The sequence below is a fragment of the Synchiropus splendidus genome, chromosome 19 (genome assembly GCF_027744825.2).
Source record: "Synchiropus splendidus isolate RoL2022-P1 chromosome 19, RoL_Sspl_1.0, whole genome shotgun sequence".
NCBI lineage: Eukaryota > Metazoa > Chordata > Actinopteri > Syngnathiformes > Callionymidae > Synchiropus > Synchiropus splendidus.
The window spans coordinates 13,539,032-13,751,038 of NC_071352.1; the positions used below are offsets into that span (position 1 = coordinate 13,539,032).

Here is a 212,007-nt window from a genome sequence, read left to right on the forward strand (position 1 = left end):
ATAAACGTATGAGGCAAATTATTAATTTTAGCTTCTATGTGATGCACAGTCTGCGAGTGCACATGCTGTTTTTATGTTTTGTAGGGACAATTCATTGACTTTCATGCCTTCCCCAGCCTCTCACCCTAAACCTAACCATCCAAAACAAATGGCTGACATTAACTAGGGCCAAGACCAAATTTAAACTGAACAATAATGTGCCAGTTATTCTGAAGTTTCAACTTTAACAAGGAGGTGTGTTTCCAAGTATTGGTCCCCATAAATATAGCTATATAAGTTCACACACACACACACACATACACACACACACACACACTTACTATAAAGACAAATAAAAAATGTACGTGTGTGATCCTGATAATGCACTTAAGTTTTGCACGTTGCTCGTTTGTTTTGTAATTTGCATCATTTAGAATTCATCTTGTAGCTTTTCGTCCGACCTGCCTTCACACGCATTCATCCGATCAGAAAAATAGACACACGCATCGTTTATTTTTATTTTATTATTATTATTATTATTGTTCCACTATGAAAATATATGTACAATAAATAATTTCGGATTTACACTAATAAAGACTCTCAATAAATAAACTAAGGTCTAAACTTGGGGTCGACAGCAGATTCCCATTTCTTTCATTCTCCAGATTAGATTTTCTAAAAAGAGACTCAGTTCCTGAGATTATTCATGAAACTACATAGAACGAAGAATTCGGATTTATAATAATTATAATAATAATAAAAATAATATACACATAAAAAACAATAATTAATACCTGGAGTGGAGAAAATAATTCCACACAGGAATGAAAAAAATCCTGATGTCTAAAAAAAAACAACAACGAAAAACAAGTAGTAGTTTCTCTTAAAAATGTATTTGTTAAGAATGCAAAAGGATTTTTTTTTCTTCTTTTCAGAAATGTTTCCGTGAAGCTTCGATGTTTGATCCCTTGATGTCGGACCTCAGAAATTGAGGTGCTGCAGGTCGATGGTGCTCAGTGTGCTTGTGAACAAGTCGAAGTCCTCCTCGGAGAAATCCACCGGACTGTCCAGGGAGCTCTGTAGACTTGGAGAGAGGCAGGCGTCTCCCGCGAACAGAGTCAGGTCGGAGAGCGCTGAGGAGGACGCCGGGGGGGTGCTGGACAAGTCCCGCTGCTCCGAGAACACCAGATCCGAGGACGGTTCCGAGCCGTTTTCCTCGAGTGGTTGCATGCTGCGGCAGTCCGTGTGAGAAAATGCTGGCGGCGAGTGGTGGTGGGCTACATCCGAGGACGCAGCCGGCAGGAGTGGGAGTGCGGACCGTCCTTCCCCCTTCGCCACATTGTCTCCGCTGTCAGTGGTGTGGGCGTCCGAAGATGGATTGCTGCTCGGTGCCTCGCCTTCCGACGCCTCCCCGGTACCAGATGCCTCAAGCGGCTGGCTGGAATACGGCGAGGACGCGTCCGCGCCTTCGAGAGGCTCGAAACCGCCCGGCTCCCCCGATTCCTGGCCTCCGCCGCCGTCCCGGTGGTGTGTTTGGCGCTTGTGTTTCATCCGCCGGTTCTGGAACCAAACTTTGACCTGACGCTCCGTCAGATCCAGCAGCGCAGCGATCTCCACTCTTCTGGGTCGACACAAATATTTGTTGAAGTGGAACTCTTTCTCAAGCTCCAGAAGCTGCGTGTTCGTGTAGGCGGTGCGGAGCCGCCGAGAGCCGCCTGGCCCAGCGTCCTGCCCCGCATGCCCCGACTCTGTTTGGCATAAATAAAATAAGAAGAAAAATCAGGTGTGCTGCGTAAATCATTCTAAAATACACCCTTCTGTTTTTCATACGAACACCTCAAATCTAAAAATGTGCCCTTATGATATATCGTGGCATTTAAAAATAACATTGTATTTGCAGGAATAACAAAAGTCAAGACTGAGAGAGTCCGACACCCAAATAACATGAAATAAAGGCACTAAATAAGGCACGATGATGTGGTGTTCTGTGAAACAGCTCTCCTGCTGGGAGGCCCAACATCCAGAGAGAGGGAGAATAAATAAATCAGTGCTCGCTGAGGAAATGATCAGGGAAATGTGGGAATGTAGGAGCCAAATACAAACGACGCACAGCAGGCTCGGGACGACAGAAACATTCAGTGTGGGGGAACGGCACTGCCGTTGGGGTCAGTCTGAGGAATCAAAAACATGAACCACTAGAGAGTGTGCAGTTGTAAATGGAAGCCCCCAACCCCCACCCTGCCATACCGTCTCTTTACCTCGCCATTACAGCCCTACCAGCATCCAATATGGCTCCCATCCGCAGCTGTGTTATGAATATGATCAAACCGCTGCTGATAAACATGTGACAGAGCAAATGGCGCAAACCGGAGGAGAAAAGCGCAGAAATAAATTTCATTACAACGGTGATTTGTCTTTGGGCGACTTGAACTAGGCGTGATGAAGTTCTATTTAACTGATGCGTTAGGGAGGTGAGGATGTTGAATAATGGGAGTATGCGGTGTGGTGGCGCAGTGGTCTTCATTCAGGCTCACCACACGCAGACAGTGGCGCGCTTGAAGATGAAAATACGTCAAACGAAACCTGGGATCATTTTGAGACACTTGACTGTGAATCTCCCTCCACACACACACACACACACACCTTCATATATGCATGCAGTATTCGCCGTAAGTACCGACCTGTGGGTGACTCGACGCCCGCAGATGCGTACCCGGAGGCGGTGGGCGATGGGGAGGATGAAGCGGATGGAATGATGGATCCTCCGTTGCTGGAGCTGTTCCCTGGTTTGGGGCCCTTTTTAGATGATTTTTTCTCCTTCATCCAGGGGAATTCGTGCGCCAGCGGACCCGCCTGAGTCGCAGCGGCGGGGGACAGGCCCTGGCCGGGCGGGCACGGCTGCTGGGCGACTCTGTGCTGCGTCTGGATGCCATTAGTGGAGCCGTTTCTTCGGTTCTGTTGGCTTCGTGCAGCCGGTCTCGGCTGGCTGCCTGTGTAGGGGCTGAGGCTGGGGATGGTGTGCTCGAAGGGAGGCGGAATTACTGTCGACTCCTTGATTGATGAAGTTTGAAATGACTCCAGGACGGCGGGGAAGGACGTCAGGCACTCTGCGAGGGATGGCTGACTGTTTATAAATCCAATCTCCCTTTCGAATTCAAAATTCATAGCTCCCACAAACTGGTATGCCCTACAAACAGCGAGACCCCTGAACAACCCCGTCGCCAAAAATAAAAAAGCAAATCACATAAGCAGGCACACATGCACACGCACGCACGATCCAATATGGCTCCGTAAAAAAATAAAATCTAGAAAAATAGCGGGCGCGTTAGATCCAAGCGGTTTGGTGCTAAATAATAATTGTCTATATTGATATTACTGTCGTATGGGGACCTGGTGGGCTAAACTGAAGAACCACGGGGCGAAATTGCAGCCAATTCCTGGTCACGTGACTGGAGCCAGCCAATTGTAGGCGCTGGGCCTGGTGTCGCCGTCGGCTGTGGGAAGCGTTATTATTTTCCTCTAAAATTCTGTGGCAACGTTGCGGTATGGCGGCTATTGTTCATTGCGCTACCAGGTGGCAACAAGACGGACATGATAAACGCGAATCGTCCGCTCGCCATGTGGGTCGTGTAGGCGGCCAGTCTGTGCGTCCCCGGCTCGATGCTGCGCACAAACAAAAGAGCGTCTTTGGCTTTTTTTTTTTGGGTCGTATGGGTGATGTAATGACGATTCTGGCCAGCGCCGTCTACAATATGGCTCCGTGCTAGGCAGTGAAACAGTAGGTCTTTAATATGATCCAGTGCGACTGACTCTACAAACCCTCCCGATAGAAGCGAGGAGGATACGAGGAGAAGACAGAGGAGAGGATTGATACTTGAGAATTAGGGGGTGAGTGTGGGGTGGGGAGAGGTGATATGAATATGTGTAAGTGCCGCCTATTTTTTTTTTTAATATTAGACATACATGTGCGCGTCATTTTTCAGTCCATACAGAGTTGTGGAAGCGCCGTTCACATGAGTCAGCGAGCCTTACGCAGAGTTCACCACGAGTTCGCTCTCTGCACAATCGAAAAAAAGTTCACCACCTTCTGTCTCTTTCTTTTCTCTCGATCTAATCTTCAACTCTTCAACTCATTCTACCCAAATATTACCGGCGTTCACAAGACTAGCAAAACAAGGAATCAAGCCTATATTTGGGCCGGAGGTTGTGGTGGTCATCGATCTAAGCGCTCGCAAAGACTCTGACAGCAGCAGCAGCTCTCTCCCAACATGACCAGGAACCCCCCTCTTTCTGCTGCCCTCTCTTGCATTTCTTTTTTCTTTTTTGTTTTTGCACATAGAAAACTCCAGTGAATCAAGTGAAAACGTCTAAAATAATAAATAAATGTGAGCCATGGTGTAACCCCCAGTGAGATTGCTAAAATGAGTGGGAAGACAAGGAACTGCAATGTGCGTAGGAGTTATTCTATTGAGCGACTCTCTCTCTCTCTCTCTCTCTCTCTCCCTCTCTCTCTCTCCCTCGCTTCCTCTCATATACATAAATGGTATTGTTGTTAGTGTTTCAATTGTGTGGTTATATTAGCATCAGAAGCAACGGTCCAGGAGCAGCAGCATTATCAGTCAAAAAAAAAAAAAGACAAGTTTGATACCCTTACGTCTCAGTCGGAGCGAGTTATCCGGCGGGCAGGAGCTGCCGTCTGTTTTTATGAGGCAATAAATTAGATCTAATCTCCGCTTATTGGTGTCTTTAATTGTCTGTTTGTCCACCAGAATGTTAGAGGAAGTATAAGCCATTATTTATGGGAGTCTGATTTATGTGCCGGGATTTCTGCTGAGAGAGAAACTGAGCAGGAGTCAGGGCTGGTGAGAAGAAGGGGAGAGAGATGATATCTATCATGCTATGAAGCTTGCGTATTTAGTTAATTCTAAGCCGTCTAAAATTAATATTTTTTACTGAAAACAAGCGCGATATAGACTTCTCTGTGCAAGAACTTTCTAAGCTTATCCGAATGGAACTGAGCTGGCTTCACCTCCCACACGCGGCGGTGACAGCCCGTCAGCTTTTCTTTCTTTGGACGACTTTTGAAACGTGTTTTCCACTGGAGCTGAGCTATTTCTGAAAGTGATCTGGGGGAAAATGGTGCCAATTGGTCGCATGCCGACGATACTCGTATTACACTCGATCCCTGTCGATGCTTGTAAAGCTCAGCTTTTACTTAACTGTATCTCACTACTGCAAAGATGTGCACCCCAGGCAACCAGGTTCATTCACCCCACTGTCAAAGGCCATGAGCATGTGACTCATATGACGTGTGTTAAGTATCCATTTTCACGAATGCAAAACACAAAAAATAAAGTTGAAGGACATTGGTTTCACTACAGTACCCTATTCCACCACTAGATGTCCTTAGCTTTTACACAGCAATTTACAAACATATAACAGGCAGTCATTGCAAAATAATATGTAATAACAATGTGAAGAGCCACCACAGGACTAACAGGACAGAATGTATCACAAGAGTTCATGTCGTCTCAGCTATGACTACAATATTTTACGAGAGTGAGAAAAATATTACATAAAAACAGCTGGAGAAGGAACTTAACATTGTATCTTTTACATAGTAGTCTGTAAAAGATCTGTGTCAAGTTGTAAAAAAATCCCCAAGTTTCTGTCTTAATATCTCGAATAAGTCACGATAGTTCTGAATAATATAACAGTTTATTAAAGAATTGTTTGACAGACAACTCTCTCAACAATAAAAGAAAAATATCTACAAAGGACAAACTTTTTTTTTTCTTCAAAAGGACCTTTTCCCCAACTAATTGTCTGTCTATATAATGACTATGCATTGGATAGTAAACCAATCCCCATCCTAGCCATTTCCCCGTACAAGCCAAAACATTTAAGTACAAGGGTCATAATAGAAACATAAAAACTACTAATTGTCTTCTAAAATACAATAACTTAAAAAAGGTAGTGTCAGTACAATGGACAGAAGAAAAACACAATCTTTTTGTATAACAGTTAATGCTAAAAAAGTACAGTATTTCTCATTATAAATACATGAAGGATAAATAATAATAATAATAATAATAATAATAATAATACAAAACAGAAGGTATTTTCTCAAAATGGCTATAACAAATAAATATTCATATATGAATGTTCACTCGAACACGCATTTGCAAAAGACTCATTGATTGGACGGTCTTCAACATTCAAAATAAGATTCTGTTTATTTGTTTTTTTTATTTATTTTTTTGTTTTGTTTTTACCTTTAACCATCAAAATGTAAACTCTAAGTGCAACAATGATGCCCAGATGTCGGATATGTCCAAAGTACTTTTAAGTAATGCACACAAGGAGTTTATTTTAGGAGCTTCAGTGTTGATTGTGAGGTTCAAAGGAAGTGTATCCAGTCAGAGGCTGAACTGCAGCTATGCAAACAGAATAAAGAAAATTGGCCTGTCTGTCTGCTTCTTCCTTTACTAGTCCCGATTTTTTTTTAAATAGTGTCATAGTATATCACAACACTAAGCTAGAAGCTATGCAGTATGTTAGTGGGTAAAGAGGAAGCAATTCTAGCCTCAGGGCAAATATCCAGCGTGAACACTGGCGCGTGGCAAATTCTCAAGATGATGTTTTTTTTGCGTCTCTTTTTAAGTCTGACTTGAACTGAGAGTCAAAGCTGTATAAGTCTAGTTTTACCAGATAAAACAGAGGTATTATCCAGATGATTTAGTCCCCTAGTGTTGGACTGTGAAGCATGTAGCAAGCATCCAGATGGCAAGCCCATGACACCTTCTCAGAAGAAAGGACAGCCCATTGTTGCCAACCCATGTTACTACTGCCATACAACTGCCATGCTAAACAGCAAAAAAATGACAGAGCACCATTTTGCATCTGGAATTGTGATTCTTGCGCTTTTATGTCACCAAAATAAATCCTTGTGATTTATCAAAAGTACTGGAAACACATCAACACAGATTGCTGGGACATGCATATTGTTCAAATATATACCCTGTTTCCACGTAAGTCAAGATATGCAAGAATTGAAAACCAAACAAACAGTTAAAACCAAATGTACACTTGAAGAATTCATGTGAGAGAGGAATGAGAGCGAGAAAGAGAGATAGGGAGAACGAGAGAGAGAGAGAGCATTGACAGCCAAACCCAAATAAATAGTGCTCTCTGCTTGTATTTACCCTGTATGTCGGTGATGTGCTAAACATAAATATCCTCGTCGATGTCACTTTTATTTAACAATGTCATCACATTGTGTCTTGTGTGTCAACAAAAAGGAAGTTTGCCACTGATGTGAGGTTGAAGATGTGATGACAATGTGTGTGTTGGTATAGCAGTCGTGAGTGTTGAGGATTTGAGTGACAGGTGTGAGTGGAACTGAGTTCCACAGACAGAGCAGGCAGCAGTGGCGGGTTAGTCGATGTGCTTTAGTCAGGATGGACTTCGACAGACCCAGCAGGAGGGACTCCAAGGTGGTCAGCGGATGGTCAGCTGTGCACTGAGTGGACGCTCAGAAGCGCCTAGTCTCCGTGGTGAGCCACACTCCTCACATTGCTCTGCTAGGCTGACAACAACTCCAGCCTGGAGGGCAGCGCTTGTCATCATAAATCTAACCAGCTTGTTAACTGCACATTAAACGCCACTATTTCATTTGGGCAGGCAGAAGAGCAAGTTCTATTCCTGTGTGTCTTACTATTTTAGGGCAATTTAAAACCACAAACACACAGTAGATGAGCTGGTACATGCTTTTCTTCATCTGATATATCGTGTTTTTCACCATGATGCAGTTATTTGCCAAGTATATTTCATCAGCCAACACTCACACACCACCATCGCCAAAATATCTTGAATCATACTATCCAGCTTGTTAGTTCACTGTAGAAGTATTCTTACCATTCCTCCCAAATGAACTGGAAGGACAAATCACTTCAATCTATCTGCCTTCAAAGTGCTGCTAGTCAAGCTTCCTTGGTGAATCAACAAACAGAATCCACAGAGACACAGGGATGGCATGTGCACACAAGAAAGTTTTTCAGTCAACGGCATCCAAGCGTCATTATTAAACAAGCAAATTTGATATGTTTTAACTTTAACTCACTCCTCATCCCGTTCAGTGACATACAGTTAAAGTTGAAACAACCGACCCACAAAACTGTAAACTCTAACCAGACACAGGCTGTCCCTCCGCTGCCCGCCAGTCCCTCATGCTTCCACGCTGCCCTGCTGGAGGCTCCACATGTGAGTTAGTCTGTTAGTGCGTCATGAGTTCTGTTTCATCTTTGTCGTGTAACTAGTTCCAAACCTGCTACAGGTGGGTGAGCTTGGGTGCTTCCTGAATTCTGCCCTGAGTCGAGGTGTGGTGCGCCGACAGCTCTGTGTATGTGGGGTGTGCAGATGGGTCGCAGGGTCCCGGCGGCACCCCGCCTCCCACATGGTGCTGGTTGGTGCCCGATATGGGCCCCGCTCCGTTATAGTCCATGGTTTGGTGGTGAGGTGGCGTGGGACCAAGATGGTTGAGGCCATACATAGAAGGACCAGAACCCGACATGGGCTCCACATAGCTGCTGCCCCCCACATAGACCGGACTGGCCTGCATATTGTTAGGGTTCCCATAACCTCCACTGTTAGCCTGAACCAGTCCATGGTGGGAATGTGGGTCACCGTAATCTGGATCTGGTGCGCCATACTTCTGTTGAGGCGGGCAGCCCTTCATCGGGACATTGGCATAGGCAGTAGACATGGAATAAGAGACTCCTTGATGCTGTTTGCCGAAGGATGGCGGAGATGGAGCATCATAGCCAGAACTACCACCTACGATGGGATGCATTGAATTTAGAAAACTGGCAGAGGACTGCATGGATAGAGGGGGCGAGCCGGTTGGTGAAGGACCTCCAGAGCTAGAACTCAATCCTTTTGACTTCTGGTCCTTTTTGTACTTCATGCGCCGGTTTTGAAACCAGATCTTGATCTGTCGTTCAGATAAATTCAGCAGGTTTGCCATTTCCACCCGCCGGGGCCGACATAGGTACCGGTTGAAGTGGAACTCCTTTTCGAGTTCAACCAACTGCCCGCTGGTGTACGCTGTCCGAGCCCGCTTGGATGACGTAGAAGACCCTCCAGTGGGACTCTTCTCCCCACCGCTGCCGCTCTCTCCTCCTCCAGACACTGCAGGAAACAGACACCGTGTTCAGCCATATGTAGCCCAACCACTGCAGCCTCAACTACGACCTTCTGGTCTGTAGGTGAATTACGCCACAATCCCGACAAGCCACCTACAAATAGAGATGACGTAGAGGAAAATAAAAGAAGAGGCCGGAATGAGAGCCAACGGAATTTATGGCAATATTTGTTGTCAAATGTTTTGTGGCAGTTATTAATAACCGAGGGGCTGCCAGTGGTCAAAGACAATCTAATTGTATCTTAGCTGCTTTGACAAGCCCCCACAGCTGCAGTAGAAGCTGAAGTGACCCTTACACAGAGATAACAACAGATAACTCCGAAGTACTAATAGAGCAGAGAATACTTTTGACTGCAGAGAAGAGTCCAGTTTCATTGAACTGTAACAGTTGCTGTGTAACCCAATGTAGTAGCTGTGAATCCCGTGAATCATGTTGGAAGTAAAAAAAAAAGATTTTATCTAAAAGTATCTGTAAATGAAAGACTGTCGTGAGCATCATGTTCAGTAACAGTTAGATTTTACCTTTTCTTTCAGATTAAGGTCCAGAACAACACATATTAAACCTTCCCCGACAGGCAAGTGAAAATATGAGGGCGATGCCAAAACACGCCCCCTAGTTCAACTGCAGTGGTCCTCATCTGTATGTCCATATGTAAGAGCGGTATTTGTGCCATAGATGAACTGGTTAAGTATATATTTGAATTTGGAATCTTAATGCCATGTGGCTCAGGAGTGAATGATTGTGAATGTTGACAAAACGTGCATAAGCTTGTGATGGATCAGTGTCTATGTGTTACGTTTTGAAATGTATGTTGTGTAGCAGAAATGTAAGAATAATACTCAATTTTTTCTTATTATTGTTATTATTATATTGTTGTCGTTATTATTATTTATCTTGTGTGAAATAGCATTTTTCCATGTTTGGCTGCTAGTGATCAAAGGACAGTTACATTCAAATATTTACTGGCGGTGTTGCCATGGGAACGTCTCCAGTTACAAACCTGGGCCTGCACAAACCTGTTTCTGTAGTAATAGTCAATACTCTGAGGAACGACTCAATTCTCTTGGGATGTGTGGTTCTAAAGATAATGTTGATAAGAGTGGTGAAACGTGATGGAAGCAAGAAAGAAGGATAATGGGAAAGGAGCTGATGGGGAGAGGAGAAGAATGGCGTAGCTGACGGGTGAAGGATCAGCGCTACTCTTTGCAGAGATGGCCATGTTGCGTGAGTTGTGAGGTGGACAGAGGCAGAGGTGACACACACCATTGCCAGAGTTGTTGCTGGGAGAACAGTTCTTCTGCTTGGTGGTCTGACGAGACTCTTTCATCCAGGGGAAGATCTGCTTGGTCAGAGTCGGGTTCGGTGGCAGTGACGAAGAGGAAGAGGACGATGACGTGGATGAGGAGGAATTGGACGATTTGTTGGTGCCTGATTTGGGAAGCGAGGGGGCGCCTGCAGTGCCTCCTGGCTGCTGACCTCCTGTATTACCATTGCTGGGGTTGGGCGGCAGTGGTGGGGACACTGGGTGGTGCTCAGCTGCCAGGTTGGGCCGCATGCAGCTGCCATTCAGCTCCTTGGCTTTGGAAAGCTGCTGCTGCTGATGGCTGCCGCCACTACCCAGTGTCTGCAAAGAGCAGGCAGAGCGCTGGTACGAGTCCGCATCGAGATGGGTGGTCGATTGGAACACCGACTGGTGATGGGATACAGGGACTGGGGCGTCATAGCCCCCGAAACCATTTGCAGCTGCAGTTGCTGTTGCCCCCTGAACCTGGTAGGATGAGTAGCCGCTGAAGATCGTCGAGGAGTTGTCGTAATATGTTGTCTTCTGCATGTCTGAGAGAGACGGCCGGGGTCCTTGTTGTGAACCACGGCCGGAAGACCATTTGGTACCGGGGGTCACGTGATGGTATCTCTCCAACGGTCCCCTGCAATATGACCTGAAAGGTTAGGAGAGACAGAGGCAAGAAATGAGAGAGATAAATCCATCTTCCACCAATGAAAGGCACCATGACATGAATAGAAAACAGTGCTTTTCTTTCCTCACCCCTTTTACCCTCCCCCTCTCCTTCCAGCCCTGCACAGCCTGCAGATGCTACTGCACACACACACACACACACACACACACACTCACAAACACACACTCACAGACAGACAGACACACACCCCATTCAATCACGGACATGCTTCTTTCATATATATATATATATATATATATATATATATATATATATATATATATATATATATATATATATATATATATATATATATATATATAGTGACTTTTCCACATGTGGACGTGACATTGTTTGAGTATGAACAGACGACGTCACTTTCATGGAACGTCGGCGACACAATTATTACGTAAACAGCAAAAAATATAGAAAATAAAACTCCGTCATACCTAAAATACTTTAAACGAGATCTCACACTGAAACGTCGATGGAGTAAAATTCGAAATGAGACGGCATTTATTTGAGGATGCAATTGTTTCCGATAGATAGATAAACGTTGTGTTAAATTTCATGATTTGTTTTTACAGACTAGTGGGTTTCGCAAAATATAATATGAATATTATTATAATGTTATATAATGCTTGAAATAAAAAGATGTTGAAGCTTTCTGACGGTGATCCATCAGGGTCAGTCTTGGCCCCTTCAGGGACCAGACAGAAGAAGCAGGCGGCAGGCTCTCTATCTGTCACCCACCGGCGGGGTGGGCCTATGCCCACCACGTCAACCGTCAGCGAGCACCTGGCACCCGCCCATCCTCCAGAGATTCCATGTCCAAGACGAGTTGTAGCTTGAAATACAAGTCGGTGTCGTAATTTTGGTATCGGTGGTACAGTCGAAATAATAGAGTAAACAACTTTAAAGTATCGAAAAAGAAAACATAAAAAAGTAATACATTAAAACTGGTTCTAAAATTAAAATAATTATTATTTTTGTCTCAACAACCGAATGGTTTCTAGTTTAGTTTAAACTATAATGGTAAATAACGTATTTTGTTCGTTGTTTTGTACAGATTTATTATCACAAGCGCGCGCGCACACACACACACACACTCACACACACACACACACACACATATATATATTTATATAAGCGCTACATAAAGAAATGTTTCAAACATGAGATTTATTTTTTTAAGTGGTATTAATCCAGAGAAGTATTTACTTTTTCATACTGTTGAGTTTTTTTCGCCGTACATGTGTAGACCGTTATCTCGTGTTTCTGTTGGAAGTGGCTGGAATAGTCCAGACCCACTCCACCTCTCAGCACGTCACACATGTCAGCCATTTATCTTTCTGGAAGACAAGCAGGAATCCTAATTATTTGCTCTGAGGAATAGTCCCGCGCAGAGAAGGCGAGCCAGGGAGCGCAAGAGTAGGAGGAATATGTTATTAAATCATATCACTGTTAGGCCATTAAACGGGACATGTAATGTCTGTGCCCCTGGCTTGTAGGTCCACAGCTTAATACAATCAGCAACTGTACTAGACGCCTCCGTGAATAATCCACTTATCCTGACAGAGAAACAGCCACCCAAACAACAACACGAAAGGGGTTGGGGAGGGGGGTGCTATAGTGCCTGCTTTATCCTGGGCTATAAAATTACAAATGGCGCCGCCGATGAATAACACAGTGCATTTTCTTGGACAGTCTACGTGCCCCTTCTCACAATAACGGACCGGACCGACGTGCAATGATGAAGCCCACCGACAAACCACGGACCTGGCTTCAGTCTGCGGCGCTCCATAACCAGAAGAAAAAAAACTGGAGATGGGATCAAAGAATTATTTGGATATTTGTAGATGTCTAAAAGGATACAGTTGATGGGGAAATTATCGACAGGTTTAGTAAATAAGGAATCGACGGTGAGGGTGAGATGTAGGAGCGCAGAGAGGGAAATAAAAAACAGAACCGCGGACAGAGATGGAATGCCCTGTAAGGGGGCTCTCTCAAGCAATGTGAACTCTTCCTGAACCGAGGTTGAAGTCATACGGGCCATAAATCACTGCCTCTCACGCTGCCTCCAACACGCTGGCTACCCCTTCCAGCACCGCTCTGACTGGCCGGCCTTACCGTTCTCAGTCCCGGTGGTCCCGGTCCAGTCCAGCGGGGACCCAGCCCCGACGCATCACAGAGCACAGTCCCTTCACGGCGACTAACGATTATCAGAAGTCCTTCAAAAAAATCCGCTCCGGTACTCAGAGGCTCCGTGGCTCCTACGCTGAGCTGTGCGGACCCGCACCGCGAAGCAGCCCGGCGAGCCCGCAGCAGCGGACGGGGCTCGAGACCGGCGCGGTGCTCTGTGTGTCATCAACGGGCTGGGGGCTCCTGGGCTCGGACAGACGGTAAAGGCTAGCCTGACGTACCAGACGAGCGATCGCACCGGGAGCCTGGCTGCTGCTCGCCCCCCCCGCCCCTCCACACCTCCGCCCCAGCAGCTCTGCCTGCACCGCTGCTGCTGACAACAATGGCCTCAGATTTCGCTCCGGTCAGCCTCTGTCCTTCTCCCAGCAGCCAGTCAATCCGTCAAATAGACTCCGACATCCAGATTCGGTTCTACACCTCAACCCATTGCGAGTGCTCCTCTTCGTTTCATCTTTCAACGTCCCCTGCAGGAGCGCGCTGGTCCTCGTCCTCCGCTGGTGAATCCCGCCTCGCCTCGAGCTTCAGCTGCTTTGCTCACTCACGGAGCAGGAGGTGAAGAAGGTGGAAGTCGGCCACTCGCGCCCATCATGTGGCACCGACAGGCCGCTCAGGAGGAAATAACGGGGCTTGACTTTTGACGCACTGATGCCCCCATCAAACCCTTCAGCGTCATTCACCAATGATGCAAATTTCACACAGTAGTGACTGTGAGTCAGGGGGAGTTGCAGCTGCCCACATACACACGAATACAGCAGTTATTCTTTAACTTTCTCCCCACAGAAACTCTTGTTGACTCCACTCACACATCTCCCCATCACAGATCAGACTTTTCAAATCCATCCAACCCAACAGGAGAGTGAGTCCAAGTCGTTGACTGAACCACAAATTTGAAATGATCAAGGTTTCTCAGAAAATAGTTTAAAAATGTAAAAAAAAATCCTCCTAATTTATGGCTTTATATTATGCATATGTTTTAACACTTTAGTTGATTTAGAAGCAGTTGATTCAAAAAGGAAAGCATGAGCTTTGTTTGGACCCTATGCAGAAGTTGACTACAACAAATAATGGATAATGTATATCACTGAGAAGCATCCATGAACGTTTAGAGGCTTCAGATTTTGGCTGTTGAAAATTTGAATTTAGGGTTCTGAGAAGTAACACACAAATGTCCGACTCATAGGGACAGAATACACAATTGTGTACATATATTATCTCAAGTACATTCATGATGTCTACTAAATTAATCTGTACTGCTTGTGTGCACATATTGTTTACCCACAGTGTGCTTCTTCGTGTGACTTTTTTCTTATGGAAGAACATTTGAGATACCTTTCAACATGATCATAAATAACAATACATGTACGACACATTTTATCTAATCGGTAGACTACATTAGATGACCTTTATTTTGGTAAAAGCCATAAACAATACTACTGAAGCATTGACGCATGGCGGTAGGCAACATCTTCATGTTTACATTATGTAAATTAAGAACAAAATTTTAAATAGCCATACTTTTTGAATGCCTCATTTATAAATGCAATGCAAATCAAGAAGTCTTTGGAGGAGTTGAATACTATCTTTCAGCTATTTGGATATTCCAATGTGGTCCAACAATGACAATCCTGCATCTCTGCCCAGCCTTTTCGAACCCCCACCAACACAAATATCAGCACCTTTTGTGCTCCAATGGGACAAAATACTAATGGTGATGAAATATGAAGTAAATTGAAATGTTTCCACAACCATATGTAGGAGCCCCACAACAATATGAAGATCTAGAAACTAGTTTTTTTGGGGGGAAAACAGTAATTCTGTCTTGACTTATGAGTGGAGTTCAATGCTCTACAGATGAATTCCTTTACTGCTTCATCCAATAGTATCAAACTTTCCAACTGATGAATCATGTTCTAAAAAAAAAAGCAGAAATCTCATCTGTTGCTTGGCGAGCCCATGGAAATAGAGGCGCTACTAGAGCAATGGCCTACACCAGATATGTTACTACCATGACAAGGAGAGGTTTGGCCTGCTGTAGGAGAAAGCGCTTGATTAGAACTACAACAAACTGACAAAATGAAGGTGAACTCCTGTCAGACCAAACCAACCTTTGTCATTGGGGTTATCTCAAGATGCATGTGCCTCATCCTTAGATACAAATTCTATTCTTATTCTGCTATATATATATATATTCACTGGTGAATCTAGACTGAATCCGGCAGATAAAAAAAAAATCCGCCTTTTGAACTTTTGTTCGGTGGTGGGTGGCAGTTCTTCTTGTTCTACTGGATTCAATTTTCTGTGTTCCATGAAAAACAAGATTAGCTATGGAAACAATCTTAAATAAATTGAGGGCGAGTGGATTTCAGGAACGCAAATCAGGTCAAGTTGTCTGGTTCGAAAACAAAGCAGTTTCAATAGTCAGAAGCCCAGACATGTTTTCTTGAAGAACTTCCTGAGACGCAGAGTCCATAACGGCGCGCAAACTCAGCGTGCGCTGTATTGTGGAGGTTTCAACACCTTCTCTCCACTCCGCTGCAACACGCTACGACCGCACACTCCGCCCCCTCTATTCCTTATTATTCAGGACACTATCGGCGTCGTTTATCGCAAAATAAGATTTATGACTTCTATCGCTCTCGGCAGCGCTCGAGTGTGTGTGCACACGCGCCCGTGTGTGTGCGTGCAAACAGCAAGTTTAAAAGCAGATAGCAGCAGCTCCGTGACTGCGCAGATCAGGGGATGGGTTGGCGGTGGGCGGATGTGGGAGCTGAAATGTGTGCTTTCGAACCTACAGGACTGAAGAATGCTCTCACTGCGGAGGACGAAAGAAGAAGAAGATGAGGCAAAAAAAACCTCCTAATAAGCTATTTTGGTGTCACAGAAAGTGGGAGAAGAGGGCAGCTGCAGAGAAAGGAGGAGGGGTTTTCTGTATTTTCCTCAGACGCGCACAGGCTTGGAGCTTCGGATTGTGTCACGGATATTGAGTTTCACAACTCAGTGACTTCCACACATCCTCTTCACATTTTCCCTCTGGACTCGGAGGCCACTGAGGACGCCACCAAAGAATTTGCCTCTCTCCCAGGATTTACAAATATTCCTCATCCTCTTCCACTACCTCCGTCGCTTCATTAAAATCATACGCGATGCGCAATTGCTCCTCCACCTGGAGCCACTCTCCATGATCTCCAACTGTTTTAATGTGATTCTGATTCTGACATGACGGAATGCTGGATTTTTCTACTGCGGCTGGACTCCGCGGGCCATTTATAGTCTGCCCTTCAAATGATAATAACACGTGTTCTTACATTACACCAAGCCACTACGCCAGGGCGCAAGCAAGCGATAATCGAAGCACAACCGCTCCCGCAGAACTTCTGCCGACGGCACTAATTTGTAAAGAGAAAAAAAAAACCCACCAAAAACACTAGTAGACATATTTAGAAGAACGTTTGTAGCACTATTAGCTCAGAATAATATTATTCCAAGTACGACAGCAGAATTATACAGTCCTCGCTTTCACTATTCTTGAAAACACACAAAAGTCTGCTTTTCAGTTATCTGCTTTCCAGATATATATTCACGTTTAGTAAATGATATAAATCGGGAGTTCTCAAGTTCAAAAAACACAGTTCAATAAATACAACTATTTATATATTGAATCCTAAATTATTATCTGATGTTTTGTTCAATGAACAAAAATGAGCATAGCAAACAGATCTAACGAAAACCTCTCATGTCAATATTATAGACGCCGCAATATCGCAAATATTAAAACGATAACTCACCAACTGATGTCCTATTCCTCGAATTTTGGATGGAAAACTTGGAATTCCGGTAATCTATAAACTAAGGCCGGCCGAGGGTGAGAGAAAAAAAAAGAGCAAGAAAAACAAAATCGGTAAACAGGGACGACAAGTGCTGTATAACATCTAAGAATCCGCTGCTGCTTTTGACCGTCCATAGAGGCTTTTATTTAAGCTGCCGCTATTTATCTTCACTTTTTAAATTGATATATGTATGCATTTTTATTAAATATAAATTAAATGGATGATATGGTTTGGGAAGATCGATACGTTCAGCGACGCTATAAAAGATGGAATTATGTAGGAAACTGATTAAGTAAAAACAAAAATAGTAAAGTAATCTGTATCGCACAATAATGAAATCATTTAAATGACTGCGTTTGAAAACGATTGAGCGGTGTAATAAACTGAGTAAAAAAAATGTGAAACGCCGTGAAAGACAATAATAATAATAATAGTAATAATTATAATAGTAATAATAATAATCATCAAAAAGGCAAAACTGCTTCATGTGAAAACACGTGGGGAACAAACTGAGGTGGAGGCAGTTTGTCCTCGTCTGCGGGTCGCACGGAGAAAGCTCGGCACCCGGCTCGCCCGAAGCCTCCATCTCCATCCATCAGCTGCTGCAGCACATCAGCAGTCAGATGTGTAATAAGGTGGTGGTAGCTGCAGCGGCTTCCCTGCTCTTGTTATTAAAGTGCGGGGATAAAAAGCGGCAGCTCCTGACAGCAAACGCATAAATCAACAGCGCGGACGGGTCGACCTCCCGGTACCAGCAGCACCAGCAAAGCATCTCCTCATCGACGCACTAACTCACAGCTCAGCCTGCCGTCCGTCCTCATGGTAACACCCGGGTCGCCTGCTCGGTCCCTCGGAGCAGAGTGTAACTCCTAAGTTGCAGATAAGGCGGAAGAGGGGCTGACTAGCTTAGCCAGCTGACTGCTGGTCCAGACAAAGGAGGCCAGCCTCCACAGACTCACAGCAGCTGACCATCCAATTTTTGCAGCATTGAGCTCAGTTTGACCAAAAGTTAACGCTTGGGGGAGTTTATTCAGATCAGACTCCCCACTGCGAAATGATGCCGCCCCAATCTCATCATCTCACCTCTTATCACACCTGGAAGCCGTGAGTTTTAAGTCCAAAAGTGGATTGAGGTGGTGGGATGATGTCACACAACTCCAAATGCATCATCACTATTGAAGAAATAATATGCAATGATGGAGGAAAAAGTGGACAGAGAGCACCGTCTTCTCCCTGTTGTTATCAACTAGTAGAGTCTCAAAACGAATCATAAAGTAAATAAAAAGCATTGGTATTTTCATTCCCCATCCCCCTCAAAAGATCTCTTCTTTCCGGAAATGACATCACTAGGCAGCGTTATATCGAGCTTTCATCCCATTAACATTCCTTCCAGGCCTGGTTTAAGTTTCATGTGCTCACAAATATCTGCCATAACATCTCACTGCAACCACCTCCACCTCACCAACGTTCTTCAAGACTCTACTGAGTCACACAAAAAAGACAACTGCTCTCCATCTCTCCTGATGTATTATCAGAGATGACAAGATGTTTCACGTCATCTAAACTTTTCATGTTTCAACTGCTAACATCATTGTACTCAAAATGTGTATTATGCTGCTAATTCAAACAGCAAGACTATTAAATATTCAGAATAAACCAGATTAGAAATAACTTTAACATCGCGATCAATCCTGCCAGTGTGGACAAGCTCTAACAAAAGTATCCGATATGAAATAGCTCTCGAAAGAATCTCCTGCAATGGTAGACTAATGCTTCAAGAGATAAATGACAAAATTTCACAGCTTATGGTTGCCACTGCAGTCATTGTTTGCAGTGTTGAATAACAAAACACGATGCTGCAAATGGCACTGAAGTGCCTGGCGAGTGAGTTCTCTATTGGATGACCGCTGCCTTCGCTATCCAAGTGATACCCAGAATCTGCATTTATCTTTGGTCGTGGATTTAGATTTTAGATTTTCAATACTCAGCCTCTCATCAGTCCACATCCAGACTGTTCCACCGAATTTTCGTCGGGCCCATTTGAACTTCAACTAAAGTGTAATGGCGGCATGTGAATGGCAACACCAGCAACATCTCCGACACACACACACCAGATGGGATTCGAGGACGAGCTCAACACTCTTCAACTAGCACCTCCTCCTTCATGTTGACACAAACGTTTCACCACATGATTTCACAAAAGTCCTCCAACATCCTGCCAGTGCGAACAAGTGACCAGTTCGGAGAGTAGGGTTTCTGAGTTGACTTCACTTTGACCTGCATTTCTTGGTAGTCACATCCGCTAATGTTGGGCAGGTTTGTTAAGCACAACTGACAGATGAAGATAATGTTGCCGCACTTTTTGGCCACTGAACGATTAGTCGCTGGGAGTGGGAGAGGTGTGCGCCCAGACAGTGACGCAGCGACACACCGTGAGCTAAAACTTTCCATTGTTTGTTATTTGTCTCCATGCAGCGTAGTTATGGCTGAGAAAGTGTCTGCGTTCAGAACTACTTTATTTTGTTGTTCAAGCTTAGACTTCTTCTGAAAGAACTTTTCTTTCTCAAGATAGCTGACGAAAACAGAATTATTTTGGGGATCATTAATAAAGACACATCACACTGCTGTATTTCAATTCGAATATTAAACTTCACGTTCATACGTTTTTAGTCCACAACTGGAGAGCTATGTATGGTGCTGTGCCATGTGCTCTTATCTCTGGACAAAGCCGAATGTTGTGTGTGGCTGCAGGCAGGGTCATGCATCTGCTGAAGTGTCACTAGCAGTCCTGCAGCAGAATCTCATGCCATCAGCACCTTCCATTGAGCTCAAGTTAATCTTTATCAGAGATGCTAATCTTTAACCTCTGACTGAAAAGAAGCCAGATAAAGGGAGAAGAAGAGTCGGGGTGGGGCTGCATGTGTGTCACACTGCCCTTTTTCCTCACCACCACGGAAAATGCCAAACTCACAGTTTGAAAAGGATAGAAAAATGCGTTATAGTCAGAGGTGTGATTTCTTTCTGACACAAATACAGCAAGGATTCTATTAAACTTCTGACACATTGTGGTGTTGATCCTGAAGCCTCGGAATTATTCGCTGTGTGTTTTGGTTGTGCACATGGTGAACGATTTGTCCCACTGAGAGATACTAGCGTTCATGCTCATTTCTGAACAGTATGAATCCTGCCAATTCTAGAGCAGAGAAGAGAGAAAGACACTGAAAAAGATCATACAGCAGCTGATCTACTCTTACTTATTGACACTCGGGGTTTGTAGGCTAAATTTTCATGGCTGTTTCATATTATATGTGTAGTCCTAGTGAATCATATGCAATGCATTGTTCAACCAAACTTCCTATCTGCTCACACTTCTTTCACTTCACCCACGTTCTTTCACGTTCTTGCTGTTGTGCTCGTAGTTTGACAGTGATATATGAAAAAAAAAAAAATTCTTCAGCCTCTCCTGAACTGGAAGTGAATGCATCAGGTAAACAGCTGCAGATAAGCTTGGGTTGAGGTTTTGTTGATTTGGTTCTGATTCTGATTATCAAAACCAAAAGCCACTGATGGGAACAGTTTTACACCACAGTAACTGATTCTGTTTTCTATTTTCTTGTCACATCCACTTCACTCATCTGTACATTTTTCTAACTACATATAACAGTAGGAGTTTGTTTCCCACATCAAACATACAACAACTCCTCCATCACAACTTGATCTCAGGGATCAAAAAGGAGCAGAGAGTATAAAAAGTCTTGTATTTGGATGTAACATTCTTAAGTAAAGAGATGTTTATTTATCTCTTAGCCAAAAAACACTTGTTTAACTCACTATGCCATGTTCTCAAAACAATAACGTGGATTATATCTTGGATTGCCCCACATTGATCATTTATCTTTAAACAAATGTGATTATTTACAACAAAGTAAGAACATTTCATGCTCCTCTGATAACGTGGTAATGCATCAGTGAAAAATGAACGGCTGTCTAAGATGGGAACCAACTAGTACTCTCTTATTTTTGCTGGTGCCAATTTGATGTTCGTATAGAATATAATTTTTAAGACTTTTCATTTAAAATAATCTCCACTTTATGTTTAAGCCCAGACAGAATGTTTGTGCCATCCTTCGCCACACCTTTGCTTGATCATGAGGCGTTTCTATTTTTATTTTCTCCTTAAACTTTGCCTTCTATATTCCCAATAAACGCCGTTAAAAGTCAGAACTATCACACTGCACCGTGCTTCTCAGTCATTTTAAACGCCGTGATAATTTTCAGAACTTGAGAGAGATACGTATTTGGATTCAACGTGAAGAATGACATACTACTACCATGCAGAGGGGGTGTTGCTATGGTAACGCAGCCCTCCAGAACAAAAAATATGAATGAGCTAACACTGACTTTTCACAATAACAGTGTAACCTTACGACTGGCGGTTGAGCAAAGAAATCAAGGTAGCTGTTTGGGGGTGCGTGGCTAAGAAGGACAGGGACATCGAAGACGAGTGGGGGTCCTGAGTAAGCGATCTTTTCACACCGTCATAAATCACACGCGGGGTCTTCCTTCGTCTAACCGTCAGACGCACGCACGCTCGTTTGCACGCACACACACTCGCACACACGGAGAGATAAAGTTTTGCTGCACCAGCGCCGGGAGTCGGCGGCCACACGGCGCTACAATAAACGTCCGAGAACAAACGCGACGCTCAGGCGATCCCATTCGCGCTGGAACCGAAACTTGCTGGCGGATCTTACCTGCGCTTAAATCCCGCTCCTGGCTTTGCTCTCCGATCACTGGATCAGATGTCGTGGACTCACAAGTTTGGGGGTGCTGCGTCCAGCCAGTGCCAGCCTCAGACGGGAAGGAACCTCTTTTCGATTCTATCCCTGCCTGAGAGGATGCTACTCTTGGCTACGCGTGTCTCTGGAAGAGTCATTAATGAAACGACTCCATCAATCTCAACGATCTGCGCTTGTCTGGGGCTTCTAGTCTGATGGGCACTACTTGTTTCTGGGGCTCAAGGCTTCTTTCCCCTTAAATTCCCCCGCCCATCCTCTATGCTGCGTTTTGCCCGGAACCACACCAGGAGCAGAGTAGGGAGTCGCCGAGACCGTGGCCTTTTCCCTTTGCTCTGATCCGCATTTGGCGGCCGGACCAGAAACTCGATTATTGTCTTCAAAGTGATTCCTTCGGCTCTTTTGTTTAAGAACTGTCGCTGGGTGAAGATTTTTGGTGCGGTTCTTCGCGGACACCTTTTCTTACCACCCCCCCTTTAACCTCTCTGGGTGCCCGGCCCGACAGCCTCGCCTTCTGGTTCCGGCGTGCAGCTTGGATTGACACCGTGAACTGTTTCTGAACCGAGGCGGACTGACAGCTCGCGTCAGAGTGGAGGCTGTTGTAAGAGTGGGGGGGTCAAATCTGGTTCTCGTTCCTGTCCAATAGGGGGTCTGGCTGAAGGTTAACAAGGTTCAGTGTGACCTGAATGTCTGTCGTAGCGGTGCCGGTCCAGATGTAGGTTATTACATGGCGTCAAACTGGGACCGATCAGAGCAAAGGAAGAGACGTTCCACCGCGAGGGAACATGACGTGGAGCACATGGAACTGCACTTCAACAAACTTCAGCAAGAGAGTCAAACCAACGTTAGAAGTCGAGCTCTGCGCCAGCTCAGAGAACATTGACATTTCATTGCTTGTGGTCAGATAATAGAGATGATATTCGTCAGAAATTAGATATTTATAACAACTGGAGTAGTGCCCCACCACCTCTCTTCCTCTACCCCTTTGTGTGTCACGGTGTTATCTTCCCACGCGTATAGACGCGTTCCACCCGCGCGCACACACCCACACAGCCAGATAAAGAAGGAAGAAGAAACAACACAGAAGTTCAATTACACCGCGGAGAAAACACTCCGCTTTACTTTGATAAAAAAAAAAGGGGGATAATGAAGTCTAAGGGAGGAGAAGGCCATCTTCCTCTGCACGTCGGAACATTTCCGGTACTTCTTATCGCTCCCGAGCACGCTTGCTCCAAAGTCGCATGGCCGCGTCGTGGATCACCTCGTTTTTCACGCCGTGTAAAATACCGGCCCGAGCACATGCGTTATAAATGAACGGAGATTATTATTGATTGATTTACGAACGATAATCAGATGAGAATCGGAGCGCGGAAAAGCCGCAGCACGGTTTTATATATATATATATATATATATATATATATATATATATATATATATATATATATATATATATATATATATATATATATATATATATATATATATATATATATATATATATATATATGCGCGTGTGTGTCAAATTGAAAAATAAAAACCCAACACAGTTACTAGTGTTATACCACATTGCATAATACTATTATTACACCGAATTTATATGAAAGCTCCGCAGCAGTCTACTAGCTACAGTAAATTATGAGTGCAGCTTCCTAAAACCGTGGTGTGAACATGTTTAGCCAACATTATTTCCTCTGCACTTAAATCTTGGGCTCGTTAACGTCCAGCTGCTGCAGATTTATGAGGCCGCGGTGATTTATGTCCGGACGGCTGCAGCACGGAGCCCTGCTCCACGGCGCTTCGGCCGGGATCGCGCTTCCATTCAGCAAGAAGGGAGATGATTTCGCATTGTTTAAAATAATATATATCTGTTTCTCTGAAAATAATGGACACAACTATAATATTTATTTATTTATTTGCCTGACACAATAATGCCAGAATAAGCTTTTGGTATTTTGGCAATACCAGTGTGGAGTAAATGAATGGAGGAAAATTGTTTTTTGTTTTGTCGCTACTGGACACGGAGACAAAGCCAATATGTGTGTGAAGAAGGTTGTTGTGTTTAAGCGCGGCCGTAAGTCGACCTTGTCTTCGACTATTCATTCATAAAAAAGAGAAGTTGGTGATGGGACTACGGCGTTCTGATGACGTCTAACACTATTACAACCTAGTGGTATGAAGCAGAGAATTTTGCCTTGTCTCAAAACATGCAACGATTGTAATGAACAGGACAACACACAGGCTACTGCCGCACTCCAGGAGAAGGAATGGCGATTCTCTGGAGACAACAAGAGCTATGAAAAGATATCCACGCTCGAATAAAAACCCGCGATCGCTCAGTCGCAGTGCCCCAGTGCCAATGGTCACAAAAGAGAACGTTCGTCTAAGACAAAGCCAAGTCAAATATTAACGCCGTTCACATCTGGATCCTCCACACAAAGAGACGCAAGATCAGAAGCAGAGTTGTAATCGATGCCAGACATGGACTCGAATCACCGCTCAAGTATTTGGACTAGTTCAGCGGAATGAATGTGCAGCTATGGCCAACACTGATAAAATAATGTATTCAAGCTATTCACTGCCTCCCAGTAGCTGAAAAAATAAAAACAACATGCTGTGTGAATGCATGAAAAACGCACGAAACGAGTGGCAACGCAAGGAATCGCTCTCATTTTTGACCGACCAGGAAAGCACTGCTTTCTCTGGCTGGTCTGGTGAGACAGGAAGCTGATTTAATTTGGTTACATGCCGGAGAAGGAGGAACCCGCCCGGAAATGTATTACTGCAAAATGATATCAGTCCATCCGTCCGTCCGTCCGTCCGTCCGTCCATCCAGATCATCATGTAGTATGGCGATAACAGTGCACTGATATAAATTTGAAGTCCATGCAAATACGTTTTCTAACCTTTGTTAACGCCCCTGTCAGCTGGAGGCTGATTTTTTTTTTTTAATTTCAGATAATGAGAATCAGCGCGATTGATCGCAATACAATAAAAGTTAGAGCGTATTTCCTGTTTGGCTCACATCAGCGAACACCATGTTCAGCTCAGCAGCGACACCATGATGCCTGCTGACCTCTGTGGCGGGAGAAATGGAGTGACTCGATCAGACGCGGATGAAGCTGTGATGGTGCTGCGAGGCTCGGATGAGACGCCGACAATAGTAGATAGTAGTAGATAGCAATAGATAGTAATAGGTAGTAATAGATGGTAACTGAGACAACACAGTGGCTCATCTAAAACGGGGGTAGGTGAATTCACGTTCGACCAGGTTGCTGCCCTGAGTAGTGGCTAATTTACCCCCAGTCCTCCAGTTCCCGGGACTCCCTCGGGCTAGATAGATGAGTCTTTCCTCCTCCGTGAGCGTCAGAGGCGGGTCTCGATTTAAACAAATCTCCTCTTAATTGGTCACCGCAGTAATTCAAGACCGGAGCATCGGTGTCATACAGAGGTGTGAGTGAGTGTGTGCGCGCGCAACAGACGGACATTTAGCCAAATACCCCGACTTTCCTTGCTCTTGGTGAGTCGCCGCCTCATTCGGCGTCAATTCTCGCCGCAGAAGGATTTATGGCGGTCAGCAGCACGAGCAGCAGCCCTCCCTCACAAGCCGGCGCTGGCACGGCGCTGCTGACACAGATCACGATAAATCAAGCGGCCGAGGAGGGAGCGAGGGGGAGAGACAGGCAGGAGGTGATGGGAGAAAGATGGAGAAGAATATCCAAGTGCTTCTTAAAATATCAACAGCCATCGGCTCACGTTGCTCGCTCACTCCCTCCCCGCTATAAACAATGGCTGCCGCTGCTGATGATGGCGGTGATGATGATGATGGGTGAGGGGTGTAAACAACACGACAGCAAACATGCAGGATGAGGAAACACGGAGAAATATGGCTAGTCGGGGGCATATTTACCACGGCGTTCAAATATGATTCAGGGTGAGGGATGCCGGCGTTTTGGCGGAGAAGATGAGGAGGAAGAGTTTTCTACTAAGTCTCCTTCCTCCGTCTCAAAATACTCACGCTGTCCACGCGCAAGATGCACACCCGTCCAAATTTGTTTTATTGCAGCCTCCTTCCCTCTTTTTCTCTTCCCCCTCTCCCTTTCTGTCGGTGTCTTCTCTCCTCTTGCTCTCCCCTTCGCTCTCTCACTCCTCTCTCTCTCTCTCTCCAATGGTGAAGGGGGGATTTTTCCCTCTCTCTCCTTTTAAGTTGAAGCACCGGTGCAGCCACGGCGTGATATTCCTGACGAATCCCAATTTATTCCGCAACCACCGCATTCATTATTTCGCCAGTCACGTGACTTGAAGGTGTATATGTGGCTGTGTTAGGGGTGCAGCTGGTGGAGTGGTGGGGTGCATCAAGCAGGCCTGTGTTTTCGAATAAAATAAGATTTGCTAAATATGGCTGTTCCTCTCTTTCGTCGAATTCGTATATTATATATATTATTTGCTTTGCGGATGCTTTCACAACAATCAGTGGAGAATAAGCATGTATTTAGAATTATCAATGGACATTCACGCCTCTTCAGTCAACACACCACGTTGCAAAATAGCGTGGATATGTGTTTGAACGAAGAAAATATGTAAACACAACCGTACAATTAATTTCCGATCAAAAAAAAAAAAAAAAACAGAAATGGTGAGACGAAACGTAGAGAAAGAAGGACACAATACAGAGTACACAACAGCAGGACGGACTTCTCAGAGAACGCTTTCCAAGCGATGGAAGACCTTTTGTCGTTGACCTGAAATTATTTATTTTCCAACCAACGTATTAGTATTTCATTCATGCATTCTTATGTGCTATATCTATCTATATCTATATCCACAATATAACCCACAAAATGCTTTGATCAGAATATAATTAAAACGTATTTTCTTTTTTTAATTTAACACACTTTGTATTCGTTTATTTTATACTACTACTATTACTACTGCCACTGCCACATACATAAATACAGCTTTAGCTAGCCACCGCTTAGTGCTGTTCAGAATTGCGGGGGAGTCCTGTGAGTTCCAGCGGTCGTTGGACAAGTGCTAAATAATAATAAAAATAATAGTACTAATGCCAATAAAAATAACAATTATTATTATTATTATTATTATTATTATTAAAGCATTGCGATTAATCAAATTAACGACCAAAAAATGCAAATGTTGTTTACATAAATCATTGGATGTCCTTTTATATAATCTGCATTTTCAACAATATATCCACACAGAAAGAATATTGCCGCGAAGAAGTGAATTCATATTATTATTATTAATATCACAATTAGGTTACAATATTTGTATCCTACTTGTAATAATATGAGATTTGCTCGGTTCTGATCAATTTATAAGGCCACAAATGAAAAGTAAATCTCGGCTGCACCGCTAAAATGAGCAGTTACACTAACAGGTACAGTCGCCGTCGCTTGCTTTAACTCGTAAGGAAACGTGTTTAGATTCAGAGTTGGCGTAAGGTATATGAAGTGGTGGCAGTTTGGGCGCTTTCTGGTCCGTGATGGATGAAGACACGAAGCCTCTTTCTCCGTCTAATTATTAACTCGGCATTTAATAGCGAGAAGAAGCACCGCCTGTGTTTACGACGATCTCATCCTCTGTATGTCTTACATATTTACAAATACATCTGCAGCTGTCGATGTCATCTATTATATGGGTAGAAGAGGCAACATAGTTTCGCTCATCGTTCACCTCTTTCAGTCGGAAAGATGGCAACAACGGAACTGATAAAAAAATGACACAGTCCCCCCAATAGAATTAATAATCGAAAAAGATAAATAATCAATAATATATATATTGACGAGAACAAGAACAATAAACAGCGGCGCGATGATCAGAAGCTGTTCATTCATAATAACGCAGATCCATATCTGCATTTCCGTTGTCGACTGCAGCACCGCGCCACGGTTCCACATATATATATATATATATATATATATATATATATATATATATATATATATATATATATATATATATATATATATATATATATATATATATATATATATATATATATATATATATCACGCATACATGGAAGCGCATGTGGAAGCACAAAAACGGCCAGAACATTTAACAGCCACTGACAGTGCACACACGACGCGCACAGTGACGGGCCTGCGCGTAAGTGCCACTACATGTTTACAGCAGTCGCGTGAGAGGAACGTGACTTGGTGAGCGCCAAGTCATATTTTTTTTTTGATGGCGGTAGAACTGGGCCTGGAATAGGAGAACCGTCCCTTGCAGTGGAACAAGTACTCAGTTGGTATTTAAACAGAAGCTGAGCAGCAGGAGTTGAAATTTAACAAGCATGTTTTTAATGAAGCTGCAGGAGCTCGCTGCTGAAATTGGATTCACTGGAGGATTCTGGCGAGGACAAGCTGCTGCAGCACCGTGGTGTGAAACTCTCCCCGCTATTGTATCTATTCAGAGTATGGAATTGCATTAACTCTCACCCAGCGGATAAGTGGTGTGGTGCTGGGATGGAAACTTTGGACTAGAAACTTGACAACTTTGAGCAGAACAGTGAACCAATATTGATAAGGACAGAGCAGCAGGACCTCCCATGGTCCTTCACTCTATTCACTATATTCAAGGGATAAGAACCTGTTCCTTTGGGAAGTAGGTCACTGGAGGCAGAAGAAGGAATGATGTCGAAACAAATCATAATGGCCAGAATTTCTGAGAGATTCTGAACAAATCAATTCACACATGCAAACGCCATTTGAAGCCACTGCTTCAGGAAGCGTGAGCTTCATCATGCGAAACCTTTGTGCATTCGACTGAACCTGTGCAATATCACCTCCCCCATCTAACTGTCGCCCGGACATCAGGACTCACACCCTGACAAAAAAAAACCCTTTTCATTGCAAGTGTCTTGTTTGAGCTCTATCGATATCTTAAAGCATTTGTTTTTAAACAAACCATTTGCCTGTGCTGTCTCTGCTGCATCCATTCATAGTGTGATGCTTTTCTAACTGATGGATTAAACATAAATATGTTGGCATGACTGTGGCTCTGGTTGACACTTGATTTAAACGATTCTAGGCGTCCCGAACATTTGGGGACACCACAGGCAGCCTGGAGAGATCAGAGAGATGCACTTCTTGACTCAATTTTCAGAAGCCTTTGTGGCATATCTCAAATGTAGGTGCCATTGTGTGCACATATGTGACCAGTGTTTTGAATTAGAAGCACACAAAGCGGCAGTTTCACACACAAGTGAAATTGAACTACAGAGGTTGAACGTGATTCCGTTTAAAGCCCCTCACCTGGATCAAAATAATATTCTAAACCCCTGACAATTCCTCTGAAAAGAAGTTTGAAATATCTGAAATGTTGCTCCAAAAACTGCTTTTGAGTCCTCACCACCGACAGTCACAACTAATTCCACACACTTTGCATTTGGCACTTTAACTAATGCAAACCTTTGCATGCTCTCAAGCCAGATCTCTCCGCATGTTTTTAGCTTGCTGGGTTTTGTTACTCTGAGAGTGCAGTTTTCATCTTTGTGCATTCATACTTTGAAGTAAAACCTGCAAATGCCACTTGAGGATGCAGGATTGGATGGTTGGCCCCACAACAACTGCCGGCCCAAAGACACACACACACACACACACACACCAATCTGCAACTGCCAAAACCATCCTGATCTTTCCAAGTGCCAGCTAATACAGGGCTCCCACGGTGGTTCTGCAGCTGGAAATGGAACGTTGGATAGGTTTACTCCCTACAACCAAAATTCCAGCTTTGCTGGGTGAGTTTCATATACAGCTTACCATGCTTCTAACCCTGAATTTCACTTTGCACATGTAGCTTTGCACTTGTCTTTCCACAAAGTTATGTGTATATATATATATATATATATATATATATATATGAAGCCGTTTCATTCAAGAATTTTTGTTCTGATGTCACCCTCTTGTGACCACACAGATGGCCAGCAGCGAGCGCTGTCCTGCAGCTGACCTCTCTACCTGAGCTTATCTGCACCAGTCAGTCTACGACTGTGAGTGGCGTCTCAGACTGGCCGACCTTCCCGCGGGTTACAGTGGCCTGAACTCGGCCTGTTATGTCTAGAGAGGCCAGCGGCTGCAGAGAATGCCCGAGGTTCCATCTGCCACGGCGAGGTCAACGGGAGGAAGGGTCAGAATCAGTGACCTCATCGGTCAGAAAAACGTGTCCTCTGTTTGAACCCGCTCTGGCCGCAAGCGAACACTCCACTGCTCTGCGTTACCATCGATTTATTTCTCCTCTTTTGCACCACAGGTTGGTTTGATACCAGTGTCTTCTCTTCACCTCCATCAATATATTCTCAACATCCCTTCCACCCACTTCATCGAATAAACGCGCGCGCGCACAATGGAACAATTTTTCGGTTCGAATCTCTGAACGATTGATTTCTGATCGGGTCATGCGGGAGGAGTCTTATCGATTCTGGTTAATTTAAACTGGAGCGTTTTCTGCAGAGGTGAATTATTATAGTGTAACAGAGAGGCCAGATTGTCATGGTCTGCCACACCTCCTCCTCACACACCGTGCGGCCACGTGCACGGAGTCGAGTGCGTTTCAGGTTCTGGCTCTGTTTAATTTTACGACACCAGCTTAGAACGTCAAAGTCGGCAGCAGCCACACCAGTTTTAAGAGATGACACCGAGGAGACGCTAAAGACTACAAACAGTCACACAAGCTGAGAAGTAAAACCTCTCCACGGCGACACGCTAACAGAAGCAAAAAAAAAAAAAACTCTCCGTGGCAAAACCCTAACACCCTCCAGGCCGTATAGCGCCCCATGACCTCGCCAATTGTACGTTACAGAACCATAAAAACGCCAGCGAGCCATCAGACACACAAACACACACATGGCAACAGCGAGCAGAAGGGAGACCTCTTACCTTCACACGTTTGTGGCGGGCCATCTTACACTCTGGAGACCTGGACTTTGTTAGGGTAGCTTTTCCTCTTGAAGATGAAGACTTTTGAAACGGTGGGTCACTTGCAGTGTGGGAAGCAGAGAATTTAAATAGGTGTTTATGTGTGTGCGTGCGTGTGTTTGGGGGATGGGGGTCTTCCAAGACGTCTTATTCCTCTTCTTGTCCTCTGTCCATCTCTGTGGCAACAGGCTCTTGTGTGGCTAAGGGGGACAATAGAGCAGAAGAAGGAGAAGAAGTGTTTAAAGACCAACAAGTGATTAATGATTTTTTCTTGTATAATTCTCACATTTTTCTTGAGAGGCTGCCCTTCTGTCCTATTATAAAGCAGCAAACAGTTTCCGAGGTGAGGGAAAGAAAACCAGCTGCCATTGAGAGCTGATAAAAAAGGGGAGATTTTTTTTATTTTTTTTTATTGTGCAATCCCCGCACGCAAATTCATTTATTTCGACTAGTGCTCAAGGGGGTTAGAGTATATTGTGACGATAGGTGCACGCGTGTCTATGTGTGAATATTGGGGAGAAAACCCAGTTTAGTCGTTTCAATATAGCATGAGTAGCAAAGGATTCATGGATCTGACACAATATCATCTAATGAAGATCGGAGCGGAGCCTGAGGCGCGCGCACACACACATTATATATATATATATATATATATATATATATATATATATATATATGTCGTCAACATGGTGTTTTTGTGAGGTGTGTGTTTTGACACCCAGGCTTCTTGCTTTGATATGAAAAAATAGATAAATGACTGAGGGCGTCGATGGCGTGAGGCCTGGGAGAAATCAACCAAGGAGTAATAGGGAATCTTTCCCGGACCGAGTATAAGGCGAGCGGCCCAATTTGGGGGGCAGGCTTTCTTTGTTTAAAGTTCATGGTGAAACGGCTATTTTCTCCCCTGCCTCCCCCTCCGCGCAGTCGCGGCGTGTTTTTTCGATACCTGTTCTGCGAACAGAAAATGAAAATGAATTCGGCAGCACCAGCTTCCAAAAGAAGCCATTCGTCTTGTTGATTATCTATTTGGTTGTCAGGGTTTGAGCTATGGCGCCGTCCCGCTCCTTCTTTGTAAGGTGGCAAAAAAAAAAGAAAAGGGTCGTGCACGCGCATCACCGGTGCACGACAAGCGAGCACAGCAAACATTACATTCATTAAAGCTGAGGCGCGCTGGAGCCCAGAAACTATTCATTTCATTTGGGTTCCGAAGCGACACCTCCGCAGCCCCTGCCCCCTCTCGCGCACCGGCCCGGTGCCGTCTGAGCAGCCGTTAAATTAACGGTAGATCGGTTGTGAAACGGAGGGACGGTTTGTGATTTAAAACGAGATTACAGGACGTAATGTACCAGCATCACTTACGACCGGGACCGATTCATCATTAGAACCCCTGATTTCTACAGACACACGCCTTGTTTGCGCGAACGCTCGTGCGTGCGCAGCACAAAGCAAACACATTAAATCCGCATTCCCCATGTGTGTCAATGATGGAATTAAATTGAGAAATACGTTTTGCAAAAACAGAAATGGGAACGAGGTTTCAGTCATTTATTTAAATTTCCATGAAATTATTTACAATAGAAGGACGATGAGGAAGCGACATCGGGTCGACGGTACCATTCAATATGACCATCAAATGAATTATTCTTTGGAATGTAACAGTGAAGGCAAATTATAAAGAAAAAGACAGAGTCATAGAGATAGACACAAGTGCGAGCATCGACGGCAGAGAAAACGCTTTTTAGTGGCTATCTTGTGGTATCGTTCAAAATAAAGTCTGTAGGTAATTAAATTACATTCTTAAATATTTCACATAAATGAAATGATTTCCATATACTTTTACTATCATAACTCCACACATTTTCAAAAATATAAACAAGCTATCACCTTGAAATTAAATCAGATGAGCACGAATAACGGATTACTGAGGTATCGTAAACTAATGTTCCCAAGCTTCCGTACCAGGTCTTTACCCTGTCCAAGTCCAAAAATGCCTCAAATGACAACTACTGTGAGCCACCGTCGGCTGCAGAGTATCTGCCACCACATTTCTCCATCAACAGTGTAAAGAATGGAACTGAAGAGCGAGTTCAGCTCGGCTTGTGAGGACGAGAGGAGTGTGAGCGAGAGATGAGGGTCTTGAACATTTTTACACCTGCGTCTTTAGGCGGGGGCAGAGGTTCGACTTTGCACCCGCAGGTAAACATGACAAATGTGCTCCGAGTTTGGCATGATTAAAGATGAGGACGAGGATCCATCTTCCTCGGAAACAACGCAAACACACGCGCGCTGCTCTAATGTCTTCCATGATCAGGAGCCGAAAATGTATGAAAGCCAAAAGAAAAGCCGCTGGGCTTTTTGTTCAGTAGCTCCAACTCCGTTCTCAATGGTGTGGTGACATGGTTCTACGGATCTGCCACATGACACAAGAACCTCACGTCCTCCTCCGATCCCTTCCAAGTGTGTGGTCCAGCGTGGGGGTATATGATGGGTAAAGGAAGGGGCAAACACACAGAGAGGTCCGACCAGGGTCCGGCTCTAGGAGCCGGTCAAAGCCGGGGAATTTGCGTGGTTCGTCCCAGAGCGGACCTTGGTGTTCGGCAGCTTGTGGTCTTTCTTCCATTTCATCCTCCGGTTTTGGAACCAGATTTTAATCTGCCTCTCTGAAAGACTAAGAGTGTGTGCGATTTCCACCCTGCGCCTGCGCGTCAGGTACCGGTTGTAGTGAAACTCCTTCTCCAGCTCCAAAACCTGCTGGCGAGTGTAAGCCGTCCGGGACCGCTTGGGTTCTCCTCCCGTGTAGCTGGAGCTCACTGTAGAAGAGAATCGCATGAATGTGTCAGAGACAACCGCACTCATCAAACAAGTCAAATACACACACATATGTTAATGCTGTCCAAGGACACGGCGCGCTTCTTTGACAGTTGAACCGGTGAGTTCATGTGTGTTTGCAGTGCACACATCTTCAGGTCAGGTGACCAGAGGCCCTGCAGCGCCTTCTGCTTGACAGGATTCTGGGGTCACTCGAGTTTGCGCACTCGACGACATAAAGAAGACGATCTCTTACGTCTCAGATAAAGATAAGGCAGCGGGGCAAAATGGCAGCTCCGGGTTGGTATGAACTGGAGTGGAGAATAAAGGAGGAGGGGCCGCCATTACACCGCACAAAAATAACCTCCCAGCAAGTAACAAGAGGCGCAAACGTGCTAGAAAGGATCGAATGCATCTAAAGAGATAACGATCCAGCTTGAACGTTTTGCGTTCCGGTGAGTTTGGAAAAAAAGCGTCGCAGCGAGCGCGCGTTGATTCCGCTCTACATTCAGCGAGGAACCCATAAAAGACTGCGGCTATTTGTTTTGACATTAGTCTTTTACGGCCAGCTCCATAAACAGCACGGATTCCGGCTGCTATAAAACTTCGCCTCCCTGGATCCTCGACGAGAGCTCGACAGAGAAGAGCACACCGTTTACACAAGCCCACCACTTAAAATCAAATTACCAAAGCATAAAAGCGAACTTATGAGGTCGCTCCGAGTTGTCATAAGGCAGGAATTAGTGCCCGGGATCCGACTGGAAAAAGGCACCTCGGCGGAGAGGTGCAATAAAAATTTATGGAGGGAGTAATTATATTGGCCCTGCAAACACACTGTCGTAAATCTGGATCCAAGGACTGGAGAGCGGAGAGGGAAGCCGCTGATCCAGAGCTGGACACCGAGCGGAGAGAGAGAGAAGTTACACTCACCAATGTTTACATGGACTTTCTTCATCCACGGGTAGACCACCGGGTCTTTGCGAGAGTTTAGTAGGGGTGACGTGCTCTGAGAGCGCGGCTGCTGCCCGCAGGAGGGTGGAGACGGCGGGCTCGGCGTTAGCGAGTCGCACGGCTGGCTCGGCTCCGGCACCTGAACGCACTGCAGACCGACGTGACCCCGGGGCGCTGAGACGGGCTGTCGGCTGCCTGGACACGGCGTGTACGGCGGCTCCACCCGCTGCTGCTGGTTTGGATGTGGCGGGTGATGGTAGAGAGAGTCCGACTCGAAGGCAGCGGGCTGCGGTCGCTGTGCGCTGTAGTAATCCGGAGAGTTGCTGGGTAGGTAGTCGCTATGAGAGTACTCCTCGCAAGGGGGGAACTTGGGGTCCACATAGTTGGAGTTGATCAAATAGGAGCTCATGGCCATTCACGTCACCCTTATTGTCAAATTGCACCGAGACGGAAAATATATATAACTAACATTTATATCTCATCCCTTTACCCGTCGCTTTTTCCTGGTCGCTTGAACCCTCCTACTTCTGTCAAGTGAACAAAGTTAACAAACCACGTGACGGCGGGCAGCCAATTGGCGCGACCCTGGGACCAAGCCCGGATGAGGAAAATGGATTAGGGGCGCGTGCGTGTTGGCGCCCGTCGTACGGCCTCACTCCAGAACACACGCGCATACAAACACGCTGTTATCCTTGCATTCCTTGAAAAAGTGTGGTCGAAGAGAAAGAAACAAAGAGGTGTGTGTGGCCGAGAGCGACGCGACACGCCCCCTCGTGCGCATGCGAGGCTCTAATGCCGAGGAGTGGGCAGCGCCAGTGTCAGAGACAAATCTGGTGTGTTTGGGATCGATAGAAAATTCATCAACTAATTCAGGTTGCGCGGCCTCCTAAATCACGGAGTTCTGCATTAGCACCCAGCAGCCGGGTTCGAACCTCAGACATTCCACAGAGCATGGAAACGGAGCCCTGCACCGCGCGCATGAATAATCCTGCTTCATTATGCTCCTGCGTTTGTGGACATCAACTATCCACGACTGCAGAAGGCTTCGTCCTTAGGCTGAGCAGAGAAACAACCTTTGTCTCCACCTGAATATCAAACGAGACGCTTTCTTTCAACTTATTGGAGTAATATAATATAATGTAATATAATGTAATATAATATAATATAATATAATATAATATAATATAATATAATATAATATAATATAATATAATATAATATAATATAATATAATATTGGAACAGGCATTTCAAACCCTCTTAAAAATAAATAATAATAATAATAAAAATTTTCAGTCGCTTTACCCCCAACGAAAGGTTCCGCTGTACATTTTTGAAGAAGACACAAAAAATGCTTATGCGAGATATTTACGAGTCAGTGCAATTACAAAGACGTAATAACAATAATTAAAAAAAAAACACTACAATCTCCATGTGCTCGTTGTGTATTTATCTACTATATTCTCCCCTAGAAGCGAATTTGTGATTGTTGTCGTGATTTTCACACAAATCCGGATCTACAGGGTAGATATAGAAGACAGTGGCTCTCTGGATGGGCTGAAGCACTCTTTTTTTTTTCACGTGACTTCCCTAGCCACTGTGGAATATTTCCACTGAATGTGTCCCCGACCCTTCACCTACGCCCGAGACCGGCAATAAATACACGACGCTCCGCCACCACCTGCAGCTTGGTTTTGTCCGCACCGCACTATAACATTATTTTTCGTTTATTCGTCTTGTTTAGTGCTTGTTTTTTTCTCTGTATATTTTCTATGTTATCAGAGCGCGTTATCCTGGTTTCCTCACTAGGAATAAAACGTTGGGCCTCTCAACAAAATACAGTATAGTCTCAGTAAGCGCAATATGCCTCTGGAGCCCAAACTTGTCATGAGCAGAACGATCTAAAAAAAAAGAAGAAGAATAAATGAGTGTGGACATCAACCGAGAAGCGTTCGAACAGAATGAACTCGATTTAAATTGAAGGGGAAATTAAATGATGTAGCGAAGAGAAGCTCTGTCCACTCACAAAATGGTTTTGACTGTAAACGGATTGAGTTATGAATAAATGCCATGTCACAACAGCAAAGAGAAACGCACGCGCAGATTCTAGCGTTTCAAAAGCCATCAAATAACACAACAACTAAGTCTATTGTAAAAAAAAAAAAAAAAAAAAAAACAAGGTTAAGAATAATTTGTCGATCTGAATGTAGTGAAAGAAAGCGAAGTACATTTAGAAAAATAAAATAAAATATATTTTGAAGTCTGCAAAGAACAATAAAACTTAAATACTAAATAATATCTATTAATAAAACAAATTAGCAGGTAGCACGGTATGTATCTCATTTTATTCTTATGGCGGTGACAATAAAAATCACCATTTCCACTTTGTTTCCAACCTTCTTGCAGCAATAACATTCATTCGACAAATTCAATAAAACAAAGATAACATGAATGTAGAGAATTTCACTGGTAACCTTGAAAACAAACGGCGACGCTCGAATAATCATGATTTATAAATGAGAACGGAAACGTCAGAACAGGAAGAAGACGCAGTGCCAGATATACAGAAATAGACCGAGCCACTGATGGACAAACAAAATCATCTCTCGAGTATTTTTTTTCTCCGTAAAACATGTCGATTATATTTTCTATTGCGCCAGAGCCTCGTCAACTTGACTGCCTCGGGTGTGTGTCATTTCAGATATCGATCAAGGTGTGTTTGGTCCGACATCTGTCTCTCTGCCTTCGATCAAGTTTGTCAACAGCTGTATTCATGTTAAGGTGGTAGGGGGCCCCTAAAGAAGGTGGGCGGTGGATATAGAGGCATTGTCTCCTTTTGCAAGGGTGGAGGGTAATGCAGAAGCCAGGTCTGACTCACACACACACACACACACACACCTGCACGCTCCATCATTCTTTTCTTACTTACTTTCCTTAGAAGCAATACAGTAAAAGGGTAAGCACAAAACGCAATGAAGTAATAATAAAACATTCCAGGAAACATAAGGCTGTGTATCACCTCAAAAAGACAAAAGGCAGGCGCAGTAATATGGCATAATTAATATTAAAGAGCCATCCAAAGAATCGTTTTCTGTAAAAATGGATCAACGACAAAAGTGGCAATGCTTCCATAGAACACTGAGCAAATACACTGCTACAACTATTACCACTGTTATTATTATTATTATTATTTTAATATTGTCGATCAACAACAATAACAATAATCCCACCTAAAGGCCTTACATTAAAAACCGGCTTAGTCAAAGAAAAGGTTGTACACACAATATGACTATTAGAATGATGCGTCAACATCTAACAAATGAGACAATACAAATAATCCTCCATTATTTTGTATTGACCTGATATCAAACGCCGAAGTAAGTCATCACTTCAAAACAAAGTAATGGAATCACGCTACTAGAAGATAAAACATAAATAAAACAATAATAACACCATTTAAAAGTGATAATGCGATCGATCATCCATTACAAATGTTGAAGTTCTGAACCCAGGTGATTCTGTCGTACATGCAACTAGGAAATCATCACCAACCTCATCATAGTAAACCTAAACGTTTAATAACAACAACAACAACAACAACAACAACAACATAATAATAATAATAATAATAATAATAATAATAATAATAATAATAATAATAATAATAATAATAATAATAACAATAATAATAATGATAATAATAATAACGATTATGATCATAATAATATTAATAATACAGTTTCGACATGTTTAAGGATACAATCGTATGGACCTACAGCAGCGCCTCAGACAGCAAATGCAGACATAATATGTGGCTTTTAAATCCGTATGTTTATGGCCAAAATCATCAACCACAGTTAACCCATAAATAACTATAAATAAATAATGTAAGAGTTTGGCTGATCGCAAGGTTGTATTCAAGAGTTCTTTGCCAAAGGAAAACGTAGCCTGAAAAATCACTAGGGTGGAAAACGTGCCCAAGAAAAATGTGTCGCGCGTCTATTGAAGGCGTTTGATGAATAAATCTTGATCCATCAGTCGCTTTATTGTCATGGTAAGTGTTGCACTGAGGTCACCAGATTAATTACAGCCGAGTTCAACACTATCTATCTATCCCTCTATCTATCTATCTCTCTCTCTCTCTCTCTCTCTATCTATCTATCTATCTATCTATCTATCTATCTATCTATCTATCTATCTATCTATCTATCTATCTAAATTTCAGACATACATTTGGATTGCTATAACAGCAGAGGAAGAAGTGGATCCCATGTGACAAGTGATACGAGAAAAAAGCACCTGCCATACAAACGTCTGTGCGCGTGCAATTAGACCCGCGCACGCCCGCGGTCTCTCTCTCTCTCTCTTTCTCTCTCTCTCTCTCACACACACACACAGTGATACGCAAACATATCTCGCAGTACAAATGTCGTTACTCACTCCGTTGCGAGAGTGTACCATCTCTTCGTGCACGGCCCGCGTCACTTCCAACAATTGTCCCTTTTATGGGAATTAATTCCTCTTCTTTCTGGCCGTCCTCGTTCTCACTGCAGTCCACTGAAGCCCAGCGTTCACGTCGGTCACTTCTTGTCGTCCACGTTTTTCTCGCCTCCTCGGCAAAGCCACTGCCATCTCAGTGAGAATAAACTGACGGTGTTTCCGCGTGACTCCCACCTCTCGATGGAAGCCGAGAAGAATCGAAATCGCCACCAGGTGAACTAAACGGTAACGATAAGTCACACGGACGGACGCGTCAGAGGCGAGCTCCAAGGGAGATGGATCCACACCCCGGTGGAACTCCGGTGCGGACTGTTCCCTTGTGTAAAAGAGAGCTGTTTGAGCAGTTGGGAGACCAAGCGGAGACTGTGGTCTCTTTAAGGCATTAACTCTGTGTGTGTGAGTGTGGCGTGAGCGCGCGCGTGTGTGTGGACTTAAGTTTTCAGATTAATCTGCCACTTTGGCACACTCTTTGTTTCACGGGAGAGGCATGTCACCCCACGTCCCTGGTCCACATTTCAATATCTCCGAGACTGGATGACCTTCCGTTCACCCCGACCACAGCGCCCCCTCCTCACCACACTTCCACACCCTTTCTCCCCCCCGCCCCCCTCCTGTCATTGTGCCTGTGTCTCTCCGTCATCCCAAATTGAGTTGAAGTCATTACCTTGAAGAAAAATGGATCTTCCAAGATCATTGCTCCCGTTTCCTTTTGTTGTGTGGCAGAAACGAAGCACCATCACTCCACACACACACACATGTGAATTGCAGTGCACATCCAGCAGCACAAAAAGAGCCAGTGAGGGTGAAGAGCTGCACGGGTGTCAGGTGAATCTACCACAGGATCAACACAAGTTGGTTCACTGAGTGAGGAGAAGCCAGATGTCCCCACATTTCTACTGAGCTACGTGTCCTGACACATTCTCTTGTTTAACCCTATAACTGGGATGGATGATGGGTAATACATTTACTGGGTTGTTTAACTACCGTATGGAAGCTGACACCACCATTTCTGCAACAACTCAACATTAAAAACTACTTTCCCAATGACTACAAAGTCGATCAAAATGATGAAAATGGCCTCAACAATAACACAAAAAGGTTCAGTATTTAACATGCTAGGTTGTGACACTCACTGACTCACTTGTTTTTCATTAGATCAACACACACGTATCTTCAAATCCTCAATAAGATTGGCAAAATGTCAGCGATCCAAAAGACACCAGAACACAGCATGTAGATCACAGGGTTAGGGTTAGGGTTAGGTCGGGTTTACCACTGTTTATTCTAGACTTTTTGGAAAGAGGAAACGTTGGATCTGCCTAAACTATCCTGACATGATTTAAGGTCACACTTAACAATGGTCTTCTTCATGCACTCATTGTAAGATGTTGCCATTTCATTACATCAGACATGCAAACCTGCACCCCCATGCTATAATGTTGCCATACCTGTCAACTTATATGTTTTCCCCGTATTCTATACGTTTTTTTTGACTGACGTTTCACACCAGACCGATATCGACTCATCAGTTTCGGATCCAAAACGGATCGTCGCTGACGACGGTCGACGCATCATACTAGCAAAAGTTGTCCTCATGCGCATTGCACTGTGGCCCACATCCGTTGTTTTGAATTGTGTTGCAAGAGGAATCATTCAGAGAAAAATCATAGAAGTAAAGTATGAAAGAATCGGAATTACCACCTAGTAGGAGGAGAAGAGGACAAGGAAGAATTCTTTATTTTAAAACATGCTGCGCATGGTAAATGTAAGAGCCTTTATATATGTTATCTTTGCTATCATTTTCCAGTATATTGTCTGTCTTGCTGTGATGTAAATAGTAATAATAAAATATTAAAATGCGCCGCAATTCTGTTTGTAAGGTGTCTTTTCAATTTATAAGGGGAATTGCTCCAGTATTGGTTGCTCCAGATAATGTCCAGATAATGTCCACAAAGAAAAAATATCAGGGACTACTGCAACAAAACTTTCTCTCGCAGGCACACACAACTCATCTTTTGACGGTATAAAAAGAAAACGGCCATTGAGGTTCATGGATGTGACAAAGGATGTCCTGAAGAGGACTGAGATTATCTGAGTGGGAAAATGCTGGAATACAAAGAATGTATTAATCCAAGATGGCGTTCTACTCACAATGCAACATGCTACACCACTAAACTAGGATGAGAACAGGAACATGTTGGGTGAGGATTTTGTCTATGACAATGGGATTGCGGAAAAGATGAGAGTGAAAAATGAAGCTTGACATGATTCGCCTATGAACCACAGGCCGTAATAAGAAATTATCTCCACAAATATTCACAGAATATATGGAACTGAAGCATTCCAGTCCAGAACTGGAGGAGTCGATTTAAAGCAGGTTCTTAGATGGAAGAATTAGCCACAAAGAAATAGTCAACCTAGAGCGAGTGTTCTCATTTATAATTAGAAATGGGAGTACTGGTGTCTGTTCTGAAAAAATAAAGCATTCATTTGGCTGTCGAAAGCATCAGATAAGCAGAGTCATATTTTTGGAGCAGATACGTCTTTAACTCTTGACAGGCTGCTGATAAGAGGAGAGGAAGAGCGCTGCGGGTCTCACATTATTGATGACCGAGGTATTTACAGAAACCAGCCCGGGTCCTGACTTTGGGACTGGACATATCTAAACAATGCATGTTCACCGACACTGCTGAGGGTGGCATTTGCATGTTTGAACAGTTACCCGCTGCTAATATTCTAGCCAAATATCAAATCACATGTCATTACTGGGACATCACTAGCCAAGGTCATAAACACACAGGGAGACACGCACGTCCTCTCTGCGTCACGCATCTATTTTCTCTCTCACTCCTCAGTCAGAACTTCACCTCCGAAGCACCTCTTGCTATCTTCCCCCCCAATCCTCCTCCATTTACTCCTCTACCTTTGATATCCAGCCATTGGTCAAGACTGACTGAGTGCAGGCGGGAGCTGGCGCTGAACTTTCAACCTTTCAACTCCATGAACCTCGTCCTCCGTCTCCCCAGCCGGCATTGGACGACTCCAATGCCGGCTGGCGCAATCACCCTGGGGTTACTTCAGCTTGTAAGGCAGAAAAAATGTATCCCAAAAATCATCATCCGACGTCTTTAGTGCGTCCAAAGGGGTCGTATTGACAAGAGAGCGTAACGTTCAATCTCTGCTGAGACCAAGGAGAGCTGCCAGGAAGGAGCGAGCGGAGAGGGATCCGGGGGACGCGCACCATCCTCCTGGTCTAAAGCGAGCTCTGGTGGCGAGAGTGGCGAGCTACACGACTCTGGCACAAGGATCCGCGTCAGCTTTTTATCCCATCAAAATATATGAACCTTGTTCGGGGCCGCCACTGCAGTTGAGTCATACGGTGGCTCAGGCAAGTCATTTAATATAGCACTATCTCAAGGGGTGAACTTTAATTGACATTACTCTGTTAAAGCTGCAGAGCATCACCTCACTGCTGGATCAATACACAGCGACCTTCTCTTACTGCCAGCGAGGCAACACCACTCCTTAACATGTCACAACCAGGCGGATATTAAAATGTCACTCCACCTCAAAGAAAATTCATACACATGCGCGCATGCGTGTGTCTTTTGTGAGTGTTTTAAAACGCTTTTCCCAACCAAATAAAAGAGATATAAATCACAAGCGCAAGGATTTCAGTGTCAGCTGAAAAATGCAAAAGTTACATTCATGGGTCAGTGTTAACATACTGAATACTCTTGTGTTGTATTAGTGGGAACTAATTCTAGGTATTCTAGTCGTTTCTCAGGGTCCTCAGTCTGTCCAAGTTTCTCACTGACGTGAGGGAAAACTTTCATTCGATCCGGAAATGGGAGACATTGGTGAGTAAATAGAAGCAACCAGTTGTTTTTTCCTGAGGTCAACAGAGTGGGCCCGCGCATGCGTTACACCCGTCTGTCTGCTGACCTCCCGATGACTCCTGTTGGTGCATTATTCATGAGCCGTGGCCGAGCGGTTCCCCCCATCAGCATTCAGGAGACGCACTGCCACGGAAACGTCGAACTAAAGCAATCACAGGAGCACTTATGTGGGAACACACGGTGTGTGTGTGTGTGTGTGTGTGTGTGTGTGTGTGTGTGTGTGTGTGTGTGTGTGTGTGTGTGTGTGTGTGTGTGTGTGTGTGTGTGTTTATGGCAGCTTCTCTGGGTCACTCACCTCAGGTCTGGTCTATACCGCAGACAAACAATCCGAAAGCATCACAACACTTTCAGTTCATCTCAGGAGCAGGAAACGGTGGTTTACTCAGCTCACGCATCAAGCAGCCCGCGCAGAGAAGGACACGTCACAGACCCGGGATGGGTTGAACCCTCCTCCAGTAAATACATTCACACATCAAAACAACCAAGTCAAATGAATATACGATCTCACGTCTCATATCCCGACAAGAAAGGGAGCTGCAACTGCATTTGAGTCATGTGGCATGGCATGTATTTCACATGAGTGCGGCGCGTCCCCGCTCGTCCGCGTAGAGATGCGACAGAGGGTGTTCCTGTATCATCATTAGAAGGAAGACGTCGTTGAAAAAAGGAATTTTTTCGCCTTCCTGTTTACAGAACTGAAACTTCCTCAAAGATCCCCCACATGCACACGCACAAACACATTCGTACACGCATTGATAATTGAGTGCTGTATGGCTGTAGGACAAACAACAGGGGGTTCGTCATAATACAGCAAATAAAAACGCAGGTTATTATTATTATTATTTGTAGTAGTAGTAGTGGTGGTGGTAGCAGTGGTACTATTAGTAATATTAGTTTAGAAGCCGTTAATGACACCACAATGATATGAATGAATTATTTTTAAGTTGATATCACATGGCTACATAGTTGTAGCGAAGTCAGTAATTATTCTTAGGCTATACAGATTGAAAAGGAGCAGAGTGAAGAACAGGTCTTGTAATTTCTGACACTTCCACTTTCCTCATTTTTCAAACAGTGGTTGTGTATAACTGCGTTCTTTATGTTGTGTTGTGTGTCATTTTACCGCTACTGTCAGTGAGTTGCCCGCTACAATGTACCAGCCTGTTTATATATAATTTTTCTTTAAGATGAATTGCGGAATTTTACACAAATAAGTATAAAAACAAGCCATGACAGAATGGAAAGCATCCTTCTCTCGGTTTCACAAGAAATGCCTTTGTTCCACGAGTGGTGTGGCATCGGTTAAAAAAAAAAGCCTCGTGTAAAATCGTGCTCTGTTCGTCAAAGAGCAGGGATTACGCCAGCACTCTTTAGTCAAGTAGCGGCTACTGTAAATATTGTAAGAGCAGGATTATGTCTAGAAATAAGATACTTAGTACAGTGAGAAACATTCATTGAACTGCTCCAGCGCTGGTTTTGAGTACATCCCGTTAAGGCTGCGACCCTGACCAGCTGGCCAGGAATGTCAGTGACTCAGACATCTACACGTACGGTCACTCACAAAGCTTTCATATATATATATATATATATATATATATATATATATATATATATATATATATATATATATATATATATATATATATACGAATAACGAATATTCGTTCGAAAATGCATTTCTGATCATGGCACACACACATCACTGGAGTTCAGATATATAAATTCAATATATATTTATATATTTCAAAGAGTGTGCTCGTCATTACGTGTGATCTCAGCATGCAGTGGAGATATAGCGCATTGGTCTCATAAAAGCAGGTTTAACACATGACGCAGCTACGGTCACCATCTAGTACATTCAACCATCATTATTTAATATACACTATCTATATATCGGTTAGACTGGGTACGCACGAGAAAGAACAGCAGTAAGAATGAGTGACAAGCTGGTTACTTCCCCACTTCCCTGGCCTACTTACAAGCGGCACTACTCACTGTGCTCTGGCCCTGTCTCTCCAGCAAGCTCAACCGAGTTCCAAACTGAGGCTCCTCCGCGTGTCAACAAAAAATGATCCGATAAAAGAGGCCTTTCCTCACTTACATCCACGCACACTGCCTCCCTCTCTCCCTCCGTCTTCGCTTTACTGACCCCTTTAGGATCCCCGCGAAGCCGTTAAACCGTCACTTGCTCTCTAGAATGTGAAATATATTGTACATTGTCAACTCCCCAAAACCATAAAACTAACTTTATGGACCCCACGTGATCAGGAGAGAACCAGTGAGAGGTATGGATCAGTGGCCAGTCTGAATTTTTACGACGTAACTTGAGGATAAAAACCTCCATCCGTTTAACATATTGAAATGTCAATGCTATTTTTATGCTGTGGCCCAGCTCAAAACGGTCCCAAAAACACATACACACGATGTAGATGCACCCAAATAGGGCTCGGACCTTAAACCCACCACAGCACCTCCGAATCAGCAGTGGTAAGTGCATATGTGCTTCTGTTGTTCAGTGGTAAATCGGGATAATGTAACTGGTTTCGCCTGGATCGAAATGGCGAACAGAAAAGTGGAGTCGTCTCCTGTTGTTGGTTGGTTGTGGGGCGAATGCGTCCGAAGAGAGTCGTATAAAACGTCTTAAATGAGGGAAAAATAATAATTAATTAAATATATATTTTTTGCTCTCCAAGTCATCAATGAGGAATATTCTTACCACGAATACATGTTTATCAATTTTTAAGTGGACAGATAACAGTCCTTCGATACACATTTCGTTTTGACGAGTAACTTTATTTTTTTTAATCCATTTTAACTCTGTGATACAAATAAAAAAAACAGCCTGGGTTGTAAAGGCCTTGGACGACACACACGCACGCGCACACACACACAAACTGGAACGACAGCCAACTTGTCACATAAAAAAATTACATCTATGTACATCCTCTTTGGGTCCAATAGTTACAACATGAATATACAGATACACGTTTCAGAATAACATACACATAATAAAGTAAATAACACAGTAACCTAGACGTAAAGGACTTAAGGCACGATACACGCGGTTGCTACTGGCAAGTAAATACTTATGCAATAAGAAACTTCCAATAAGAGCTTTCATGCTAACATTTAGTCACACATTCAAATATAAAATGTTGAAACACACAACGACAAGTCTAGGTAGCATGGTTGTTAGGTAGTATTTCTATTCTGTCCATCACAAAATACGACCACCAACACCCTCCTGTGTCTGTACAGGAGCCAGTACCACACGAATTTCCCTTTGCTCTAACATGCTGGACAACTCAAAAGTGCTTGCTGTGTAACGCGTTTTGTTTTGCCTAATTTGACGTCTGGCTTTTCTTCATCAGTCACTCCTTCTTGCTGGCTCGTCAAGTTTCCTCACTGTTTTCATTAGGACAGAAATAGACCCAGCGTGGTTGACGGATCCTTCGGGCTGGCCTGGGTTTTTTTCCCCTTCTTCTTCTATGGCTGGAAGGCGCTCCCGGCGCTTGCCATACTCATTCCCTTCAGCTTATTGTCCTTCTTCCATTTCATCCTCCTATTCTGGAACCAGATCTTGATCTGTCGCTCCGTCAAACAGAGTGTGTGCGCGATCTCGATCCGCCGCCTGCGCGTTAGATACCGATTAAAGTGGAACTCCTTTTCCAGTTCGAGGGTCTGGTACCGGGTGTAGGCCGTCCTGGCCCGCTTTCCATCAGGGCCCGTCATATCTGAGGGTTTGGAATAGAGCTGTTACATGTGTAGCGGGTGTCATCAGCTTTATAATGATTTCAAACGAGTGTAACATAGAGACTAGAGACGTATGTTTTCATGACAACGAGCAGTCAGCCACAGGTGTCTCCGCGTTAGATTGCTACAGTGAATAAAAGAAAAATCTAGGTCGCTTTGCATTTTCCTGATTTCCTCCATCGGCGTGTTTTTATTTGCCTCCTTACTGTTCTGTTTGCAAATCACTTTTCGGCGCCTCCTTCCATGCGCTTTTACGACCTCGCTCTGCTCCTCTACTAATAAAACCCACACGTAATAACGCGTTTGAAAGCAGCGCTTCTAAAGGCTGCAGTCTGGGTTTCCACTCCTCAGTGCTGCTCAGTCTGCTGGGGCTCCAGCTCCCCGGATTGCCGCTTCTCTGGCAGATTTATGACTCTTTTGTGAAATTCTCACAGATAAAAAAGGAATGAAGTCAAAGGGGCAAACCTACAAGAGGGCATTGTTTTTAAACGGTGCCCTGCGTCCCTGGAATCTTGTGGAGACTATTTCACTTGACCGATTAAAACAGTCTGAACACGAATAAACTGACTTCGGTTTCGTTAATATTCACGTGATGTTAACCCAGGAGTCCCCGCTGTGATAATTCGGAGGCAGCCGTGGCTAATTCTGTCACTTTCAGGGTTCGACAAGCAAATTGTTCTCACGTCTAGCAGAACAACACCGCGACTGTGGATTCTACAAAAACACAACGTGAAGACACGGGCTTGTTTGAAGAAGATTGAACAGTAAACACGTGTACCATGGCTTATGTGGAGCTTTCTCATCCACGGGAATATCTGTGGGGTCTGAACCTCACAGCCCGCTGTGGAAGTGGCGTCTGAACCTGCCATGGCGACCTCCTGCTTGTGCGCGGGTTTGGCGTGTCCGGTCCGGGTGGACTGACTGTGCTGGAGCTCCTCTTGCTCCGGCGAGTCGTCGTCCAGCTCTGTGAATCGTTGTCCGGTCGAGGAGGTGGGCGAAAGAATCGGGGAGCTGAGGTTTCTGTTTCCCGGCGGTACGGAACGCGCAGATGCGCACTCCGTCGCCAGTTTGATGTCGCCACAGCTGGGTGAGACGAGGGCGTCCGCGGCGAGCGAGCAACTGGAGGGCTGTCGGAAGCCACGCTGCGTCGCGGGTGAGCCGAATCCCCGGGAGTCCCCGACCACCGAGCCGCCTCCGAAGTGTTCTCCGGAGCTGCTGGCGCCGCGGCTGCTGACAGTCAGGTCCATTCCATTGTAGCTGTAACCGTAAGAGCCGGTCGCCTGGTGCATGGTGGTGGCGGCGGAGGACTCCCTGAACGTCGCTCCGTTCATCGCTCCGCCGGTGGCTCCATAATTTAGCAGCTGATAGTCGGGGCCATTAGGGTAGCGGCCAGAGAACGAATTCACAAAGTACGAGCTCATTTAGGTTGTTTCAGATAGTTGCAGGTTTGCAGTTGAGGATGGAGGGGCGCTTGATTTGTTAGATTTCGCTAGGTCGTTATAACGCGGTACTTTCAACGATTTATGACGTATTAGTGAATTATGGCGCTGCACTGTACTTGCTTTTTAGCTTTGTATGAGCCGTGGAAATATGGGGGCGGGGTGGTGTGTGTGTGTGCGCGTGAGGGGGGAGGTGATGGGTGAGGTGAGGGAGGAGAGAGACACACGGAGGGGAGGGGGCGCGATCACGTGCTTTTGTTGACCAGTCGTAAATTCTCGCCGATGACTTCGGAGGGGTAATTCATGCTCTGGGCTTTCTAATGATGCAAGGATGGGCGGAGAAAGCTGACGCTGCCTCCCTCCTTCTCTCTTTCGCTCACCCTCCCAAGCCACGCAGAGGTGTCGGGCCTAAGCTCGGGGCGCCACCTACTGCACACAGCATTTGGTGCAGAGACAAGTTCAGTTGAGGATTCCGATTTTGCTCATGATTTGAGGGAATGTATAGGTAAATAAACAATGAAACCAACCAATGAAAATAACAAGTGGAGAAAAACCCTACCTATAAAAGTGCCATGCAGAACTTTAAACGGAAAAAGCAATGCAACGGTGATCTAAACCAAACAGCGAATATGTGTTCATTACGTATTCGTACTATCGCAAGTTGACACTTAATATCACCCTAAGCATAACACACATAACACTAAAGCGGCGTCACAATAGCTACAGCTGTTCAGAGAAGTTTGTTGCCATATCGACAGTATTGTAATAACACGTCGTTACATTGTCAAAGAAACATTACAATCGGTCAAGCCCAGTTGGTAAGATTGATAGCTAAATAAAATAAAATAAAAAGATAGAAAACGAGGAAGCGAAAGGGAGAGAAACACCCGTACATCCATTTATATCCCTGCACACGCAGTGATCTGGATATCTTCATGTATCCCATGGTTCGGCCCACGCACACATATGCGTGTCAAACAGAGCGCGCAGTGTCCCCCTCTCCACCTCGCCCTCGCGCACACACACGCACGCACGCACACAAGCCGTGGAATCAACAAATCATAAATCAGCAGATTTCCATCCATTGTGGACGTCAAAGATCAGGTCTAACATTCTTCGTCTACAGATGGAAGGCTGCAGGCCTAAAGGAAGACAGGAGGGAATGGAAGCCCGAAAACGAAAGACAGAGAAATATTGGGAGGGGGTCGGGGGAGGTGGGGTCTGGGAAAGAACATGCACATCGGTGTGTGTGTGCACGCGCATGTGTGCTTGTAGTACCATGTGAGCTGGTCTACAGGAACACCAGGAGTTGTGATGGAAATCATATATGCATATTGCCACTAGACCCAACAAACATGCTTTTGGTCTAGACTTAAACTCGATATATCAAGAGCTCAACGACCTCAAACAGGGCCTCAGGCTGAAGAGCACGACGCCTCAAGTGTGCCAAGAAAGGAGGCCTGTGGAGGCGGATGACCACCAGGGGAAGGTGCTGCACATATTGACGCACATGTCTGAGCACAATCTCTAATACAATACCTTGAACACCCATGGATGTTTTAGCATAAGACTTTTTACACTCACTCTGATCCTTGTCACAAATGCCCAGCGTTGAAGCCGCTGCCTTTTAGACAGGACTTCACTAATCTCGCCCGGCTCTCAAAATCACTGTGAGTGATTTGACTGTGAGTGAACCGACAGATTATATTCATGCAGAAAATTAAAATTCAATCAAAGGGAAAGATTAGCATATTTCCTTCACTGTTGCTACAAATTCTCACTTCCCTAGTTAATAGAATTTGCCTTACTGCTATTTCTATTCCCAAAATAAACTGTACCAACTTGTATTAAAGCAGTCCAGGATTTGGTGCTAGGGGCAGAACATTGGATGCAGGCGATTGTGCAAATTTAAATAAGAGTTGGTGACACACCTACTGAAGATACTTATTATTTCAATAAACTGGCTTTCATGTTTCATTGTTTGGAACATGGTGATGCACAAAAGCATCACAATTGATCTGATAGTCAGGTAGTCAGTCAGTAGTGAGTCATTCATCCAAATGTTCATGTCTCATTCTCAAAAAATACTATCATGAGTAATTCATCCAAATGTTCATCTCTCATTCTGCATGAACACGCATGCCACACACTACTACTTCTTTAAATGACGACAAACTTCGAATGTAGATAGCTCGAAGAATTTATAGAAAGACACCTATACCCATCATGACCCTGCTGAACTGTATTTCATAACAACCCTCGTTCAGCACATAACTTTATTGCTAATGTTCTATGCCAAACGAAAATACGCGTGTTACTGTGAATGATGTTTTGTTGTTTTATTTCTATCATTTTCCTAGTCCAGCCTATAGTGAAATAAAGCCATCACGCAGGATTTGAGCTTTTCCAAGCCAACGACAAAACGCATGTTTTCTCTCTGTCACGCTGCGGCACGTTATCATGAGGACATCATTTGATGTTAAGGTTGTCTGTGTGTTCTAGCAGGCAACGCAGTGCATCGATTATGCGGGGCGCTATTCGTCGCACGCAATCCGGCTTGAAGCTCTTTATTTTCCGGAGAACGGTAACATATCTAATTTTTTCGAATAGAATGTTTATGATTGTACGTCCCAAAAATTCAACAACTCAAAAGTAATAATATTGTAGTTTACCGGCAGAACAGTTGTGTGTTCGGTTTCTCTCTGCGCTCAATGATATGCAGAGGCGCGCTCCCGCGCCGGTCACTCAGAGGACAAGGAGAGTTCAAAGGGTCACAAGTACATTGTCCACTTTGTCTGTCTCAAGTATTTACGCTCGCGCGCCTCTGTGCGAGTGTTTGTGTCGGCATAGCTCGAGGACAGGTCAACTTTCGCTCCTCTGACCTGCCCCTCAATTAGCCAAGCCCGCCACCGGCGGCACCGCGCGCCCGTTTGTTTCCAGACCCCCCATATTCTCAGTCACCCCAATACGAAATAAACGCTATAGAAGAAATTCGGAATGGCAACATATCAAGGTTTTATTTACACTGCTATACATTTTATTAGACATTTGTCATAGGTAGTATACGTTGATGTGACAGACACGAGCATTAAACAATGCAAAACACTCCTGAACGCTTAAGGTAGTTTCCCTCAGCAGTTTAAGTAAAACCCTTACAAAGGAGGCCTATAAGTATTTGCTCCTTTTCTTTCTGTACACTTTAAATATGAAGACGATTGGACAAACATTGTTATCTAAAATATATAGGTCTTTCCTGCTGCGAAAGACGGTAACTAGAATAGACGAAACACCTTTACGAATTAACGGGTGTGGGGCAACTGGGGGGTTTCTAAAGAGAACAAGTGCTTCACTGACAGCAAAAATAAAAATAAAGTAAAAATTAGGTAGTTTGCTTGGAATGTAACCAAGAGGGAATTGTTTTGTACATTTTCAGTGGCTGGGAGTTTTCCGCGCGTGACCAACTATTGTAGCGACCGTCCTTATTTTGTCTTTTCCAGGGCAGCCTTCTTCAAATCTTTTGAGGCAATTGAGTCATTTTCTGAAGTGAAAATACCAAAGAATTTTCAGTCAAAAGTCTTTCAGAATTCGCAGAAGCGTCTATGGGGATGGTGTGGCAAGGTATGGAGGAGAACAGCAACTTTCCTCGCTTCCTCACTTTCATTTTTAAAGCTTAAACGTTCACTCCGTCCGTTTTTCCTCCTCTTCTCCGCCGTTCACTGTGGAGGAAGAAGACGAGGACGAAGATGAGGAGTTGATAAGCTTACTCTCCTTCTTCCACTTCATCCTGCGGTTCTGGAACCAGATCTTGATCTGTCGCTCTGTCAGGCAAAGTGCGTGTGCGATCTCGATTCGACGCCGCCGCGTCAGGTACCGGTTGAAGTGGAACTCCTTTTCCAGTTCCAGGGTCTGATACCGGGTATAAGTCTGTCGTCCACGTCTCCCGGGAGACCCAAATGTTCCTGGGGGAAAAAACAAAGGAGGTTTATTTTCTATTCTATTCTATTCCCGGGAAAAGTGACTTGTTTTTCATATCTTTCCAATAATATCTTTTTCGTTTTACAGCGACAACAACAAGCTTCATCACATAGGAGTCACCTGCAACATACTGGTGATTTCTTCAATATGAAAGATATCATATTATAAACACATCGCTCTTGCAAAACCAAATAAAAAAAAAACACGTTAAATAAAATAGTGAGAGGGTAGAGAGAGAAAAGAATTGTTGCGTATTTGCATAATACACTGTCATAATGACTGGCGACCACTATAATTACGTGTTTCGCTGTCAGGGAAAATAACTCATTTTTAGATTTGAAAACGTTTAAAAATGAATTAGATGAATCAAACCCTGTGACCTCATTCATAGTCAATAATTTTAATACTTTTAATTTCTGACGACACCGAGCACTTGTGGTTTTCACAGTAACTGTTTAACTTTCATACCATTCTTTCTGGGGGTGACATGTCACTGGTGGAATTTTACGCCATCTCCATTTCCCAAAACATTTAAGGACACGTTTAAAGAACTATTCTGCAGGTGGACCCGTTTGTTACACAGCATGCTGACCTGCTTTCGTAGCTGCTATTATTGTGTGAGAACTGTAGTCAGTGTTCGGAGCGAGGTTAACAGCATTAGCTTCCCTCTCCAGATAAGAGAGCGCATTATTTGCTCTTTTTGGAGCGCAGTAGCTCGCCAGATATTGGACGTGGAGTGTTAGCAGCGCCAGAATCATGACAGGCTCCTCCGCTGGGAGCTCGGTAGCAGTCAGCAGGTCATATACAGTGGAAGGAGCCGAACCCTAACACTCACTTTATGACGGACAATAAAACAGAAGCACATGACTGACTGACAGCGGATGAAACGGGATCATAAAACAGCTGAGAGAAAGAAGAGAAGCAACTGACAGGGCAGGCAAATGTCACATTTATGAGGCGCGTCATAAAACATCCAGATAAATTAAGGAAACCCACCGTTACACGCGTTCATCCGCTGCATCCACGGGTAGATCGGAGTTGAGGCAGGTTTGTCGTCCAAGGGATCGCCGAACAGCGCCTTGCCACTCAGACCCGCACACTCAGCCTTACGGTGCATGCCTTCCTGGCTGAGGGCGAGCTGGTGTTCCTCCAGACACGGGTGTTCCTTGTCGCGGTAGAAGCTGCTCGCCGCCGCAGCGTAGTCGCAGGCTCCGGCCGAGCCCCCAACCCCTGCCCGGTTTCCTGCATAGGCAGCGGTCGCCGCTTGCTGGTAGTACGGGGATCCTGGGTAGGATTTGTCATGGTGCACACCGCTGCTGTTCGCGCCGTAAGCGACCGCGGCGGCGGCGGCAGCCGTGACGGCCGCGGCCCCTGGGTAGTGACGGAGCGGGTGGTCGGCGGAGTATCCCGACGAGTAAAGAGGAATCTGCCCTAAAAAAGACTCCGCTGCCGCCGCTTGTCCGCCGCCACCCGTTCCCGGTATCGTCACAGGGAAAGAGGAGTTGACAAAATAGGAGCTCATGATGAGGAAGTAGAAGTGAAAGGACGAGAGGGGCGACGAAGAGGAGCAGAGGGGAGGAAAGGGACTGGAACAAACACAATAACAAGCACCACGATGGAAAAGAAGGAGGAGTAGAGAGACGCTAACGGCTACCGGTTTTCCCTCCCGTCCTTCTTCTTCTGCCTTCCCGAGCCTGCACTTTATGATTTGTTGTGTTTTATAGCCGACAGTTCAGTCGAAAGAACTGCACTTAGTGATCGCAGCTAGGGAGGAGGGGGTGAGGGTGATCGGGGACGGTGTTTGGGTGGCGGTGTGCCAGTGTGGGACACGGGGGCAGAGAGAGAGAGAGGGGGTCTCTATGTAAGTTTGTATGCAGGAATAAACGGAATGGGGAGGGTGGCCTCGGAGGGGGAGGCAGAGAGCAGCTGACATATCACCGGCCAATTGGAAGCGTCCGTGCGAGGCGTTCGTCCTTTACTCCTCCTTGCGCTGAAGAAAAAAAGGAGGGGGCTTCTTTGTATTTCCCCCTCACTGTCTCTTTGACTCTCCTTCAACTTACAGCCGTCCGTCGGTTCCCGGTGAGATTGCGTAATCAGACCCGAATCCTTCGCGCGTAAAATTGATTCTCGGTCCCCCGGCGCGCACTCCACCATAAAATAGATCACACGCGCACGGAGGGGCGCGCGCGCGCTCCCGGGCCGAGGGGGGCTCCAGGGCGCAGCGTCGGAGGCGCGATAATAATAAAACATGTAGTGCTGTTTGGATATAATTTTCACATTAAAGTGAATTCAGCGAGTGTAAATAAAAGCCGGGAACGCGCATCGGTCGGCGGAGCCGCTCGGGGAGCGTCTGTGCTGAAATACGGTGTCATAGAAGTGATTACATTTCCATTACACACGTGTTCAGAAACTCAGCCCCATATTGACCACAAACACATTGCACGTCTAATCCAGAGATATTTTTTTGGATTACTTTATCTCGGAGATGAGCTGCCTATGAACCCTGAAGCCGCGTGGATTGTAAAGCCTCTTTCGTCACGTGGGGCCATTATTTGGTTCAAAGTAAATTAATAAAACACGAGGAAGAAAGCAGCCTAGTGGCGTGAGCGGCAGCTGGGCCGTATAGGCGTGCGCAGTGATGCCTAGCCTTGTGCGTAGCCAGAAAAACACACATGACGCTTTTCTTTCTCCAAATATTAACGTTCTTACTTCATTTGGAACGAAACGAAAATGTGATGTTAAAATATTGCACCTATAATTTACATGCTTTCCCTCTTAGAGCAGTTATGCCAAACGAGGCTACGCGAGACACCCTTTAAGATGTAATAGTGGACTATTACAAAGCCAAGTCACCGTAATTTCCTCGACCAGCTCAGATCTGTCTGCTCTGTCCAACCGACACTTACAGACAAAGACTCTATTTCTACTTTTTCTGCCGCCCACGCAAGACTAGTCTTGAGCAACGAGCGTTGTACAGAAAAGTAGTGGACAATAACAGTCAGACACAGACAGATAGCAGTCTGTCTTTTTCAACTTTCTTTCTGGCGCTTCTCTTCTCTCTCTGAGTCCCGTTTCCTCTCCTATTTGTGGGAACGGGAAGCTGGTTATTGTGTTGGACGAGACCGGTTCAATAATTGAGCAGGACATGCAGGGAATTTCAGCGTTACCCACTGTCATGCAGTCATGATCTAAAGTGAAAATATGGAGCGATAGTTGGTTTCACATTTTTGTCGTAGGAACCTATTTTTATCCTGTTCATAGAACTAAAATAATAACAGGGTTATTGTGAGCAATACTGTAAACAAGTGTAATATCGGTGAGATATAATGAAAGTATATAGCTAATGTACAGCTCTAAAAAGAAAGAAAATCTGAAGTTGAGAACGCGTTATGTAATATTGTTGTAATGTGGCGTCGTTGTGCTGTAACCTGTAATTCCTGCGTTTGTGTGCTTTACAGGATATGAAGCGGTGGTTCAATAAACGACAGCGCATGGACTGGAAACTCAGGAGCCTCATATTAGAATGTTCGAGTACGAGCGTTGTCTCTCCCAAATCTACCGTGCGTATTTCTGTCATTTAAAAAAATATATAATTTATTTTTTAACGGGGACAAATGACAGATCGATGTTTATTGGCGTAGGTTTATATTGCAAGGTTTGAAATGCTGATTTAAAGAGGAATAGCGAAGTATTAATTTGACCAGTGTATTTCCAATCGGAATTCAGGAGTCAATAAAAATATATTTGTGGTTCTAAATTGCTCATTCACGGGAGTCATCAACACGCTATGAACTCAGCAAAAGTGCCAACAGTTGGAGGAACTTCAGGAATCCCAGGCATTATTGACAATAAAAGTTGAAGGATTCAGCCTCTACATTTATAGTTTTACGACTCTTCGATGCGAAGATGTGTGTGTGTGGGCGTGCACGTACGCGCGTGTATGACCTCGGGACTGTTTATGGCTTTATGACCGTTTATGACTCCTTTTAAACTCGAAGGAATGGCGACGAAGTGAAAAACAGGCCCGCAGCAAATTGATGAACAAATGTTGCGCTGAACGCTTCTACGAGTACACGCGCGCTTCACACACACACACACACACACACACACACACACACACACACACACACACACACTCATCATGTAAACATAAAACATTTAAAAGGCGCGCATTGAATGCGGAAAAACACCCCTCAGTTTATATTCACACCTTTCAAAATATGTATTTTGGATGTGGTTATTTACTTATAACGAAATTGGCCAGAGTCGTTTGCAGAGACAATAAAATTAAAAAAAAAGTACAATGTGTGTGCGCAGAATACGGTTAATAGCAAACTAGGGGGAAACTGCCAGAGCGGCTCTTTCCACAAGCACACACTGGACCGGTCAACTGCGTCCTTCATGGCAACGTGAGCGCATGGCGAGGGTCAGCTCAGTGGACCGGTGTCCGACCACAAAGCAGCCCCGGGCCCAGTTAACTATTAGGTGGCGGGTCGTGCAGACCCATGGACACACATTGTTGTTTTGGTTTCCTTTCAATTTTTTTTTACTGAAATGCGTGGCTGAAGTGACATGTCACACACGTTCTTTCAAAAATAACATTGACTTTCAAAGGCAGTGAATTACTTTCACGGGTTGGTTTGTAAGACAAAATGTTTGTTAGTTTCATGATCTTATCACAACTGTATCGAAAAACGGCTTTTGCAATGAACAAAAGTGGGAGTCCCCTGATGCTTCCCGGATTATAATCTCAATCTAAAATAAATAAATAAATAACATCTGACTGTGCGCATTGAATACAAAATGAAATGAATGAGCGAGACTGAAGAGATTGATTTCCCATAATTGTAATGCCCTTCAGTAGATTTTCAAGACCGGATTAAAGTCAGATGAATCCGGCGCCATAAATCACGGCAGGCCCGCCTTCCCTTCAGTGGGATCCGTCAAACATCTCACACACATGCCGCACCTGGAAGCGTCACACGTTTGTATCAGAGGGGTTTATTTAGTCGCGCTATTCGTGCGTAATATGCAGCGAATGTGGCGGGTGAGCTGCAGATGTGGGCCAGTATCAATGAAGAAACCGCAGCGCCGAGAGGAATTATTATTTTTACACACACGCATATACCCATTCGCACAAACGCGAGAACAATGCATGTGTATCCTGACCAATCAGATCGGGGTTCAGAGCTCAGCCTCTATTTTGGTGGGCACAGGCGCACATGCGCGAGGCCCCTCGCTGTCGCGTCTCTCTCCATGCCTCATTCAGCCAGGTCTAACTGCAGAATCTTGAAGACAGAGGAGCGACCACGAGTCTGTCTCTGCATACGTTTACATCTAAGAAGCGTGGAGAAGAGCCAGGAAAGATGCAAGACAAAAACGCTCACACACACGCAGAGTTTCACTGGACTTCTGGGACACATGTCACGGAGGACGGATTACAGATTCAAGGCAAATCATAAATCACTTTTTGTTCTCAGATGGACGCTCACAAACTGAGAATATTGAGAAACAGTCAGATGAAGTGTGGCAACGCCTGCACAAAGACGATTTTTTTATCCGTACAGACAAACCATCCGACGCCACAGTCAGAAGAGCAACTTTTGGAGGAACACATTTAACTTTATGCATTTAAAAAGCAATATATTTTTCTGGAAGAACTGTGTTTTGTGCGGTGAGATGTTCAGCCGCTAGATGGCATCAGAGACTTGTGCAGCGATGTCCTCGTACGTTTCTACCTGAGTTCCGAACAGAAAGACACGCTGAAGTCAATTTGTGTGGACACGTGATTACGTTTACGTTTACGATGCCTCCACTGCAGAAACATAAATTCATAGGTACGCATTTTTTTTTTAGCCAACCACACATTTTTTGTGTTTGCACAATTTATAATATAATATAATATAACATAATATAATATAATATCGACAAAAGAAAATGAACATTATATTATTATATTATATTATATGTTGGTCCTTTTACGCACTTAAATAAATGAATGAGGACGATATAATGTGAAAAACATTTGACTTATTCAATGTATGAGTAATTTTGGAGAGAGTGTGTGAGTGTGTGTGTGAGCATATGTGTGTGTGTGTGTGTTCTTGTATTTCTATCTTTGTGAGAACCTGTACGAGTTTTTTAACCAACAGAGTGAGGACATTTTTGCAAAGTAAGGGCATTTTGGCCGGTCCTCACTTTGTCAAGCCTCAGTTCGAGGATTAAAACTAGAAAATAGTTGGGTTATTGAAATTGGGTTTTAGTTTGGTTAAGAGTAAAGTAAAGTTTAGCCATTTCTTTTAGATGGTTAGGTTTAGGGGGAGAGGCTGGGGATAGGGTTATGTCAATGATGGTCCTCACTAAGATAGGAAGACAAACGTGTGTGTGTGTGTGTGTGTGTGTGTGTGTGTGTGTGTGTGTGTGTGTGTGTGTGTGTGTGTGTGTGTGTGTGTGTGTGTGTGTGTGTGTGCGTGTGTTCAGGCGGACCCGTGTCCATTTGCCCAGAGGAAGTGAGAAGGGAAACAAAGTCATAAAAGTAGGCAGGGCAAGACTGAAGAGCATTCCTGTACACCCCCAACGCACACACACACACACACACACACACGCACACACACACACATTCCAAACAGAGGTACTACAAGACCAAATACAGTTCAGCAACCTGGAAGTTCGATCACACAGACACACACAAACACCAACTGTGAGCACTGTGTAGCAGTGCACCACACGTGCCTCATGTCCCGCTCATCATTTCCAGGTAAACACGTACGGATTTTCAAGTCTAACTGGACGTCCGGAACACCAGACCACGTCACAGCCACCACGGAAACGCTTCCCAATCGCGAGAGCAGTCCTCACCCTTCCATAGCGACAGACAGTCGGCCATTCAACACTCAGTGACTGCTGCAGTGGTGAAGAGGAAAGCGTCTCTGCTCTGTGACCCTTCATAGCAGAAGAGACATGACGCGCAGAATGCGGATGTTTTCAACAGCGCGCATGCAAGTCGCGGCGCACGCGCTGCAGCCGGAGCAGGAAGGCGCGAGAGCGGGGCACTTACCGCGTGACGTGAGTCCGTTACGTGTGTCAAACACCTGCAGCTTCAATCGTCGCTAGAATGCGACGCCGCGTGTGCGGCGGATGGATGGATGAATGATCATCGGAGAGGTATCGGCGTGAGGAGGTGAGGATGAGGAGGAGGAGGAGATAATGAGGAGCTGCTGGGGGCGTTCCTTCTGCAAGAGTCGTCAAAAATACCACCGTTATCTGAACCACCACTTTGTACGTCACCCTCGCGTCAAGGAAATTCAGAGTGGAACCACAAGAAAAATGATGATGTCATCACCGGGACGCGGCTCCTTTATCCCAACAAAACTGTTGCCGCGCTGGTTCCGCCGAAAAGGAGCAGGCGTGGAGGAGCAGGAAGAGGTGGAGCAGCAGAAGGGTGTGTCTAATTGCCCCACAAACTCATTAACAACTCCGTTTAATTAGAGCGTCTGCTCACTCCCGTGTGGCTGCGCGTGCATCTGGCGTGTAGTGAAGCGGGAGCAGCGGCGGGGAGGCGTGCGGACCAGTGCTGCAGTCGCCTGGGAAATCACCAAAAGTTCTTGTTCGCGTGAAGCCTGGCCACATGACCAGCGCCGCAGCCAATCCCGGCGCGCAGTCGCTCATAAAGTTTTATCGCAAAGTTGTAAATTTTCATAAAACAACAAGAATTTATCGCATTTCTTCTCCAGCGCTGCTCCCTCTTTTTTTCCCAGCCGCCATTTTCTCTCCCTTCTGCAGCAGCTCCTTCCCAACAAACATGGAAGGAAAATTTCCGCGTTTCCTGGAGCACGGTTCTCACTATATATATATATATATATATATATATATATATATATATATATATATATATATATATATATATATATATATATATATATATATATATATCTGGCAGAAAAGACCTGAACTGACACCCCTTGAACGTAAAAATGAATCCCACCACATAGAAGCCTGCTTGTTATTGTTTTTTTATGAGTTTAATTTTATTTTCACCACTGTTTTTTCTGAGCCTACCCTTATGCAAAAAAGGTTCTTTCAAAATCAATCGACTGTTATTTTATACGTTTGGCAATGATATATATATATATATATATATATATATATATATATATATATATATATATATATATATATATATATATATATATATATATATATATATATATATATATATATATATATATATATATATATATATGTGTGTGTGTGTGTGTGTGTGTGTGTGTGTGTGTGTGTGTGTGTGTGTGTGTGTACTGCCGTTTGACCTACGAGTGACCTTCGAACGACACTTGATTTTAGATGCAGATCCAATGTTTCCTCTTACTAAAGACCCAGAGTTAAAAATTAACAGAAGTCGACGGAACCTTCCGTTTCACTGCGATTTGCTTTCTTTGTGTTCTGGTCTTTTATTTCGCTTCCGGTTGTCTCAAATGCAATAAAGTCATCAGGATATGTAGGAAGTCGCGGGCAATCAACGCAATGACCTGTCCATCTCGATGGTTTGTGTGAGGGAACCCCTGAATTGGGTTTGCTTGTTTGTTGGTTTCACCACCCCACCCTCCCACGCTAGCCAAAAAAAAAGGAAGAAAGAACACGCAAATAAAATAAAATAAAATAAAATAATCACGTTCCTTTCTTTTGCATCAGCTATTTAATGTAGCTGCTTGAGTGACAAAGCAATATTGATGCTGTTAATAGAGCCTCATCTTGGTATTATTCCCGACATGTTTAAGTGGATGCAAGTACAGATTCATGAAAATCTTTACCTTGAGGTTAATGAAACTTAATTTCAAACCAAGAACATTTAAATAATGCGAAATTTATCGGAAAATATTAGTTTCATTGTCCGAGTTTAAAATGCTTAAAATGAAATTCCTGTCCGTTTATCAGTGTAATGCGTAGCTGTAATGGCTTGTCTTTTTCTTTCTGACATGACTTGACGTTTAAAAACATACCCGAATTAAGCTTCGCTATTTTCCATTTTATTTAAGTTCAGCAAATACAGTCGTAGGCCTATTGCTTCATGGCCAGTTGGTGAGTCATTTTTACTGTGATATAATCATGTTTGAAAATGGAGTTTTCAGAGTTGGATGCATGTGATATTTAACATCCCCCACCCACCCGTAACGCTGTACGCCACTATTTTTCCATCAGTTACTTGCTACTCGCCGTTGAGAGAACGATGCGCTGGGCGTGGCTTGTAAAAAGGTGGATTTTTTTTACTATAGGGTTTGGTAGACATCGTTAGTGAGTGTGTTAATTCCTTCTTTCAGAAGTCTTCAGCTGATCGGACTGTGGAGAACCAGAAAAGGCGACGTCATGTTGACACGATTCAGTCAGGAAGAGACTGATTCAATCGTCCAGTCGAATGTCTCCTTGATTGAATTTCATTGAATTATTCCTAAGTTACGCAATGACTGAGCACCCAAAGACTTCTCGGTGCCTAGGACGTCAATCTGCAACGACTTGTTCACACATTTATTGCAGTATAATTACCAGTACTGTTGGACGTTTGTAATGCTGATACTGAACTTATCTCATCACTACCAAAAACCCTTTTAACAGGCGAAAAAGGTAGAAACCCTTTTGTAAGGAGACTTACAAAAACATAACGGATTTCATAAATTTTTGACATATATTCTGATAAATTTTTTCCAGCTTTACAACGCCCACAAGTAAATATTTACATCGCAGGTTTGGATGAAAGTGCGATTACTGCCAATACTGTCAGTTGGACATTATTCACCTGAACTTGATAATATTTTGAGTCCTGAATTTAAAAAGTGTTTGGAATCTGAGTATGTATGATGGCCAGCCAGCAGGTCAGGGGTCAGTTCTAAAAAATTATCAGCGAAAATGTGGGAAACAAAGACGCGAATGTTTCTTCATGTTTTTGAATCGTGTCCACCACCAGCACCACTCTCCTTTGGTGGTCTCTACTATAGTGTCCCATTCTTCGTTTCATGGAAGCCCATTCACCCACGCTGGAGAGATTCTTTCAATTGATTTTTCCGACTTTTCATTTTGTTCTTGTAAAATTATTTATAAATCCGTTTATTATTTATAAATCTGTTTATTCCCATCACATGTCATACAACGTAATTTGACCTTTTTACGGCTTACATTTATTTGTATTATGTGATATTGATCCCGAAACATTACATTTATTGTTCTGCAGTCAACACTTTGTCTAACATTTCAGATTAAAATCGAGCAGAGAAAAAAAGAAATAATTTCATTTCTGCCCTGTATTCCTACTTTTCCCCTATTTTCCCGATAAACTTTAAAACTTGTAAAATAAATGAATAAAAAATACACCATCATATATTTACCCCCCAATTGCAGTCATTATTACGTGTCATGAATGTATCTATTTTAATAATAGAAATCACAATACGCAGATACAGGACTCATTTTTATTTTCTTCTTAGTGAACACCTAAAATCTTACCCGAACCCCGCTTTCCAAACATGTCTCTCTTCTTCTGCTATTATTATTATTATTATATTATTATTATTATTATTATTATTATTATTATTATTATTATTATTATTATTATTATTATTATTATGCTTTCATGCTCGTTCTCATTTCAGGTGACCATGAAAACCTCGAAACTATACTATTGTTATTGTTGTTATCATGTTATAATTATTATTATTGCGAAATGGAGACCTGGAGCCTTTCACCCAGACAGACACCGTCATCCCTGATAAAGAAAACATGGAAGTAGCTGCCTGGGTGCCAGACTTCATTTCCTGCGCAAATGTGCCTCAGTAAACACCATAATTCATCCGATGGTGTTAAAAGGAACTTCAGCTGTCTGCTGTGCCTCACCTTTCACTGCATTTCCTCCTCATGCTTCTTCACGTTTCTGGCCAAAACAGAATAAACATGCAACAATACATTGCAATCGGAATCGCTATTTCACCATATAATTATTATTCACCTTTTTTCCACGGCAGTGGGTGTCTTCTTTCATCATGAGGAAATTCTATAATCGATAAAAAAGACGATTTTTTTTTCAAGTCTTGTCTTTTATTGTGAATTGTTGTTGTCCGGCGAATTTTCAGACTTCTTTCGCACAATTATAGTTCACAATACGGTTCTCAATGTCTTCTCAACGTTCAATAAAACCAACATTTAAGGAGCTCAAGCTCTCCGATCGGCACTCGTGAAAAATCCAAATGCAACAATCCTCTGCCCGCGTGTTTCTTGTCAGACCTATTAGATTATACTTCCTCCGATGAAAGTGCCTTTGCTGTCAGTGACGCGCCCGACTCGAAACACACTTTTCTCCGATATGTTGCCGTCTCACATGAGGTCAGAGTTGGTCACATGATATGTATTTTTTCAGTTTCTGGCTGTCTCGTAAATATGTTTTAAACGTTTATTTCCTTCGACAGGACGACGACTGACCGTAGGAAGTCAACCGCTTTGTTGGGATTCGTTGTCACGTTTCAAGCAACTTTAAAATGTCAATTCAATTTTATGCCAAGACATTCGAGCCGAAGCGCACTATCTTTTCTGGCTTATTTTGCCTCAACTTGGTTGGTGTGGGATCTGTACATTTGAATTTATTTAATTCACCTTTTGAGATGAATAGAACACAAGTGCCTCAAATATAATAATAATCACTTACGTGCAAAAAAGTCTGTGTGTGTGTGTGTGAGAGAGAGAGAGAAATAAATAATAAACTTGTTTAAAGTGCTGCAGATGCTGCGAGCTGCTGTGTGGGTGAGAAAGTTTTAAGAGAGTTTATCATTGTGATGCTTCATACATGAGGCTGTGTAGCGACATCAGCTTCCATAATGTTCTCAGCAATGAGAAGATTGTGTTTCCATAGTTGAGTGCAGAACTATGGTAAAACAGCCTAAAAACCTCCAACTGTCAAAAAACAAACAAACAAACAGACAAGAAAAGAATGAAGATGAAATTCCATTCAAGGGACTTTGCCGGACCATAAAAATCATTTCAAAAACAATGTAACACAACATGCCACTGTGCTCACCATCTGCGTTCACAAGGTCACTTGGTGCCTGAAGCTTGCAGTGAAACTGGGTCACATTTTTACGGCTCAGGGGCCATCGTCAGAGCACGCAAACTCTCGGCTTATTTCCTCTTCCCTCGCCTGACAAAAGCACAGCCTTGTCAGTGAGCGGTGTGGAATCGAATGAGTATCCATTCACTAATGTGATTCTTGGGAATATCTGCAGCCAGCAGTCACTCCTGGTGTGGAATCTGAAGATAAGGCTGCGCTCACACCGCAGGTCATCTGAGCTGCAATAAAGGCAATGACCAGCCTGGAAGGAAAAAAACTGCACAGGCTTTGTAACCTCTCTCTCTACATCACTGGTATTTTTGTTGTTTAATGAAGCCTCATGGAGGACTTCCCTTCTGGATCTTCACAGGGAAGATCCAGGATCAGTTTCAGTTCATTGTGACTCAGAATCATTATATATATATTTCATCATATTTAATGTGTTAAAATATTTGAATCGCATTTAATAGTTTTAATTTAATTTAATTTAACAGTGTGCTCTCCAGACAACAGGGAACCTTTGTAAGTGCAGGAGTTCCTGGTCGACTGATCCCACTGATGCACAAGACACGTGGCAGCTAGGATGATAACAACAACAACAAACATGGAGGAAGCGAAATACATCCCTGAACAAAAGCAAACAGATGCTTTTGTTTGCTTTTGTTCAGGGATGTATTTTGCTACACGATGGCCAGGGTTTCGACTACTCTGAATGGACTTGAAATTCTTATAAAATTGAAATTCTTATACAGATATTTTCAAGACATTAAAAGAGCTTTAGTTTAAATAAGGACATATAAAAACTTGAATATAGCCACCATTGTGATTTATTGCGCTATTGTCAAACTGATACAAAATAAACAATATTTTGTTGTTTAAATGTATGTATGGCTTTTAATCGAATCCCACCCTAATATATATATATATATATATATATATATATATATATATATATCTTGAAATCCTAGAAGAAACAAAATATAGTTGTTAATATTGGGTTGTTTTTTTTTTTTTTTGAAGCTTCAGTGAAACCAAACGGGTTAGCCTGGGTTCAAGCCTTTACTAAATCAACCTCCTCGTCTTCGGGGAACCTGAAACATCAGTTAATTTACACTGTGGCCAGACAATGAGCCTTCAGTGCTGTGGCCGTCACCAACATGGACGCAGCAGGCCCTCGGCCTGGGCCTGAATATGAGTGATCGCTGTGAAACGCAGAGAAACAAAGAGTTCGGCTCAGAGAGATCTTCGGCTAATAAAGTCCTCAAAAGTGGCTTCAGAGAGTCATAAAAAGTTCACAGAGGGGGAAAGCCGGCTGTAAAAGCCGGTTTGGTCAGACAGAGTGACAGGCGCGGGATAGTTGAGCAGCCAGTGGCGGCCTCTCCGCAACCACACGGAACCTCACAAGCAGCAGAAGATGGCATCTCACTCTTCCTCTGGCTCACCAACTCACCACCCACCACCAGCCATGGGGTTTCCCTTTTTCTTACCAATTCCACTTCAAGCATCTCTTGAGTTTTGTGGCCAATTTGTTCTTATATTTAGCTATTGTCTTGATTTTCGAAAGACTTTTTTCAGTTTTCTGTTCTGTAGCACCAGTTCGCATGCATGACTGCTGAGTAGCGGTTAGTGTGAGAAGAGGATTCAGTAAATGTTTGCATGTGCAAAAACGCATGCAACTGTGCAAGTTTGCACACAGAAAATATGCCTGTTTGTGCATCAATGAAAGATGATGTCAAAAATGTTTGTTTCATTCTTGTTTCAAAACAGATTGGCAGTACCTACCATAAGAAGAAAGAATTTTGTTGTGGGACTTACCTACGTATTTGGGACTCCCCTTCAGAGTCACATGAAGACAGCCATCGATGGACTGAAAATATCTTTATCGGATGGAATATGATGATGTTTGTGTGTGTGTGTGTTTGCTTCTGCTGTGGACGTTTGTCCTCAGAGAAAGTTGGATGGTTGCTTGACAATGTCATATGTATTTTATATGAATATAATTGTTCCGTCTTCTTTTTCATAGTTTTACTTCACTATAAAGTGCTATACTTTCAGTCAGGCACTTCCGATCTTAATAATGATATACAGTACAGGGTGAGCACAAAGATACACAAACGTACATGCATATAACATAGTCCTACTGGAACAACTGCATATGAATAATCGAATAAAGACATGAATACTTTAAAATAAATCTGTAGTTTTGTTTTGACTGAAGACTCAAGGGACACTTGTCCGATATTTTCTCATGCTCAGGTAAGATTTCTGGGTGGTTCTTCCACCTGAGTTTGTGTCTCTTTAACTTGCTATGATGGCTAAACCAGCCTCTGGTAGTTTTATGAAGAAGGTTTTTTTTTGGCACCTCTCACAAAAAGCAGTACAAGCTGAGTATAATTACACCCACATGGCTGCAGTTAATGTCCTGTCCAGTTAATGTCCCTGAGACTTAACACCTAAATAATTCAGACGTGATGGTTAGAGGGCAGCTCTACTCTGGGAAGTGAGAAACAAACACAACACGTCACAGGACCACTGGCGGATTACTGGGCCAAAAAAGATCAGAATCCACCTGAGAAAAGTCTCTGTGAATAAGTTTGGCACCAGATCACTTTGAACTCTCCTAGAAGTCACGTGACAACGTCAGTAAAATTGTAAATAAATAGATAAAAACTAAATGTATTTATATATATATATATATATATATATATATATATATATATATATATATATATATATATATATATATATATATATATATATATATATATATATGTCTCACAAGTGATCATGCTGAGACTTATGTGAGAGCGATGATGATGAACATATTGAATGAAAAACAATTGTATTTGCTGAACAGCATTCATACACAAGGCTAAATCCAAGATAATCCATGATAAAGAGTTACGCAAAAATCATTTGAGGAAATATAGTTGCTGTATATGAACCGTAAACCAAAGAACTAGGTTCGAACTCACTGTGTACTGTCCCTCAAATGAAATGTATCTCACTAAGCAAATATATGGACAGGAAATGGTGTTGATTTTTGTGATAAATCATTCGTTGTATCAATGAATAATAACAAAGTAATGACTTGTGCTTTAAATAGCAGAGGCCGTGAAAGAGTAAAGCAACATCCCAAGGAAGAAAAGACAAGTTGTGGTTTAGATGCATCACATGCATGTAAAGAAATGAAAGGCCAGTATTATGAGGTACAATTCTATTTAATACATGGTCATAAATGTGTCCTTATTCCTCTTGATCAATGAAAATAGTTTCTAATTCAATTTTCATCTTCACAACCGTGATGCAGGCTCTCCACGTCACTCAAAATGCCACCCCTAACTTGAGACACCTTTTCGGTCTGTTTATACCTCACTTCATTGAAAGGTGGCATGTTCCAATATGTTCAGTTTGTGGTCAATTTATTCTCTGAGCTTCCATTGATGTTGCGGCGTCTGCCCGTCTAACAGTCCACAAGTTGAATCCGCATGTGCAAATATGGCCCAAGAGTGGCCATATGGAAACAATCCCACCTCAAGTCCTCGTGGTGATGGTGACAGAGGGCCTGTGTAATGGGGAGTATCAAAGATGGTTGGCTTATCATGTAACTGGGGCAGACACCATCAATAAAGAGATGTTTGGATGTGGATGAGAGGGAAGTGTCGGCGGGTTTAAGTGGAGATTTCCGAGTCGGGCACAAATGTTTGGCCTGGTGAACTATGTGGCTTTATCAGTCTGGGCTCTGACAGATCAGAGGGAATCACAACGCTTCCATTTGTATCGCTTTTATTTTGACCAATCTTCTCTTTTATCTGCACTGTGCACATGCTTCTTACGTAAAAAGAGAAAACAAAGACAACAGAAACACCATTGATCCAAAACAACTAAAACAACAATTAGGAGTGTAAAAAAAAAAAAAAAAAAAAACAGACCGATCTACTAAAACAGCATAAATAGGCAGTTTCATGTTGTTGGAAATGTCATTGTTGATATCATCAGTAATCATCGCCATAACAACCACAACAAAGAAGTGAGAAGTACATTAAAAAGTGCACCATCATCATTTTAACTTAAAGACTATACAGCTGCCAAAGATAAACATGTTAATGATAAACTTCTAACAATATAGAAATGTTTCCACAATAATTGTTCCACAAAGAAGAAAGCTATCACTTGTCTTTCTTTTTTAAAACACTAAGTCGACTATGCTTGAGTTGATTCATACCGTTTCCACCCGGCGCAAGTGTTTGTGTGATGAGAAGTAAACTGGGTCAAAAGTGTGGCGGTTCTTGACAGACAGTTGAAACAATGAGAGAGAAAGCTTTCGGGGGTGACTGTAACATGCTGGTATTGTGGTATTGAAGATTCTTAAAAGCAAACAGGACATCGATATCTATATCTATTGGCTACAATAGACTGTGGCTCAAGGATACATTTTATTCAACCTCAGTGGATCTAGCTTTTGTTTTTTTTTCTCTCTTGTTCCTGACTATCATACATATTCCAAATGAAAATGTACAGTACAGTTCAGTATAGAATCCTAGCGTCATGACTGTGGGATCATTAAGCTTCATGCACAATGAAGTCATTTCGGATGCCAAAAATGAATGCAAGAACAAAAATGTTATCAACCAGTCTCCATCCAATTTTTTCTAAATCCTAGCGTTAAACAATGAATTTAGTGGGCAGTTTGGCGTTTTCCCTTTTATGCTCCCTTCTGTCCTCACAAGGTAGTTCATCATAGCACACACTTTACATCAATTATTTACTGAAGAAAACAGGATTTTCTGAGTCTACAAAAACCCTCTCTAAATTACAGTGCGTCTGCTTTAATTCAGTGTTCAGTGATATCATCCAGATGAGTGTTAGATTCAGTATTTATACCCCCTTTAAACAGCCAGTATAAGTAAGAACCAGTCAGCAGTTTACTTTATTCCTAAGTATTGTGAGTTTTGTGATGCATGTGTTGTGTAGAATCCAATTGGAATGATGTGTGATGTTTGCGTAACCATGGCTAGAATGTATACTACAAGTTCTCCGTGTGTATACCATGAACTGCTCTCTGTACTGGATGAACCTAATTCCTGAGTGAGTGTGAGGAATCCTATAAGTCCAACCACTTTTAAATAAATTGCCTAGCGATTCATGGCAACGGGGGGCGATGCTCAATACCAACTGTTTCTGCGTACTGACTATTTTTTTCCTCTTGTCTTGACAGCATCTCTAACCTGAATAATTCTTTTTCCCCTTCAATTGTGAATACAGTTTTTTTTTAGTTTCATTTCTACTGCACCAGGTAGATCAGATAGTTTAAAACTGCGTTAGTTTTTATTTGCTTTTTTTTTGTTCTAGTTACAGTCAGCAGATATGGATCTACAGTCATCAGCCCTCCCAGGCCTCACAGCTCAGTGGTTGCCATGGAAACGGCAGTTCACCAATTAAAGGTGTGGCAGTCTTGCGGCATTGAAGACCCAAAAACAGCTTAGTCCGACATATACAATTCTGCCTCCAGCTCCTCGTGTCGCTCCCTCCTCACATCTGCTTGTTCTTCTCGCAGCAGTCATCACTGACCGAGGCCTGGGTTCCCGCTGTACCCGCCACCGGCACCGACACCGGCTGCACTCCCCCACCTCCGCCGCCCTCTCCCCCCCCTCCTCCGGTGGTGCCTCCACCTTCTCTCAGCTCCTTCTCCCTCCTCTCTCTCTCCACCGCCTCCTGTTCGCTCTTGCTGCTGGGGAACTTGTCCTTGTTGTTCTCCTTCTTCCACTTCATCCTACGGTTCTGGAACCAGATCTTCACCTGCCGTTCTGTGAGGGCCAGAGCGTGTGATACTTCGATGCGGCGTTTCCGGGTCAGATAGGGGTTGAAGAGGAACTCCTTCTCCAGCTCCAGGGTCTGGTAGCGGCTGTAGGTCTGGCGACCCCGCCTACGGCCCGCAGCTACTGGGTTTCAGGAGGGACGAGAGGGGACAGTAGAAGAAGACGGGTTAGAGGCAAAAAAAAAACATAAACACATACCTTCAATAGTCAAAGTTACAGTTTGAATGGACCGACATAAATGTACGCATGTTTGTGTGTCAAAGAAAATAGGCGAGAGATACTCAGCCTGGGGTGTAGCAGTTCATTTTAATATAACTATATAGTGTTGTTAAGCTCACAGACACTAGTGTTTTACAGTCTTGTTACACTTTTTTATCGCTTACTTTATATTCTGTTATTATTTGTAATTGTTGCGCAGCTCTAAAAATCTTGAAAATAATTCAACGCGAGCTGTCAAAGCAAATGAAACGTCTGCATATGTGTGCATATGTTCTTGTACTTCTTTCGTATCTTTGTGAGAACCTGTGTGACTTTTTAATGGACAGAGTGAGTTATCACAAAGTGGCCGGTCCTCACTTTGTTAAGCCACATTTTGAGGGTTAAAACTACAAAATAGCTGGATTATATATATATATATATATAACATAATTCTTGGTTAAGAGTAAAGGTTAAGTTTAGCCATTTGTTTTAGATGGTTAGGTTTAGGGGGAGAGGCTGGGGAAAGCAGTATGTCAGTGATGATGCTCACTAAGATAGTCTGCGAACTTGTGTAGCTATTCTTGTGCGGACCAATTCTTGGAAACACACCTCTTTGTGAGGACTTTTGCTATTAGGGGCTATTTGTAGGGACCTTTTGCAAAACTTCAAAATAACTGGGCCATTATAATTCAGTTTACCTTTGTTTTTTTAGGCCCTGGTTAAGGTTACCCATGTGTTTTGGATGGTTAGGTTTAGGATGAGATGCTGGGGAAAGCATAAAAGTCATTGAAATGCCTCCACAAAGCATGAAAACATAACATGCGCGTGCGTGTCTAAGTGGCTAATATTAAGGATATTGGTATGAAATCAACAATTCGGGTAGAGTGATATTTTGGAATGAATAAAGTGGCCCTACTTCCATGAACATTTAATAACAGACATACTTCACTCATCCTACGTTGCAATTACAGTATCGAATGTCAAGTGTGTGTTTTTTAATTCAATGATAGCGCAGCACTTCCACGGTTACTAAGCAACAACGAGTACTCCGATCACATCGGATCCAGAAAGTCTGACAGACGCTTTGAGGGTCCGTTTCAGCTCAGCGGAACCAGCTGCATTCGCAATAAATCCGTTGTAATAAAAAGTTAATTGGGAAAAACAGGACACAAATACGAGGCAGTTGACAGTTGACATTTTGGAGGGAGCCTGATCATAACTGCAGACAATATATTGTATTCCCTGCGATTCCAAGCCGCGCAGACAAGGTGATTTAGAATCATTTCCAGCCGTAAAAGAGTCTCCGCTAAGACGCCTTCGTTTTCAAGACGTCCATGATGTCATGATAAGTGATGTGAATAAGATTACGCACGTTCAGAATACCGTATTTTAATTCATTATCCAATCCGTTACCCAAAATATTTCCGACAATGGCTGTTCCCAGAACCCGCTACTGCGCACCACCCGAACAATATTTTAAATTCGTTTGGATCAGGAGATGTCTACATCGCTCAACCAACACTTAAGCTCGAGTGGCAAACTCGTTTTAGACGACGAGGTTATTTTAGAATTTCCCTGAAGAGTGCCATGTGAGTGAAACACACGCGCGCACACACATTTGTGCAGCTATGGCTGTGAGACATTTTATACTGTCCCCAGTTTCTCACCCTCAACCCAACCATCCAAAACAAAACACTAACCTTAACCAGGACACTGAACCAAACTTAAACCGAATTATAATGATCCACTTATTTTTGAACTTGTAACACACACATTTCCCAACAAATCAAAAAGTCCTCACATATATATCTAAACTAGATACACACAGACACACAAGCAAGAAAAAAGAACAGCTATTTTTTTTTATTGCGAGACACTTGGTTTATCGACATATTTGTGACGTCACTCATGTCCTTTGAGTTGACTTACGATAAAACACTGTTTGATCCACGTTTCCATCCAGCGGATTTGAACGCAGTTGAAGTCAACACATCCACGCATTCTCATTAAAACATGTGCCACACCAACTAAAGATGTCTCGGTGTACGTTGATTGACAGTTTGACACAAAAATGATCACATTATAAACCAGTGCGGTCAGTCGTAATATGCCACGAGCTCGAGTGGTTTTAAATTACAACTCGCGCCCAATTTAAGTGACAGCCCCAACGTTACTACAGGTCGGACAGGATACATGTTCTTAAATCTAATGTAGTTAAATTAAACAAAAAAAAACAAAAAAAAAAAACATTAAGGTTTAAGGTGGTCAACCCCCGAGTGTCCAATAAAACCTCTTCATGTGGGCGAAATTTAAAGCACATGATCGTTGCGATTGAGAAGTGTTTTTCGATGAAATCGCAGTCAAGGTGTCTTTGTATGTCCCGGACACGCGACCCCAAAGACGACTCAACTGACCACTAGCGCGATCCTGTTCCGCAGTGTATGTTAAAGACAAGTTATTTTGGGCACTATCTCACTTTCTTTGACACTCGTTGTCAGTATGGCTTGCACAAGGGCACAAAAAAGCTAGTTACACTGGGCACAACTGTCGTCAAAGATGAGAGAGCAGGTACTTGGATGGCGCTACAGACGACATCCAAGCGCTCTTCTTTTTTTAACTCCCTCCAGCGGAAACGTGAGTAAAAGCAACCGTGAACGCGTGCCACTATATTGGAGAGTAAAAACCGGTAACACGTGGTCAATATATAACCATTTATACTGCAGTAGTATTGCTGAATGTGCTGTCCGCACATGTGTAACACGTCTCATAGGTCCTGTGATGTCCACCAGAAACAGGGATGGAGCCTCTCACGCAGAGCAGCTGGTAGGATTTCAGTGTCTATTTCAGCGACTCTATAGGCGCTGAAATTCCTCTCTTCAAACCTTCACCACCCTGAGAGGACTAGCTGCCATACAGCCAAACAGCAAGTCGTAAAAGAAAAAGGCAGTGAAAGTTTAAGCCGAGTCAGTGAGACCATGCATCCTTCGATAACCCGGGTTAGAATCGGTGAAAGCGAACGCGCTGTTGTGAGAACTGCGTTCCCTTCTCCGATTATATGACCGGCAGTTAAACCCTAAACTCACTCAAGAGTTTTGCGGCTGCAATAAAACCATAAAGTGTGTTTGGTGGGAACAGGAAGTTGCTGTCAAGCCTGTTTAAAACACTGGAAGTTTCTGTCGCTCCCTCATTCGGTCCAGCAGCGGGACGGAGCTGGCGGTTACCGCACTACCGGGGAGGAATTCTGGGGAACCGGTGTGTTTGCTCACCTTGTGGCCTCATCCATGGAAACAGTTGCGTGGGTGAGGGGCTTTGGTCGGTGCCTTCGGTGTCCTCGCTGCCGAGTCCCGGAGCGCCTCCCAGTTTACAGTCGCTGAATTGGACCAGATCCGCGTCTTGGGCGCCGAAAAGTGTCTGTCGCTGCAAGGCGTCGTATCCGTAAAAGTTCCCCGGCTCGCCGTGGCATGTGACCGCGCAGGGACTCTGCTGGTATGGGTTGCTGGGCAGCGTCGAGGCGCTGTGGTGGTAGAAATCCTGAATCTGCGGCGCATGCTGGAAGGTGGTTCCGGAGCCCGGGCCGTAGACCACAGTGGGCCGACTGCCCGCCAGCTCCTGAGCGAAACCGCACTCGTAGTAGTTGGGACGCAGCGAGTCTCCGCTCTTATATTTGGAGAAAAGAGAGTTCACGAAATAGGAGCTCATCTTTGTGACTTACGGTCAAGAAGAGGCAGAAGTGCGAGCGACACTTAATCTGCGTCTGTTGTTTCAGGTAGTGACACCAACTGACAGAGAGGCTGAGGGGAGGGGGAAAGGAGCAAAGACCCGGCTGGTCCGCCGGCGTCGGTGTCCCCCTCGCGGTGAGTGTCCCGGTCAACGCGGTCGGACAAAGCGGCCACTACCCCCGCCACCACTTTCACAGCGACTCCATTTAATATCCAGCTGAGCGCAAGACTAGGAGGGAGGCGCAGGCGAAGCGGCAGTCGCAGAAGAAGAGGGAGAGGGAGAAGCGGAGGATGAAGAAGAGCGTGTGCGCATCACCATTCCGGTGTTTGCGGGAGCGCTGTCGCGGCTTTCCGTGATTTACTCCTCTGCAAATGACTTGTTTCATATTCTCGCTCTCGCGCGCGCACTCTCGCTCCCTCTCTTCCCCCCCACCTCCCCTCTCTCTCTGTCTCCCTATCCCTCGGCCAGTGCGTGTGTGCGTGTGTGTGTGTGTGTGTGTGTGTGTGTCGGTCTCGGTGATAATTTGCATTATAATTTGGTTCCATCGCGCACGTTCGAACACGCACGGGAGTGCGCGCGCGCTCCGTTGACGGGGTGCGCCTGTTATTCAAGCAAAGTCTCCCAGCTCAACTCAGAGGATGTGAAGATGGGGAGAGGTTGATCTGGGTGTGATGAGACGCTCTTCATCACACACACACACACACACACACACACACTTTAGTAGTGTTAGGGTTAGTTATTAGTGTGGAATAAAAAATAATATGGATTGATTTAAAGATTTGTGTATGTGTGAGCCGCTCCCTATTTTCTCTTAATTCCGGGAAATAAAAGAAGCACGAACAAGTCCAAGCCCACAGGGTCGCTCCCTTATTACTTTTGGCTTTAACAACGCTTTTCTCCATAAACGCTATAAATGTAATTTAGGCTGTGTCTCTGGTCAATGAACGAACCCGCTGATATGCTTTTATAAATATCGTCTTCATAACCGTGAGGACGACTGTATGTGGAGAGGTGGGGTGGGGGGACGAAAGGGGATTAAAAGGCCCGGGACAAAGTGGCTGTAAACGCGTGTAAACTGCACAGCTCCATAAACTGTGTGCGAATGTACATGCGTACTTGTTTACCGGAGATACAGAGCGCTGTCTACAGATTCACTTGCGTCTGTTACAAACGCGTTATGTATGTGGTCATATTGTCGCAAAATAATTTCAGTAGAAACAGTACCAAACTACGACAGGCAATGGAAACCGCCAAAAATGAATTACCTGGGACTTTTATTCTATTCTGTAGAACCAAGATGAATTTACATCCAGTATGTTAAATCTACACATCGGGTTGGTGACTTGCGTGTTTCTGGGGGCTGTAACGTTAATGATGAAATAAGTGTGTTTCACGCATTTAAACAACGAATCTTAAAATGTCTTTTAAAGGTGTTTCGTCATATGCTACACAAACAGTCAAAAAACAGCCCTAAAAATCCAGCGCCCATGGCAAGGCACCGTAGTCCCACAAGCAGGAGGAAGACACCGCATGAGTGAGAGCGCATTCATGGAGCAAGAGCGTCCCCAAGTGGCTGACTTGCTGAAGGCCATTGGTGAGTGGGCCCAGTAATCTCGGTTTATGGTTCCACTAAAACCGCACATAAAGCTAAATAAGCTGCTTTAAAACAAAACTGCACGTCGTAATTTAGTGTTGGACCTGAGCGTTGATTAGGGATTTGGGATGAAACCCACCACACGGTACTCGTATATATATATATATATATATATATATATATATATATATATATATATATATATATATATATATATATATATATATATATATATATATATATATATATATATATATATATATATATATATATATATATATATATATATATATATATATATATATATAAAATGAGAAAAAAATATTAAAATAGTAAATGGAGGTCCCTTTGAAAATATAATAAATGGGGGGCGTTTATTTACCAACGGTGACACATATTCGACTACGACTTTAAAGCCGACGAACCATGGTCACTCTCGATTTATTGCCGAGCATTTTAGAGCTGTTCTAGAGCTTCTTTCCTGCAGGCCGTAAATGGAGACCGCGGGTTAGCTAACACGCGGAGTTCCTTTTAGCCTGGTGGCGTGAATGGTTCAAGAAGCACACACATACACAGCAGCAGCGGCAGCAGCAGCAGCAGCACCCAGTCTGATCTAAGGCGCAAACCTTCGCTACCTTCCTGCCCACGAGTGCACCCATGACGGGTCCGCAGTTACACTAATATTTACCGTCTCCTGCTCCCTCTGGAGATGACCAGACCGAGGGATTTTCAACTTTCCCTCTAATATTTCCTGCCGTCCCCTCTGCACACACGCGCACACATTTTCACGGCGTGTTTGCTTTACAGCCGTTTAGTTCTTAACCTTCAGAAATTTATACGCTATAAACTTTTATGGTCGTCATATTCTTTTATTGCAGGGCTCTGCTGCTGAATTCTGCTCCCTGCTCGACGCTGATCCTCTCGGTTGCTCGGCTTCTCTTTCCTCTCTCCCAGTTCTTTCTCTGTTCCTCCCCACTTCCCTCTCTTCCTCCCTCGTCCTCTTTCTATTCAAAAGGTGTTTCCGACGATACACGATTCCGGTATATCGTCCCTGAGCAAACCCTCCTCACCCTGTTCAAAACTGGAAACACCCATGTGAGAGCACAAAACATCCTGCTGCTCTCCTGATATTTGTTGGGATTAGGAAGTGAGGTGAGAACAGAGAAAGAAGAGAAAGATACACATTCTACGCACATTTTGTTTTAATTATTGGCATGTAAAAACTCAAGTTAAGTAAAGTAGAATGTAAAATATGATAACAGATAATGCATAAAACAATGCAATGCACATATTTCATAGGGTGAACTGGAAGGATGTGTGATGATAGGATGCTGTTATTTGAAGTCAAAAGAATAATGGTGAATAGTTCTGTATCATGTGTGATGGGTGTTTGTAGTACAAGTAGTATTTTGTATTAAGCGAGCACTTGTGCAATAACAATACAATATAACAGTACAATAACAAGAAGCATCAGTAGTGTACGAGTAGTTGAGGCAATGGGAGATGTGTCCAAGTGTGTTGTCGTAGTGAGAGTAAGATTATCTAATAGTATTCACTTCCACTGGAGAATGGAGAGTTTCTTAGTAAAGCAAGGAGCGCACATGATTTATCATACAAGATGGAGGAAAAATGATCAAGTGAAGAAATACGAGAAGCATCATCAAAGCAGTGGTTCTGCTCATTTTTGTGTGTGTGTGTGTGAGTGAGACAGAGGCTGGGAACAAGTTCATTTCCTGATATAACTCTTTTGCTAATGTTGTTTCTACTCCAATTTTTCTAGTGCCTGCAGCTGCATGTGCTGTGCAGAAGCAGCAGCCTTGGCTCCTGCTCTGGGTATAAATGAGCCCAGAATGGCCCATGTGACGTGATCCATGCAGCCCACTCCATCTTTGGGACCATAACTCCGCTCCACAAAATTTATGAATATGAATGATATTCTTGCAGCTCACTGAATTATAGAAACTCTGTAAGACCGCTCATTCAGCTCTGGACACACACACACACACACACACACACACACACACACACACACACACACACACACACACACACACACACACACACACACACACACACACACACACACACACACACACACACACACACACTGTCCACATGAGCTTTATCTCTACACATGAACCAGTGAGGCTTGTAGTTCGAATCCGTCCAGATTCATTTGTGTGTCTGTGTATATGAATGTTTATTTCACTCTCCTCTAATAGATTTCAAATGCCATACATAAGGTTGCATGACATTTGTATAACATTCTTATATTATAATTATATTCTTATTAGGGGTTGGATTTGATTTAAAAAAAATCTAGTTAGAGAATTTGTGATTAGTTAATCTCAATTATTTGCAGTTTAATCGTGTAAGAATATTTGACACAAGACGCCACATTTTTCAGTTTGAATGAATTTGGTATATTACTGAATCAAATGATGGACCCACACATACATCAGTCACTTTGACAATGGCACAATAAATCACCATGGTGGCTATAGTCAAGGTTTTATATAATCTTATTTCAACTAAAGCTCTTTTAATGTCTTGGAAATATTTGTATGAGAATTTCAAGTCCATTCAGAGTAGTGGAAATCCTGGTCAGTGGGTTGTGTGTAGCATACTTGCTTGGTTACATGATGGCAAAGAATACCAAAAAAACGAATGTACACAAGACTACGATGGCAGTGAATTCCAGTTCCTCTAAATGGACTAAGCTACAGGAAGAAGAGAACAAATAGCATACACTCAAACAATTAGTATACGGTCGAGAAGTTGTACAAAACTAGACGCTGCGTTGGGAACCATGTCAACCACATAGTTAGCTGGTAGCACAGGGTTCCTTTTGACAGTTTGACTATTGACAGGTGAACCTGGAAGGACTTCATAGGTCACAGACCTTGGTTATCTGCAAAGAGCCAAGTCCAATTGCAATGAGTTCTCCAGGTTTGGTTACAGTGTTCTGGTGCGTCTCATCCACTACCATCTCCCGTTTGTCACATGGCCTTTAGAATGTAAATTCACACCCTGAAGATGAGTTCATAAACTATAGGTTTGTCTGCATTGTTTCATGATAACTGTGCAGTCATTTTTAATTTTGCTTCAAATGACCACAACTTGTGATCAAAATAAAAACGAAGCATCACATTCATCTCCTCCGACTGTATTGTTGTCAAAGGCGGCATTCTAGTATATTTACACACACACACACGCACACACACACACACACACACACACACACACACACACACACACACACACACACACACACACATTCCTCTGAGGATGCCACAGCAAATTCAGGGGCTGCTGGCTTTAATGAAGCTTGGACTCTGCTAGACCTCTCCAAGAAGAATCACAGTCATTTGCTGTCCAGTCCACAGATGGTTTATGGGATGGCTTTGTAGGGGCCTGGGGCCTTCATCTGCTCATTTCCAGTAGGCTGATTGGCTGAGCCCACAGCGAGCCGTGGCGTGCAGGCTGTGCTGGGGCTTTGGTGGGAGACATAACAAGGTTGAACACTGCTAGTGATGTTCACGGCATATGTTTGTTCATTTTGCTGCTGGACTCCCCATAACAAGAGGAATAGCTATCACTTGTTTCCAACCTACACTGCGATCTATTACAGGAGAGTGAAATAAACATACATATAGACACACAAATGAATCTCGATGGACTCGGACTACAAGCCTCATTGGTTCTTGTGTAGAGATAAAGCTCATGCGGACAGTGTGTGTGTGTGTGTGTATGTGTGTGTGTGTGTGTGTGTGTGTGTGTGTGTGTGTGTGTCTGTGTGTGTGTGTGTGTGTGTGTGTGTGTGTGTGTGTGTGTGTGTGTGTGTGTGTGCATGTTTTGCCGTACTTGTGAGTACCCAGTCTTCACAAGCCACCTTCTTGTGAGGTCATTTTGGCCTGTCCTCCTCAAGGTTTAGAGGGTTAAAACATCAGTAAAGTAGTTAATTAGAATTTGGGTTAAGTTTGGTTCAGAGTCCTGGTTAAGTTAAACTATTTGTTTTGGATGGTTTGGTTTAGGGTGAGAGGCTGGGTAAAGCATTATGGCAATGAGAGATCACACAAAAATAGTGAAACAAACGTGTGTGTGTCAATAAAAACATGTGTGCGCCTGTGTGTGTGTGAAATTGAAACTAATATTGATTTTAACCACACATATGTCACTATGAATGTAACTTAATTTAGCCATCACTTGTGTAGATTTTGCTTTTGGGGATATTCCAGGTTTACATGCACTTTTAAGTGTACAACTCACTACACACTCTCAAGACTTCTCAAGACCATTATGAGCCATCTAATTCACCTTTTACGCCCCAAAATGCTCTTTTTTTCCACATGCTTTGGGCTGAGTTAAACATTCCCATACAAACCAATGACTGCAAGAGGTGCAAGTGCATGGATGGCATATGTCAAAATATGTCAAGGAAACTGCCAGTTGAAAATTTCAAATGAAGTGCTTTTCAGCATTTCATTACACTTTCATCAATACTTTTATTTTGAAAAATGAAAGACAATTGTTTCATCGAATTATGCTCACTGCAGAAATGAATCCCCATCACTTGCATGATACTTATAAGTATCAAATATATAACATTTACATGGAATATTATTTCATGCCCATGATCAACCTTGTCTGAGACTAGTGGTCCTGTATGCCAGGTGTACATTAAGTGACAGAGTGGTGTTGGGACCAGTAAAGCTACTGCATGAGTCTGGACTGTCAATTTCTGCGCTTCAACACTCTCTGTGTGTTTATCATGCTAAAGGTGTGGACGTTTTCACACAGTGCAAGACGTACTTGCATCTGCCTCAATCCAGCACATCTTACAGCTATCATTTTCATTTCTATTTTACAGATGCCTAAATGCAGCTGTGTTTTACTTGGTTGGCTTCACCTTCCATAACAATGTATCTGCTTGTGTCTCTGCAAATTCCCCATATTACTTACCACTAAACACACAAACTCTGATCTCTGATTTTTTTTTTTTTTTTTTTTTTAGAAATTCACATAGTTATTTTGTCCTTTATGAAAACTGCATTTTAATGTGTCTCCTCAACACATGTGGACTCTTTTAAAGTTGATGATTATGCATTAGGATTATACATTATAATGATACATTAATACATACATTAATATACAGTCAGGAAAAAGTGTGCAAAATTAAACGTTTTGTGTGCGTGAGTTAACTGTTGATCTGTTTCTTTTGTGCAAACAGCAATTGCAGATCACAACTTTCTGACAGTGAATGAAATCGCAGAATGCGCATGGCAGACTGATAAACACACGGAGTCACGCGCACAAATACGCTCGTACTCGACAGGCCGCATGCCTGAAGTGCGAGCCGCGTCTGCGCTCGCCAACTCGTGTGTTGGTGTCGTGCTTGTGTGTGGGGGTTCTGGAAGGGAAATGGGGGGTGGAGGGCTGAAGGGGGGTGTTTATGGCTTTATGACCGTCTTTTGGTGTTGCAGCCAAACAGACGCCCCCTCTCCAACAGACGCATATTTCAAACACATGCAACTCGTCCGCTGCTTTCCTCTTCACCCTGATCCTCACACGGCGCATTCAAATAGGAAATGTTTCAATGGCACAAATGAAACGGAGGTTTGCTCAGAGTAAAAGCGGGCGACCAAATAGGGAAACACGTATGCGTTGAAAAGTCGCATCTTTATTAGGAAATCGGGTTTGGCGCACCAACAAAAGACACAAAAGAAAGCCCGACACACAAAAGAGTTGGTTGACGATACCGTCGCTACCCAGGCAACACAACGATTTCGTTACAACAAAATAGAGAATACACAATTACACCAACTGTTTGGAATTAAAATGGTAACAATAAATACATGGTCAGCAAACACGGTTAGGAACTGAGAAGAGAACTGCGTCAATCGCGGGGAAAAATGAAATGGAAAAAATACTGGACGTATTTTAATAGTACTTACTACTATGTACAATAAATTAGAAACATTTCTATCTGACTGCTATTTTTTCCCGTCATTATTTTTTTTCTGTACTCATTCCACTCTAAAATATAACACAAAACGAGTTCCTGAAAATAACTCAGCGCATGCGCAAACAATGTAAACAACTTCACTCTCGATTTGAGGGTGGAAAACTGTCGCATTTCTGATCTGATCAAGTACAAAAACAAACGATTTGGTGCTTAGTTTGTCCGTTGTGCGTCTATGCCGGCTTTTAAAGTATGAATTCTTCCATGGTATGACACACACACGCACACTTATTTGCAATGCAATCCTATATTGTGAGATATTGTGAGGTTTCTCATTGCCATAACCCTTTCCCCAGCCTCTCACCCTAAACCTAACCATCCAAAACAAATGGCCAACCTTAACCATTACTGTGAACCAAACTTAAACCTAATTTTAATGACTCGGTTATTATAGTTATTATAATATTATCATTTGAGTTTGAGGCTCAAATGTCCACACGAAGTCGTGCGGTCCCCTCAAAGCAGCATAAACATACCCCCGCGCGCGCACACACGCGCGAGCTGGTGTGTTTACGATCCGTCGATAAAGTTGTTCCAGTTACTTCAAGTATCTTTCAATCCACTAGAGTGATAAAGCGCTCCATAACATGTAGAAGAACGCGCACAATGTGACGGTAAAGACGACAGCGAGTACTGCGGAACATCTAAACGACGGAATGGATATTGTGCAGCTGCGTGCGCAGCGGTATCACCGGACCCTCCTGACCAGGAGACAGCAGTTTTGCATAGCAGATTACGCTTTAGAAAAATAGAGCAGATTCATCAGTTAAGAGTGACACACACAGTCGAGGTTTAATTTCGAGTGAAGTCGACACTTGCTGCTTGTGCGTCAGCGCGAATGCGTGACCTTATTCAAACGACAATGACCTGCGCCTTCAGGAGTCCGTGCGTCGAACCTTGCTATCCAAAAGAGGATTTCATTTCAAACCATTTACAACAATCGGACCTTGCGTTTTCAGATGTCAGATGTTGAAATATAGAATTAAAATTGTCCCATTGAATTAAATTCATATATATATATCAAACAGTTCATACAAGTGCATAGCGGTGAGGACATGTGTAATTACAAATTAACATAACAGTGGTGAAAATATAGTGGGGGGGAAAAAAACATCTGGATCAGTTTATTTTCGATGTAAACGGCAAGGCAAGTGAATAGTCCGAGGGCTGAAGAAGAGCAGGGAAATCACGCGGCGTGGGTCTTGACTCGGGTGGGATGCGCAGCTGCCGGGTGGTGTTTACCGTCACCTCTGTGCTGTCACCTAGTACTGTGTGCGCGCGTATGTGTGTGTGTCATTGAGCGTCCACGTGTTAGGTCACGTGGAGAAGTCTTAAAACAATCAAGACAGCAGATAATCGAGTGTTTCCTCTGCTCTGCTAGTCCTTAGACTGGTCCTTGCTTTGTTTCTTCATCTTCATCCTCCGGTTCTGGAACCAGATTTTAACCTGGCGCTCCGTCAGGTTGAGAGCCCGGGCCACCTCGTGCCGCCGGTCCCGCGTCAGGTACATGTTGAAGAGGAATTCCTTCTCCAGTTCCAGGGTCTGGTACTTGGAGTACGGGCAGCGCTTCTTCCGCGAGGATCGAGCGTGAAGCCAGTTGGCGGAGGGATCACCTGGAGGAGCGGGATGGAGAAGTTATACGGACTCATTTTTTAAAAAGTAGAAAGACTAGAAGAATGTGCTTGACTTAAGTTATAATAATAATAAATGTGAAAACAAATGGAAATGTATTCAGATATAACATTGATAACGGTGGATTTGAAAGACATAAGTCACAGAAAGTTGTCATTTAAGACACAATGACAATAACAGGTAAAATAGTATAGTTCTTTAATAAACTTCCAATGACCCAAAGTGTAAAAATCATTGTCTTCCTCTTGCATGCATTTTTTTTCCCACACACAAGAAGGAAGGAACGACAAAACACAAGCATAAATATCTAAACAGTCATTGATACAGAGGGTTTATTGGAACACAGAATATGTAAATCAAATATTGCAACTCAAACTTCATCACTGATGGAGAAAAGAGGACGTGATCGTGCTGCAACATTTATTTAACAAGTATTTAAACACGTTGTTTCTGTATCATCTGGCATCATCTTTGCAATATTTCAAAACTTGTTTTATGATGAGTATTTATTCCCTCCAGGGCTGAGCCATTCAGCGGCAGAGAAATATAAAATCCATCATCACTGGCAGCAGATATAAACACAAAATGAGATATTGTTCTCTCCTAAATGAAACAAAGTGGTGTCTGTGCCACTAGGCTCTCACAACTCTGTCAACAGGGTTGAGCTGCAATAAAGAGGTGCCTCTGGAACAGAGTTTGAACCAATGAAGGACGACACGGCACTTGGGAACCCAAACAGCAGCAGGTCCTTATCTCCTTGTCAGTCAAACAAACAGGTTGTGGATTTGCTGCAGCGAGAGGGTTGATGGCAGCCTTTTCCTATTCAGTCCTGCAACATTTTCAGTTGGGTTCTGAAAGGATCTCTGACTTCTCTGAACATAGAATCTCATCTACTGTGTTGCACTGACCACTTGGGTCCTTCACCATCCTGGTCCAACCCTGATCCTTATCCTTGTCATTATTGTAGTATAGACAGCCATTTACAAATTGGGATATAAACATGGCGTGTTTATATTGTAAGTAAAGTGGTGGTTTACTCACAGTCCGAGACTGTACAAGCCATTCTGTGGCCACAGGAGTGATGTTGGACCAGGAGTGTCTCAGCTCCTTTTGGAGTACATCCATACATTTAGAACAAGTGTGATGAGCCCACCATTGTCGGAACTATGTAGCATAAATTTTGCTGCCGTGCAGTAACCTTTTGGCTTGAAAGTTCTCAAATGTCTTCTGAAAGTGACTGCAATACCTACAGCTTTTAAACGTAAACACACAGAAATATATCAGGCAGAGATGCATGATGTATCTTGTACTGCTGACCCTTATTTAGAGTTTCACTGTAATGGAACAAACACAGAATCAGAGTCTCAGTAGCAACTAACATCTAAAACTCTCATGTCTCTCAGGACTCATTTTCACATACAAACCATGCACTACTTCCTCCTATCTCCATCTGCTAACTCTTGCAAGACTGAAGAAGGCTTGAATAAAAGAAAAGACGTCATCTCTTCCCAATGTATTGGCAATGTAGCGATCTGCAGTGTTTTCGCTTGCAAACCACAACATGTTTGGGTACGTTCACATGACTATTGAGGAATACATTTATCTTTTTTAATGAGCAAAGTGATGTGGTTGAGTCCAGCGAACTATTTTCAGCAAGAGATTCTGAAAGTCGCTTCATCAAAAGGGCTTTCTGATGAGGATGGGAGAGAGGAGACGTCTTTCAGTGGTCAATGGGAAGTGGTGCTTGAGCAGCAGAGTTAGTTAGCAGCCGCCATCTGCAAATGCGTCCTTAATACCCCGCGAAATCAATTTCCTTCAACATGACTTTCATGTAAAGGATTGATTTTACCTCAGAGAAAAATAATGTCTGCCAGGGCTTCAGGAGATGATGGAATGTAAGGTGGAAGTGTACGGGGTTTCTGTCACTCTCTAAAGTGGCTGCTTTGCATTCTCGGAGTGTATAATCACCGCCTCGACCATCCATTACCGACTGAGCTGCAGTGTGGCGGTGCGTCTGACCAGAATGACGAAGCGGCGGCCCGGTGACGGGGGTTGATACAGAGGGCAGTAAGTTGAGGTGGACAGCGTAGATCATGAGCAGGACTATAGGGGTGATGACAGACTGAAAGGAGGAGCACCGGCAGCGGCGCTTGTGCTGAAAGTTCTCTGCTGTTGTTGTGTGCTCAGGTCTGTCTTGGACCTGACATTGGCGATCAGATGTAGAAGAAGATTGATGTTCCTGTAAAGCTGCCTGCTGTAGCCGATGGCTGTACAGGGTGAGGAACTGAAGTGTGTCCGCCATGATGAATGCATGGGAACAGCTCCAAGACAAATTACACACCGTACCCCACCCTGCTCCCCGCTACTTGCAATTCCACCTAATAGTACCAGAAATTGACCCATCATATATCCTGAAGGCACGTTATTACATTTTCCCATGTTGTATTTTATCCCCACCCCTCGTCCTGCCTCACACTCTGACTCATCCAGCCCTCAACCACCGCACGCCAATTAATGGGCTTGTTCACCCCGTGTTATAACTTAATAAACTTCCAGGGTAATAACTTTCCCGCTCTACCCGCCAGCGTCTACAGCAGCACAAAGACTGAAGTGTAATCTTGTAGTTTATTCTGGATGGGTGCCCAGTGCCATCAGCATAACAAGAATCTAGATGTGGAATCAATTGAGAGCGTCAGGAAAGGTGAGCTTTCAGTGCTGGTGGATAGTGATTGATAATGTGGATTTTTGTATCACTGCACCCCTTGAAACAAAGACGCTTTACTGGGGGAAAAAAATCTGTATCTTATTGTAACACTTGATGTTACTCAAGCATATATGGGAGGTATATCTAGGTTAAACTGTTCACATTAATATTCCAAAATATCATTCTTTATTCCAGCTGCTTCACAACTCCAAACAATGGCGTGTTCAAGTGCATTGTGTGAGGTGTCAAATGGGGCCAATATTATACAAACTGTGAATACCAGTGAGCGATACTGGTGTAAATGACCCAATACCATTGATTGAAAACTTGCAAGGAAATATATTTTAAAATAGAAAATTCAAGACAGAAAACATCTATAACTTTTTTTCTATTTGCCAACTTAAAGATGGTGGAGAGTTTTCAACTTTCACATGTTCACTTCAGGGGGAAATCTTGCGTGTCAAAAGATTAGAACCATAATCTCTTGTAGTTCCTTATCTATAATTTACATAATTTCAGATTTTTAATCTTTCTATCTTTGTCTTCCTCATGCTATCAGTGACCATTCAAGCAGTTATTTAACAAAAAACAACAGCAACAAAATATCAATAGGGCTGATGGTTGAGATGGCATCGGTTCTTCTTGGATGACAGATTGGAAGTCATTTCCATCTCTACTGTTCAAAATAAAATGAATGAATAAATTACTGCTAAAGTAAACAACTTGCACTACAATTGGTTTTCTCGCCAGATGAAATAATAATTGCTTATATATAGTGTAAAAAACATATGCTTTATTCACTGAGTTTGCTTTTAGAGTGCTCAAGATTTGCTAGCCACAAAACAAAAAAAAACCCTTAAGAGTCCCTTAAACTCAGTCATTCAACCTCAAACCAAGATTATTGTGTTGGTGATCTGTGGCCGCATTTCACGTCTACATTTACTCCACCAAGTCTTCAGAATGTTGAACTGAAGACCCTGTCCATTTAACTCTTGCTGGCACCTCTAGCCACTTTCCTAGCGTCAACAAAACAAGCTTCTCTCGCCATGGAAACCTCTAGACACAACGCAGTGACTACATTAGCACCATCTAGTCCAACTAGGACCTCCCCTTTTCCAGTTCTGACTCCAATAACTCAGACTGGCTGGTTGGCCCCACATTTCTCATTATAGCCAGCCACGACACACTCACATTGGATATGACTTCATGGGTCACATTGTGATATTTGCCTATCAGTTGTTTTTCTGCCACTAAAAAAGGCCAAAGCAGCTGGTCTCCAGACAAATGAAACACTGTATGTGCTCCACGATGAATAAAATATATTCAATGTAAACTATATAACTGTGCAAGATGAAATAAAAGAAAACAGTTATTATTATTATTATTATTATTATTATTATTATTATTATTATTATTATTATTACCAGGGTCGCAGCATCATTAATGGGTTGAGAATTTTTTTCTGCTGCTCTCAGTAGAGATGATAGACAAAAGTTGGCCCGAGCTAAAGAATTTTCCACAACGGTCCTTGGGGTTTGCTATGTTCTGCTACCAACAAAATAACTATGAAATTAATGACGCAGTGGTGAGGTCATCTGTGTTATGCGAATATCGTGAGCATACACACTCGCCTTTCTCTTCTTTTTTTTTTTAAACATGCATAAGTACTTCAGCTAGTAAACATAAATTAGACAGACGTACAGATGTATTTACGCACAGCAAATGAATTCGCGTCCGACCTACACAGTTTTATAGGCGCTGTATTCTGTCACCCGCCGATTAAATCCATTTAAAAATTCACCATCAATTCACCAAAAATTCACGAAATGCGAGCGCAATAATCCATGGTCAATGTTAGTTCCTCGTTTCTGGACAAATATTCATGTTCTTGCGTCTTAAACACCTGGTCGGTGGTAACACTTTCTTTGGTTTTCAAACGTTCTTAAACACGTTTGGAATTATTCTGACCTCGGGTTGTACGTAATTCGTCTCTGGGCTGAATAAGAGGAGAAACTGGATGAAATAAAGCGCATTGTTCACAGAAGAGCCAGTGGAATACGCAGCGGTTGGCTGTTTCGAATCAGCTCTTTGTTCGTCAGTTTATTGCGGCATTAAACCACTTTACAATCTCCTGTTTGTACTGAGCCATTTCCTGTTGTAATAACTTACTTTGATCCAGAGAGTCTTTGTCCTCGCTGCCCTCACAAATGTCCTTACTCTCCTCGAACCCTGCTCCGGCGACGACGGCAGGATGGAGGCTCAGCGGCGCCGCCATGGATCGGGACTCCAGGATGTACGCGGACGTGTCCCGGTGGTGCTGCCCGCCGAGTTTGTGCTGTATCTCCGCACCGAGGTGAGCGAGTTGCGGCTCCAGTTTGACCTGGCCAGTCTGACCCGGGACCGGCTCTGCGCCGCGGGGCGCGCAGTCCAACCACGAGCGGAGGTACCGAGAGTCCGTGGCAGGGACGTGCTGGGGAGGGATGTACGGATGGTAGACGGCTTGGATTCCACCAGCGCCGTGATGATGGCTGAACGGACTCCAAGACGAGCAGAAGACAGATGGCTTCGGCTGGAAGCTGCATGACGGATACGAGTCTGAGTGCGGATGGTCCGCGTGTGAGGAGCCGCCGGGCTGGCGTCCACCAGCGGCAGCACCGGGACTCGAACCGGAGTACTGGTCCGCCGCAAATCGAGCAGTGGAGAGGTCATCGCTCTCGTGGTTGATGATGGAGTCCACATAGTAGTTGCTGAGAGTCCCAGAAATGGACATTCTTGGACATTATCTGAAAAACAGCGCCAGTTTACTGCACGACGAACGAGACGAGGGACATAACGGGACTCCTGCTCCTTCTATTCTGTCCTCTGCCGACTCCCCTTCCACTCCCCTGACTGCGCCCCCCCAAGCCCGTTCCACCATACCACCACTCATAGGCGAAACAAAGTGCAGCAGCTTTGTCTGAGTGCGTGTTGATGCGCGCGCGTGTTCGGGGGCTGGAGGCTCGCCTGATTTACGCTCCTTTGAAGACATTCTAGCTGCACGCGGAAAAAACTCCATCTAGTCAGCTGAAGACGCGCGCACGCCCACACACACACATACACACACACTGAAGAATATAGCGGATAAAATCCAAAGGCGGTAAATTATAATAAAAAATAAAAAAAATCCATTGAAATGCACACACTGAATGAAACTCCATCTCTGCGTCAAACGTCTCGACGCTCTTCTGTTTCCTAAAGTTGCGCTGATATGTCGCGCCTCCCGCGAGTTTACCAGCCAAATTGACGGTCATTTCCGTTAACGAGTGCCATTAAAAGGCCCTTGTTGGTTATGACTCTTGTCTTTACAGAGTAAACTACATTTACCGCTTTTGGAGGGGAGGAGGGAGTTAAAAACCATAATAAAATCCGGGATCAGGGCGGCTGCTGGGTTTTATTGGGCTGATATACGGCCAATGTGCCGCTATGGATGGAACGGGAGGCATCTCCCTGTTACTCCTCATCTGATCTGACGCAGAACCGGGCGCTGACGAACAGGTCCAGGATTCCAGGAGCAAAACTTCCTGCAGAGTGGGAGACTTTTGCGCCCTTAAGGTCGAATAAATGGGTCACTGTTTTCCAGCTGGATCTTTGGACGCGCGGCTCTTCAATTCCTGTGCGGACCAAGAGGCCACGGCTCTTGTCTTTGACCAGATCCGTCATTCCGCTTTTTAATGAGGAGTGCGAAGACCGGCGGCAGACGTGATCGCTTGGAAGTCCAGACGTTTGACTCCCCGCTGACCTCTATCAAAGTTGCGCAGGACATTAGAGCCTTTCCTTTTCTTGATAATTGTCACAAAAAAATGGAGTCCGCGCACCGTAAATCCAGCCGCGGCGTTATTATGCGAACCTCCGGATGGTTACGTGGTTATTTATGAGGACAGAAGTTTGCGAGCAGCCTCTGGTTCTGCCGCTGCTGGGAAACACGGCGCAGCTGCTTTCACTTCAGAGCCGACTCACTTTCGACCCCGAGCCCTCTTTTTGCCCCGGACTCTTAACTCAAAACCCCAGCCATCCTCGACGTCCTCTCGATCTTTGGATATAACGAGAGACAGTATGTGAGATTCCTTCCTCGGTTTTAATGTGAGTTGGTGAGTCGGCTGATGGGCCTTCAGCCGGTGCACACTCAGCAACATTTGACTGAGCAGCGGCAACCGGACAGAATTATTTGCCAACTTAAAAGAATGTGCTGATGTCGAAACTCTTCATCTTCTGAATTCTCTAAGAAAGTTATCGACCACATATTAATATCTGTAGTTCTGACCGCGATTATTTTATTAGAAACTGGAAAAAGACAGTTGATAAAATATAAAAATGACCTTTAGATGAAACGAAATGTGTGTTTTTCAGTAAGGTGGACAATCAAAATAATGAAATCATGAATTATATATATAATGAAATAAAATGAAATTAAATAAAATATAAAACAGGCTTAGTTAAACACTAATTTAATTAAAATACAGTGGTTGACGATGAATATATGGCACGGATGAAATGAAAATTCCTATTCAAGTGACTCGAACTATTACAGCCTGCGTCGCAGGTTATAAAGCGTTGCGATTCACGCTGAAGCATTTGAATCCATATCATTTATACATCCCGCGATCAGTATTAGGTATAATGATTGTGTTTTAATAATCGCTTATTGGGTATAAGCGCGTATCTGGATTCCAAACAATGAAAAGAAAATACTTATACATGAAAAGAAAGAGGTTCGCCGCTGAATTACTACCATATTGAAATCATTTTGTGTTACATGTAGATTTGCTTCCAGGATGTGCGTGATGAATATCACCTCTCAAACACGCAGAAGTTTGTTTTTTTTTTAAATATATATTTTAATTCGTCAATGGGAAACACAGCTGTTTTTTTTCACCACCATCAGTGTGCGTGTGTGTGTGTGTGTGAAGGGATCAAAAGTCTCTCCACACTAGACTTTGGTCCTCGAACCTTGAACCGGTTCGGCAGCGCCCAGTTGTGCGAGTGAGATCTGGTGCGGAGTAATAGGGAGATGCGTTCAACGAAGACGCTCGAGATTTATGCACTTTTTACATATGGATCTACGTAATTTGGACCCAACGAAAACATTAAAAGACAATGTGGATTTTCGAAAAAGACTTTGATCTAGGCCCGTTCTATAGCAGTTCAAATCTAGATCATTTCTCCAAACAAGTGAAAACAAGAATCTTAAAATGGTATCACGTACCTTTTAAACGTTGCTACTTCACTGGTCTTTTTAGCTTCTCGAGTAAAATCGATACAATTGGTAGCGAAAGTTAAACGGGACAGCAAAAGGCTGCAGCGTTCCACAACTTACCCACACAACCCAGTAAAAAGGGAGTAATCATAGTCATAATGTGGTCAGTCAGTCAGTCTGCTGAATCGAGACTCATATCCGAAACACCAAAGAAAATTTTTTTTCCTTGCACCAATATCTGCATTTCCTGGAAATGTATTTGAAAGTATTTTATATTATTCCTGTCCTCCATGTTTTTCCTTTGCTAACAGGCCCAGAGACAAAAACATGATGTCCTTTAAAACATTGATGACAACCACTTATTTTGGCAATTGTTTTCTTCATATTTTCAGTCAAACTAGCATAAATAAATAAACGACTGGAATGTGATAAACAAGGCAAAAGATGCAAGGAGAATTGATTACATGTTACTTACAGAGTAAATGATTTGGTATTAAGCCTATAATAGAAACTGCGTTATTGACAGTTTGTTTCCATGTTCAAGTACACACACACACACACTTGATATCACCATTTAAAAAATTGCAACTGAAAAGAAGTGCTAGATGTTCTCTTGTTCTCTGTTTGTTTCAAGTGACCAATAGCTTTGATATATTTTACAAGAGGAATATTGGATAATTTTGACCTTTTATTAAATGAATGATGCTGTAAATGGAAATGAATTATTGTATGTTTTCAGAGGCACCAATAACGTCTCCAGAATCAAAGAATCTTCTGTTATTTGGTTTTTCCTAAAACTATTCATAGCTCTGGAATGATGTCCAAACACAGCCTTCAGTCATGCAGAGAACGTCAGCACTGCTTCTTCCTCGCTCACGACTGTAACTTTGCTAAATGTCCCTCAGCAATCCTGAACTGCTATAGTAACATCACCAGCCTTCCTTCTTGTATGTAGTGTTTTTTTCTCACGCGTTTTCACGTGGGTGGTGTTCCTGACTGCAGCTATCAGCAGTGGCGGGCTGAAGCTTTTCTCCTGACCAATCACAGCAGAGTGTGTGTGGCTGGGGAGAATGAGATTCCAGCTCCCACAAAATGAATGGCTTTTCGATGGGTGCGGATTTAGTACACTTCATGATGTAAATATTTCCAAAATATTCACAATATGGTGTTGAGTTCCACAGGGCTCCAACATCATTTTGAGAGACCGTTAAATCATTGGTGGTGTGCAAATACATGTAAACTGTCGAAGAACTTTACTCTTTTCAGAGGGAAAATGAAGCCATTCTCTACAGAAATGAAAAGCGTGAGTAATGTCTGGGTATTAATACGTCGCAGCAAACTCTGAGACAGGACGACAACTTCTAAGACCTGTAAGAGGAACAACGTAGTCACTGCAAAAACCATATTGCAACCAAATGAGAATGAAGCAAACTTGAACAGGTGCTCTGTCAGAGGCTTCCAGTTTGCATTCCACCTTTCATTTAAAGATATTCACCAGCAGTGCCCTCCAACACTTGGGTGTTCACCTGATCCTGCTGAACAGCGTGATTCTCACTGTCAAGTCAACACGAATATCCATCATCGCCACTGCTGTGGCACCAGCTTCCAGCCAGACACTCCAGTGTGCCTGCACACTGTTAATGTGCGATTAAACATTCCGTCAATTTGGATGGCTGACACGGGACACAGAGAGGGGAGTTCATAATGGACATCACATGGATAATGATTCATCGAGTATTTTCTGTGTTTGGAAATCAAATCAAGATAAGAGGTTGGTAGCACAAACCTGATCAAATGGCATGATAAGAAAATACACAGTGAAGAAGAGGCAACAACGACTGAAGAGAAGAATTCCGTATGACTTCCCCTAATACTATTTCTGGGTGGAGTCAACAAAAAAACCTCCGTTAACTCTAACCTCCAACTCTGTCATGTCTTCACAGAAAATATTGCATCATAATAGCGTATGCTTACCTTTGTTGTTGTCATTGGTTCATATTTCACATCAAAGAAAGCATGTCACTAATAATTCTCTATGAAACATGTGATGAAGCTTGGACTGTTCCAAACCTAGCCTGAGATGGGTCACTACTAGGTGGCCATAGTTATTTTATCCATGCAGCTAAAACTGTAACCTACTGTCCTGTATAGATCCAACAGTTGCAGTGCAATTGACTAATGTTCACGTGACAATAAATTGTGGTGTGACGAGAGACTGCTTGTGAAGCGCAATCTGTGTTTTTGACTCCCGCAAGTCCCAGCAATAAATATTATAAAACAGTAGGGCTTGGTGGGACCGAGGCAATGTCTTGAAAACGTCACAACTGCTGCCTTTGTCCCAGTGTGCAGTGCAGTGAAACAAATAGTTAAAGCAACAATGCGTAACATTTAAACATAAATACATTACTTTCATATTTCCTGAGATGACAGGTTTCAGTGAACAGTCAAAAATCCCGTCAGCATTTGCAGTTCTCTTTCCGTGGGCAAGCCGTGGTCTAAGAGTGGCGTCACAGCCCCAACTCCCCCCCCACCGTGACAATTTACAGCGGAGTCCAAGAAGAGAAAGCGTGAAACCGACAGAGCAAGATCCCGGACAAGAAGCAATATAGGAGATGCATTTACATCCTGTGTAAAGTGTAGTACGTATGCTAGATATAGATATAGCTGTGATGCTAATAATCACTCTAGTCATGTTTTTTTTTCCTCGCGTTTCTTCCACAGTAAATATATTGTAGCAAAAAACAGTGTTTGTCCCGGACTTGTAAGTCATTCTTTGTGTTTACGGCTGGTCTTGATTGTATTATCAAATGTGGGGAACTTTTTTTGAGATGCTAACAAACATTTTCTTGTGTTTATCACACTATAGTATAGATTCAGCCAGCAAAACAGATTAGCTCCGACATTAGCCACTTGAGGCTGTGTTCTGGAACGTATTGAAGAGGAATAGTTTCCATGTAAACTATGGTGGTGCACCGCCAAAGCTTATATGAGAGCTGCCAGGAAAAACAAAGTGGAATATTGAAACAAACAGAAAGCACATAACACATCATGGAGGTGGAGATGAACATTTTTGGTTGGTCGGCATGTTTTTTATAGAAGAATCCCCTAAGAAACATCACAATGACTGACGCATGTTGCTGGCGGAACTCAGACATGACAGACATGTGAAGAGACGGACCGGTGAGGACGGCTGCATCTTTTCACAGATTTATTTCTCATAACTAAAAGACAGCGGTTTGTTGTCACCAATTCAGCATATGTGGATCCTGGCTTTCGATTCCTGATGTTGAATGATTGATGTTTCTAGAGTACCTTTGAAAGTATAAGCTTGGCATTGTTGTGTATTCTATTGTACAAAGATTCCATCAAATAACATCCTGGGGTACAGTTCAGCGCAGCAGAGGCACCCTGAGTTTTCATCCAGGATTGCTTTGGCTGTGGCGCTCTATATGTGTCTATTAAAAAGAAAAACTCTAAAGCACTGTTCTTTACTTCAACTCGAAGTCATGGAATTAAATAGAAATGTTGTAAAACCTGGATTTAATGAAATGAGTCCTCACTAGTGGAGGTGGAGAAGCACTCCGTAAGAGTACTTCAGTTTTATTGCTTTTATTTAGAGCGCTAGTATAAGTGTATGAGTGTTTACTTCACTCTAACAGTGATTCTTAACCATAGGGCCGAGGCCCATGGTTGGACTGCGAGCGCCTCCTAGAGGGCTGCTAGATGTTTTTGGTTGAACAAACCTCTGGTTTTAGTAAATTATATGACTTGCACCTGGTTCTACTGGAACCTCACCTCATTGGTTAAACTGTGTGTGTTTGAGACCTGCATCACCCAGGCCCCTTAAGGACCGGTGTGAGGACTCCTGCTCTAGATTCAACTCATCTATCACAGATCATGGCTGGCGTCTCAGCCTGTTCCACACTGTCTGCACTCTTTTAATTCCTCTCCATTACTCTGACTGAGCCCAAACACTTGAATTTCTCTGTTTCCCTACCTCATCTTCACTGGTCCTGCTGCCTCTTTATGCATATGTATTCTGTCTCAGTTTTACTGAGCTATTCCACATGCTCCGGAGGATGAAAACAAAGCAGGACAGATCTGTTCATTGTGGTGAAACTGCAATAACCGAACGCTACCTGTCAGAGAAGAGTTCGTGGATGCAAGACATTGACCCTCAGATTTGCTCCCAGAAGAGGTGGAATCGTTCAGCCCTTCCTCAAGAGCATTACATATAGACTCATACAAGCCATGGCAAAGTACATCGCTCTTCTGCTTCACAAGTAAAGATCAAAGTCTTTCCTGGATGAGATTGCTCAGTACAAACCTTGAACACAGTTTTCAATTCAAATAAACCATTAAACCCCTGAGTGAGAAATTGAATTTTACCCACTGAGATCAGATAAGATAACGAAATCGGGGTTGCAGGTGGGACACTCAAACATTACCGTAGCCTGCAGACATGCAAAGGCAGGAGTGTAACTAAGTGACATTGGTGGAACCAGTGGAACTTCTGCTTTCTGAATCAGAAATGTCCTTAGAAGGATTTAGAGGCTTTGGTGGCCACATACTTATTGCTGTCATCACCCTGAAATATCGGACTATAGGCAGCAGTGAAGGGACTGCACGGCTGTTGTTGATCAACTCTGGATGCTGTTTCGCTGTGCAAAATATCTTCCATCATTTGCGGCCGAGGCTAGTGATGTGGCAGCTGCAAATACAGGAAGGGCTTTTGTGTGGTGGGGGTGGGCGTGAAAAAAAAAAAAAGGTCCGACATATCTGTTGAGCAGATTGCCTGAGAGACACAGTTGACCATCAAAAAGGAATGAGGCTGACAGGAAGCCAAACAAGGCAAAAACTTGCTTTTGTGTATCTGTTGGACAATGAGGGGCAACAAGGATGTGTCTACCTGCTGGTTCCATTTCCTCCGAATGAGTGTTTAAAAACAGTTTGAGGCTTGTTCAATAACAAAGTGTTGTGGGACGAATACCTAAAGACAAACCCTAAAGCCGGTCATTGAGCTTTTCTCTCTTGTGCTTCTCCTGTTTCTCTGCTTCAAAAACATTGTGCTTTGTCTAGTTCTGGTCACATGTGTGACTTCCACTGAGAGATAAGTCAGGATTGCTGAGTTTATGACACTTCCGCACCTCGCGAACAAAGGGACAGCAGCTGGAGCAGCAGCAGAAGCTCATCCATGTGGTCTTAATAAGAGCCCCATTGTCAGACCTCGTGGGGAAATTCGTGTGCAATTAAAACGCTTAAATATAACCTTCCATTAATAACCAAATGATGAATGGGATCAGAGGGTAAACTGCAGCTAAGAGTCATAAAAAAAATAATGAGAAAGTTTGCAGTTCATACTATCACCAATATGACACAGTATTTACAGACACACTCTGATTTTTATTATATTATTCTTACCTATCTTCGTGCGCATAGTTAAGCTATGTATTTCACGTCGTGTTCAGAGAGCAATGAGCTCAGACGGACAGCAGATGGCAGTAGCATCACGTTACACGTTACAGCAGGGGTGTCCAAACAAAAGGGGCCAGGTGTGGTAAAATGTGGGGGGCCGACCTTGGCTGACGTTCTTTAGGTTTATATAACAATATATTTAAACAGATTTTAGCGAGCCATTCTGTGCTTCACGTTTCCTTTTTTTTATTATAATTTAATTTAATATAATTTCAACTGCAAGCATGTGTTTTGATGCATGCACATCACATGCAGTTGAATATTCACTTAAGTATTTGAAAAAAGAAATGTATCACCATGGCAGTTCAATGTTCGCTGAACTCTTTTTGAATGTTGTCTCTTGCAGTACCACCAGTGGTCCATGAGTCAAGTGCATCTGGCTACTTTTTTCCTGGCCGCTCCTCACAGTGAGGAGGCTGCGAGTCCATCGCTCACTGAGTGAGCTGCTGTTCTGGCATGGTTCCACAAGAGGGAGCTGTTATGCGTTAATTCCTGCCGTCACACAGGAAGGTAAGTGACGTGTTCGTAATTTTTTTCTAAGTAAAAGCAAACTGAAATGATTAACCGAACATCCAATTCCAGATTCTACATCTTATATGTTACTATTGTATCAGAGTGCTCTTTCACCTTTAAGATTCACGTCGTTTTTAAAAACTATTTTATAAACTATAGTCATCCAATGTATGTAAGTTTACGCTTGTTTATGTTTACACGTTGCCGCTGTTAAATTCACATTGGATGCGACAGAATTTAAGATTAAATGCCATTGAAATTAAATTAAAAGAGTCGAGCTTCTTGCAATGCAAAAACCTACCAGCAGATGTCGCCTTAGACCGCTGATGCTGGTCGGTCCCATCAGTAAACGACATTAAAAGTGGATTTGACGGGCGATTTTGGCAAACATTTACAGCTAGATGAAGAAAAAAAATTGCCGATAGAGTAAATTTAAATTTGTATTGTATAAATATCTCAGCCTGCATGCGTGTGTGAGTCTGTGAGTCTGGGTGTCCTTGCACCAGTGTGAGATTGTAGCCAAAAGAGTGAGGACAGTTTGGCCGGTCCTCACTTCTTCAAGCCACATTTAGAGGGTTAAAACTTCAAATAAACTTAAAACAAAAGAAACACCCTGTTTAAGGCGAGCCATTTGTTTTAGATGGTTAGGTTAAGGGTGAGAGGCTGTTGAACGCATTATGGCAATGAGATGTCCTCATGAGGATTGAGATACAACTGTTTGTGTGTGTGTGTGTACTTTGTTTATCCTACTTTGTGGCCACGAATTCTTGACAAAACACTACCCTTGTGAGGACAGTTTGACATTGTGCCTTCAAAATAACGGGGTGATCATAATGAGGTTTAAGTTTGGTTAAGGTGAGCCATGTGTTTTGGATGGTTAAGTTAAGGGTGAGAGGCTGGGGAAAGGGTTACGGCAATGAGAAACAACACAATGTCCCCACAAGGATAGAAAAACAAACATGCATTTGTATGCGTGTGTGTATCTGTTTATACTGCCTCATGGGGGACCAATTCCTGACAAGACACTATCCTTGTGGGGACCTGATGTCTTTGTGGGGACCTTTAGGGGAGATGCTGAGGATAGGGTTATATCAATGTATGTGAATGACCGTACTCACTAAGATGGGGAGACGTGTGTGTGTGTGTGTGCGTGCGTGCGTGTGTGAATGTGAGTGCACATCACCTTCACTAATTATAAACAGAAGCTGCCAAATAAGATCGAGCTCATATAACCTGAAACCATGACAACTGGGCCCCAGTTTGTCATAAAGTTTTACTGCTCAAAAAGGGGTCCTGAATGTGTAACTATTCCCTCTCTCACCCGCACACACTGTCGGTCTGTGTACATGTGCACATGCGGGCAGGCGCGCGCGCACACACACACACACGCGCACACACAGACAGACACACACAGGAGGACCAGTCACTTCCAATAAAGGGCCAGCAGGGGAATTGAAGCATTTTTCATTAAATCAGGCCAGTGAGCACATTAAGAGAATTAAAACGTATTTATAGTGACACATCTGGATTTCTTACGAGTGACCTTGACATCTGAAGGTCAAGGGCGTTTTTACTTGAAGGTACCTTCAGTGATCTGCCTGTTGAGAGCAGCAAACACTGGCACACACTCAGTACCACAAACACATTGTTTTATTAGTTCCAGAGAGACCGGTCGGCTGCTGCAGTGGAATCACTATCTAGTGAAGCTTCACCTGCAAACAAAATGCATTGCCAGATGTTTTGTGATTCTGTCAAGTATGCAAGTATCATATACTGTATATATATATATATATATATATATATATATATATATATATATATATATATACCACCCCGTCACTCACGGTTGCAGCTTTCTAATGAATACGCTCCACAAAAGAATAAAGCATATTTTGAACTGAAGTAGATGCTAATAGACTCCGCGGCTCAATGAAGGTTGAAAATAATAGTAATAATGATTGTAGACCTTCAATTCTAGTTACCTCAGCCAAAAGGGTCATGTTTTCGGCGGTGGTTGTCTTCTTCTTTTTTTTGTTGTCTGTGTTCAAAACAAGTTTTGCACAGATTTGGATGAAATGTTCAAGAAATATGTCAAATGGGACTGTTATGTGGCGTTCTTCATGCTTTTATTTTTGTGATTCCCGGTTGTGTCTCATTTCCGTTTCTTTGTTTTTCCCCAGCTTTCCAAGCGACACGGCTAGCATTCATCGGCTAATCAAGTCTTCATGGATATCAACACCTCGGTGCCAGCTCGTGTCACCAGATGGTTACTTCGCGTGCCTATGGTAAACTCTCCCAAGACTCCACTCTCAGCCCTTGTGTGTATTTCCCGGTCCGTGTTCTGGTGTCGGCATCCTTGGTTCATCGTATCTGTTCGTCTGCGTATAACTTCATCGTTGTTTATTAAATTTTTAAGTTAACCTTGTCTCCCAGCCTTCAGTCAGCCAGCACACATTGCTCCTGGGTCTGATCACATCGACAGCCGTGCCAAGGACAAGGGAACAAGTGATACTACGATGGAAGATAGGACGATATCACTTTGCCATTTGAAGATTGTGTTGGGGCAGAATGAAGCTGCTTCTCCTGTCTTTATACAGTACATAATGTCTTATAATGTCCACGTCAGTTTTCAAATTTCATTACTCTTATTATGTATATACAAATATACATCAAAACCCTGTATGCTCAAAGGTAATAAAACACTCGTGTTACCTCGTCTAGTGTGTCTCAGGATGCACACATATAAATGCAGAGGTTTGCGTAGGCACCATGAAGGAAAAGGGAGTAATGACAAACAGACAGCTGACAATGGTCGACGACATGTCTCTTCATCATGATGTTTTTTCATCCCCCAGGACACATCAGACTGCAGCCTCAGCTCTTTCTGTGGTTGTGTATTACACCGGTTGGGCTTTTACTGCCTCTGACAGACAATGAGCATCCAAACACGTACGCTTGCTGCCCGCCTGTGCTCAGTGGATCCATAAAACAGGAACCAAGGGGAAGAAATGACATCACAGTGAGAAGGAAGAGAAGATAGAGAGGAAAGCCATTTTGTTGTGACTTCTATAAACTTGCCAGAATCTCTCTCATTTTTTTTACTGACCTTGGTCCAATTTAAAGATGCAAATGCATTGTACTGGAGCCAGAACGAGAGCAGTCTGTTCCCTAAGATGTAGACAAATGCCTATATGGCCATATGTCTGGGTTCCTCATGGTACCCCATGACTCCAACAGATCATCAAACAAACACTTTTAATACTTTGGTATGTTGTTTTGAATGACATTTTCTTGAAATGATGTACTTTTCTCTGTCTCAGGCAGAAATTATACTTTTATGATAGATCTTTTTAGGAGTGTATTTGTGAATTTTACTCATTATTCACGGTTTAAAGCCCATTTCTGATTGATTTTCAAGGCGCAAATAAACATAACGAGCGCTAGATGGCAAAAGAGAGCAATGCAGCTCTCAACGTGCTATGCACTGCTGAGCTCAAGGAGAAGACCCGCTAGTGGAGCAAGATGCCATCAGGAGACATGTCACTGACTATCAGAAGTATTCACATATCAGAGCTGTAAGTGGTTTAAAGGGAGGTCCATAAATGGATTCAATGTGGCAAACCATCCATAAAAACCTGATAAGCGTAAATAATTGCAAGTTTTAAAAAAGCAGCATCATTCGATACTTGTATATTATAATTCAAACATTAGTTTTAAAAAGTGACATAGTCATCTGTCTGAATTGGAGGATTTATTTATATAAATAATTATATATTCTTGTTGGATTCATTTCCAGCAAGGTTTGGATTCTTTTCAGGTGCTTGTCACCAGGTCTCTGTTCGCAATGTTAATGGTTTCTCAACACAGTCATCGAGGGGAGGGTCTTGTTCTCAGACCACAGCGTTGATGCTGTAGTTTGACGTAACATTTGACTGATGAAATTCAGTTATAGGCAGAAACAACAGCCGAAATGTTGTTTCGTAACTCATTCAATTTTTGCAAAGATGGTAGAAGTGAGTTACAAACTACTAATGTGAAGGTTAGACACGTTCACCTTGTCTCACAAACTGTATAATGCCTCATCGTGCATGCTTGTTATTGTTATCAATTATGAAGTCGGTGAATTAAATTTGATACAATAAGACGTTTTGCTTCACGAAGGACCTCAAACAGCACTTCAGTAAACTGAAAGACAAGATGGATTTAAAAATGATAATAATAATAATAATAACAATAACTGGGAGTTTTCTTTTTGAAAATTCTCAGCAGATGGAAAAGAACTCATTGATGCTCTGTGTTGCAAACTCTATGCTGCAAACTTGGACATGCATTCAATATATTCAAAGACATTCTGTCCTTTAGTAGTCAATGTATAGTGGTTGGAACATCCCAAAACTTTCCCAGGCCAATTTGGGCGACCAGAGCAGACAGGGACCAGACTGCTCAGAGTTTATAAGCTGTCTGTCTGTCTCAAGTTCAACAGCAAAAGTCCAACCCATAAAGAGAGGGAGAGCGGGCGAGAGACATGAGAGTGTGTGTGTTTGTCCCCACAAACATCTGAAACACAAACATCTGTGTGCATGTGTGTGTTTAAGTTTATCTATTCTAGTGATTATCAGTATCGTGGAAAACACCCCTTTCAGAGAAGTATGTTGGTTAGACAAGAATCTTCTTGGACGATGACATTTGCAGATGACATTGTGATCTGTGGTGAGAACAGGGACCAAGTGGAAGATAAGATAGAGAGGTGGAGGTTTGCCTTAGAAAGGAGAGGATACACGTGTGTGAACAAGAGGGAGCCAAGTGGACAGGTGATGTTACAGGATGCAGAGATAAAGAAGGTGGAGGATTTGAAGTACTGAGGATCAACTGTCCAGGGTGATGGAGAGTGTGAGGAAGAGGTGAAGAAGCGGGTGCAGGCAGGATGGAATCATTGGAGAAAAGTGTCAGGTGTGATGTGTGACAAAAGGGTGTCGGCAAGGATGAAAGTGTCCAAAAGGGTGGTGAGGCCAGCAATGTTGTATGGTTTGGAAACAGTGGCACTGAGGAAAAGACAGGAGGCAGAGCTGGAGGTAGCAGAGATGAAGATGCTGAGCTTCTCTCCTTGAGTGAGCAGGATGATGATAGGATCAGAGGGACAGCACATGTGCTCCCTATGTGGGACCCTTATACGCTTATGTGGGGTGTGGTCTCACACAAAAGGGACCAGCTTCTAAGTGTGAGTTGTTCACCATGGATTTCAGTCACTCAAACAATTTTGGTGCCCTCAGATCTATGAGTTGTTCTATGATCTATGTTGTTTCTTAACGCAGAGGACAGTCTCCTTCCTTGACCAGCCCTCTTGTTGCCATAGGTCAATGCTTGGTGTCTTGAATACAGTTGGATACCACGATATTCCTGCCTCCCCCCGGTCAGTTTCATCCTCTACATCTCCCTCCTCCCAACCTGCCATCTGAGCCCTGCTCCCAGGCCGCCTTCTCATCAACAAACAGCCTTGTTTACTACGTCGCAGGGAATCAAATGGCAAGAATTAATCTTGGCGAACAGCATTATGGCGAATAATACTGTTCAAATAAAATTCTAAAACCCTGCAATTCCTAGCATGAACAGTGAAATGCTAAGCAATGACGACCAACAGAGAAACACGATCAGGCCTGTTACTGCCAGATTTTCTGTCATCCTGAAATGTGTCCAACAGGTGCCATCAAACAGGAACCGTCAGCGACCACCACTATTCAGTTATGTGCTACCACCCCTTCCAACAACAAAATGTGCATCTCAAAGGATGGACGGACATGACTAGACAACTTAAGTGATGAATGTTGACTGGACTGGATTAGGGATGGGCGATAACTTATCGTACACAATATACCGGCAAACACAATCTCCACCATGACAATTCTGCATCTCACCATAAATTCCATAAACACGGGACACACTCGCTGCATTGGACCTGCACACGTGAACACGATGGAGCCGCCATCAGTTAGGGACCGTCAACAAATTCTAAAGCGCTCAAAGTATTGAAATTGGCAAAGAAAAAGAAGCATTTTAGGAGAGAGAATTGTGAAAGGTTTTTCATCACACAAGTCAAAGGACTGACAGTTTGGATCATGATTTGGAAAATAGAATATGACTACTATTTATTTGAGATACAGCAGACGGAGGGCTCAATTTAACCCCTAAATAAAATGACCAGGTTCTACGAGAAACATTGAGTTTCTCATCTCTACACTTAACTGTTATACTTAGACATAAACAAATAATGATGTTGGAGACTCCAGTAATAATTTTATTCATCATGAATAATAATTTTCATCATGAAACAGTTTCAAGAGAGACTGTAGTGTACAACACATGGAATAGAATGAAAACATTCATTTATCGTGATCACTTTTTTTGTCCATATCGCCCAACCCTAGACTGGAAGGACTGGACCAGACTAAAACACAAAGTATGACAGTCAACTAACATGACAAACATAACTAGCAACATAACATGGCGTAATTTCGCATGACTGAATAGAACTCAGCATTGCTGAGTGTGTGTCCTGTTACTTCAGTGCAAGCAGAGCTGTATGTGTGTGCAAGTGTGTCTGTCCATGTGGAGGTGCGTATGGGTGAGTGCGCGACAGTCCAACAGATATTTGTGAGTAAATAAATACAAGCTTTTACTACCTTTTGAGTCTGTTGCTTATAAAATGTGGAACATTTTCGCGTACAGTATCTGAACACCAACCAGACTGAATGCTTGCGGACATAACAATAATAAATAATATTATTTTCATCAATAGAATCACCTCTTCTCTTTATCTGACCATGCTCTTGTAAGCGTGTTCACTGGACCGCTCTCCCTCCTCCTCCCTTCACCCCCTTCCTCTTGTTACTCATCTTCGTGTCTCTGGTATTTGGATAAAAGGACTGCAGCATTTTTATGAGTGAAAAGCTTGCATCAGTCTTGCTGATGTTAGAGGGGGAGGGGAGAGAGTGGGCAATAAAGGCAGACCACTGAACACGCCACCAGTTGTCAAGTTCTCTGTGATTCTTCACGCACAGAAGCATTCGGAAAGTCACGCATTCACAATCTTCAAGAGAAAATACCTTAAAAAAATAACACACGATAATAACGTCTTCATTTAAGGTTAATTGAATGACATTTACTTTTGATTCAAAATATCAAACCACCTTTAACTGAGGAAATGAAAATGAAATAGTCATCATCATAGAAGCTTGTGACTTCACGAGGTGAGTAATATTGTCTGTAATGCAGCAGGGTTTGATTCTGGAGTCTTGTACAACGTCCTGTTGAAATGCTGTGTTTCCGTTCCAGGAATGCAAAAAAATATGGCATCAAATTCTATTTCCAAAATTATCTTGTGACGTATCTGGAGGAACCGAATGCAAACACTGTTGTGCAGTGGAGAAAGGCAATATTAAAGAATAATGTGCGATCTGTTAATATTTTTGGAGGAAGAAGAACAGGTTCATGTAAACTGAGGAGATTTTCAAATTATTTTAATAATATTATATATTATTATAGTTATTTCATGGTGCATTGGAGAGGAAACTAACCAGGAATGATGCCTGGAAAGCAGAGTGACATCGCCTTAAAAGTGTATCATCCATGTTGTCCCAGACATACTTCCCACTCCCGCTATCTTGCAGCGCTCCACATGTCCTCTGGAAGGGACACGCTGAAACACTCCTACGCTATTGCCCAGTGGCCGTCAGTGAAGGTTGATGCCATTCGAGCAAGTGCTCAGAACAGTGGCCTAGACCATGACTGCTGCCGTTAGTAACAACATGTAAAAAGTTTGTGCCAATTACTCAGTTGAATGCATGTTCAGTAAGCTAAGCTAAGCTAAGCTCCCTGATCTCTGAATTTCCTCCATTGACTTTGATGCATTGCGGGAATGGCTCGCCCCGCTTCCAAAATGGCCGCCCGACAGGCACATCGCTTCAAAGGCAGACAGTGATCATTGAGGTGCCTTTGTATGCAAGATCTATGTAACATTGTTTGCATTTACCGACAACCCACATGCGCATTTGTATTTCATAAGGACGTAAAGGTATGAAACTCAGCAGTTTCTGTCGTGGTTTTGCTCGGATCTGAGTGTTTTTATTCATGTGCATGAAAGCACATAAAAATGGCTTTTTCATGATTCCATCTCGATTAATACATTTTACGTGGCCAATGCAGGAATCTGTGAATGGCAGGTTAATGTGCATGTGCACGGACCTCTAGCGCAGGACACCACTGAATATTCCTTAATGTCTGTAGTCCCGCGATAATGAGACACATTTTCTCAGGTGTTCAAGGGAATGTAAAGAAAAAATAATATATAACTTTTTAATGTGACCTCTTGCACGAGTTAACAAATATATATTCGTGGCCAAAGAACAAATTGGCTTGAGACCAGGTAATGATTGTTTCAGGTAGTTTTTCATTTTATTTACGAAGAACACTTTTTTTCAAAGAGCTTCTGAAGCGCAGGAGATGGTGCTTTAAGATATGTAGAAGGAAACAAGTGGCAGGAGCTGGCTGGACCACCAGCAAGAAAGCTACACTTGGTGGGGGCCAGCTGACTAGACAGTGTGTGAGAAGGCAGCCCAGTAGCAAGTACAGTGGTACCTCTGTTCTCGACCACAATCCGTCCCAGACGAGTGTTCGAGAAGCGATTTGTTCGAAATCTGAATGGATTTTTCCCATGACAATGAATGGAAAAAGAACTAATGCGTTCCAAGCCTTAAAATAGTCTTTTGTAGGAGTGAATGTAGAGTGTCTGCTGCAGGTGCGCTGTTCCTCTATGTGTGTGGCCGCTGCATGTGGGAGGGGTTGCCGAGTGAGTGACGTCTCTCCAGAAGTGAAGAGGTGCCCGGTGCGTGTCCAGCTCTGAATGTCCGCTTCTGTGCAGTTTGGCTGTGACAAAGTCATAAACCAAGTCACGCTCTGTCCCAGACTCGCCTCATCCCTGTCCCAGCTCCAGCCCACAACAGGACATCAAACCCTGGAGTGAGCGCTCCAGCACCTCCCCTGTGACACTCTACCACGGAGTGCGGAGACAGGAAAGGTTTTACACCTCAATATGAAGAAAAAACAGCCAGTAAATGTAGCTAACGGGACACGTCTGCATACAGAGGCTGCGTTATACACAATAACAAAGCGTGTCGTGGGTCAGCTGACCAGTCCACGCACGCATGTTTTTCATTACGTTATGAGTTCTGGATTTTCGTTCGAAATCCGAAGCAAAAAAATCTCGAAATTTTTGTTCGAACTCTGATTTGTTTTAAGTCCAGGACGTTCGAAAAACCGAGGCACCACTGTAGTAAGTAAGCGCAGTCCGCTAGGGGGCGGAGTATTGGGCATTGAGCATTGCAAATCTATTGGTTTGTGAGACGAATAAACATAATGAATGTCATTTCAATATTTTATTTTGGCACCCACACATGTATTCCATCAGCTCTGAGATCATCTGAATTCGTTTGGCCTGTTGTTTCCGATGTTTTTTTAAAGTATATTTGCTCATCTGAGCAGTTCGTGTGATTGTAAATGTGTATGTAAGAGAAACAGACAGACAGCCAGTCAAACTTAGAAGAAAAGACGACCTTGACCTTCAGAGTCAAACGACAGCTTCCTCTATGAAAGATTTAACAAGAGCTGAGCTTTGTCTGGTTTCCCTCTCTCTCCCTCACACACACACCTTCACTGTGGCCTATGTGTGATCAAAGGTCCTTTTTTTTTTAGTCTTCTCGTGTGGTGGTGTCAATATTATATCAGTAAAACGAACTTATTTTATGCCACACTTATTCTCAGAGGTGTCTAAACTAAAGTGTAAAGTTGGAAGAGTGAAATATTTTTTTTTCTGTCGAAAAACAAGTACAACTATTATCGCACATGAAGGACAATGGGAAACTTTATTTTCGTATTACATTGCCCAAAGCTGGTTGGATGTTGTTTGGAACCAAAATACTGCAACCACAGAAGGAGCACCGTCACCAGCAGCTTGTAGGAAGATCATGAAAGAATGTAAGCGGACAGACTTTCTTTGCTGAGTTACATGCGGTATAAACACGACAGAAAGGTACTGCGATCAAGGGCGCACAGACAACAAGACAGACGTAGACGCAGGCGGGGAAATTGAATGTACAGTACATTATAATGACATACTTATGCTCGGATTCTGTCCCTGTCCCTTCAAATCTTGAAGGACACGCACGGTCTAAAAATGTCTCTCCTCACAGCGGCTACGGCGCGCTGCTCTTCACTTTGGCCACAAACTTCTTCTCCTTCACCCTGCGGTTCTGGAACCAGATGGTGATCTGTCGCTCGGACAGATTGGTCACGGCCGAGATCTTCCTCCGCTTGTCCTTGGTGATAAACTTGTTGGCAGTGTACTCTTTCTCCAACTCCTTCAGTTGGACTTTAGTGTACGGGATCCGCTTCTTTCTGCCGCGGCGGAACGGACCGTCATGCTGGTGAGCGACGACGTCTGCGGGAAAGAACCACGTCCGGTTAGAAATTAATTCACCCACCTCAAGTCCGGTGATATACGTAAACTAGAGATACTCCTTGAACAATTGCTTTTCAGCAAAGGTTACGAGAAACTCAGACAACTGCCTGATATACAATGCAATTTAAAAGGAACGACCGTTGCATCTCATTTTATTATTCCGAGATTACACCTCGAACATAAAAGGCTATTATCATTGTTGTTTTTATTGTTATTATTATTATTATTATTATGATTATTTGTAGTAGTAGTAGCATTAGTAGTAGTAGTATTGCTGGTGTAAAAAGTAGGTTCATCCCCACGTGAATATATATATATATATATATATATATATATATACAATTACAATGACAGCTCTTTACTATCCTGCGTTTATATATTTATTCGCACAGTAAAATGGCGTGCTTGAGTTAGCGCCAGCACACAAGGCCCAGCAAGACATATGTGGTTCTAGCAACAAAAAAAACTTGTGACAAAAAAAATATATAGTGTTATGATTATCATTGTTATTATTATTATTTTCTTGATATAATTTTCAGTCTATGAATTGATAATATTAATGGTTCTAGCAGCGTGTTGCAAATTTAGAAGGAGAAATTGATGCATTATTGTTGTTATTATTACTGTTATTATAATTTTAATATACAAATTTGAGTCTATGAATTGATAATATTGAAGAGGAAGAAAGAGTTTGCGCTCACCAGCCAGCGCAGACTTCCAGAGATGTCCGGCCTGCCCCTGGTCCTTTGAGCAGTACATCTGTCCTCCCCAACCGTTGGTCAGAGCCCAGGGCTGGTAGCTGTCTATGGGCAGCAGCGTGTCGTGTCGAGCCTCCGTAGCTCCCAGAGTTTGGACCACCGACACGTCCAGGTAGCTGCCCATGGACTGGTACGGGCTCGGGTAACCGTGGTAGAAAGCCAGCTCTTTGGTCCGGTGGTTCGAATAATCGTCCGCACTGACCGTGGTGTCCATGTACTGCGGGCTGAGTGTTGCTCCTGCCGCCTGGGTGCAGGATTTCAGAGACCCCCGACCCATTCTGCAGGGGTAGTACCCATTACTGAAGTAGCTGTAAGGTAGCGTGGTTGCGGAGGAGCTCTGCGCTGGCATGGCCGCAGCCGAGCACGGTCCTGCGGGGCATTGCTTGCCAGAGGACTCGCCGGACCCGGAGGCGGACACGTCCACAGCGGAGTAGCCGGTGGCAGGGTGGACCAGTCCTGACGCGTGGCTGCCCAGAGCAGCCGCGGCCGCCGAGTGCGCCATGATGCTGCGACACTGACTTGCGGCGGAGAAGTTGCCACTGCCCACCAGACCTTCCATGTTCTTGTTCAGATCGTCCAAATTATTGTCATACACGAGCATCAGCGCGTCCACTGGCCAGCGAGGGTTGAGGACCAGAGAGGCGGTCATAGGCACTTCTGTTACGGCCTTCTTAGATGGCACCCGTGCACAGTTTAGAGACGGTCCTTACGCGCAGTCCTGATCATCCCACTGGTGACCGCTTAGGCATCCTGACGGCTCGTCCACTTGGAGGAAAAGACCACCAGAGAGGGACCGAACCTGTGTTAGATCTGCTGCCATTGCGAAGGGAGTGGAGCGTGTGTGTCCATTGGATGACAAAGACTGGTCACGTGACGGGAGAAGACTTGACTCTGTCAATCGGTGATGTTTAAGAACCTCCAGATTTTGATATCAGCGAAACGCAAACCTTCATTTTAATCTCGCCGAACCATTTAGCGCTGAACAAAACGTACCTAATTTTTAAGGTGGTTCGAGCCTCCCTCCCCAGTTCCCTGTTACTTCTATTTAACGATGGAAATAAAATGACCTTTACATTTTTACATATAAAAAAAAAGAATATCACTCCTGCCAATGCGCAATATTAAAAGAGATGGACGCCTCTTTTTTAAAGGTTCCTGCTTGGCGTCAAAATAGGTTATTAGAATTATAAAGCTCTGGCTTTATACTCCGCATTTAAGCTGCGGAGGAATTATTAAAATGAAAATGTAGCTTTACTTATAATGTCAAGTTTTGAAACATCCGTACATACATACATTCACACACAATCATAACGCGCATGGGCATTACTTTCCATGTTAATTTTGTTCTGAATCTCATTAAGGGTGTTTTAATTTGAGACATTTTGTTGCTGACCATGAACAATATAGGAGCTGTGTCACCATCGACTTCATCTGGTTCCTTCAGCTTTTGTCCTTGGCCTGTGCCTATCTTGTGTATCATCCCTTGTCTCACACCTTGTCTCACCACACTACTCAAAACACTCAAGTTATTATGGGCGACCTACCTATATTATTATTATTGTTGGGAGTGTATTTCCTTAGTTATATTGTGCCCTCGTTTTGATATGAATATGATTGATGAAGAGAGGAATTGCGCATGTGCAGTATATAAATGACAAAGAGATTTAAACTCTAATCTACTCCAAAACCGACCAATTGTCATGAATTCCCATATTTAAATAAGAAATGTTGAGAAAAACCAATATAACCATCTGAAGTTTAAGCATTCATTTCATTCATTTTTGCTGAAAAGTTCAAGAGAGCTCAGTTGTGTTGACGCACAATGACGCAGTGTTCAAACACGCGCGCACACACGAAGGTCAAGTTGAACTCTTGGGTGGGGGCCGGGAGGTGGAGGGACACGCGGGTGGTGCGAGCTCGAGTTCAAGGCCGCACACCACGAACTGCCATGTGCGAACCGCCATTCACGCCTCGCACGGACCAGCGGGAAAAGTCGAACCAGTCCAGAAAATAACGACGTCATTCAATGACCACCAGTGGAGGTTTGTTCATGGGTGAGAATCACTACTATTACTACTGTCTTCGGTCCAGTATGTGAAGACAACCGTGCCCGGCAGTTACAGTACATTAATATCCTTGTTTGTGAAGTGTAGTAACATCTGCTTTCATCCAGTTTTCCTGCTAATACTAAAGTACTATTTTATATTTGTGCGCTGATGCTGATCATGACAGTTATTACTATACAGTATATATGTGTACAGTATGTATTTTAAAATGGTCTCTGCTAATGGAATTTTCGTGCGTCATTCATTAAGTCGTCCACATCACCAGCCTAAAGATGTGATCTTCATGTTTTGAAAATGGATGAAAGTAATGAAAGTCAACTTATTATTTTTTCCCTTGCACATTTGTTGAATATATAAAGCCGCTTTTATTTTGACTAAGGTTTATTTATGACCTCCCTGGAGGAAGTTATGCTTTCAACAGCGTTGGTTTGTCTGTCGGCGTCTTGTCAAATAACTTGACAAGTCACGGGCGGATTTGGATAAAATTGAAAGTGTGGCTAGGGACAAATGGCTGAATTTTGGGAATGATCCGGATCACCTCCTGGGTCCAGTTTTTAAAGGACTGTTTAAGGATTTGGGTAATTCTTCTTTAACGATAGTTTGTCATGGCAGGATTTTGGGGGGTTTCAAAGCGTAACAGAACGATTCTGAGAGACACGTGACACTGAAAATTGAAATGTTCATATATAATGCTGCCGCTTCATCTTCATTTGGATACATTAAAAGTGAAGTATTTGTTCTGTTTTTTTCTACATATATATCCAAATGTATTCTTAAGACATTATTATTATTATTATTATTATTATTATTATTATTATTATTATTATTATTATTAAAAATAATAATAATAATAATCTGATTTTATTTCTCAACAGGTTGCAAGTTATCAGACTTTAAATTGAATTATGTTTTCCGTAAACATATGAAGAATAATAATACGTTTTATTAATGCACTATTATTGTTTTTGTTTTGTTTTGTTTTTTTTCTCAAACGTGGAATTTTGTTCGTGTGCCACGCAAAACCAAAAAGACTTTCGGTACATCATGGTTGTCCAACACTGAATGTCGATGATGCAGTCACAAATTTCAGTAAAGAAGGAAGAAGAGGAAATTCAGCAGCACCCGTTGATTTGCTGCTTCAACACTGGGAAAATTATATATATATATATATATATATATATATATATATATATATATATATATATATATATATATATATATATATATATATATATATATATATATATATATATATATATATATATATATATATATATATATTTCTGTGCAAGTGCAAAGTGAAACTGTGTAATTTTCTTCTCACTGACGCAATGCCAATGTTCGGCAGTAGATGGAGGTAAGCGAGAGGCGCGCACCTTGTGAGTCGACGGCGGACGCACGGTGAGGGCACGGGTATTTGTCTGGGTAGAAAGTGCTCACCATGTTAAAGGAAAACTTAGTGTAGTGTATGCTACTTTTCACCTTCAAAGTGAAGAATGATCAGAACATAACATTTATTTTTCAAACCTAAAATGTAGTCTTGAGTCTTGAGCTTACATTGACATGCGGCTTTCATTGAGGACACACTTGGCACTTCAGGAACCCATCAGTACCATAGAAAAACGCAATACAAGAAGGTGTCAAAATGTCACATTTACTTAATGAAGAACTTCACAGATCCTCACTCAGGCAGGTGAGCTTGCTTTGTGGGCTCACATATACACCTCTAGAGATTATTAGAGTGCATTCAATATGAGTTCCAAACGCACAACCTAAGATCCACAAGGTTTCAAATATCAATGCGGCAGTTCTACACTCACCAACCAGTCAGGCAACCATGAATATTAAAACAAAAACTACATAAAAAATTTTGACTTTGACTTTGCCACACTATCAGATGTCAAATCCACAACTTGGATGGCAGAAACCATAAGTGCAGATTTAGAGGCTTGATGTGCCTGATGTTTGTTCTGTGTTGTTTTTACAGGGCCTCACAACAAGTGACGTGGTGTGTTGATGTTGAATGTGTGCTTGTAGTAAACCCCACTAATGTGTGATAATGACTGTTAAGTCAAGGAACACTTGTAATCAGAACTGAGGCGTGTAATTTGCTATAAAGCCTGCGTAAGTGAAAGCAGAGGCAAGGCATGTGGTGTGTGGTGTTCTTTCATTTGGCCAGAAGAGGACGGGATTGCTGGTAACTACAGGGTCCAAACCGTATTCACAGTCATTCCAGCAAAGAAAAGTCAGAGGGATGTAGCATTGAGTTTCAGTGGTGACAGCAAGATAATAACAATAGAAGTTACCATCAAAAGTTTTCCATTCTAAGGTAATTTTGTCACTTCCAAGATCATATGTTGTTGTCTTACACTACTACTTTGGCTCACTTTTAGTCTCTGTCCGGCACTCTGTGACCGCGGTTACATGCAGCTTGTAGCTCAACTAAGGCAAGAGATCAATGAAGCTGCAAAGTCTGCCTCATGTTCTTCTTTACTTCCACTGTGTAGCTGAAGCTCGCACAGTTGCACATCACCTAGTCCGGTCACAGTCGAGCTACTCGGCTTAGTCGAGCTATTAACAGCATTAACCATGTTGTGTAGTTCGACTACAAGAATTCCCTTCTGACTAAGCTGTTTACATGGCTTTTATAAGTCAGAACATAGCCAGACTAACACAATAATTCGGTCAAGTAACCGCATTCTATGACTCCTATCCTATCTTAAATAACTGAACTGTTTTCACTGACTCTCCTTCCTGGGACGTAGCAGCAGATAAAGGTGAAAACTCAACATTTTAATGATGTTAGATCTCAGTTACGACAGTGCTGATCACAACATTTTACTGGAACACCTTCGCGACTGGGTGGGAACCAAAGAAATCTTTGCCTGAAATCCAGCCTGAAATCTTGAACCTATTTGACTCCTCACTTTCCTTTGACCCAAAACTTATTCATTGATATTTTGCAAGAAATTTATATCACGCCTTCAGCTGTTTCAGAACCTAGCAGCATTGCTTCGAACATCACATCACTGCAGTGCTAGCTTCTCTGCACTGACTCCCTGTCTACTTTAGGATCGACTATACGTTCTTGATAACTTTGAAAGTCTGTCTTGGTCAGGCCCCTGACTACATTGTTGACTCTGTTAGTCCCTCAGCTCCTCAGGTACCTGCTGGTTGTCCCTCAGTCTGGACTTAAATCTAGAGGTGACAGTGTTTTCTGTCAGGATCTGAAATACAACATGCACCACACCTTTAAATCCCTGCTAAACACTCACTTCTATGTAATATCGGTAACAATTTTAGATGGGAGATCCACATGCAGAAGGATATGGGCAGGTTAGTCTCAGGATTGGGATTTGTGGAGCTGGTTGTGGCGGCGAGAGAGGGCATCCAGCTTAGTGTTCTTGGGACCCAGACAAAAGGAAAAGGAGAAACACCCCAGGAAGAGGGCCCAACGAGCCTGGTGCGCGTTCATTCTTTTGTCTTTTGGTTCTTGTGAAGGTCCCGGATGAGGAAAGGTACTGAGGCACCTTCCAAACCGTGTCACCACACCACCACAGCCAAGAGATCTTTGTTGCCTACGTTGTAGTTCTGTTCAGCAGGTGACAACTTAGGGGAGTAGAAAGCACAGGGGTGGATCTTGTTGTCCAGGGCGGAATGCTGGGAGAGGACCGCGCCAATGCCGGTGTCAGATGCATCGACTTCCATGATGAACTGATGAGAAGAACCCTGGTGGACGAGGATGGGAGCCAATGAAAACAGCTGCTTGAGCTTCCGGAAAGCACAGTGTGAGTGTGGGGTCCTCAGGAAAGGTCGCGTAACAGAGGTTAGAGAGGTCAGGGGGTAGCCGACACGACTATAATTTCTAACTAAAACCAACAATAAAACCAAAACTGAAACATTGTTGAAGCATTAGTCAAAACCTGAAACTAACTAGCCAAGCCTCTCAAAAAACTAATGAGTGAGATGCTGACATCTGAGCAACCAAGCCCACTGTCAGAATGAAGGAAATTCTGGCTCAGACTATACTATTCAATGAGAGAAATAATGGCAAAATCTCTATCACTACACTTGTTAATGTTCTTTTTTTCTATTTTGCTCCCATATCCAGGTGCTGAGCTCACAGTTCCCTTCCTCTGTTTGCTGTTCACAATGGCTGGTTTGGGTGTCGGAGATAACCTTTTTTGGTAAATCTGATCTATTGATCAACTTTTTATGGCAATAAAGCGTCAGTCAGTGAGCAGCTTGTTTTCAGGTCTCTAACTCTGGTGAACCCTGGACAAAACTGGACCTGAGCAAATGAATTCATTGAGGCTAAGTGAACGTTCAAAAAATACCTGTTGACAAACAATGCGTTTCTTATGTCTCCGATTAAGAAGCAAACCATTCATTGCTGATTTCTAGTCGTCGCACATCATGAGTCGCTGTGTGACAATGAGCTGCGCGACGGTCAGACAAATAATTATATTATTCAGGCTGTGATGTGTAATAATAACAGGCCGGTTACTCCACCCTCCTGGGCGTCTGTCTGTCTGCCGAGCGTCATCTTTATCATCATCTGGCCCCTGGATTAAGAGGGGCCACCTAACGGTAACATGCTCACCCCCGGTTCAGCACCGTCTTGTTTCTGTTGAACGTTTTGTTTCAAGTTCAAGTGCGAGTTCTAATGCCAGAAAACGTGAACACACGGGTCTGATCGATGATCATGACAGTAAACAGTTCCTGTGTTTCTTGTTATTACTACAGTAATGATGACTTCCAAACATCAAACGGGGTAGCAGCGGGGCGGGCGGCACTCCTGCTCCTGTCTGCTATCCGCCACTTTAATTCTTCATAACAAAAAGAACAAAGGGCCGGACTCAGACCAAAGGATGGATTTCATCCCCTAAACGCTAGTCACACTTCTCGGGGATGCGGCGCCGCGTCGACTCGACAAGCGGTGGTGAGGCGCGCAGAACGGGTCCACGGTCATGAGGGTAAAAACCAAGTTCCTCATCCTCTGGCGGGACAGACTTCGGTAAAGTGTGTGTGTTGTGTGTGTGTGTGTATGTGGACGCTGAGGGAGCACAGCACCGGCAAACGGACTTGTGATGCGTGAGTAAGACTTCATTTTCTATATTATTATTATTATTATTATTATTATTATTATTATTATTATTATTATTATTATTATTATTATTATTATTATCAACAACAACAAACGGTAGGGTAGAATCATTTGTGCCATATATTTCCCTTTTACATTTCAAAATTTCATTTCGCGTTGTTACTCATTTTCAGTCATTATGGGCGTGAAAAAGATCTATATATTACGTACTCGATTTAATTTGAGTCCCTGTCCGCACAGTGTCCGAGAGACGAGAGGCTGCTGTGGCTACCGCCGGTGAGGACAAGCAGCTCATGGACCAAAACCGGCGGCACCGAACGGCGTTTACGCGCGAGCAGCTGGACAGGCTGGAGCACGAATATCGACGGGAAAGCTACGTGTCCAGAGCCCGCAGATGTGAGCTGGCCAGCTCTCTCAACCTACCGGAGACCACGATCAAGGTGAGAAGGTGGCTCGATCTGAGCCGTGGGTATTTCAGATGAACTGTGAAGCCAAGAAAGAAACTGTCACTGTCAATTTAATTTTTAAAGAAGTATAGAAGGAGTGTAAATGAAAGGACAAAGTTAAAAGGTTCTTAGAATTGCAAAAACAATGCAAATACATTTGCAGAATAATTTCATAGCGTATCAATGTATCAAAACCAGAGGAAAAATATCTGACATAACGATTTTATTGAAACTGTTATTTCACATTCAAATTTTATTCAGGACAAAATGTTAATAAACATTTTTATTTAAGATAATTATGTCTTCCTTCGAACAGCTTTGGACAGCAACAGAAAATACTAACAAAATAATGCAGATGCACCTTGACATATGTTCAATGTTATATTCATATTTTAATGCATTTTAGTCATACAAAGGTCCTAAGAACTCAAACTCCAGAATTACATGATGTGAAGTCCTGTTTTTTTTCATATCATGCGGTCCTTGCTTTATTACTAGTTTGTTACACAATCATTCTTACTGTTTACTCCAGCCTCTGTAACAATGCAACTCCAAGATTGTTGAGAGAGGATCGAAGACTCAGGACAATTCCTGTGATTGTGGCTCAGACAGGCATTTCTCATTGTGTGCAGTCAATGTTAACTACTGTTGTGACACAAGAAAAAGGAATACTCTACATTTCCAGGCACCTGGTGCCTGTTACTTACAGAGACCAATCACTCTGATGTTTCCTTCTACCGACTCCCCTGCTTATCGACTCCTTTCACCCACTATTGCCTTCAGGTAAACAGATCTATATGACATATCCAAACAATAACAATACATTGTCTCACATTTAGGGCCAGCTGTAGATTCATTTTCTTCAAACAAATGTCCAGAGTTTGCAGATGTGTTCAATGGGATGTTATAAGGAGGGTATGAAATAGACATAGCGAATATCAACCAGTGCAGTTAGCCAAAAGACACGTCGCTATTATCAAGGAAGAGGAACTATGGCGTCTGCGAGAAAGGGGAGTCACCGCAGTAGAACAATGCAGCAACAACTAGATCATCAGTATGGTGGGAGAACAAGCGTGTGTTTATTGTTGAGAGTGACCGGACCTCACATAATGTGCGCTGAAGTAAATACTAGTTCATCGCCAGCGAGGCGATCGCTATAATGTCATGGTTACTGTTTCAGTACAAATAAAGGATTGAAGGATTTAAGAACGCATGAGCAATATAATATATTGACATAGGTTAACAACTAAAGTACATCATATTCAACCAATGGAAATTGTTTATTTACACTATTACAGAAAAGTTGTGTTGAAAGAAATTAATGTATGTCTGGTACGAGACTTAATTCATCCAAAGAGTCATTTCTGAGGGGTGAGGTGAGTAAGATACTTGTGGTCGGTGAGAACCAGGAACGGGACCTCAGCTCCCTCAAGCAGTGCATCCGCTGTTAGAGGACCGCCACCACAGCCAGAAGTTTGCAAATACCAACGTCGTAGTTCCCTTCAGCTAAGGAGAACTTTCTGGAGTAGGTCCATCGGTGAACCTTGTTGTCCTGGGGCTCTCGCTGGGACAAAATGGCTACCAGCCCAACCCCTGGGGCATCCACCTCCATGATGAACTGGAGACCAGGGTCCGGGCGGTGGTGGGTGCTGACTTGAAGAGCAAGCAGAGCATAAGAACAGGGTTCCAAGAGACAACAAAATAAAAGCATACCAAATGACTGTGACAGAATAACCTCAGAGGCAATGAATCTTTTAAACAAGCATGACATAAATGCATGACAGGAAATACGACTCAAAAGAACAGCACACAGTGAGTGCAGCATCAAAGAAGCGGTATAACTACATTAAATGAAAAACGATGGAGCTCATTTGTGGATTGAAAAGAAAGAGTGTAATTATTAGTTAAACCTGAAACCTTCACATTTTCATACAGGTTTGCTGTGTAGTATATGTTTATTAACTATAACACAGAAAACATTTCCAGCTGAGGTGGCTCGGGCATCTGATCCGGATGCCCCCCTGGACGCCTCCTTGGGGGCGTGTTCCGAGCATGTCCTACCGGGAGGAGACCCCGGGGAAGACCCAGGACTCGCTGGAGAGATGATGTCTCCGGCCTGGCCTGGGAACACCTCGGGATCCCCCGGGAAGAGCTGGAGGAGGTTTGTGCGGATCGGGAAGTTTGGGCTTCCTTGCTCCGAATGCTGCCTCCACGACCCGACCCCGGATAAGCGCAGAAGAAGGTGAAGGTGACGGTGACATACAAACATTATTCAAATAGAATTTTTTACAACGAAAATTGTTTATCTGATCATCACTATATGGCTTGTCTGATAGACGGTTGAGATGTCCCCAGATGGTGATGTAACAAATAGGACAGTACTATCTGTGCAGCTTTACTTAGTCTGTGCTGGGAGCTTTGTCAAACCCAAAAAAGCATGGATACTTTCATTTCATATTTGCCTGCTGAGGCAGCAAAGAAGGTGAATTGGTGCCAGAAAGTGAATGAATGAATATTAGTTAAGTTCTCCCCTGGGACCTGTGCTAATAAATCTCTGCGATTGTCGATTGAACCAGGATGCAAAATAAGGTAGTGACAGCTTTAGCAGCTGGGGCCATCTGATACAGGGGCCCACCAACCCCTAGGCTCCGGTGTTAATACTTTGTAAATGTGCCCACTTCTTTGTTGACTACTGGAGGGTCCTTTATGGCGGCACCGGAATGTGAGATGAAGCCTTGTAAAGAGTGCCACCTGACGTTTTAGAAGCCTCGCCTCCGGGAGATTCTACAAGCTGGTGAAGCGGGTGAGGCAAAAAAGTATCTCAGTATTCACATACTGGCTTCCAGAAGAATATCCTAATCTGTCAACTCTGAATAAAATTCCTTTGCATCTCAGGCTGTTCAAGACAAGGATTGATTGCATCTTATTTCTTTTCAGTGTGACTATGATTCTTGTTTTTAAACGGCTTCTGCATGCGTAAAATTGAGTTGTCAACAGTGTTTGCAAGGTGAAGTGTCACCTCAACGCATTCTCTCTCCCATGGCGTTATGCATTGACATTTGCTTCCTATGTTGACGTGGAGTAGAAACATTTTCTGCCCTACATATAGCATCCTGGACTGAATTGCATTTGACAGGCATCTCACTTGAGTGAGTCTGAAAATCTTTATTGGTTTTGAGACTCGGAAACAAAGTAAAAAACGACAAGGATGGCGAAAGAAATGAAAGACGTTTGAAGGGAGATATCTCAGGAGATGGACGCGCTAGACCTGTTGGAGCAAATGAACATTGACAGATGTGGAGTTTTGGACAGAATCTCCTGCTTACACGACTCCCCTGTGGCAGGGCCTAGTGTACCAGTGAGTCGCGGCTCCACCCCGTCATGTGACTGTTGTGATCGCCACGCCTACCACACTGAGACCAGAATACATGACCATTTAGTCATATTCTATTCTCCAAATCATTATCCAGACTGTCAGTCCTTTGTCTTGTGTGATGAAAAACCTTTCACAATTATCTCTCTCCTAAAATGGCCATTTTTTCATAGCCTTATTGAAGGTTTCATGAAAACTTTGAACGTTTTAGAATTTGTTGATGGTCCCTAACTGATGCCGGGTTGTAGCATGCTCTCACATGCCAACTTAGAAAAAACACGCGTTGGTCCACAACCAAAAATGATGACACATTTCTTCACTTAGAACGGTGTGAGTATGAGCGACATCATGTGGTTTCTCAGTTACACTAACTTGCGCGTTAAATACTTCAACAAGCCCAGCTGCAAATATGCAGCGTGATGTTGTACTTGACAGATGGCGGACATCTGTAACTTCAAGCTGAGCAACATTTGTGGCCTAGTTTTGGAGTGTATACAGTAATAATTTTCTGTTGTTAAAGTGATGATTTTTCTCAGAAAATGAATGCAAACACTTCAAGATGGTCAGTGGATTGTCTGCTTAATGCATTCATTTTCATTATTTTCCATCCAGGTTTGGTTCCAGAACCGCAGAATGAAGGACAAGCGGCATTGCCACACTTTCCTGTGGCCTCTCCCTTTCATGGATCCATTGGGGGCTCTTCTCGTGCGGCAGGGCTCAGTTCCCTCCAGCTTGCCGTACCACTACCTATCATCACAAATAACCCATATGCCCCTACACCACTACTCACCAATCCCCTCCCGGGCTCTCGCAGCTCACAGCCACTACAGCTTCCACCCGAGGCCGCGGAGTGTACTGCACCTATCTCAGTACCTCAACAGAGCAGCGTGGGCTCAGTCTTCAGGGGCTTTGTACACTTTGCCGACTATAGCGCACCCTATTTCCTGTCATTGTCCACTCTGCCCAGAGCAAGTGCTGAAGGTCAGAAGGGAGACTTTCACATCTGGCCAGACACAAGACCACCACCCAGCCCCCAACCCCGGACTCTCAGATGGAGATCATTAAACTGAGGAATCCTTTAAACCATGAGGCTGCTGCAGGAGGGAAGTCTGCTCTTGCCTGCGAGGAGGCGTTATTGAGCCATGGAGATGTTTTGTTCAGTTGGCAGGTATTTTATCAGGTGATAGCTATACCTACAGAGAAGAAGCGAATTTACACATTTTTTTTCCATTTATTGGGTCAATAGAACATATTCTATTGCTTACATCTAACCTAATTTACATCAGATTAAACATGATACTTTTATATTGTAGCACATTGGATTGATTTCGTGCACTTCAAAACATCAAGAGTATATTCTTGATTTTGTAATACTTATTTTTAAACATTGTTAGTTGTCACTGCCTTTCTTTTTCTGCCCGTGGGATTCTGACAAAGAGAAAAATAAAAGTTGAATTAAAACTATCAGCACAGCGTTTGTGTATTTGCATTGTTGGTATACACAACTAGAATGATTAAACTAAGTTAGAGCTATTATGACAACTTCAAATTGTACAGCAATAGCACACACATCTATGACATGCAATGCCGCTCTTGATCCTTTTCACTGCTTTTGTCCTTGCACCTTCTCTTCCTTTAAATGCCATGTGGAAACATTCAAAGGTTTGTCCTTTAAAAGGAAAGCCTAGTTACTGTTGTTTAATTGTTGTTGTGTCTCATGGTACAACGCCATCAAATACAACATGATACAAATTTCAAAATGCAAACAGTGACTCTTATCTAATTCTCTAAGTGAAAGTCAATTATTTGAGCAGTCTGAGCATTTCTGAAGTAACAGGTTTTGTGATTGTTCACCTCATAAGTCAGTCAAGCAGGAGCAGAGAAGCACAGGGAACATCGATCAACCATATGATAGAAGCACACTGAGACAAATGTACAGTGCAACACTGGGAGTGATAATGTGGATCTCACAGAAAATGGAGATGAAACACTTATCCAACATGAGGGTTTTCAAGAAAAGGGATTTGACACAGAAACTACTAGATTACTCCGGAGAAGGCACTTCATAAATGAATACACAAAAGAACAACAGAGACAAAATATCACACACAGTTACACACAAGCACTGTCCCAAAAAATGGGGAATAAGGGGCAGAAATTATACGAACTGTTATTCACACTGCTCCTTTTCAATCTCTGTAGCAGCTAAGAAGAAATATTGTCTGAATTGTATGCAATATAGCAAATATGAACATGTGAAGATTGATTCATTCATTCATTCTAAAAGGACTGTGCAGTCACTTGAGCATGGAAGTCATGTTACCTCTCCTCACATGGGTCCCATCAGAAATGGATCAATGACAGATCCAGACAGTTAAAGCATTTTTCCTCTCATACTATACTCAAATCATATGACTCCTCCTTTGCTGGGAAGATGAAGTGTTCACTCCTCACTCATAAATTTTTGAGTGAGTTTTGAACGTAGAAATGCCCATGTTCTTCTTGTATTAGGGACGTAGCACCCAACAACAGGAGTAAAACAGCTCACTCCAGTGGTGATAAAATACATTGCAACTTTAATTCAACTAACAAATTTTAAAAGAATGTACATCTAAATGGCAACTGTTAGACCTCTACAGTTCTTCTCAGTAGCTTTGGTACATTTCTCTTACTGTGGGCAAAATGGAAAGTTCATTTCTTATAACAATAAATAAATAAAAATAAATAAATAAACATGGTTTGTCAACAAAATCCATACATCAAATATATCAAAACTATATATCTGCGTCAATGAACAGTCAGTGCCATCGGAATGTCCCGTGTCATTGTGTGTGGACAAGAGAGACAAATTGCTTAGTCATGTTATCAGTGACTCTGGAGGGAAGTCTTGATGTAAACAATGGCTATAGTTTTGTAGGCTCATAGACTGATTCATTACTCTTGATTTCATTTGTGATCAATAACCATATTTAATCTACTAACACATATACAAACAAAACCCTTGTGAAATGGCATAAAATCATGTGATCATAGTCATAGTCATCAAATTTACTAAAGAAAAAAAAAAACACAAATACACAAACTTTTGAGAAAGTTGGAAAAACAGAGTAAAATTCTGAATAAAATAAATATAATAAACCCATGTCTAAATATCCTAAAATAAAAATAATATATTTTATATAATCACCAAAGAAGATATAAATAAATGAAAGTATAAAATTAAATACATTTTAAAAACTGCTTCAATAGGTGCTTTCATGAACAGTTTTTTCTACTGCCACCTTATGTGGCTAATGTAACCTGACCTCCTGAACTAAAGCCTAAATGTTGCGAGGGGTGAGACTATTCAACAGAGACACATGATTTTGATCAACATGGCATAAGCAACTGATAATGTAGAAGAGTAGAGAATTGTGCAGAGACAATTGCATGGATGTACTAAAGCATTTGCAGCTTGACCGAATACATGAGAAACTGTTTCTAATGTGCACGAGTGACACAATGATGTGCAGATAGAAAAATACTTTTGAGAATTTCAGTTCTGATCTGAGAAATGTAGCAAAGCGACAGAGAAAAACTGTAACACACCGGAGCTTTCAAGTGGGCCATTTTGATGGGAAAATAAAATGTGTGTTGCTTCCTTCCACTTCTTTGAAAACTACAACTGTGGATTTGTACACTTGAAAAAAAATGTGAAGACTTGTTGCTGCTCATTTCTAAATTGCAGGTAAAAAAAAATCATCAATGATGTGAAATAAAATTCTTCAAGTGCTCGACTCCTAGAATACTTTTCTTCATTCAGATACATTTGTGTTCAATTACAATGAATCTTTTTTTTTTTTTTTTTTTACTGTGGTAAGAGTTGGATTTGAAAGCCAGGAATCGTTTCAAAGTCAGACTTTTTTTTCACCTCTCTAATATGGCGTAGTTACATGTCTGTGACTAACATGCGACGACGACAAATGTTTAAAAAAATAATAAGAAAAGAAAAGAAAAGCAACTTGGGCGGGACTTCCTGTGAATTGACCAATCGCCGGAGATGACACTGGATGTGCTTTCGTACGGTTCCTGTAAACCTGTAACTGCCATGCATACTGGCCAATAGAACTCATGAAGGACACACGAGTCCCACCCTAATGGCTATGCGCACCAATGAGCTATTAGGACGTCGTCGCTGAGCTTATAAATGACAAGGTGACAGGGTGGCCGTCCTACCTTCATTGACTGTCGCTCTGTATGAGTGTAGCCCTCCACAGAACACCCTGATACACCTCCAGTCCTGGTAATAACACGATACGGTTGAGTATGTGTTGTGTAGTCAAACGCTGTTAACGTGCTCTGTGTCATAAAAACGCTTTGTTAATAATGTTAATAATCGTTGTTAACCCTCCTAAGCGAGAGGAGCTCCGCCTGCCATTCAAATGTCAGATTGTATTTACTTCTTGTCTTTGTTTGATTCAAAGCATTCGGTCTTGAACGAGCAGAAATGCATCACCATTATTATTAGTATTATTTCCACGCTCCACCGTAGCCACAGGCACTGACGCGACAGTGCAGTTAACGCATAGTAAGATGTCTGACTCCGGCCTGTCGTGCGTTACTAGCGGCTGGCTGCAAGGACACTTCGCCACACACAAATATACATCATCGTTTTGCTTATCACAACGCCATTTGGAGTCAAGTCTACACCATCGCGGCGAAGACAACGTGTAACGGCCATTGACCACTGGGACGTTTTGACCTTCAACCCTGAGATGTTGGTTAGCTTTAGCTGCAGGATGGTAGCGAAGGCCGCCCAATCTGAGGTGCAAAATAACCCTGCGGCATTTAAACAGAAACAGTGGAGTTGTTTTTTTATGTCCGGATTGACCGTCGCTCCAGAATGTCTGGACCGGCGAGGTTAATCTGGACTTCACCTCTCTTAACAATTGGATTATTCTCTTGCGGTCGCTCTCCAGGAGGCATCGATGGTCCTGACAGTCTAACAATGTTCCTGGCTGTATCTGACCGATACATGGTTGAGACTAACAGTCGTATTTAAAGGCTGTTCTTCCCGACTTGGTGATGCAAAGACAGTACATTGCGTTTTCACACGGTATAATTTACCCCTGATGTTGTTGTGTGGCTAAACTTGCATTATATAATGAGATGTTACCATTGTATAAAACCAGTTGAACGTCGGTTATTGAATGCCTTTTTTCCTCTGACTGTCCTGTAATGTCTCTCCAGGTTCCAACCATGTATGCATGTGCTAAGTTCATCACTTCTCCTGCTCTGGTATGTCAATATTAATTCATATGACATGTTGACGGCTGTGTTTTTGTCTATTCGCCTTAGATGTCATGGTGAATAATGCGTTACTTTAACTTTTGATATTTGTGTTTATACACATTATTATTATTATTATTTTTTTTTTACGCCAGAGTTAGAAATGTTAGCATCTAGAAGATTTACTCATGACTGGGTTGAGGATTGATGCCTGAAACCTCTCTGTCTTTAGCTGAGAGGGGGCTCCAGAGTTCTCGCTCGGCCACTTGCTGTCTCCCATTTTACCAGACCTGAAGCCAGAGTTGAGACACAGGTAGTTTGCTCTCAATAACTTGCCACCTTCATGAATTAAATGAATGAAATTGTAATATTTGCATTCTTTACTTTGCTCTTCCAAGGACCTGTTGCCAGTTAGTCAAGCTCCAGTCCTGACTCGTTCCTTCCAGACAAGCGCTGTGACCCGGGACATTGACACAGCCGCCAAGTTCATTGGTGCTGGTGCTGCTACAGTGGGTGTGGCTGGTTCAGGTGCTGGTATTGGTACTGTGTTTGGCAGCCTCATCATCGGCTATGCCAGGTAACACTCGTCGATAACTAAGTCAATTGGTGTATCATTATGACATTACTGGAGTGGTGAGAGCAAGTGCTAAATAAGCTAGAGGGGTGGAGGTTTGCTTTAGAAAGGAGAGGAGTGAAGGTTAGCTGCAGTAAGAAGGAATATATGTGTGAATGAGAGGGAACCAAGTGGACAGGTGAAGTAACAGGATGCACAGATAAAGAAAGTGGAGGATTTGAAGTACTGAGGCTCAACTGTCCAGGGCCATGGAGAGTGTGAGAAGGAGGTGAAGAAGCGGGTGCAGGCAGGATGGAATCATTGGAGAAAAGTGTCAGGTGTGATGTGTGACAAAAGGGTGTCGGCAAGGATGAAAGGGAAAGTGGTGAGGCCAGCAATGTTGTATGGTTTGGAACCAGTGGCACTGAGGAAAAGACAGGAGGCAGAGCTGGAGGTAGCAGAGATGAAGATGCTGAGCTTCTCTCCTTGAGTGAGCAGGATGGATAGGATTAGAGGGACAGCACATGTGCTCAGGTGTTTAGGAGACCAAGTCAGAGGCTAGATGGAGATGGTTTGGACATGTACAGAGGAGAGAGAGAGAGCCAGTACATTGGTAGATGAAGATGTGATTGATGGAGGTGGTGAAGGAGGACATGAGGAGGGAGAAGCCGAAAGGAAGAAGAAGATGACGCGGACTATAAGCTGTGGGGTGCGCTGACAGTTCCATAGAATAATTATCTGGTTCACTTCTCTTCGGATTGAAGTGCCAATTAGAAACAAGTGTTGTACCCAAAAGTGACTCCCTGTCATTGGGCTTTGACTAGAACCCAAGACACTGTTGTTGGTGTACAATTCAATTGACATTCGTCTATGAAAAGAATGGTTCAACTGACTTCATGTTACTGCATGTTAGCCTCTCAAGGATGCCATGTTTCTGTATTATCTGTAGTGATACTCTGCTGCTTATTATAAAGAAAGCGTTTGTTGGTATTTCTATATGTACGAAAACTTTCACTTCCTGCATTTGTGGTCATTATCGTTCCAATCACAATGAAGTTAGAGGTTTGAAGCTTCATTTAACCTTCATTGAATGTCCCAACAGGCCAGTACAGATTCTATGCCAATTGTTATTTCCACAACTAAATCATCCTTTTTAAAAAAAAAAATATTTACACAAAGCTACAGAATAACAATAGTAAAGCTTGATACCTATAAAATGCAAAATGTTTAACATAAAATAACTTTCATTGAACAATGATCAGATCAAACCCATAATGTAAACTTTACTCATCACGTGTTAAATCCTGGAGTGCTGCACCTGAAGACCGCACCTCACTTCACCTACCTGTCCCAGGAATGAGTATGAGGGGTCCAGGTCTGCTATTAGCTGCTGAACGCTGCGGTCTTCGATAACAGAACATGGCTGCTCGTCCAAAACGATGAACTGCATTAGCATTGGTTTGGCTTGCAGTTAGCTTTCACTCAGTTGGCTTCTTGGCAGTGCTCAAATACGGTGCGGTGATGCGGTGGCCGAGTCCGTGGGTGCACGTGTTGAGAACTGCAATTCGGTTGTTATTTTCTGTGACGGAGAAGTATTGCCGTTTGACCAGCATTGTGGTGGCTGGCTCACTGTCTGTGGCTGTCTGCAGCATCACAAGTAGCTTTATTTTACGCTTCAGTTGCCTCCTTTGTTTTGTCATTTTTACATTGTGATGCAAATGGCTATAATACAAATCTTATTGAGAAACAAAGAATCTGCATGCATTGTATTAGTCTTTTACCTTTGCCTGCATTATGTGACAAAGCAGTTCCTTCAATTTAGACATTGATTTTATTGTAATTTCTCCAAAAAGGGGTGTGAAAAAATGTCACAAGTCTTGGTTTTAAATTGTGTACCAGTCCTATCTGTGCTATATACATTTACCATTTTGTTTTAAAGCTACTTGAAGTCTTATTAAAGACCTCAGTCAGATAGGAATCAGTCAGAAAATTCAAATTTCTGTGTCCATTTCGGTGTTCAGCCATTCATGTGAAAGGAAAGGTTGTAGCGGTGGCAGTTGGTGATCTGGTTCAGATATTGCTTATTGTGGTCATTGGAGACATGAGACGTCAATGTTTTTCTAACACTGCCATTTCTTTCTCCTCCACAGGAACCCCTCCCTGAAACAGCAGCTCTTTTCTTATGCCATCCTGGGCTTTGCTCTGTCTGAAGCTATGGGTCTTTTCTGTCTGATGGTGGCTTTCCTTATCCTGTTCGCCATGTAAACCTGGACTCGGGCTCACCATGTCCTCCCTCGCCAACCTACTGTCCCCCTCCAATGCTCCATCCAGAGGGAAGCTTTCTACTGAAGGAACTCTAAAAGTGCGGACAAGCCATTCCATTCAAGACAAGTATTTCCACCGAGGCCCTCAAGTTTTGTTTTTGTAAAGTCTCTCTCTGGCTCCAATCTGTCCACAATAAATGGTTGGGTTTACTCAAGTTTTTTTTCTTCGTGTCTCAAAAAGAATTTTCTAAGCCTTTGCCACGATTCTTCCTACCAGGCCAGGAAATTTGTTTTACAGTGTATTGAGTGATTGAAACTTTAGACAATGGTTTCAGTCAAAGTCAAAGGCTTGTAATTTGGGCGTATCAATGTGAAGATTATTTGCCGTGTTGGACACTAGATGGCAAAAGCATCATTTTGATATGGCTACAAAATGATTTGATACTGAAGGGTCTCAAGTTCAAACCTCAATCTGTCACCACAGATGGAAACCAATTGTTGGGTCATTCAACAAGACCCTGTGTCACTATTTACACTTTTGTGGCCATTATTTGAAATAACTGAATTTAAAATATTTAAAGTAATTGTGGATTAGTTTAGTCATTTGGTTATTTACTGTTTTCCATACACTAGCTACAAAGATGGGGGGCAGGAACTCAAATGTTTTTGAGATTTTCATAATAAATGACAATTGGTGTCAAAAGGAGACGAATGGTGATGAACAGGGGGATTTATGGGGAGAGGTGGAGCCTTCCTGGGTGGAGAGTTAAGCCAATCAGTTCTCAGGCGCGAGGCGGGGCCTCGGAGTGGTTAAACCAATAGCGAAGCCCGTTAGAGGGCTCCGCACGTATTCATAGAACTGAAGTTACGTTCAGTAACTATTATTTACCTAAAACATCAGGGTGCAAGTTCCCAGTTGTTACATCAAAGTACAGAGAACATTTATTATGCTTTTATTCTGACGTTTTCTTCAGTGCAATTTCATTTTGACTCCTTCACATGGGTGTATTTTTTATGACACTACACTGAATAATGTTGTGCGTCTGGAGGTAGTGCTGTAAGAAGTGTTCCCTGAGAAAGAAATCTCTGATTTGCATCAATTCATAATTTTTGTCTGTGATGAATGAAGTCAAAGTGAACCGGGAAAAGAACCAGCAGTGATCTATACACAAAGAATCCAGGATGTCCCTTTATTGAAAGGGATAAAGTAGCCATCAGCTCCTTTCAAGACTGAAGTCACACAAGCTGGAACACGCACAAAAAAAAACACATTCAGACGTCTGTAATGAAACAGCTCATGAACAAGATAAGATGAACATTATTTCTCAAAAAGGAAATGTATTTCCTGCCATTTGTAGCAGACTATTTGGATTGTAAACATGGTAGTTTCAGTGTGTATACTTGCACTGCTTACGCATTTATGTCAGATACTTTCATTTGGTCTATGAGAGTTGGATGGGACATAGCATGATACTTTTGTTGTCATGGCCACCAGTGAATTTGTGGTCGTGTGCAGGGTCTATTTGATAGTTTCACCTGGCTTGATGAATCCCGGGTGTCTTAATAACTGCAGAGGTTAAACTGAGAGCACAATACTTGGGGAAAAATACCAGACTATTTATTCATTCAATTGGTGTACTGTAATGTGTCCATACTTGTAAAGAGATGTAGGACTTCTGTAGGAATTTTGGTCCATAGCTGAGACAAAAATGAATAAATGAGCCTTGTTTAAAATGGAAAGAAACATATTTTATGGGAGTTCAAATTCATATCTTCGGCAGATGACTCAACTGTGCATGTGACTGGGAGTATAGTCAGTCTTTCTGAAGCGAACCAAGTTCTGCCACATTGAATACGTCTTTAAAATGAGTCTCAATACAAACACCTTTGACAGAGTTTAAAGTTGTGGATACTTGTGCGGCTGCGTTTGCATTAGAAGTTAACACAGCGACAGGAAGCACTTTTTTGGTCTCTCATTTCCTGTACCTGCCCGGGACTTTCTCCTGCAGCTTCAATCCTCAGAAGCTCCTGACTGCACAGCGCTGTCTGTTTCCTTCGCCCGGACCGGACGCTGGGAATGACAACCAGGCTAAGGCGGACATAATGGTCCCGCTGTTGTTGCTCACCTTACACTGCAGGTAAACTTGGTCCCCCTCCTTCCACATCTCTGTCTGCAATGACTGATCTGGTTTTCTTTAGTTGGTCCAGAGTCTGCTGGCAGGCATATACACTCTGGCTTGGGAGTATCTCTGGATCCCTCAAGCAGAAATCCTGAAGCTCACAGAAAAGGGAAGAGTTAAAACTGCTGTCTAAACCTGTGAACCCACATTGACAAAAGTGACTGCTGGCAGGGAAGATCCTGTCTTATCTATTCATAACAACAGTGGACCAAATGAGTCACCAATGATTTCACCCGCACTTTCAAAGGTCACGCAATTGGGAAACTTGGTTGACATGCCCCAAAGTGGCGACATCCGGGACGTCCTGAGCGAGCTAGTCCTCTTATGATGTGTTGCCACCTTTGGTTGGTCTCCAAAAGTCACCCATCAAAGGGCACCACTGCCAAACAGGGTTAGAGGAATTCATACAGTTGAGAAATATATATAGTAAAGTAAATCAAATGCAAGAAGAAAAGTGAATGTTTATAGTTCATGGTAGAATTCTCACCAATGCCTGATAAAGCACTCATTTTTTGCAAAGACAAGCTTGGCATTTTGATTTACCGTAATGCATCTGGCCATATGGAGCACCCTCAGCAGCCGTCAAATTGAGGGTCCACTCCAAAATTGGGGACCTCAATCGTAGGAAACAGATGTTCTTTCAACACTGAGCGCGAATTTTCACTTTTATCTCGCGTCTACTATTTTGAAAAGTCTGAAAGGAAATGGTGTGTCGTGCCTTAGTGACGCAGCTTGACAGGGAAGAATCAAAGGCTAAAGTTGTTGTTGGGGCCGACATGGATAAATTGAACCCACAGACTGGACGTTCGAGCCACGTAGACGGGATGATGTCACGCTAGTGACACATGCGGTTGATTTGATTTGACAGTTGACGCCGTAGTTTGTGAGGGGGCCGTGGAAGCGAACGGGAAGCTAACGATCGACATGTCGACGGTGGCGGAGTAGCGCTCTCCGGCCTGTCCCTGCGCTTCCTCACTCGGCTCGTCTGTTCCGTGTGCCCGTTGAGCTACCCACTGAGTCCCGGTAAGAACACGCCAGTGTACGTGCAGTACGTGTTTTGAACCAAGTCGTCAGCAACGTCTAAGGCTCGTCTGTCTCGCCAGCTATAAGCTATGGCGGACTGCTCAGGAGAGAAGTCCGGTGTCAGTGGTCTTGACCCGGTTGCTGCTGGACAACCGGGTGGCGCCTCGCTGCTGTCGGCTGTTCCCAGCTCGCCACCCTCTGGACACCCAGCTACGTCTGGTGCCCATTCCAACTCGCACCCGACCTCCCTGCTCCCCTCCGCGGCGACACAGAGTGGCCTAACTGTGATGGTCCCCATGGCTGCTGTCACAGCGGACTCCACCTTCACCCCAATGTTGACGCCGATGGTGGCCGTTCACAGCTCCACGCCGCTGCATGGGGTCAGTGGAGGAACTGCAGTGGCCGGAGCGGGGCTCCTCACCCAAATGCACAGTGCTTCCTGGGACCCGACCTCGAGCGCAGACTGGGATAAAGAGAAGACCTCTCAACAGTGCATCCTAAGAATAAAAAGGTGAGAAATGTGCACGTGAGATGACTAAAACTGAAGTGAAGTGAGTGAGGAAACTGTGTCTTCCACCTTTAATTTTGCAAGAGGTGGTGCGGCATGGCGTTCATCAATGACTGAAATAGAGCTGCATTCTCAGACTGGTCCACTGTAGCATGTTACTCTATATTACCAAAAGGATTTGGACTATAGAGCAGTGGAGACCCCTTCTCTGCAGTGATGAATCACGCTTTTCCATCTGGCAATCTGTTGGTTGAGTCGGGGTTTGGAGGTTGCCAGGAGAACGGTGCATTTCCAACTGCATTGTGTGAAATTTGGTGGAGGAGGAATTTTGGTGTGGGGTTGTTTTTCATGTCTTGGCCCCTTTGTTCTAGTGAAAGGAACTTTGAATGCTTCAGGATACCAAAACATTTAGGACAATTCTATGCTCCCAACCTTGTGGGAACAGTTTGGAGCGGCCCGTTTCTCTTCCAACATGAGGTCCATAAAGACATGGGTGACAGAGTCTGGTGTGGATGAACTTGACTGGCCTACGCAGAGTCCCGTCCTGAAGCCGATAGAAGACCTTTGGGATGAATTAGAGCAGAGACTGAGAGCCAGGCCTTTTCCACCAACATCAGCATGTGACCTCACCATTACACGTTTGTAAGAACGGTCAAACATTCCTGTAAACACACTCCTCAACCTTGTGGACAGCCTTCCCAGAAGTGTATCTCACGGTCCCTATATCTTAGCCCAGTACTCTGAATCTGATCTTTATGGCAAAATGAGTCATAGAAAGTTAGAACTGCTCAGCAGGCCCTTGACACATCAGACACCACAGCATACAAATAGTCTCTGACACTCTGACTATGTATTGATTTAGGAACTTGTTCCATGAACTCTTGCATCCAAGCCAAGTAAATGTCCCTCGCCTGCTGACTTCATGGTTTGCTAGTGCCACACACATTTTCAAGTCACATTATCTTGAAGAGGTAATCTGATTAAACTGTGCACGTATTTTGAAGTGACTCATTATTAGTGACCAAAAACCTATACATGCTATTGAGCGCTGTGGTCATAACAAATGGACATGGTGGCAATGAAGGTCCCAAACGTTTTCATCTCCTCAGCTATCACCAACTGGATACTTTTTTTCCAGACAAACCATTGTGAGGGTAAATAAAACAATGGTGAAGCTCGTGTGTGGAGTGTTAAATCTTGATTGAAAACATATTTGCTCAAAATGTAGTTGTCTTTGGCAAATATTTCCCATGACAACTCAACTCGACATTTTGGATCGTGGTGGTTCCCTCAGTTCTCCTCATACTGTGCACTAGCATAAGCTTAGACAGGACTAGCTGTTGGCGACTATTAGGTCTGAATGACTCCATTTAATGTATAAGCACTGACCATCCGATGACCAAGTTGGAGAGGTGGATATTATCTGGACTGACCGATCCATGTCTCACTTTCCTGATTGTCTGTGGTGTCAAGTATCAAACGTGGCCGACTGGTCGTCGTGTTCACACTTCAGGGTCAAGTGTGATGAACGTCTGGATACAGTGTTGAACTGAAAATGTACCAGATCCACTGACTCCTTGCCTACTCTAGCCCGTGTGTCAGAGTTCTGGGGCAAGTGGTGCCCTTCAATACTGTAACAAGAGTTGGATTCATACTTTTTTTTTCATGTACTGCACTGAGTGCCAACATGTTGGGTTAGATCTGATCTTTGATCATTCCAGGATACTGTACCCAAAGGAGATAGATACTTGTAGGTCTTAAATACATATTCATCCAGTGAGTCACATACATGCAGCTAATAAAGTAAAAAATGTTCCTGAATCCGGATGGTGATCCAAAACACTCCAGAATTTGAATCATGTGTTCCTTGGCCCAATTCACAATTGATGATTGATTCACATTGATCTGTTGCCACTGGCTGCGACACAGAATATCTGATGCTGCTTGTTTTGAGTCTATAACCTGTGTACTCTGGAAAAAAGGAAATGTTTGGACTTTCATTTGAATTCAACTCAGGGATAGAGAGAGAGTCAATGTTAGTGTTAACTAGAGGGAAAAGCGTGTGTGTGAGCGTGTGTTCTGACATGTCAACTTGTTCAACTTGTCCTCATTTAACAGCTTTCTTAGAATTGAGAACCATTATATGGTTATATAAAATACAACATTTAACTTTGATTTAAATGTTCAAAAGTTGTTGAGTCATGTTCAAAGGGCGTTGGTGATCGTCCAGTGACAGTTCGATTAAATGGTCTTTAGTCTGTCATCGGTCTGTGATTCTTCGTCCCTTTGAGTATTTCAAATATGGCTGGGCAATATTGACAAAAAAACTAATCTCGATATGTTACTGCCATATCTCGATATAGGTTATATTATATTATATTATATTATATTATATTATATTATATTATATTATATTATATTATATTATATTATTCCTCTTGGCACAGCGTAAAAAAAAAGAGCTCTAAAATTAATTTAAAGATCCACCCAGATTCTACAATGCTGTGCACGAAGACGCCTCACTGAATTACATGGGTAATTGTGCACTTTAGAGTTAGCACGCTCTTGGCGTGTTAAGGGCTGGACAGCTTCACCTTACCTGAGCATGAATGTCTGGAGCCCACGAAACTGTCTTGAACGGTCCATTATTTTTGAGAGCTGATGACTTCTGTGGCACAGCCTGACGCAGTAAACAAAACTCTTATTTTTCATTTAATCAAGTTTTGACCATTTTAGTGTTCAATTTGATGTAGTTTTAGTCAGTTGTGACTAAAATACAATTTATTTTTAGCATCAATTTTGTCATCTGAATAGTTTTTCAGTCGACAAATTAATTATCATTATAGTCGAGGAAAACTAAAGTAGTCTACTAAAATGTTTTGTTAAAAAGTGTATAAAGGTTCGTATGTGACATAAGTCTTCTGTAGCTGTCCCAGCTCTCGTCTCTGGCATTTCCTCTACCGAAGGCTCAGTGCAGCCATCGTCTAAGACTGCACTTGTCTGATCTGGATGAAACAGGAGTGCGTGCATATGTAAACATAGATTTTTTTTTTCCAGTGGATGTGTGTGTCCACATCATGCTCTCGGTGTGTGACATTCAGAGGAAGGTGTTTTCATTATTTTCTTTCAATAATTTATTGTCACACAGACTATCAGAGATTCTGTCTGAGTCAGGAAGTGACTATTTGTATGCGGGACATGGTATTTCGCGATTGAAAAATCGATTTTAACAAAGTAAAGTATGTGACACAGTGGGAGGTTGTAATGTTACTGTATTTGTGAACATTTTGATGCGTGTCTGAGGTTGTTGGGGTGCTGTCACATTGACTGAAGATGCAGTGGTGTCAGACTGGCGTGAAAAAGTAACCTGGAAAAGTGTTGTGAGCCGTAGAAAGTTGCAATACTGTGCAATCTGTAAGCCGTAATTGAAATCGAATGCACATGGCGGTGTCGGTTCTGCACAGCAGCCGGGGAGTGACTGAGCGAGCAGGTTCATGTTTGATAGAAGTCCTAGTTTGAATGACTTTCATGGTGTGCTTTGGTTAATCGGAGCACTTGTTATTGGACAGCTATGTTCCGATTACCAGCACCCCAGCAATAACCCCTCTTCATTTTGTGTTGCAGAGACATCATGTCCATCTACAAAGAACCTCCACCTGGGATGTTTGTCGTACCCGATCCCCAAGACATGACCAAGGTACGGCAGAAGTGCATATTGCATCTCAAACGCATCATGTTTGACGTGTGCTACTCTGGCATTAGAGCACTTTTGCTGCTCATTTTCTATTACAGTTTTTGCACATCAGATTTTAGAGTGCTGAAGATGCTGCAGTACTGTACCGTGCAGTACTTTCTGCTTTTGTTTATTTCAATTCTCTTCTTCCTCTCAGATACATGCACTTATCACGGGACCTTTTGATACCCCATATGAAGGAGGCTTCTTCCTTTTCCTATTCCGCTGCCCACCTGACTATCCCATTCACCCACCCCGCGTCAAACTCATCACCACTGGCCACAACACTGTTCGCTTCAACCCCAACTTCTACCGTAATGGCAAAGTTTGCCTCAGCATCCTGGGGTGAGTCCAGAAGCTCCTGAGGAGAGGAGCAAGTGTTGAGCCTTGTACTGGAGATGAATGAATGGCTATTTACCGTTATTTTGAAGGCTTCATCCTCAAATTGTATCTTAACCTCATGGGGTCCAACCAAATGTCCCCACAAAGTCATACAGTCGCCACAAGGATAGTGTTTTGTCAAGAATTTGTCTCCACAAAGTAGGAAGGCAAAAGTACGCACACACACAGACACGAACATAGTTGGGCCGCGGGTGCCCCCTTGTGGGGCCGCTAGACGTTTTTTGTTTTACGCTACTGGCATTGAGGGCCGTGAGATGCTCAGTTTTAATACACTTGCCACGTATGGTGACAGTCGTGTGTCACTGAACTGACTTGACAGCTGCAGATTTGTGATAGTTGCCAACTATGAAGAGGTTCTTGAAAAGAAAAAAATGATAAAGAAAGTTATGGCACTTAAAGGAGATACTTTCATTTACACTTTACTTCTTTAGAGTTTATGAAAAGAAAATATTTTATGATATTTAGACATATTTATTTTATTCATAATTTTATTCATGACATAGTTTTTCCAATTTTCTCAACAGTTTGCACCAAAAGTATTTTTTTTTCTTTTTTTTTTTTTTTCTTTAGTAAATCTGATGAACATGACTTGCACCTGGTTCTGCTGCTGGTTGGACTTTTCCATGAGAAATGACAAATTTGTTTTGGTTTGTTTACATGTATCGTTATTGAACACAAATGAAATCTGTAATTCTGAAATCAGTAATCACAGTGGGCCCCAGACCCATGTGTTGAAGTGTATAGACCGCAGCATTCATTGTGTGGAAATCGACCCTAAATTAAATACCTTCCCCAATATTTCTTTATAATAAAGCAAACAATGAATCTATTGGAAGGTGATGCATCTAGATCCTCATGGACCAACTACATCTAAAACTAGAATTCAATTCATTCATTTGTGTGCTTTTGCGTGCGTGCGTCTGTCTGTACAGCACTTGGACCGGACCTGCATGGAGTCCAGCCCAGAGTATTTCCTCTGTCCTCATCTCAATCCAGTCGCTGATGACGGAGAACCCTTATCACAATGAGCCAGGCTTTGAGCAGGTAGCACCTACACACACACACAATATTTGTATTCATGTCCTTGTTGGGACTTATAGAGGTTTCTCATTGCCATAATGCTTTTCCCACCCTAAACCTAACCATCCAAAACACATGGCTAACCTGAACCAGGACTTTGAACCAGAAATAAGCCTTATTATAATGACCCGGTTATTCTGAAGCAAAAGGGTCCGACAAACACTGAAGGGCCTCACAAGGGGGTCCCCAAAATCACACTTCACCTGGATAGATACTTCAACACGCACGTTTGTCTTCCAGTCTTCGTGAGGACTGTCATTGATGCAATGCTTTCCCCTGCCTCTCACCCTAAACCTAACCAACAACTTAACCTTTACTCTTAACCACACTAAAGCACAATTATTACTTATTATTACTTGGCTGTTTTGTGTTTTCAACCCTCAAAACGAGGCTTGACAAAGTAAGGACCGGCCAAAATATCCTCACTTTGCAAAAATGTCCTCACTCTGTCCATTAAAAAGTCATACAGGTTCTCACAAAGATAGAAGTACAAGAACACGACCCACGTGTTTGTTTTTCTATCTTTGTACGGACCCTCATTGTCTTAATGCTTTTCCTATCTGCTCACCGTTGTATGTGGTCAGCATTTCTGCAATGTTGTCGGTGGCCTTTAAGTCAAGTCATTGTAGAGAAACTAGTGCTGTTGTCTGTTAAAAACAGTTAGAAGCCTTACTGCTGAGTTCTGAACCAGCTCTTATATTTGTTATATACATTTCATGTAGAGTTACAGTAGTCCCGGCTGGAGAATATGAACAGATGAACAAGCCTTTCTAAGTCAGCAAGTGAAAGCATGATCTATTGTATCTCAAGGAAACAGGACTAGACTTTTTTATTGTAAGGATCAAGTGCAAGTGATGGGACAAATTGAACATGGAGATTTCAGGCTGTTTTTGGACAGCGGGCCAAAGTTGATATCCGACAGTCTAGGAATGTTTGGTGAAGGGAATGCCAATATTTCTCTTTTTGGGTGGTTCAAAATACATGTTTGTGCTATACTGCTGGTGACATCATCAAGACATGACAACACCTTGCATGCAAGTCCCTGCAGGAGTGGGAAGACGTGGTGTGGTTGAATGACCAAGAGGTAGCATGTAAGATAAAAAGAAAACCCGAAATTTGATTATTTTGACTTTAGCTAAGGAGGCAAGGTTAGAGGTTGGTTTGTAAAGTTTGTGGCACCTTTGTTGTCAAGACTGGGTTTCCTCAGGAGAACTAGGATTGTTGCAAGTCCCAGCACTGAGCGAGAAGCTCCTCCAAGCCTGAAATCACATGTAACTACATCTGATAAAACCAAGTGGAAGTATCACCACCAGAGGAAAACACACCATACATCATGGTGGTAGACACGATTATGGTGGTTTTAGGTGTTTTTAACACCATCACCTCTCCCGGATATAGTAGTTGAAGCCGGCCCTTTAGAGGGCGCACTTGGCCCAAATATGAGTTCAACTTTAAACTAGGTTGTTAGAGCATTGAATTGGAGAACGTGACTTTCCAAGCTATTCCACTGCATCCCACCTCTAAACAGTGTGCAGTAAGTCCGACCGTCTTGCCTCCGCTTTCATCCTCCTGCTTCTAGATCTTGGCAAACTGAGCTCCAGAATCAAATGTCTGTCTGCTTCAACCTGCCATTGCTTGCCTTCTGTGTTTTCCCCCTCTCAACTCTGACTATAACCCAGTCTGTCCATTGTTCAGGAGAGACACCCTGGTGACAGCAAGAACTACAATGAGTGCATCAGGCATGAGACGATGCGGGTCGCTGTGTGTGACATGCTGGAGGGGAAGGTTCCCTGTCCAGATGCTCTCTGGTAATGGCTACCTTTTCATGCATTTTCACTCTCCTGAAGTCTCTGGATGTCTGATGTTACTGCCGACTTTTAACAGGGCTGTCATGGAGAAGTCCTTCCTGGAATATTATGATTTCTACGAGGGAGTCTGCAAGGAGCGGCTGCACCTACAGGGACAGAATATGCAGGTGGACATTTGAGCCGAGAAAGCGGTTGAAATCATTTTTCAATGCTGTTCATCATGGACAAGGAAGATAACACTGGCTATTGACTGTGACCTAAACACTCTATGTCCATCCCAACACACGTACTCATGTGAGCAGATCTCATAAAGTGTAGGGATGTTCGATATTCACGTCATTTTCAAGTCCGTCTTAGTATCGGCGTTTGTATTTCAATGATGCGGCTTATATATGATCGTAGTCCCTGAACTCTTATTCATGCTGATCAGACAAGGTTGCATAGCAGAGCATAAACCCAACAATGAAATCGGTTACAGTGATGTGAAATGAACCTGAACAGGTACCATGATGCTCTGCAGCCCAGTCAACCAATCACAGTTTTCCATGCATGGATCATATGGGCAATTTGATGCGCGTTCAGAACAACACCAACTTTGTTTTCATGATTAATCAGTTTTGATACTAGACCCTTTATGCTCTTTAACGTTTTTAAAACGATACATGTAACTCACTGACCTTTCCGCGGCGTAGACTGCACTGCTGGGTTGTAGACCAGTGAACATATGTGCGAGAGAGGTTAAGAAGCTCTTTCACTGGGGAGAGACTCAGAGTAGAGCCGCTGCTTCTCCGCATTGAAAGGAAGCCAGTTGAGATATGGAGTCATGCAGCCATGCCACCTCCTGTTTTGAAGAAATGTAAAGAAAAGACCTGCTATCAGTGTAATGTTAATATTGGATATATTATTTATTTGAAACAAGAGTATTCATTTCTGAATCAAGACAAACAGATGAATGACACGTGTTTAGTTATAGTCTAATAGTAGATCATTGGGAATCCGAGTGATTGTTTTTATCATTCCAAACAGGGAGAGGCATCGTATTCATTTTAAGGACGCTATAGTTACGCATTACATCGGGACGGGTTTGTCATAATAGGCATACAGCAGAGTGGGAACCGTCTTGTTTCCTGATATACCACTTCAAACTGTGCTATGTATCTTTGCTTGGTTCCATTAACTTTGACTACCTGAATGTAAATGAAAATAATTCAGCTAAAAATGTGTGTGAAAAAAAATGTCGGAGAGAGAAAAAAAGGGACTACGGTGATGACAGGCACAAGCCTAGTCCAGATTGCTTCATTGACTAGACCAACTAACTTCTGTTCTCACCATCATATGTTAAAATTCTGTCACAGTTCATAATAAAAATATAATAAATCCAAATAATAAAAAATGAAAAAAAGAAATGACATTCACCTCACTTGGACCAGTGGTTTAAAATTTCAGTTTTCTTTCATAGATTGTGATCTCCCTCCTGATGTGTTTTTGTCATTCACAGGATCCTTTTGGTGAGAAACGCGGTCGCTTTGACTATCAAGGTCTGCTGAGTCGTCTCAGCACCACCCACAGGCGCATACGGGAGAAAAACCTGGACGGGCACAATGATGAGGATTCGGAGTCTGACACCAGCTCCTCTGGGACCGACCCAGATAGTCAGGGCAGCTTACAGCCATGAATCTCATCTGCAAGACTTGCAAGGCCACGGTCCAGGCCAGGAGCTTGTGTTGTTTTGGTTGGATGTCACTGTATAAACTGAGAACGGTGGACAGTCCTAGCTATTGTGTTTGATTGTATAAAAACAGAGGCGGCTTATATCTGTAAAGAATAAAAGGTTAGTTCCTTGAATGCACCTTTCCTGCATTGGATGTCACACTTAGGCCCTGGAGTACCATCTGAACCTACAGAAACAAATCTCAATAAAGCAGTTTCCCTGAAGCTAATGTTGTACCCTTCTTTTGAAACAGCATTGACTGCAGGTCCGACAGGCTTGCTGAGACCATCTGGAACAGGCAGCGCTGCTTAAGAGGGACATTTTGTAACTGCATTTGAATAAATATGAAATGTTCTTATGCAGATGCTTTGTTGATAATGTGCCTTTTGTGTCTTTATGTTGGGATAAATTTTCAAAATCATTATCCTGTGTAAACATTTTTGTGCTTCTGATTTAATTCCTAGCCTTCAATGGGTTCAGGTTTTTCACACTTAATGTACTTGTTGGCAAAATCAGTCTTTCGTGTGTTACGGCATACATCTTTGTTCTAATACACAAATTATTAATTTCGTAGAGGCTACACACCAGCATCTTTTCCTCGAAACTTGATTATGCCATGTGAGTTTTCCTCTAATAAACTGGCCATGATGTAAATTCAAAATACTGTGTGAGTCATTTCATGAAATCATATGTGAAAAACTGCTGGTGTTTTGAGGTTCCCTGTGAGCAATTCTGCATGGGACAGAAATTCAGGGACCGTGGACACATGGCACTTTGTGTATATTAAAAAAATATATATACATTTGAAGGTATCACACTCTCTGGTGGAGTTTTAGTATCTGGTGGTCTTGTTCTCGAGTGAGGGAAAAGGGGAGCGTGAGATTGATAGACGGGTTGGTGCAGCGGCAGCAGGTGCATGCGGTCGCTGTATCGAACCGTCGTGGTGAAGAGGGAGCTGAGTCACAAGACGAAGCTCTCGATTTGCCGATCGATCTACGTTCCCACCCTCACCTATGGTCACGAGCTTTGGGTAATGACCGAAAGGATGAGGTCGCGGATACAAGCGGCTGAGATGAGTTTCTTCCGCAGGGTGGCTGGGCGCACCCTTAGAGATAGGGTGAGGAGTTCGGTCATCCGGGAGGAGCTCGGGGTGGAGCCGCTGCTCCTCCACATGGAGAGGAACCAGCTGAGGTGGCTCGGGCATCTGATACGGATGCCCCCTGGACGCCTCCCTGGGGAGGTGTTCCGGGCATGTCCGACCGGGAGGAGACCCCGGGGAAGACCCAGGACTCGCTGGAGAGATGATGTCTCCGGTCTGGCCTGCGAACGCCTCGGGATCCCCTGGGGGGGAGCTGGAGGAGGAATGTGCGGATCGGGAAGTTTGGGCTTCCTTGCTCCAAATGCTGCCTCCGCGACCCGACCCCGGATAAGCGGCAGAAGAAGGCGAAGGTGACACTCTGTAGCTTTATAAAAATACTAATGTTACTGAAATGGCCTTCAACAAAGTAGAAAAAATAGGCCATGATATCAGCTAGAAAGATTTACATTGAAACATTTCAACAAAGTAAATATATTCCTGTGTGAATGTATGCCCTAATCTGAAGAGCGTCTTGTCTTTACAGCGGTTTTGAGCGGTGGTTGAATCGTCCCTGGATCTTTTAATAGCAAAGTTTCGCACCACTCTGTCTGTATCCCTGGATCGCGGGGTACCCATGATGCACTGGGGCACGCGCGTGTCTCACTGAAGTGTGTGGTGCGGCTGGCGCCGGTGTTCAGTCAACGCTGGGGCGCAGTCACGTTGCAGGTCAGTGCCACTCGTTCTAAATGGGTCATTCTGCTCTGGTTTGTGAGTCAGAATTACTGTTGTTTTTTTTCTTCTTTCGGCGTTAATTGAATCCACACTTGATCTGTTGATCTGGACAATTCTTTCTTCGCCACTTGAACTCTGAAGTTGAACCTTCCCCAACGGCACTTCATTATAATGTAATGGAAAACACGCTTGTTGTAAAATTGTTCCTTGGAAGAGCAGTCGGTTGTTTTGTCTTTTGTTGTTCGAAGGCGCCATTTTTTTTTCGACGTCGGAGCATAAACCGCCACTCTTTCTCGTAATTTGATGTTAGTGTAAAGAGAGTTTGATAAACAGTTGAAATAAAAAAAAATATATATACAGCTGCCTTATGCCTATATTAAAGAAAATGAAAAGGTTTTGTTTTCACTTGTTTGTGTTCAAGAATCACATCCTTAAATGTCCCAAAAAGTCAAGTTCTAAATTTCTTCTTATAATCTAAATGCATTGTTCCCTCGACTTTGCTTCCAATTAATTTATTAAAAAATGTTTGTCATCATGAAACAAGGCTTTCGTGTCTTGTTCACATACTTTCTGCGATAACATTCCTGTCGGTGAACAAGTCAAAAATGATACACTCGTGTGTGACTTAGTAGCTTGATACCAAGACAAACACAGCAAAAATAAAAACTTCTAGGTATCGAGTTGTGTATACAGAGAGTCAGCCATGGTGGTATCCTCAATACAAAAGAGCTCAATTTTATGCATGTTTCTGCCTCACATTCCAGAGGAATGGAAACCAGTCTGTCCAGATTGAGCCTCAACGTAGGTGAGATTTAAAGGCAGGATATGGACAACACAACATGGCAAACTACTGTGATTCTACAGCGTGGTGTGGCTTGTTGTGGGTTCTGTTCTTTTGAAATAGATGTTTATGTGGAGGTCTAGTTTGCTTGTCACACTGGTACCTGCATGTTTAACACAACAAAAGGCCAATATCCTGGTGAACTGGTTGGTTAAAAACAAGTTCAAACCCCTGGATGTTGATGCGTTTGCATCCCCCAACACCTCTCCCCCACACGCACAATGCAAATGATCTGAGAGCCCTCTTTAGAATGACGTCTTCCCTTTGACCTGTACTCCTTGCTCTATGTTACACGGAAGGTCACAATGTCCTTTCTCTGTATTTCTGGTTTGACCACATACTTCTCATGGTTATTGGTGCAAAGCTGCGTTCTGTCTGATGACAAGTGTCGCTGTGAGGCATTATAAGACTCAGCAAGTCAATCTCTGAAGTTGCTTTTCGTTCCGTGTGAGAGTTGCAGATCACAGTTTTAACGTTTCTGGGGGCATTTTCATTCCCTGAAACTGACGCATACATGATTGTCTGGTCCAAATTGGAGCGTTGTGAATGATGAAAAGGCGTCTGGCTGTCAAATTAAACCAGGAAGTGGTTAATTTACTGCATGCAATAATAGAGGCTCTTTGAGTGTTTCATGCCAAATTGATTCATATGACGTGAAATGAATTGAAGTAAAACAAAATATACACTTCACAGTTGTGCAGTTGTTTTAATGCAGACAATCGCCAGAATAATAATATAGAGTACTGCTCTTATAATCCACAGAGAGCGATATATATATATATATATATATATATATATATATATATATATACACGCTGTAGGGTTATAGTTGTTGTTGAATAGAACTAGAATACTTTGCCGACAGGCATCGAGGAGATGTTCTGAGACATCTATGTCATTGGACTCGATAGACGGCGCTTGTGCCAGACGATCGCGTTCAACAGAAGAGGTCCAGAACCAGCACGTACGAGAATTGGTTCAATGCTCCTGAAGGTGTCAACATAGTGGAGGAGAGCTTCCATTGACGGGTTTCTGGATTAAAGTTGGCTCCGTTTCTGAATAAAGTTTCATTTTTAGAGGCAACCTCAGCACTCTTTCTGTTGGTTTCCTTTATGTTGCAAGAATGATAGAATGTATGTAAACATACTCGCCACTGTTCCCCTCGGATCAACATTTGACTGTAGTCACATGACAACTGAGAACATCAAGCAGGAGTTCTTAAACATCAGAAGCACAGTTTGGTTTGGTTTGGTTGGTAGCGACGCAGCGTGAAATCTACCTCTTGATTCTTGTCATGGACCCTCTCTTTTTTTCCACCATTTCAGAGGATTCAATCTCTGTCAGTCTGTGGTCTAAAGATTTGTAGCAGGCTTTTTGTGAGAGAATGTTTTCAGAATGTGTATATGTTTGTTTCAATATTGATATTTGGTGCTATTGAATCCGACAAGATATGATGATGATGAGGGTGATGTAAAAGGGATAGGTGGAAGTTGGTTGTATGGTTGTATAAAATAGCTTAAGGTGGTGCGGAAACTGTGGCGCTCTTTGAGAAATGTTAAAATACTAAGAAGAGCCACTATAGTTGGATGTTGGATTTCCCCATGAAGGGAAGAATATCAGAATTATGAGTGCTGCTGGTCGTTGTATGTGATCAATATTTTTACATCGACACATTCTTTCTCATTGTTAAAGCCCTAGACATCAGGCATTTTCCGAGGGTTTAGCCTCTCCAAATCTATTCACCACATCCAGGCTGACTGAGGGCGAGTAGCCCTGTTAAACCTGTCAATGTCGGCTGTAGAGCGCTTAAAAATCTGACAATATAATATGTTTCACTTTTGGTCTGCATACATTTTATGTGTCCAAAGTAATACATATATTTAACTTCCTCATCATTCAGATTCCTGGCAGCGACTGGCATGAGGGCATTCCCGTTTCTGCTTCTATATTGAGGGGAAAAGAGGCCTTGGATAGTCCCCTATAATCTCTCTTATTCAGTAGAATACGCCAAGACAGCAGGGAGGATTGTCCTTTGCCATATCTATCTTTGTGCTCAAATGATACGTAAACAAAATGAATGCTTTTCAAATGTCACTTTGCATTTTACTCTAATATTCCTGGAACATATTTTGGCTTCAAATTACTGTTATAACGCCAATTGTCAGGGTTTTTATTCATGAAGTGGATTTAAGGTGAATATTCTGTATTGTGGTCCAGCCAGAATATTCAGACTGTATTCTGACTGACTGTAAGGAACTTGGTGCTCACCTAAAACCATATCTATGAAGAAATCCATTGAAAACACAGGTATTTGTCATAGTTGGTATTTGTCATAGGAAATCTAGCAATGCCAGTCTTTAGCAACCTCCATGTTGTAAAGACATTTGAAGAGACTAAATGAAATTGTTTAGTGTTGCAGGTCAATAATGTAAGTTTCCATATTGAAAGTGGATCTTGGCATGTCAGGCAGACTGTACTTGAGGCGGTTGGTTGAGATGCAGAGTGAGCTCATCACTTTGCAGCCACGCCCAGATACCGGCTGCTCTTTGGTAGGCACCAGTCTGACAGGCTCATGAGTCAGCGACTTTGTTCTCAGTGCAACACTTGGCTTGGGTGCCAGCCTAAAGGACGCTTCCTTCTGTCTGTTGGCCCGGAAGTTTATTTTCTATCACTGTTGGAGCACACAGTCCGAGAACGTTGTGAACCGTTTCAGGTATGTTGTCATTTATGTTGGTATTTCCAAGCCAGTGGTCACTGCTGTTTTGTTACGTGACGTGTTATGTATACGTTTGTCCTTTGCCTTTGAAAATGTGTGTCCCTTGTTGGTTTGTACTGCGTTGTCGAATGAATCTTTCCCTCTTCATTTGGATTATTGCCATTTAAAGATTTACAAATGAGTTGTTTTTGAATGGGAAGCAGAGATTCAGGAAAAATAAGTGTGAAACCAATGGCACCTCATGTTAGGGCTACCTGGTATAGGTCATACTTCAAGTAAGAGGTATTAACAATCCATGACCTGGGACAAGTCTTTCTTGTTCAGTGATATTCATTGATATTGTTTTGCCTTTTTTGCAATGCTTAATTGAAAGTGCAATGTATTACGAATAGTGGTATTGAGCAGTAGTGTTTTTTTTATTAGAAAAAAAAAATGGATCGAGAAACAAAGTGGAGTTTCATTTATTGAATTGGTGACAGTCAAAACGCTAGTTTGACTCGTGTGTCCAGCCGGAATGTGCGACTTGAGTTGAGTTCCGCGAGCAACAGACTTCCATCATTGTGATTTTTGCGTGATATCATCTCTTAAAAAGAGAAGTTTTCTGATGGCTCTCAATGAAGCTGCAGCGGTGCATCATGCTTGTTCATATGCAGCGGACAGCCTGACCTGGATACCTATTCTTTTTTATGACTCTTACTCTAATATTTTAGGTAAACCAACTGCGTGTTTTGAATTGTGGTAAAACATCTGAGTGTCCATTTATTTTCACTGATGTATGTTTTCCCAACCATTCAAGGCTACACCTTTCTACCTATTTTTAGTTTGTTTAGCTTCAACGTTCATTTGCAAATGTTTTGCGCTGAAATGTACACATGTGATTTGGATGTCAACCGTTGCGCTCTGTCTCCACAGTTCTTGCCACTTTGCCATGTGTGACAACCTTCCCTGATTTGTCTCTTCCGGCCACTCGATGCAACGCTTTCCTCACCACTTTCTGCCAATGGACCCTCAAGTGTGTCCGCCTCCCCTGGCCAGCAGCCAGTCGCACACCTCTGGCCTGGACAAATCCCCGTGCAGTACTTACAAACAGAGCCATTCACGCAATAGCAGCACTGGATCCTCAAAGCAATCGAAGCAGGTTAGGACTGTTGTCGGGGTCGGCTGAATGGGATCCTGATCTGCTCTCCCTACTATTACTCTCCTAAGTTTTCCGGTGTAAAACGATGATATGAAAAATTCAGTGAACTGGGAGCTTTTGCGAAATGAATGACTTGACATGCAACACTTCTTTTTGCAGTCTCGCAACTGGGAAGTGATGGAGGACCTGACTAATCTGGAACAGCTTTCAGCTCTGGGTTCAACTATGGACTTAAGTATTCCTGGGATCTGCGAGGGCTACTTGATGAAAAGGAGGAAATACCCATTGAAAGGCTGGCACAAGGTGAGACTATACTCTGCATGTATCCTGACCTACCTCATGGACATTTCTAGCTGCATTAAAATACTATACAAGAGTCATACAAGTAATGTTCTTTTTTTTTCCCTTCCATTTTTGTCATACATCCATTTTGTCACCACATATGAAGTATTAATTTTTGCATTCTTTTTCTGCCAGAGATACTTCCTGCTGGAGAAAGGAATCCTGAAATACTCAAAGACACAACAAGATGTAAGTAACTACGCATTTCTATTGTTGTGCAAACAAGGATCTTGCAAAGGTTTCTCTGTTTCGTTGCATAGATACAAAGAGGAAAGTTGCATGGCTCTTTAGATGTCAGCCTGGCTGTTATGTCCATCAACAGGAAGGCCAAGCGTATTGACCTCGATGCTGGGGACAACCTTTACCACCTCATGGTAACTCACAAAATCCGAATGAGATGTTCTGCCTTCTTTGTGCTTATTATATTCATAATATATCTTGTCTATTTTTAGGCAAAGAGCCATGATCTCTTCTATATCTGGTTGACAAAGCTGTGTGCTCATCGTGTTTATCGGAAAAACGAGGCAATGAGTGTGCAGCGTGGTGTCTTGCATGCTCTCTCCATGGGTCACAATACTCTGCCTGTCATGTCCCGCCTAGCGCACCAGAACACGGTCAGTCCTAGCGCCTTTATTCAAATGATGCTGTCCTGTGGTGTATGTGTGACCCGTCATGCTGCAATTTCCCAGTTACCCCAGTATGCAAGTTCAGCGTCAGTGTGCCACACCGAGATGGGAAGCCCACTTGTGACCTCGTACCCACCTGTATCCAACAAAGTGTCTGCCTGGTTGCAACAGACTCACGACATTGATGCGGCATCCAACGGTATGTACGCTTTGCAAGTGCAAATATATAAATGTATATAATATATATATGATATATAAATATTTCCTCCTTTTGTTGGGGGCGGAATAGTTTGAAATTGAAAGGTGCAATTTTTATGCTATATTTTCTGTTGCTGTGAAGAGATTTAATTTATTCCAAGCATGATGCAGACCATATTTGGATCCACACTTGCCTTCAAACTGCCTTAATTCTTAAAGCCATAGATTCAACTAGGTGGTAGAAACAAGCCAGAGATTTTGGTCCAGTGAGTAGTGATTGAAAACCGCTGGTTCTTCCCTTTTCTGGCCTCTCAGAATGCGTGTTAACATTTTATTCCATAGTGATTTTGTGCAGTGTGGTAACTTGGTGTGTCTTGCATCAGACTTGGCCCAATGTCAGGCGGAGCTCACAGAACTTGCCCAGCTCATTCAGAGACTCCAGTGGCTGGAAGGAGGCTTCCCCATCACTAACACAGACTTGGAGATGCGAATCAGCATGCAGGTGAGATCAGAGGATTATTTTAAATCGTAGCCCAAAGGTTTACCATTGCTTTTTAATGTGCTCCATTTTAGAATTTATTCCTTGAAAAGCCGAAAAAGAAGTCAAAAGGCATTGGCCACTCCAGGACTCTGTCACGTGTTGAAGCCATGGGTGGAGTTGTAAGTCATGAATCTCTCAAATTTAGAGTTTTAGTTTTATTGGTGTGGAGGGATTAATACGTATGAATCTTGTTCAGTTCACCTCTAGCCACCTGAGTACCAACAGCAAGTCTGTTCAGTCCATCCCTGACCATGTCTACTCCCAGCTGTCCAACCCCCAGGTGACTTCACCTGAAGCCAAGAAGATTCACCAGGACATCTGCGTTGTGTCCCAGAGAGGTACATTTCCCTGTTCAGAATTGTCTCTTACGTTTGCTCAGTTCAAACAATAGAAAGGTAACAAATGTTGAGGATCACTGATGCTGCTCGCAGATCTTAAGTTTTTGAGTGTACAGCCCCGACCTCTGAAGGGACCGGCCCGGTTAGAGCTAGGGATGCACCCATCCTGGTATCGGGTATCAACCCGATCCAGCCTCTTAAAGTGGGACTGGGCATCAGTGGAAAAACTGCAGATCCAGGAGCCGATCCTGACATTTAAACTAGTGCTCACGTTGACGTCACACGCGGCAAGTTCTCAGTTTCCATCTGAAGATTCTCCACTCAGTCATGCGAGGATGCAAAGTAAAATATGGTAGTTGAATGGGATAGCTTTTCCAAATTAAGAAACGATGAGTAGTTCTAGTTCTGATGTCAAAAGGTCAAATAGTTACCAGTAGCATTCCATCACTGCAACTTCATGGATGGTTATTCAAGACCGACTTCTCAAAAGAGACTTTTTGTTCCCCATGTGATACTGCTATTTCAGTTCATGACTCCTTGAAGTCCATCCATGAGGTACTGATGTTGGAGCGGGAGCGATTGCAGCAGGCGTGGACCAGCCCCGACCTGAAGCAGAATGCTTCCCAGCAGCTGGCTACCCTGTGCAGCACACTGTCTGAGGTAACTGTCCAACAACACCCAACGCATGTTGGTCATTTTAATTTGACATTGAGTGGAATGTGGACAATTGCCGTCATATGTAGTACAGTACAAGTTTTTACATTTATCGGAGATATAATATCACACCACCTTGATACAGTTATATAGACGCGTTTATTATTGCACAAGGAATTCATTTTTCAAATTTAAAAAAGTAACCAAATTGCTATCATTGGAACACACAAGCAGTTTGTATTTGTAGTTTGACTTGCTTGTTGCTCTGTTCTCAACACTGTTGAGGTTATGAGGTGGTTATGCACCATTCCTCCTGAATTTTTATGTAGTATTGCAATTGCTCCGGAATGCAATGCTTGTTTTGCCTTTTATTTGACTGTACCTGAAGGCAAATCACATCTCTAAAATACGATGCATCATACGGTCGCTTGAACCTCAGTCCTTCAAGCTTCAGTCAGGTCATTTAACATGGTGCCTTCATTATTGGTATCGCCCTGTTGAAAGAAAGACAGCCAGAAAGACCAAGCCCTCAACCTGTGTGAAACTGCTCAGCAGGTTTGGGCTGTTCTTGTCAGGACACAAGTTATCACAGGTGCAGTACTTTCTTTCCCACCTTAAAGTCGCGCCTGTTGTCCTCCTTTGTTGGCACACACACAGAACAGTATGCTGTTTACACCTTGATTCTTGTCTTAGAAGTTGATTTGAAGGTTTCTTCTCATGTTTCATGTTGGACATGGTTGTTCATGTGTAGTTGCCTACTTTAGATTCCAAGACCTTTGTCATTTACCTTCCTCTAAGACCTGAACAAGGAAGTGTTTTTCCTCTGTTTGTCTGTCTGCCGTGGAGACAGATCATGTTGTCACCTCCTAAAGGATCTGTTAAAGTAAATAGATCTACTGTAATTAAAAAAAAATGATGATGAATAGGATTAACAATCTTAGCTGTATTTCTTCTGTGAAAGAACAGCAGCTATGGCTGTTGTGTGCAACTGTCAAATAGTCCCTTTGGTGCTGCGATGTGTGACCTCTAGTTTATTCTGTGCACTCTGAACTGGGCGTGAGAATTTATTTGTTCCCTCTTCTGTTTTGTGGGATGCGTGTGTGGGTTGTGTGCGTGTGCATGTTTAGTTTGATATACAGTCTCACCATACGAAAGTCCATTCACTTTCCCTGTCCTCTGACTCTACTGAGGGATCCTTCTGCACAGTACGTGCAGACCAGGTGTGTATGGTCCACCTGTCATATATATATATATATATTTTATCTATTGAATTCCACGGAGTTGGTGCTGGGGGTCACTACTTTTGCCAGGTGATTTTGGGCTTTCTTTTTTGTCCGCATGGCTTGAACAGACTTTAAAACCATGAATCCATTCACATCTCTCCGACCGCAGAGAACACCGTCAATGAGCCGCCATAGCCAGCGCCCGCCCTCTGTGGCAGACTCCATGGCGGAATACTTCGATGCAAGCGAGGTGATAGTGTGCGACAGCTCGTCGGAGGCAGAGGCTTCTGACGAGTCTGGCCTGAGTGACATCACCACCACGAGCACTTCGGAGCCTGAAGAAGGACATGGTTGGTATTCTGGAGAAACTGGCCATTGAGCTCATAATGACTCAGAATTTATTTTTTCTTCACAGCCAGCGCCACCCTGAAATACCGGGCGAGTCTGAATGCAGCTCATGACAAGCCTCGTCCGGCTCTTCCTGACACTGGTTAGCACTCACGCATTTACTTAATGGAATGTGAGGTGTTTGTCTTCCCAACATTCGCATGATCGGCTCACAAAAGATTCTTCTGGTGTTCTAAGAGGCATCTCAAAAATACTGCTGAATTCAGTGGGGATGCCCGAGGGAGTGGGGACCCAGACTGCTTGGTTAGAAAAGTGTCTTTCATTCAGAAGTACGCATCTGCCTGAAGAGGTTTCTTAACTGAGAACAAGTGTGCCTGAAGAAGTTGAACTTGTGAGATAAACAGCAGTTAGATTTCAGCTGGGATCACTTTGTCCACACCTCACACAGTTCATGTTGTATCCAAGACTAGCATTTGAATTTTGTTTCCTCTGAATTCTATTATCCTGTATTCCAGGTCGCCGTACAGCCCTCCCTGCTCCAGGAACCGACAACAGCCACATTGGCATCATGTCCATCCTGTACAATAACATTGGCAAGGACCTGTCCAGAGTGTCCATGCCTGTTGCTCTCAATGAGCCACTGTCCTTGCTGCAGCGGCTGAGTGAAGAGCTAGAGTACACAGAGCTGCTGGACATGGCGAATCACATTGACGATCCTTATGAGAGGATGGTCAGTCCTCAGAGAACTTAAGTCTAATATTTCGAGCACTATTCTGATACTCAAGAAGTATTGGATTGTGTGTGTTTTTCCAGGTTTATGTTGCGGCATTCTCCATCTCTGGATATGCGTGGGCGTCCTGGAGGTTCCGCTACAAACCCTTCAACCCTGTTCTGGGAGAGACGTACGAGAGTCACAGAGAGGACCGTGGCTTCCGTTACGTCAGTGAACAGGTAGGTGCTTCTCTGGGACGATAAATGGTTCCTCCAACCTGCTCTTCATCCATCACAATGTTTTCCTATCAGGTCAGCCACCATCCTCCTATTTCTGCCTGCCATGCTGAGTCTGAAAACTTTACTTTCTGGCAAGGTAGAGCTGCGTTTAGTGTTAAGTACTGCATGTCCAAAGTCAGTTTAAGTTATTGAGATTTTTCGTTTGCCTTTGCTTGTCCTCAGATCAGAGATGGAAGAACAAATTTTGGGGAAAATCTGTGGAGATCATCTCCAGTGGCCCAGTCAATGTCAGCCTGCCCAGGTGAGCTGTACAAGGCTCTTCGGAGCGCTGCAATATTGAAGCGTAAACATGCCCTCACTGATGTGTACCTGAAGGTATAAGTGCTTTGATACTAGTCTTTTACTCAGGAGTACCATGTTCAAACAGTTTTTTCAAGTGTTAGTAGTCTACTCTGGCTGCTCTTTAAAGAAACATAAAAAACAAAACACAAAAACGGTACGAAATGCAGCCAATAAAGACATGATATAATAACGAATCAGAGGGTACAGTTTTAACATTTACTGAAGTGGTGAGAATGAAAACGTTTTTAAATCATGAGAAGCAAGTTAGTAGCGGTCCCTCTTTTCTTTATATCCCGTTGGAATGCAGGACTTGAGTTCTGCAAGCAACTGACATCAGTTAGAGATTTTTCCTTGAGAAACACACTAACACATCATGGAGCTTGACTTGAAGGTGACAGTGTTCATTTTGTTTTGATGCTTCTATTTCGTTTTAATATCTTGGTTCACGTGAGAGTTCATCTTGAAAAAGATCATTTTTCTGATGTCATGGCGCCTGTCATCTAAGCCATATCGGTGCACCACTCTGGTTAAGGTGGGGCAGAACGAATGATCAAAACCACTGGATCTATTAAGACCAACTCTGACTTGAGACTCTCTGTAGGTGCTAATGTCCATACTGAGAGTTCATTCTATTATAAACACATTTAAAACAGCGATTGTGAACTGGATTCCTCCATAATGTCCATATCGCTGTCACACAGAGCAGAGCAGGGTCCACAGAATCTTTCTCAGACAGATATTGAGTCTGATTGATCTCCACTTCAACCTGGAGAAGAAACCTCAGAGCATCGCGAGCGCCGCCTCTGAAATACACTCCACAGATGATAAATGCGATAAAACACCGGTCTGTACAGTGTGGGGAGAAGAACAAGTGGTGCCAGGCAGAGCAGCCACGTTGGGAAAACAGGACCCGGTTGTTGTTTAGTTTAAAGTTTAGCTTGTGCCAGATGGTCTTAAAAGTGCTTCATCATGCCAACACATGAGACAAAGTGTTGCTCCTTCCTACAGAAAGTGAACTTTTTTTTTTTCTTCAATGTGTCATTGTTAATTTGAGGGGAAACAAATCTTGTCAATGTAACTGAATCACATCACTCAATTAAATCTGAAAAAAATATAGACGTCCTCAAACACCATTCATGCTTGTGAGACCGAAGATCAGTGCATTTAAATGAATGCATTGATGTCAAACTCTGGTTGTTTGGTTATTTTTTGTCCTCAAGGAAAGCTGCCAAAGCTCCCCTGCTCTACGCCCCTGTTTACATTGACCCCAAAATGTTACTCTATTATTTATGGATATCGGGTTTTTTTTTTTCACCCAGTTCAAGCCCTGTCATATTCAGATGAATGAGTCAATTAGGTTACATTGCTCCGCAGCCGGTTTGACCGAGTCATTATGTTGTTGCTTTTGTGCTTCTGCTCAGGTATGGCGATCACTATGAGTGGAACAAGGCCGTGACGTGCATTCACAACGTGCTGAGTCAGCAGCGTTGGTTAGAGCACTACGGTGAGGTTGTCATTAAAAACACCAAGAGCGACGTCTGCACTTGCAAGATCACTTTTGTCAAGGTGAGGACGAACTCCTGGTTAGAATCTCTCACCATCAAAACGGATCCATGTTTTCATCCTCTGTCTTGCAGTCCCGGTATTGGAGCTCTGATAACAGCAAAAATGAGGTCCAGGGTGTGGTTCTGGACCAGGCTGGAGAAGTAGTTCATCGCTTTGGAGGGCTCTGGCACGAAGGGATCTTCTGTGACACACTGCCGACACCCAAGTGCATCTGGAAGCCCAGTAGGTTGCGTCCCATCGGAGGATGCCGTGAAGTCGATAGTATGTGTGTGGCGTTTTCTGATGGCTTTGTTTTTCCTAGACGTGCAGCCAGATGACCACGCTCAGTTCTACGGTTTCTCCCGTTACGCCAGAGAGCTCAATGAACTGACACCGGAGCTGAAAAAGGTCCTGCCTCCCACAGACACTCGCTACAGACCTGACCAGCGGTATGGTTCCTAATATTCGTCCTTATTGTTTTTCTCTGGAAGTTGCATTGTTTTATTTGTGGTCTTTCTATTCAGGCTGCTGGAGGAGGGTAAAGTGGCAGAAGCTGACAAGAGGAAGGACCAAGTGGAAGAGAAGCAACGCGAGAGGAGGAAGGAGATGGCCAAGCAAGGAGAGGAACACACCCCCAGGTTCTTCAGGTACTTTTGGGCGGTGCAGTCACATCATCATTTCAATACCATATTTTATAGCTTAAAAGCTATAAAAAAAATATTCTGAACTACACTTGTCATGTATTTTTGGTGATACATTTATGATCATTTGCCGCAAGTCATTCTATTCACCAGACCTTGTGCCTTACCAAGTCACTCAGCAGATGCTGATTGAGTTGGGGTAAATATTTATGTGAGTAGATGTGAATAAACATGACGTCACCAAAACCTAAACACAAAGAACTATGATGATATTCTTTGCATTCATGGCTGTGACTGCGTGTGTCTCTCGCTAGAATCAAACTATGCAAGTCAATAAAACATCCCCAAATCATGAAAATTGAAATTTCGTCTTCTCAACCTGCATCATCCAACTGACAACCTTCATTTTCCTGAGGACATATGCCACTGTGCAGTCACATATTACCTATAGCAGGGAGATAATTTCTTACTTTGTGAAGAACAGACCACAATGGTTTTTTTTTTGTGAAGGATGCCCTTGTTTCTTGCTTAAACCCCAGTCCCCCAAAGTGTCTTGTCACAATCCTGATGTCATTATTCCTTTACATTCCGTACCACATGAAGGTGACCTTTGATCTTACTCACATTTCTTTCCATTTCTCCCCCAATCTCTCCATAGGAGATTGCTGGACGAATCGGGAAGGGAAGTCTGGTTGTACAATGGAACTTACTGGGACATCCGCTCGGACCCAGGCTTTGCCCACACTGAAAACCTGGACCTGTGGTAGAGCTCTTGTGGTGATGGACATTTCTACAATTGGAGTCCTCTAAAGCACACACGAGGGAAGATGACGCGAGGGAAATGCTTTTGAATTCTATGCCACATAAAGATGACGTGCAGCCACTGTTCAAATGACGACTCTGCAGACAGAGACTGATTCGGTTCCACTGTCACGCGTCTCTCTTTTCCTTGTGAATGCCCTTTTAAAGCTTAGTTGACAAATGTTAAGGTTTGTGCTTGACAGGAGGCCTATGTATGTATGTGTATTTCCTTCATTGTTTTATGATGTTTGTGAGTAAAATATTTATTTTGATTTTAAAAGCTCCTGAGATGAAATTCTGGGTGTCTGCGTTTGCAGGATGTTTGTTGTGTTCAACAGGTCACCTAGAGGCTTCACCGTCTGAAGTTGTCATTTTTCAGTGCTTCAGATGTCCTTTGTTGTTAGCACAGTGGTGACACTGACAGTCTTAGCTATTCTGGCATTTGTTCTTGTCAGATCATACACAGAGGGCAGCATCTATCATTTTGACCATTCAATCGATTCATGTATTGTTTCATCAAAACATTTTAAATGAAAAAGATACTCCTGTGAATAGCCAGACATTTCTTTTTACCTTTTTTTTAAATAAATTCTTTAATCAACAACAATGTCTCATGTTTTTCTAAAACATCAATGTGATATTTGAGTGAACACAATTTTATTTTATTTTTTTAATAAAAACGGTTGCAAACTTACCAACCGTTATTCTAAAGAATGTTCTTAACAGAATCTGTTGTGTTGGGTTGTTGGAGTAAACAATCTTCCTTTAAAGCTGTTCATCTCAAATATGTTGGGAGGTGTCACTGCGTGAGTGATCAGTCATGATTTGATCTTTCTTCTGAAACGTCTTCATACTGGTGAAATCAATATTTGAAATGTATTTCCTAATAGATTTTAAATAGTTCATTTTTTAAATATTACTATAGTGACTGCTAGAAGAACACATTATGATGGTTATTAAATAAAAATCCTGAAGTGATCATTTATCTTTTTTTTTTTTTTTTTTTTTTTTTTTTTTTGAAAACCGTCCTGAATCTAACCAACCATAAACTGAGGGAGACTAACATGGACAATGCCATTTCTTGTCCAATGGTAGGGAGTTCTCGATGGTTCCAGAACAAACCCAGCAGGAACATATCCCACCTATAACCAGGGTGTATAATTCCTCCCCAACCAGAGTCATATTCAACTTCAAAGGAACACCAATGTTCCTAAATTTGACTCTGTTGCAACATTTGTAAAAGTCACACACAACATGGATTTCAAGTGACGGCACAGCACTTGGCTTGGCAGGGTTCCCATTGGAGTTCCTAGTTCCTGTTTTTCCTCATTTATTTTTGTCCTTACATCACAGTTCAATCCAAAATGTCCTTTTATCAGCTGGTGCGACTGCAGCTGTGAGTGTTGACCAGCATAGAGGGCGATACACCTCTCTGGCTGTGGAATTACTGCACTGTAAAAGACTGACATTCAGACGCATCACTTTCTTTTATTCAGTTTCACTTTTGTGGCGATCAGGTATCCTCACTCTACAATGTACACGCTGCATTGAAACTAAATTAAGGCTTAAAAAGAATAAATGCGAAGTGGAACTGGAAGACCACTAGTTTAGACAGACATTCTCCTGGATTTCCCCCGCTGTTGTGGGCAGGTGATGATTTTGGGCTGGGAGCAGTGACTGCACTCTGAATGTTTGTCATATCTTGCTGTTCTCCAGATGGGAGTCGATGTGTTTGATGAGAGCATCATCTGGATACCCGGTGGGAAAGGTCAGATGGCACAGGGGGCAGCTTCGTACCGCGCTCTCTTCTGACTCCATCCATAACTGCATAGGGAGAGAATTCAGAGAAGCTCTTCAGGTTCACACTTGAAGACAGGAACGTGTATAATATGGCAAGTGACAAATGTTTAGAGGATTAAAGAAGCCATCTTGACCCACTGTCTTGTTCAATGCTGCCCTGAACTCCCTCCCCATACAGTACAGACCAACCTCTGAATAGAGCAACGCCTCTGCTTGTATTCAACACTTGGACAGCGTGCATGTATTTACATTATGACTTGTGGATAGCAACCATGGTTCCACCCAGCAGTCGCATACTAATGGCCGGTTATATGCTCTTTCACCTATCTCCAGACAGTTCCAAACCAGCTCACTCGAACTTAAGACGCCTTTTGGATTGAGGGTGATTCTTTGCCTTAGAGAAATACGTAGCCACTTTGCATAAAACAAATCTAATGACGGAGCGGAATCCATACACAATGGTTACATGGTGAACCTAATGTGAGGTCGCACAGAAAAGACGGTCAGAAAAGCAACCCATCCTCACTCCCATGGTGCAATATATTGACATTGGGAAAGTGGACTTTTGTGGCCTATACTGACAAAAAGGCAGCCTTCAGTGTAGAATGTTACACATACGGTTGGTGTTTCATGCTCCAGGAATGAGTGTGGAGCGCGAGGAGCGCTGGGGTGCGGGGCGCATCGCAGGGAAACAAGGAGAAGTGCTGAACCACTCTTCAGTGAAATACACTGGATGTCATTTATAACCCCCTCCTCCTTCGTGAGAGTGCTGAATGTGACCATGACTAAAACGCATGGCCGTTTGACCTGCTTTAAATAGCAGTTTGACATCTTATTAAACAGACTGAATGGAGCGATATCGCCTGAAGGTTGCCTTTTTCCGTTAGTATAGGACGCAAAAGGCAACTTTCCCAATGTTTCCCAATATATGATGCCATTGGAGTGAGCAGTAAAGCTGTGTGGCGTGGCCCAAAACTCATGTGGCGGAATTCATTGAATAAAAAAGTGACTTTTGTGACTGTGATCACGCTGTCAATGCATCAATGCATTGTCAACTTACATTGATGGACGGCCAAGACTGCGCCCGCTCTGCATTAATGTCAGCAGGCAGGCGGCAGGACAGTGTGACTGGGCCCTCAGGGGCCGAGTGGGAAGGATGCTGAGGCTGTTTCCGAGCTGATGGGAACGGTAGATGATGTGGCGGCTCTCTCAGTGTTGTTGAGCCAATTCCAATAGTGCCAAGCGTCCGGAGCGGACTGGGAGCTGTGGACAAATACGGACCCAGCTCCTGTAATAATAAAACGTACAGTAAGTACTTTGTGGGCGACACCGATGACAACCACTGTTGAAAACTATCATCACCTCGTCTTCGTCGGAGGACTGGGGCGGGGTCACAAGTGGGGTGGGCTCGGGTCGGTCATCCAGGTGGCAAAAATGATGAACCTGTAGATGAGGACAGACATGGTGATAGCAGCATTTTCACTCCAGTGACTCAAGTCTCACCTTTGCAGCAACAGGAAAGCCAAGCTCCAGAGGACGGTGGTGCGGACTGCTGCTCAGACTCCCCCCTCCAGCTCTTTCCGCCACAACAACTTCTCCTATCCTATCCCCTCCACCTCCATGAGCAGAGGCAGGCCGGACCAGCTCCACTGGACCGGCTCGAAGCTGGCGCTTGCTTTGACCATAACTGCGACTATCTCCAAGCAGTGACCTGGGTTTAGGAAGGGTGGACACTGGGTCTCTCACCAGACGGGCTGGGGCCCTCTGGAGAAGTGATGGGTCAGAGACCTGCAGGGGAAGATGTCAATACTACAATTCACGGACATGCAAATCGTCTGTGTGACTCACGACCCGTGAGAGTCCGAACCTCTGAATAACTGCGGCGTCCCTGGAACTTTGCCCGCAGGAGGCTGCTGGTTGGCTGGTGGGAGTAGGATGCAGGACCAGTGTTGGGAGAAAGAGGAGGGGACAGAGAAGACAACAGCCTCTCTGAAGACAAAGGATGGTGTCGTAGGTGATTTGGCGAAGTAGGTGAGAGACGCTGAGGAGCCGGTGGCGAATTGGACACTGATGGGAGGGAGCAAAAAAACATTATTTTTTTGTTCTTTTCATTGCAATCTGTCATAACAGCATAAGAGAGTGGGTGGACTTGTATTTTCATACGACGGCTGCTCTCAAAAAAGTAGAGACGCACTTCATAGTCTCCATTGTTTTTCAGACTCAAGACGTTTCACTGTTTTTTAACCTGTCTTCTTCTGACCTACCATGCTCCTGTGTGGCTTGTCTGAGGAGATCACTCTGTTTCGCACTCAGACTCCGAACCCGACCCAGCTCTTCTGTTAGCTCAGTGTAAGCCAAAGCCAGGTTCACCCTGTCACACAGGCAAAAAATAAAAACAAAGATTCACAACCCAAGTGCCTGAAACTGAGACCGCACTTACTGTTCGTCTCCAGCTTTCTTGATCCATTCCACGTCACAGTGCTCACAGTGAGACTTCAACTCCTGAGACTGATAGAAACTTGGTTTCAGATACGGCAGTGTTTTTGAACCTTTTTTAAAGCCACGGCACACTTGGTTCATTGAGAAAATCCCGAGGCACGCCACCAAAGGTCGAAAATCTCTTTTGACTTGTGAAAATGTCTCCAAAAAGTGGTGGGAATTATGGCAAAAATATATCAGGATGTTTTTTTTTAATAACTGCTTCAATTTTTTCACAATCTCATGTGTTTTTGTGACTAACTTGTGGGTTTCTGGTCAAAAATCTGGCAATTTACTTCTAGTTTAGGTCATTTCCAGACAAATCTTTTACTTCTATGCCATACGTGCTGAGCCTTTGCTATTGGTTTATCCACTGCGTGGTGCCGCCTCACGCCTGAGAACTGATTTCCCTAGTAATTCCCCTGCTACACACCACTTGTCCTGTTGTGGCAGACAACTGAGAAAGGTGTGGCATACGTGTGACTTACCTGTCTCTGTGCTTCCTGCAGCTGCGCCACTTCTTGCTGCAACTTCTGGAGCTTCACCCTCAGCTCACTCTCCCTCTGACACGCACCCTCAGCCTGGTTCAGTGCACCTTCGAGTTCAGCTTCCAAGCGCTGTAGTTTCATATCTGACAGTGCATCCAGGCTGCGGGAGCTCTGGAGTGTCGGCCCACGACCTTCTGACCACACCCACACGCACATGAGGATGGAACAGGATTTGGTTCGGGAGCTCAAAGTTTAGACTGGTAAAGTCATTGTACACCAAAGAAAACAAGCGTGTTACCTCTGGGGACAAGCAGATTGTCATGCGTTCGCACTTTATGGGCATCATTGTGGCGGATCTGTGTGCTGAGATTCTGAATGGAGCTCTCTCTTTGTCTCAGAGCTGACTCCAGACTGCAGATGCGCTTGACATGCTGCTCAGCCAGACTGGTCTGAAACAAACACAAAAACCAATGAATTTCCATGGTAGTGTGCACGTGGACTTGTTTACCCAACTTTGTGAACCTAGTTCATCTTCACTTGTGGGGACCACAAGGCATCAAACTCTGAATGAGCATGAAACTATGCATTAAACAAAGAAGTGTGGAATGACTCAAAGCATTTTTTTATATGTAGATTCTTTAAAACAGCCACAGACTTAAATCACGCTCGGCATTCTTGGATGCAGTCACTTGATAAGGTTTCCAACAGGTGACTCCATCCATCCAGAAGCCAAGGCCAAGAGTTTGCAGCCAGCAAAGCACAAGGTGGCTATTTGGAATCATCGAAAATATTAAACATCTTGTAGGATGTGACAGGTTTGTCGTCCTGGTCCAATCAGAAGCCTGCATGCTGTAAGGTGGAGTATGCAGGCTCTGGATTGGACAGGAAGGGACAGAGATGAGACGTGAGTACAGCGAACTACGTCCAATAAAACCGAACAGAGAGCGAGACTCCAGTCTGTTTGTAAAAGCATCACAATAACACAGTTATTCACCCTTCTTTTTCTTTGCTAGATAATTCCAGATGTCATGCTCCACATATTTGTCTTCTGTATGTATCTATAATGCAGCAGAAAAGTAGTAAGAATAAATAAAGAAAGGCGTGTCCAAAGGTTGTCTGTATAAATAGCTTTAAGTTTGCTGGCTCACATTATTTTGTGGATGGTTAGGTTTGGTGTGAGAGGCTGGGGAAAGCAGTTGGGCAGTGAGAGGTTCCCACAAGGATAGAGAGACAAACGCGTCTGTGTGTGTCTTGCTTATACTGCACAGTGAATTATGACTGCAGTTATTCAAGATGGCACAGATCAGATGAGTGATGATGAGTCACAATGAATGAACAGACTCAACAAGTCCAAAGTGATGCTTGATGTGAATCACATTCACTACAATACCACTTTGTTCTTGGCGCTGGTACCCTATTGTTCTGTTGTATTCTGTGTTCTATATGTCATGTAACATATACTGCACGTCAGGGAAGGTTATGTCAACAGATAGGAATGGAATATATCGTGCACACACCATCTTGTCCAGATCCCTCTGCATGTTGTTCTTCTCCAGATGGATCTTTTTGTACGCCTGGATGACGTCCTCCAGCTGCTCCTCTCTCTCTTTAGTCTTCTGCAGCTTTGACAGAGAACCACAAATACAGATACACCTGCAGACCTCAAAAACCCGGCCAGTTTTGGGTCACAACTTTTCCTAAATCACATTCCTTTCACCTCTGTTCATACAAAAACATACGAAAAAGAATTACATTTTTCATCTTATACCTAATTCTACGGATAAGGATTAGGGCCAGTGAAGAAAAAAAAATCTGACTTTAAAGTGAGAATTCTGACTTTACTTTAATTCTCACTTTAAAGTGAGAATTCTGACTTTTTTTTCTCAGAATTCTGACTTTTTTTTCTCAGAATTCTGACTTTAATCTCAGACTTTAAAGTGAAAATTCTGACTTTTTTCTCAGAATTTTGACTTTTCTTTCTCAGAATTCTGACTTTAATCTCAGACTTTAAAGTGAAAATTCTGACTTTTTTCTCAGAATTTTGACTTTTCTTTCTCAGAATTCTGACTTTAATCTCAGACTTTAAAGTGAGAATTCTGACTTTTTTTTCTCAGAATTCTGACTTTAATCTCAGACTTTAAAGTCAGAATTCTCAATTTAAACTCAGAATTCTCCCTCTCAAAAAGGTCCATGAGAGGACCTTGACATCCCAACATGTGACATGTGGAACAACTACACCTCTGTTAGTAATAACTAACTGACGGGACTGACAATACGTCTGTACCTCTTGAGTGAGAGAGTTGACCCTCAGCTGAAGGTTGGTGGTCTCTGTCTGGATGCCTCCGGCGTCAGTGATGGTGAGCTCACAGGAGCAGCACAGGTTCCTCTCCTCTCCGGAGACATGGATCATCGGAAACTAGAGAGGAGATTCATTTGACATAGGAGGACGTGTGCGGCAGACACACAGACACATGCTTCGTCTCCAACAGCTCAGTTATGTACATGTACTTTTGTGGTCCATGACACATGGGATCTGGTGTGTGCACGCACCTTATACTCATACTGCTTGAGTTTCAGCTTGATGCTGCTGTTCTCTCTCTCTAGACTGGCCAGGCGGGTTTTGATATCATGATAGGCAGCAGCAAGCGCCAATCCAGATGCCGGGTACACGTCATCTGGAAGCTGACTGGTCGACCAGCTGATCCCCGATATGGCCACTTCGTCTCCTCCTCCCAGCAGGCTCAGCTCTCCTCTGCCGAATAAATCCATCATCAGTGAGCTGCAGGGAAAGAAAAACACACTGTTGCGATGGACTTGCACTGAAAGGCCAGACAAAGAGGTCATCTACTGGACTCGGAGTGAATGTTCAGCGTCATGCCATGTAGATGACGTCCAGACGGAGGATGTCTGCGTGTTGACTGTAGGGAAACATAACCATTCAGAACAAGGATTTTGAAAAATGTTGAAACATAGAAGGCTGCATTTCGTGTCCCTTCTGGCTGGCTGTTTAGGGCGGAAGAGCCCGGACAAAGACGGCTGTGTTACTTCTGTGAAGATGATGCAGCAGAGTGGAACCCAAATGTTCGCAGAAAACACACAAACACCATTTACAGTAGTCCACAACCACAAATGCCCACAGAACTGAGAGGTCAGCACACAAGCCTGATGAAAACATCGACACAACTATCGAACCTCGGCACAAATCCTGGAAGAATTTGCCAAGAATACGTGGAGAGAGACATTACCAGTCTGGAACCCTGACAATCGTACAAGTGTCCTTGGATGAGAAGGTGGTGAGACAGCAGCTCAGAGCAGGTTCCAGCGTGTGCCACCAGAAAAGCTTGAGCAGAAGAAGCGGGAGCGTATGGACAACTAAAACACAAGCAAATCCTGATATTGCGCGAGTTAAGAACCACATAGAAAGGTTTGGGTGTCACGATCACTGCTAAATTAATTTCCTAGTATTAAATGAAATGAATGAATCTTACACATACTGTGAAATGGCATACATCCCTACACAAAGTCCTAACAAGTAGGTGTGTTTGTCCGCACAAATAAAGCTAGACAACACACACACACACAGCTCCCTGGAGACAGCAGTATAGTGAACACTGCCAAGTGATAGTTGTCTGATCTCAGGGTGAATTATTCACGGACAGCAGGGTGACCAAAATGTGTGATCACAGTTCTGTTGCTGACTAAGCACAAAAATGCCGCCAGAAATGAGTGAATTTAGACAAGAGCAATTATTTTACAATCAATGTGAACAATTGAAATAGTTACTTCTCTGGTTGTGTGTGTTCAGTTCAGATGCCCCTGAAGATTTCACATGCAGGAAAAAGTTTCATTTTTTACTGAATGGATCCTGCAGTGACAAACTCATCATGGGTGACCAAACATGTGTACCAGTTGACATGACATTTTCAGGAGTGCAAGCATTTGAAAGAAGAGAATGAACCAACTTTAGGTGAATAGAATCTGGATGGAATTGAAATTTCACCTCACCCCAGTCGACATTTTTTTAGAAAACACCATGAAGTTAGTTTGACACCAGTATATCACGGTCAATGGTGTCAAATGTTTTTCCATGTTTCCATGTTTTGTTTTGTTTATTCCGCTCCTGAATCCAAATTGTCTGTCATTCAGTAGACTGTTTTTTTCTACACATGTATACAGTTGCTTAGTTGAGTGTAGTGAAGAGCTTTTCCCCTGCTACGTGATTCATCACTTTTTTCCAGGAAGGGCAAAAGTTTAAGTTTTTGAAACAGTTAAAAACTGTTCATGCATGCAGTGTGTGAATGCTAGATTGAAAACAATGACGACAACACCCGTGAAATTCAGCGAAACCATTATGGCATGTTTTTTTCACAATTGACATCATGCTTTCTCCAGCCTCTCACCTTTAACCTGACCATCTAAAACACATGGCTAACTTTAACCCGGACTCTGAAACTAAATTGCGCCCACTTATAATGAATTACTTTTACAGACATTTTAAGCCCTGTGAGGACATGCCAAAATGTCCTCACAAGGGAAAATGTCCTCGCAAGAAGGTGGCTTGTCAAGACTTGGAACTCACGTGTATGGCAAAACATGCCCACTGTTGCAGATAAACGCGCACATTTGAGTAGAAATCAGAATCTCTAGGCAACGTTTTCACCCACAGACATTTCTCGCTGCACAGGGAGAGACACAACTTTTATTTTTAAAATATCAGAGCTGATCACCTCACCAGAAAAAAAGACATTTTGACAAGGGAGAAGCTGAAAGGAAAAGAATAAGAATAAGATAGATAGTCATAGTAGGCAATAGTTCAGTACAATGCAAATGTATTGTGAGCAAATACACACTACATACTGACCTAAATATGGAGTTGCACCAGTCGGCTTCATTGACTTTTTTGGTGCAGTAACAAGAGTCAGCCGACGGCAGCGCAGGACCATATGTCTCCGTCACATGGATTGTTCTTTTATTCATGGACAGCCCCAGTTAGTCACAAACTCCTGCAGTTACATACATAAGGCAGTGGAACTGGCCGTCACTGCTGTGTTCAAACAAAGCTCACCGTGTGTTTCTCCAAACTTTTATATGGCACATAGCTTAAGGACCACAGTAAGTGCGCCTGCAGGGCTGTGTGTCGGACACAGTAGTTAGTAATACCGGGGCACCACAGGGAACTGTTCCCTCTCCGTTCCTCTTCACCATTTACACTACAGACTTCAACTATCGGTCGGAGACTTGCCACCTTGAGAAATTCTCTTACAACTCTGCCATAGTTGGATGTATCAGCAAGGGTGAGGAGACTGAGTACAGGGCTGTGGTGGAGGACTTTGTTGCTTGGTGTCAGCTGAACTATCTGACTTTGGTCCAAGGAACTGGTGGTGGACCTACGGAGGACCAAGTCTCCTGTGACCCCCGTTTCCATCCGGGGGGTCAAGGTGGATATGGTTAAGGACTATAAATATCTTGGGGTTCACATAGACAACAGACTGGACTGGGCTCTGAACACTGAGGCCCTTTACTAAAAAGGACAGAGTCGTCTCTACTTTTTGAGGAGGCTCAGCTCCTTCAACGTCTGCGGGACCCTGCTGAGGATGTTTTATGAGGCGGTGGTGTCCAGTGCAATTCTGTTTGCTGTGGTTTGCTGGGGGCAGCAGATTAACGGTGGAGGACACTAACAGACTCAATAGACTCATCCGCAAAGCTGGTGATGTGGTGGGGCTGAAACTGGAGAGAAGGATGCTCCTGGAACTAAGGAGCATCCTGGAAAACATCACCATTGGCACGTTTTTCTGTTCTTGAACTGCATTTTCTTACACATTGTTTTCTAAACTCTTTTGTATCGCTTTTTTTTCTGCACTTTATAATATTATTTCTTCTTAATTTATTGTGATATGTTGTGTACAGAGCATGTTATGAACACGATTTACCTTGGGAAAGTTTTCTGATTCTGATGATGAAGAGCTCAGGAGCAAACTGAGAACTGGGAGCCAGAGACCTTCATTCATCATGATCTCACCTATTGCCCTGGATTATACTGTCCAGAAGTTGAGTCATTCTGACCATGCTGTGGATTGAATCACACCACATAAATCGTGAGTCAAACTGTGGGCATTAAGAGACGACACGCAGCCATTGGCCAGGTATCTTAACCAAACACCACTGACACTTCTGCTTCACTCTACCGTGGTGCAGCCATGGATGCAAGTGGTCAGAGAATCTAGTTCATCCACCAGACACTAGCAAACATTGAGGATTCCACAGCCATTCATATGGAAAACCACAACAGTGTGGCTCACCTCTTGAACTCTCTTCCAACAGAAAAAGACCCCGGAATGTAGACAAAGAATGTGACGTCGACTTACAATGTTTATGAAACAACAACAATCATAAAGACACGCGCACATATCTTGAACATGTCTCAGGCTCAGTCCTGTTCGCGTCATCCAGTATTTCACACTGACGCATCACCTGCAATAACAGCGGGGTCTGTCTGTGGCTAGAACAGCGCGCTGTTGTTGCGGCTCCGTGGCTGTCGTATTCAGATTCCCGGTTCCTGCCCAGCGCATCAAAACATCCCACATCCAGATCCAGAATAAACGAATGCAGCGAACCGCCTGTTAAATGGGATGCACGGGCCGTTTTGTATGTATCGCATCCCTTACTCACGTGCGCTAAGCGAGACCGTGTGGAAGAGGCTGAGGAAGGTCGCCATAGCTTGGTCCTGATAGCAGCATCGGACGTGCTGTGCGAGTGAAGTGTGCGTGCGTGAGCGCTGGTGTGAGCGCGGGAGAGGTGGTACATACGTGATGTCGCTCCCCAGTTCACCAAGGGACTCGGAGGGTGGCGATCGTCGGTGGGATGAGGCTCTGTAGACGCAGGCAACAGTGGCACCGAGCGACCTACCACGGAAGGTAGTTGTATCACTCCCGTGAGCGGCTCCAGTCGGCTGCAGTACAGCTGGCTGACCACACGTGGGCAGTATAAGAGAACGCTCTGGACGCAACAACAGCGTCGGCGCCCCACTATTCTCAATGTTTCTCATTTTCCTCATATACATTTGTGTCACGCGGACTCTAACATACATCGTCCTCACAGGAAATTAGGAGCTATATAAAGCACCCGCACAAAAAAAAGCATGTGTCAAGTGTAGTTTTATGTTCAAATCACATACTTTTGTGAGATATAGCATTTTATTTCTACTGCAAATTATTACCATCTGTGAAGGAAAAACGTTGTTTTCTTTGTTTAATTCCGAATTTATGAAACTCATGCATACTTTGTGTTTTGCAGAACAAAAACAGCATTGATGTGCAAACACAAAAAAATACATCAATAATGCATGTCCAAAAAAGTACGCAAACAATCTCCTTTGCCCTATATATATATATATATATATATATATATATATATATATATATATATATATATATATATATATATATATATATATATATATATATATATATATATATATATATATATATATATATATATATATATATATTCGTCGCAGTTTAATGGTATAAAATATTTGACACAATAAGCCACATTTTTTAAGTTGAATGAATTTGGTATATGACTGAATCAAATGATGGACCCATACATACATTTTAACAGCAAAATATTGTTTATTTTGCATCAGTTTGACAATATGGTGGCTATATTCAAGTTTTTATATCAACTTATTTACTTGGTTATTAACTTAACTAAAGCTCTTTTAATGTCTTGAAAATATTTGTATGAGAATTTCAAGCACATCCAGAGTAGTGGATACCCTGGAACATTGTGTGGTGAAAAACATCCCAGCAAACAACAGCATCTGTTTGCTAATGTTCAGGGATTCCTCCATGTTTGTTGTGTTGGTAAAATGGCTTTTCTGGGTTTGCCACAAACTTATCTTAGTGGCTAACACACCTTGAAGTACTTTAAGTATAGTCCATTTGTTTCTCAAAGGGATCAAGAAAAAATGTTTTCTCGGGCTGTGGGTTCATTTTCTGCATTCAATTAAATGGAAAAAAATGAAATAAATAAACATATATTTCGTACAGACAGTGCACAGGAGTACGAGGACCCACAGGTCTGTGTGGATTTCATGATGGAACCAGAGACGATGATGCCCAGGAACTCGAGTTCAACGCCAGGTTCACTTGTTTGGTGAAAACATGTCGCTCCAGTGGCAATAGTTTCCCTCCGGGCTGTTTATCAGCGCGCGTCCTCGCTGCGGTGTTATGTAAAACCTCCGCGCCTCGCTGACTGTCACACGCGGAGCACGCTGTTGACATTCTTCTGCGGTCCAATCAGGTCCGATCGCTATTTCGCCACGTTGATTGGATAACGGGGTTCTGCGAGGGATCCGGTTGGTCCCGGACCTCTATGAGAGCGAGAATCCCCGGGTCAAGGTCAGTTCTCCTGGAGCCGGCAGCGTCAAAATGACATCTCCAAGATGACAAGTAAGATGAAGTTCGTCCGGTCCGTGGTGAAAGCCGCCACTCTGGCCAACGTTCCCAAACATGTGGACTATTTCTCCAAGTTCTCTCCGTCCCCTCTGTCTATGAAGCAGTTCCTCGACTTCGGTGAGTGCTTCACGGCCAAATCTCGGCCTTACAGTGTCAGTGGTGATGTCAGTGCATGTGTGCTCTGTTGGATCAGCAACATTTCCACACATGAACCTTAGGAGTTTATTGAGTTCTGTTGTGTTCTCTGTCACTGGATTTAGTCGTGCAATATATGATTTAAATAATGTGTTTTCCCATCATAATGAAATTTTAAATGGGTTAATTTCAACCGCTGACATTTAAATGACTTACTTACTTATTATTCATTTAAAGTTTGAACATGGTGAGACACTCAGGTGCTGGCTTTGAATGGACTGTGGACACTGTACCACATTTACAGCTCGCTGTCCAGTCCTCTCCGGGTGTGGATCCTTGCATAACAAAAACAAACACCTCATATCAGCATCTCCTGAGGATATGACTTTTGGTTCTGACCTAGAATAAGTTTGTTCATTCTTAAACTTAGCAGAAAAAAAATGTAATGTTTGGTCAGATTCATTTTCATAGGGTGGTAGGTCATGGGGCAGGTCATGATAAGTTTGATCTGCTTTAAAGGGTTGTTAGAAGAACAACGCAGTACTCATGAATCACGAACCCAGATATAGCAAATGAATCAACTATATTTGGAACAAACCTTTTTTTTTTTGCCCTGCAGGTTCTAACAATGCATGTGAGCGAACGTCATTCGTCTTCCTCCGCCAGGAGCTTCCTGTCCGACTGTCCAACATCATGAAGGAAATAAACCTGTTGCCCGACGCTCTTCTCGCCACATCTTCAGTCCAACTGGTTCAGAGCTGGTGAGGCGGATATTTAACTTGAGTCAAATGTGTTTGTGTGGGACGATCCCAACCAAATATTCACGCCAAATCCTTTGATTGAATAGAGTGGTCTTCATTGTCTTTGTACCAATGTTTGGCTACTGTCCAGTACATAGTATGACTATTTTAGGAGGAAATTTTGCCATCACGAAACCTGAAAAATCTGTTGAAAAAACAAGATAAAAATGTGTCCGATCTAAAGCAAACAGGGCTCAAGCACTTGGTGGAGAGTAAACAGACTTGACACGTTGAGGATATGATTTCAGCAAATATTTATAAACATAAAACAGTATGAGTACGCACCGAAAAGGAGGGAACAGGGGTTACCACATGCAAAAAGGAACACTTCGCAAACCATCACATGAAGCCATCTTCCATTTAGAATTGTTAAACTAGATTCATCCTGAAGACAAGAATTCAGTGATCTGATTTATTTGAATGTTGAATTTTTTTAATGTAAGGTTTGCATTGTTAATAGTGACCAAACTAGACATGGGGTTTTGAGGTATCAGTCTTGAAGCCTTGATATCCCAGAGGGAACCAATATACACAACTCAGATGTAACATGTATGTCTTGTCTTTTAAGTGCCGAATCATACAGAATGTTTGGAAGCGTGGTCTGTGATGAATGTGTTCGTGTCACTCAGGTACGTGCAGAGCCTGATGGAAATCCTGGAATTCCTCGACAAGAATCCGAATGACCGAAGCATTCTGGAATCGTAGGTGTCGCGTGCATTCAAAGGTGAAAGCACATTGGACTTAACCTTCATTGCTCTACTTCTCAGGTTTGTGGAGGTTCTGGAGGGCATCAGGAACCGGCACAATGAGGTGGTGCCGACTATGGCTCAGGGAGTGATAGAGTACAAGGATGCATTTGGTCAGCTGGACCCAGTCACTGACCATAACATGCAGTACTTTCTGGATCGTTTCTACACCAGCCGCATATCCATCCGTATGCTCATCAACCAACACAGTGAGTTGCAACTGTCACGTAGGTGGTTTAAAAAAAGGACTTTAAGAAGATACCGAACCGAATCGTGAACCTGTGAACCTGGGAAAACATTTAAGCTCGACAGGACTTCTGAATGGATTGTGAATGTGATATAAGTTATTATCAGTGCAGGACTATACTGGCCACCATCTGTCTAACTGTCAGCCCATAAGATATGATCCAACTGGTTTTATTAAACTCAGTTTTGCTGGTTGAAAATAGCTCAACTGCATCGTGAATTGACAAGGGAAAAACTTTGCTTGTGACCACCTTGTCACCAGACAGGCGTCTTGTCGCTCACCCACTGAGCTCTGTTCTCCCCTGCAGCTCTGGTTTTCAGTGGCAACACAAACCCCTCCCACCCGGACACCATTGGATGCATCGACACCGCGTGTGATGTAACCGAGGTGACACGAGGTAAGAGGGCCTGATAGTCGGAGTGGGGAAAGAAGGTGTTGGTGTAAACATGTCAGGTTATGCTGGACATTCCTTGTGCTGGTGACTGTGACCTTTGGTCAATGTCCTATTATATAAGGCTTGCACAACAAGCTGTTAACAGGAGCGCGGTTGATACGTGACACCATTTGTACACCAATACAGCCTGCTCTAAAATGAAGAGAAACCTGCATGTGTTTCCTGTCAAAAGACTTGTGAGGTCAGAAAGGTACCAGCAACTTGATTCAATTTTACTGAATATGACAGAGCAAGAAGAGACCGCATCACACATTTTTTACTCTTTTGGGTAAACTATTCCAAAGGAGCATCAGATTTTCAAAAGAACAGAACTTTTTATGTCCTTGGATTGAAGCATGAAAAGCAGGTCACGCGCAGCCTGGTCCACCAGCCCATGCTTCTTCAGTGAACCAGTTTCCATGAGGGTGTGTGTGTGACTGCTTTCAACCGACGTCTTTATCTTTCACTGAGGTCAAATGCCGTCACTGTTTATATTGTCTACATAGACGCCTATGACAGCGCCAAACTGCTGTGCGAGCAGTATTACCTGGGGTCACCTGAGTTGGAGCTGCGACAGACCAACGGTGAGTCTGTTAGGCTTCATCCGTGAGTTTGTGTGGACACTGACGCGATGACTTCTTTCAGTCAACAACGCTGGAGAGCCCGTTCGGATCGCCTACATTCCTTCTCACCTCTACCACATGCTCTTTGAACTCTTCAAGGTACAGCTGCAGTACAGACGGTGCTTTGAAACATTTGAAACTGATTATTCTACATTATCAACTTAAATAAAATAAAACAGTATGTTCATTTAAAAAATACGTTTTCATGCGAAAAGCATATTTAAATATTGTTATATAAAAAAAAAACATGGCCATTTGTTTTGGTCCTGCCCTGACCTGATCAACTTCTGATCTTCTGTGTCTAACTGTTTTTCAACTTTGTCTCTCACGCCACTTACACCAAACCCTTCAAGACAGGCGTCAAACTGAATACCAAAAGGGCCGTGTGGGACGTAAGAACACACACTACCAACCAGCCAGGTTTCGCGAGACTATTATCAGTTGTTTGTCAGTCTGGTGCTGTTTGTTCAGCTGAAACCTGACTGGTTAACCAGTATGTGCTTGCTAGGTTGGAACAGAAGCCTGCACCCACATGGCCCTGTTGGTATTGACTTTGACACCCCTGCTTTCATAGCAGTGTTGGAGTTGAAATGGGTGGGATAGAACTGACACGGTCAGAAGAGCACGTCTTCTGGAAATGGAACAAACCAGCCCCTTACAGAAGACAGACGCATGATGTGCGGAAAATAAGAAACACACTGAAGGGAACACCTCAGAACTTGCTCAATATTTGGTCTCAGTTTATAGAAGCTCTGACTCTTTAGTTACAAGTGATGGATCTTTTCCTTTTTTTAACTTGGTTCTGGGCAGGGAGAGAGGGAGGAGGACTTCTTGTCCTTGTAAAAAAATGCAATGAATGAATTAAGTGAATAATGTTAAAAAAAACAACCCAATAATTTGCAAAAATATAAAATGATACAAAAAATACATTTAAATTTGCTGGAAATCTGCAAAAGGATTCACATCTTTTATTTGAAGTTGTGGTATGCACTCCACTATGGTTCATTATATTATATTATATTATATTATATTATATTATATTATATTATATTATATTATATTATATTATATTATATTATATTATATTATATTATATCATATTATATTACCTACCTTACCAATTGCCCCTCAGTACTATTACTATTTACATGTAGATTGACATTGCTTTGACAATATACCAGTCTTTGACTCATGAGTTTGAGGTCAGGAAGTATTTTTGATGTCAACTCAGGTCTGTCATCTTTTACCCCCCAGAATGCAATGCGAGCTACCATTGAGAACCATGTGCCCTGCAGGATTCTGCCGCCCATCAAGGTCATGATCGCAGTCGGAGGAGAGGATCTTTCCATCAAAGTCAGTTACTTGTTCTCCTGGAAGTTGGATGTAAACAAGCATTTTAATGTCAGAGAATATCCCTGCCTCTCGGCTACACAGTGACTCAGGAACGGACCTTATACGTGAACGCCACCTGTGTTGTTTTCATCCAGATGAGTGACAGAGGAGGAGGTGTTCCTTTCAAAAAGACGGAGCGCCTTTTCAGCTACATGTACTCCACCGCTCCCAGACCGTCTTTTGGAGAGAGACACCGAGCACCGATGGTGGGCACAGTCTATCACTCATTCAAAGAAGGGGTGACGTGTCAAAAGAGCTGACGTTGGAGTCTCATTGCAGGCTGGCTTTGGATACGGGCTGCCCATCTCTAGACTCTACGCACGCTATTTCCAAGGAGACTTGCAGCTCTACTCCATGGAGGGTCATGGCACTGACGCTATCATTCACCTAAAAGTAAGTACAGCGCTAAAAATTATTTTTTGTCAGTTAGGCATACAATGTCAATTGAACCTGCTTAAAGCTGGTGATGTGGCGGGGCTGAAACTGGACTCCTTGGAGACGGTTATGAAACTAAGGAGCATCCTGGCACCTACCCCCTCCATCAGCTCCAGGTCCAATACAGTAGCACATGGACCAACAGACTGAGACTACCCATCTCAAAGACCGAGCGCCACAGGAGGTCCTTTCTTCCTGTGGCAATAAAAACATACAATTCATCTCTGAAAAAAATCACAATGAAGGATTCTTCTTGAACAGCATTTTCTTGCACATTGTTCACATTGTTTTCTAAACTCTTGAGTTTAGCTCTTTTTTGCACTTTATAATATTATTTCTTCTTAATTTATCGTGATATGTCGAGTACAGAGCATGTCACGAACACAATTTCCCTTGGGATTAATAACGTTTTTCTGATCTGATCTGATCTGAAAAAGCGGTATTTTAATATGTGTTTTTGGCAGCGGCGCTGGTAAAAGAATGCCATGGTTTCAGGGTCCCCAGCCCCATCCCATCTTTATTTGTTTATGAGGAAGGGCTGTGGCTAAACAGCGAAAAATGCATTGACAGATGGCAATATACACAACACTGTCAAGCTTATACTGGGGAGAACATGTGTGGTCCATGCAGAAAGGCAAGAGTGCAAACCACCAAATGTGGCCCCATGTGAACAACTTTCTTCCACCATGACTCGGGATGTTTCAATAAGGAGCATGCTGCAGGAACACAGCAGTGATAGAAAGTGTTCCACTGGTCCAAACCAGATCAACACTGCTAATGTCAGTGTGCCAGCTAAACTTGACCTGTTTGGCTGGCCCTACTTTTATTAACACACTAAAGTGACCATTCCTTTCTGTCCTGCATCCCTTGTGGGTCCGCATCAACGTGAATGACAGCATAAAATCCATCTGTCTCTCTCTTCCCTGTGTTGCCAGGCCTTGTCCACGGACTCAGTGGAGAGGTTGCCTGTCTTCAACAAGACAGCTCTGCGCCACTACAAGATCAGTTTGGAGGCCGATGATTGGTGCGTTCCCTCCAAGGAGCCGCTGGATCTGGCTGTGTACCGAACGGTGTGATTCAGCCACTGCATAATACCAGGGACCACATTCTGTCTTCTGAAAGAGAGATGTTGACCTGGAGGATGGGGTTCAGTTTTGCGAGAAGTCAGGAGGAAATCAGTATGGAGTCGGATCAACATGTATCTGATGATTTTTCTATGAACAAGAGTGTGCATCATGGCTGACTGGTGAGATCATGCCCAGGCGCAGATGGATATCTAGCAGGGGTTTCTGCTTTGCTTCCTCTTTCATTTGTGTGGACCATGAGATGTCGTGTTCTTTGGGATCGTACCCATTTAACTGACCCGTGTTCTGTTATACTCTGGAATAAAACCGCCTGCATGAATTCAGTGCATGTTCCGCTGGTGTTGCAGGCGATGGCAGGATTGAAATTCTCCCTGTTCAGATTCAAAAACACAGGCTGGCTGATTCTCTTTTTCAATGCTAAAACGCTGAATGTTACTGATCTTCAGCCTCTCCTTTGTGGGTTGGTTCTCTCTTCAAAAATGTTGCAATGTGCCTTAACCCGCTTCAGTCCAGCAAAAATGTTTGAATGCACAACTGTGTCTTTGTGAAGCCTGTGAATTGTATATCTGTATATTTTTTTTATATTGAATCGTTTTTAAAATAAAGTATATAGAGTGCGCCACTTGAGTAGTTTGTCTTCTTGTGAATTCTCTTCTGTCAGCATATTGTGCAAGAACGTTTTCCTCGCAGTTACATTTTCCTCAGTGATCAGTTGCTTTAAAAATGAAGTCAGGTTACGTTCACTACAGTATCCTTACCATGGTATGAAAAAAAAACCTGTCCTCTACAGCATAATGCCACTTCGGGCACCAATTGTCACAAACCAATCAGAAAGGCACGTGGACACAAAAATGAAGATAAAAAAATGGGATTTATTGCCCCCCAAAAAGGAGGAAACAGGAAATATAACACAATGATTTCCATAACTAAACAGAACTTCATCCAACCAAGTTGGAACAAGGGAGAAAATGAGTCACGCAAGCCCACGTAATAAGGAAAAATGTATACTAATCCGCATAAACCACACTACGGTGTTGGAAGCGGAACTGCCTCTAACCACCCCATTCACAACACCAGTGAACTAACACCCAAAAGTGTCGCCTAAGCAGCAAGCAAACAGCAGAACAAAGCAGTGCAGAAAGAAAATTGGTGACTTTGGTTCATTGTTGCGTTTCTTGTGTTGTGTCACAACACAAGAAACGTTCAATTGTGACATTAGTCGCTACTTATTCAGTTCACAGGAGACTTTTCGGAGACGTGGCCAAGCTTAGATCAGATTTGTCCATGAACACACAAATGTGTGTGTGTATTATTTGAGTCTTTGACATTATACTAATCTAAATGAAACTTTTTTTTTTATCCATCTATTGTAATGATCGCTGCAAAGCATTCAGGCATTTATGCACACTTAGAGCACTGCGAGCATCCTGAACACTTTCATTCAGCGGCGCAGTGGCACAACTGTGACACGCAACTTTGCTGCATTTAAAGTCCATAAGAGTGAGACGGTTGGCCAGTCTGTTTCAACCGGACTTCTCCCAAATGGACAGTAGGAGTTGCATTCTGATCTGATCTTTCGATGTAAATTCTGCGGAAACAGAGCGGCATTTCGCCTCGCGCCGACACAGGTACGAAGCTCTGCACTCGTAAGAAACAACGAGGCACAGGGAGAGAAGATGAGTATCAATGTAGGTGCACTGAATGCAGCATGTCATAGATAACAATATGTGTTGTACATAATTTACAGTAATCTTGAGGTACAGTGCCACCTATCGACCATGCATAGGCACTGTGACAACAGTACCAAAGACTGGTGTGCAGTGGCCGTCCCAAGACAGCGTCTTCTCTTTTGCTGACCACATCACACACAATACTTGTCCAGTGACAATCATCCTACATGAAAAATAGATGTCAACATGAAAAGAAACACGTTCTACGCATCATCATTCAATTTATGTTCAAAACAGTTATTTTGTATCCGTACCACACACTTATCCACTAAAAAAACAAAAACAACTATAATAATATTTTCATAAAAACTACAGAGCTCTTCTGTACCTTTCTTCTGTAGGAGCAGCCAATAGCAAACATCAAACCAAAATGATATATTACATCAAAAGTCATATTCTGAAAGATGGAAATCATTTTGCGCTGCACGCGTGAGCTAGAGGGGAGGAGGACTGAGAGACCTGGAGCGCTGACCTCCTTCTGTGCTTGAGTCGGCGAAGCTAGTGTCATGGGTGTTGGCTGAGACGGTGGACACAAAGCAAATGCTGCTTTAGCATTGTTCAGAAGTAGATCACTTGGAGTAAAACAGAACAGGAATCATACCAATATCCGTAGGTGGATTCTCATCACAATCTCCAGCTTGGCCACCAGCTGCTGACATGGCGTCACTGTTTAAACTGCTGAACATCAAGGCACAATGCAGTCAAGTTTATACAGAGTTATTTCTAAACAAAGCAAAACAAAAACACATTTTTGCCTTATCAGTATAGAAACTCACTTCCAAGTAAGAGACACCTGAGCAGACTGACTGTAGTCCAGTGGTGTCCAGGCCTCCGTGTTGTGGGAGGTATTGCATATTGATATACTCATCATTCTAAAATAATTCCACTGTAATAAATGATATCAAAGGTACGCAATTGGATCATTCCCACTCTAAGTAGCTCGAATGAACCACAATATTGACTCGATCTAGTTAATACACTGCTATAAATCAGCTACATATACTGTTATAAACCACTGAATTTCCCCACTGTGGGACTACCAACTCATAAAGGCTCCTATAATCTAATAAACATTATTATTATTATTTCAATATCATTTCATCCATTGGCTTAACTGTCATTGACATTTCACATTACTAACACACTACAGATACTGTGAGCAACATACCCTTTTCTGTACATTACAAAGAGAGATTACGGTTTAAGATTAAGTCACAAACTGAACAGAACAGTTGTGATGTCTGTGTTACAGCTAAGTCCCGTGGTGAATGTCACACACAGTTTTTTATGATGATTTTGTGATTCCATAACATTCTATCTTTGAGATCAGCATGTTCTTTATATCCTTCCTTTCGCCTACATTTATCCCACAGTGGGAAAACTTCATTTATCCCAGCAGCAACAGCAAGTGCACTGAAGATTAAATGCAACAGAATAAAGATGTGAAAGACGAAAACGAACGGTTTTAGGTTCAAGGGACACGTTATTACAGGTTATTACATGGCACACCCCAACCTCTTTTCTGTGAGCCAACGCTCCGACCGCACCAACCGGGCCAGTCTCAAAACTAAATCTAACAATCTTTGGAAGGAGTTGAAACTCTGCGTTGCACAATGGCAGCCTTGAAACCACCTAGATAAGATCTGTGTAGAGTATGTGCAAAGCTGGTCAAAAAGTACCGGAGACTGGCTTCTGCGTTAGATATTAATACTGATTCTGTAAGGTCTTCAAACACTTCTGTGCAGAAATAAAACACTAGCAAATACATTTACAAATCATATAATGTGATTTCTGGATGTTTTTTTTTTTAAACTTGCTCAAGCACAATGAAATAACTCAGATATAGTAGTGTACTCAAAAATACTAGCTTCAGCTTAACTAAATCTAACTCTTAAAACAAGGAAAAACAGCCACTTTACCGTCCCCAGACTTACCTGGTGTCCAGCCCAAAAGCGGGTGCAACCACTTCCGGCGTGAGTGGCTCATCATCTAGCGTCTGAGATGTACAAAGCATGTCATTTGCGGTGCTCTTCTCTAATGTTGCTGTCCCTGAAGCCTTCACTGCTTCATTTTGAACTCCAGGATCAGCCTCCAAAATGCTACATCTGAGAGAGTTGGACAGCTGCGCGTCTGGGTGCAAGGCTGTTTTACTAGCAACCTCTCCAGGCTGTGACAGAGCAGAGCTGAAAGGCATAAATAAAGGACGACATGTAAGCATTAGTTCCATCCTGAGATATTTGGGGATAAAGATATAACACATACCTATACATGGACTCTACCAGGGGCCGACTAGTGTCAAAGCAGTCTGGAAGAATGATGACATAATCTTCTGAGGAGGTGGAGGATGAGCGACTCCTTGTGAGCTCACTCTTCTCCTGCTCGGGTTCTTTCTTACTCTTCTTCGGTTGACAATCCAAACATATTCCCTCAGCTGAGATGGAGCCAAATAAGTTCATGCTGTCACTCGTCTCGCAGAAAAGTCATGCTGGCTGGTTACTCACTTGCATGATCCTGATGTGTGATCATCTTCTGGGTGACGTGCAGGGACTTCAGCACAGACTTGCAACCAGCCCCCTGGCTCAAGGAAACGGACAAAGAGGAAGGCAGGGAAGACCGCGGCACAGCAAGTGGAATAAGCTGGCTCTTGGGCATACTGTTCAGAATACCTTTTATGTCACCTTTCACACTGGCGTGGGCCGGGAACACTGAACAATGCATGAGAGAGACACAACGCAAACATTACTGCCAGCATTGCTGCAGAGGGTTGGAGGGCTGCAACCATGTCCTATGGTCTGATGAACCCCTAGTGAGCATCTTCAAACAGAAGGTGGAGGAGCATGCTCTCTGACATCCACCGGCTCTGCGATGCCGTCATGCAGGAGTGGAAGAGGATTCCAGAGGCAACCTGTGAAGCAATGGTGAACTCCACGCCCAAGAGAGCTAAAGCCATTGTACAAACCACATGGACCCCAGCAGGACCTCTGTAGGACCTATGAAATCCCAGCTTCTGACTTGAATGGTCACCACGAGGGATGGGTGATAACTTCTACACAATTTACAGTTCAAAACAATCCTACAATGACAATTTTATGCATCACAGTAAGTTTGAAAAAAACACAAGCCCATGTCATACTCATTGAATGCATTGGACTGGCATGTTACACACCGTTTCCCTATTCGCTTAAGTCAGTTTCCTCATGGAACCTTCCTCTCCACAGACTGCATGTTTGCACAGAGGTGACTAGACTGAGTCAGGTTAGGCAGCTGTGTCACAGCTGGAGAGGTTCGTAGGGAAGACATGGTTTGGTAACACTTATTAACTCATTATCCCAACTCCAAAGCAAATGTATACGTTGACCTACCTGATCTAGGACAAGTGCTTTTTGCGGTAGCAAGCTCCGGCGTCTCCTTCACTGCTGTTGAGCAACTGACAGTCTCACAAACAAAATCCGTTCTGCTGACGTCATCTTCCCCTTTCTCCTGTGCAGGTGTTGCATTTCCATCAACAAGTATTCCGAGTTGGACATCTAGCACAAAAAAAAACGAAAAAAAAAAACCAAAATAAATTGGGAAGTCTTCCAAAATGATTAAGAAATAAACTGAGCAGGTAACTAAGAGTTAATATGACTATGCAGAGGAAGACGTCTGAGTGTACGGACTATGATGCTCTGTAATACAGTCAGACAAATATAGCAAGTTCCCGCACATGTGCTAACACTAGTAGCATTAGCGCTGCCTGTGAGAGTGTGTCCGCGATCAGTGAACCCTAATGGGGACGCAGCTCCCCAGCTATTTTCACCGTGGTGTTTGGCTGAGGCGCCAGCGCAGCAGGAGACCTGCATGTGTTGATGTGAACCAAGGCAGATGAGCGCGTCAGAGAGCCTATGAGGACCACTCCATCTAATAATATAAACATGGATCCAGAGACTCAGAGTCGACCAGGGTCATTATCAAAGGTTCCCTGGATTAAAAATAAGTTAAAGACTACGATCGTGAACCAAAGTCCACCTCTCCTCAACTGTCACACGCTGGTGTCGGCTGTCAAACGCTGCAGAGCTGGAGAGGGCGGTGCGCCGTCACAGTCTCCTCATGTTCACGTGTGCCACTGCCCTAACACCAACCCGAGGTCACATGGCCTTGTCATTTATAATAATAAGAAAAAAACCCATGCTGGTTGAATGAAAGTAAAATTGAATGAATACAGTAAAAATGTAATTGTATAGTCAAACAACACAACAAAATGTTGCTCTGCAAATATGGAAATCTTACCAGCAGGTGCGTTGTTCGGAACGCTTTCCAGCTCTTGCACAATATTGATGTCCAATAGCTCGAAAGAAAGAAGATCCTAAGAGACAAATACCAGTTGAAAGTTGTGCACATGAGTATGACTACAGACATGTGCATGTGTCATTTGATGATGGCTCCATCAGGATGTATCTAACTCCAACTATGTATGTGAATGGATTGCACCATTCTTGGGAAAAAAAAGGAATGATTTTGTGACATCTTATTTGTTTTGTTCATGTATTTAGACAATATTTTTGAAACTACATAAATTCCTTTTGGCAAGAAGCTGTCATGCTACATAGGGAACAGAGCAGTATACCTGTGCAGTGAGCAAGTCAACAGAAGGGATGAAGTCACTCTCTTGGTTCACACATGATGATGGTGGCTCATGAGAGATGATGCAGGCTTCTTTATCTTTGACCACTTGATTCCTACCCTGAGGACAGCAATACTTAAGCACTTAAAATGATGGTGGATATATATACGGCAGAAGAAAAGCACAACTGCAAAATAATAATTATTTAACAGATCAATATGTGTGGAAATAATGTCTAAAATAAAGCATGCCTATCATCACACAGCGACCAGTGTTAATAACATGACCAAACTTTATGGTACGTCTGGAAATGTCTACCTGTGGTGTGACGCAAGGAGACACCAAAATCCCATCGGCCATCATTGGAGCAGGAGCCATGGGGTCAACGACAATGCTACACCAAACCCTTGGTCCAAACTGCTCTCCAGAGTGGGCCAGGCGCCAGTGCGAAGTGTAGGATCCTTCCACAGATGGAGCACAAAGAGCCACGCTCACAATGCCGACCTGGAGAGAAGGTGTGCAGACGCTTCAAGTCACATTTGCTAGTACGGTGATGTTGAAATGCTTGTTTCCTCACCTGGCCTGGTTGCAGGAAAGGGACAGATACTTCTCTCCATCGGTCCTCTGATCCGACTGCCAGGTTCCCCCACATAAATTTAAGCTACGACAAACGATAAAGGAAAATTGCTTGACATACAACCGTGGGATGGATATGAAACTCATTATTAATAGTTCTGTATACGTGCTCCGCCCACAATTCGTGGCTCCACTTCTTGCCTAAGGATTGATTTGAGTGCTTCCTTGCTCAGGTAAGCTCCACTCTGCAATAAAAACCCCTCATCCTTCATCACTTATCTCCTTATCACCACCATCATATACCGTCATATATATATACACCAAGTCAGGGACAGGTTGTTTTGGGTTACCTGACAAACGCTGTGGAGCTGGCGAGCACAGCACGCCGTCATGTTCTCGGCGTATGCAGCGAGTGTGCCGTGTGTTTATGAAATTTATCGTGAGATGATAATTCTCATCACAGGGATTGTTTTTGCCAGTATATCGAGCATGATAAGTGCCGCCCATCCCTAGGTGCCATCCATCTTTTTGGACCCAGTGAAGCAAATAACCAGCACAAAAGAAGCCTTGAACTCTTGACAAAAATGTACAGCAGGTTCACCCCGAGTGTGTTCGTGGCTGGCACAAGAAAAAGTGAGCAATAATGCCTAAGCATGTATCCACAAAATGAAATGCAATGGCGTCCTGCTGAGGAAGTTTCACGAGTTAAAACTGCAGACGTTTAAGTTAATGTGATATATTAGAGGCCATGGTTGTCACATTGCCTGTGCACTGTTGATACCTTAGCGCGGTGCATCACCTTGTGGACACTTTGGATACTACTCTTGATGATTTGTGCATCTGCATGCCAAGTTATGTACAAACCCAAAGTGTAATTTACAGCCTTACACCTTTATTTACAGAAAACCACACGCATGCAGACAGACACGTGCAGAGATGGAGTGATTGAGCTGTGACCTTTCTAACAGCACATGCTGTAGAATATGTTGTATGCAGAGAAATGTGTGTTAACGTTTTAAAACTCCTCGACTGAAGAGCAAAATAAATGCTAGTTTGAGAAACACCTTCATAATAAAATTGGTGGTGGTCCTGAACATGACTCATTAGATTCCAAGAGGAAACACGACAGATTTCCCTCCTGCAGCTTCATGAAAGCTAAAATATGTTCACACTTCAGACTGGGTCTTATTTGGAAGGGAAAAATATCTGCAACTCACACAAAACTTCCACGTACAAACAATGGAAGTGGCGTCAATCGCCACTTTTCCTGTTGTGTTGCTGGCGGAAGTAATCGCCAATGTTAACACACATTAGTATGTATCAAATAAATCTCTGTACAACAATTTAGATATAGATTTTTGGCAGTGTGGGTCCACAGCCCACATCATTTCAAAAATGTTATTGAATCATTTTCAATCTTTGATCTTCAAATTCACTCGAGGAAATAATGCTTTCAACACTGGAGTATGGAATGATTTTACCTTGGTGTCAGAGCCCCAGCTAACTGTTCCTGTGTTGCGCATCTTCCAGTACTTGATAAACTTGGTCTCTGGCCGTAGTCGCGTGCCATCAGGAAGGTTCTCATCAAGGAAAGAAGCACTCATGGTGGGAACCACCAGTGGGCACGGGCGCTTCGGTCGCCTGGAAAAGCACCAAACTTTTCATTTATCTATTGATAATTTTGTTGTGTTTTTAAATGTTCTTTGTACAATGATGTGAAATGTTGAGATCTGAATATCACTGGAACATGAACCTACTCCAGACTGTTGTGTTGGGAGGCTCCAGGCTGCAGCAGGACAGGAGATGAGGTGCCATCACCGCGGGAGGAGCTCCACTGTATGCCCCGCCTCTCCATTCTGAGCTGTTTGCGGATCTCCTTAACTTCAGCTTTCAGAAGACGTTTTTCTGCTTTCAGTCTCTGTTTCTCTGCCTTTCGGAAACTACGGTCCCCTCTGCGGTAAAACCTGAAAGTTTGCAGCAGAGGAAAGAAGAGAAAACAGAGCATGTAAGTGAAGAGGGTTTAAAGTAATTGAACACAAGTTTTTGAAAATAAGTGCAAAAGGAATGTTTAGAATTACAGCAGTTTGAGGGTGCTTTATACACCAAGTGGCGATATGGACGTATAACGTATGAAAATTTCATCCATTTACAGTTACGCATTTGCAGACACCTGAAAATCTCTCATAGCTGAAGGTCAAAGGTTGTGCTCATTTCCTCAAAAGTGCCTACCACTCAGTTGACATATCACCAAAAGTATTCGCTCACCTGCCTTGACTCACACATGAACTTAAGTGGCATCGCATTCCTAACTCATAGGGTTCAATATGAAGTCGGACCATTCTTCCAAAAGCACATTGGTGAGGTCCCAAGCTGATGCTGGACAAGGAGGCCTGGCTCTCAGTCTCTGATCTAAATCATCCCAAAGGTGTTCTGTCAGGTTCAGGTCAGGACTCAAGTTCAAGTTCATCCACACCAGACTCTGTCATCCATGTCTTTATGGACCTCATGTTGGAAGAAGAACTGGCTGCTCCAGACTGTCCCCACAAGGTTGGGAGCATAGAAATGTTCACAAATGTTTAGGTATCCTGAAGCATTCAAAGTTCCTTTCACTGGAACTAAGGGGCCAAGCTCAAGTCCTGTAAAAGAACCCCACTCCATAATTCATCCTCCACCAAATGTCACACTTGCTGTCTGAAATTCACCGTTCTCCTAGCTACCTCTAAACTCAGAATTGTCCATCAGGTTGCCAGATGGAAAACCGTGATTCATCACTTGCATCTCCACTGCTCTACAGTCCAGTGGCAGCTGCTTTACACCACTGCATCCGGCGCTTTGCATTGCAGTTGGTGATGTACAGTATGGTTTGGATGCAGCCACTAGGCCATAGAAACCCATGAGCATGAAGCTCTCTGTGTACTGCACTTGGGCTCATCTGAAGGCCACATGAAGTTTGGAGCTCTGTAGCAATTGACTGCGCAGAAAGTCGGCGACCTCCTTTCACTATGTGCCTCAGCATCCGCTGACACCTCTCCGTCAGTTTACATGGCACATCACTTTGTGGGTGAATTCCTGTTGTTCCCAAACACTTCCATGTTCCAAAAATAAAGCTGACAGTCGACTGTGGAATATTTTAGTGTGAGTGAACAATGTGATCAATAGTGACAAAAAGGTTTATCAAAACCTGTGATGCAATATCTTCCGCGATAGTGGATTCATCATGAATTGCTGGTACCTGCTGTGGTCAGGGGCAGGTGAGCCACGCTCTGGGATGGAGAGAGGGGTTCTGGCTCGTACCAGGTTGTGGCTGGGATCATGAGAGTAGCTGCAGGACTCACAAAGAATGCAGGATGTGCATACACTGAAAATAATATAGAAAAAGATCATTTGAACCCATGTTCCTCTCTTTGATAATGCAAAAAATAAATAAACAGAATTCTGTGTTTTCTGTGTCTTGCCATAAAATGAACACTCTTAAATGCGTAAACTTCTGTTTAGCAATAGCCCCCTGCTACATTTTAAAAGAACTACATCAGTCCGTAATTCTAGCAGATTCCTCATCGTATGAAGTGATTTTAAAATCTCACCTGCATTGATAGCCTCCTCCAGTGGTTTGTCCCCGACAGGATGAGCAAGTAGGTGTGGAAGAGAAAGGGCCGCCAGGTAAAGTGGATGAAGACACTTCAGGTATCTGCTGAGCCTCTCCCCCGGTGCCTCTTCCACCACCACCACTACCACCACCACCACCACCACCACCACCTCCTCCTCCTCCACTGGTCAGAGGTTTGTGAATACAGCACTGTCCAGAAAACTCACGGCAGATCTTATCCACTGCCTCACGCACCACTTGGTCTTTAAACTGGAGCCAATGAAAAATGAAGTTAAAAGGAGGGCTCTGTGTGGCACGCTAAAACGGTTCCCTTTTTTAATTGTACCTTTTCCATATATGACGTAAACCAGGCAGGAGGTATTTTGTCTTCTTCTTTGTTCCCTTTGACATCTTTCATGATCAGCTGATCATTAAAAAAAAATATGTTGAGACATGCGTATGAACATGACACAAGTCATTATAACTTGTTGTGGTTAGCTTTATATTTTAGATGTTATTTGCAATTATAATAGATAAGTGGGATTAAGCAATATTTCAAAACTATACATTTTAAGTTTTTTAACTATACATTTTGTGTTGAGAGAAAAGCTATATTTGGAACTGCCATCAATCGTGAGTTAACTCAGCTTTGGTGCAATACAAAATTTAAATCTAATGACAGCACTAACATTAACGTTGCTTTCAATCTGCAGTTCTGTTATTTGTATGTAAAAATAAAAAGAGTCAAAGCAATTTCGATGGAATAATCAAAGTCTATTCTAGTGTGTAGGCCTCACCATGGCAGGTTCTGGTACCGTCGCCTGAATCTTGCGGCTGACCACTTGAGCAAGGGTTGGGCAGTGTTGAGGGGGTCGAAAACCCCTCTTGGGTTCCGCTCCAGCTGGCTTGGTGGTGGAGACGCGTGCTGGCTGACTGCGGGTCTCATACACGTTCATGTGCAGCCGGTTACCTTGTCTTGCTGCACTCTGAATATACAGACAAAATTCAATTGATCCACATGATCATACAATGATTTCAGTTCTTTCTAAACAAAAAGTCCAGCTCAGACTTGAGGCATTGTTGTGTGTTGCCATAAGAAACCTACTTTCAAAGCCTCTTCATACTCCACTGAAATGAAGGCAGAGGAGATTATCACCCATGTGAATGGTGTATTGCCAGTGACTGACTCTGGCTACCTTTGTCAACTCACCTCTGCTGTTGATGGAAACCTGCAAGAAGATGACACTGTCAGATAGTGACATTTCAAATGTGCCATGTGGTTCTTTGACTGCACGATGAAAAGGTCAGTGGAGAGAGAGAGAGAGACTTGCATTAATCCAGCCTCACCTCTTCATCTTCTTCATCTATATAGGTCAGCTGGAGGCCACAGAGCCCAAATGAACGCTTCACCTACAAACAGTCAAAACAAGTTGCTTTTACCAGCAATATACATGTGAAGATTCCATACTGTGCACATTTTTTTTAGCACACACACTGTCATGTGAGCGCATCATCCAATGACATCCAAAAATGCACAACAGAAAGTTGCATTCTATTTTATTTTATTGAAAATAGTTTGGTTTCATATGTGGCTTATCTGAAAAGGTCCTAAAACAAAGATGGTCGGATGTTTACAATCGCTCCATAGCAATGAATCCCTTCGTTTTAGGCAGGGCCAGTTACAAGACAGTTGCAGAATAGAACATAATAAAAACCTCAACAGCGGTCTGAGAACTGCGGTCTCCTTTTCACCTCACATTTACACGTTACAACATCCACTCCCGTCCACCTCCATCGAACGAAGACACAACGCTGGTGAACGCTATCACCTTGCAGACGGTCTTGTTGCTAGGAGATGACCGGCTGAAATGACGGCGCGCTTCCACGAACATTTACACACGCACACCGTAACACAGAGCCGGTTCTACAACAGCGTGACGGAGAGCTGAGCGCTGAGGAGAAGCAGACGGACGGCGGTTGACTGCGAGGCCTGGCGACGCGAGCACCTTACCATGGCCTCCATCGACTCCCAGCTCTTCGTCTCCGATCCCGACAGCAGGAAACTCTTCGAATTCCCCCTGAAATTTACCTTGAGGTTTATGTAAAAGTCCATGACTTCTCTTTATTGGGATTTACAACATACTAACACAAAGAGACACGTTTTGATCGGGTTAAACTCAACAGTAGGTGACTGACCGCCGCGCTTACGGCGTTTACGCTGGTGCAGGGAACACGCCCACACGTTCAGCGTTCGTTTCCGACCGACCTTTCAAAATAAAAGGTACAGCTTCGAAGATCATAAAATAAATCATATTCATCATCAATCTCTCTTGGGTCTACATTTTCCCAGGTGAAGGTATGTATGGGCTCATGAACACATGTTGGTGCTTCAGGTTCCCTCAGTGAACAGTAGCTTGCCAGCAGTGTATAGACTACTGAGCACTGTCAGCCTGGAACTTATGATCGAATTTGGACCTCGGTGAAAATGGTCCAAATATACACATATACAGATCAGCATCATCACAATACCTGAGGTTCACAATCAAAACTGGACCTCGGTGAAGGCGGTAAAAGCCCCACTCTACAAATTTGCTGCTCAGCATCATTGCGATCAAGGTATTGACAATATGTTAATAAAAAAAATGCAAAAAACAAATATAATTCTAATAATAAAACTATCACCGTATATATACAAGCAAGGCGGTTTCAATTCACTCTCATTGTTGGGTAGACTGAGTGGTGACGCCTGCGTGGGATCAAAGAATAAAGGAGATTTTCTCTCTTTTTTAGCCTTCCGTTTTCCGCAAAGGTTTGACGGTCGTACCATTTCTGACACGTTTGACTGTGATGTGTTTGTGACACGTTATCAGTGCTTCTGATACAGCTGCTTATCAGTGACGTCTGCTGTCCTTTATTGTGACAGAAGGACTGAAACACTGGGATCGAGATAAGCGTTTTAAAATGCACAACGTTTGTTGTCTCACAATGATAAGAACCTGTTTCACTCAGTGAAGACCTTTCCTTTTATGTAAATAATAATCACTGCACTGTTGCAGACTTTCTTTAATGACAATGAATGTAAATATATGCCACATGTCTTCTTCCAAGCGAGGGTCCCCCATCTAAACCTGGCTTGCACATCCACCCGAGTCACTCTGATCCTCTTCAAGTTCTTTATGGACGTCTTCCTCGTCTCCTTTTACTTATTCAAAGAGGATTGTTCCTGGTGGAGAATCATGATCAGAAGCTTCATGATCAGATTCCTTATGTGTGTGGTGTGCTGCGATGAGTTCATTGGGTCACAACACAGTCATGACGAACAACAGCAGATTTATTTATTTTGTAATCTTCATGTGTGGAGTTTCTGACAGACAAAAAAAATGTTAAGCTTTGGTGGAATGTTGTGAAATTGTCACACAACTGTATGTAAGGAATTGACCACGGTGAATAGGGCACCAACATTGATCCGGTTCAAAGGGAAATATTACAGTATTTGGATGAATTTATGAAAATTACTCAATTGTTTGAAGGCTGCGACGCAGGCAGGCATGATGACTAGGCTGTGAAATGAGACTGCGGCAATGGATTTGAATCTGCAGTTCCATGTAAATAAAACTGAAAAGCTTGTTGATGTAGCCTGCTAAGTGCAGTGGGATGGACAACTCCACAGCTATCTCCCGGTTCCTGGAGCGTCAGAACCACACTAACTTGCATTTTTATAGGTTCGTAATGTGATACTTTTCATTGGTTGGAACCAAACTGACACCATATTTTTACAATCTTAAACGGAGGGTTGAGGTGAAGTGACCATTTTATAAGCTTACTCAATATAACCTTGAAAACACAATCATTTACTCTTTTTCTATTGTGGTACAGAAACATTGAAAAAAGAAAACATGCTTGTACATGAATGTACATATGTTATTGTGAAGCTCAGCTTCCTGCTCAGGTCCTTTTTTTGTTGATATTCCTCCTTCACAAAGTACAGGGTGTGCTTTTTATTTATACTTTGTGTTATTGTGAATTTTCCATTGCCCTGCAACTTTTTTTTCCGCTTGTATTCCTGTTTTTCTGCTTCTTTAGACCTTTGGATTTTTGGATTATTGACCTTTAGTTTTAGTTTTGGTGGACTGTAGCTCGAATGGACTGAGATTTAAACAGCTTTTTTTTCAGTTCTGTCTTGGGTGTTCAGAACCCTTTGTTTCAGGGTGAGAACAGTTAAATATTCACACAATATGAAGCTCAAGGTAGCTACTTTGTTATTAAGGTCATGTTACAGCTACAGTGTGAGATGGTCAGGGTTAGTGTGAAAGTCACTGCCAAGTGTGACATGGTCAAACTAGGTCATACTTGCATTCTTGTAGCTGTACATTCAAGTAGAACTTCATACCACTTGTAAAGCCCGTCACACTATTTTAGCATGTGAGATTTATTTTTTAAACGGCTGGTTGGGGTTCAAGCCAGTCTGCTTTCCCTTCTGATGTATACAGTAATTCTATTGGCCGACTGCAACTAGCTGTGGGCAATCTATCGTATGTCCATGTCCATGCTTTTTCATGAGGGATTAATTTCATTTAGTCAAGGCAAGCAGTTCCAATAACTGCAGCCGCCACTGACTGTTAAGACAATCTTCTTAACTACTGTTTCATTCATTTGGAAATCCCAGCAGCGTAATTGCATTTTGTGGATCAGAAATGAAATTTTCTGACTGCCGACTGGTGTTGCATTACACCTATCAAAACACCCCCAAAGAATTACAGCGTGTGAGACGTATAGCTGGGTGATTGTTTGCAATAAGTCTTGTGATAATTAAGCAAGATAACCTTTTTAATAGCTGCTGAAAAATAGAGAGGGAAAAATTATTTCTCAGCTTATATACCAGAGTTGTCCGAATGGTCCTGTTCCCACCATCACAACAGCCTCCACCCACTGCGGTGTTGCTGCTCTTCTTATTTTGATGTTGAAGCAGGAATGGAGGAGGAGCTGAGAGAAAAAAATATATGAAAAAATATATATTGTTTTTTTGCTTTTTTCTTTACTTTACTGCACTTTATTAGACTTAGACTTTCTTTATTGTCATTGCACAAAAAACATATCACTATATTATGGCAACGAAATGTCGGTCTGAGGCCTCCGGTTTCCAAAAACAAAACTATATGTCCAAAAATAAATAAATATTAGATAAATACTAATATTGTATTAATATTTGTTTATAAGTAGAGTTACTCCAAAACTGTGAATTTACCGTAGCAGACTAAACACATTGTCACAGATTCTAAAGAATGGATATGTTTGTAATAAATCTGTGTTATTCTCTCTGAACTTAAAGTACCAAAAGCCCGGACTGTCTCTATTGTATATTTATTTATTTATACTAACAGCGTAAAACACATTTTCAAAGAATGGAATGTTATTTTTATTTATTTTTTTTTACATTTAAAGTTGTATCGGATGTGCCGAAAAAAAGGATGTTTGACTGCAAGCGCACAAACACACACACACTCACACATCACCTTCAGCATCATGTTTAAACCCCTCCTTCAGCCTCTAAGCCCTATAAATCTATGGAGGAGATGGAATTCAAGTTCAGCAATCCGACCTAGACAGAAGACAACTGAAGCCCACTGCAATACCATTCTGCTAACATCTAAATGCAGGTAAGTACTCTCTTATTATTAAAACAAAAAAATTAAATAACATTTTTTCTGAGGTATATCACTGAAGAATAGATGCTTTTCATAAATTAAATCATGATTTATTATCCAAAATAAGAATGGATGTCAGTGAAAGTAAATGTGAGAGAGTGAGAAATGGAACGTTTCCTTACTGAAAACTCCTTATTTTAACCAATCTAATATTATGACCCCTCAGGACGGGAAGACTTATTTTCTGTTCCTCAATGCATATGAACTCGGAAATAATGGCGGTAGCTTCAAGAGTTCCACATGACATCTGTAGAAAGAAAACGGATTGATTTCATGTCATGTGTTGAAATCCAATAGATCAATTTAACAAATTTAGTCAAAAATTAGTTTTTTATGTTACGCATTGTACCACCAGAAATAATTGAGTGATACAATCGTGCAGCTTTGTTTTCAGTCAGAAAGATTGCTGATAATCTGGAGGACATATTTCAATACTTGGTTTGTCCATCATGATTGAAAAAAGGAGGAAATAAACCTGCTTCCTGCTTCATTGAAGACATGCGAGACATTAATAATGAATGGCTGTACAAAAAATGAGTTGTTTTGTTTTCATTTATTTGTTATGCATGTTTTGTTATGTGTGGTTAGAAATGACTCGACCCAATTTCAGGGGTTTGTCTCTAAATCCCACAGACCTCCATAATGCTGAAGTCCTGGACCATGCTGTTCGCCATGCTGCTCTGCGTGCTGGTGTGTAAGGGGATGCTAACAGATGCCTACCCTCCAAAACCTGAAAACCCTGGTGAAGACGCCCCTCCAGAGGAGCTGGCCAAGTACTACACCGCCCTAAGACACTACATTAACTTGATCACGAGGCAGAGGTACACAGTGTTCCTTCAGTTCCATCAATCACAACTTGTTTTGATACGATTTATTCTAAAGATATCTGATGCTGAAAACACTGAATTGGGACACAATTGCTAAAAATAATGATTAAAATCTGATGCTCACTATACACAATGTCAATGTCAAGATCACCTTCTAGAAAAAAAGAGTGCGGAACTTTAATCTGTGAGTGGAGCAAGCAATCGCAGCATTTCCTGTTCCCAGGTACGGAAAACGTTCAACTCAGGAGGATGTGATGGCCGAGCTACTGTTTGGTGGTGACAGTACGAGAGAGCAAAGGTCAAGGTGAACGCTCACATCAACATAAATGACCCCAATACTTCTCCATTGTTGATCCATCTGTTTTCTTTTCATAGATATGATGACATATATATGTGGTGAACACAACCACTGGCGCCTTCCGGACTCTGGGGATGTGTCCTGAAATGCAGTTTGGGGCTTCTGACCACAAACTCTGACCCCAGCGTCACTCCAGGGCTCAAGAACTATCTTGAAAAAAATAAAATGTACAGAAAATTACACAGAAAATAAAGTTGTATTTAAGATCTGATATGTTTATGTTTATGTTTGTGCATATGTGAATATAGCAGTGGCCACTGTCTGGACAATAATAATGAATGGATGTTAAAAAACGGACTTCTTTTTTCATTATTATTATTATTATTTTCATCATTGTTGTTTTGTTTTTGTGGTCAAAAATGACTCTACCCAATTTCTGGGGTTTATCTCTAAATCCAACTGACGTCCACAAGTCCTGGACCACTATTTCTCTGGTGAGACCAGGCATTCTTCCCAATATCAATGACTCCTTTCCAATAACGTGGATACTGATGAAACAGTAAAACAGCAAAAACAACAGTAAAAACTGTTCATGTAAGCAACTGTTGAAGCAGTTTTGAAAATTAATTGGAACATTTTACGCTGTTTTTTGACGTTCTCTTGCAAATATTATTGGAAATATTGGCAAGTTCAGGATTCATTGTAAATATCCCTCTCTAAAATGATGATCATGTGATGAGGCAAGTCAATAATGCTGTGTAAATATCTCATCGAGTTCAGAAACTAATGTTATTATTGAACATAAAAATGCTTATGAGGTCATTCAAACCAATGTGATCAAAACACGGATAAAATAAAATTCATAAATAAATTGAAAAGCTTGTCATTCGTGAATGGCGAAATCTAAAGAAATAATCTCATTAATAGTTAATAATATCATAACTAGACGAATAATTAATCGGAAGAGATTTAATTGGAGGTTAAAATGATGAATTGAAGAGAAAAATATTTATCATACTACATAAATGTCAATATTTGGAATACAACAAATAGTTTTTTTTTTTTTTAATTATTGCTATTTTTCCGTTAAAATCTTTTTTGAAGGAAAATTGTAGGAAAATAAATCTTGTTTGATATAATAATGAGGTTTGTTATTGAACATTAACACTGGCCAAATACAGGAAAAACAAAGGTAAAAGAGACATTGAATGCAAATATTAATATAACTATATAATTACAAACTTTACTTTAATCTATTGAAATATTTAATAGTCTTGTGAAAAAAAAATGTTTAAGGTAATAACTAATTTTTAAAAATGGTTGCTATCGTGAACTCTTATTTTTTTGGATAATGGAACTTCACTATGGAACCAGTGCCTAAGTAAAATGTTTAAAGTGAATAAGGAAACGTTCGTATTGCCTCTTGGGTTTATCTTTTATTTTGAAATTTTCAAAGGAAATGGTCCGTGTCAGATATCTCGGCTTGACAATTCCATTGTCGCTGCATGCAATTGAGATGCTGTGGTGTTATCATCCGTAGCGCATGTTTTTCTATCGTCTCCAGTCGAAGGTACGTTGTAGTTACCTATCCGTAAGTGTGTTCTTTGTGTCTGCTGACAAATGACGCAAACGACGAGGGGGTTGTTTATGTATTCTGATGACGGATGCTGTGCTGTGTGATGCTAAAAGACCTGACGGATGTAGCGTTAACGCACAAACACTAGAACCGAAGGGTTTGTGTGGCGAACATATGTTGCGTTGGATTTGGAAGCGTTGGTTTGGAGCTTGTGTTTTGCTGCCAAGGGAAGAGGGAGCGAGACTTGTGCTGGTTTTTCTGGCCGGTTCAGACGCGACTATCCAAACAAACCGTGGAACCGTGTGGAGAAGACCGTTCTTTGTTCGTCTCCTTCTTTTACTGCTTTGTTGCTATGACAATACGTGGCTGAATGAATCACGCCCACCACCGCGCTCCTCACCCTCCTCACACTCTCCGCCACTAGTTGTCCTGAAAATAAGATTCAAGGACGCGTGGATTCGATCTACTACGTTTCTTTCCAGGTTTCTCGCCTCTCCTCTTTATTGGCAGCACAGTTTTGTGAAGTTGTGGCTTTATTAACGTCTCCCCCGTCTGAGTCAAACACATTGTGACGTCACAGTGGGCTTCACTCCGAACCTGCCCGTCACCACATTGGACCGAGGCCTGGCTGAGACTGACCAGATGTGTAATGTGTGATATGTAAAGTTAGTTCAGTGTATCACATGAGACTGAAAGAGAGACAGAACAAGGGATATCTCTCTCTCTCTCTCTCTCTCCCTCCCTCTCCATCCTGGTACACTGTTCATTGATTTTAGAGACAGATTTCAACTTAAACACTCTTCTTTTTTTATGTGCAGGGCTTAATATGCACGTTATATAAATATTTCAAATCATAAAAAGCTTTCTACGGAGCCCTGGAAGTGACATGCACATGTTTATTTTTTTGGAAGTGACATGCATAACTTTATTTTATTTTTTTAGCCTGAGATAACAGTTATCTAGAACTGTCTATAATGATGATGATGATTGGTATCTCGAGATATTTTTTAATTAACAAAAAACAATTACTTCCTGTAACCACTTTGTCTCCCATGGCTTCGTAACTGTTTGTCAACGTTGTCATTCGCTGTCTGCAAGTCGGAATATTGCTGACGGCAAGGTCTGTGCGCTTTTAACACTCTGATCAAGTGCCTTCTACTCAAAATAATACCACATGTGGCATGCATGACTTTATTTTTTTTCTCCCGAGATAAGTTATTCGTCCAGGAGGACGTATGCAAAATGCTTTGCCAGAGAGGCAGTTACGCAGGCGCTGACATTTACAATTGTATCTTCATATAAAATTATCTCGAAATAACTGTTATGTTAAATTATTTTGAAATAACTGTTATCTAGACACACGCATGTCACTTCCAGGGCTCTGTAGCTTTCTGCAAACAAACACGTACTGATGTGAGGCCACATGGCTGCCTCGTGGTCAGCACTCTCACCTTGCAGCAAGAAGGTTGTGGGTTCGATCCCTGGGTCTGACCACCATGGAGTTTGCCATCTACATTGTCTGTCTGGCTAACTGGATGAATGTGAGTCGTGAGGTGACTCAGCCATTGTCTTAGCTAGCTAAGACTATTATCACCCATGGGTGAAAAACAACAAAATTCAAATGTGTATTGAGCAGATGTAGTCAGCATGTTTGTAAAAGGAGCCGTCTTCTGGTTCTGCTTCTAGCCATTCACACCAGCCTCTGTGATAGTAAAACACAACACAGGAGTTTTTTTCCTCCCTTATTTCTCCACTCTATTTTTTTACAGACTGACAGAACCACCATGCCTGTGGCCTCCACCAGGACAGAACCTGGTGAGACAGCACATTCTGAATATTTTCTTGTTTCACCTCTTATCCACATATGGTATCTGCAGATTACAGTTTTAATTTTTGCCATCATGGTACTTGTTTTTTTTAAATGTTGATCAACTAGCTCCATTTAGAGACAGTACCTGCAGCATCTTGTACTAGTACACCAATATTAGAGCCATTTCAGTGAGTAAAAAAGAAGGAACACACACACACAGGCACAAAGACACAAGACTCTGAACAGGATAGAACATTTTGTTCACGTTTTGAGAATGAATCTAGTGTACATACAATGCGTACAGAACATATGTACAATAAAGTCTCCAGCTTCAAGGAAAAACTCAAAAAAATGTGGGTCTTAAAGCGGTAAAAAAATGTTTTTGGTGGCGCCGGTGGTAAAAGATTGTAATTGCAAACTGCCCTCCATCCCACATTTGTTATAGCGAAACAGAATAAAAATGTATTCAGTGTTGGCAATATACACAACACTGTCAAGCTTATATTTGCCAAGGGAACTGTAGAAACATCATTTACTGAACATCGGGAATCAAACTCCAGCCAGTGAGGAAAGCCAGGATCCAGCGAGAGGCTGAAGCAGCTGCTAGACCGAGTGACTGTCCTTCTGCTGCCTTCCTTAGCCAAAGGAAATTAGAATGGCCAAGGAGTTTGTGTTTTATGAGAGGTCGACATCTTTAGGTCCGATCTTGCAACTCAATGAGCAGGTGGGGTCTCCATTCAAATCAGGCTTTTAGCTGAGCCAGATTTGTGGCATGTTTCTGCAACCTCAAATGGTGTCACTCTATAGTGTCACTCTAGCAACAATGCATTTGTCCGAAGACAAGGGACATGAAGTATGTTTGTGCTGAGTTTTACTGTCCTTGTCACAGCTCAGCAGGTGGCAGACGTGACGAGTGACTGCACCACAAACTCCACCACAGCCAATGACCTGGACCTGATCTTCCTCAAGGGGATTATGGAGAACCCTCTGGTGGGTTGGCACAACTATGTGGATTATTGTTCATAAATACGCCTTGTGGGTATGTGGGTGTGTTCTTTATGTGGTGCCACGTCGTTTCCCAGGAGTCAGACGAAACCTTTGAGGAGCAGCATTTGTCTCCTGTGCAGAAGAACAATGTGGAGCTGTTGCAAGAAATCCTCAGCGACCTGAACCCTTTCAAAGACACGTCCAACACAGCAGCTGAACTCACTGATATTCTCACTCTGCCTCATTTTCAGGTATGGAAGGTGCACGCAAGCGATCTGTACTTGTTTTATTTGTCTACTGAGTTGACTAGTCTGTTGCTTAATCTGGTAAGTGTCACTTCTCTCTTCACCACCAAAAGAACAGAACTGTCAATTGCACAACGTAATGTCACATGAAGGGCAATGAATGTTGAATGTTTTACAATGACACAGATTCCAAAAATGATCTAATAATAGTAATAAAAATATAATAATAATGAAGGCAACACTACTTACAGTCATATGTCTGTTGTGTCAACAGTCCTTACTAGAGACTCATGATAAAGTGGCAGCCCAAGTGAATGACAATCCGTCCCCAATGAGGATTTATTTTGGGGATGATGATCCGGATGAATGTGACCCAACCAGCCAGCATCCTCCTCCTGACGCCATTCGTATGGTGGGAATACGCAAGGTGGCGGGAGAGCATCTGGTAAGAAGAGCTCAGTAACTTTAACTGGAATCTAATCTTCATTTTAGCCATCCAATATTTAAAATGAAGATTATATATATATATATATTTTGCAGGTGAGCAAATACTTGGTATATACGTTTGTCAAAGAAAGTTCATGTTTAGATTATTTATTTTTTTATATATATATATTTCAGACTTTGACTATCAAATAATAATAATAATAAAAAAAGCACGACACAATTTCCCATTACGTAATAGGCTGATAGTTTGGTTGCACACTCATTGCGAACTGCAATTCTGCGGCTTTGCTGACTCTTCTACATGACAGTGAATTACATTTCATGGTAAGGTGGATTCTATTTGTTGTAAAGAGCTAATGTAGCGAATGAATGCTGCTGAGAGACGCAACAAAAAACAAAAAAACTGTAGTCAGTTTCTGCACCTTATCTATAAGATTTGACTTGAAGGAAACAAATGGTGCAGTTACTTTTATTGCTGATTTGATGTCATATTATTGCCCACACTCATTTTGTCTACAGACAAATCATATTTCTCTTTAGCTAGCTTTTAGTGCAGGTAGCATGCACACATGCATTGTTATTTATGTTCATGTATGCTGTCATCTTCACTGTCTTCCCCAACAGTCGAATTAATCGGAAAGTTGTGAATGTTTCAGGGTGTAACATTTAAGGTTGACCATGGAGAGTTGGTGATTTCTCGTATTATTCATGGAGGGATGGTAGACCAGCAGGGACTGCTGCATGTCGGAGACATTATCAAAGAGGTAAGACAATCTGAAGCAACCTGTCTTCAATAGCTATCATACCATGATGGTAAAGTTTGAACTACCGTACTGTCCCTGGTAGAGTCTAACATGGCAGACTACAAGAGTGATTCAAAAGCAACTGGCATTAAAAACCAAATGATGTGTGAAACTTGACAGCAAAGAAGAAGAGAAAGATGCATTCAATATGGCCAACAGTGTCAGAATTGTTGTGCAACTCACCCAGGTAACCTTTGTCCCTACTTCAGCATGCTCCACTGTCTAACAAGGGCATCACTTCATGGTATACACCAGGAGCAAAGACTGATGTATTGATGTATTCCCAGCTGCCACTTGAAAGCGGTCAGCCACGGCTAGTTGTAGATGACAAGCAAACCTGGACCCTCAGAGGCCAACAAGTTGTACGTTGAAGAGCTTGAAAGCCACGGCTGGCCACGGGTGATATTACGGAGTGTCTGTCAACAGTGGAAGACCAGGACACAGCAGCACACGTCTCTTTCTTCCTTACCCCAAAGGAAGTCCAAAGGTTGGGAGGAGGATAGAGGAATGGCTGTCTTCAGCCAGAAGGAGACATACTGTCAAGGACAGCCAGGGTCATACAGATGACAGGATAAGAGGCAGCCTGACTATACGAGCCTCCTGCAAAAAGCAGGTCACCAATCCGAGCAGAGAACTTTGTGTAAACAACATTGTTCCCTGCTATAGACAAGAAGATACCACTTGGCGACGCATGCTGTCAGAATGGAATGGGAGCTGCAGGTTAGAAAAAGGTGTAGTGTCATGATGGGGACCAGATCCAAAACCTTAACAAAACAGTGGACTCAACCAGCAAGAGTAAGTGAAAATAAATATTTGAATACAAAGACACAACTCAAAACACGAATAGAAGACAAGAGGACAAACACGCTGGGACAGGGAAAAACCTGAAAACAGAAAATAGGTGAACAAATACATGCCTCAAAATTGGGAGAAACAGAAATGCACTCAGTAAAACACACAAGGCCCTACTCACAGAAGTGCTCAGTGGTGTAATACACACACACACTGGGGACAAAACTCAAAGAAACAGAAAATGGGAGTATAAAAACACTCACCCAAGGAAAAACCAAATAACCTGTATGAAAGGAAATGTATGGTGGAAAACAACAAAGGAAGCGACGGAATACAACACACGCAAAATCTGGTTTTCCAAAACCCACAAGAGCCTGAGAGAGAGAGAACTTTACCAAGGAATGTGAAGCAACCATCTGGCACGACAAACTGGAACCAGGTAGAAGAAGTACAGTGGAGCTCGTTGTCCAATTGGTCCCAGCTGTGTGCCACAAACTCTGGGGAGAGGTGACAAACACCACAGGAACAGGAAACAACACCACCAAGGGTAACAAAATGAATGTGCAATAATGAGAGCATGACATGCTAGGTGGCGGTCGGAGGAGCCAGTGGATGACACTTGAAATACTCCCTGCCAAGAGGTCTGCGACCAGACCTTCAAACCTGGACCACAGTGCTGATGTGACGGTCTTGGACAGGACCCTTTGTCCTAGTTGAATGCTGGCGTGTGCATTGAAACACTTCCTTTGTCTCTGCTCTATGGGGACATGGAAGTCCTCCATGTCATCTCGTCTCTGGCTTGAGCATCTGGCACTGTCACATCTGCAATCCTGGAGGAGAGCTGTGCATGTTGACAGACTAACTGAAGAGCTTAGCCCAACTTAAAGAGTCCATAGCCACGCTGATAGGGTGACAAGTGCTTGTGAACTGCATGAAAACTCAGAGCAGGAACCCGGACGTGTGCTGTCTGTCTTCTCACAGAGGCTCATAGGAAATGGAGGGTGAGGCACAGGTGTGAGAGAGGAGGGGCTACACTGCCCCCTGCAGGCTGGTGAGTATGCCGTCCTTTCTCACTGGCGTATAGCATGAAGCAAACCCTTTTGAGTGGGCAGAACATGCTGAAGTTGGACCTTTTTTGCTTTGTCATGCATCATGTTCAGTTCTTCCTTTAGTTTGTGGACTTCCCTGTTGCCTGTTAGTGTCTTCCTTTACGGATGCAATGTGTGAATTAAAGTTGATGATTTTTCTGGCAGGTGAATGGAAGGGAAGTGGGCCAGGACCCAAGGGTGCTGCAGGAGGAGCTTCAGGCAGCCGGTGGAAGCATGGTTTTGAAGATACTCCCCAGTTATCATGAGGCAATTGCACCGAAACAGGTCCGTGGAACTTGTCTACAAGTACAGTGGTCGTTGAAACACAAGTCATCGATGCAGGCAAAACCATGCGCATTTTAAATGAGTTGATTTGTTGTAAAACTGCTGTGTCTCCAGCTCTTCTTCAAGTGCCACTATGACTATGACCCCACCAAAGATAACCTTATCCCCTGCAAAGAAGTGGGACTAAGGTTTGAACGTGGAGACATCCTTCAAATAGTCAACCAGGACGATGTGAACTGGTGGCAGGTAGAGTCCATTCACTATTCGGGGCAGTGTTTCCTTTCATGAGCCAACAAACCTGGGTTTGACGTTGCCTGTTGTGTGTGACTGCCCAGGCTCGTCATGTGGAGGGGGGCAGCGCAGGGCTGATTCCCAGCCAGATGTTGGAGGAGAAAAGGAAAGCTTTTGTGAGAAGAGATGTGGAGCTGCCTCCTGCAGGTAGAAGCCACCCACTTGTTACTGGGAATGACAAGTCAACAGTTTATTTTTTCACAAACCTCCAATTTGGGGAGTTCAGATGCGATGTCATTCTTGCAGGAACTTTATATATCTGACTATCTTTCAAATGCCATGATATCATTTTCAAATAATTTGAACCAAATTTGAAGTGTATCGTCTTTGGTTTTTGGTGCAACATTGTAGCCAAAGTACACTGTTTTGTGGGTCAGGCAATCTGTGCACGGCTGTTGGAGGGAAGAAAAAGAAGAAGGTGATGTACGTCACCACCAGAAATGCAGGTATTAATCGACACATTTTTTGTAGGGAAAATTTCTCTTCTCCTAACTTCCTTTTTTCTTAGATTTTGACAGACATGAGATATTGCTGTATGAGGAGGTCGCGAAGGTCCCACCTTTCAAGAGGAAAACTCTCATCCTTATTGGTGCTCAGGGTGTTGGTCGGAGGAGGATGAAGACCAAACTCTTACTCAGTGATACACAGCTATTTGGCACCACAATCCCATGTAATACATCCTTTTTTTTATTATTGCATAATTACTTATGCCTACAGTTGTAATAACAGCATTGGTGATATTAGTAAATAGTATAGTATAGTATGGTATAGTATAGTCGGGATGCACCAAAAATTTGGCCGCAGAATTTTACCAATGAAATGACACAGCCAAAACCGGATGTTATGAATTTTAATTTTGGTGCATCTATAATAATACGAAATTCTATTCAGATTCATTTCTATTTCATTTCATTTTATCATGAGTGAAAAGTTGTTGAATAGTCCTCACTTCTTCCAGATACGTCCAGAAAGCCAAAAAAGGGCGAGCGCGAGAGTCGCATGTTTGCTTTCACGAGCCGCAGCAAGATGGAGACAGATATAAAGAATGGATGCTACCTGGAACATGGAGAATACGATGGTAACCTGTATGGAATCAAAATTGACTCCATTCATGAGGTTGTGGAAGCTGGACGGATTTGCATTCTGGACGCAAATCCACAGGTAAAGGCTTCAAAATAACTAGGTCCTGGTGAAGTTTAACCGTTTGACCCCATGAAGATGGTGCGACAAACCTCTGTGAATGTACAGTGACAACATTCTCTGCCTACTGGATGTGGTGTACAGTGTCTTTAGGTTGTCTGTGTTTGCCTTTTGCAGACGCTGAAGGTGTTAAGGACCTCAGAGTTCCTGCCATATGTGATCTTTCTTCAGGCTCCAGAATTAGAGGTTCTGAAGGCTATTAATCGCTCGGCAGTGGAAGCTGAGATTGTCTCCAAAGCTCTGACAGTGAGTCACTTTATATCTTGCTCACCTCTATACAAGCAACAGTCAACACTTTGCAAAACTGTCCTCTTCATCTTGTTGTATCACCAACTAGTTCCCACATCCAAGTCAATTTCTCCTTTGCATATGAAACTCTTTCCACTTCACTCACCAAGTTCTGTGCTCCATGTTGTCAGGATGAAGAACTCCAGAGAACATGTGATGAAAGCGCTAAACTCCAGACTGCCTACGGTCACCTCTTTGATCTCTGTATCGTCAACGACAACCTGGATGAGACTTACCGAACCATCAAAGCCGCCCTGGAAACAGTCACTAAAAACCCGCAGTGGGTGCCAGTGTCATGGGTTTTCTAGAGAGGTGGACAGGCTGATATCATTTGAAAGGACTTGCTTCAGTGCAAATATTGTGAGGTAATGTCCACGTATGTAGAGATGACATCTTTGCCTTTCAGCTCCACGCTATTTTGTTTTTTAATGTTTATTAGCCACATTTAGAGACACTGCCAGCACCATCTTGTTCGTGATCCAGCAACATTAGAGGTATTCCAGTGAGAAAAAGATAGAAGAAGAAGATAGAATTTCTCTACTTTCCTTCCCCACTGGCACATTGTTGTCCTCCTCAATTTTGGTTCTCTACTTAATCTTTGGTCTCCGATAATGTTGGGAAGGAAGCAGATTCCCTGAGGAGAGTCGAGTCCGAGTCCAAATGCACCCTGTACTGTGGCCTGTATCCTGGCTGGATGAACTTCAATCCCACTCTGATTTTTTGAGCGACAATATCCTGCTTGATGGGCGCTTTTTGAGGGACGTGATTTTGTTCAAGTCAGTCAGTCATGCTCTTTAACACTGAACATTTTTTACATGGTGCACATCTCCCCACTGTAAACAATGCGTGTGCATGTGTGCATGTGCGTTATTTCTGCATATTTAATTTCCTGTTAGTTTCTTTATTCGTTCTATTTCCATCTGACTTTATTGAATTCCTACATGTTACTTGTTTACAGCTCATTCCAGTAGATGTGTCCAGGCAGAAAATGTGAATATGCTGTATATTAGCCTATTCTGGCCTGTCCGCGACAGTTCGATCCCCAGAGTTGTCCGTGCTTTTGTAAAGTTTCTTAAATAAAAGAAAGGAAAAACATATGTGTTGTTGCACTTTGGCGAATCGCTGCATGTCCACACATAAAGATTCTATTGGTCCAGACCAAGCAGAGACTGTAGTACATTGAAGTCTATGGAGGAAAGAGCAAAATGAAAATAGAATAATGCACATAATATTTGACCTATTGGCAAATGGTTTGATTCGTTAGAGACCTGTCACCATCTTTCAAGAAGCTGCTGAACTGCGTAACTTGCAGCTGCTTTTAAAGCTGATGCGCCTCTCACTTGAGCACACACTTTCACCACAGAACCATGGAGGGAGGGAGGGAGGGATCCTTGTCAGAGCCGCCACCATGCCAAAGACCGTCAGCCCCGCACAGCTAACGCGACGTCTCACTTCTAAACTAAGGATTTATCTGAAAACTCTATAATATACATATAACTATAATATAAAATCATGCAAAAGAGAAGTGATAAAATCGAAACAGTTATTGAAGGTAAGTAAATAAATAAATAAATCATGACATATTTTGCCATATTGCCCGCCCCTTTCTGGACACATTTGAAACAAATACCATTGCAAAATAACAAGTGAGTGTCAGTAACTACAGTTCTTCACAAAAGAATAGGGGTTTTCTATAGGACTTCAAGCACAAGCGCGGGATGTTTTCAATGAACCAAGGGTGCCGTGGCTCGAAAATGGTTGAAAAGTTGAAGTTGAAAAACAGTGATTTAGACGGCATCATAGTGTCTTCTAAAACATTTGAGGAGCCTTGAACCTTGAACGACTGCAGCTGGTCTGTCATCGACAAAATTAAACCCATCCAAATGTCTCCTGCTGAGAAAAGAAGTGCAGTATCTGGGACATGTGGTGCCATCTGAGGGAGTGAGAACTGATCCAGTTTAGGCTGTCAACAAGTGACTTGTAAAGACAAAGATAATACTAAAAAAAAAACACAAAAAAAATGCAGAATGCCCCGAATGTACTATTTTTAACTCCTTCATCAAGACCCATACCGTATGTGAAAAGCCGCCGACACACTATCTCACTCAAAACGTTTTTCTGTCCTTGGACACATTTCTTTTAAAAGGCCTGCTTTGTTTCGTGACACGAAGTTTGATCATTTGTGCACCATTATCCCAAGGCAGTGGCTGATAACTAACCAATGAGCGCAGAGAGTTCACAGTAGTGACGATCGGGCACAAGCCGTGGTGTCTTCTTCTGAAGTCCCATGTCTCTGCCGTGGAGAATTGACCATTTGCATGCTTCTTTGCAAAAAGTCGTCTTTGTAAAAAGGCTCGATGTCATGAGTTCTGTGGTTCCTTTCCTCTCCCTCATAACCACTCTCTTCCATCCACGCCACTCCTTTCTCACTTCGACGTAGATTTTGCTTCTACCCTTCATAGTCTTTCTGATCAGAGAGACTTCAGCTCAGCTTCTTCTCTCTTTCCCTTCGCATCCTCCTGGGTGAGCCGTTGCTTTTCTCACAATGTGGTGGATGGTTGGTCTGTTGGGCTTCCTGCTGTTGGTGGTTGTCGTGCTCTTCTTTGCCTCTTGTCGTCGCTACGAAGTGTTCACTGAGAAGTGTCTGAGGCCTCCAGCACCATTGGTCTATGACACCAAGGAGAGGAACGAAAGGCTGAAAAAAGGTAATGAAATTCACGTTCTGGACGTTCTCACTTCTAAGGCATCACATTTTGACAGTTATCCAGAGGACTTTTTCCTCCTAGAGTGACGCAGCCTCCCATGTCGGTACAGTTGTAGTAAATGCTTTACTTCTCAAAGTATTTACTATGTTACTTTCATCACACTAAAGAAGAAGGTTGAGGTTGAGATTTGGACATGTGGTGCTCTATGGTGAGGAATATTTGAAAGTCAATTCAACTGACTCTCAAAATAGACTAACAATGTCCTAATGTACCTTGAAGAATCTCTGGATTTAAGCTGCATAGAACTGACAGATTTCAAACGGATCTTCTCAAGGGTTTCGTCTGGATCGTGTCCCGGCTGCTTTGGATGCGGTGGTGATCGGTAGTGGTGTTGGAGGGTTGACAGCAGCAGCACTTCTGTCAAAAGCTGGAAAGAAAGTGCTGGTTCTGGAGCAACATGATCAGGCTGGAGGATGTACACACAGCTTTGAAAACAAAGGCTTTGAATTTGACGTTGGTAAGAATTCTCATCTCTTTTTTTTGACTCAGATATTCCCCCACTACAAGCACAAAAATCTCAAATTGATATACTACATTTCGTTACAAATAACTATGCAAAATGATCATGCTGAAACATTTTCACATTTCCTGACTATTGGGTAAGAAAGACAAATCTGAACAAAGGGGAATGCATCAGCAAAATCGTGTAAACATATGAAAAATATCCCAAACTGTTCATGTCCTCTACATATTGAAGTTGTGAACTGAAAATGAAAATTGTAATTTTAAAGTGCTTTTACCTGCATGTCTAAAAATAGGTAATACCAGTTATTTTTTAAAAATCTTCTGAATATTCCATTGTATGTTTATTTTATTTATTTTAATGAGACTGGAGGAGTGGAATTAAAATCCCGTCATGAATATGTCAGGCTCCCTGTTGGGCTCAGGATCAAAGCACCCATGCATGTGGGTTTTTAGTAAACCTTCCTGAAGCTGTCTTCCAGAGAACTGCGCATGATTGTAGTGTAGCTTATTTCCAGGCCAAACTTTCTTTCAGTTGCGTCATATTTACCTTTTTTAATAGCATCCAAATGACTCTTTCCCTTGTCCGCCAATACCAGGTATCCATTACCTGGGCCAGCTCCATCAGAATAGCCTGCTGAAAGTTGCTTTGGATCAGATCACGGAGGGCCAGCTGCAGTTCACGCGCTTGGAGGACCACTTTGACACGCTGATCCTGGGTCAGCCTGGTCATGGGAGGTGTGTTCCATCGTTCTGAAGTGGCTTCCAGAGAGTAACGTGTGTGCCTGTCACTTTTTTTTCTACCATCATCAGAGAGTATCACATTCATGCAGGGAAAACGCAGATGGCCGCAAGTCTAAAGAAACAGTTTCCCGGAGAGGAGAAGGCCATCGATGAGTTCATGAGGCTCATGAAGGTCAGAACTAATCCACAATTGACTCATGTCTTGTTTTTGGAATAGATCAAATTGAAATTTGCTGCTTATTGTAAATGCCATTCAACAGTGCTTTGAAAAAGTAATCCGACTACTGACTACTCCCTCAAAAAGTAAGGTAGTTACTTTAAAACGTAGTTACTTCAAAAGTAACTAAGTTGGATTAGGAGTTACTTGTCAAGTTACATTTGGCAGCCGACGACAGCTCTCACTGCCTGAACAATATCTTTTATGTCAATTTTGAGGTTGGAGTTTGTTGGGGTCCGGTGTTTTTCATGTTTGGGGTCTTTTTTTTCGCATCTCAGTTATATGAATGTACAGTCAATGCTTTGCTTTTGACACATTCTGACCCAGTGGAGCGAAAATCACAGACAAAAAGCAACAAGTATGAAAAACAAACCTACATCCTGCACCAAAAAAAAAAAAAAAAGTGTCATTTAACTTGACCTACGAGGAGGAGGAGAGTCTTTTCATGCTCTTCTCGTGCAAACACAATTCTTTTACTGCTCGTCCCTCTTTGCCTCAGCACCAGCAGTGACATCAACTTACTCTCTTATCTGATCTGGTCTCACCATGGTTTGACCACAAGTTGACTGATGGTAGCGGTCTGGTATTGGTGGCTTTCATGGGGAGAAATAAAAAATAAATACAATTATATCTGCTGACATGAAAACAAATCTTAAGTTTTTCATTTTCGGTTGATCTGTGAAGTAATGAAAGTTTTTACATCTTGGTTATGTGCTTTATCCTTCAGCTAGCTTCCAGAAGAACGCCGCTTATTGCTGTCCTGAAGATGATCCCGTACTCCCTTGTGAATTTCATGCTGTGGACAGGACTGCTATACAGGCTTTCATCAGTGTTCCGCCTCGCAACTACCAACCATTCAGAATTAATTTCCAGCCTAACCCAGAACAAGGACCTGCGTGCGCTCTCTGCCTACCTGTTTTATGGTAATGTTTCCATATGGAAATCATCATCATTATTAAATACAAGCTAACCTCGGTTCCAGACAACCGTTCGAGAAGCGATTTGTTCTAAATCTGAATGGATTTTTCTCATTGCAATGAATGGAAAAAGAAAGAATGCGTTCCAAGCCTTAAAGTAGTCTTCTGTAGGAGTGAATGTAGAGTGTCTGCTGCAGGTGGCTGTTCCTCTATGTGTGTGGCCGCTGCATGTGGGAGGGGTTGCCGAGTGAGTGAGGTCTCTCCAGAAGTGAAGAGGTGCCCGGTGCGTGTCCAGCTCTGAATGTGTGCTTCTGTGCAGTTTGGCTGTGACAAAGTCATAAACCAAGTCACGCTCTGTCCCAGACTGGCCTCATCCCTGTCCCAGCTCCAGCCCACAACAGGACATCAAACCCTGGAGTGAGCGCTCCAGCACCTCCCCTGTGACACTCTACCACGGTCCAGTGTGGAGACAGGAAAGGTTTTACACCTCAGTATGAAGAAAAAACAGTCAGTAAATGGAGATTAACGGGACACGTCTGCATACAGAATAACAAAGCGTGTCGTGGGTCAGCTGGTCGAGCCGCGCGTGTTATGTTTTTTCTGGCTTTTTTCGGGGGCGTTCGAGTTCTGGATTTTCGCTCGAAATCAGAAGCAAAAAAATCTCAAAATTTTCGTCTGGGACGTTCGAAATCCGAGAGCGGACTTTATAACAAAAATATGTTAAAGCTAAACTAGGAATCGGTAAGAGGAAAGTATAACTGTAACATTATTCGGTTAGATAGTTAAAACCTAATGCTACATTACTTTAAGTCTGGTTGACCCTTACAAAATTGCCAACCCCCTAACGCACACAAACATGACTGTTTCTCCAGGTGTTCCCCCAAAAGAGTCCAGTTTTCTCATCAATGCCCTCCTTCTTCATCACTACAAGCGTGGAGCATATTATCCAAGAGGTGGTGCGAGTGAGTTTGCCTACCACATCATCCCGGTGGTTGAGAAGGCAGGAGGCACCGTCCTTGTTAGAGCGCGTGTAGGACGGGTTCTCCTGGATCAGCAGGGGAAGGCCCAAGGTGAGTACTGATCTCTTCACATCAGTGAATATCTTTAAACAAACCCCAAACCATTACCACTCTTTTGGTTTAAAGGGGCCCTATCACACTTTTCCGTGTTTATAGAATTATCCACAGTATAAGTGACATGTGTCAAAGAGCTATCTTCATTTACAATTCACAAATAAATTTGTTTTTTTTGCTGCAAAAGGAGCATAGAAAGAACTTCTGTGCTTCTATTCTTAAGCTTCTTAAACTTCCATTTTCCGTCCATCAGTGCCATCTATTTAGCTTCTGACATCACATTGTTTATTGTGGTGCAACTGGAATTGGTCCACTAAAAATGTTCCCTGTGAAAGAAATGTGATGTGTAATTCATTTGTGTTTTATTATTTTATGTATTATTGTTGTTGTTTTTTTGTTATTAAGTAATCTAAATGAATGTGTCAAAGACCAGGCCATAAAAATCAACACATTAAATATAGGGATAACCTGTATTATACTGTACAATTTTCACTGGTTAGACCAGAAAAATGTGTTATACTGACTTTGACAAAAGAAATTCATTCACAGAGTGCACATAACCAAATGTTTTGACCGTTCGCACAAGAATATGTGTCATTCATCTTATTTATTGCACATATGACAATATGAGAATCCACTTTTGTCATTGATATCATTCTTATATTTATTATATGGAAAACAAGTTAGATATTTGAGTCGTTTGGCCTGTGCTTTTATGTGTGGAAACCAACAAACTATGCTGTTGTGTGTTGCAGGTGTGACGGTGCAAAAGGGACAGGAGGAGATCAAGATCTATGCGCCGACTGTCATTTCCAATGCTGGAATCTTCAACACTTTTCAGACGTTTTTACCAAAGCAAATACAAGAGAAGTCAGGTAGGAGTCATTTCCAACTTGCTTTTGTTTTTTCTTTCTTCCATAAATGTTGTCATGCAAACAGAGGTCCAGTCTCTTTTGGGGATGGTGCGTCACGGTATGGGTTCCTTCCTGGTGTTTGTTGGACTGGATGGAACCAAAGAGGAGTTGGGAATCCCATCCACCAACTTTTGGATGTACAAGGAGAACGACCTGGACACTCTGTAAGTTCATTTTATTTTTCAACATTGTTTTGATTTGCCTGCAGCAGTGCTGCAACCCCTGCTTTAAGCAATTTGTAGGCCAGCGACAAGAGTAGATGAAAAATTACTGTCATGTTTTTCTGTTGTGTTTAAAAAAAAGTATGACGGAAAAATAGAAAACATGATTTGAATTGAATTCAGTCTTGTTTACCTGGTCTGAACCCAATGCATGTTGTGTGATTCACCCACTCTCTGAAACAAAGCGAATGAGGAACAAGTGGTTGAAGTTACATGAAAAGAACTATTGTTGAATTATGATTCTGTCGATCAATGGACAGACCAAGCGATGGCTCAGCTCTGTCTCTCACTCGCCTGCCTGTGAGACATATATTTAGGCTTTCAGCAGACAGATGCAGGGTAATAGAATGTGTCTGCAGAACAATGTGTGGAAGATTCTTGAGCGGCTTTACATTTCAGAGAATTCTATTGACATATTTCTTCTTTTATCATTCCCCGCTCACCTCCACCTTCTATGTGATAAGAATGGAGCGCTACTCATTGCTGAGCAAAGAGCAGGTGCTGGGGAACATTCCCATGATGTTCATAACCTTTCCATCAGCCAAAGATGCCACATCGAGTATCAGACACCCAGGTAAAAAAGCCGCACACGGTTCGAGTAATGCAAGTTGACGGAACGTTTTTACATGTAATGATGTGGACTGTAGACGTTTTTTTACCCGCAAAAATGAAAGTAAGTAACAGAAACAAAGTGCTGTAAGTGGGGCAACGTTACAGTATTAATGGACAATCCACTGCTGTTGTGTAGTTGAAGTGAAACCTTTGTGTTTATATATCACTTGTAGGGAAATCTTGCATGACGCTGCTCACTATGGCTCGCTATGAGTGGTTTGAGGAATGGGAGGGAACCAAGCTCGGCAAGAGGGGACAGGACTACCTGGACTTAAAAAACAGCATGGCGAAGGAACTACTGGACTGGGCCTTGATCATTTTCCCTCAGCTCCGGGACAAGGTTTGTATTCTCTCATGGTTTTTATCACAATCTACCAAAAGTGGAGCAGGGAAGACAAAGACGCAGGGATAGGGACAAAACCTGAAAACAGAAAAAACTGTTGTGTTGCCGGATGAATGAACCCAAGTGCAGTTAGTGTCGGTCGACAGAGGACACGGAACACGCAACATAAATCTTGTAACATAAATAAATAATAATCGATGGAATGCACAAAATAAATAGACAGACAAATAAATAATAGGTGGCGATAAACAGACAGTGCTCAGTGGTGGTAGATACACAGACGCATACGAGGGGTAAAGTTGACGGAGATATAACTGAAAAGTGAGACTTAAATAACAGCTCACACGCGGACTGAATGGAAACTGTGAGAGAAACGAAAGTGGAGCGAGGAAGAACGAGGAACGAAAGTTACGGCTGAAGAGGAATTTGAGCGTGGAAGGAAATTTGGGTCAGGGACAAGAGTGAGAACGTAGAAGTCTGAGAAGAGATTTTACCTGAGTGGAAGTTGAAGCTACCATCTGGCAAACGTAGCTGGCGTCGGAGGGAAGATATCCATGGAAGGATGACAAGACGACGAGCGCCAGCTGCATTTGAGGAGACAGGAAACGGAAACAACAAAATACACAGGAAAGGACGGTCAAAGAATACAACAATAAAAACAGGAAGGAATAAAGTGCGGACACGAAAAAAACAGGTGAAATTAAAACTCAAGCCTGACTAACGGGAACAACAAAAGCGCCCTCAGAAATAAACTCACGAGGCCCAAACAACAACTCACTGCTTCACATCCACGTCAATCCAAACATCAGTATGTGTTTTTCATGGTTGCCATGCTCATGTATAGGGTTTGCATTCGCTATGTTCTTTTGTGCCTTTTTGCACTCAGGTGGTGATGGTTGATGCCGCCACGCCTCTCACAAATGTCCACTATCTGGGTGCCCCCAGAGGAGAGATGTACGGTGCAGAGCACAATTTAGAACGCTTCAGTCCAGAAACGGTTGCAAGCACTCGACCACAGACTCCCATCAGTGGTCTTTATCTAACAGGCGAGTGTTACTGTTGCTTTCAAATGCACTTCACATACAGGTGACGAATGTGTATCTGCTCTTGCTGGTGTGCAGGTCAGGATGTGTTCTGCAATGGCATGGCTGGGGCGGTGCATGGTGGAATCCTCTGTGCATCAGCTGTTCTCAACCAGATCCTCTACATTGACCTTCTGGCCTTGAAGACCAAGCTCAAACAAAAAGATGCAAAGTGCAAACAGGCTTGACATGTGTCCTTGTTCACACTGAAGATCCTACAGTATTATGGGTCTGACATTCAAATTTTCTGAGACTTCTGTGAATTTGGCTTTTGGTTTTAGGTTTGACAAAACAATCCAAATATTAGGAAATAAAGGCTTGAAATATTTCACCCTATGAGTAATGAATATGTTTAACATTTGGTTTTCACTTTTTGAAATCAGAAGCTGGACATATTGAACATTTTTAAGGTACTCATTTATTCTTTAGACATACTGTACCTCTGGAAACCAACATGTTCATCACTAACCCAAAATGACCACAGATCACAATGTCATGCTACGTGCATGACATTGTGATCTGTGGTGAGAGCAGGGAGCCAGTGGAAGATCAGCTAGAGAGGGATGAAGGCTTTCCTTAGAAAGGAGAGCAAGGAAGGTTAGCCGCAGTAAGACGGAATACATGTGTGTGTGAACGAGAGGGAGCCAAGTGGACAGGTGATGTTACAGGATGCAGGGTTAAAGAAGGTGGAGGATTTGAAGTACTGAGGCTCAACTGTCCAGGGCCATGGAGAGTGTGAGAAAGAGGTGAAGAAGCGGGTGCAGGCAGGATGGAATCATTGGAGAAAAGTGTCAGGTGTGATGTGTGACAAAAGGGTGTCGGCGAGGTTGAAAGGGAAAGTGTCCAAAAGGGTGGTGAGGCCAGCAATGTTGGATGGTTTGGAACCAGTGGCACTGAGGAAAAGACAGGAGGCAGAGCTGGAGGTAGCAGAGATGAAGATGCTGAGCTTCTCTCTGGGAGTGAGCAGGATGATGATAGGATCAGAGGGACAGCACATGTGCTCAGGTGTTTAGGAGACCAAGTCAGAGGCTAGATGGAGATGGTTTGGACGTGTACAGAGGAGAGAGAGAGAGCCAGTACATTGGTAGATGAAGATGCTGAGGTTGGAGGCCACAGAGGAGATTGATGGAGGTGGTGAAGGAGGACATGAGGTCTGTAGGTTTAATGCAATCTGATGCTGCAGCGTAACCGAGCTCTTGCCTCTGTCAAGGAAAGGGAAACTGTTATGCTATAGCTGTTCCTGTGACAAAAATAAAACAGAAGACAAAACTAAACAAATGTTTATGAGACATTTTGAAAGTCGCCATCATATTGACTACAAGTGAAATGCACACTGA

The 212,007-nt window shown here is 43.0% G+C and overlaps 18 protein-coding genes and 1 long non-coding RNA gene across 43 annotated transcripts; 9 read left to right on the forward strand and 10 right to left on the reverse strand.

Moving 5' to 3' along the window:
• Positions 1-532: 532 nt before the first annotated feature.
• Positions 533-3,354, reverse strand: hoxb2a (homeobox B2a). The gene is made up of 2 exons (XM_053852404.1): positions 2,661-3,354; positions 533-1,727 (listed from the first exon to the last, which is right to left on the reverse strand). The coding sequence occupies exons 1-2, from the start codon at positions 3,142-3,144 to the stop codon at positions 961-963; spliced, it is 1,251 nt and encodes a 416-aa protein (XP_053708379.1). The 5' UTR covers positions 3,145-3,354; the 3' UTR covers positions 533-960.
• Positions 3,355-5,629: 2,275 nt separating this feature from the next.
• hoxb3a (homeobox B3a) lies at positions 5,630-39,493 on the reverse strand. Of its 5 annotated transcripts, none has more exons than XM_053852401.1 (4): positions 39,097-39,493; positions 30,860-31,098; positions 10,446-11,119; positions 5,630-9,168 (listed from the first exon to the last, which is right to left on the reverse strand). In XM_053852401.1, the coding sequence occupies exons 3-4, from the start codon at positions 11,011-11,013 to the stop codon at positions 8,309-8,311; spliced, it is 1,428 nt and encodes a 475-aa protein (XP_053708376.1). In that variant the 5' UTR covers positions 11,014-11,119; positions 30,860-31,098; positions 39,097-39,493; the 3' UTR covers positions 5,630-8,308. The 5 variants fall into 5 exon arrangements, with proteins under 5 accessions (XP_053708376.1, XP_053708378.1, XP_053708377.1 ...); XM_053852403.1 differs by lacking the exons at positions 30,860-31,098; positions 39,097-39,493 and adding exons at positions 17,125-17,185; positions 17,963-18,008; XM_053852402.1 differs by lacking the exons at positions 30,860-31,098; positions 39,097-39,493 and adding an exon at positions 21,921-22,227.
• hoxb4a (homeobox B4a) lies at positions 32,441-35,312 on the reverse strand. The gene is made up of 2 exons (XM_053852411.1): positions 34,637-35,312; positions 32,441-33,708 (listed from the first exon to the last, which is right to left on the reverse strand). The coding sequence occupies exons 1-2, from the start codon at positions 35,070-35,072 to the stop codon at positions 33,434-33,436; spliced, it is 711 nt and encodes a 236-aa protein (XP_053708386.1). The 5' UTR covers positions 35,073-35,312; the 3' UTR covers positions 32,441-33,433.
• A 6,438-nt stretch (positions 39,494-45,931) lies between the features above and the next one.
• hoxb5a (homeobox B5a) lies at positions 45,932-48,328 on the reverse strand. The gene is made up of 2 exons (XM_053852405.1): positions 47,587-48,328; positions 45,932-46,789 (listed from the first exon to the last, which is right to left on the reverse strand). The coding sequence occupies exons 1-2, from the start codon at positions 48,227-48,229 to the stop codon at positions 46,542-46,544; spliced, it is 891 nt and encodes a 296-aa protein (XP_053708380.1). The 5' UTR covers positions 48,230-48,328; the 3' UTR covers positions 45,932-46,541.
• Positions 48,329-51,309: 2,981 nt separating this feature from the next.
• On the reverse strand, positions 51,310-54,101 carry LOC128751423 (homeobox protein Hox-B6a-like). Its single transcript, XM_053852410.1, has 2 exons — positions 53,219-54,101; positions 51,310-52,206 (listed from the first exon to the last, which is right to left on the reverse strand). Exons 1-2 carry the CDS (start codon positions 53,742-53,744, stop codon positions 51,926-51,928), a joined length of 807 nt encoding a protein of 268 aa, XP_053708385.1. The 5' UTR covers positions 53,745-54,101; the 3' UTR covers positions 51,310-51,925.
• A 15,738-nt stretch (positions 54,102-69,839) lies between these two features.
• hoxb8a (homeobox B8a) lies at positions 69,840-74,023 on the reverse strand. 4 transcript variants are annotated; one of them, XM_053852409.1, is made up of 3 exons: positions 73,591-74,023; positions 69,980-70,246; positions 69,840-69,895 (listed from the first exon to the last, which is right to left on the reverse strand). In XM_053852409.1, the coding sequence occupies exons 1-3, from the start codon at positions 74,021-74,023 to the stop codon at positions 69,840-69,842; spliced, it is 756 nt and encodes a 251-aa protein (XP_053708384.1). The 4 variants fall into 4 exon arrangements, with proteins under 4 accessions (XP_053708384.1, XP_053708383.1, XP_053708382.1 ...); XM_053852408.1 differs by having other exon boundaries at positions 69,980-70,249; XM_053852407.1 differs by having other exon boundaries at positions 69,840-70,246.
• Positions 74,024-81,657: 7,634 nt separating this feature from the next.
• hoxb9a (homeobox B9a) lies at positions 81,658-88,868 on the reverse strand. The gene is made up of 2 exons (XM_053852421.1): positions 88,166-88,868; positions 81,658-83,273 (listed from the first exon to the last, which is right to left on the reverse strand). The coding sequence occupies exons 1-2, from the start codon at positions 88,764-88,766 to the stop codon at positions 83,038-83,040; spliced, it is 837 nt and encodes a 278-aa protein (XP_053708396.1). The 5' UTR covers positions 88,767-88,868; the 3' UTR covers positions 81,658-83,037.
• LOC128751433 (uncharacterized) lies at positions 88,181-100,064 on the forward strand. The gene is made up of 3 exons (XR_008413248.1): positions 88,181-88,349; positions 97,051-97,214; positions 99,398-100,064. It is a non-coding gene; the product is annotated as an uncharacterized LOC128751433 (long non-coding RNA).
• Positions 100,065-107,162: 7,098 nt separating this feature from the next.
• On the reverse strand, positions 107,163-109,312 carry hoxb13a (homeobox B13a). The gene is made up of 2 exons (XM_053851818.1): positions 108,429-109,312; positions 107,163-107,706 (listed from the first exon to the last, which is right to left on the reverse strand). Exons 1-2 carry the CDS (start codon positions 109,132-109,134, stop codon positions 107,462-107,464), a joined length of 951 nt encoding a protein of 316 aa, XP_053707793.1. The 5' UTR covers positions 109,135-109,312; the 3' UTR covers positions 107,163-107,461.
• A 6,120-nt stretch (positions 109,313-115,432) lies between these two features.
• Positions 115,433-120,942, forward strand: eve1 (even-skipped-like1). 2 transcript variants are annotated; one of them, XM_053851223.1, is made up of 3 exons: positions 115,433-115,649; positions 115,899-116,098; positions 120,090-120,942. In XM_053851223.1, coding segments are annotated over exons 1-3 (654 nt in total). In that variant the 5' UTR covers positions 115,433-115,648; the 3' UTR covers positions 120,543-120,942. The 2 variants fall into 2 exon arrangements, with proteins under 2 accessions (XP_053707198.1, XP_053707197.1); XM_053851222.1 differs by having other exon boundaries at positions 115,433-115,645; positions 120,090-120,939.
• Positions 120,943-123,646: 2,704 nt separating this feature from the next.
• Positions 123,647-127,772, forward strand: atp5mc1 (ATP synthase membrane subunit c locus 1). Its single transcript, XM_053851224.1, has 5 exons — positions 123,647-123,759; positions 124,707-124,754; positions 124,978-125,058; positions 125,144-125,322; positions 127,449-127,772. Exons 2-5 carry the CDS (start codon positions 124,716-124,718, stop codon positions 127,561-127,563), a joined length of 414 nt encoding a protein of 137 aa, XP_053707199.1. The 5' UTR covers positions 123,647-123,759; positions 124,707-124,715; the 3' UTR covers positions 127,564-127,772.
• Positions 127,773-130,438: 2,666 nt separating this feature from the next.
• On the forward strand, positions 130,439-140,668 carry ube2z (ubiquitin-conjugating enzyme E2Z). The gene is made up of 8 exons (XM_053851221.1): positions 130,439-130,765; positions 130,846-131,276; positions 134,898-134,970; positions 135,164-135,351; positions 136,341-136,452; positions 138,184-138,296; positions 138,373-138,463; positions 139,795-140,668. The coding sequence occupies exons 2-8, from the start codon at positions 130,855-130,857 to the stop codon at positions 139,969-139,971; spliced, it is 1,176 nt and encodes a 391-aa protein (XP_053707196.1). The 5' UTR covers positions 130,439-130,765; positions 130,846-130,854; the 3' UTR covers positions 139,972-140,668.
• A 1,009-nt stretch (positions 140,669-141,677) lies between these two features.
• Positions 141,678-155,663, forward strand: LOC128751037 (oxysterol-binding protein-related protein 7-like). Of its 5 annotated transcripts, XM_053851784.1 has the most exons (23): positions 145,241-145,371; positions 146,287-146,512; positions 146,672-146,815; positions 146,990-147,043; positions 147,115-147,228; positions 147,307-147,468; positions 147,544-147,679; positions 148,062-148,180; positions 148,252-148,338; positions 148,416-148,557; positions 149,084-149,217; positions 150,339-150,431; positions 150,604-150,784; positions 150,850-150,924; positions 151,298-151,512; positions 151,596-151,733; positions 151,806-151,869; positions 151,956-152,034; positions 153,497-153,641; positions 153,713-153,863; positions 153,943-154,069; positions 154,145-154,267; positions 154,920-155,663. In XM_053851784.1, the coding sequence occupies exons 2-23, from the start codon at positions 146,345-146,347 to the stop codon at positions 155,026-155,028; spliced, it is 2,760 nt and encodes a 919-aa protein (XP_053707759.1). In that variant the 5' UTR covers positions 145,241-145,371; positions 146,287-146,344; the 3' UTR covers positions 155,029-155,663. The 5 variants fall into 5 exon arrangements, with proteins under 5 accessions (XP_053707757.1, XP_053707758.1, XP_053707759.1 ...); XM_053851782.1 differs by lacking the exon at positions 145,241-145,371 and adding an exon at positions 141,678-141,811 and having other exon boundaries at positions 147,307-147,679; XM_053851783.1 differs by lacking the exon at positions 145,241-145,371 and adding an exon at positions 142,582-142,697 and having other exon boundaries at positions 147,307-147,679.
• Positions 155,664-155,724: 61 nt separating this feature from the next.
• On the reverse strand, positions 155,725-166,771 carry LOC128751038 (TANK-binding kinase 1-binding protein 1-like). 9 transcript variants are annotated; one of them, XM_053851789.1, is made up of 14 exons: positions 166,498-166,558; positions 162,677-162,746; positions 162,379-162,607; positions 162,113-162,244; positions 161,346-161,450; positions 160,127-160,277; positions 159,829-160,022; positions 159,303-159,370; positions 159,127-159,233; positions 158,730-158,929; positions 158,366-158,650; positions 158,225-158,305; positions 157,923-158,150; positions 155,728-156,886 (listed from the first exon to the last, which is right to left on the reverse strand). In XM_053851789.1, the coding sequence occupies exons 1-14, from the start codon at positions 166,541-166,543 to the stop codon at positions 156,758-156,760; spliced, it is 2,025 nt and encodes a 674-aa protein (XP_053707764.1). In that variant the 5' UTR covers positions 166,544-166,558; the 3' UTR covers positions 155,728-156,757. The 9 variants fall into 9 exon arrangements, with proteins under 9 accessions (XP_053707766.1, XP_053707764.1, XP_053707762.1 ...); XM_053851787.1 differs by lacking the exons at positions 162,677-162,746; positions 166,498-166,558 and adding exons at positions 164,690-164,831; positions 165,759-166,293; XM_053851792.1 differs by lacking the exon at positions 166,498-166,558 and adding an exon at positions 164,408-164,666.
• A 1,423-nt stretch (positions 166,772-168,194) lies between these two features.
• Positions 168,195-174,796, forward strand: LOC128750855 (pyruvate dehydrogenase (acetyl-transferring) kinase isozyme 2, mitochondrial-like). The gene is made up of 11 exons (XM_053851448.1): positions 168,195-168,404; positions 169,042-169,183; positions 169,852-169,923; positions 169,990-170,177; positions 170,523-170,612; positions 171,155-171,232; positions 171,294-171,370; positions 172,526-172,624; positions 172,759-172,869; positions 172,943-173,056; positions 174,034-174,796. The coding sequence occupies exons 1-11, from the start codon at positions 168,275-168,277 to the stop codon at positions 174,172-174,174; spliced, it is 1,242 nt and encodes a 413-aa protein (XP_053707423.1). The 5' UTR covers positions 168,195-168,274; the 3' UTR covers positions 174,175-174,796.
• Positions 174,797-175,056: 260 nt separating this feature from the next.
• On the reverse strand, positions 175,057-186,926 carry nbr1b (NBR1 autophagy cargo receptor b). Of its 3 annotated transcripts, none has more exons than XM_053851291.1 (20): positions 186,690-186,926; positions 186,026-186,088; positions 185,889-185,907; positions 185,784-185,806; positions 185,476-185,664; positions 185,025-185,102; positions 184,677-184,948; positions 184,325-184,414; positions 182,850-183,056; positions 182,574-182,733; positions 181,094-181,177; positions 180,835-181,020; positions 180,520-180,636; positions 180,183-180,258; positions 179,276-179,440; positions 178,415-178,618; positions 178,176-178,344; positions 177,848-178,096; positions 176,515-176,591; positions 175,057-176,430 (listed from the first exon to the last, which is right to left on the reverse strand). In XM_053851291.1, exons 1-20 carry the CDS (start codon positions 186,789-186,791, stop codon positions 176,348-176,350), a joined length of 2,613 nt encoding a protein of 870 aa, XP_053707266.1. In that variant the 5' UTR covers positions 186,792-186,926; the 3' UTR covers positions 175,057-176,347. The 3 variants fall into 3 exon arrangements, with proteins under 3 accessions (XP_053707266.1, XP_053707265.1, XP_053707264.1); XM_053851290.1 differs by having other exon boundaries at positions 176,515-176,588; positions 184,325-184,450; XM_053851289.1 differs by having other exon boundaries at positions 184,325-184,450.
• Positions 186,927-186,991: 65 nt separating this feature from the next.
• Positions 186,992-191,757, forward strand: pyya (peptide YYa). 2 transcript variants are annotated; one of them, XM_053851294.1, is made up of 5 exons: positions 186,992-187,034; positions 190,223-190,335; positions 191,017-191,204; positions 191,434-191,514; positions 191,586-191,757. In XM_053851294.1, exons 2-5 carry the CDS (start codon positions 190,330-190,332, stop codon positions 191,608-191,610), a joined length of 300 nt encoding a protein of 99 aa, XP_053707269.1. In that variant the 5' UTR covers positions 186,992-187,034; positions 190,223-190,329; the 3' UTR covers positions 191,611-191,757. The 2 variants fall into 2 exon arrangements, with proteins under 2 accessions (XP_053707269.1, XP_053707270.1); XM_053851295.1 differs by lacking the exon at positions 186,992-187,034 and having other exon boundaries at positions 190,094-190,335.
• Positions 191,758-192,959: 1,202 nt separating this feature from the next.
• mpp2a (MAGUK p55 scaffold protein 2a) lies at positions 192,960-202,413 on the forward strand. 2 transcript variants are annotated; one of them, XM_053851292.1, is made up of 14 exons: positions 192,960-193,078; positions 194,854-194,899; positions 195,784-195,884; positions 195,977-196,132; positions 196,401-196,571; positions 197,230-197,337; positions 199,422-199,541; positions 199,656-199,787; positions 199,877-199,979; positions 200,210-200,278; positions 200,341-200,502; positions 200,791-200,993; positions 201,150-201,278; positions 201,452-202,413. In XM_053851292.1, exons 1-14 carry the CDS (start codon positions 193,052-193,054, stop codon positions 201,626-201,628), a joined length of 1,704 nt encoding a protein of 567 aa, XP_053707267.1. In that variant the 5' UTR covers positions 192,960-193,051; the 3' UTR covers positions 201,629-202,413. The 2 variants fall into 2 exon arrangements, with proteins under 2 accessions (XP_053707267.1, XP_053707268.1); XM_053851293.1 differs by lacking the exon at positions 192,960-193,078 and adding an exon at positions 193,520-193,668 and having other exon boundaries at positions 194,853-194,899.
• A 1,342-nt stretch (positions 202,414-203,755) lies between these two features.
• LOC128750508 (all-trans-retinol 13,14-reductase-like) lies at positions 203,756-210,858 on the forward strand. The gene is made up of 12 exons (XM_053850687.1): positions 203,756-204,025; positions 204,360-204,542; positions 205,147-205,285; positions 205,361-205,463; positions 206,236-206,431; positions 207,298-207,495; positions 208,254-208,373; positions 208,438-208,576; positions 209,098-209,207; positions 209,419-209,585; positions 210,475-210,634; positions 210,710-210,858. Exons 1-12 carry the CDS (start codon positions 203,866-203,868, stop codon positions 210,856-210,858), a joined length of 1,824 nt encoding a protein of 607 aa, XP_053706662.1. The 5' UTR covers positions 203,756-203,865.
• Positions 210,859-212,007: the final 1,149 nt, after the last annotated feature.

Coding starts and splice junctions, on each gene's coding strand:
- hoxb2a (XM_053852404.1), bottom strand. CDS start 3,144: ATGAATTTTGAATTCGAAAGGGAGATTGGATTTATAAACAGTCAGCCA. Junction 1,728..2,660: donor GGGCGTCGAGTCACCCACAG/GTCGGTACTTAC, acceptor TATGCCAAACAG/AGTCGGGGCATGCGGGGCAG.
- hoxb3a (XM_053852398.1), bottom strand. Junction 9,169..10,445: donor CAGCAACAACTCTGGCAATG/GTGTGTGTCACC, acceptor TGTTTCCTGCAG/TGTCTGGAGGAGGAGAGAGC.
- hoxb4a (XM_053852411.1), bottom strand. CDS start 35,072: ATGGCCATGAGCTCCTATTTGATCAACTCCAACTATGTGGACCCCAAG. Junction 33,709..34,636: donor GAAAGTCCATGTAAACATTG/GTGAGTGTAACT, acceptor TCTCTTCTACAG/TGAGCTCCAGCTACACGGGA.
- hoxb5a (XM_053852405.1), bottom strand. CDS start 48,229: ATGAGCTCGTACTTTGTGAATTCGTTCTCTGGCCGCTACCCTAATGGC. Junction 46,790..47,586: donor AAAGCTCCACATAAGCCATG/GTACACGTGTTT, acceptor CCAAACCCTCAG/ATATGACGGGCCCTGATGGA.
- LOC128751423 (XM_053852410.1), bottom strand. CDS start 53,744: ATGAGCTCCTATTTTGTCAACTCCTCTTTCCCTGTGACGATACCGGGA. Junction 52,207..53,218: donor GCGGATGAACGCGTGTAACG/GTGGGTTTCCTT, acceptor TTTTTCCCCCAG/GAACATTTGGGTCTCCCGGG.
- hoxb8a (XM_053852406.1), bottom strand. CDS start 74,023: ATGAGCTCCTATTTCGTGAACTCTCTTTTCTCCAAATATAAGAGCGGA. Junction 70,250..73,590: donor TCCATGGATGAGGCCACAAG/GTGAGCAAACAC, acceptor CCTGAAACCCAG/TAGCTGCGGGCCGTAGGCGG.
- hoxb9a (XM_053852421.1), bottom strand. CDS start 88,766: ATGTCCATTTCTGGGACTCTCAGCAACTACTATGTGGACTCCATCATC. Junction 83,274..88,165: donor CAAAGACTCTCTGGATCAAA/GTAAGTTATTAC, acceptor CCGCTCCTCCAG/GTGATCCCTCCGCCAACTGG.
- hoxb13a (XM_053851818.1), bottom strand. CDS start 109,134: ATGACCGCCTCTCTGGTCCTCAACCCTCGCTGGCCAGTGGACGCGCTG. Junction 107,707..108,428: donor CTGGAAGTCTGCGCTGGCTG/GTGAGCGCAAAC, acceptor TCTTTCCCGCAG/ACGTCGTCGCTCACCAGCAT.
- eve1 (XM_053851222.1), top strand. Junction 116,099..120,089: donor TACCGGAGACCACGATCAAG/GTGAGAAGGTGG, acceptor TTTTCCATCCAG/GTTTGGTTCCAGAACCGCAG.
- atp5mc1 (XM_053851224.1), top strand. CDS start 124,716: ATGTATGCATGTGCTAAGTTCATCACTTCTCCTGCTCTG. Junction 125,059..125,143: donor AAGCCAGAGTTGAGACACAG/GTAGTTTGCTCT, acceptor TGCTCTTCCAAG/GACCTGTTGCCAGTTAGTCA. Junction 125,323..127,448: donor CTCATCATCGGCTATGCCAG/GTAACACTCGTC, acceptor TCTCCTCCACAG/GAACCCCTCCCTGAAACAGC.
- ube2z (XM_053851221.1), top strand. CDS start 130,855: ATGGCGGACTGCTCAGGAGAGAAGTCCGGTGTCAGTGGTCTTGACCCG. Junction 135,352..136,340: donor GTTTGCCTCAGCATCCTGGG/GTGAGTCCAGAA, acceptor CTGTCTGTACAG/CACTTGGACCGGACCTGCAT. Junction 138,464..139,794: donor TACAGGGACAGAATATGCAG/GTGGACATTTGA, acceptor TGTCATTCACAG/GATCCTTTTGGTGAGAAACG.
- LOC128751037 (XM_053851782.1), top strand. CDS start 146,345: ATGCAACGCTTTCCTCACCACTTTCTGCCAATGGACCCTCAAGTGTGT. Junction 147,680..148,061: donor CATTGATGCGGCATCCAACG/GTATGTACGCTT, acceptor GTCTTGCATCAG/ACTTGGCCCAATGTCAGGCG. Junction 151,870..151,955: donor AAACTTTACTTTCTGGCAAG/GTAGAGCTGCGT, acceptor GCTTGTCCTCAG/ATCAGAGATGGAAGAACAAA.
- LOC128751038 (XM_053851789.1), bottom strand. CDS start 166,543: ATGGCGACCTTCCTCAGCCTCTTCCACACGGTCTCGCTTAGCGCAC. Junction 160,023..160,126: donor CAATCTGCTTGTCCCCAGAG/GTAACACGCTTG, acceptor GGGTGTGGTCAG/AAGGTCGTGGGCCGACACTC. Junction 158,930..159,126: donor ACAAGCCACACAGGAGCATG/GTAGGTCAGAAG, acceptor CCCTCCCATCAG/TGTCCAATTCGCCACCGGCT.
- LOC128750855 (XM_053851448.1), top strand. CDS start 168,275: ATGACAAGTAAGATGAAGTTCGTCCGGTCCGTGGTGAAAGCCGCCACT. Junction 170,613..171,154: donor TGTAACCGAGGTGACACGAG/GTAAGAGGGCCT, acceptor TTGTCTACATAG/ACGCCTATGACAGCGCCAAA. Junction 172,870..172,942: donor AGAGACACCGAGCACCGATG/GTGGGCACAGTC, acceptor GTCTCATTGCAG/GCTGGCTTTGGATACGGGCT.
- nbr1b (XM_053851289.1), bottom strand. CDS start 186,791: ATGGACTTTTACATAAACCTCAAGGTAAATTTCAGGGGGAATTCGAAG. Junction 184,949..185,024: donor TTACGTCATATATGGAAAAG/GTACAATTAAAA, acceptor CATTGGCTCCAG/TTTAAAGACCAAGTGGTGCG. Junction 179,441..180,182: donor TCCGAACAACGCACCTGCTG/GTAAGATTTCCA, acceptor TTTTTGTGCTAG/ATGTCCAACTCGGAATACTT.
- pyya (XM_053851294.1), top strand. Junction 191,205..191,433: donor AACTTGATCACGAGGCAGAG/GTACACAGTGTT, acceptor TCCTGTTCCCAG/GTACGGAAAACGTTCAACTC. Junction 191,515..191,585: donor ACGAGAGAGCAAAGGTCAAG/GTGAACGCTCAC, acceptor TTCTTTTCATAG/ATATGATGACATATATATGT.
- mpp2a (XM_053851292.1), top strand. CDS start 193,052: ATGTTTTTCTATCGTCTCCAGTCGAAG. Junction 199,542..199,655: donor AGGCAATTGCACCGAAACAG/GTCCGTGGAACT, acceptor CTGTGTCTCCAG/CTCTTCTTCAAGTGCCACTA. Junction 199,788..199,876: donor ACGATGTGAACTGGTGGCAG/GTAGAGTCCATT, acceptor GTGACTGCCCAG/GCTCGTCATGTGGAGGGGGG.
- LOC128750508 (XM_053850687.1), top strand. CDS start 203,866: ATGTGGTGGATGGTTGGTCTGTTGGGCTTCCTGCTGTTGGTGGTTGTC. Junction 207,496..208,253: donor TCAGCAGGGGAAGGCCCAAG/GTGAGTACTGAT, acceptor TGTGTGTTGCAG/GTGTGACGGTGCAAAAGGGA. Junction 209,586..210,474: donor TCCCTCAGCTCCGGGACAAG/GTTTGTATTCTC, acceptor TTTTGCACTCAG/GTGGTGATGGTTGATGCCGC.